The sequence below is a fragment of the Callithrix jacchus genome, chromosome 13 (assembly GCF_049354715.1).
Source record: "Callithrix jacchus isolate 240 chromosome 13, calJac240_pri, whole genome shotgun sequence".
NCBI classification, from domain to species: Eukaryota; Metazoa; Chordata; class Mammalia; order Primates; family Cebidae; genus Callithrix; species Callithrix jacchus.
Window position 1 is genome coordinate 45,298,760 of NC_133514.1, and position 260,318 is coordinate 45,559,077.

The 260,318-nt window shown below is 43.1% G+C and overlaps 1 protein-coding gene, 1 long non-coding RNA gene, 1 other non-coding gene and 2 pseudogenes across 4 annotated transcripts; 1 reads left to right on the forward strand and 4 right to left on the reverse strand.

Annotated features, from left to right (window-relative positions):
- Positions 1–24,163: 24,163 nt before the first annotated feature.
- Positions 24,164–144,943, reverse strand: LOC100399318 (sodium- and chloride-dependent GABA transporter 2-like; annotated as a pseudogene).
- Positions 127,026–132,719, reverse strand: LOC144578860 (sodium- and chloride-dependent betaine transporter-like). The gene is made up of 3 exons (XM_078346905.1): positions 131,907–132,719; positions 129,959–130,056; positions 127,026–129,469 (listed from the first exon to the last, which is right to left on the reverse strand). The coding sequence occupies exons 1-3, from the start codon at positions 132,022–132,024 to the stop codon at positions 129,278–129,280; spliced, it is 408 nt and encodes a 135-aa protein (XP_078203031.1). The 5' UTR covers positions 132,025–132,719; the 3' UTR covers positions 127,026–129,277.
- Positions 144,944–155,292: 10,349 nt separating the features above from the next.
- LOC100399683 (sodium- and chloride-dependent GABA transporter 2-like) lies at positions 155,293–196,680 on the reverse strand (annotated as a pseudogene).
- A 13,990-nt stretch (positions 196,681–210,670) lies between these two features.
- Positions 210,671–258,285, reverse strand: LOC118146819 (uncharacterized). Of its 2 annotated transcripts, XR_004732849.3 has the most exons (4): positions 258,097–258,285; positions 250,990–251,078; positions 213,004–214,303; positions 210,671–211,856 (listed from the first exon to the last, which is right to left on the reverse strand). It is a non-coding gene; the product is annotated as an uncharacterized LOC118146819 (long non-coding RNA). The 2 variants fall into 2 exon arrangements; XR_013525302.1 differs by having other exon boundaries at positions 210,671–214,303.
- Positions 226,824–226,957, forward strand: LOC118147053 (U8 small nucleolar RNA). Its single transcript, XR_004733226.1, has one exon. It is a non-coding gene; the product is annotated as a U8 small nucleolar RNA (small nucleolar RNA).
- Positions 258,286–260,318: the final 2,033 nt, after the last annotated feature.

Sequence of the window (260,318 nt, forward strand, 5' to 3'; positions counted from 1 at the left end):
GAGGTACAGTGAAGCCAGAGGGACCTGAGGTATGATGATGGCTTCTCTACTTGCCATGTGAGCTTAGGCAAGAGACTGAACCTCCCTGAGCTTCACTCTCCCCCTACACAGATTGTAAGTGCATGAGAACAACCAGCACAGTGCTTGGCACACAGTCGTGGGAAGACTCAGTGAATTGGGTTTCTTCCCCTTCCTTGGTAGGACAGAGTCACCACCTGGCTGTGGCTGCATTCGGTATGGCTGGGTAGCTATCTCAGCCTGAGGGGACGGCTGCTGGCAGTGAAAGGCTGAATTCACCTCAGTACAGGATAGAAATGCATGGAAAAGGTTACCTTGAAAACACAGGAATGAGTTCCCTGTCCACGAAAGTACTCAAACAAAGTCTGAACGATCACCTAGTTGTTGGAAAGGCAGTGTGGGAGTTTGTGGAGGATAGGGCTAAGTGGTGATAAATGTTCCTTCTGACTAAGATTCCCACTGACAAAGGTCCTCTGGCCACCTCCATGTAGAGGAAACTGCACTGTTATTGATCATTCTCTCACTGTTGAAGGAAATCCATTTTGTCATCATTACAGCTCTGCCTGCTGCCATGAAAATGCCAGGCTTCCCAGCCATGGGTAAACTTCCCAGGAAGAAGAAGCAGGGCAGCAGTGCAAAGACACATAGAAACCAAAGGCCCAGAGAACTGCCTCCCCCTGGGGCAAAGCCTGCCCCTGGCTGGCCTAGAGGATCTTCCTCCCACCCTGCTTGTCCACTGCACTCCACCCCACTCACTGTATACCCAGCTGATGCAGACCACTTCAAACACTGATAGGAACAGCAGGCAAATGCCACTGGAGGTGTAGTAGTCAAACACCTGGAAGATGTACATCCCACCCTGTGGGGAGAGCATGGAGCTGGGGCCATGGCCAGTGCAGGGCTAGGACATGCTCTGCCCCTCAGTGAGACAGCAAACATCCATGTGGGGTGCACTCCTGCCCAGTCCATGGAATGCCATTCCTTGCATCTAAAAGGAGCTTGCCCTGTCTTCAGGCCCCCAATCAACATAGGACAACAATCTCTGACAAGGGCCTGGGAGACTGTGGTGGACACACATCATTTCGTCTGCCAAGCATCTCCTCTCTGGAATGTGACACCCCTCATTCTGTGTTCCTTTCAGACTGGGGTGTCCCTCTCTTGCTACTCCAGGCTTGAATAAGGATTACAGCCTGGACATTTGCTGCACTCTCAGGAAAAGGACCCTCTCTTTCCTCCAGGGTTGGCTGACAGTAACACATAAGCCGGAAGTCCTGTGGCCATCCCTAATGTCACAGGAGGAAAACCTGCCTCTGAGTGCAGTTACAGGAGACCCAGGAGCACTCCTGACACTGTCACAAGAGCAGCTGGATCTGACCATGCCGAAACCCAAATGTCTCTAGATTTTTCAGCTACCTGACCCAGTACATTCCCCTTTCTGCTTAAGCCAGATGTGTTGGTTTCTGTCACCTGCAACCAAAAGAGACCTCACAAATGCAGGTAGATTATCTTGTGTGGTCTGTACAACCTCACTGTGGAGAGGAAAGGGTGATTCCATCTATTATTCTTCTCTTCCCAGTCATGGAGAACATACCAGTCATCATCCATCCATCCATCCATCCATCCATCCATCCATCCATCCATCCAATGTTAGTCCATCCATCCATCCATCACTCTCCCCATCCTCTTTCCCATGGTAATGGAAGCCCTGCTTTGTGCTAAGCACTGCCCCAATGCTGAAATTAAATCCTGTTACCCATACATTGATCATGCTGCCAGCTTCTGGGACTGATGCCTTTTGGCAGGAGAGAAGAATGTTCTCTGATTCTCCTTCCCCTCAGGCCCCAGACAGCAAAGTGGCACCTACCTGACTTGGCCACTTCAGAAATGGGCACCCCCTGCTCTTGGCATAAAGCCCAGGATTAAGAAGACAACACCAGCCACAAAGCTGGTGGCACTGTTCAGGAAGCAGAGGGCGATGCAGTCACTGTGGGAGTAGGGCAAGGGCAGACAGGAACGGGAAGGAAAGAGAGGAGTAGCAGAGAGAGCTCAATCACAGCAGGAGATCAAAAGACAGTAAGAGGGGACCAAGGAGAGAGAAGAGGGAGGCAAGGGAGGCACAGAGGAGGGAAAGAAGGGAAGAGAGCATGGGAAGAAGGCAAGAGAAGAAAACGATGAAAATCGGATGGCAGACAGCAAAGAGATAAGTGAGAGAGAAAAGGGAGAACAAAGACGTTTAGTCTGGGAAATGAACCCACAACATCATTTGATACCACTTACAATGAACAGGGAAGGCCTGGGCCCAGAGACTATGGGTCTTGGTCCAGAGCCCACCCCCAGGCCCCTAGCCCTCCTTCGCCGTACCCGGCCACACTGTTCTCACCTGTAGCAGTTGTGGTACTTGTGGTTGCCCAGGACTGTCAGGCACCCCTGGCAGATGGCAAAGGAGAAGATGATCTGGGTACCCACATCCATCCACACATATGCAAAACCCCAAGAGAGAGACAGAGGAAGCCCCCAGGGCCTAGGGCCAGGATGACCCAAGGTTCAGACCCATCCCCTGCAGCACAGCATGGCTCCTCAGTGCTCCCCAAGCACTTCCCTCCTGCATTCCAACTCTCCCTGAGCACGTTCTCCTGTCTCCGCGGTGATCTCCTCCCTAGTAGGGCTCAGTTTCGATTTGGTTCTGTAGGCACTTAGTGAGCACCAAATACATGTGTGTTGCTTGAATTTCTTCAAGGGAATCTGCAAACCTTGGCTGCACCCAAGGTCTAGCTGCAGCACACGCTAGGAGTCACTTGCTTCATTCAACTAAGATCTCTATATATAGTGCCTTAAGCAGCTATGACCTGAAGGCAAAGAGCCTGCATCATTAAGATATCAAGATAACACACCCAGGAACCATGGCTCATGCCCATAGTTCCAGCTGCTCAGGCGGCTGAGGCAGGAGGATGGCTTGAGCCCAGGAGGTTGAGGTTGCACTGAGCTATGACAGCACCACTGCACTCCAGCCTGAGGGACAGTGCCAGACCCTGTTTCTAAAAAGAAAATAAAGTAAAGAAAAAAAGTTGGAAGGAAATATACTAAAATGCTAACAAGTTATATTTGAGTGGTGAAATTACAAGACTTTTACTTTTTTTTTATAGCTTTCTTCTATATTTTCTAATTTTTCTCCAGTGGGCATCTATTACTTTTAAACCAAGGAAAAAGCAATACAAGACTTTCAAAAATACAGACCTGGTTGGGTGGGGAAGGCGTCTGGGGAAGTGGTCCCAGCACAGAACCTACCTGAGGGTCCTGGAGGCAGAGCAAATCTGGCTTCAGGTAATAGATTATTCCCTGGTATGCTCTGATAAGGGTCACGCCTCCACCGGCAGAATGAGGAGCATCAGGTAGGGAAATGTGGCTGTGAAATACACCACCTCGAGGTAGGGGGCAGGCCAAGGTCACTTCTGGTGGGGACACAGTGGTCCTCCAGCCACGCACCACAGGCAGCACGAGTCGCTTGGAGCTTAACCCCAGCCTGAGAAATAGCTAAGAGGGGGTAAGCACAGGAAACTTTCCACACCTCCCTTTACACATTCCAGTGGGTCTGCACTCTCTACAGGGTGTGAGATATACATCAGCAGGGGAAGGGTGGGGAGGGGAGGAGGAAGACAGGGAGGGAGGCAGGGTACAGGCTTCCAGCCGGTGACCTTTCCAAGACCATTTTTTTCCTCTTATTTTAGTCAACATGTAATAATCGTACATATTTATGAAAAAGAGTGGTATTTCCATAAATGTATCTAATGTGTAATGATCAAATCAGGGCAAAGACTAATTTAAAATCCAGAATCGGGTCTTTCTTATTCCCTTATGCTGGCTGTTCTCTCCTTGCCCTCTGGTGAGAGTGGAACTCACCAGGGGAAGAAGGGTGACCAGAGCTGCACAGTGATCTGTGGGGAAATCGAGACTGTATTTTTCCAGGCTAATGGCTGGGGGAGCAGCAGTGGCCAGAGCTCCGGGGTGTTCCACTCTGCTGCTGAGCAAACTCTGTGCCTTCCCTGGGGGGCAGTGGTGGCACTGCCTGTGCTCTTGTTGGTACAATGACCACTTTCATCATCACTATTACCAACTTATTACAATTCAGGGAAGGGAAAGACTGCTGCAGGAACAGACTAAGCATATGGCCAAGCAGAGAAGTCAGTATTCTGCCCATTCCTGGCTTTAAAAAGGCATGAGGCACAGTCTCGGAATCTCTGGGTTGGAAATAATACTCAAATCTGAATACTTTCTATGTGACAAGCCCATCATTGCTCATTCTTTGTAAGAACCCCTTCAATGACTGGAAACTCACCTCCTCAAAGACAGTTCTGTTTGCTAATTCAAACTCAAAATTATCTTGCTATGTTGTTAAATACAACAAGTGAATCATAAGAGCGTGTGACCCTAATGATGTCATAGCCACACATAATGGATACACACACACACACATACATATGAGAGAAACCAGAAGGCAGCACAGCAAAAGTGAACAGGGATTGGCCGTGCCGACCTGCCAGCAGTGACTAGTTCCAACAGCGGGGTGTTCTGTTTCTTATTTTGCCCTGAATATTCTTATGTAAACTGGACTTTTAAAGTCATATAGAAAAAGAAAGACTTTCTTTCTTTTTGCATTGAGCTTAGCTCTGTCTTCCTGACTTCCCCTGATCTCATCATGCATCAACCCTTCACTCCTCAGGAAGCATACATTTTTTTTTTCAGATGGAGTCTCACTCTGTCACTCAGGCTGGAGTGCAATTGCATGTCTCCACTCACTACAACTTCCGCTTCCCAAGTTCAAGCAATTTTCCTGCCTCAGCCTCCCAATTAGCTGGGACTATAGGCACATGCCACCACACCCATCTAATTTTTGTATTTTTAGTAGAGATGGGGTTTCACTATGTTGGCCAGGCCGGTCTCAAACTCCTGACCTAATGAGCCACCCACCTCAGCATAGTTTCCTAATAGAAAGAAATCAGTTCTCCAGAAGGTCCCACTCGAGTGTTCCTGTGGACTCTGGGGGCCACAGGGAGCTTCCCAGGAGCCAGGACAACTCACCTTGCCTGTGGACTTGACCCCCTTCCAGATGCAGAAGTAGCATATGACCCAGATGAGCAAAAGGCACAGGGCCAGCTCCCAGTGCAGGGCCCCCAGGTCATGGATGCCTGAGGTGATGCTCAGAACTCGTCTCCTGGCAGATTGGGAAAAATAAGTAACCAGGGAAAAGGCTAACCAGGATGACAGTTTGCCTCTGTCAGCAAGCCCCCTGATTCTCAGAGCTGACCCCACAGATCTCATATTCCAGGACTTCACCAACCCCCCACCACAGTTGTGCCATATTCCTGAAGACCAAACTACTACCATCATCCTATAGGTATCTTTGTCTTTCTAACTCATGCAGACTTTTCTCTTGTACAGAGAGATGGAGAGAGAGAGAGAGAGAGAGAGAGAGAGAGAGAGAGAGAGAGAGAGAGAGAGAGAGAGAGAGAGGTGAGGAATGTATAAATGAGCATTTAGAGAGTAGATATTTATACATGCAGGTTGATGGGCAAGTGCATGGGTACCCCACGGAGGGGTTGAATGTGTGTTAGCATCTAAACTGTGATGGGGTGCTGGAGCTGCGTGCATGGGTGCCTATATGGGGGTTATGTCAGTGTGAGAGAGTACAGGTAGCCTTGTGTGTGAATGTAGGTGGACGAGTGTGGACCCACGTGATGTGAAGGTGTAAGCTGTCACATGAGAGGGTGAGTTTGTGAGTGGAGGGTGTGCCCATGTCTCGATGTGAGCACTCACATCTTGGGCAATTTCAAGCTACCAACGTGACACCACCAAACACGGCACTGGGAAGAGACAGGCACACTCAGCTCTCCTAAGGCAGTGAAGACTGCGTCCAGCACCCCACTGAACATGTGGGCAGACATATGCATCGAAGTAGGGATGTGGGGGTGAAGGTGGATGTGATGAAAAAATGTGAGTCTACGTGGACCTATGTGGGCAGATGTAAGAGTGTTCTCCCCTGCCTCCATGATGTGTGGGGTTGGAGTGGGGTGGTGGAGGAAGTGTTGGAAAGCACACAGAGAGTCTTAAACTTGCACCCCAGACACCCAGATTTGCACCCCAGACATCCAGTTTGCACTGTAGCCATCTAGACTTGCACCCCAAACATCCAGACTTGTAACCAGACATCCAGACTTACACCCAGACATCCAGATTTGCACCCCAGACATCCAGACTTGCACCCCAGACATTCAGATTTGCACCCCAGACATTCAGACGTGCACCGCAGATGACATCCAGACTTGTACCCCAGATATCCAGACTTGTGCCCCAGGCATCCAGACTTGTGCCCCAGGCATCCAGGCTTGCACATCAGACATCCAGACTTGCACCCAGGCATCCAGACTTGCACATCACACATCCAGACATGCACCCAGACATCCAGACTTGCACCCCAGACATCCAGACATGCACCCAGACATCCAGACTTGTACATCATACATCCAGACATGCACCCAGACATCAAGGCTTGCACCCCAGACTTCCAGACATGTACCCAGACATCCAGACTTGTGCCCCAGACCTCCAGACATGCACCCCAGACATCCAGACTTGTGCCCCAGACATCCAGACATGTACCCCAGACATCCAGACTCACACCCCAGACATCCAGACTTGCACCCCAGATATCCAGACCTGCATCCCAGATATCCAGACATGCACCCCAAACATCCAGACTTGCACAGCTCAGACATGCATATTTCCTCTGCTCAGAGTCTCTTAACGTGTGGCAAATGGGCCTAGCACCTACTCCCAGAATTCCATGACAGGTGAGGTCAAATTCTCAGATGGAGTCGCTGTGCCAGCTCCCAAGTAGTTCAGAAAGTCCATGACATGCTGTGTTGGGGACAAGGTTAGGGAGGAAATGGAGAGAGATGAGCTCATACCCTAGTTACTAGTTGCAGCTTAGTGGTCCTCACCACTCCTAGCAGCAGGAGCTTCTTTTGGAGTCCCCACTCTCAAAGCATCAGGAGGCTCATGAGGCTCATGAGGTCAGCTCTTCCTCCCCCTGCTCTTGTTCCCTGTGAATCTGGCTGCTCACCTGGCCACGCTGCCAACCTCAGACACCATCCAGACTTCAGATCCACTCATCCCACCCTCCCAGGAGTGGCTGGTATGGAAAGCACTCTCCCCTCTGGCCCGTTCTGACTTCCTGTCTCTCCACTTGGCAGACAAAGGGACCGAGGCCCTGTGCCTGCTCTTCCCCCTGCATGGAATGCTGTTCACATGCTGGGCTCCTTCTCACTTCCGGCCTCAGATGACACTTCTCCCTCCCATTGTTCTGTAGTTGTGTTCATCCATCACAGTTTTTAGTGAGTGTGTTTATTTGTCTGTTTCTACCACCAGACTGCAAACACAATGAAGGCTGGGTCCCTGTTGCTTTTGCTCAGCCTTGGCCCCATCTCCAGCCCTTGGCACTGTGTTTAGTACACAGTAGGTGTCCAGAAAGTGCTTGTTAAGTGCACGAGTGAGTGAGTGTTAATAACCCTTGCAGTTGTTTAATACAGTCCCATTGGCTTCTCCCAACCACACTGACTTGTCCTATGGCTGGTCTGAGGGTCACAGAAGGCCCAGGCAACAGAGCTGGCCCAGGAGCCCATGTGGCTTGGCTGTGAGGCAAATTCTGCCACACAATCTATCACTGCTTAGACATCACCAGCTGCCAAAGCCCAGCCCCTATTAGGCAACACCCCGGGGGCTGAAATGATGGTACCTGTGTTCCAAAAGTTGCTGCAGGTCATCCAGGGCAACTCAGAGGTGAAGAAGCTGAACAGGTAGAAGACAGCCCAGGTGAGGACGATGATGTAGTAAACATTCAAATATGACTCAATGACCACGGACGCCAGACCAATGTCTTCTGGAGTGGTGGGGGGAGGTGGGAGGGACAAGAGAGATTAATGTTAGCAAAAACATCACATAGAAGCTGCCAGTTGACATTACAAGGGTATTGGATATTACACAAAGAGAACCACTGGGGTTTGTCTGCGTGAGAAGCCATTCACAGCACCTTTTTTTTCCTTTTTCTTTTTTTTCTTTCTTCTTTTTTTTTTTTAGCCACCTCACCCAACCCACAGCATATTTTTCTAAGGAAGAAAAGCAGGTCACAGAACATCACCTTGTGCATTCTCCCATTTTTGTAATATATATTTGAACATATTTTTTTTCATGAGAAAAGCTCTGGAAGGATTTTCACCCAAAAGTTAACAAGTGATTCTCTAGGTGGTAAGATTTCAGATAACATTTTCAAGTTTCTGGGTTTTTTTTTTTTTCTATCTGCATTTTCCAGTTTTTCTATGACAACCATGTATCAGTTGTAAAATGAAAAGGGGCTGGAAGAAGGAAGGAGTAAGTAGGAAAAGTTGGTAAAAATGAGCCTCAGGGCCAGGCACAGTGGCTCACGCCTGTAATCCTAGCACTCTGGGAGGCCAAGGTGAGCAGATTACTTGAGGTCAGGAGTTCAAGACCAGCCTGGCCAACATGGCGAAACTCAAGCTCTACTAAAAATACAAAAATTAGCCTGGTGTGGTGGTGCACACCTGTAATCCCAGGTACTTGGGTGGCTGATGCAAAGGTTGCAGTGAGCCGAGATCGCACCACTGCATTCCAGCCTGGGTGACAGAGGGGTCTCAGGATAAGAGCAAAAGCAAGAAACCAGTGAGGAGGAAAGAAATGGTGTCTCCGTCAGGAACTCAGGAGCCTATGACATAACCTAGTGCCACCTCACTAGGGGCCAGCAGCAAGACAGCCAGCAAAGGCAGAGACCTCACTGCTATTTTAACACTTGTGAAGCCTTGTGGTTAGCTGGATGCACTTGGTCCCCAGGCAGTGTATTTGGGGCGGAAGGGGGTGGAGGAGGTGGGGGAAGCGAGGTGTTTACACACACCTCCTCAGCTCACATTCTACAAAGTGGAATCTTTTCCACAGTCATTTTAAAAGGCAGGCTGCCAGGTGGCTCTGGAGTTCTGCAGACAGGGGCTGGGGCCAGGTTCCCCAGGTGAGAGAACTCCTCACTGCTTCCTTGCCAGGTTAGCCCTCTCTTAGTCTTTAGTCGATGCTTAATAACGACTTTTTTTTTTTGGTGACAGAATCCAGGCTGGAGCTCAATGGTATCCCCGCTCACTGCAGCCTCCAACTCCTGGGTTCAAGCGATCCTCCCACCTCCACCTCCCAAGTAGGTGGGACCACCAGCAGACCTGGCTAATTTTTTAATTTTTTTGTAGAGAAGGGGGAAGGCAGGGGTCTTACTATGCTGCCCAGGCTGATCCTGGGCTCAGGGGATCCTCCTGCCTCCACCTCCCGAAGTCTCACTACTTAATGAAGGGCTGTAGGCCTTTCAGAACAGGCTAGCTGAAAAATCAATGCTGACTGGGAACAAAACGATGCCTCTGGGGCCAGGCGAGCCCACCCTGGCAAGGACCCGTTCCGTGGAGGTCTCCACTCAGCAACGGGTGTTGGGACGGCCTGGGCGGGTGTCAGCCACGGGAGTGGGCGTGGCGCTGAGCGGGAGGGGACCCGCAGATGGCAAAGGGTCCCTGGGGAGTGGGCGGGGTGTTCAGAGTGCGCACACAGATACCCACACAAACAAGCGGCCACTGTGCTGCCGTGGGACGCGTTATGCTCGCAACCGCCCTCCCACCTGGCATACAGGGTCACTCCGGGGACTCCGCAGCCCTGGGACAGCCGAGCCGGGGGCCGGCGATTCTGGTGGGGCCAGCGGGGAGCAGGGGCAAGGGCGGGCCCCATCCCTGAGAGAGAGCAGGAGTGGCATCAGGTGGAGAGGCGGCCACCGTGTGGCTTGTGGAGGCAGCGCGTGGGTGAAGGCAGGGCTGAGCCTTGAGGCAGGGCGCGGTGGGCGGTGAGGCAGGCAGAGGGCGGGGAGAGCAGCCAGGACTTCCAGCGGCAGGGGTGCACACACCTCCCTCTGAGATCCCAGGCCTGGGGGTCTCTTTCACTTGGAAAAGAAGGAAGGAGCCACGATCTCCCCTCCTCTCCCATTCCAGTGCTTCGTTTGCTCACCCTGACCATGGCATTCCCATAAGCTGTGTGTTCCAGAGAGCCCACCCCTGTGCCTGCTGTCCATGAGCTACTTGGACCTGGGGATAGGACCCCACTGGATGGGATGTTTACACTACTGCTGGGATCAAGGGCAGAACTGGGGGAAACTGCTCTGGATGAGGCACAGCACCCCTGGAGCACCCAGAACCCTTGAGTAGAAGCATGGGTAAGCCAAGACTCACTCGGTCCCAGCCCCTCACTGCTGCCCCTCCAGGGGTCCTATAGTTGCCCCAAGATGCATCAGCATCAAAATGACCTTCCCCACCTCACCCCACAGTCAGTGGTGAGGGTCCCACCTTACTCCAGAGCTAGTGTTTCTCTACCAGGCTCACCTCTCTGCAGCCCACGCATGAGGCCTGATTCTGCACTTGGCGCAGGATGGGAGTAAGTGGATGAATGAGGCAGTGGATGGGTAGGAAGGGAGACACCATGGGGAATGCAGGCAAGATGGTGGCCCCATGAATAGAAAGGTGGGGAGGATACATACCCTGGAAGAAGGGGCAAATCTTCCTCCAGGCTGTGACACTCCCTTGACTGGTGTATTGGCCCAATGCCACCTCCAGGAAGAACACCGGGATGCTGAAGGTGAAGAAGAAGATGAAGTAGGGGATGAAGAAGGCTCCTGCAGAAGAGGGAAAGGCAGGGCTGAGCCACATCCTGGCTTTTCCTCAGCCTCACTCCTTTCAGATTCCCTCACCCCCCTGCCAAACAAACACAGCCGCAACCAATCTAATTTTTTTTTTGAGACAGAGTCTCGCCCTGTTACCCAGGCTGGGGTGCAGTGGCACGATCTTGGCTCACTGCAACCTCCATCTCCTGGGTTCAAGCCATTCTCCTGCCTCAGCCTCCAGAGTGGCTGAGATTACAGGTGTGTGCCACCATGCCCAGCTAATTTTTTGTATCTTTAGTAGAGACGGGGTTTCATCATGTCGGCCAGGCTGGTCTTGAACTTCTGACCTCGTGATTCACCCACCTTAACCTCCCAAAGTGCTGGGATTACAGGCGTGAGCCACCACACCCCCAGTTCACAATCCTATTCTTAATCTCCCTTCTGACACCTCCCAAGGGCCCAACTAGGCCTGTGGTTGGTTGAAGTGCCTCTAAGTTGTGCCTTACCCTTGTTATGTGCTCTTTCCTGAAGCACTGACAACCAGACAATGGGAATTTCCCAAAGTTCTCTTTTGTGGTGAACTATTTCTTAAGGATGATCTAGTTCAGCGGCCATCCTCTTTTTCATAACCATGAAAAAGCCTCATGAGACTGATAGTTTCATTACTCTTTTTTGTCTTTTTTGAAATATTTTTCACTACAGAACTATGTTTACTAATTAATAATTAATAAATTTCCCTGCATATATTAATAAAATATAAAGCAAAAAATATAAGACATTTGAACTAATCTGTGACATCCTGTTTTCACATCTATCTATCATTAGATTGCTGGAAATGAGAAAATGCATTCCTGGCCTTTCTTTACTACCTTCCTAGACCACCAAAAACCAGTGACTCAAGATTGGGACCCCCAAACTCGTTTGGGCCCCTCATGTTGAAGATGAAAGAAAGGGTGTGTTTCCCAGGCGTTAGGCTGGGACAGAGGTATCCCAGCTCCAACATTCCATGATGTTACCAGGGATACTTATCTCTCTCTCCACCCCACCCCACCCCACAGCCAGGACCAAAACCACAGCCATAGCAGAAGCCAGCGGCAGGACAGAGACAGGGTGGGTGCCCAATGCTGGGGGTCCTTCCTCCCAAGCCCTAGTGCTCTCTCCCTCCCATGTGGCTGGGTGAGGACTGCACCATTACACAGGAACCAGCCAGCCTGGTTCCAAGGCCCTCTGCAGTCCTGGGCAAATCCTCCTCCACCAAAGGAGGGCTCTGCCTGGGTCACCTCCAGCTCCAACCCTAACATTTTATATGCCATGAGATGGTGGCCCTGGATGAAGAATGGAATCACTACCCTGCCCCCTCATCCTGCCTTCCCTGACTTTCTGGGTCAGCCTCCCCTCTCGGCCTCAGCATCATAGACTGAGCCAGCCCAAGAAAGCCCACTGCTATTTCTAAGAATTCATCAGTTCAAGCAGCTTGTGATGATAACTATAAGCTTTAAAACACATAGCAAGATACATAGTAGACACTCCGTAAATATTGGCCAGATTTAATATAAATAGTGTTTAGGAGGATTTTCTGAACAATGGTTATCTCTAAAGGTAAGTGTTCCTTTCTACCTTCCTGAGATGTTTCTAATATTTGCAATAAACATACACCATTTCCACAAGAAGAAGAATAAAGGTGATTTCAAAAGCAAAAAATGAATCTGACCCCTCACAAATGACTGCACATTAAATGATTCTATTCCTATGAAATATCCCTAATAGGGATCCATAAACGCAGGCAGCACATCTGTCTTTACGTTGCCAAGGGCTGACAGGGAGAGGGAATGAGGAGTGACTGCTAATGAATACAGGATTTCTTTTGGAGATGATGAAAATGTTCTAAATGGGTGCACAGTTCTGTGACTATAGTAAAAACCACTGGATTTTACACTTAGAAAAAGGAATCTGGTCCCTCCCCACCAAGACCCTGCTAATTTTTACACCCAGTGCTGAAAAATAATAAAATCATGTTTCTTTAATTTGAAAAAAACTCAAAGGCAAGATATTCCTCTGAGCAAAATTTTTCAGTGGCTCCCATCTCACTCAGAACAGAGCCTGAGTGGCCCCTGCTACCTCTCTGACCTCATCCCATTATTCTCTCCTCTCATTCTGCCCCAGCCACAACTGCCCTGCACCGCTCCTCAGACAGGCCTGCTCTTCTGCCCCCAGGACTCTGGCACTTGCTGTTCCCTCTGTCAGGAGTGATTTCCATCCATGGCACTTATACCTTCACCTCCTTCAAGTCTGCTGAAATGTCACCTTCCCCTCTGCACACCCAGTGTTCCCTATCCCTCTTCCCTGCTTCACCCCTCTCCCCTCCACTCGCCACCATTTGCCATAGACCATGTTGAACTGCTTGTCTGCAATCTGCCACAGACACAGGACAACCCCTCAGAATCCCTCTGCAGCATGTAGCACACAGAATGAGTTCTGTTCTGCACCTAGTACCAGGTCTGGCACGTGATGGGTCTGCAACCATATTTGTGAATGAATGACTGAATTCTATCAGCAACTGACATTTAGGTAGTCATAAAGGAGCTTGTTAAAAACCAGAATTTCTTGGTCCTGCCCATCACCTAATTTCATCTTCACTGTCATCCTGGGAGGTATTGTCCCCATTTCACAGAGGGGGACACTGAGGGTAGTGGTGGAGCTGGAAGCAAACTCAAGTCCTCCAACTCCAAAATAGCCCTCCTTTTATAAGCCATACTGCCCAGGAAGGAGGGCCCAGGTAGGGGCCCAGGTAGGCACTGCCCAGCTGCCAGGGCACAGCTCTTCCCACCACGTCTACTTCAAAGTGAACTCACCACCTCCATTTTTGTAGCAGAGATAGGGGAACCTCCAGACATTGCCCAGCCCAATGATCTCCCTGGCCACTGACAGCAGAGCTGTTCCAGTGGCCCCTCTCCTTCACCTGGTCCTCATCTTCTGGGTCCAACTTCTCTTCCTCCTCAGGGACCCAGGAGACTGCAGGAGGCCCATGCTCGTGGACTGCGACTTTCCCATCCATGGCTGCCTGGAGGATCAGGAGGCCCTGTTGGGTGGGCAGGATGATGAGGGCCAAGCCCTGGTGGGAAGAGAAGAAACGAGCTGTAAAACCTGATGTGTGCCTGCCAGCCGCACTTCCCCATCCTGGTCTCCGCTGTCAGCATATTGCTGCTCTTCTTCCCAAGTGCTTTATGGCATCTACACCTAAGGTCACCCTTCAGTCTCACAACTCACAGAGCAAATAAGGAGCAAATCTTAGTTTTCTGAGTTTGCAGATGAGGAAATCCAGGCCTTGACAGATGAAGTGACTTGCCCAAGACCACTCAGGAGCGGACTGTGAAGAAACACAGGCCTGGACTTGTTATTCTGTGTCTAGTCACCTGCCCAGCCAGCCCGTTGGCCCAGGTCCTTGGGCCGCTGAGTGACCTCAGCCTTGCTTCTGGCCTCCAGGCCAGAAGGAATCAAAGGCTGTGGAGGTAGCAAGGGTCAAAGGGCAGGTGTGGCCGAAGTGACTGCAGGGCTCTCTCCTAGCCAGTTGTGTGCTAAGGTGATTGATCAACTCAGAGTAAACAGGGGAGCTGGAAGCTCTGGGCAGCTCATTGGGAGGAAAAGAGAAGGTGGGGCCTCTGAACAAGGCTGGATGACAACCAGGATTGGCACCAGGGGCAGGTGTAAGCCTTCGAGGGAGCCCCAGCTCCTCTTCTCTCAGTTGCAGCTCTGTCCTGAGAAAAAGGACTCTGTCCTGAGAAAAACTGGGGGCATCTGTCCTGAGAAAAACTGGGGGCCCTGGTACCAGAAGGTGTCACCAGACCAGTTCTCACTTGGCTGGAAATCATCTCCAGATGACCCCCAAGATGACCAAATGACTGACCCCTCAAGAAAGAGGCCCAGCAGAGGCTGCCCATCTCAGCGGGTCACTGCCCTTCCCTTCTCCCTGCCCTCCTAGAAAGCCCAAAGCTCCCTAGCCCTCCAGAAAAATGACATGGGCCATTCTCAGTTCTACTCTCTGTCTCTTGGCCTGCTTGTTAGCTGCCAGGAGATAAAGCCAGTACTGTCAGGGTATATCTCCATTCTATGTTTGCCTTCTCCTCCCTCTCATACACGCAAACAATTTCTCTGAGGCCAGCTCTGCCTTTATCCCCAGGGAATTGCCAAGAGGAGGTACCCCAGACTGTGGAGGTGAGCACCTGTCCCACAGCCCCTCACCTCTGAGGGGCACTGGGGGAATCAAAGTGACTGGGTCGGCCAATGTTCCACACTTCTCCAAGGCTCCAGGGAAGCACAGGGACTCTTTTTATTAAGGGAGTCTGTGTTTATTTGTCGGTCCTTTTATTCCAGGCAACAGCCCAAGCCCAAGTCAGTTAGAAAGGCATGGGCAGGAGCCATTTGAGGTTATGAAAATGTTTGAAGGTGACTTGGAGGGTGCAGGTTATCCCAGGAATGGAAGAGCATGTCAGAGTGAAATTGGGACCTACTCATGGCAAGCTTAGCCCAGGAGGGAGGATGATAGTCACCCAGTGGAAATCAAAGACTGCAAGTCTCTGATATAAGGAAGAAGGCAAGGGAAAAGGGGGAGGAAAGAGAGCTTCTAGGTTCAGAGTATGCAAGCAGACCCATGGGGGCTTTGGGCACTGGAGCCTTGGGTTGAAAGAATGGGGAGTTTGGCTCCAGGGGAGCAGTTGTTAACAGCTGAACCCAAATGTGGATGTTGCTACAGAATTAGGACCAAGGCATCCTGAGAAATGACCCCAGAATCATCACCAAACAAATTAACAAACTAGTGAATGAGCTTGAAAACACTGATGTAAAAGCACCATACAGGAAACCCATGTTCTAATCCAGATCTAACTGTTCATAACAATAGGTTAACACCTGAGTAAGCACTATGTTAAAAGCAGGCACTCTTTGTATGCATTATTGAAGTGCATCCTCATAAGAATATTTAAAGTAGGTATTATTATTAGCTCCACTTTATGTGTGAGGAAGTGAAGCCCCAAGAGATTAAGGAACCATTCCTGGCACCTGCAGGGGCTTGGGACCCTATTCTTAAATGCCAGAATAAACTTACCAAGAGAGTGAGTAGAGGAAACGGGTCTCTAACTTGCTGTGTGACCTCAGGCAAATCATACGTCCTCTCTGAACTTTAAGTCTCCCTGGAAGAGAGAATAACCGCTGCTCAACAGGCGTTTTTGGAGGGTGAGGGGCTAAAAATGAGACTCGATAAAGAGAAGGAGAACTGACTGCCTTTGCTCGCCAGGCCATAGGGTTGCTCATCTCAGGGCCAGCCTCATGCACAAGGGCCCCTAGGGCAGTGGTCAGAAATGAGCCTTACCATTCCCAAACCACAGGCAGCTACTGCAGGACCAAGGTGGTCTCAAGAGTCAGAGGAGTGGAAACTTGCTGGGGAGAAGGAGTAAATGAAGGGAAAGCCAGAGGGGAGCAGGGGCAGGGAAGCAAACCACAGAACCCAGTTTGGGCCCAGGATTTGGGTTTTGTCAGAAACAGGGGAAGAGAGAAAAGGGAACATGAACTGATGAACTGACACTGACACGTGGTTTTTAAAAAAATAAAAGGTGATTGGGAGGACTGTAACTTATGGTTAAGAATGGAAATCCAGAATGGCAGAATGAAAGCAAGAGCAAGTGAAAAGGAAAGCTGGCCCTCAGCCATGGTAAGTCAAGGGGAAACAGGCTTAGACTGCAGCAAGAGGGATTTAAGTTAGACTCAGGGAAGAAATGGCCCAGAGGATGTTAGACACCAAAACAAGCTGTACCGGCTTCTCCTTTCTAGACTACTTTTGAAAGGCAAAGGACTGCACACCTCACCCCCGCTGTGCCCCTCCACCTTCAGTTGGCTGCCTCTCCAGCCCCTTGTGTCTCCTCCCCAGGCGGCACCACTACTTTGCTAAGCTGGAGCAGAGGGTGAGGGACCGGGAATGGGCCTCATCATACTTCAGTGCCCTCCAGAAGCAAACGCATCAATTCCCACACTAAGTTTGGTGCTGCCAAGAGGAAACCTTCAAGAGACTAGAAAGTCCAAAGTTAACTCTGTTTTCAGGTGCTGAGCATGTAGCCAGAGGCCTGGCTGGGCTAGCAGAGGAGCAGACAAGACCAGTAATGCTGCTGCCCATGTGCTTCTGGGGTCCCAGCTCCATTCCCTTTGCTCCCCAGTCCAGCTTAGAAACAGCTCAGCCCCTGCACATGGGGGGATGGGACATCCCAGCCCCTGCTTCAGCCCTCACCCACATACCAACACCCCTCCCCATACACATACTGGTACCATTTCCCATCATATCCCTTTGCACACACATACCTGTGTGCATAGCACCAAAACCTGGCTCTGTCTGTAGTCCTTCACACCCTGTGAGCTCCTTGTCTCAGCTGGTGGCAGCCCACAACTCCCTCAGTGTCCCCCTTGGGCACAAACACATCCATGCCACCCACCACCCAAAGCCAAGACAGCTTCCTCCTGGAGACACCTGGCATCCAGCTCAACATGCTCAGCCAGTAGGCAGAGGGCAGGAGCCCCTCACCTGTGATTATCCATTGCAGTTCCTGGGCCCTGAGGAATGCCCTGAGGTTTCTCCTGTCCACTCTTCCTTCCACCTCACTGGACACTGTCTGTTTCCCCTCCCTTCAGTCATATGATCACCCCTGCTTTCACCCATTGCTGTAACCAGCTCCCCATCAGTGGACTTTCTTGCTCCACAGGCTAATCTCTGAGCTGCTCCCACCTGGACGGGGTAGAGCTAGGGGGCACCCCTTGTCCTGAGAGTCATGAGCATCAGAATGGCCCTCTGGCCTGAGATTATTGCAGGTCCTGCCTCCTGTAGCAGACACGCACAGTTCCACAGAGTCTCCAGGGCTCTCCCTCCAGCCCCTCTGAGCAGCAGTGGGAGACTGCAAAGACCCAGCCACCCTCCACTTCCTGCTCACCTCAGCACCCCTCACTGGCTCCTGTGGTCAGTTCAGCTGCAGGCATCAGGTCTCCAGAAGAGTCCCAGGGCAGCGGCTTATGGGAAACCCAAGAGAGCCAGGACCTGAAAGAGAAACTGTCCTCCACATTCACACTTTATCCTGTTCTTCCTAGTGCAGAATCCCATCCGACTTGTCCAGGGACTCCCAGTCAGAAAGAAGCTGTGTGTGTGTGTGTGTGTACATACATATTGGGAAGTGAAGGGACAGAGAAACACCAGGAGCAACAGGAGGGACTGAGGCCAAAAGTTTGTGAACCAAGATTACAACATCCAACCTCAGGAAGCCGAGTCCTCTGTCAGCAGCACTCCCTGTCCCACTCCCACTGTGAACCCACTGCCTCCAGATGGGTGTCCTCCAGGGGGCGTGGTCCCATGGTGACCCCCCAGAGCTGGGCTGAGCTGCTCCCTTGGGCAGGGGAAGGGGCTCAGAGACTCACACCCTGACCTCATCTTCTCTCCTCCTTCTCCTTGCCATTCCCCGTTCCCCCTTTTCCCCGTCCCCCTCCAGAACCATCTCCTTCCTGAGGAAGAGGAGATGGGGGTGTGCAGGGCAGGGGACAGCCCTCTCTTACCAGAGACTCCAGGCTGGAAACTGACAACTTGGCAAGGGAGTCAACCTCACTGACGAGGGCAAGGGAGGAGGGTGAATCACATGCTGAACTTTTCCACCAAGTACCTTCCCTCTGTGGCTTCCAGGCAAGGCTCAGGACCTTCACAACTGCTACCCATATCCTTGGGATTTTTCTAGAGAAAGCACTCAAGAAGCAATGTAGAGCAGACCCGGGCTTGGGGCCAGAGAAAGACCTAAGTTTCTATTCCTCCTCTATCATGTATCAGCCACAACAGCTAGGCAAGGGTCAGCCTTGGTTTCCCAATCTGTCAAAGGTAGGTAACAATACAATATCTACTTTTCAGGTTACTGTGAGGGTCCCAGGATATATATCATAGGTGCTTGAGGGGAGGTGTGGGTGTTGGTTGTGGGTCCTCTGGAAGCAGAGGCTGGGATGGTGTGGGGTCTGGTCCCAGGCCGCTCTGGTCACCTCACAGCACCAGACAGCTAGCTAGAATTTGTCTGGAGTGGCCTGGCAGCTATCAGTGGGGAAGGGTGAGTTTTTAATATATGTGCCCTATGCTATGAGCCCAGTGAGCTCCTCCAGAGCAGTGTCTTCATCACTGTCCCTGAGCACGCCCACCTGGTGCTGGGTACAGCACTGTCCCACCGCTCTTCATTCAGACTAGCTGGTGCCTCCTTCAAGACAAAGGAGATGCTTCTTCAGCTCCAGGTGGTGTGAAGGGAGAGGAAGTTGTGGGGAGAAAGGGAAATTTCCTTTTACATGGGCTTCCTCTTTGTATTTTAGAACTTCCCAGCAGGGGTGGGTGTGAAGTGAGAATATCAGTCTGTAGTTTTCTGTCAAGCACCCCCACTCTGTCTCTCAGGCCCCTGTAAGCATCTCCTGTGGGGTTCCACATGAAGAGGAAGGCAGAGCAGGTCTCAGTTCTCAGCCCCATTGTCTCTGTGAAGCCAGAAGCCAGAGGGGGGTCAGCTGTGGCACAGGACATGGCCCAGCCAGAATCCATACTTGAGCTACCCCAGTGCTCAAGTGTGACCTGTCTCTGCATGTCAGGTCCTCCATGGATTGACTACAGAGCTCTTGCAGAGGGGACATCCAAGTCCATGAGATCGCCTAAGCTGCTGCTACTCCAGAATGAAACACAAGCCTCTCCATAAAGAGGAGAAAGAGGGGAGAGGATCAGCCTGGCCAAGAGGGTGAATTTCCTTGCTGATTCCCTCAAAAATTGTATTTCACAACTACAGTGTGACATGCTTTCTGTAAGGGTGAGCTGCAACAGCCCAGCAATCTGTCACCTCTTGTCCACCTTGTCAGAGGACAACTGCCTGGTTGGCCTGACACAGGGAGTGCAGTTGGACTTTCCCCAGAAAGAGCTACCCAGTCCCTTCCTGTTTTTATCTGACTGCCTCTGGCCTTAGTCCCACCATCTTCATGTTGAGCCCTTCCTTACTCAAGTTCACCCCAATTCTCCTAGCCCCCAAGATCCACTTGGTATTCAGACGAGTTAGTAAACTCCTGAGGCCAGAGACCCTCATCTTTGCAAATGATAGGCATCCTGAAAAGCGTAGCTGAGACCAGGGTACTTCCACAGAGTAGAGTGAAGATGACAGGCAGCTAGATGAATCTATTACCTGGCTTCAGTAGGAACCACTGGGCACCACAGAATGTTCTCCCCACCCTCATCTTCTAACCCCAGGTATACTTTTAGAGGACCTGGAATAGGACTTATTTCCTGAGCATCTAACTCAGACAAGGAGTTTTACATGTTACCTCATTTTACCATCTTAAGAATCTTGAAATGTCAAAATTATTAGCCCCATTTTACAGACAGAAGACAAGTGAATGAATAGAAAATAAGTGATTTGTCCTAAGGCCATGCATAAGCAAATGATGGTGCTGGGATTTGAACCTGGGCCTCTTGGCTCCAAAAATCTATGCTTTTTTCACTGTAGCATACTGTTCCCCTGACCATGAATATCTATAGGGCAGGGGTCTCATTTCATAATTCTTTATTTCTGCCTCTATCATATAATACAATGCTGCCTTAGAATAGGCACTCAGTGTTTATTGGATGGAGGATGAATGGATGGATGGGTTGATAGATGGATAAATGATGCATGGATGGAGGATGGATGAATGCATGGATGAATGGATGGATGGATAATAGATGGTTGGATAGGTGGATGGATGGATGGATGGAGAATGGATAGATGGATGGATGGATGGATGGATAGATGAGGCATGGATGGATACATGGATGGATTGAAGATGAATGGATGGGTGATGGATGATGGATAGATGGATGGATGGATGATGGAAGATGGATAGATGCAACTTGAAGGGGAAAAATGATTACAGTTTCCCCAGAATTAGAAGGCTTGGATGACTCAGGTCCTGCTTGTCTTGGACAATGCTGCTGTGCAGAGCAGCACTCTTAGGCCATAGGACACAGCATTATTTTAGGACTACCTCTCCCTTGCCTCCTAGTAAAAATGCTTAGCTCAATAAATGTGTGATCTCTTTCCTGGAGGCCAGTGCAACCTAGTCTGAGACTGGGGGCCACAACAAGGATGTCTCTAAACTCTTCCTGAGCTTTTCTGTGATGCTAACAACCCCATGTGGTGGGGCTGGGGCTATGGGAAATAGGATGTATCCGCCTGAATGTGTCCCCAGGGCAGCTGTCCCTATAGCATCTGCTGAAGTCTAACTACACTGACGTGAGTAGTACTATTCCTGTTTTATGGAGGAGAAAACTAAGGATCAGAGACATTAACTTGCCCAAGGTCACACAGTTAGTAGTAAAAGGTACAGGATCCAAGCCAGGCCTGTAAGCCCCTCTAAAGAAGCATGCTCAGCTGACTGAGGTGTCTCTGAGTTTGCACATGTGCACATGTCTCTGAGACTGCAGACAGGCCATGCCTGCATGCCCGGGTATGGATCTGAGACCTGGGTGTCCATGTGGCAAGGGCTGAGGCCCCACGCAGCCTGGTGGGCTCAGTGCCTAAAAAGCTGCTTCCGGGCCGGGCGCGGTGGCTCAAGCCTGTAATCCCAGCACTTTGGGAGGCCGAGGCGGGTGGATCACGAGGTCGAGAGATCGAGACCATCCTGGTCAACATGGTGAAACCCCGTCTCTACTAAAATACAAAAAATTAGCTGGGCATGGTGGCGCATGCCTGTAATCCCAGCTACTCAGGGGGCTGAGGCAGGAGAATTGCCTGAACCCAGGAGGCGGAGGTTGCGGTGAGCCGAGATCGCGCCATTGCACTCCAGCCTGGGTAACAAGAGTGAAACTCCGTCTCAAAAAAAAAAAAAAAAAAAAAAAAAAAAGCTGCTTCCCCACAGACCTGGGTGGAGTCTGCAACTCTCCTGCCACCTCTGCTTCTGCCCTCCCTGTTCAGCTTGCCTCCACACTCTCACTGTCCTTTCTTCTCTAACAGGTGTGGTCTCCAGATAAGAGAAGGTTCCCTTCCTTCAGGGTCTTCTCCTCTGGGAACTGCAAGATACGGGGCCCACCTTCCAGGCTGGGGAAGCAGGTGGCACTGACTCAGTAGCCCTCTGCCCCATGCCCATCTCTTCAGCCTGATTGGCTAAGGCTGAGGTAGTCCTGCTTCCTCCCCTCAACCCTGACCCCTGACCCAAGGCAGCAGCATTCTCACATCTCTGCCTGCCAGCCCCACCTGTGCTTTTAGAGCCTCACTCCTCAACCACCTCTAGTGTGATGAGCTCACATCATGTGGCACCAAGTGACTCAAAGGATCTCATACCCATTATCTCCTTTGAGCCCGACAACAAGCCTGTTTGTAGAAGGAGTGCATAGCATTGTCTGCAACTGCAAAGCAAAGAACCTGAATTCCAAGTGACTGCACAAACACACACAGCAAGTTCTGGAACCACACCTCCTGATTCTTATAGGTGGTGACTAATAGGTGACTTTCGCACCATGTTCTTCCATCAGGAAGCTCCTAGATGTGACTCAGATGACCATTACTGCATATTCACCTTCCTGCTGAGGCTTGTAGTTCTGGCAACTTTGGTCAGATGGATGGGTAGAGAGATTGGCATTACATCCTTAGAACCCAACCTGCACATGAGGTCCTGCCCTACCCCAGCCACTATTTTCCACAGGTCTTTGCTCTTTTCTGTCACTCATTTAAGAAATTGTATCTGCTTTTGCTCCTGGCATATCACAAGCACAGCGCAGCACCATGCAGGAGGTGTTCTGTCAATAGTGTCCGATGGTGGAGCTGCCGGGCTGGGAGCACCTCAAGTCTTAGTCTGCCTCTCCAGCAGATGTATTTCTCCCCCAGTAAGACTGAGATTGAGCCCAGCACCCTCGGGGTATGCCCAAGTAGTCATTCTCCAGGAAGGGCAGCCAGGGCTGACACACAGTAGGACTGCTGTCATTAATCTTCACCAACTCTTCCAATGACAAAAAGTAAAAATTGAAGACTAGAAAATTGCAGCGCATTTTTCAACTAATGGACATGTAAAAAGCCAAGATCACCCAGGGAAACCTGTGCACCCTTAGACTGCAGCTCTAAGAATCATAGGACATGCCAGGGGCAGCACCAGGAGACCCATCTGAACAAAGGTGGGCACATGGGCAGACACCCAAGCCTGTGCATAGGCAGGGAGAGATGTAGCTGTGTGTTCAGCCACTTCCAAAACCACACACACAGCAAGAGCCAGAAACACATGGGCCCCAGCTCCATGCCCATACCCAGAGGTAAGGCTGCAGAGCCACACCTGTGGGACCCTAGGGGGGCCCCCCAATCCCCACTGATCCTGAGAGGGGAGGGACTTTCTTCCACCTGGATCCTCTTTGCAGCCTCACCCTCACCCTAAGCTTCTCTGCAGCTCAGGCCCTGACAAGTAGATCTGTGGCCACGGCAGTACCACCCGCTTATGGCCACATCTGGTGGTGCCCAGGCATCTGGTGTCTCCTATCCTCAGAAGAGCAAACCAGTGCTGAGGAAGTGGCATCCCTCTGATGGCTGAGCCAGGAGTGCCCTCCTCTGCCAAGGCTGCCCGCACTAGCCATCTTGGAGGCTGCAGTCACAGCTGGTCCTCTCTCGCATCCCCCGTGCCTGGCCTTGGTGGGCACACACAGGCACAGTTTTGGCTGCTGGGGGCAGATGAGGACAGAGCAGGGAAAGTGGGCAGGAAGAAGCTGCCACCAGGCTTTCCCTTTCCTTTGGCTAGGACTCAGGTCTCCTTCATGTGTCCCTCAATTTCCTTTCTCATTCCACAGGGCAAAGGAGAAGGAAGGAAGCTGGGGACACATGGAGAGAGGCGGGGCAGCCTCCTCTGGTCCAGATGCCTGATGAAGGAGGCTCTCATCCTGGACCCACCACCTGCACCCCCCCATCACTGTGCTGAGTGTGCCCCAGGGAGAACTCAGTGGGGGAGGGCAGGATGAGGAGGGGCAGGGTCCTAAAGCCACAATTGTAACATGGGGAAGGGTCAAGGCAGCCAGGCAGAGGGGCAGAAATCACCAGCAGTCAGTGGGAAGAATGTGGATTTAATGGAATGAAGGGTGAGAGGGCCCAGGAACAGTATCACCCCACCCACCAGCCCCCCACCCGACCTCCCAAGTGTCTCAGGGGTACACTCTTGGCACTGGCATTTCAATTCTGTTCAACCACCCCTGAGCAGAAATGTTGGAGTGGGAGGCACCCAGCTCAGCAGGTGGATTCTGAAATACCCCTATTGTCTTATCCACTCCAGGTGAGGGGCAAGGAAGCACATGGGCTGCTTCTGCACTGTCCCCTCTGCAGCTGTCCCCATGGCCAGGCTCACAGGCACCATCTGAGAGCCTGCCCCTTAGCAGTGAGACTCAAGCTCTTGGAGTCTGAGCAGCAGGAGCCAAGGGTCCTGCTGGGTTCCACTGGCATAGGTCCCAGCTGGGCACACAAGCTGATGGATTCTCTGCAGGTAGAGCGGAGGTGGCTGTCAGGTGGCGGAGAGGGGGACAGGTCTGCCAGCTTCCCTCATCACCAATATCTACCCACCTCCCCACACATAAACCTGCCTTCCTTGTCACCACAGTGCATGCCTGGGAGTCACACTATCTCTTCCTAAGACTTCTCAGCAGCCTCTCTATTGCTCCCTGACACCCAAGCCATGTCCACTGGCCTCTCTATACAACTGCATGCACCCTGGCTGGCAGCCCACCTGTCGGCACCTATGAAGGCTCCCAGCCCCTCTGGTTGCTCTCCTGCCCACAAAAGCCCCACCTCTCTGAAGGGGTCAGGGGCCCTTGAGGGTACTGAGTCTGTAGAGGCTCCAGGAGGGAATGCAGACCATGGAGGACAGAGCCAGGAGCCAGCCCAGGGCATCACCCCACCATGGGTACGTGTACTTCTTGTTGTAGGTCAGCGGAGTGTACTTGATCAGTGAGAAGAGGAAGGTGGCATAGGGGAGAGCAGATGAGAGAGGTTAGGGGGCAGGGTCCCTGTGCCCTCAGCTCCCCCTCCCCCAGCAGCCTGGCAGAAACCACACTCCAAGCCTGGATTCACCTCAAGGCTATTCTGGGCCAATCAGCCTCCAGTCTTCTCCATCCACACTCTGCCCAAAACCCATGCCTTCCAGCAGTATACCCTGTCACTCCAGGGCCCCTGTACCCATGGGCACTTCTGCATGCAGCTGACTCCCAGTTAGGATGTGATCACATGTCTACTGCATGCTGTAGGGTATTTACTACCTCCTCTGCACCATGAGTTTGGGATGTGAGCACCTCAAGGATATGGGATGTGCCTCATTCTCCCTCTGCTCCTCAGTTATGTCCTGCATACAGTGGGGAACTCAGGAACAGCTGACACAAAGAGATAAAGTCAAAGGAAGCTGCACATTGTGGCTGCAGGCTCAGACTCTGGAGCCAGGTTGCATGGGTTTGAATCCAAGTTCTCTGCAACTTTCTAGCTTGGACAAGTGGTCTAACAATCTCTTCAACCTCAGTTTCATCTTTAACACCAGTGTAACAACAGCACTCAGTTTATGGGGCTCTTGTGAGGATTAAATGAGTTAATACATGTTAAAGCACCTCATGCCCAGCACAAAGGAAGTGCTCTGTACCAGCTGCCATGATGACTGCTGTGGCTATTAGTGTTATTCTGAGCAGCCCAATCTACCCGAGTTTCAGTCCTGGCCTGTGACGTTATACTCACACTGTGGTGTTGGTCAAACCGTCTGACAGTTCTGGACCCAAGTTTATCCTTCTGTGAAATGGAAAGGAAGAATCTATTTTGCTGTAGTTTTCTAGAATCCAAAAGGAGGATGAGTAAAAATCTAAGATAATTTTTAGTTCCTATGGAGAAGTCCGGTGCAGAGCTAATGGCTTCTCTACCCTGCTAGCCCCCATCTTCATCCCTGAGATGATCTTACTGTGCACACAGCTGGTGTGACGAAAAGCCAACAATATTTGATAAGCGGCCATGGCCTGTACCCAATCATGTCTTCGATGTTGTCGTAGAAGCGCCTGGCTCCTGCCATGCAGAAAAAAAGGAAGGGGAAAAAAGTCATTCTTCCACACCCAGAACATCAGGATGGGATCATGCACAGACCAGAAGGGGCAGGGACCCACAAAGAGATGACATCACAGCTGTCTGTTGAAATGGTGGCTGGGAGAAAGCTCTTCCCTGACACTCAGAGGCATCAACAGCTACCGCCAGGGCTCGGCCTGGGTTATGGGCAGTTACTTCCTGATGATCGAGGTTGTCAAAAGCTGAGAACATTTGGACAGGACAGGATATGGGCCCAACTGAGGTGGTCTGGGTGTAGCTATAACCAAGACCGTGGGCCAGGCGCTTCTGGAGGGCCTTCCAACAGCAGCAACTTAGGATTTGCAAGATTTTTGAGGATGAGCAAGAGGCAGGCCAGGAAAAGGCAAATGTGAGCAGGAGATGTCTGTTTCTTGTCTAAGGGCCCCAAGACCCTTAGACAAGAGGATAATGCTGGGACCTAGGGGAGGAGTCACTCACCATAAACCCAAGCCACACAGAGGGACTCAAAGATGGCCACGAACAGGAGGCACATGCCGCTGGTGGCATAGTAGTCAAAGAGCTGGAACATGTATATGCCGCCCTGCATGGGAGGAGAGTATTTTAAACAGAAATTTATCCAGTGGAAACCAACAGATTCACTTCTGTGCCCTTTAGTTTCACACTGCCATAAAGTAAGCCATAAAGCACTAGGCAGATAAGAGACACTAATTATTTTTATTATTGTTTTGGGACAGAAGATGGATGAAATAAGACAGCTATTGTTAGGTTATCTCTGAAAACACTTAGGGACTGGCCCCAAAGGCCAAGACATAGAGTGTACTCTGGGGAAAGAATCAGGATACAGGCTGTCATCAATACGGTCAAGCTGACAAGCTCCATCTCCCTCCCTCTCCCTTGACACAGCACACCGAATGTTACCCAGCCCCAGGGCTCCCTTTCTTGCTTTGAAGTTTGTATGTAGAACTCAGTTCAGCTGCCTGGGAAATCACCAGAGCTTGCTGGAAAGGCAGCTTCTCCCAAAGCAGTGCTTTGCATACTTCTTCACTTACTGTGGAGCCAAATGGCTCCTCACCCATCCCTGGAGGTGGGTGGTCCATGCCAAAAGGCCAGAGGAGAAACCTGCCTACTTTGTCATTCCTGGGGTGAGAAAAGAGGGAATCCTCATGCCTGGAAGCCCAGACGACCTGCCCTGCCCCGAAACTGTGGTATCTGCCTCACTGACAGGTAGCAGCCATCACTTGGCTCCTCCTCCCCAGCCTCCCCCTCCCCCAGGCTCTCACCTCTGTGAGCGTGACCAGCCCCACAAGGAAGGAGAGGACAGACACTGCAAGGATGAGGACTTATCTCCGGTTCTTGTGAAACATGCGGGGGTACATGTCCACCAGTGCAGTCAACAGGCTTTCTATGCACACAAACCGGATGACAGGGCAAAGGGATTGGAGGAAGGAGAGCTCCCGAGATGCCCCATCCATGAGCACTGGCTTCTCTCTCCCAGGGTCAGCCCTGCCTCACTGTCTCAGGTCTCCAGAGCTACTGTCCTTGCCTGGTTAGGTCTGGACTCACCTTCAATCTCCCCCTGTGTCCCCAAAAGGGCATCCACTTCTGACATTCACCCAGTCCCCAGCTATTTTAAGGGCCTTTGGGGCATAAAACTCAACCACATGCCCACTGCTCCCCCTCCCGAGTGCACACCCCCCACTCATCTCTCAGCCTCTGAGTGGCTGCCTCTTGATAGCTGGCTATCCAGTCCCAGGAGAATGACCATGAAGAAGAAACAGCAGGCCCAGAGAGGAGAGAATGGCAGCATCACCACACCCCATGGGTAGGTGATGAAAGCCAGACCAGGACCTATAGCAAGGAGCAGAGGAACATGGGCCAGTGCCTGGATACTCCAGCCATGTGTGACCCATGGCGTCTCAGAGTGGGGCCACGGAATAACAGGAGCTAGAGGACACTTTACCCCAAGTTACTAACACCACCACCACCCTCACCCGGAGAAGCCACCCAACCTTCACCTAGTTCTCAAATTTCCAAGGTACCTCTCACTGTATTCTCATTGGCAAAAACAGAATCTAGAGATGGCAGGTGTAAAGGGCTGAGTCTAAGGGGACTCCAGATCGCCAGATCTATGACACAGACCTGAGGGTTCAAGTCTAGAATGAGCTCAGAAGCCAGCAGGCCATAGAAATCTGTGAAGCAGACCCGGTGTAAAACACAAGGAGGTGGAAGAGCCTGGAGAGAAGTGGAGCCATCACGCCCTAGCTGCTACAGATGTTTTTTGTATTTGTAAGGAATGTAGATGGCACCAAAGAAAATTGCTCTAAGGCCAGATATGGCCTGGGGCCTCCAGTTTACCACCTCTGTACCTGGAGCCCCTTCTGTCACCCTACAATGAGTACCCTGGCATTGATTTCAGAATGCTGCTGACATGCATCCTCACAGTGCATGAACATTTCTCTCAGCTGACTTACATCACAGGAAAAAATGCACATGATAGAGCCTGGGTCTACACATGGGAAGTTTCCTCCGAAAGATGAAGAGCATGGCTGTGACCTTGGAGGTCTTTTGTTCCCACATTGGTGAGGTGGGGGTCATGCAGAGCCTGCCCCACAGGTTTCCATTGCATGATACAAGCAGAGTGCTTCACCCAGTGCCTGGCATACAATAAACCCTTAATGAAAGTGAGACATGGACCAGGCATGGTGGCTCATGCCTATCATCCCAAAACTTTGGGAGACTGAGACAGGTGGATCACTTGAGGCCAGGGGTTCAAGACCAGCCTGGCCAATAGGGTGGAACCCTGTCTCTACTGAAAATACAAAAATTAGCTGTGCATGGTGGCACACATCTGTAATCCCAGCTACTTGGAAAGCTGAAGCACAATAATCACTTCGAGAATCACTTGAACTGGGAGGCAGAGGTTGCAGTAAGCCAAGATCATGTCATTGCACTCCAGCCTGGGCAACAAGACTCCGTCTCAAAAAAATTAAAACAGAGAGAGAGAGAGAGAGAGAGAGAGAGAGAGAGAGAGAGAGAGAGAGAGAAAGAAAGAAAGAGAGAGAGACTATCCTTCTTAATGAGAACTGGAGACGTCCACTACCCAGAGCTTGGCATCATGTGTGGCCCAGGCATGTTTCTGAATGCCATGGGAAGAAATCACCTCATTAAGAGTGAGCGAGCAAGAGAAACACTGCACAGCTTATCCAGATCGGGCAACAACCGCACTGCATGATGGAAAGGCAGTCACTCGCAAAATGGGGAAACTCTATATGCTGACAGGAACGTCTCCTTGAGATGCATTTTAAAATGAACAAAATGAGGCCAGGCGCAGAACAGTGTATACAGGATGCTATCATTTGGTTTTTAAAAAGAAGGCAAGAAATAGAAATAGTACTCTGTATTGCATGTATATGTCTGTATATACATTTTTTTCTCGTATATGTCTGAACTGTTTCTGGAAGTGTAAACATGAAATAGATAACACTGGCTGCCTCCATGGTAATGAACAGGAATCTAAGGGTGGGAATAAAAATGTTCACTCTATGCCTACTCTTTAAAGCTGAAATGACTGTTTCAATTCTCGCCTAAGCCTTCTCAGAATGCATTTACTGAATGGTGGCCATAGTTCACCCAGAGTAGGTGGCACAATAGGAACGCCTCTGGACCCTGGCTGCCAGAGGTTTGAACCAGGCTCACTGCCTCCAGGCCTCCCCACTAACACTCAGCTGACTCAGCCACCTCAGAAATGGGCACCCCCTGCTCCTGCAACATGAAGCCCAGGATGGACAAGATGGCAAGCCCGGCCACAAAGCTGGTACTGCTGTTGAGGAAGCAGAGGGCAATACAGTCCCTGTGGGGCAGGGGTGAGGAGAGGGTGGAAGGGCAGGGTCAGAACAGGGCTGCAACCTCACCTGCTTCCTGTCTGGAGGCACAGCCCTTCAAGGAAGCTGGAGTAGGGCTATCTGGCAGAATTCAGAGGACCAAGCAAAGCACTGGCTCTGCTCTGACACTCCTCGGCCTCCACCAGCCCAGGCACAGACTAAATCAAGGTAGTCCTAAAAGAATGAGGCTCGAGGGAAGTGAAACATGAATCTAGATGTGACAGCCACCCCTCTCTGCCATAATGATCCACACCTCATGGACACTACCACTCTACCATCATCCCATTTGCATGCTAATGCAGGGGTAAAGACATGGGTAATCCCAAACAATAAATGACTGTTAGTCACCTAAATTTGATTTTGAGATGCACAATGTGATTTCATTTCAGCTATGTTTTAGTGCCTATTAAAACTGGCTTAAATTCTCTGAGCACAAACAAGGTAGGCAAGGGGAGAACAACCGGGACAGGACGTGAAGTGAGGAAGATGGTGTGAAAAACAGGTAAGGATTCAAGGTTTTCAGGGCAGAGACCGAGATGCAATGTATGATGTTGCTAATCATAGTAGGACCTTACTTAACATCATTGATGCATTCTTGCAAATTGAAATTTTAAGCAAAACAACCTCTGTTGAAACCAGTTTCTTTTTCTCATCGAAGGTATAAGGAAACGACATTATTCAAGGACCTGTTGTGCTTCTCAGGCTTGGTTACCTAGCACTTCTGAGCCCACTAACCTCTATATCAGCCAGGAAGCCGGGTCCTCCTGCTGTGGTCTCCCAGCCCATCACAACTATCCCACCCTATCAGGTGCAAGTCTCTGCCCATCTTGCAGTTGGCTCCTTGCAGCTCCTGGTAGCTCTGGGGTGTTGGAAATGGGGATGTATGCAGGGGACAAATCCAGGAGCTAATGCACCCTTCAACTCACCCCTCATCTAGCATGGCTGGAGGGCCATAGAAAGATGCAGGTGTGAGCCTCAGGCCCCACGTCCCCAGTCACCTGTAGCAGTTGTTGTTGTATTTGTTGTAGCTGCCCAGGGCTTTCAGGCACCCAAGACAGATGGCAAAGGGGAAGAAGATCTGGGTGCCTGCATCCATCCACACCTACAAAGGGAAAAGGCAAGAAAGGTGAACTCCCAGGAAAGCGAGGGCATTCAAGCCACAGGAGGACGCAGGCATGTGGCTGAGCCAGATGCTGGCTAGGGATGGTGAGAAAGCTGTTCACAGCCAATGCCAGCATCCTGCTACCCCTGCTCACTCAGTGGGCTCTACTCCCTGGATTCCTACATGAAGTTTCTTGGGCATTACTAGGCTAGAACAGGCATCAGGCATTCAAAGAAAATGAGAAAGACTAAAAGACCCATGGTGGAAGCATGCAGGAGGGTGGGACAGGACTATGGGACAGAGCTAGGTCTCCTGTCAGGTTTTGATCCTAGGTTCTGCCCTGACCTTCTCCTAGGACCAGTGTGGAAGGAATCCAGGCAGGATCTCCAGAAACACTGTCCTTAGTATCAAGGCCACCACCAGTAACGTAGCTTTGCCCCTCACGTCTCAGCACCCTCTGTCTGAAGACAGGGAGAGAAATTCTTGGTTCATAAAAAGGGAAGAGGATGAACAGAAACACCTCTGAAAAGGGCTTTGTACTCCTTGGAAGGGGAAAATCACTGTCCAGCTAAACACAGGGTTCCACCGTTATTGTTATTATGCCAGCTGGCTGGCCCAGCCTGCATGTGTTATGATTTAGATCTAACAGCTAGAATAACATCCCAGACAGAAAGAACATCAAGGCAACAGGACTGAGCGATCCTGTGGCTCTGCAGAGCCCTCCCCAGGTGCTCCTACCTCTGGCAACGTGAGAACTGCCAGGGAGCATCCCACTATGGATGCAGACATCCAAGCAGGTGTTCCTCACATGTCTGTGTTCCTAAGGGAAAGGGTGCCAGATGACCTCCCCATGTCTTTTGCTCAGCTGTGTTCTAGTACCCCCCAGGCAGGCCCCTGCTTTCCATAAAACCCTCTATCCTTTCACTGCTCCCTTCTGCTAATATCAGGCCTCCAATTCCTCAGCCCCTTCCTGGTCTTTGCCTGTCTCTCAAGGCATAGCCACCGCCCTCGGCCCCTACCCCTTGCTCTCTCATCCCTACCAAAGTGGCCACATTCCTCAGCAGTGTAGGGGCCCAAGGGACTCATCGGCAGGCTGACCACCTCAGAATTGTGCTGATTCCTCAGCCAGCATCCCCAGTTGAGACACTGAATCCCTAGGTCTGAAGGAGAACCCTGAACTCGTATCCTTTTGGAGCTTTCGGGGTGATCCTAATGATCACCAGGTATGGGATGCTGTCCTCTGGCCCCTGAGAGCAGGCATCAGGAATACACCCAGGGCACCCATACTCCAGTTGTGTTTCCACTCTGCAGGGCCAGGGACAGAGCAGGGAAGACAGTGGGGGAAGGGAGAATGTCTCCAGCCTCCCATTCTTGAGTTCCTGGGAATCCTGTCCCAAGGCAGGAGGTGCCACCATGGACAAAGGGTCAGCAGCAAGAAGCACAGAGGAGGATTCAGAGGAGCTGGATCCAGTGAGAAAATCACACAGAGAAAGAAATAGTGGGAATGAAATGCTAGAGAAGGAGAGGGTGGGAATGAGACAAACCCTGAGGACAGACAAGGGGAGTGTTTGCAAATTTCAGTGTCACACTTCTCTCAGTATTAATTAAAAAAAAATTTTCAGTGCAATGCCATGCCAAGTTTGAGGAGATGCCTTGGCCAGTCTCTCTGCTCCTTAAAGATGTTCCAAATCCTTTTCTCTTCTAAAACTCTGCCACACAGCCTGCAAAGGTAATTATCTCAGGAAAACTCACTGACTTTGGCATGAAAGTCTCTCCATTCTGTCTCATTCCTCCTTCGCCTGCTGTTATTGGCAGCTTCAAAAGTCTTACCTTGTGGCAAAAGGCCCTGAGCTGTAGAGCTGTTGAAGGTATTTCCCCAGGGTCAGAGGTGTAAGGGCTCAGGACTAATGCATGTCTCCTGGGACCCACAGGTACTGCCCCTTCATGAGATCCCCTACCAAACAGTCCATTTGGGATGTGGCCCAGGAGCCTCGTGCCCTGGACATTTGCTCCCAGGCGTGACAGTGCACTGGGTGCAGAGTGGGCCACAAGTCACCAAGGAAACCCACTGTGGCTGCCCACATGCAGGCAGGGGCACACGCCTGTGATGGGCAACTTCATGAACTTGTGCTTCGGAAGGAATAAGAGAAATTGTGACATGGCTGTTCACAGCACCTTGGCGGGGGTGCGAGGTAGGAGTGGGGTCAGATGGAGAATGAGTTGGGGAGAGGTTAATGAGAACCGAGGAAAATGCAGCAGGAGGGCTGAAAACCCAGAGTGCAGGCGTCAATGCACTTTTTGACCAAAGCCCCCTTGCTGGGAGCTTGGCAAGCCCCAGCTCCCCACACAGCTGCTGCCTGACAAGCCCGCTGGGATGGGGAAAGGAACAGGGTCAGAAGCAGGGCTGAGGGACAAGCAGAACAAGCTGTTCCATTCTCTCCACCACAGGCAGCCACTCCTTGCCCATTCCAGGAGCCCTGGTTTCTGGAATAAAGCTCTAACATGTCTTTGGCTGGGGCAGAAGGCCAACCAAGGGAAAAACAAGTGTGAAAAATTCTTGGTGGAGCGCAGGTAAAAGAGGTCTTTGGGGGAAAGAGGAGGACAAAGGACTCTAGAAGGTCCAGGAAAGATGTTTTCAGCCTCAAGTCCAACCCCCAGGATTATTAATCTCTATCTGCTATGTTTAGGAAGGCAATGTTGTGTAATAGAAAAGTACAGGCTTTGAAGCTACATTAATCTGGTCTCAATCCTGACTTTATTAATTACCAGCTGTGTGATCTTAGACAAGTTACTTAACCCCCCTGAACCTCCCTTTTCTCATCAGGAAAATGGATATAATAACAAAACTAAGGTAGATAATATGCCTAACACATAAATAATTATTAGTTCCCTGTCTCATCTTCTAGTATAATAAAAAGCAGCTCTTAAAACTCTCAAGTAATTCATATTCTTTGGGAAATACCTATTGTGGTAAGTAAGACAGCAGTCATCAAAAGACTACCTGAGATGAAAGTCCAGCTCCTCTACATGCTAGTTTTGTGATTCTAGGCAAGTTTCTTAAGTTTCCTAAGCTTCTGTTTCTTCATGTGCAAGACGAGACTGACCCCAAACTCACAGGGCTGAACTGTGTCAAGCACTCAGCAAAGGGCCTGGTGAATAAGAAGCGCATAATAAGTTAGCTTTGGGTGTCTGTTCCAAGATGGCGCTGTGAGAATAACCCAGGATTGGAGCTCTTCTCGTTGAATCCGCAAACAGTGAGTCAGAGCGGCATTTCCAGACTGATCTTTGTTGCCCACAGAACGGGAAAACTCCCAAGTATAAAAAAGACACGGGACGCCAGGCAGTAGGTCTGCCTGGCGAAGCCGGCAGCCGGGGCGGCAGCGGCCGGCCCTACCCAGCAATCCCCACAGGGCACGCTTGTCCGGGTGCCCTGTTGAACCGGCAACCTGAGACTTGAGAGGGCTGGACTTGAGACTGAACGAGACTTGGACAGTAGCCCAGCCCAGGGGATTGCAGGGATTGGGATACCCAGTGGGACGAACAAAACCGCGATTTCTTTTTTTTTTTTTTTTTAATTTTTTATTGGATTATAGGTTTTGGGGTACATGAGCAGAGCATGCAAGACAGTTGCGTAGGTACACACATGGCAGTGTGCTTTGCTTTTCTTCTCCCCTTCACCCACATTTGGCATTTCTCCCCAGGCTATCCCTCCCCACCTCCCCCTCCCACTGGCCCTCCCCTTTTCCCCCCAATAGACCCCAGTGTTTAGTACTCCCCTTTCTGTGTCCATGTGTTCTCATTTTTCATCACCCACCTATGAGTGAGAATATGTGGTGTTTCATTTTCTGTTCTTGTGTCAGTTTGCTGAGGATGATGTTTTCCAGATTCATCCATGTCCCTACAAACGACACGAACTCATCATTTCTGATTGCTGCATAATATTCCATGGTGGATATGTGCCACATTTTTCCAATCCAGTCTATTATCAATGGGCATTTGGTTTGATTCCAGGTCTTTGCTATTGTAAACAGTGCTGCAATGAACATTCGTGTACATGTGTCCTTATAGTAGAACGATTTATAGTCTTTTGGATATATACCCAGTAATGGGATTGCTGGGTCAAATGGAATTTCTATTTCTAAGGCCTTGAGGAATCGCCACACTGTCTTCCACAATGGTTGAACTAATTTACACTCCCACCAACAGTGTAAAAGTGTTCCTTTTTCTCCACATCCTCTCCAGCATCTGTTGTCTCCAGATTTTTTAATGATCGCCATTCTAACTGGCGTGAGATGGTATCTCAATGTGGTTTTGATTTGCATCTCTCTGATGACCAGTGACGATGAGCATTTTTTCATATGATTGTTGGCCTCATATATGTCTTCTTTCGTAAAGTATCTGTTCATATCCTTTGCCCATTTTTGAATGGGCTTGTTTCTTTTTTTCCTGTAAATCTGCTTGAGTTCTTTGTAAATTCTGGATATCAGCCCTTTGTCAGATGGGTAGACTGCAAAAATTTTTTCCCATTCTGTTGGTTGCCGGTCCACTCTAGTGACTGTTTCTTTTGCCGTGCACAAGCTGTGGAGTTTGATTAGGTCCCATTTGTCTATTTTGGCTTTTGTTGCCAATGCTCTTGGTGTTTTGTTCATGAAGTCCTTGCCTACTCCTATGTCCTGGATAGTTTTGCCTAGATTTCCTTCTAGGGTTTTTATGGTGCCAGGTCTTATGTTTAAGTCTTTAATCCATCTGGAGTTAATTTTACTGTAAGGTGTCAGGAAGGGGTCCAGTTTCTGCTTTCTGCACATGGCTAGCCAGTTTTCCCAACACCATTTGTTAAACATGGAATCCTTGCCCCATTGCTTGTTTTTGTCAGGTTTATCAAAGATTGTATAGTTGTATGTATGTTGTGTTGCCTCCGGTGCCTCTGTTTTGTTCCATTGGTCTATATCTCTGTTTTGGTACCAGTACCATGCTGTTTTGATTACTGTAGCCTTGTAGTATAGTTTGAAATCCGGTAGTGTGATGCCCCCCGCTGTGTTCTTTTTGCTTAGAATTGACTTGGCTATGCGGGCTCTCTTTTGGTTCCATATGAAGTTCATGGTGGTTTTTTCCAGTTCTGTGAAGAAAGTCAATGGTAGCTTGATGGGGATAGCGTTGATTCTGTAAATTACTTTGGGCAGTATAGCCATTTTCACGATGTTAATTCTTCCTAACCATGAACATGGAATGTTTCTCCATCTGTTTGTGTCCTCTCTGATTTCGTTGAGCAGTGGTTTGTAGTTCTCCTTGAAGAGGTCCCTTACGTTCCTTGTGAGTTGTATTCCAAGGTATTTTATTCTTTTTGTAGCAATTGCGAATGGCAGTTCGCTCTTGATTTGGCTTTCTTTAAGTCTGTTATTGGTGTAGACGAATGCTTGTGATTTTTGCACATTGATTTTATATCCTGAGACTTTGCTGAAGTTGTTTATCAGTTTCAGGAGTTTTTGGGCTGAGGCGATGGGGTCTTCTAGGTAGACTATCATGTCGTCTGCAAATAGAGACAATTTGGCTTCCACCTTTCCTATTTGAATACCCTTTATTTCTTTTTCTTGCCTGATTGCTCTGGCTAGAACTTCCAGTACTATATTGAATAGGAGTGGTGAGAGAGGACATCCTTGTCTAGTACCAGATTTCAAAGGGAATGCTTCCAGTTTTTGCCCATTCAGTATGATATTGGCTGTTGGTTTGTCATAAATAGCTTTTATTACTTTGAGATACGTTCCATCGATACCGAGTTTATTGAGGGTTTTTAGCATAAAGGGCTGTTGAATTTTGTCAAATGCCTTCTCTGCGTCAATTGAGATAATCATGTGGTTTTTGTTTTTGGTTCTGTTTATGTGGTGAATTACATTGATAGACTTGCGTATGTTGAACCAGCCTTGCATCCCCGGGATGAATCCTACTTGATCATGATGAATAAGTTTTTTGATTTGCTGTTGCAATCGGCTTGCCAATATTTTATTGAAGATTTTTGCATCTATGTTCATCATGGATATTGGCCTGAAGTTTTCTTTTCTCGTTGGGTCTCTGCCGGGTTTTGGTATCAGGATGATGTTGGTCTCATAAAATGATTTGGGAAGGATTCCCTCTTTTTGGATTGTTTGAAATAGTTTTAGAAGGAATGGTACCAGCTCCTCCTCGTGTGTCTGGTAGAATTCGGCTGTGAACCCATCTGGACCTGGGCTTTTTTTGTGAGGTAGGCTCTTAATTGCTGCCTCAACTTCAGACCTTGTTATTGGTCTATTCATAGTTTCAGCTTCCTCCTGGTTTAGGCTTGGGAGGACACAGGAGTCCAGGAATTTATCCATTTCTTCCAGGTTTACTAGTTTATGTGCATATAGTTGTTTGTAATATTCTCTGATGATGGTTTGAATTTCTGTGGAATCTGTGGTGATTTCCCCTTTATCATTTTTTATTGCATCTATTTGGTTGTTCTCTCTTTTCTTTTTCATCAATCTGGCTAGTGGTCTGTCTATTTTGTTGATCTTTTCAAAAAACCAGCTCTTGGATTTATTGATTTTTTGAAGGGTTTTTCGTGTCTCAATCTCCTTCAGCTCAGCTCTGATCTTAGTAATTTCTTGTCTTCTGCTGGGTTTTGAGTTTTTTTGATCTTGCTCCTCTAGCTCTTTCAATTTTGACGATAGGGTGTCAATTTTGGATCTCTCCATTCTCCTCATATGGGCACTTATTGCTATATACTTTCCTCTAGAGACTGCTTTAAATGTGTCCCAGAGGTTCTGGCACGTTGTGTCTTCGTTCTCATTGGTTTCGAAGAACTTCTTTATTTCTGCCTTCATTTCGTTGTTTACCCAGTCAACATTCAAGAGCCAGTTGTTCAGTTTCCATGAAGCTGTGCGGTTCTGGGTCGGTTTCTGAATTCTGAGTTCTAACTTGATTGCACTATGGTCTGAGAGGCTGTTTGTTATGATTTCAGTTGTTTTGCATTTGTTGAGCAGTGCTTTACTTCCAATTATGTGGTCAATTTTAGAGTAGGTGTGATGTGGTGCTGAGAAGAATGTATATTCTGTGGATTTGGGGTGGAGAGTTCTGTAAATGTCCCCCAGGTTTGCTTGCTCCAGGTCTGAGTTCAAGCCCTGGGTATCCTTGTTGATTTTCTGTCTGGTTGATCTGTCTAGTATTGACAGTGGAGTGTTAAAGTCTCCCACTATTATTGTGTGGGAGTCTAAGTCTTTCTGTAAGTCATTAAGAACTTGCCTTATGTATCTGGGTGCTCCTGTGTTGGGTCCATATATGTTTAGAATCGTTAGCTCTTCTTGTTTTATCGATCCTTTTACCATTATGTAATGGCCTTCTTTGTCTCTTTTGATCTTTGTTGCTTTAAAGTCTATTTTATCAGAGATGAGAATTGCAACTCCTGCTTTTTTTTGCTTTCCATTAGCTTGGTAAATCTTCCTCCATCCCTTTATTTTGAGCCTTTGTGTATCCTTGCATGTGAGATGGGTTTCCTGGATACAGCACACTGATGGGTTTTGGCTTTTTATCCAATTTGCCAGTCTGTGTCTTTTGATTGGTGCATTTAGTCCATTTACATTTAGGGTTAATATTGTTATGTGTGAATTTGATACTGCCATTTTGATTCTAAGTGGCTGTTTTGCCTGTTAGTTGTTGTAGATTCTTCATTATGTTGAAGCTCTTTAGCATTCAGTGTGATTTTGGAATGGCTGGTACTGATTGATCCTTTCTATGTGTAGTGCCTCTTTTAGGAGCTCTTGTAAAGCAGGCCTGGTGGTGACAAAATCTCTGAGTACTTGCTTGTTCGCAAAGGATTTTATTCTTCCTTCACTTCTGAAGCTCAGTTTGGCTGGATATGAAATTCTGGGTTGAAAGTTCTTTTCTTTAAGAATGTTGAATATTGGCCCCCACTCTCTTCTGGCTTGTAGTGTTTCTGCTGAGAGATCTGCTGTGAGTCTGATGGGCTTCCCTTTGTGGGTGACCCGACCTTTCTCTCTGGCTGCCCTTAGTATTCTCTCCTTTATTTCAACCCTGTTGAATCTGACGATTATGTGCCTTGGGGTTGCTCTTCTTGTGGAATATCTTTGTGGTGTTCTCTGTATTTCCTGCAATTGAGTGTTGGCTTGTCTTGCTAGGTGGGGGAAATTTTCCTGGATGATGTCCTGAAGAGTATTTTCCAGCTGGGATTCATTGTCTTCGTCCCCTTCTGGTACACCTATCAAACGTAGGTTAGGTCTTTTCACATAGTCCCACATTTCTTGGAGACTTTGTTCATTCCTTTTTGCGCTTTTTTCTCTGATCTTGGTTTCTCGTTTTATTTCATTGAGTTGGTCTTCGACTTCAGATATTCTTTCTTCTGCTTGATCAATTCGGCTATTGAAACTTGTGTATGCTTCGCAAAGTTCTCGTATTGTGCTTTTCAGCTCCTTGAATTCATTCATATTCCTCTCTAAGTTATCCATTTTTGTTATCATTTCCTCATATCTTTTTTCCAGTTTCTTAGTTTCTTTGCATTGGTTTAATACATGTTCCTTTAGCTCACAAAAGTTTCTCATTATCCACCTTCTGAAGTCTAATTTTGTCATTTCATCACAGTCATTCTCCGTCCAGCTTTGTTCCCTTGCTGGTGAGGAGTTTTGGTCCTTTCTAGGAGGCGAGGTGTTTTGGTTTTGGGTGTTTTCCTTCTTTTTGCGCTGGTTTCTTCCCATCTTTGTGGATTTATCCTCTTGTCGTCTGCATAGTTGCTGATTTTTCGATTGGGTCTCTGAGTGGACACCCAGATTGTTGATGATGAAGTATTTCTGTTACTTGGTTTTCCTTCTAGCAGTCTAACCCCTTCGCTGTACGACTGCTGAGGTCCGCTCCAGACCCTGCTTGTCTGGGTTACACCTCCAGCAGCTGTGGCACAGCAAGGGTTGCTACCAGTTTCTTTTTCTGCTATCTGTGTCCCAGGATGATGCCTGCCAAATGTCAGTCTTTTGGATGTAGAGGGGTCAGGGAGCTGCTTGAGGAGACAGTCTGCACTTTATAGGAGCTCAATTGCTGTGAGCTTTGTTGTTCATTCAGGGCTGTTAGGCTGCTATGTTTGATTCTGCTGCAACAGAGCTCATTAAGAAAACTCTTTTTTTCTCAAATGCTCTGTGTTGGGGGGTTTGGGCTTTATTTTTGGATGTCCGTTGAGGTCCTGCCCAGCTAGGAGGCAGACTAGCCACTGTTTGCCTGCCGAGGCTTCGCCCTGCTGTTGTGTGGTTCACCTTGTTGCTTCAGGCTCTGCTGTTCTGCTCTGTTCTCCGCCATGCCCTGTGGCGGAGTCTCTCTGTTGTAGCTGGTTGCCTTGGCAATGGCAGGCTGTGTCAGCAGTGGGCATGTATCTCAGTAGGGATGGGTTGCCTCAGCAACGGCTGGCTGCGTCAGCAATGGGCGTGTATCTCAGTTGGGGCGGGTTGCCTTGGTAATGGTGGACGCCCCTCCCTCACAGAGCGTCTTGGCGCTTCTGCACAGGGATCCTTTGAAATCGTGGTTTTGTTCATCCCACTGGGCCACCCCAAACGCTCTGTCCCTGCAATCCCCTGGGCTGGCCCACTGTCCAAGTCTCGCTCAGTCTCAAGTCCAGCCCTCTGAAGTCTCAGGTTGCCGGTTCAACAGGGCACCCTGTGGGGAGCACTGGGCATGGCTGGCCGCCACCACCACGGCTGATGGCTTCGCCAGGCAGAGCTACTGCCTGGCGTCCCGCGTCTCCTTTTCACTTGGGAATTTCCCCGTTCCGTGGGCAACAAAGATCAGTCTGGAAATGCAGCTCCGACTCACCTCTCCGCGGACTCAATGAGAGCTCCAATCCTGGGTTGTTCTCACAGCGCCATCTGTAATACCCTCCTAGTAGAACGATTTATTATCCTTTACATATATACCCAGTAATGGGATTGCTGGGTCAAATGGAATTTCTATTTCTAGGTCCTTGAGGAATCGCCATACTGTCTTCCACAACGGTTGAACTAATTTACACTCCCACCAGCAGTGTAAAAGTGTTCCTATTTCTCCACATCCTCTCCAGCATCGGTTGTCTACAGATTTTATAATGGTCGCCATTCTGACTGGCATGTGATGGTATTTCAATTTAGTTTTGATTTGTATTTCTCTAATGACCAGGGATGATGAGCCCTTTTTCATATGTTTGTTGGCCTCACATATGTCTTCTTTTGTGAAGTGTCTGTTCATATCCTTAGCCCGCTTTTGAATGGGCTTGTTTGTTTTTTTCCTGTAAATCTGTTTGAGTTAACTTGTAAATTCTGGATATCAGCCCTTTGTCAGATAGGTAGACTGAAAAAATGTTTTCCCATTCTGTTAGTTGCCAATTCACTCTAGTAATTGTTTCTTTTGCTGTGCAGAAGCTGTGGAGTTTGATTAGGTCCAATTTGTCTAGTTTGGCTTTTGTTGCCAATGCTTTTGGTGTTTTGGTCATGAAGTTTTTGCCTACACCTACGTCCTGAATGGTTTTGCCTAGATTTTCTTCTAGGGTTTTTATGGTGCCAGGTCTTATGTTTAAGTGTTTAATCCATCTGGAGTTAATTTTAGTGTAAGGTGTCAGGAAGGGGTCCAGTTTCTGCTTTCTGCACATGGCTAGCCAGTTTTCCCAACACCATTTTTTAAACAGGGACTCTTTTTCCCATTGCTTGTTTTTGTCAGGTTTGTCAACGATCAGATGGTTGTAGATATGTTGTGTTGCATCCGAAGCCTCTGTTCTGTTCCATTAGTCTATATCTCTGTTTTGGTACCAGTACCATGCTGTTTTGATTACTGTAGCCTTGTAGTACAGTTTGAAGTCTGGTAGTGTGACGCCTCCCGCTTTGTTCTTTTTGCTTAGAATTGACTTGGCTATGTGGGCTCTTTTTTGGTTCCATATGAAGTTTAAGGTGGTTTTTTCCAGTTCTATGAAGAAGGTCATTGGTAGCTTGATGGGGATAGCATTGAATCTGAAAATACTTTGGGCAGTATGGCCGTTTTCACGATATTGATTTTTTCTAACCATGAACACGGAATGTTTCTCCAACTGTTTGTGTCCTCTCTTATTTTGTTCTTTTTCTTGCCTGATTGCTCTGGCTAGAACTTCCAGTACTAATTGAATAGGAGTGGTGAGAGAGGGAATTCTTGTCTCGTGCCATATTTCAAAGGGAATGCTTTCAGTTTTTGCCCATTCAGTATGATATTGGCTGTTGGTTTGTCACAAATAGTTTTTATTATTTTGAGATACATTTCATCAATACCTAGATTATTGAGAATTTTTAGCATAAAGAGCTGTTGAATTTTGGCAAAGCCTTCTCTGCACCAATCGAGATAATCATGTGGTTTTTGTCTTTGGTTCTCTTTATGTGGTGAATTATGTTTATAGACCTGTGTATGTTGAACTAGCCTTGCATCCCCAGGATGAAGCCTACTTGATCATGACAGATAAGCTTTTTGATGTGCTGTTGCAACTGGTTTGTCAGTATTTTCTTGAAGATTTTTGCATCTGTGTTCACCATGGATATTGGCCTGAAGTTTTCTTTTCTTGCTGACTCTCCATTTCTTCCAGGTTTACTAGTCTATGTGCATAGAGTTGTTTGTAATAATCTGATGATGGTTTGAATTTCTGTGGAATCTGTGGTGATATCCCCTTTATCATTTTTTATTGCATCTATCTGATTATTCTCTCTTTTATTTTTTATTAATCTGGCTACTAGTCTGTCTATTTTGTTTTTTTTAACATTCAACCAAGATTTCTGTCTTATCTCTTCTCTGGAGACATATGAGAACTAGTATTTAGATAACAATCACAGCACTTTATATTTGTACAATTCTTTATACATTTAATGTGTTTTTCTATGTATAATTTCTCTTGATTCTATAAAATCTCTGTGAAATAAGCACTGTATGATTCCACAGCATGAACTGGCATAGACTTCCCAGGCATACAACTATTTTAGTACCAGAGAGAAAACCACCAGACCACCTAATTGCATGTGGCTCACAGGATTAGTTACAGTGATTAAAAATATAAGCTAACAAAAACAAGCTCTTTTTTTTTGGCCCACATCCCCTTCTCATATATTTTATACTGATTCCTTCATTTAATCTGTATAGAAACTTCATTAGTACTTTGATGAACTATATACAATATATAAGAAGGTGGTGTGTGGCCAGACAAAAAAGCTTGCTGTTGTTTGCTTATCTTATTTATAATTATAGCTAACCCGATGAGGCATACACAATGAGGCAGTCCAATATTTTTTTAAATTCATATGCTTATTTTTCAGAGAGGTCATCTCAGAGTCAGTACTTCTATGTATGTTTCAGAAAATTTCCTACAAAGTCCTATACTTGATTTTATTCCAAAATGTTGAAGAATTAAAGGATTTGAAAATTAAAAAATATTCATGAATTAAATAAATTTATATATAATACATAATTGCAGGTCTCCCTGACCATTTCCAGGAGCAGTTGATAGTTCCTTTTTGCAGCCACTTTTATTAGTTAACTTTAAAAAATTCATCAAGTCAAGACACAATTTCCCATTATAAACACTCATTTCATTTGGTAATTTTATAAAAATCAAATTATTTTGCCAAGATATTCTCAAATTGTTAAGTAATTTTCTACCCATTACTTTGGATATACAGTAATAAATGCTTTTAAATATTTTCTTTTTTTAAAAATTTTATTGGATTATAGGTTTGGGGTACATGAGCAGAGCATGCAAGACAGTTGCGTAGGTACACATATGGCAGTGTGCTTTGCTTTTCTTCTCCCCTTCACCCACATTTGGCATTTCTCCCCAGGCTATCCCTCCCCACCTCTCCCTCCCACTGGCCCTCCCCTTCCCCCCCAATAGACCCCACTGTTTAGTACTCCCCTTTCTGTGTCCATGTGTTCTCATTTTTCATCACCCACCTATGAGTGAGAATATGCGGTGTTTCATTTTCTGTTCTTGTGTCAGTTTACTGAGGATGACGTTTTCCAGATTCATCCATGTCCCTACAAACAACACAAACTCATCATTTCTGATTGCTGCATAATATTCCATGGTGTATATGTGCCACATTTTTCCAATCCAGTCTACTATCAATGGGCATTTGCCTTGATTCCAGGTCTTTGCTATTGTAAACAGTGCTGCAATGAACATTCGTGTACATGTGTCCTTATAGTAGAACGATTTATAGTCTTTTGGATATATACCCAGTAATGGAATTTCTGGGTCAAATGGAATTTCTATTTCAAAGGCCTTGAGGAATCGCCACACTGTCTTCCACAATGGTTGAACTAATTTACACTCCCACCAACAGTGTAAAAGTGTTCCTTTTTCTCCACATCCTCTCCAGCATATGTTGTCTCCAGATTTTTTAATGATCGCCATTCTAACTGGTGTGAGACGGTATCTCAATGTGGTTTTGATTTGCATCTCTCTGATGACCAGTGACGATGAGCATTTTTTCATATGATTGTTGGCCTCATATATGTCTTCTTTCGTAAAGTATCTGTTCATATCATTTTCCCACTTTTGAATGGGCTTGTTTGTTTTTTTCCTGTAAATCTGTTTGAGTTCTTCGTAAATTCTGGATATCAGCCCTTTGTCAGATGGGTAAACTGCAAAAATTTTTTCCCATTCTGTTGGTTGCCGATCCACTCTAGTGACTGTTTCTTTTGCCGTGCAGAAGCTGTGGAGTTTGATTAGGTCCCATTTGTCTATTTTGGCTTTTGTTGCCAATGCTTTTGGTGTTTTGTTCATGAAGTCCTTGCCTACTCCTATGTCCTGGATGGTTTTGCCTAGATTTCCTTCTAGGGTTTTTATGGTGCCAGGTCTTATGTTTAAGTCTTTAATCCATCTGGAGTTAATTTTAGTGTAAGGTGTCAGGAAGGGGTCCAGATTCTGCTTTCTGCACATGGCTAGCCAGTTTTCCCAACACCATTTGTTAAACATGGAATCCTTGCCCCATTGCTTGATTTTGTCAGGTTTATCAAAGATTGTATAGTTGTATGTATGTTGTGTTGCCTCTTGTGCCTCTGTTTTGTTCCATTGGTCTATATCTCTGTTTTGGTACCAGTACCATGCTGTTTTGATTACTGTAGTCTTGTAGTATAGTTTGAAATCCGGTAGTGTGATGCCCCCCGCTGTGTTCTTTTTGCTTAGAATTGACTTGGCTATGCGGGCTCTCTTTTGGTTCCATATGAAGTTCATGGTGGTTTTTTCCAGTTCTGTGAAGAAAGTCAATGGTAGCTTGATGGGGATAGCGTTGATTCTGTAAATTACTTTGGGCAGTATAGCCATTTTCACGATGTTAATTCTTCCTAACCATGAACATGGAATGTTTCTCCATCTGTTTGTGTCCTCTCTGATTTCATTGAGCAGTGGTTTGTAGTTCTCCTTGAAGAGGTCCCTTATGTTCCTTGTGAGTTGTATTCCAAGGTATTTTATTCTTTTTGTAGCAATTGCGAATGGCAGTTCGCTCTTGATTTGTCTTTCTTTAAGTCTGTTATTGGTGTAGATGAATGCTTGTGATTTTTGCACGTTGATTTTATATCCTGAGACTTTGCCGAAGTTTTTTATTAGTTTCAGGAGTTTTTGGGCTGAGGCAATGGGGTCTTCTAGGTATACTATGATGTCGTCTGCAAATAGAGACAATTTGGCTTCCACCTTTCCTATTTGAATACCCTTTATTTCTTTTTCTTGCCTGATTTCTCTGGCTAGAACTGCCAGTACTATATTGAATAGGAGTGGTGAGAGAGGGCATCCTTGTCTAGTGCCAGATTTCAAAGGGAATGCTTCCAGTTTTTGCCCATTCAGTATGATATTGGTTGTTGGTTTGTCATAAATAGCTTTTATTACTTTGAGATATGTTCCATCGATACCGAGTTTATTGAGGGTTTTTAGCATAAAGGGCTGTTGAATTTTGTCAAATGCCTTCTCTGCGTCAATTGAGATAATCATGTGGTTTTTGTTTTTGGTTCTGTTTATGTGGTGAATTACGTTGATAGACTTGCGTATGTTGAACCAGCCTTGCATCCCTGGGATGAATCCTACTTGATCATGATGAATAAGTTTTTTGATTTGCTGTTGCAATCGGCTTGCCAATATTTTATTGAAGATTTTTGCATCTATGTTCATCATGGATATTGGCCTGAAGTTTTCTTTTCTCGTTGGGTCTCTGCCGGTTTTGGTATCAGGATGATGTTGGTCTCATAAAATGATTTGGGAAGGATTCCCTCTTTTTGGATTGTTTGAAATAGTTTTAGAAGGAATGGTACCAGCTCCTCCTTGTGTGTCTGGTAGAATTCGGCTGTGAACCCGTCTGGACCTGGGCTTTTTTTGCGTGGTAGGCTCTTAATTGCTGCCTCAACTTCAGACCTTGTTATTGGTCTATTCATAGTTTCAGGTTTCTCCTGGTTTAGGCTTGGGAGGACACAGGAGTCCATGAATTTATTCCTTTCTTCCAGGTTTACTAGTTTATAAGCATAGAGTTGTTTGTAATATTCTCTGATGATGGTTTGAATTTCTGTGGAATCTGTGGTGATTTCCCCTTTATCATTTTTTATTGCATCTATTTGTTTGTTCTCTCTTTTCTTTTTAATCAATCTGGCTAGTGGTCTGTCTATTTTGTTGATCTTTTCAAAAAACCAGCTCTTGGATTTATTGATTTTTTGAAGGGTTTTTCGTGTCTCAATCTCCTTCAGCTCAGCTCTGATCTTTCTTATTTCTTGTCTTCTGTTGGGTTTTGAGTTTTTTTGATCTTGCTCCTCTAACTCTTTCAATTTTGACGATAGGGTTTCAATTTTGGATCTCTCCATTCTCCTCATATGGGCACTTATTGCTATATACTTTCCTCTAGAGACTGCTTTAAATGTGTCCCAGAGGTTCTGGCACATTGTGTCTTCGTTCTCATTGGTTTCGAAGAACTTCTTTATTTCTGCCTTTATTTCGTTGTTTACCCAGTCAACATTCAAGAGCCAGTTGTTCAGTTTCCATGAAGCTGTGCAGTTCTGGGTCGGTTTCTGAATTCTGAGTTCTAACTTGATTGCACTATGGTCTGAGAGGCTATTTGTTATGATTTCCGTTGTTTTGCATTTGTTGAGCCGTGCTTTACTTCCAATTATGTGGTCAATTTTAGAGTAGGTGTGATGTGGTGCTGAGAAGAATGTGTATTCTGTGGATTTGGGGTGGAGAGTTCTGTAAATGTCTATCAGGTTTGCTTGCTTCAGGTCTGAGTTCAAGCCCTGGATATCCTTGTTGATTTTCTGTCTGGTTGATCTGTCTAGTATTGACAGTGGAGTGTTAAAGTCTCCCACTATTATTGTGTGGGAGTCTAAGTCCTTTTGTAAGTCATTAAGAACTTGCCTTATGTATCTGGGTGCTCCTGCTTTGGGTCCATATATGTTTAGGATCATTAGCTCTTCTTGTTGTATCGATCCTTTTACCATTATGTAATGGCCTTCTTTGTCTCTCTTGATCTTTGTTGCTTTAAAGTCTATTTTATCAGAGATGAGAATTGCAACTCCTGCTTTTTTTTGCTTTCCATTAGCTTGGTAAATCTTCCTCCATCCCTTTTTTTGAGTATTTGTGTATCCTTGCATGTGAGATGGGTTTCCTGGATACAGAACACTGATGGGTTTTGGATTTTTACCCAATTTGCCAGTCTGTGTCTTTTGATTGGTGCATTTAGTCCATTTACATTTAGGGTTAATATTGTTATGTGTGAATTTGATACTGCCATTTTGATGCTAAGTGGCTGTTTTGCCTGTTAGTTGTTGTAGATTCTTCATTATGTTGAAGCTCTTATCATTCAGTGTGATTTTGGAATGGCTGGTACTGGTTGATCCTATCTATGTGTAGTGCCTCTTTTTGGAGCTCTTGTAAAGCAGGCCTGGTGGTGACAAAATCTCTGAGTACTTGCTTGTTCGCAAAGGATTTTATTTTTCCTTCACTTCTGAAGCTCAGTTTGGTTGGATATGAAATTCTGTGTTGAAAGTTCTTTTCTTTAAGAATGTTGAATATTGGCCCCCACTCTCTTCTGGCTTGTAGTGTTTCTGCCGAGAGATCTGCTGTGAGTCTGATGGGCTTCCCTTTGTGGGTGACCCGACCATTCTCTCTGGCTGCCCTCAGTATTCTCTCCTGTATTTCAACCCTGTTGAATCTGACGATTATGTGCCTTGGGGTTGCTCTTCTTGCGGAATATCTTTGTGGTGTTCTCTGTATTTCCTGCAATTGAGTGTTGGCCTGTCTTGCTAGGTGAGGGAAATTTTCCTGGATGATGTCCTGAAGAGTATTTTCCAGCTTAGATTCATTCTCTTCATCACATTCTGGTACACCTATCAAACGTAGGTTAGGTCTTTTCACATAGTCCCACATTTCTTGGAGACTTTCTTCATTTCTTTTTGCACTTTTTTCTCTGATCTTGGTTTCTCATTTTATTTCATTGAGTCGGTCTTCGACTTCAGATATTCTTTCTTCTGGTTGGTCAATTCGGCTATTGAAACTTGTACATGCTTCGCGAGGTTCTCGTATTGTGTTTTTCAGCTCCTTGAATTCATTCATATTCCTCTCTACGTTATCCATTCTTTTTATCAATTCCTCGAATCATTTTTCAAATCTTTTTTCAAGGTTTTTAGTTTCTTTGCATTGATTTAATACATGATCTTTTAGCTCACAGAAGTTTCTCATTATACATCTTCTGAAGTCTAATTCCGTCATTTCGTTACAGTCATTCCCCGTCCAGCTTTGTTCCCTTGCTGGTGAGGAGTTTTGGTCCTTTCTAGGAGGCGAGGTGTTCTGGTTTCGGGTGTTTTCCTCCTTTTTGCGCTGGTTTCTTCCCATCTTTGCGGATTTGTCCGCTGGTCGTTTGCGTAGTTGCTGACTTTTCGATTGGGTCTCTGAGTGGACACCCGGCATGTTGATGATGAAGTATTTCTGTTGCTTGGTTTTCCTTCTACCAGTCTAGCCCCTTTGCTGTACGACTGCTGAGGTCTGCTCCACGTCCTGCTTGTCTGGGTTGCACCTCTAGCAGCTGTGGCACAGCGAGGGATGCTACCAGTTTCTTTTTCTGCCATCTTTGTCCCAGGATGATGCCTGCCTAATATCAGTATTTTGGATATAGAGGGGTCAGGGAGCTGCTTGATCAGACAGTTTGTACTTTATAGCGGCTTAATTGCTGAGCTGTGCGCTCTGTTGTTTATTCAGGGCTGTTAGGCTGCTATGTTTGATTCTGCTGCAACAGAGCTCATTAAAAACCCTTTTTTTTCTCTCAAATGCTCTGTGTTCAGGGGTTTGGGCTTCATTTTTGGATGTTTGATGAGGTGTCCTGCCCAGCTCGAAGGCAGACTAGCCACTGTTTGGCTGCCGATGCTCCACCCTGCTGTTGTGTGATTCGCCGTGTTCCTGCAGGCTCTGCTGTGGTCTCTGCCACGCCCTGCGGCGGAGTCTGTTTGTTGTGGCGTGTTGCCTCAGCAATGGCAGGCTGCATCAGCAGTGGGCGTGTATCTCAGTTGGGGCGGGTTGCTTCGGCAACGGCTGGCTGCGTTAGCATTGGGCGTGTATCTCAGTTGGGGCGGGTTGCCTCGGCAATGGCTGGCTGCGTCAGCAGTGGAGGTGTACCTCAGTTGGGGCAGGTTGCCTCGGTAGTTCTGGACGCTCTTCCCCCACAGAGCGTCTCGGACCGTCTGCTCGGGATAGTTTGAAATCACGGTTTTGTTCCTCTCACTGGATATCCCAAACGATCTGTCCCTGCAATCCCCTGGGCTGGGCTACTGTCCAAGTCTCGTTCAGTCTCAAGTCCAGCCCTCTCAAGTCTCAGGTTGCCAGTTCAACAGGGCACCCGGACAAGCGTGCCCTGTGGGGATTGCTGGGTAGGGCCGGCTGCCACCGCCCCGGCTGCCGGCTTCGCCAGGCAGACCTACTGCCTAGCATCCCGTGTCTTTTTATACTTGGGAGTTTCCCCGTTCTGTGGGCAACAAAGATCAGTCTGTAAATGCAGCTCTGACTCACCGTTTGCGGATTCAGTGTGAGCTCCAATTCTGGTTTGTTCTCACAGCGCCATCTTGGGTCCTCTCCCCTAAATATTTTCAATAAAATATGCTTTTCCTGAAATGTGCTTACCCAGCCCAAATCTAACTTGCTTTGATACACACACACACATGCATGCATGCACACACACACACACACACACACACACACACACAGACTCTTTGTCTCTCAAGAACAGCAAAGATGCCAAAGTGTTAACATTTCTTTCTTATCTGTTTAAAATGACATCTCTTCCACATAACGTCTTCCTTTTTCAGTGATTTAATTTGTAATCTTCTTTGTAATTATGAAAATGCTAACATAGTTAAATAAAGATCTATGTTTGCTAAATTAACAAGAGATTAGAAATATCATAATTGTTTTTAAAAAAACTATCAAACCAATATAACCGGTTTTCTTGGGTGTATAAATGTCCTTAAGCAAACTGTAGTTTCTCTTTTCCCTTTATTCATATCTCCCTCAGTTACAAATGTGTTCTTGGTGTATATTTTATTGGGATTTTCTCATATTAAACCAACTTAGGTAAAAAGATAATATTCAAAACATAAATTAATGTGAAAAGAATCATTTTATTTACAATTCCAGTGTATTATTTCAACAGACTGTAAATATTGTTCATTTATTTAAACTTACAGATTGTTCTAAATTATTGATGTAGATTACAAAGCTACAAACAGAAAATACATTTCAATAAAGGAATATGGTTTCCATTAGACATTTTTTACATATTTGTATCTTTATTTCCTGAAACATTATATAAATTACTGATAATTTAATATTAGAAATAGAGACCTAAGTTTTATTAAAAAGGGTAAATTTAAAAAAATTTAGTCTTCAGATGTTGAGCCTCTATTATTTGGGCATTTTTGAACTACATATGTATTTGTCGTTCTAGGTTATAGAATTTTGCCCGTTCTGAAATAACAGAATTATTTTCTATTATAAACACCTCTGTGCACACAAACTAGAAACCTAGAACAAACGGATAAATTTCTAAAACCACAGAGCTTTCCAAGAGTGAACAAGAAAGAAACTTAAAACCCTGAATAGACCAATAACAACCTCTGAAATTGAATCAATAATAAAAAGCCTATTAACCAAAAAAGCCCTGGAAAATAAACAAAATGCCCAAAGAAAAATAAATTATTTACCAAAAAGACACATGTATTTCTATGTTTTTTGCAGCACTGTTCACAACAGCAAAGATACAAAATCAACCATGATTCCCATTAACAGTGAACTGGAAAAAAATGTATAAACCATGGAATACAATTCATAAAAAAAGAACACATTTTCTGTGCAGTGATATGGATGCAGCTGGAGGCCATTATCTTAAGTGAACTAATGCAGGAATGAAAAACCAAATACTTCATGCTCTCACTTATAAGTGAGAGCCAAACACTGAGTACATATGAACACAAAGATGGGAGCAGTGGACAATGGGGGCTGCTTAAGAGCAGAGGGTGAGAGGGAGCACGGGTTGTAAGGGTACCTACCAGTTACTATGCTCACTACCTTGCTGATGGGATTACTAATTCACCAAGCCTCCATGACACAATTGCCCATGTAACAAACCTTCACATGTACTCTCTGAAGTTAAAATAAAAGTAGAAAACAAGAAGAAAAAGAAATAGACTCAGCCCTCTGTAGGTTAGTAACTTCAGAGAAGCAGAAATCCTCATTTGACTTAGTGTTTGCACCTGAAACATTAAAAAAAACTTAACCAGAATTTATCAGACTTTATTCTAGATAGAAAATATTATTTGTTATTATTAAAGGAACTGTCACAAAATCAGAACCTTCCCCTTTACCTCTTCACTGTATTATAACCCACAGCCACAACATTTCATTCAGTGAAAACCATGCCTTATATTTTACTGTTTTTTCTTCTATTCCTTAATTGTATCAGCAACGTAACTGGTATAACTGATATATACATCCCTATGATACATTACATCCAGTATTCTCTACCTATTTAACAGACATGTTCTTCATTCTTGAATCGTAAGATCGATGAACCACATTCCTGGATTTTTATCACTCTGATATAAACTTAGGTAATAAAAAGAAAGTGTTTTCTTGAAGAACAGAAATGAAGGAATATGAACAATTTCTCTGTTTTCACTTAACTGGAACTGGAATCAGTTGTGGTACACGTTGGGTCATTCAATGCATTAGCATTCTTTCTTATTTCTTGTACATTATGATTTATTTTCCCCTTTCCTGTATGCTTAGAGTCCATCATTTAATATTCAATTTGTCCTTAAATGATACCTTTATTTCTATTTTCTGATATCTGAAGTTATATAAGCCTGGAAAATGCCAAAATTTGTCAACCGCATTACTGACCAATTTTATAGAATAATTGCAAGGAGGCAGATCATTTTCATCAATATCTATAGGATCAATAATGCTTTCAAAACTGTCAACAATCTTAGTCTTTTTTTTATTCAAGGCTCATTTCTTTTTTCAAAAATAAATATTTAATATATTTTTCAACCTCTCTTCCATGTTCAGTAATTAGCTTTACATTTTATATTGCAGCAAAATAATAACCACTAATACACTTTCCTGTCTCTAGTTAAATAAAATTTTTTCCTTCACTATGTAAGAAAATACTTCTCTACTTTAAATTAAATAACTCACTGTTTTTTTTGTCTTCTGTAAAATGATGGTTAATACTGAGCATCACCTTGATTAGATTGAAAATGCAAAGCGTTGATCATGGATGTGTCTGTGAGGGTGTTGATAAAAACATATTAACATTGGAGTCAGTGGGCTGGGACAGGCAAGACCCACCCTTAATCTGAGTGGGCACAATCCAATCAGCTGCCAGCACAGCTAGGAAAAAATCAGGGTGAAGAACCTAAAAAAACTAGACTAGCATAGTCTCCCAGCCTACATCTTTCTTTTCTGCTGGTTGCTTCATGCCTTCAAACATCAGACTTCCAGTTCTTTAGCTTTGGGACTTGGACTGGCTTCCTTACTCCTCAGCTTGCAGATGGCCTATTGTGGACCTTGTGATCATGTGAGTTTAACACTCCTTAGTAAACATCCCTTTACATATATCTATATTATTCTGTTCCTCTAGAGAACTCTGACTAATACAGATTTTGGTACCAGGAATGATTCTCAAGGAACAGAATATTAAGGACGTTGTTCTTTCATGGTTTTGGGGTTTCTGGAGTTGACTGCTTAATATGATTAGATCCAAAATGCTAAGGTCTCTACTTCTAATAGCATGGCAAACACTGATAGTCATTGCCATGAAATGTTTAGGGAGTTATGCAAAATAAATGCATTTGACAGTACTGATTTACTGCTTGTGAGAGTTTAGTGATTCTATACATATTGCCTTTGAGTGTATGTGGAGATCTAAGGAACATAATGAAGTTGATTGGTTGCTCCTAAGTTTACTGGGTGAAGTGAAGAAAGAAAATGATGAACTCAGGGATTCTAACTCCCAGCTTCAGAAGCAGATACTGAGCCTCAAATCTGCTAAGATTGCCCTGAGTGTGAATCTTATCTTCTGTAGAGAAAGAGCTAAAATTGTGGAAAATAAGAGTGCTGATCTGGAATCAAAAATCCATAGACAGCATCACCAGATGTCTACTATTAAAGTGAGGGCATTGGGAAAGAATGGGACCCTGCAACTTGGAATGAGGACTTGCGGGAGGACCCTGATGAACTGAGGACACTGAGCTTATAAACTCTGGTGAATTTTTTGCCAGAAGAAACAGCTTTCCCATCTTCGGTAGTGTAGCTTGGGAGTTAAAAAAGGTTCTAATAGTTGATTTTATTGGCTAGCTGAAATATGGATTAAAAGATGGCCCACTGTGAGCGAGCTGGAAATGACTGATTTTCCTTGGTTTAATGTAGGGGAAAGGATCCAAAGGCTTAGGGAGATTGGAATGGTGGAGTGGATTAGTCACTTTAGACTTGCCCATCCCAGCTGGGAGGGTCTAGAAGATATACCCTTGACCAATGCTTTGTGAAATGGATGTGTGAAGGCAGCACTTGGATCTTGGAAGAACCCTGTAATTGCTTTTCCCTGTATGTCAGATCTAACAGTGGGAACCGCAGTAAATGAACTAAAAAATTTAAAGGCAATAGGAATAATTGGATCCCAAGGTATCAGGGGCCAAGTGGTGTCACTCAACCATCAAAGGCAAGTTGGGCATAGCTATTGTAATGAATAGCAGAGGCAAAGCAGCAATCAGAATAGTCTGACTCGTGTACAACTCTGGCATCAGCTAATTACACTATTCCTAGAAGTAAAATTGATAGGAAGGCTACTGTATTCCTATTATTTCATATAAACAGAAAACTTTCAGATCTAGTAGACAAAAGACTAATTTGAATTATAAAAATGGAGAATCACAGCCCCTCAATCAATTTCCAAACTTGAGCGAGTTTACAAACCCAGAATCCCTTGGATGGAGGAAAGGTTGGATCCCCTTGAGAAGGGCCCCACTACACTCCTGACAATTTATGCTGTTAATTTTTCTCCAAATCTTCCCCAAGGAGACCTCCAGCCTTCTACCAGGGTAACTGTGCACTAGGGAAAGGGAAGTAATCAGACATTTTGGGGACTACTGTACACTGGCCCTGAACTGACATTGATTCCAGGGGACCCAAAATGTCATTGTGATCCTCCAGTTAAGGTAGGTGTTCGTGGAAGTCAGGTAATTAATAAAGTTTTAGCTCAGGTATGACTTACAGTGGATCCAGTGTGCCTTTGGACTCATCCTGTGGTCATTTCCCCAGTGCCAGAATGCATAATTGGCACAGACATACTTAACAGCTGGCAGAAATCCCAAATTGGCTCTCTGACTGGTAGGGTGAGGGCTAATTATGCTGGGAAAGGACAAATGGAAGCCATTAAAGTTACCTATACCTAGAAAAATAGTAAATTAAAACAAATATTGCATTATTGGAGCAATTACAGAGATTGGTGCCACCATCAAAGACTTGAAAGATGCAGGGGTGGTGATTCTCACCACATCCCCAATATGGTCTGTGCAGATGATAGATGGATCTTGGAGAATGATAGTGGATTATCGTAAGCTTAACCAAGTGGTGCTTCCAATTGCAGCTGCTGTACCAGATGTAGTTTCATTGCTTGAGCAAATTAACACATCTCCTGGTACTGGATATGCAGCCATTGATTTGGCAAATGCCTTTGTCTCCATCCCTGTCCATAAAACCCACCAGGAACAATTTGCCTTCAGCTGAAAAGGGCAGCAATATCCCTTTACTGTCCTAACTAAGGGTTATATAAGCTCTCCTGCTTTGTGTCATAATCTTGTTCAAAGAGATCTTGATTTCCTTTCACTTTCACAAGATATCACAGTGGTCCATTACATTGATAACATTATGCTGATTGGATCCAGTGAGCAAGAAGTAGCAAACATGCTGGACTTTCGGGAGACATTTGCATGCCAGCAGATGGGAAATAAATCTGACTAAAATTCAGGGACCTACTACATCAGTAAAATTTCTAGGGGTCCAGTGGTGTGGGGATCTGCAAAGATATTTCTTCCAAGGTGAAGAACAAGTTGCTGCATTTGGCCACTCCTACAACCAAGGAAGAGGTACAGTGCATAGTGGGTCTATTTGGGTTTTGGACATAACACATTCCTCATTTGGGTGTGTTACTTCAGACCACTTATCAAGTGACCAGAAAGGCTGCCAGTTTTGAGTGGGGTCCAGAACTGGAGAAGGATCTACAAGAGTTCCAGGCTGCTATGCAAGTTGCTCTGCCACTTGGGCTATGTGACCCAGGAAATCCGAAGGTGCTGAGGTATCAGAGGCAGATGCTGTCTGGAGCCTTTAACAGGCCCCCATAGGTGAATCACATTGGAAGCCTCTAGGGTTTTGGAGCAAGACCCTGCCATCTTCTGCTTTTGAGAGACAGCTTTTGGCCTGTTATTGGACTTTGGAGGAAACTGAACATATGACTATGGATCATCAAGTCACCATGTGACCTGAAATGCCTATCATGAACTAGGTACTTTCTGACCCATCTAGCCATAAAATGTGTTGTGCATGGGAGCATTCCATCATCAAATGGAAGTAGTATGTACGTGATCAGACTTGAGCAAGTCCTGAAGGCATGAGTAAGTTACATGAGAAAGTAGCTCAAATGCCCATGGTTTCCACTCCTACCCCATCCTGCACCATTGGCCTCATGGGACGTTCCCTATAATCAGCTGAAAAAAGAACAGAAGGCTAGGGCCTGGTTCACAGACAGTTTTGCATGATATGTAAGCACCACCTGGATGTGGACAGCTGCAGCACTGCAGCCGCTTCCTAGAAAATCCCTGAAGGACAGCTGTGAAGGGAAATTTTCCCAGTGGGTAACTTTGAGTAGTGCACCCAGTTGTACATTTTGCATGGAAGGAAAAATGGCCAGATGTGAAATTATATACTAATTCATAGGCTGTAGCCAATGCTTTAGAGAGATGGCCAGGAATTTGGAAGAAGCATGATTGAAAAATTAGTGGCAAAGAAATTTGGGGAAGAGTTATGTGGATGGACCTCTCTGAGTGGTCAAAAACTGTGAATATATTTGTATCACATGTGAGTGCTCACCAATGGGTGACCTCGGTAGAGGAAGATTTTAATAATCATGTCGATAGCATGACCAGTTCTCTGGACACCACTCAGTCTCTTTTCCCCAGCCATTCCGGTCATTGCCCAATGGACCCATTAACAAAACGGCCATGGTGGCAGAAATGGCGGTTACACATGGGCTTAGCAATATGGACTTCCATTCACCAAAGCTGACCTCATTATAGCCACTACTGAGTGCCCAATTTGTCAGCAGCAGAGACCAACACTGAGCCCTCAATGTGGCATCATTCCTCAGGGTGATCAGCCAGCTACTTGGAGAAAGGTTGATTACATTGAACTTATTACGTCATGGAAAGGGCAAAGATTTATCCTTACTAGAATAGACTCTTACTCCAGATATGGGTTTGCTTATTTTGTATGCAATGATTCCGCCAAGAATACCACCTGTGAACTCATGGAATGCCTTATCCACCATCCTGGTATTCCATGCAGCATTGCCTCTGACCAAGGCACTCACTTTACAGCTAAAGAAGTGCAATAGTAGGCTCATGCCTATGGAATTCACTGGTCTTACCATGTTCCTCATCATTCTGAAGCATCTGGATTTATAGAATGGTGAAATGGCCTTTTGAAGTCACAATTACGATGCCAATTAGGTGGCAATAGTTTGTAGGGCTGGGGCAAGGTTTTACAGAGGGCCGTGTATGCTCTGAATCTGTGTCCAATGTATGGCACCTTTTCTCCCATAGACAGGATTCATGGTTCCAGAAATCATAAGGTGGAAGTGGAAGTGCATCATTCACTATCACCCCTCATGATCCACTAGCAAAATTTTTGCTTCCTGTTCCCATGACATTACATTCTGCTGGTCTGGAGGTCTTAGTTACAGAGGGAGAAATGCTCCCATCAGGAAACAACAATGATTTAATTAAACTGGAAGTTAAAATTGCCACCTGGACACTTTGGACTCCTCCTACCTTTAAGTCAACAGGTTAAGAAGGGAGTTACAGTGTTGTCTGGAGTGATTGACCAGGGGTATCAAGATGAAATCAGTCTACTGCAAGCAATAAATATTTGTTGTTTAAGCCACCCAGGCTATGGTAGTTTGTTATAGCAGCCCAAACTAACGAACACATTTTCCATCTTAATATATGGTATCTCTATTTATTTACTTGAGTAACAGTAAGTAGTTAATGTCATCCTTATTTTTTACCTTGTCACACCTACATGTGATCAGCTATAAAGTTTTGCTGATTCTACCTACTTCTGTCTACTTTTATTTGGAAATATCACTTGGAAATTCATGATACTTAATTGTACATATTTTTATGATACTTCATTGTACATAATGTACATATTTTCTTCTTGAATGTAAGATCTTGTGTCAGTATTTACCCTCTACATCATGAGTATTTCCTCTTCCTTTTGTTAAAAACATATTTGTGAGCGAGGAGGATGGTGCTGTAGGACCAACTCAGGATTGCAGCTCCCAGTGAAATCGCAGAGGGTGAGTGAATGCCGCATTTCCAGATGAATCTTTATTGCCCACAGACCAGGAGATTCCCAGGTGTAGGAGCCCCATGGGCCGCCAGCGTGGCAGATTGGGCTGGCACAGCTGTTTGGGCCGGCACAGGTGTTTGGGCCAGGGCTGCAGCACAGCAGCATTCCATACGAAATACACTGGTTTGGTTAAACTGGCAATTGGAGATTTTGGAAGGCAGATTAGCACATTTATCTGATTAAATGGGACTTAAACAGAAAGCCAGGCCAGGAGATTCCCAGGCAGCAACATTGTTTGAGCAGGCACAATGGGTCGCTGCACGGGAAATCACACAGATCCCAGTGCCCTTTCAGCAGGCGACTGGAACACCTGGGAGAGAGTCAACTGTTCAACTTTAAAAAAAAACAAGAGCTCTGAGGCAGGGAGCCAGGTGATCAGGCTCAGGCTTAGCAGGTCCTACCCACAAAAACAAACAAAACAGCAATTGGAAATGCTTGGGGTTGAGAGTTTCATGGCAAGCACAGCTGAACCCAGGACAGTGCAGCTCGGTGGGGGAGGGGCGTCCGCCATTACTGAGGCACTCGACCCCTACAAAGGTACTCTGCCATTGCTGACACAGCCTGCCATTGCCAAGGCAACCCACCATAACAGAGAGAGTCCGCCACTACTGAGGCGGGGCCACCATCACCATGGCAGTTCTAACCACACCCATATAAACATGACTACAGGGAATTACACACGGCAGCAGGGAAGAGCCCACAACAGAAGGGCAGAGCCCATGGCAGCAGGGTGGAGCCCACAGCAACAGGGCAGAACCCATGGCAACAGGGCGGAGCCCACAGCAGCTCAGCATAGCCACTATAGACAGGCAGTGAGTAGACTGCCTCCTCGCTGGGCAGGACAGTGCAATGGATACTCATAAATAAAGCCCTAACTCCATGGGACAGAGCATCTGAGGAAAAAAAGGGGCTTTATGAGTTCTGCTGGAGCAGACTTAAACGTACCTGCCTAGCAGCCCTGAATGAACAATGGAGCTCACAGCTCACCACTTGAGCTCCTATAAAGTACAGACTCTCCTCAAGCAGCTCCCTGACCCATGTATATCCAAAAAGTCATCTCACAAAGGACTGATCAGACTGACATTTGGCTGGCATCATTCAGGACAAAGATAGCAGAAGAAGAATCTGGTAGCAACCCTCACAGTTACGCAACTGCTACAGGAGTTACCCAGGAAAACAGAGCCAGGAGTGAACCTTAGCAGTCCTACAGCAGAAGGGCTAGACTGTTAGAAGCAAAACTAAGAAACAGAAATACATCATCATCAACAATCTGGATGTCCACTTAGAGACCCAATTGGAAAATCAGCAACTACTCAGATGACAGGTAAATACATCCATAAAGATGGGAAGAAACCAGTGCAAAAAGGAGGAAAACACCAAAAACCAAAACACCTCACCTCCTACAAGGAACCACAACTCCTCAACAGCAAGGGAACAAAGCTGGACAGAGAATGAGTGTGATGAAATGACAGAATCAGACTTCAGAAGGTGGGTAATGAGAATCTTCCGTGAGCTAAAAGAACATGTTCTAAATCAATGCAAACAAACTAAGAACCTTGAAAAAAGATTTGAGAAAATGATAACAAGAATGGACAACTTAGAGAGGAATATGAGTGAATTGAAGGAGCTGAAAAACACAACACGAGAAATTCACAAAGCATGCACAAGTTTCAACAACCGAATTGACCAAGCAGAAGAAAGGATATCAGAAGTCGAAGATCAACTCAGTGAAATAAAATGAGAGGCCAAGATTAGAAAAAGAAGTGCAAAAAGGAATGAACAACATCTCCAAGAAATGTGGGACTATGTGAAGAGACCTAACCTACGTTTGATAGGTGTACCTGAATGTGACAAAGAGAATGAACCCAAGCTGGAAAATACTCTTCAGGATATTATCCAGGAAAATTTCCCTAACCTGGCAAGGCAGGCCAATATTCAAGACCAGGAAATACAGAGAACACCACAAAGATATTCCGCAAGAAGAGCAACCCCAAGGCACATAATCGTCAGATTCACCAGGGTTGAAATGAAGGAGAAAATGCTAAGTGCAGTCAGAGAGAAAGGTCAGGAGACCCACAAAGGAAAGCCCATCAGACTCACAGTAGATCTCTCGGCAGAAACCTTACAAGCCACAAGAGAGTAAGGGCCAATATTCAACATCCTTAAAAAAAAAGAACTTTCAACCCAGAATTTCATATTCAGCCAAACTGAGCTTCATAAGTGAAGAAAAAATAAAATCCTTTACAAACAGGCAAGTACTCAGAGATTTTGTCACTACCAGGCCTGCTTTACAAGAGCTCCCAAAAGAGGCACTACAAATAAAAAGGAACAACAAGTACCAGCCATTCCAAAAACATAACAAATGCTAAAGAGCATCAACAAAATGAAAAATCTGCATCAACTAATAAGCAAAACAGCCAGCTAGCATCAAAAAGGCAGTATCAAATTCATACATAACAATATTAACCCTAAATGTAAATGGGCTAAATGCACCAATCAAAAGACACAGACTGGCAAATTGGATAAAAATCTAAAACCCATTAGTGTGCTGTAACCAGGAAACCCATCTCACATGCCAGGATACACAAAAGCTCAAAATAAAGGGATGGAGGAAGATTTACCAAGCAAATGGAGAGCAAAAAAAAGCAGGAGTTGCAATTCTCATCTCTGATAAAATAGACTTTAAAGCAACAAAGATCAAAAGAGACAAAGAAGGCCATTACATAATGGTAAAAGGATTGATACAACAAACAGAGCTAATAATCCTAAATATATATGGACCCAATACAGGAGCACCCAGATATATAAGGCAAGTTCTTAATGACTTACAAAGAGACTTAGACCCCCACACAATAATCGTGGGAGAATTTAACACTTCACTATCAATATTAGACAGATCAACCAGACAGGAAATTAACAAGGATATCCAGGACTTGAACTCAGACCTGGAACGAGCAAACCTGATAGAGATTTACAGAAGTCTCCGTTCCAAATTCACAGAATATACATTCTTCTCAGCACCACATCACACCTACTCTAAAATTGACCACATAATTGGAAGTAAAGCACTCCTCAGCAAATGCAAAACAACTGACATAATAAACAGTCTCTCAGACCATAGTGCAATCAAGTTAGAACTAAGAATTCAGAAGCTAACTCTAAACCACACAGCTTCATGGAAACTGAACAACTGGCTCTTGAATGTTGACTGGATAAACAATGAAATGAAGGCAGAAATAAAGAAGTTCTTTGAAACCAACGAGAATGAAGACACAACATACCAGAATCTCTGGGACACATTTAAAGCAGTCTGTAGAGGAAAATATGTAGCAATAAGTGCCCATATGAGAAGAGTGGAGAGATCCAAAATTGATGCCCTATCATCAAAACTGAAAGAGCTACAGGAGCAAGATCAAAAAAACTCAAAACCTAGCAGAAGACAAGAAATAACTAAGATCAGAGCAGAACTGAAGGAGATAGAGACACGAAAAACTCTTCAAAAATCAATAAATCTAAGAACTGGTTTTTTGAAAAGATCAACAAAATAGACAAACCACTAGCCAGACTGATGAAAAAGAAAAGAGAGAATAACCAAGTAGATGCAATAAAAAACGATAAAGGGGAAATCACCACAGATTCCACAGAAATTCAAACCGTCATCAGAGAATATTACAAACAACTCTATGCGCATAAACTAGTAAACCTGGAAGAAATGGATAAATTCCTGGACGCTTGTGTCCTTCCAAGCCTAAACCAGGAGGAAGCCAAAACTATGAATAGACCAATAACAAGGTCTGAAGTTGAGGCAGCAATTAAGAGCCTACCACGCAAAAAAAAGCCCAGGTCCAAAAAAAATCCGGTAGTGTGATGCCCCCCAATGTGTTCCTTTTGCTTAGAATTGACTTGGCTATGCGGGCTTTCTTTTGGTTCCATATGAAGTTCATGGTGGTTTTTTCCAGTTCTGTGAAGAAAGTCAATGGTAGCTTGATGGGGATAGCGTTGATTCTGTAAATTACTTTGGGCAGTATGGCCATTTTCACGATATTAATTCTTCCTAACCATGAACATGGAATGTTTCTCCATCTGTTTGTGTCCTCTGATTTCGTTGAGCAGTGGTTTGTAGTTTCCCTTGAAGAGGTCCCTTACGTTCCTTGTGAGTTGTATTCCAAGGTATTTTATTCTTTTTGTAGCAATTGCGAATGGCAGTTCGTTCTTGATTTGGCTTTCTTTAAGTCTGTTATTGGTGTAGAGGAAGGCTTGTGATTTTTGCACATTGATTTTATATCCTGAGACTTTGCTGAAGTTGCTTATCAGTTTCAGAAGTTTTTGGGCTGAGGCGATGGGGTCTTCTAGGTATACTATCCTGTCGTCTGCAAATAGAGACAATTCGGCTTCCACCTTTTCTATTTGAATACCCTTTATTTCTTTTTCTTGCCTGATTGCTCTGGCTAGAATTTCCAGTACTATATTGAATAGGAGTGGTGACAGAGGGCATCGTTGTCTAGTGCCAGATTTCAAAGGGAATGCTTCCAGTTTTTGCCCATTCAGTATGATATTGGCTGTTGGTTTGTCATAAATAGCTTTTATTACTTTGAGATATGTTCCATCGATACCGAGTTTATTGAGGGTTTTTAGCATAAAGGGCTGTTGAATTTTGTCAAATGCCTTCTCTGCGTCAATTGAGATAATCATGTGGCTTTTGTTTTTGGTTCTGTTTATGTGGTGAATTACGTTGATAGACTTGCGTATGTTGAACCAGCCTTGCATCCCCAGGATGAATCCTACTTGATCATGATGAATAAGTTTTTTGATTTGCTGTTGCAATCGATGTGCCAATATTTTATTGAAGATTTTTGCATCTATGTTCATCATGGATATTGGCCTGAAGTTTTCTTTTCTTGTTGGATCTCTGCCGGGTTTTGGTATCAGGATGATATTTGTCGCATAAAATGATTTGGGAAGAATTCCCTCTTTTTGGATTATTTGGAATAGTTTCAGAAGGAATGGTACCAGCTCCTCTTTGTGTGTCTGGTAGAATTAGGCTGTGAACCCGTCTGGACCTGGGCTTTTTTTGTGTGGTAGGCTCTTAATTGCTGCCTCGACTTCTGACCTTGTTATTGGTCTATTCATAGTTTCAGCTTCCTCCCGGCTTAGGCTTGGGAGGACACAGGAATCCAGGAATTTATCCATTTCTTCCATGTTTACTAGTTTATGTGCATAGAGTTGTTTGTAATATTCTCTGATGATGGTTTGAATTTCTGTGGAATCTGTGGTGATTTCCCCTTTATCATTTTTTATTGCGTCTATTTGGTTGTTCTCTCTTTTCTTTTTAATCAATCTGGCTAGTGGTCTGTCTATTTTGTTGATCTTTTCAAAAAACCAGCTCTTGGATTTATTGATATTTTGAGGGGTGTTTTATGTCTCGATCTCCTCCAGTTCAGCTCTGATCTTAGTTATTTCTTGTCTTCTGCTGGGTTTTGAGTTTTCTTGATCTTGCTCCTTTAGCTCTTTCAATTTTGACGATAGGGTGTCAATTTTGGATCTCTCTATTCTCCTCATATGGGCACTTATTGCTATATACTTTCCTCTAGAGACTGCTTTAAATGTATCCCAGAGTTTCTGGCATGTTGTGTCATGATTCTCATTGGTTTTGAAGAACTTCTTTATTTCTGCCTTCATTTCATTATTTATCCAGTCAACATTCAAGGGCCAGTTGTTCAGTTTCCATGAAGCTGTGCAGTTCTGGGTTGGGTTCTGAATTCAGAGTTCTAACTTGATTGCACGATGGTCTGAGAAGCTGTTTGTTATGATTTCAGTTGTTTGGCATTTGATGAGCAGTGCTTTACTTCCAATTATGTGATCAATTTTAGAGTAGGTGTGGTGTAGTGCTGAGAAGAATGTATATTCTGTAAATTTCGGGTGGAGACTTCTGTAAATGTCTATCAGGTTTGCTTTTTTCAGGTCTGAGTTCAAGCCCTGGATGTCCATGTTAATTTTCTGTCTGGTTGATCTGTCTAATATTGACAGTGAGTGTTAAAGTCTTTTACTATTGTTGTGTGGGAGTCTAAATCTCTTTGTAAGTCATTAAGAACTTGCCTTATGTATCTGGGTGCTCCTGTATCCGGTTCATATATGTTTAAGATCGTTAGCTCTTCATGTTGTATCGATCCTTTTACCATTATGTAATGTCCTTTGTCTCTTTTTTTGTTCTTCCTTGCTTTAAAGTCGATTTTATGAGAAATGAGAAATACAACTTCTGCTTTTTTTTTTGCTCTCTGTTTGCTTGGCAAATCTTATTCCATTCCTTTATTTTGAGCCTTTGTGTATTCTTGCATGTGAGATGGGTTTCCTGGATACAGCACACTGATGGGTTTTCAATTTTTATCCAATTTGCCAGTCTGTGTCTTCTGATTGGTGCATTTAGTCCATTTACATTTAGGGTTAATATTGTTATTTGTGAATTTGATACTGCCTTTTTGATGCTAGCTGGCTGTTTTGCCCGTTAGTTGTTGTAGATTCTTCATTATGTTGATGCTCTTTAGCATTTAGTGTGATTTTGGAATGGCTGGTACTGGTTGTTCTTTTTCTATGTGTAGTGCCTCTTTCAGGAGCTCTTGTAAATCAGGCCTGGTGGTGACAAAATCTCTGAGTACTTGCTGGTTCGCAAAGGATTTTATTTTTCCTTCACTTCTGAAGCTCAGTTTGGCTGGATATGAAATTCTGGGTTGAAAGTTCTTTTATTTAAGGATGTTGAATATTGGCCCCCACTCTCTTCTGGCTTGTAGAGTTTCTGCTGAGAGATCTACTGTGAGTCTGATGGGCTTCCCTTTTTGGGTGACCCGACCTTTCTCTCTGGCAGCCGTTAGTATTTTTCTCCTTTATTTAAACCTTGTTGATTCTGACGATTATTTGCCTTGGGGTTGCTCTCCTTGTGGAATATCTTTGTGGTGTTCTCTGTATTTCCTGCATTTGAGTATTGGCGTGTCTTGCTAGGTGGGGGAAATTTTTCTGGATAATGTCCTTAAGAGTATTTTCCAGCTTGGATTCATTCTCTTCGTCACATTCTGGTACACCTATCAAACATAGGTTACGTCTCTTCACATAGTCCCACATTTCTTGGAGACTTTGTTCATTCTTTTTTGCGCTTTTTTCTCTGATGTTGGTTTCTCTTTTTATTTCATTGAGTTGATCGTCGACTTCTGATATTGTTTCTTTTGCTCGGTCAATTCGGCTATTGAAACTTGTGCATGCTTCACGAAGTTCTCGTATTGTGTTTTTCAGCTCCTTTAATTCATCATATTTCTCTCTATGTTATCCATTCTTGTCATCATTTTCTCGAATATTTTTTTATATCTTTTTTCAAGGTTCTTATTTGTTTGCATTCATTTGAAACATGTTCTTTTAACTCACAAAAGTTTCTCATTATCCACCTTCTGAAGTCTAATTTAGCCATTTCGTCACAGTCATTCTCCGTCCAGCTTTGTTCCCTTGCTGGTGAGGAGGTTTGGTGCTTTCTTGGAGGCGAGGTGTTCTGGTTTTGGGCGTTTTTCTCCTTTTTGCGCTGGTTTCTTCTCATCTCTGTGGATTTATCCACCTGTTGTCTGTGTAGTTGCTGACTTTTTGATTGGGTCTCTGAGTGGACACCCAGATTATTGATGATGAAGTATTTCTGTTACTTAGTTTTCCTTCTACCAGTCTAGCCCCTTCACTGTATGACTGCTGAGGTCTACTCCAGGTTCTGCTTGTCTGGGGTGCACCTATAGCAGCTGCAGAACAGCGAGGGATGCTACCAGTTTCTTTTTCTGCTATCTTTGTCCCAGAAAGATGCCTGCCAAATGTCAGTCTTTTGGATATAGAGGGGTCAGGGTGCTGCTTGAGGAGACAGTCTGTACTTTATAGGAGCTCAATTGCTGAGCTGTGAGCTCTGTTGTTCATTCAGGGTTGTTAGGCTGCTATGTTTAATTCTGCTGCAACAGAACTCATAAAAGAACGCTTTCTTTCTGAGATGCTCTGTCTGGGGGGGGTTGGGCCTTTATTTTTGAGTGTCCATTGTCCTGTTTTGCCCAGCTAGGAGGCAGTCTAGTCACTATTTTCCTGCTGAGGCTCCGCTTTGCTGGTGTGAGGTTTGCCCTGTTGCTGCAGGCTCTGCCCTTCTGCTGCGGTCTCCACCCTGCTGCCACGGGGTCCACCCTGTGGTGGACTCTCTCTGTTGTAGCGGGTTGCCTCAGCAACTGCAGGCTGCATCAGCAATGGGAGTGTACCTCAGTAGGGGCGGTTTGCTGCGGTAATGGTGGACGCCCCTCCCCCACTGAGCTGTGGCCTCAGGGACGCTCTTCACCGGGAGCATTTGGAATCGTCGTTTTGTTTGTCCCACTGCGCTACCAAACGCTGTGTCCCTGGAATCTCCTGGGTTGGCTCACTGTCCAAGTCTTGTTCAGTCTCAAGTTCAGCCCTCTCAAGTCTCATGTTGCCGGTTCAACAGGGCACCCAAATCAGTGCGCTTCGTGCAGAGCACTGTGTAGCGCCACTGCACTATACTACAGCGTGGGCCACTGCCACACCGGCTGCCAGCTGCACCAGCCAAAACCTCTGCCTGGCGTCCTGCGTCTTTTTTATACCTGGGAATTTCCCTGTGCTGTGGGCAACAAAGATCCGTCTCGAAATGCGGCCCTGACTCACCCTCTCCGTGAATTCACCGAGATCTTCAATCCTGGGTTGTTCTCACAGCGCCATCTTGAGTCTTCTCCAATATCCACTCTCTTTACATTTTAATTGTCTAATTGTTGCTTTTATTATAGAGAAACACAATTGATTTTTGTATATTAGCTTGTATCTATTGGCCTTGCTTAATTCACTTGCTATTTCTTGTAGTTTAATGGTAGATTTCTTACGATTCCTAGGTATACAGTCAGCTGTATACATAAGAACAGCAATTTGTACATAGAGACAAGTTACAGGAATCTATATACATAGGAATAGTAAGGAATCTACTATTAAACTACTAGTAAGGAATCTACCATTAAATCTTCCATCTGTAAGGAAGGGACTTTTCTTTCTTTGTAAATTGCATGCCTTTTACTTTTCTTCCTTGATTCATTATGACTAGGATCTTTTAATGTGACACAGATGTGGTATGAATGGACATACCTTCTAGATATGGAGGATACTATTATTTTGAAGCTGGACTGGAAGAGATATAACCATATCTCTGGGAACACATGTATGTCTGGTTTTAACTGTTGACCAAGTTGAGGGCTATGAAAGTTATGATATGCAGTTAAATTTTAAAATACTTCTGGTAACACCAGGGCCAGCCAGTTTTATTTTTAATGGCTTTCACCTGACATAACTGGTTATACAGACGTATACGGCTATATAACCAGAAGGACAGAGGAGAACTCTCACTAACTAAGGTCTTCAGCCAAATCTTGGGGGTTCAACCTAGAGAGACAACTTTCTGTGCCCATATACAAATAAGACCCACCCTGTGGACTTGCACCTCGGTAGCTCTCAGATGCACAATATTATGTTTTTTGTACTCTTGTTTTCTTGCTATATCATACCATTACCTCAAAATGAAAGTCTCATCTGAGTATGCTCTGTGGAGATTTTTAGGATTTTTTAAGATGTTCAAACTTGGAACATCTTTGATCTATCATATTTGGAAAACATTCAGTTTTTCACCACTAAGCATGATATTAGTTTTCAATGCTTTTATTTTCATAGATGTTCTTTATCATTTTCAGGAATTTTCTTTATATTCTTAGCTTCATGTTAAATTAAAAAATTGCTATATTTTGAAATGATCACAATTTTATCATTTACTCTATTAATATTCTTAACTCCTTTGTTTGATTTCTCAAATGTAAACTAACCTTTCATTGCTAGGATAATGTTTAATTGCTTATTGTATAGCATTATTTTCTTTTTCTTTTTTAACTTTTAAGCTCAGGGGTATACGTGCTGGTTTGTTACATAGGTAAATGTGTGGCATGGGTGTTTGTTGTACAGATTATTTTGTCACCCAGGTATTAAGTATAGTGCCCATTAGTTATTATTCTTGATCTTCTTCCTCTTCCCTTCCTCCACCCAATGAAAAGCCCCAGTGTGTGCTGTTCCCCTCCATACGTCATATGTTCTCATCGTTTAGCTCTAAAAGAATATACATCATTCTAGTATTATTTTCTTTATTGCTTAATACAGTCAGTTAATATTTTTGAAAGCTTATTTGCATCTATATTTATGAGGGGTATTTGTTTGTTTGTTTGCTTGCTTGTTTTCAACAGGTTTTATTTTTATGCCTATACTGGCCCTATGAAAATAGTTAGGAAGTATTATTTCCTTTTTTATGTTCTGAATGTCTTTGTGAAACATTAGTACTGTTTCTTTTCTTAATATATGATAGTATTCAGCCCTAAGCTATTTGGGTTGAGAATTTTTTTAAAGAAAATTTGTTGATAATTCAATTTTTGAGAGATATGGGGCTAGTTACATTTTATGTTTCATCATATGTCACTTGTGATGAGTTTTATTTTTTTCAAGGAATCTATGCATTTCATATAAAACAAGTTGTTCAACTTTTCGGCATAAAATTGTTCCTAATGCAGTCTTATTATCTGCTTAACATCTATATGATCTGTGATAAAAAGTAATAAAAAGTATTTTATTTTTAGTATTGGTAATATTTTCTTTTTTTTTCTTGATTGTTATATTCAGGGTCCATCAATTTTTTTGTCTTCTCAAAAATCAAATTTAACTTTGTTAATTTACTTCATTTATATTTATTCTCTATAGCACTGATTTTGCTCTTTTCAAATTCTTTTCTCATAGTCATTTTGGAGACAATTTGCTTTGCCTTTCTAGTTCCCTGATCATTTTGTCTATCTGAAATTTTTGGAAATTTCTGTCTTACTTATATAGGAATTTCATGCTACAAGTTTCATTTAAAGTACTACTTTAACTGAATTCCACAATAACTGTAATGCAATTTAATATCCTTTTATTATCATTAGATTCATGTTTTCCAAATATAATTTTGTGATTTTTTTCATTAATACATATTATTTTTAGGTGTTTATTTTTAAATATTTGGGGTTTGCATAGATATTTCATTGTTAATTATTTTTAATACATTTAATTTTGTCAGTATGCAATACAGTGTTAGTCAGCTTGGGTTGCAATAACATTATCATAGACTGAGTTCCTGAAACAATAAACATTTATTTCTCACAGTTCTGGAGGCTGAGAAGCAGAGGATCAAAGCACTGGCAGATTCACTGACTGATGAGGGCCTGTTTCCTAGATCACTGACAGCAGTGTTCTCGCTGTGTCATCTCATGGTAAAGAGAGAAAACAAGCTCTGTAGGAACTCTGAGGACACTAATCCCATTTATGTGGGCTTGACCTTCTTAATTTTACCTAAACCTAACTACCTCTCAAAGACCCTACCTCCTAATATCATCACATTAAGGGATAGAGTTTCAACATGTACATTTTTTGGAAAGGTCACAAGAATAAATTCCATAATAAATACACTGTACTTGTCATTCATTTAAACTTTATTAAGACTTGTTTTGTGGCCCACCATATAATCTCTTTTGGTAAATGTACAACGTGCACTTTAAAATAATGTATTCTCTATAATTATTTTGTGTAGTGTTCTATAAATATCAATTAATTTGATATTATTGATAATGTTATTCATAGTATCTATCAATTCACTGATTTTGTTATGAAATTGTTAAAGTCAATGTTATTGACTTTATATATAAATAATGTTATTCATATTTTCTATGACTTTCTTGCTTTCAAGTTGTAGTAATTGATTAGAGATGTATTAAAATTATTAGCTCTTTAAGTTTGTCAAATTTTGCTTTATCTATTTAGAAGTCTGATCATTAGATGCATACACACATGAGTTTATGTGACTTGAGAAATTCACTGTGGTTTCATTATACTACATCTCTTTTAATCCCTCATCGTGCTTTTTGTCTGAAAGTCTATTTTATCTGATTTTGGCATAGCCACTCCAGTCCTCTTGTACTTAGAGATTTCACATTATAGTTTTGTGGTAGCCAAGTTCTAAGTATCTGTAATTTTGTGGAAGATTTTTCTTTTAGATGTAGACAAAACAGTTCACTTGCTTCTAACCAATAGAATACAAAAAAAAGTAATGGGGTATGTATTATCATACATATTTCATTTATATATATAGCACTCATCTTGCTAGAATCTCTGTCTTTTTTATTTTTCCTGGCTTTGGAAAATAACCTGCCAATTACAAAAAATAGAAGCTACCAACAATCATTCTAGTGGACCAGCAGATTCTTTTCTTGTTGAGCCTTAGCATGAGAGCCCATTCCTGAATGACACAGTGCATAGGTACAGCCTTAAACAGAAAACAGAAAATGTATCTAAGCTGTACCTAAATTTCTGACCCACAAAAACTGTGAAATAACAAATGCACTGTACAAAATGCTAAGTGTGTAGGAATTTGTTACACAGCAATAGGAAATGAATATAGTATATATTCAATTTGTTTATGTTCAACCTGTTTGTATCTACATATTTTCATGTATCTCTTGTAGACCATATAAAGTTGAAGCATGCTTTGTTATCCGTTTTGAATCACTCTTCCAAATGGTCACTCATAGACCACCAGTTTTTGATGTGGTGCTGCCATTCCAAAACACAAGTTGTAAGGTTTCAGTAGCAGAGAAAGAGGGATGGCAAAGCCATTGGCGTTTTTTTTTCTTTTCCCACCCCCCAGATGGAGTATTGCTCTTTCACCCGGGCTGGAGTGCAGTGGCTTGATCTCTGCTCACTGCAAGTTCTGCAACCTGAATTCAAGAAATTCACCTCTGTCTGTAATTCTACTGTAATCCCCGCATAGCTGGGACTACAGGCCTGCACCACCATGCGCAGCTAATTGTTGTATTTGTAGTAGAGACAGGGTTTTACCATGTTCACCAGGCTGGTCTCAAACTCCTGACCTTGTGACCGATTTGCCTTTACCTCCCAAAATGCTGGGATTATAGGCATGAGCCACTGCACCTGGGTGAGCAATTGGCCTTTAACTACTTCTGTTTCGAGGTGAAATGTTTCAGAGTTATATTCTTCATCTAGGAGACATATTCCCATGGCCCCAATCTATCAACAGCATAGGCTGAGGATGGTAGAGAAGTTTATAGAACATACATAAATCCCTATCTATTGCAAAATACCTATAAGGGAGCCACTGGAAATAATGTTAGGCTTATCAATATCACAAATTTTATTAAGTGTGATTCTGGAAATTCTAGTGAACATAGCTTAACAACAGACAAATAAACTATAATTAGGGGAAATAAAGAAATTAAATAATTTCTAAACTACTTAAAAATAAGAGGTTCATAAAAAGGGAAACTGAAAAAAGTCAATCATTTTACAGGCATTATTTCCTCAACACTAGTTCCCTTTGCACCATAATTCAGTGTATGCACCTGCAGATATTTAACTCATTTAGACATAGGCGTATAGGTTACCCTTTAATTATGTATTTATTATGAATCTATGTATTATATTTATATGATCTACTAAATATAAACTTTTTGTTTTACTTTCTACATTATCAGTTTTCTTGGATAACTTTTTAAATATGATTTTTATTTTGTAGTTTTAGTCTTTAACTTCTGAATTTTGGGGTTTCCAGAGCTTAAACACAGACCCTATTCTTCTCTCCTTCTCTACAATAGCTCTGTATGATCTCAGTGAGACCTACGGCTTTAAGTGCCATCGAAAAGAAAGTTGTTTTGAAATTTATATCTCACAGTCCTAGATTTAATCAGGGAAGCTTTTAACATTTCATGTTTATTATTGCTGTTCAAAATTTAACCAGGATGTATCAAAATGTTATCGTTTTATTTGCACTGCTTATCAACACTGGATCTCTAGAAAAGAAAGACCCCTTTCTTTCTTTATATTATGAAAAATTTATTCCATTTTTAAATGGAATTCTCTTCATTCTTTAAGTTCTCCAAATTTGAAACTCGTAATATATTGTAAATGTGACAAATTACTATCTTTCAATATATGATTTCTTTTGATTTTCCCTTAATTTTATACCAGATCCTCTTATGTTTTTCAAGGTGTCCATTTTCCTAAATCTAGTGATACTGATACAGGTTAGAATGGTTTAAGTGTGTTTATGTGTGTGTCGCCTGATAATAGCAGCTGTTGGTGGTTGACATTTTTGGTTGAAAGGCTGTACTGAATATAATATATAGCCGCCATGGATGTCATCCAAATCTCACCTAAGCTTGCTTAATATTTTCCCCTCATTTTAATAAATCAGAGTGATAAATTGAATTTCATATCAGAGAGTCAAGTGAATCACATGGCTAGCAGTTCCCTAGGATATCAGGTCTTAGAATACACAATGGAGTTATGAATTTCTGGAACTTCCAGCATAGCAAGGTTTTCCTCTGGTTTTGGAAGACATTCGTGTAACACCTTCCCAGATTAAACTGACTCTCTCTCTCTCTCTCTCCCTCCTTCCTCTCTCTCTCTCTCGTTCTCTCCCCCTTTCTCTCTGTCTCTTCCCCCCTTCCCCCTTCTCCATCTGGTCCTATTGTAATATTCTGGATTTTTCTCATATTTCTGCTATGATTGTCTTCCAGGCTTCAGTACTTTATTAGTAGTCCTTAATTTCCAGGGTGGACTGTAGAGAAAGCAGTTATAATAATTAGTAACAATGGGTTTTGTGACTGCTTAGTCTTTATCTAGAAATATTAGGACTTCTTTTTATAAGCATTGATGGCTATGTATAAAATCAGTGAGATGGTTGCTTCCACAACTGAACTGAACATGATAGAATCTTAAAAATAAGAATGATGTACTCAATATTTCTTTGCTGTATACGTCATATAGTCAGTGTTATGTATGTATTAGACAACACTAGTGAAATATTTGCTTTCTTCAGCAAAAAATTGTAAAAAGAAAAAAAGTCGAAATTACATGCAAACAAAACCTGCTCTATGTGTGTTACTTAAATTGTTTAACTTGACAGCGTTCTCAAGAAAGCAAAAACAGTTATTGTAGACTCCAGCTTTGAAAATCACAGAGACACTTTAGAGAAAAACATTTTAAAAGTTTTTGATTCTAGGTAATAAAGAAATAATAAAAGTTTACTTCTTGGCCTGAATACAAGACAGCATTTATCACAAAGTATGCTTTTATGAAAAAATACAATCTTCAGTATATTATAGATAAACATCTATAAAATGGGCACTACAGGGGAGAACATAATGTTGAAAACTATAATGATTTCATGATGTGCCAAATAGTAAATCAAATTATTTTCATGCATAGTGCATACAATAAAACCCAGAATTTTGCATATTCTGACATCTCCCACATGTTCATCATGTATATGTAAATCCTATCCGTGAATTATACTAGGCAACCACCAAAAAATTGACAGTAAGGATCTGTCAGTTGTGTCCTTTCTTGGGACAGAATTCACAGTAGCAGGTTGCATATTCTAGGAGACCACAAAGTGTCTAGGTCTGAATAACTCAAAACAAAACATAAATTATGTATTAATATACATGAACATAAATATATATAAATAATCAATGAGATTATTGATAATGTACAGCATTGTAAGCAATTATATTATAAATAACATAAGCATATTATATAAAACATATACATAATTATATTGCAAGCAACATAATTGCTTATAATGCTGAACATTATCAACACTATCATTGAGCTCATATTTTATACAACACATTGTACAATAACTGATGAAATTTCTAGAGGTCCTGTGACAATATTTTACCTCTGTTTTACAGAAGAAAATTAAGTATTAAATATTTAGAATTATCAAAATTCTTTTTTTTAATTATTTTTTTTATTGCATTTTAGGTTTTGGGGAACACGTGCAGAACGTGCAAGACAGTTGCATAGCTACACACATGGCAATGTGTTTTGCTTCCTTTCTCCCCTTCACCCAAATTTGGCATTTCTCCCCAGGCTATCCCTCCCAAGATCCCCCCCCGCTGGCCCTCCCCTTTTTCCCCCAATAGACCCCAGTGTTCAGTACTCCCCTCCCTGTGTCCATGTGTTCTCATTTTTCATCACCCTCCTATGAGTGAGAATATGCGGTGTTTCATTTTCTGTTCTTGTGTCAGTTTGCTAAGAACGATGTTCTCCAGATTCATCCATGTCCCTACAAACGACACAAACTCATCATTTCTGATTGCTGCATAATATTCCATGGTGTATATGTGCCACATTTTCCCAATCCAGTCTATCATCAATGAACATTTGGGTTGATTACAGGTCTTTGCTATTGTAAACAGTGCTGCAATGAACATTCGTGTACATGTGTCCTTATAGTAGAACGATTTATAGTCTTTTGGATATATACCCAGTAATGGGATTGCTGGGTCAAATGGAATTTCTATTTCTAGGGCCTTGAGAAATCACCACACTGTCTTCCACAATGGTTGAACTAATTTACACTCCCACCAACAGGGTAAAAGTGTTCCTTTTTCTCCACACCCTCTCCAGCATCTGTTGTCTCCAGACTTTTTAATGATCGCCATTCTAACTGGCGTGAGATGGTATCTCAATGTGGTTTTGATTTGCATCTCTCTGATGACCAGTGACGATGAACATTTTTTCATATGATTGTTGGCCTCATATATGTCTTCTTTCGTAAAGTATCTGTTCATATCCTTTGCTCACTTTTGAATGGGCTTGTTTGTTTTTTTCCTGTAAATCTGTTTGAGTTCTTTGTAAATTCTGGATATCAGCCCTTTGTCAGATGGGTAGACTGCAAAAATTTTTTCCCATTCTGTTGGTTGCCGATCCACTCTAGTGACTGTTTCTTTTGCCGTGCAGAAGCTGTGGAGTTTCATTAGGTCCCATTTGTCTATTTTGGCTTTTGTTGCCAATGCTTTTGGTGTTTTGTTCATGAAGTCCTTGCCTACTCCTATGTCCTGGATAGTTTTGCCTAGATTTCCTTCTAGGGTTTTTATGGTGCCAGGTCTTATGTTTAAGTCTTTAATCCATCTGGAGTTAATTTTAGTGTAAGGTGTCAGGAAGGGGTCCAGTTTCTGCTTTCTGCACATGGCTAGCCAGTTTTCCCAACACCATTTGTCAAACATGGAATCCTTGCCCCATTGCTTGATTTTGTCAGGTTTATCAAAGATTGTATAGTTGTATGTATGTTGTGTTGCCTCCGGTGCCTCTGTTTTGTTCCATTGGTCTATATCTCTGTTTTGGTACCAGTACCATGCTGTTTTGATTACTGTAGCCTTGTAGTATAGTTTGAAATCCGGTAGTGTGATGCCCCCCGCTGTGTTCTTTTTGCTTAGAATTGACTTGGCTATGCGGGCTCTCTTTTGGTTACATATGAAGTTCATGGTGGTTTATTCCAGTTCTGTGAAGAAAGTCAATGGTAGCTTGATGGGGATAGCGTTGATTCTGTAAATTACTTTGGGCAGTATAGCCATTTTCACGGTATTAATTCTTCCTAACCATGAACATGGAATGTTTCTCCATCTGTTTGTGTCCTCTCTGATTTCGTTGAGCAGTGGTTTGTAGTTCTCCTTGAAGAGGTCCCTTACGTTCCTTGTGAGTTGTATTCCAAGGTATCTTATTCTTTTTGTAGCAATTGCGAATGGCAGTTCGCTCTTGATTTGGCTTTCTTTAAGTCTGTTATTGGTGTAGAAGAATGCTTGTGATTTTTGCACATTGATTTTATATCCTGAGACTTTGCTGAAGTTGTTTATCAGTTTCAGGAGTTTTTGGGCTGAAGTGATGGGGTCTTCTAGGTATACTATCATGTCGTCTGCAAATAGAGACAATTTGGCTTCCACCTTTCCTATTTGAATACCCTTTATTTCTTTTTCTTGCCTGATTGCTCTGGCTAGAACTTCCAGTACTATATTGAATAGGAGTGGTGAGAGAGGGCATCCTTGTCTAGTGCCAGATTTCAAAGGGAACGCTTCCAGTTTTTGCCCATTCAGTATGAGATTGGCTGTTGGTTGGTCATAAATAGCTTTTATTACTTTGAGATACGTTCCATCGATACCGAGTTTATTGAGGGTTTTTAGCATAAAGGGCTGTTGAATTTTGTCAAATGCCTTCTCTGCGTCAATTGAGATAATCATGTGGTTTTTGTTTTTGGTTCTGTTTATGTGGTGAATTACGTTGATAGACTTGCGTATGTTGAACCAGCCTTGCATCCCCGGAATGAATCCTACTTGATCATGATGAATAAGTTTTTTGATTTGCTGTTGCAATCGGCTTGCCAATATTTTATTGAAGATTTTTGCATCTATTTTCATCATGGATATTGGCCTGAAGTTTTCTTTTCTCGTTGGGTCTCTGCCGGGTTTTGGTATCAGGATGATGTTGGTCTCATAAAATGATTTGTGAAGGATTCCCTCTTTTTGGATTGTTTGAAATAGTTTCAGAAGGAATGGTACCAGCTCCTCCTTGTGTGTCTGTTAGAATTCGACTGTGAACCCGTCTGGACCTGGGCTTCTTTTTGTGGTAGGCTCTTAATTGCTGCCTCGACTTCAGACCCTGTTATTGGTCTATTCATAGTTTCAGCTTCCTCCTGGTTTAGGCTTGGGAGGACACAGGAGTCCAGGAATTTATCCATTTCTTCCTGGTTTATTAGTTTATGCGCATATAGTTGTTTGTAATATTCTCTGATGATGGTTTGAATTTCTGTGGAATCTGTGGTGATTTCCCCTTTATCATTTTTTATTGCATCTATTTGGTTGTTCTCTCTTTTCTTTTTCATCAATCTGGCTAGTGGTCTGTCTATTTTGTTGATCTTTTCAAAAAACCAGCTCTTGGATTTATTGATTTTTTGAAGGGTTTTTCGTGTCTCAATCTCCTTCAGCTCAGCTCTGATCTTAGTAATTTCTTGTCTTCTGCTGGGTTTTGAGTTTTTTTGATCTTGCTCCTCTAGCTCTTTCAATTTTGATGATAGGGTGTCACTTTTGGATCTCTCCATTCTCCTCATATGGGCACTTATTGCTATATACTTTCCTCTATAGAGTGCTTTAAATGTGTCCCAGAAGTTTTGGCACCTTGTGTCTTCGTTCTCATTGGTTTCGAAGAACTTCTTTATTTCTGCCTTCATTTCGTTGTTTACCCAGTCAACATTCAAGAGCCAGTTGTTGAGTTTCCATGAAGCTGTGCGGTTCTGGGTCGGTTTCTGAATTCTGAGTTCTAACTTGATTGCACTATGGTCTGAGAGGCTGTTTGTTATGATTTCAGTTGTTTTGCATTTGTTGAGCAGTGCTTTACTTCCAATTATGTGGTCAATTTTAGAGTAGGTGTGATGTGGTGCCGAGAAGAATGTGTATTCTGTGGATTTGGGGTGGAGAGTTCTGTAAATGTCCACCAGGTTTGCTTGCTCCAGGTCTGAGTTCAAGCCCTGGGTATCCTTGTTGATTTTCTGTCTGGTTGATCTGTCTAGTATTGACAGTGGAGTGTTAAAGTCTTCCACTATTATTGTGTGGGAGTCTAAGTCCTTTTGTAAGTCATTAAGAACTTGCCTTATGTATCTGGGTGCTCCTGTGTTGGGTCCATATATGTTTAGGATCGTTAGCTCTTCATGTTGTATCGATCCTTTTACCATTATGTAATGGCCTTTTTTGTCTCTTTTGATCTTTGTTGCTTTAAAGTCTATTTTATCAGAGATGAGAATTGCAACTCCTGCTTTTTTTTGCTTTCCATTAGCTTGGTAAATCTTCCTCCATCCCTTTATTTTGAGCCTTTGTGTATCCTTGCATGTGAGATGGGTTTCCTGGATACAGCACACTGATGGGTTTTGGATTTTTATCCAATTTGCCAGTCTGTGTCTTTTGATTGGTGCATTTAGTCCATTTACATTTAGGGTTAATATTGTTATGTGTGAATTTGATACTGCCATTTTGATGCTAAGTGGCTGTTTTGCCTGTTAGTTGTTGTAGATTCTTCATTATGTTGAAGCTCTTTAGCATTCAGTGTGATTTTGGAATGGCTGGTACTGGTTGATCCTTTCTATGTGTAGTCCCTCTTTTAGGAGCTCTTGTAAAGCAGGCCTGGTGGTGACAAAATCTCTGAGTACTTGCTTGTTCGCAAAGGATTTCATTCTTCCTTCACTTCTGAAGCTCAGTTTGGCTGGATATGAAATTCTGGGTTGAAAGTTCTTTTCTTTAAGAATGTTGAATATTGGCCCCCACTCTCTTCTGGCTTGTAGTGTTTCTGCCGAGAGATCTGCTGTGAGTCTGATGGGCTTCCCTTTGTGGGTGACCCGACCTTTCTCTCTGGCTGCCCTTAGTATTCTCTCCTTTATTTCAACCCTGTTGAATCTGACGATTATGTGCCTTGGGGTTGCTCTTCTTGCGGAATATCTTTGTGGTGTTCTCTGTATTTCCTGCAATTGAGTGTTGGCTTGTCTTGCTAGGTGGGGGAAATTTTTCTGGATGATGTCCTGAAGAGTATTTTCCATCTTGGATTCATTCTCTTCGTCCCCTTCTGGTACACCTATCACATGTAGGTTAGGTCTTTTCACATAGTCCCACATTTCTTGGAGACTTTGTTCATTCCTTTTTGCGCTTTTTTCTCTGATCTTGGTTTCTCGTTTTATTTCATTGAGTTGGTCTTCGATTTCAGATATTCTTTCTTCTGGTTGGTCAATTCGGCTATTGAAACTTGTGTTTGCTTCGCGAAGTTCTCGTATTGTGTTTTTCAGCTCTTTTAATTCATTCATATTCCTCTCTAAGGTATCCATTCTTGTTATCATTTCCTCGAATCTTTTTTTCAAATCTTTTTTCAAGGTTCTTAGTTTCTTTGCATTGATTTAATTCATGATCTTTTAGCTCACAAAAGTTTCTCATTATCCATCTTCTGAAGTCTTATTCCATCATTTCGTCACAGTCATTCTCTGTCCAGCTCTGCTCCCTTGCTGGTGAGGAGTTTTGGTCCTTTCTAGGAGGCGAGGTGTTCTGGTTTCTGGTGTTTTTCTTCTTTTTGCTCTGGTTTCTTCCCATCTTTGTGGATTTGTCCGCTGGTCGTCTGCGTAGTTGCTGACTTTTCATTTCGGTCTCTGAGTGGACACGCAGAATGTTGATGATGAAGTATTTCTGTTGCTTGGTTTTCCTTCTACCAGTCTAGCCCCTTTGCTGTACAACTGCTGAGGTCCGCTCCAGACCCTGCTTGTCTGGGGTGCACCTCTAGTAGCTGTGGCACAGCGAGGGATGCTACCAGTTTCTTTTTCTGCTCTCTTTGTCCCAGGATGATGCCTGCCTAATGTCAGTCTTTTGGATATAGAGGGGTTAGGGAGCTGCTTGAGGAGACAGTTTGTACTTTATAGGGGTTTAATTGCTGAGCTGTGCACTCTGTTGTTCATTCAGTCTCCAGATTTTTTAATGATCGCCATTCTAACTGGCATGAGATGGTATCTCAATGTGGTTTTGATTTGCATCTCTCTGATGACCAGTGACGATGAGCATTTTTTCATATGATTGTTGGCCTCATATATGTCTTCTTTCGTAAAGTGTCTGTTCATATCCTTTGCCCACTTTTGAATGGGCTTGTTGCACATTGATTTTATATCCTGAGACTTTGCTGAAGTTATTTATCAGTTTCAGGAGTTTTCGGGCTGAGGCAATGGGGTCTTCTAGGTATACTATCATGTCGTCTGCAAATAGAGACAATTTGGCTTTCTCCTTTCCTATTTGAATACGCTTTATTTCTTTTTCTTGCCTGATTGCTCTGGCTAGAACTTCCAGTACTATATTGAATAGGAGTGGTGAGAGAGGGCATCCTTGTCTAGTGCCGGATTTCAAAGGGAATGCTTCCAGTTTTTGCCCATTCAGTATGATATTAGCTGTTGATTTGTCGTAAATAGATTTTATTACTTTGAGATACGTTCCATCGATACAGAGTTTATTGAGGGTTTTTAGCATAAAGCGCTGTTGAATTTTGTCGAATGCCTTCTCTGCATCAATTGAGATAATCATGTGGTTTTTGTTTTTGGTTCTGTTTATGTGGTGAATTATGCTTATAGAGTTGCGTATGTTGAACCAGCCTTGCATCCCCGGGATGAATCCTACGTGATCATGATGGATAAGTTTTTTGATTTGCTGTTGCAATCAGCTTGCCAATATTTTATTGAAGATTTTTGCATCTATGTTCATCATGGATATTGGCCTGAAGTTTTCTTTCCCTGTTGGGTCTCTGTTGGGTTTTGGTATCAGGATGACTTTGGACTCATAAAATGATTTGGGAAGGATTCCCTCTTTTTCGATTATTTGGAATAGTTTCAGAAGGAATGGTACAAGCTCCTCCTTGTGTGTCTGGTAGAATTCGGCTGTGAACCCATCTGGATATGGGATTTTTTTGTGTGGTAGGCTCTTAATTGCTGCCTCGACTTCTGACCTTGTTTTTGGTCTATTCATAGTTTCAGCTTCCTCCTGGTTTAGGCTTGGGAGGACACAGGAGTCCAGGAATTTATCCATTTCTTCCAGGTTTACTAGTTTATGTGCATAGAGTTGTTTGTAATATTTTGTGATGATGGTTTGAATTTTTGTGGAATCTGTGGTGATTTCCCCTTAATCATTTTTTATTGAGTCTATTTGTTTATTCTCTTTTTTCTTTCTTATCCATGTGGCTAGTGGTTTGTCTATTTTGTTGATCTCTTCAAAAAACTAGCTCTTGGATTTATTGAATTTTTGAAGGGTTTTTCGTGTCTCTATCTCCTTCAGTTCTGCTCTGATCTTAGTTATTTCTTGTCTTCTGCTGGGTTTTGAGTTTTTTTTTTAATCTTGCTCCTCTAGCTCTCTCAATTTTGACGATAGGGTGTCAATTTGGATCTCTCCATTCTCCTCATATGGGTACTTATTGCTATGTATTTTTCTCTGAGACTGCTTTAAATGTGTCCCAGAGATTCTGGCATGTTGTGTCTTCGTTCTCATTGGTTTTGAGGAACTTCTTTATTTCTGTCTTCATTTCATTGTTTACCCAGTCAACATTCAATAGCCAGTTGTTCAGTTTTCATGAAGCTGTGCGGTTCTGAGTTGGTTTTTGAATTCTGAGATCTAACTTGATTGCACTATGGTCTGAGAGACTGTTTGTTATGATTTCAATTGTTTTGCATTTACTGAGGAGTGCTTTTGTTCCAATTATGTGGTCAATTTTAGAGTAAGTGTGATGTGGTGCTGAGATGAATGTATATTCTGTGGATTTGGGGTGGAGAGTTCTGTAAATGTCTATCAGGTTTGCTTGTTCCAGGTCTGAGTTCAAGCCCTGAATATCCTTGCTTATTTGCTGTCTGGTTGATCTGTCTAATATTGACAGTGGTGTGTTAAAGTCTCCCACTATTATTGTGTGGGAGTGTAAGTCTCTTTGTAGGTCATTGAGAACTTGCCTTATGTATCTGGGTTCTCCTGTATTGGGTCAATATATGTTTAGGATTGTTAGCTTTTCTTGTTGTATTGGTCCTTTTACCATTATGTAATGACGTACTTTGTCTCTTTTGATCTTTGTTGCTTTAAAGTCTATTATATCAGAGATGAGAATTGCAACTCCTGCTTTTCTGTGGCTCTCCATTTGCTTGGTAAATGTTTCTTCATCCGTTTATTTTGAGCCTTTTTGTATCCTTGCATGTGAGATGGGTTTCCTGGATACCGCACACTGATGGGTTTTGTTTTTTATCCAGTTTGCCAGTCTGTGTCTTTTGATTGGTGCATTTAGTCCATTTATATTTAGGTTTAATATTGTTATGTGTGACTTTGATCCTGCCATTTTGATGCTAGCTGGATTTTTTTGTTCGTTAGTTATTGTAGATTCTTCATTATGTTGATGCTCTTTAGCATTTAGTGTGATTTTGGAATGGCTGGTAGTGGTTGTTCCTTTCTATGTGTCGTGCCTCTTTCAGGAGCTCTTGTAAAACAGGCCTGGTGGTGACAAAATCTCTAAGTACTTGCTTGTTCACAAAGGATTTTATTTTTCCTTCACTTCTGAAGCTCAGTTTGGCTGGATATGAAATTCTGGGTTGAAAGTTCTTTTCTTTAAGGATGTTGAATATTGGCCCCCACTCTCTTCTGGCTTGTAGAGTTTCTGCCGAGAGATCTGCTGTGAGTCTGATGACCTTCCCTTTGCAGGTGACCTGACCTTTTTCTCTGGCTGCTTTTAATATTTTCTCCTTTATTTCAATCCTGTTGAATCTGACGATTATGTGCCTTGGGGTTGCTCTTCTTGTGGAATATCTTTGTGGTGTTCTCTGTATTTCCTGCATTTGGGAGTTGGCCTGCCTTGCTAGGTGGGGGAAATTTTCCTGGATAATATCCTGAAGAGTATTTTCCAGCTTGGATTCATTCTCCTCGTTCCCTTCTGGTACACCTATGAAACGTAGGTGAGGTCTCTTCACATAGTCCCACATTTCTTGGAGATGTTGTTCATTCCTTTTTACACTTTTTTCTCTAATCTTGGTTTCTCGTTTTATTTCATTGAGTTGATCTTCGACTTCAGATATTCTTTCTTCTGCTTGGTCAATTCGGCTGTTGAAACTTGTGCATGCTTCTCGAAGTTCTTGTATTGTGTTTTTTAGCTCCTTCAATTCATTCATATTCCTCTCTAAGTTATCCATTCTTGTTATCATTTCCTCGAATCTTTTTTCAAGGTTCTCAGTTTCTTTGCATTGATTTATAACATGTTCTTTTAGCTCACAGAAGTTTCTCATTACCCACCTTCTGAAGTCTGATTCCGTTATTTTGTCACAGTCATTCTCCGTCCAGCTTTGTTCCCTTGCTGGTGAGGAGTTTTGGTTTATTCTTGGAGGTGAGGTCTTCTGGTTTCGGGTGTTTTCCTCCTTTTTGCGCTGGTTTCTTCCCATCGTTGTGGATTTATCCACCACCTGTCGTCTGCGTAGTTGCTGACTTTTAGATTGGGTCTCTGAGTGGATGCCCAGATTGTTGATGGTGAGGTCTTTCTGTTACTTTGTTTGTCTTCTACCAGTGTAGCCCCTCTGCTGTACGACTGCTGAGGTCCACTCCAGGCCCTGCTTGTCTTGGGTATGCCTATAGCAGCTGCAGAACTGTGAGGGATGCTACCAGTTTTTTTCTCCTATCTTTGTCCCAGAATGGTGCCCGCCTAATGTCAGTCTTATCAGTCCTTTTTGAGGTGACTCTGGTTATACAGGGGTCAGGAAGCTGCTTGAGGAGACAGTCTGTACTTTATAGGAGCTCAAGTCCTGAGCTCTGAGCTCCGTTGTTCATTCAGGGCTGTTAGGCAGCTGAGTTTAATTCTGCTGCAGCACAACTCTTAGGACGCCTTTTTTTTCCTCAGATGCTCTGTCTTGGGGGGGTTGGGGCTTTTTTTTTTTCATGAGTGTCTGTGGCACTATCCTGCCCAGCTAGGAGGCAGTCTAGTCACTGTTTGTTTGCCGAGGCTCCGCCCTGCTGATGTGATGTGGGCCCTGTTGCTGCAGGCTCTGCCCTGCAGCCACGGGCTCCGTGGCAGGCTCCGCCCTACTGCCACCAGCTCCACCCTGCAGCAAAGTCTCTCGGTTATGGCATGTTGCCTCAGCAACGGCAGGGTACATCAGCAATGGGAGTGTACCTCCGTAGGGTCGGATATCCTCGGTAATGGCGAATGCCCCTTCCCCACCGAGCTGCACCATCCTCAGTTCAGCTGTGCTCGCAGTAAAAATCTAAACCCGGAGCGTTTCGAGTTGCCGTTTGGTTTGTCCCTGTGGGGGTGAAACTCTCTGAGCCAACTCGCTTGGCTCCCTGCCTCAGAGCGCCTTTCTTTTTTTTTTTTTTTAAGTTGAACGGATGGCCCTCACCCAGGTGTTTCGGTCACCCGCTGTTAGAGCATCGGGATCTGTGTGATTTCCCGTGCAGCTAGCCACTGCCCTGGCTCAAATGCCACTTTCCAGGAATCTCCTGGTGTGACTCACTGTCCCAGTCCCGTTCAATCAGATGGATATGCTAATCTGCCCTCCCAAATCTCAGATTGCCAGTTTAGCAGGGCACCTGGGCCATGTGTTTTGTGTGGATTGTTGGGGAGTGCCTACTTTGTGGCACCCGGCCGAAGTGGCCGCAACAGCCGAACCGGCTGCGCTTGCATCCTGTGTCTTTCCTACACCTGGGACTTTCCCCGTTCTGTGGGAAACAAAGATTCGTCTGGAAATGAGGCTTTAACTCACCGTCTGAGCTTTTGCTGAGAGCTGCGATCCCGAGTTGTTCTTACTGCGCCATCTTGAAAACCCCCCTCAATCATCAAAATTCTTAATGATTTTGTGAAAAATAGAGTCGCAGACTTAGATGACACTCATGTTCTAATCTTTAACACATTTGACAGGTTCCTTCTCGTCTCTTGTCTTCAGTTTCTAAGTTACTGGATAGTATAGATAATATTAATGGCAGACAGATATCAGGTCTCTCTCAATATTCTATAATTTTGTGATTCTATAGCAATTTTATGCATGCTTAAGATAACAAGTAATTAACAACTATGCTAAGGTGTATGGTATTTGCCTTACATTATTATATCCTAATATTAACCTTCCTTGGTTACAATTACAGCTTTCGGTATTTGCACATTATTGAAGTATATACCCTATCAGAAAACAATATCTTCAAACAGGTGGAAGAGGCACTGGAATAACACATACTGTGATCACTTATTAGCAACATTGTGCAGGTCCAGATAAGTCAAAGAATGTTTTGTAGAAAAAAAATGTAAGCTATATACTAAATAAGTAGTTTAGTAAAAATATTAAATTTATTATGATGACACATTTGATTTCTATTCTGATTCATTTTCCATCATAAAAATGGGAAGTAATCCTTAGCCTGATGTAGAAAAAAAACTTAAGAAAAATGTATTACTGTTTTTCTAGTGTACCCAAATAGTTTCTCCAAAGTACTGGAAAAATTGCCAAATGAAAGCATAGAAAATTGGGATATTTCTCAACCTTCCAAAATAAACTGAGTTCCTAGAAATGTGGAGGTAAATCATAATTATATACCATTTTAAGGGGTTTAGGTAACTATATTTCATACATTTTCTAGTCAAAATGATATTATAAAGAATCAAAGTTGTATTGAAGTACTCGCAGCAATATTTTAAATAATGACATTGCTCTAAGTCAATAATCTTTATATGTGAATATATAGGCATTATAAAAAATCTTTAGTTGTGAATTGAGTAATCACTAAAGATTTGCAATAGCTGAGTTTCAGACTTGCAAGAAGAAATTTCTTAAATAAACACATAGTACTTATAAAATTAATAAAATGAAGTACATACACAGTGAAGAGAAATAATTTATTAAAAAAAGATATATGTTTGCACTGAAGGAAATACTTTGCTCCAGGTCTCACTATAGTCTACTAACCGTTAAGGCCAAAATTTTGTTTTTGTTTCAAACAAGAGTTCAGTAATTTAGATCTTTAGAGTTTTGAAGATAAATCAGATGGCTTTGGAACATGTAAACACAGGGCTACTATTTACTTTATATGTCACATGGCCCATGTTACATTGTGTGGAGCTACTATACACTTTGTTACATAGAATATCTGGTGGGCCATCTGTTAATGTTAGATTATGCAACTTTTGTCTTAGTCCATTTTGTGTTGCTATACCAGAATCCATGCTATTGGGTAATTTATAAAGAAAATAAATTTATTCCTTACAGTTCTAGAGAGTAGGAAGTCTAAGATCAAAGAACCCCCATCTTGCAAATGTCTTCCTGCTGTATCATCTCATAGTAGAAGGTGGAAGGGCAAGAGAGCACAAGAGAGTCAGAGAGGCGGTAAATTACATTTGTGACAGACACACTCTCATGCTAAAGTACTTATTACTGCAATAACAATGTCAATTCATTTATGAGGGTAGAACCCTTATGATCTCATCACTTGCACCTGGAAATTTAGTTTCCCATACATGTTCTTTGGGGAACACATTCAAACTGTAGTATATTCTGTATATTGAAAGACATAGCAACAATCTTTTCTGCTAAATTCCTATTAAAAAATCCAAAAGTCTGCTATTGACCATATAACTTCTTTTAAATTTGTGTAATTATCAAGCATTATGTGACTGCTTTCAGAAAAAATATTCTAAACATTTATATCACTTTTAAGTATCCTAAACATTCTGCTTTGCTATTCTAATTCAATCCAGTTAATAGTAGAACAATAAAAATGGAATTTTTTTCAGGAAGTAGAAAAATAAAATTGAAAAGAATAATGCATGTATATACATGTTATTTTGATCGGATTACAATTGATCCTTGTTATACTCTGGATTTGTGTCCCCACCTAAATCTTTTGTCAAATTGTAGGAGGGGCCCTATGGAATGTGATTCAATCATGGGGCAGATTTTTTCCTTGCTGTTTTCATATTAATGAGTGAGTTCTCACTAGATATGATGGCTTAGAAGTGTGTGTCATTTCCTCCTTCACTCTCACTCTCTCTCCTGCCACCTTGTGAAGAAGGTGCTCGCTTCTCCTTCACCCTTCTGCCATAATTGTAAGTTTCCTGAGGCTTTCCTAGTTATGAAGAACTATGAGTCAAATAACCTGTCTTCTTTATGAATTACCCAGTCTCAGGTAGTTTTTTATAGCAGTGTGAAAATGGAATAATACAATCCTCAAAATAAGTAAATTAAAAATGTTATACTTGAATGATTATTTCACAATGCATACTAAAACTAAACAATGGTGAGCAGGTTGAGGGACGGGTAAAATTTGCAGTGGCAAAAAATAAAATAAATTATTACTCTGTATAATTTATTGTGTTGTAGACTAAAATATTAAATACTAAACTATTAAATATGAATATTAGCAAATTATATGGTTCAAAGTAATATTCTATGATGAAAATTACCTTTAATTCTTATGAAATACTATAAACAAAGGCTCAAATTTTCTTTCAAAGGTGTTTCTTTAGCAAGAACACTACTTTCAGAATTATATTTTGAAAGTATAATTTGCATAGCCATCTACCTACCATTTTGCCACCATACGTCTCTATTGTTTAGATTATTTCATATCACCCATTACCTGCTTTATCCAGAGAGCATTTTGTTTTTATGATCACCATTCAGGAATTTACTTAAAAAGTGAAAACAGATACTATTGTGGATTAATTGTGACCCAAATTGTTATGTCTTTCTGCACTCACAATCTTTGCAGTTGGGCTTTGGCCGCTACCAAATGGCAAACTAAGTTTTCTAAACGCTTTAATTTGAGCCAACTTTGTGACTTCTTTCTTTCAATAGAACATAGAGATAGTGATGTTCTGTCATTTATAAGGCTTACCTTTTTGAAGATACAGACATAGCTTGCAGGATACAAAGCCATCTTGAAGTGCAGGTCGGTTTTTCTAGATGAGACTCTCTAATAAACTATAGCAAAATATGTGACAGAACCCAATGGTAGACAGCTTAGATGTGCACCTACAGTTGCACACAGACAAATAAGCAAGCCCAGTCAAGGCCTAAAGATTTCCTTAGATGACTTGTAGACTAATTAAAAGTAATAAATGCTTTATGTTTATTTCATTAAATTTTGTTGTATGAACTACTGGTAGCAATATAAAAATATTATATGCTTGGACATTTTAATTTTACATTTTGCAGTCTCTTGCAAATTGTAGATGAAGACATCAGAGCCCAGAAAAAGTAAATCAAATTAATATAATGTTCTATAGAAATTCAGAAAAAATATGTTTAGTCTCTGTATAGCTTCACTTATCACTGATAATCTCTAAACCATATTAACTGGCTTAAAATGACAACACTCACTTTTCTTAATCCTTGCTTTAAGCTAGTTGTGAAATGGTTTGTGTTATTTAGATACTCCTCACGGAAGCAAGCATCTTGTAACCTACCAGATAAGATCCCTTTTGATTAATTCAAAGGCACCAGATTAAGGGCTGATATCCAGAATTTACAAAGAACTCAAGCAGATTTACAGGAAAAAAACAAACAAGCCCATTCAAAAGTGGGCAAAGGATATGAACAGATACTTTACGAAAGAAGACATATATGAGGCCAACAATCATATGAAAAAATGCTCATCGTCACTGGTCATCAGAGAGATGCAAATCAAAACCACATTGAGATACCATCTCACGCCAGTTAGAATGACAATCATTAAAAAAATCTGGAGACAACAGATGCTGGAGAGGATGTGGAGAAAAAGGAACACTTTTACACTGTTGGTGGGAGTGTAAATTAGTTCAACCATTGTGGAAGACAGTGTGGCGATTCCTCAAGGCCTTAGAAATAGAAATTCCATTTGACCCAGCAATTTCATTACTGGGTATATATCCGAAAGACTATAAATAGTTCTACTATAAGGACACATGCACACGAATGTTCATTGCAGCACTGTTTACAATAGCAAAGACCTGGAATCAACCCAAATGCCCATTGATAATAGACTGGATTGGAAAAATGTGGCACATATACACCATGGAATATTATGCAGCAATCAGAAATGATGAGTTCGTGTCGTTTGTAGGGACATGGATGAATCTGGAGAACATCATCCTCAGCAAACTGACACAAGAACAGAAAATGAAACACCGCATATTCTCACTCATAGGTGGGTGACGAAAAATGAGAACACATGGACACAGAAAGGGGAGTACTAAACACTGGGGTCTATTGGGGGGAAAAGGGGAGTGCCAGTGGAAGGGGGAGGTGGGGAGGGATAACCTGGGGAGAAATGTCAAATGTGGGTGAAGGGGAGAAGAAAAGCAAAGCACACTGCCATGTGTGTACCTACGCAATTGTCTTGCATGCTCTGCTCATGTACCCCAAAACCTATAATCCAATAAAAAAAAAAAAGGCACCAGATTAGTCACTTTAACAGCACATGCAAAATGCCCTTCCATGTAACTGTACATAATTAGATAGTTCTGTCTCATCTTTTTCACAGCCCTGTGAATTAAAATAGAAAATCTTATGAGGGTCAAGGGTGATGCTATTAGAATTATACCTAACACAGATATATATCAGTCAGATGCTACATACAGCCTTTTGTTAGAATCATTGTTTACGTATCTTTCTAACTAGATCACTGATTCTTTCAGTATAGGTATTGTATTTATAATTATCTACTTTCTGAGTATTCAGCAGTCATGGTTTCTCAGTCAGGATAAGCATATAACAAATATTGGGAATTGGGGAGAGATAGCATGGGAAGAATTGCCGGATATAGGTGAAGGTGAGGAAGGCAGCAAATTACGTTGCCATGTGTGTACCTATGCAACTATCTTGCATGTTCTTCAAATGTACCCCAAAACCTAAAATGCAATTAAAAAAAGAAATAATAAAAGAAAATATATTTTTTTCTAATAATATAAAAACAAACTATCTAATAAAACTAGACAAAAAACATTATCTCAGGAAAAAAATCAAATTGATCAACTCAAGATATTTTTTTCTTTTTTTAATTGCATTTTAGGTTTTAAGGTACATGTGCAGATCATGCAAGATAGTTGCAAAGGTACACACATGGCAGTGTATTTTGCTGCCGTCTTCCCCTTCATCCACATTTGGCATTTCTTCCTGGGCTATCCCTCCCCTCTTCCCCCTTCCCGCCATCCCTCCCCTATTCCCCCCAGTAGACCCCAGTGTGTAGTACTCCCTTCCCTGTGTCCATGTGTTCTCTTTTTTCATCACCCGCCTATGAGCGAGAATATGCGGTATTTCATTTTCTGTTCTTGTGTCAGTTTGCTGAGAACGATGTTCTCCAAATTTATGCATGCCCCTACAAAGGACACAAACTCATCCTTTTTGATCGCTGCATAATATTCCATAGTGTATATGTGCCACATTTTCCCAATCCAGTCTATCGTGGATGGGCATTTGGGTTGGTTCCAGGTCTTTGCTATTGTAAACAGTGCTGCAATGAACATTCGTGTGCATGTGTTTTTATAGTAGAATGATTTATAGTCCTTTGGATATATTCCCAGTAATGGGATTGCTGGGTCAAATGGAATTTCTATTTCTAAGGCCTTGAGGAATCGCCACACTGTCTTCCACAATGGTTGAATTAATTTACACTCACACCAGCAGTGTAAAAGTGTTCCTATTTCTCCACATCCTCTCCAGCATCTGTTGTCTTCAGATTTTTTAATGATCGCCATTCTAACTGGCGTGAGATGGTATCTCAATGTGGTTTTGATTTGCATCTCTCTGATGACCAGTGACGATGAGCATTTTTTCATATGTTTGTTGGCCTCATGTATGTCTTCTTTTGAAAAGTATCTGTTCATGTCCTTTGCCCATTTTTGAATGGGCTTGTTTTTTTTTTTCCTGTAAATCTGTTTGAGTTCTTTGTAAATTCTGGATATCAGCCCTTTGTCAGATGGGTAAACTGCAAAAATTTTTTCCCATTCTGTTGGTTGACGATTCACTCTAGTGACTTTTTCTTTTGCCATGCAGAAGCTGTGGAGTTTGATTAGGTCCCATTTGTCTATTTTGGCTTTTGTTGCCAATGCTTTTGGTGTTTTGTTCATGAAGTCCTTGCCTACTCCTATGTCCTGGATAGTTTTGCCTAGATTTTCCTCTAGGGTTTTTATGGTGCCAGGTCTTATATTTAAGTCTTTAATCCATCTGGAGTTAATTTTAGTGTAAGGTGTCAGGAAGGGGTCCAGTTTCTGCTTTCTGCATATGGTTAGCCAGTTATCCCAACACCATTTATGAAACAGGGAGTCCTTTCCCCATTGCTTGATTTTGTCAGGTTTATCAAAGATTGTATAGTTGTATGTATGTTGTGTTGCCTCCGGTGCCTCTGTTTTGTTCCATTGGTCTATATCTCTGTTTTGGTACCAGTACCATGCTGTTTTGATTACTGTAGACTTGTAGTATAGTTTGAAGTCCGGTAGTGTGATGCCTCCTGCTGTGTTCTTTTTGCTTAGAATTGACTTGGATATGCGGGCTCTCTTTTGGTTCCATATGAAGTTCATGGTGGTTTTTTCCAGTTCTGTGAAGAAAGTCAATGGTAGCTTGATGGGGATAGTATTGAATCTGTAAATTACTTTGGTCAGTATAGCCATTTTTAAGATATTGATTCTTCCTAACCATGAACATAAAATGTTTCTCCATCTGTTTATGTACTCTCTGATTTCGTTGAGCAGTGGTTTGTAGTTTTCTTTGAAGAGATCTCCTACGTTCCTTGTAAGTTGTATTCCTAGGTATTTTATTTTTTTTTGTAGCAATTGTGAATGGCAGTTCCTTCTTGATTTGGCTCTCTTTTAGTCTGTTATTGGTGTATAGAAATGCTTGTGATTTTTGCACATTGATTTTGTATCCTGAGACTTTACTGAAGTTGCTTATCAGTTTCAGGAGTTTTTGGGCTGAGGCGATGGGGTCTTCTAGGTATACTATCATATCGTCTGCAAATACAGACAATTTGGCTTCCTCCTTTTCTATTTGAATACGCTTTATTTCTTTTTCTTGCCTGATTGTTCTGGCTAGAACTTTCAAAACTATATTGAATAGGAGTGGTGAGAGAAGGCATCCTTGTCTAGTGCCAGGTTTCAAAGGGAATGCTTCCAGTGTTTGCTCATTAAGTACGATATTTGCTGTTGGTTTGTCATAAATAGGTTTTATTACTTTGAGATGTGTTTTATCAATACCGAGTTTATTGAGGGTTTTTAGTTTAAAGGGCTGTAGAATTTTGTCAAAGGCCTTCTCTGCGTCAATTGAGATAATCATCTGATTTTTGTTTTTGGTTCCGTTTATGTAGTGAATTAAGTTTATAGACTTGTGTATGTCGAACCAGCCTTGCATCCCTGGGATGAATCCTACTTGATCATAATGGATAAACTTTTTGATGTGCTGTTGCAATCGGCTTGCCAGTATTTTATTGAAGATTTTTGCATCTATGTTCATCATGGATATTGGCCTGAAGTTTTTTTTCTTGTTGGGTCTCTGCCGGGTTTTGGTATCAGGATGATGTTGGTCTCATAAAATTATTCAGGAAGGATTCACTCTTTTTGGATTTTTTGGAATATTTTCAGAAGGAATGGTACCAGCTCCTCTTTGTGTGTTTGGTAGAATTCAACTGTGAACCCATCTCGACCTCGGCTTCTTTTTTGTGTGGTAGGCTCTTAATTGCTGCCTCGACTTCTGACCTTGTTATTGGTTTTTTCATAGGTTTTGAGTTTTTTTAAATCTTGCTCCTCTAGCTTTTTTAATTTTGATGATAGTGTGTCAACTTTGGATCTTTCCACTCTTCTCATTTGGGCACTTATTGTTATATATTTTCCTCTACAGACTGCTTTAAATGAGTCCCAGAGATTCTGGTATGTTTTGTCTTCATTCTCGTTGGTTTCGAAGAACTTCTTTATTTCTGCCTTCATTTCATTCTTTATCCATTCAACATTCAGGAGCCAGTTGTTCAGTTTCCATGAAGCTGTGTGGTTCTGAGTTAGTTTCTGAATTCTTGGTTCTAACTTGATTGCACTGTGGTCTGAGAGACTGTTTGTTATTATATCAGTTGTTTTGCATTTGCTGAGGAGTGCTTTACTTCCAATTATGTGGTCAATTTTAGAGTAGGTGTGATGTGGTGCTGAGAAGTATGTATATTCTGTGGATTTGGGGTGGAGAGTTCTGTAAATGTCTATCAGGTCTGCTTGTTCCAGGTCTGAGTTCAAGTCTTGGAATCCCTTGTTAATTTTCTGTCTGGTTGATCTCTTTAATATTGACAGTGGAGTGTTAAAGTCTCCCATTATTATTGTGTGGGAGTCTAAGTCTCTTTGTAGATTGTTAAGAACTTGCCTTTTATATCTTTGTGCTCCTGCATTGGGTCCAGGATCATTATATTGAGGATCATTAGCTCTTCTTGTTGTGTCAATCCTTTTACCATTATGTAATGACCTTCTTTGTCTCTTTTGATCATTGTTGCCTTAAAGTCTATTTTATCAGAGATGAGAATTGCAACTCCTGCTTTTTTTTTTGCTCTTCATTTGCGTGGTAAATCTTTCTCGATCCCTTTATTTTGAGCCTTTGTGTGTCCTTGCGTGTGAGATGGGTTTCCTGGGTACAGCACACTGATGGGTTTTGGCTTTTTATGCAATTTGCCAGTCTGTGTCTTTTGATTGGTGCATTTAGCCCATTTACATTTAGGGTTAATATTGTCATGTGTGAATTTGATACGGCCATTTTGATGCTAGCTGGCTGTTTTTCCTGTTAGTTGGTGCAGATGATTATTATTTTTTTTGATGCTCTTTAGCATTTGGTATGTTTTTGAAATGGCTGGCACTGGTTGTTCCTTTCTATGTGTAGTGCCTCTTTCAGGAGCTTTTGTAGAGCAGGCCTGGTGGTGAAAAAATCTCTGAGTACTTGCTTGTTCATAAAGGATTTTATTTTTCCTTCACTTATGAATCTCAGTTTGGCTGGATATGAAATTCTGGGTAGAAAGTTCTTTTCTTTAAGGATGTTGAATATTGGCCCCCACTCTCTTCTGGCTTGTAGAGTTTCTGCCAAGAGATCTGCTGTGAGTCTGATGGGCTTCCCTTTGTGGGTTACCCGACCTTTTTCTTTGGTTGCCCTTAGTATTCTCTCCTTTATTTCAACCATGTTGAATCTGATGATTATGTGCCTTGGGGTTGCTCTTCTTGTGGAATATCTTTGTGGTGTTCTCTGTATTTCCTGCATTTGAGTATTGGCCAGGCTTGCTAGGTTGGGAACATTTTCCTGGAGAATATCCTCAAGAGTATTTTCCAGCTTGAATTCATTCTTTTCATCACATTCTGGTACACCTATCAAACGTAGGTTAAGTCTCTTCACATAATCCCACATTTCTTGGAGACTTTGTTCATTCCTTTTTGCGCTTTTTTCTCTAATCTTGGTTTCTCTTTTTATTTCATTGAGTTGATCTTCGACTTCTGATATTCTTTCTTCTGTTTGGTCAATTTGGCTGTTGAAGCTTGTGCCTGCTTCACGAAGTTCTCATGTTGTGTTTTTCAGCTCCTTTAATTCATTTATATTCCTCTCTAAGTTGTCCATTCTTGTTATCATTTTCTCAGATGTTTTTTCAAGGTTCTTAGTTTCTTTTCATTGATTTAGAACATGTTCTTTTAGCTTACAGACGTTTCTCATTATCCACCTTCTGAAATCTGATTCCATCATTTCATCACCCTCATTCTCCATCCAGCTTTGTTCCATTGCTGGCGATGAGTTTTGTTCCTTTGTAGGAGGTGAGGTGTTTTGGTTTTGGGTGTTTTTCTTTTTTTTGCGCTGGTTTCTTCCCATCTTTGTGGGTTTATCCTCTGGTGGTCTGAGTAGTTGCTGACTTTTCGGTTGGTTCTCTGAGTGGACGCCCTGATTGTTGATGGTGAAGTATTTCTGTTGCTTAGTTTTCCTTCTAACAGTCTAACTTCTCTGCTCTACAACTCCATGCCCTGCTTGTCTGGTGTTCACCAGTAGCAGCTGCAGATCAGTGAGGGATGCTACCAGTTTCTTCTTCTGCTATCTTTGTCCCAGAATGATGCACACCAAATGTCAGTCTGATCAGTCCTTTTTGAGGTGACTCTTTGGATGTTCATGGATCAGGGAGCTGCTTGAGGAGATGGTCTGTACTTTATAGGAGCTTGAGTGCTGAGCTGTGAGGTCCGTTGTTAATTGAGAACTGTTCAGCAGATACTTTTAAGTCTGCTGCAGCAGAACTCTTAAAACTTTTTTTTTTTTCAGATGCTCTGTCTCGGGGCATTAGGGCTTTCTTTATGAGTATCCATTGCACTTTCCTGCCCAGCTTGGGGGTAGTCTAGTCACTATTTTTCTGCCGAGGCTCCACCCTGTTGGCATTGGCTCCACCCTACTGTGGTGGGCTCTGCTCTGTTGCCTTGGGCTTTGCCCTGTTGCTGAGGGCTCCACCCTGCTGTCGTGTGCTCCACTCTGTTGCCTCTGTATTGGCAGAGTCTCTCTGTTATGGTGGGTTGCCTCGGCAACAGCAGGATGCCACAACAATGGGAGTATACTTTTGTAGGGGTGGATTGCCTCGGCAATGGGGGACGCCCCTCCCCCACCGAGTTGCGCCGTCCTGGGCTCAGTTGCATCCACAGTGAAATTCTCAGCCCTGGGCATATGGAATCGCCACGCTGCTTGTTTCTGTGGGGGTGGGACTTGCCGAGCCTGGTCACCTGGCTCGCCACCTTAGAGCCCCTCTTTTTCCCTTTCCTAAGTTGAAAGGTTGACTCTCTCCCAGGTATTTCAGTTGCCCGCTGATTGGGGACCACGATCCATGTGATTTCCTGTGCAGTGACCCACTGCGCTGGCTCAAATATTGCCTCCTGGGAAACTCCTGGTCTGGGTCACTGTCCAAGTCCCATTCAATCAGATCGATATGCTAATCTGCCCTCCCAAATCTCAGATTGCCGGTTTAACAGGGCATCCAGACCAGTGCGCCTTGTGCAGAGTGCTGCTGCACTGCTGTGCCGGCCGCAAAGGCAGTGCCAGCCAAAACAGCCATGGGGGTGCTCCATGTCTCTCCTCCACCTGGGAATACCCCTGTTCTGTGGGCAACAAAGATCTGTCTGAAAATGTGGCTTGAACTCACCCTCTGAGCCTTCACTGAGAGCTGCAATTCCGAGCTGCTCCTACTCCACCATCTTCAAGAGTCTCAAGATATTTTTTCACAACTGCTATTCTCAATCTAAATTGGCTATTCAAAGGTATTAAAGGTAATAAATTATTATTTTTACTATGTTAAATGTTGGCTCAGTTTTGGATATAATATATACATGATCATATCTAGTTATTTCAAACTATATTTTTATTTTTTAGTAGTCACAAATATCTTAGAACTAGCCAGTCTTAAATGCAATGGGCCATTGAATCTATAGAAAGTAAGATAAATTTAAAATAAAATACTAGTATAAATACGGATTTTACATACATTCATGTATTCAATAAATGTTTGCAGAGCTTTTCTTCCATACTTATGTCAGCTATTTGCGTGTTTACCACTTGAAGGTATAAATATATACATACCGATTTTATCTATGTCTTTAAAGAAGCTCACTTTTGTTGTAAATGATATAATTGTGGGAAGGACTAATGTAAATGTTGGTGAAATAAAAATGTTTCATATAATAAATTTTGAGTTTCATGAGGAAGCTTCGTAAGTACTTAAATTGCATAATAGGAATACAGAATGCCATTAAATTACAAATAAACTGCTAAAATGCCTTTGCAATAAAGAATTTACCAGTAATTTACTTGGATGACATGCAGTTTAGGTGACATAAAATAGAATGTTGTCTTCGGCAGCAAGTTTAGTACACAGAAAATGCATAATTAAATAAGCAAAATTAGAGGTTTTTCTATTTTCAGTATCACTGAAAGTTTCTAAAGAGTTAATAAAGATCTGTTTTGTGTGTATACACATCAAGGCAACTAGTGGTGCTGAGACTAAAGCTTTGTGCAATAAATCAGAAATGAACAGTTAGTACATAAAAAGAAAAATGATAATGGAATGTTAAGTGGAAGTTGAAGAATTCTTAACCTTAAATGAATTCTGTATGTTGAAGATCATTTATACACATACGATAATTAACTTCTATATTCTGTGGAATCCTCACTAACAGTGGATGAGAGTTCTAGTTGTTCCACACCCTTGCCAATCTTTGTACATTTAGTATTTTTAATTTTAGTTTTTCTGAGGAATTTGTAGCTTGGTATGGTTTAAAATTGCATTTCTTTTATGACTAATGGTGTAGAGCATGAGCATTTTAAAGTGCTTATTAGTCATTTACATATTTTGATAAAACATTAGTTGAAATTTTTGCCCAATTGGGGATGTTTTTAGACTGTGTTGTGCATACACTTTCTCCCAGAATGTGGCTTTCTTATACATTTTTAAGGGTGTCTATGAATGAGAAGATGTTGCCTACTTGAAATTATGGCAAAAACCTACTACACTAGTTTTCTTCTAAGGTCCTTTTGGCTTTAGCTTTTAAGTTTAGGTATATGGCCTACTTTTTGTGTATAGAATGAGGTAGAGTTCCAGGTCAATTGTATTCCATATGGATATCCAGCTGTCACAAAATATTTGCTGAAAAATTTTTTATTTTCCTTCTGTGCTTCTTTGAAACCTTTGTCAAATATTATGTGTCCCTCTAAGTGTGGCTCTATTTCTGTATTTCCTATTTAATTCTATTGATCCATTTTTAATTCCTTATGCTAATACTGTATTACCTTGACTAGAATTGGTTTATAATAATTATTGATGTCAGGTAATTTAGGCTACCCAAGCGTTCTTTTTCAAGACAACTTTAGAATTTTAGGTCCTTTGAATTTTCATTTTCACATATTTTAGGAAAACTTTCCAAGTTCTTTAAAAAAAATCTGCTGGGTTTTGGACTGGAATTGTGCTAGTTCCACTGATTACTTTAAAGAGAAATTACATTTTACAGCACTGATTTCTAAAACATGAATATAGTATGTGTTTCCATTTATTTTGGCCTTCTTTAATTTACCAAAGCAATTTTTTTCTATTGTATTTTTTTTCTATTCTATTCTATTTTGCACAACATTTATTAAGTTTATTCCTTTGTAGCATATTATTTGATGCTCTTTAACTAGATGCACACCTTGGGTTGTGCCTTTCACATTGATTCTGGACTTTAGCCAGTGAGGCAAGAGCAAGGATGCAAGGAGAGATTTGGAAAACCTCTTGCTGCCTTTGGAATATTGCTCCTGCATGAGCAGATTGAAATGGTCTGTTGGATTATGAGTGACACATGGTTCAGTCTCTCCTTTTACTCTTGGATGACAGTCATATAACCTGCTGAAATGAGAGTGAACCAGCTTCCCTGAGCTGACCTGCCAACTGACTGCAGATGATGAGGGAACAAGATGAGATTAGCCAAACCCAGATTAGATCAAAAGAAATAGACAGAAAAAATATGAGGTAAATAATTAATTATTATCTTAACCTTTTATATTTTGAAGAGAATTATTACATGTCAAAAGCTAAAAACACAACACAGACACGCACACATATATATGTATATATCTTTTCTTCTTTAATTTATTATTATTATTTTTTGTTTATTTGTTCCTATACCAACATGTTTGAGAGAGCAAGTGGTAATATATAGAAAGGAAAGCAAGAACATGAAATTTGTTATTTATAAGATTGTACTGTTTTTATGTGTACCATGTTGCACATCTCAAGTATTTTTCTCCCAAATTAAGAAAAAAACAACTTTAAACAGTCTGCTTCTCTTTTGAAAATGTGAGTATCTGCAGGTTGTTTTCCCCCAAGAAATTACTCCAGGGTAGTTATAAGTAGGCATTCTCTCTATACTTTATTATGAAATCTAAAGAATAGAAATGGCAATTGTATCCAGAGATGGGAAAAGTGGTCCAAAGTGAGAGGCAGTAGTTTAAAATGACTATACTGCAAAGCACATGGTGTCTCTTCACTGGCCATCCTCTGTCCATGTCCCTGTCAGGCTCCATCATTCTGTTGTTCCTTTCTATAAAACTTTTTTATTCAAAACTGAGATACAAAGCTATGAGCATATAAATGCAGAGGTAGATCAACCTGGAAGCCACTACAATAGTCTAGGTGAGACATCAAGAGGACAATTGAAGAAATAAAGTGGACATGGAGAAGAGGGATAAGATTCAACTATTTATATGGTGCAATTATGAGCAATTAATTCTAGAGGATGAGAGACATGAAGCAGTCTAGGATGACTCATGGAACAAATCTGCACATCTTATTGTCCACTGTATGGGAAGAATTCCTTTCAAATACCAATTTCACAATCTTTTCTAAGGTGTGCCTGTCTCTCAATATGAAATTGTGAGATTCCTAGGCCATGTTATTAGAGATGAGTCCACAAGATGAGTCCACATTCTGCATACCACACAACCGTTTTTATAACTAAAATTGTTCTTTCTGGAACCAGGGCATGTTCTTAACAAGATTATTTCATGTACTGAGCACAGGTTAATGTCTATTAACTAGTCAGGCATGTGACATCAGCTGGGATCTTTGAAATGTCACTTGGGAAGTTGAAGACACTCTGAAGTTGCCTTAATCCTGTCATTCTCGCTAGTACAGGTGTTCACTACATGACATGCTGCACAACATAGACAATCATGCTTTGTGTTGGTTTCTCCCAAAGATTTTTTTTTCATTAGGCCATGGAATTACCCTTAAATTTCTGAATATTGATACTAACTATACTCCTTTTATTTTGTAATTGACACCAACACACTTCCTGGTTTATCAACACCATTCACCAAGGGATTTGCTATTTGGCCAACATTCTTTTTCTATGTGCCCTTGGCAAAAATAACCACATGGACCCACAGGACTTGATCTCTTAGACTCATCTAGCAAAACCACTTCCTTTCCTACACTCAAACAAGAAAACATGGATCTCTCAAGTTGTCTTTTTTCTTTATTTCATTGGAAAGAAAGTCCTTATTTTGTCAAAACTTCTTACAAATATAAATGGGTGTATTTAAGTGCTCCGGCTAGAAAGAGAATCCCCAATCAGTTGATGATCTTTTCTGTCTTCAGATAACTGGATACACAAACATAATTAAACATCAGACTTGAGTGTGGGTACCTCAGTTGATGGCTGCAGATCCACTCTATCGTCTCAAATTTCTTATGACATTTCTATTTCTTATCTAAAACTGTACATAACAAGAAATAGAACATTTTCTACCAAGATCTCTTTTTTGGTGTGTGTGCTTTCTACTTTCTTACTTGCCCTTTAAAACATTCTTCATATTTACCAATACTATCATTTTTCATCCCTTCCATTTTTTTCACCTGATTTGTTATTATGCTTACTTCCTTTCCCAAACTACTTCATTCCTTTTGTCCACCAGTCCTTTTCCAGTGTGTTTGACATCCTCACTTTCCTTCTCTTCCTTGCATGTTCACTCTGTTGTCATGGCAAATAGAGTCTTTAGCATGTACAGGTCTTTATAATCAAGGTTCTGCTATATCAGTTAACAGATTTCTGATTTTCCTTTTCATACATATGTTTTTGTAAGTAAAACATTCCTGTTCTCCTTTATGAGGAAACATGTTTCAACAATTTCTGCCCTCCTGCCAACATCTCATACCATTTCTGCTTTCGGTACCCTTAAGCAAACCTATTAACCATATTAGGAAAACATCAAGTTAGCATTTGTTTGTTAGTAAATTTTGAGTTGATGTGTATTGTATTTTACTTAGAGGCATTTTCTTTTTTGACATTTTATGCAATTACAAGCTTAAAAAAAAATTACCACCAGAAGCAACATATAATTCCTGTGGCTTTGCCTTGATGTATTATAATGAACAATTTTCCTTCTAACATGGATATCATGTAATATTAGCAAAATGACCTAAAGTGAGTTATTTCACTGTTTTATCAGAGTTATATGAGATTAGCTAGACATTAAAAACAAGTATTCACAATTCACTTAGGATTTTTGAAATATTTATTTATTGTTATTTTTTAATGTTCTAAAACTTTTTTTATTGTACTTTAGGTTCTGAGGTACTCGTGGAGATCATGCAGGATTGTTGCATATGGACATACATGGCAATGTAGTTTGCTGCCTCTATCACCCTGTCATCTATATCTGGCATTTCTACTCATGTTATCCCTCCCCAACCTCCCTACCCCCACTGTCCCTCCCCTAGTCCCCCACAACAGACCACAGTGTGTGATGCTCCCCTCCCTGTGTCCCTGTGTTCTCATTGTTCAAGACCCACCTATGAGTGAGAACATACAGTGTTTGATTTTCTGTTCTTGTGTCAGTTTGCTGAGAATGATGGTTTCCAGATTCATCCATGTCTCTATGAAGGACACAAACTCATCATTTTTTATGGCTGCATAGTATTCCATGGTGTATGTGTGCCACATTTTCCTGGTCCAGTCTATCATTGATGGGCTTTTGGGTTGGTTCCAGGTCTTTGCTATTGTAAACAGTGCTGCAATGAACATAGATGTGCATGTATTTTTATAGTAGAATGATTTAAAATCCTTTGGATATATACCCAGTGATGGGATTGCTGGGTCAAATGGAATATCTATTTATAGATCCTTGAGGGATTGCCATACTGTCTTTCACAATGGTTGCACTAATTTACACTCCCAACAGTGCATAAGTAACTCTATTTCTCCACATCCTCTTCAAAATCTGTTGTCTCCAGATTTTTTAATGATTGCCATTCTATCTGGTGTGAGGTAACATCTCAAAGTGGTTTTGATTTGCCTTTCTCTAATAACCAGTGATGATTAACATTTTTATGTTTATTGGCCTCATATATGTCTTCTTTTGAAAACTGTCTGTTTATATCATTCACACACTTTTGGATGGGTTTTTTTTTCTTGTAAATCTGTATCTGATTATTATATATTAATGTTAGCAAAGACAAAAACTGCTAATGTACAAGAATCATTTTTTGATAATTTCTTTGTCATTTTACTGACATATAACAGTTGCCAAATAATTTAATGAACATATGAATGATTTTGCAATCTACTTTCCAAAAGGAACAATATTTCTAATGCTACATTAGTAAATGTAGCCATTAAAAAATTTGAAATAATGATATTTTAATGATTTCAAATTTAACCATTTAATATTTACCTATTCTACAGAAGATAATGTAATGTCAATTCAAAGATTTTAATTCTCAGGTTCAGCATTCAGACTGCTTTCTTTCACCTTAGGCATTTTTCCAGTAAATAAGAGATACTGTGTACCTTGATGGCTTGGGTGTGGCTATAAATTCTGAAAATAACGTTTCAGTTATAAGTAAATAGTGAAAAGTGAGTTTGCTCACTGACTCAATTATAGTAAGTTAGAATTTTTCAGATCTGATACTATGTAACCCTTTAAAAAGTGACACAGGTACAAGAGAAGAAAGGTGTTTCAATTAATAATCTCGTTGAATAATTTTCACCTACTTACAGAATAGTTATCTGTCTCTTTCTTGCTAATAGAAAATATTGCTTTTACAATAATAAGAATAAAAGATACTAATGCTAATTATTATAAATATAGAAATTACTATGCTAATTATTATAAATATAGAAAATTAAATTAAAATGCTAATTATTATAAATATAGAAAATCATAAGGAATATATTATAAATTTTCAATCATTATACACTTCTGAAAAAATTGCCAAGTACATTTTTATAAATTTCCATATTTGAGAGACTGTGAAGAGGTTGTAAGAAGCTTACAGATTTTGAAATAAAATTGAAGCTAATATAAACCAGTCATTAGTAGTGGATTGTACTCAACTGACATATGACATATTGATTATTTTTTAAAAATCATATGTTCATGCATCTATTTGAAAATATGTAAACAAACTTAATATGGTTCCATCACTAACTGGGTACCTAGGATACACCTATTCACCACAACGACAAAGATCCCTGCTCTTGTACAGCTTATAATTCTAGTGGGAAAACAAAGAATAAATAATAATACATGATGAAGTTGCATAGCATGTGAGAAAGTGACAAATGCTCTGAAAGAAAAAATATGTGGAGCCAGTGAGGGAGTGGGCGTGATAGCATTAACTAAGGTGGCAAGAGATCATTGAAAATCTTAAGGAGGCAAATGAAGGTCGACTAAGCAGATACCTGGGCATCAGGCATTTGAGACAGAAGGAAGAGCCAAAGGAACAGCTGTGGGGCAGTATGAGATCTGCTGAGCTGGAAGAAAAGGAAAGATGGTAATGAAAAACATATCATGAAGCAAAGACTGATTGATATTCTGAGAATTTATGAAATAGCACATTTTCTTGTTTCTGCCAAAGGCATATGGAAGTGGGGGCATAGAAGAAAACAAGAAGTAAGGGTGAAACTGAGGGAGGCCCAAAGGAGGAACGGAGTCTTTGCAGAGTAAAACTTGTGAGGGATGATTCTTATAAATACATTACTTAATAAATATTTTTAAAGAAATGATTAAAGAAACACAAAAGTAAAAATATTTTAATAGTTTAAATTGTGAGTAAACTTTAAAGCTTTTTAAAATATTAAGAAAATTTAAAATATTAAAGCAAAAGGAATCAAACCTTGTTTGTTTCTTTTGTTTTGTTGTTTTCTACAAAATGTAGAAACTTTTTTTTCATCAGAAAAGAACTTGCAAAGAAAATTAAAGAAAAGCATTGAGGGCAATATGATGAAGAAAGATGCTGAATTTTAAAGGAGTATATATTTTTATGAAAGAAAATAGAAGTAATATTATAAAAAGAGAAAATATTTTAAGAAAGAATAGAAGGAAAAGGGAAAGAAGGAAAAAAGAAGGAAGGTAGGAAGTTAGGAAAGAAGGAAGGAAGGGAGGGAGTGAGGGAGGGAGGGAGGGAGGTAATATATAGATGTTAGGCAAATGGAAGAATCATAGTCAGTTTTCATAACTAGACTGATCTACACCACGCAGCTGAAATCCTCATGGCAGAGAGGATACATAGCCTACATCTCTTTCATTTACCCTTTAAGAATGGCACCTGATGTATCTGACATGGGACTAACTCTATATTCCTGGTATAGAAGGCAATGCTATTGTTAAGAAAAAGAGCCTTCCATTTTAGAAATGTAGTCAAGAATCTTTCATTACCTTAGAGTATTGAAAATACCCAATATCAATATGTTAAAACAAACAACAACAAAAGAGACAAAATATCTTTCTTTTGGGATAACAAACCCATCTGCTCTTCTTATAATTTGAGCATGAGTGTTTTCTGTAATTTTTTTTTCTTCAACCTCAAAGTGCTAAACTCCATTGAATGTTGTAAAAATTAATTGCAATTTTATTAGAAACCCTTTTAGCTAAGCTTAAGTCTCATTTTATGCTTTTAATTATATATTGTTACTTGAAATAAACTCATTAAATACTGAGTCCTGTGGGAGTGTGCTTGGGCAAATGTCCAGCAGCTGGCCTGCCTCGATCAGTTTACATCAGTTAATAAGACTGACTTCTGTAGAATTTTGAATTAATAGGTACCCTCGAAAAATTCTCTAAGAAAGCCATTATATTTTTGGTAAACTGCAGGGCCTCTGTCCATATTTATTTTCTTTGTTAGTGGTTCATAGAAACGTGTCCATGTGATAATGACCAGTCCTCTGGAGAGAATACACTTCTTGAGCCCAACAGGGCCTGTTTTATCTATGTATGTATTCACAAAATTCACAAGCTTGCCATCATAGCAGGATAGAATTTATGTGAATGTATGAATAAATTGTGACAGTCTCTTGCTGTTTCATCTACCTCCACTTTCACCTGCACTATTTTTCTTTTTTATTAAAAGGAATAATTCTAGATCTATTTCAAACTATTTTTAAACACTAAAACAAGTCCTATGTCTATCCACTCCCAACTTAATTAAATATATAAATGTGTACACAGCAGCATTTTTAAAATCTATAAGAACATTGTTTATCTGTTACTATGAATAATCTTTGAACATGGTTCTAGGTGCAGAACCCAGTTAAGACTGATAACAGTGAAAATATAAGACTTTTATGTGTGGATTTTTAATCTCTTCCCTAGCCTACTGAAGTTCCTCTGCACTCTTACGTTATATATTCATTTATGAGTGAAACAGTACAAATTTACATTTTCTTCAGCCATATATATGAAATTAGTTGAATTTCAAAATCTATTTATATAGAGGAGGGAGCAGAAAGCAGCATCATGTCTTAACAATTATTAATGATCTGAAGTCCATATAGGAATGACTTCACCAGCTGGTATTAGCCAAAGGAGTCTATGTTCTTGATGTTCCTTAGTGTTCAAATGTGGGAATTTTGTGCAGACAGCCAATTCTATCTCTAGTTATGTGGAGTTAGAGAATAGTCTTGAATTAATCAGTTGACAAATCCTGTGACTTTGTATACATAGGAACACCAATCTGTTCTTATTTTTTATGTAATCATACACCACGATGTTCTTTTACTGGTCAAGAACCTGAGAACATTTGGGGGACGACTCAAGATGGCGCTGTGAGAACAACCCAGGATTGAGGCTCTCGCTGGATGCGCGGAGTAGGTGAGTCAGGGACGCATTTCCAGACAAACCTTTGTTGCCCACAGAACGGGGAAATTCCCAGATATAAAACAAATGCGGGACGCCAGCCAGAGATCTTGACTGGTGTAGCCAGCAGCCGGTGCAGCTGCGGCCCACGCTGGAGCGCAGAGGCGCTCCACAGAGGTCCGCACAAAAGCGCACTGTTCCGGGTGCCCTGTTGAACTGGCAACCTGACACCTGAGAGGGCTGAACTTGAGACTGAATGGGACTTGAACAGTGAGCCAGCCCAGGACAAAGCGTTAGGGTTTCTTCCCATCTTTGTGGATTTATCCACCTGTCGTCTGTGTAGTTGCTGACTTTTCGATTGGGTCTCTGGGTGGACTTGCAGATTGTTGATGATGAAGTATTTCTGTTACTTGGTTTTTCTTCTACCAGTCTAGCCCCTTTGCTGTACGACTGCAGAGGTCCATTCCAGGCCCTGCTTGTCTGGGGTACACCTATAGCAGCTGCGGAACAGTAGGGATGCTACCAGTTTCTTTTTCTGCTATCTTTGTCCCAGAATGATGTCTGCCAAATGTCAGTCTTTTGGATATAGAGGGGTCAGGGAGCTGCTTGAGGAGACAGTCTGTACTTTATAGTAGCAGAAGACAAGAAATAACTAAGATCAGAGCTGAACTGAAGGAGATTGAGACACGAAAAACCCTCCAAAAAATCAATAAATCCAAAAGCTGGTTTTTTGTAAAGATCAACAAAATAGACCACTAGCCAGATTGATTAAAAAGAAAAGAGAGAACAACCAAATAGATGCAAAAAAATGATAAAAGGGAAATCACCACAGATTCCACAGAAATTCAAACCATCATCAGAGAATATTACAAACAACTCTATGCACATAAACTAGTAAACCTGGAAGAAATGGATAAATTCCTGGACTCCCGTGTCCTCCCAAGCCTAAACCAGGAGGAAGCTGTTCCTATGAATAGACCAACAACAAGGTCAGAAGTTGAGGCAGCAATTAAGAGCCTACCACTCAAAAAAAGCCCAGGTCCAGAAGGGTTCACAGCCGAATTCTACGAGACACACAAAGAGGAGCTGGTACCATTCCTTCTAAAACTATTTCAAACAATCCAAAAAGAGGGAAGCCTTACCAAATCATTTTACGAGACCAACATCATTCTGATACCAAAACCCAGCAAAGACTCAACAAGAAAAGAAAACTTCAGGCCAATATCCATGATTAACATAGATGCAATAATCTTCAATAAAATATTGGCAAGCCGATTGCAACAGCAAATCAAAAAACTTATTCATCATGATCAAGTAGGATTCATCCCGGGGATGCAAGGCTGGTTCAACATACACAAGTCTATCAACGTAATTCACCACATAAACAGAACCAAAAACAAAAACCACATGATTATCTCAATTGACGCAGAGAAGGCATTTGACAAAATTCAACAGCCCTTTATGCTAAAAACCCTCAATAAAGTTGGTATCGATGGAAAGTATCTCAAAGTAATAAAAGCTATTTATGACAAACCAACAGCCAATATCATACTGAATGGGCAAAAACTGGAAGCATTCCCTTTGAAATCTGGCACTAGACAAGGATGCCCTCTCTCACCACTCTTATTCAATATAGTACTGGCAGTTCTAGCCAGAGCAATCAGGCAAGAAAAAGAAATAAAGGGTATTCAAATAGGAAAGGTGGAAGCCAAATTGTCTCTATTTGCAGACGACATGATAGTATACCTAGAAGACCCCATTGCCTCAGCCCAAAAACTCCTGAAACTGATAAACAACTTCAGCAAAGTCTCAGGATAAAAAATCAATGTGCAAAAATCACAAGCATTCGTCTACACCAATAGCAGACTTAAAGAAAGCCAAATCGAGAACGAACTGCCATTCACAATTGCTACAAAAAGAATAAAATACCTTGGAATACAACTCACAAGAAACGTAAGGGACCTCTTCAAGGAAAACTACAAACCACTTCTCAACGAAATCAGAGAGGACACAAACAGATGGAGAAACATTTCATGTTCATGGTTAGCAAAAATTAATATCGTGAAAATGGCTATACTGCCCAAAGTAATTTATAGAATCAACACTATCCCCATCAAGCTACCATTGACTTTCTTCACAGAACTGGAAAAAACCACCATGAACTTCATATGGAACCAAAAGAGAGCCCGCATAGCCAAATCCCTTCTAAGGAAAAAGGACACAGTGGGGGGCATCACACTACTGGATTTCAAACTATACTACAAGTCTACAGTAATCAAAACAGCATGGTACTGGTACCAAAACAGAGATATAGACCAATGGAACAGAACAGAGGCACCAGAGGCAACACAACATATCTACAACTATACAATCTTTGATAAACCTGACAAAAACAAGCAAGGGGGAAAGGATTCCCTGTTTAACAAATGGTGTTGGGAAAACTGGCTAGCCATGTGCAGAAAGCAGAAACTGGACCCCTTCCTGACACCTTACACTAAAATTAACTCCAGATGGATTAAAGACTTAAACATAAGACCTGGCACCATAAAAACCCTAGAAGGAAATCTAGGCAAAACTATCCAGGACATAGGAGTAGGCAAGAACTTCATGAACAAAACACCAAAAGCATTGGCAACAAAAGCCAAAATAGACAAATGGGACCTAATTAAACTCCACAGCTTCTGCACGGCAAAAGAAACAGTCAATAGAGTGAATTGGCAACCAACAGAATGGGAAAAAATTTTTGCAGTTTACCCATCTGACAAAGGGCTGATATCCAGAATTTACAAAGAACTCAAACAGATTTACAGGAAGAAAACAAACAAGCCCATTCAAAAGTGGGCAAAGGATATGAACAGACACTTTACGAAAGAAGACATATATGAGGCAACAATCATATGAAAAAATTCTCATCGTCACTGGTCATCAGAGAGATGCAAATCAAAACCACATTGAGATACCATCTCACGCCAGTTAGAATGGCGATCATTAAAAAATCTGGAGACAGTGTGGCGATTCCTCAAGGCCTTAGAAATAGAAATTTCATTGGACCCAGCAATCTCATTACTGGGTATGTATCCAAAAGACTATAAATTGTTCTACTGTAAGGACACAAGTACACGAATGTTCATTGCAGCACTGTTTACAATAGCAAAGACCTGGAATCAACCCAAATGCCCACTGATAATAGACTGGATTGGAATATTGTGGGACATATACACCATGGAATATTATGCAGCAATCAGAAATGATGAGTTTGTGTCGTTTGTAGGGACATGAATGAATCTGGAGAACATCATCCTCTGCAAACTGACACAAGAACAGAAAATGAAACACCGCATATTCTCACTCATAGGTGGGTGATGAAAAATGAGAACACATGGACACAGAAAGGGGAGTACTAAACACTGGGGTCTATTGTGGGGAAAAGGGGAGGGCCAGTGGGAGGGGGAGGTGGGAAGGGATAGCCTGGGGAGAAATGCCAAATGTGGGTGAAGGGGAGAAGCAAAGCAAAGCACACTGCCATGTGCGTACCTACGCAACTGTCTTGCATGCTCTGCTCATGTACCCCAAAACCTAAAATCCAATAAAAAATTTAAAAAAAATCTGGAGACAACAGATGCTGGAGAGGATGTGGAGAAAAAGGAACACTTTTACACTGTTGGTGGGAGTGTAAATTAGTTCAACCATTGTGGAAGACAGTTTGGTGATTCCTCAAGGCCTTAGAAATAGAAATTCCATTTGACTCAGCAATCTCATTACTGGGTATATATCCAAAGGAGTATAAATCGTTCTACTATAAGGACACGTGTACACGAATGTTCATTGCAGCACTGTTTACAATAACAAAGACCTGGAATCAACCCAACTGCCCATTGATAATAGACTGGATTGGAAAAATTTGGCACATATACACCATAGAATATTATGCAGCAATCAGAAAAATGAGTTTGTGTCGTTTGTAGGGACATGGATGAATCTGGAGAACATCATCCTCAGCAAACTGACACAAGAACAGAAATTGAAACACTGCATATTCTCACTCATAGGCGGGTGATGAAAAATGAGAACACATGGACACAGAAAGGGGAGTAGTAAACACTGGGGTCTATAGAGGGGGAAAGGGGAGGGCCAGTGACAGGGGGAGGTGGGGATGGTTAGCCTGGGGAGAAATGCCAAACGTGGGTGAACGGGAAAAGGAAAGCAAAGCACACTGCCATGTGCGTACCTATGCAACTGTCTTGCATGCTCTGCTCATGTACCCCAAAACCTGAAATCCAATAAAAAATTTTAAAAAATTTAAAAAAATCAAAATACAATAAATATAATACAAATAAGAAACATTCAGTGTAACAACTATTTACATAGTGTTATGTATTATAAATTTAGAGAATACTTATAGTATATAGGAGGATGTGTGTAGGTTGTATGCAAATATGATACCATTTTACATATGGATCTAGATCATGCACACATTTTGATGTATATATATGTGCATGCATATACGTGTGTGTGTGTGTGTGTGTGTGTGTCTTTAGCTATTTAGAATCTATCAGCAAGTTACTGGGGGACTTGAAAGTCAGCATATGCCAATGGAAAATACTCTCAGGATATTTTCAGGGAGGAAGTAAAGTAAGGAAGGAAATTTCTTATTTCTCTGGATTTCTTCTCTCCAGAACCACATGTCCGCAGTCTCTTTATTCCTGTGTTGAAGCCAACAGTTCCCATGGGGTAATCCCTTCTCAGCTTCCATTCTCCATCTAGTTCTTGTAACTGACCCCTCCCTTGCCTTCTCCAACAAGGCTAATGGCTTTCTTCCTGGTATCTGCTTTATCGCTCCTTCTTGGTTTCTTTCATACTTTCATACACATTTTAAAAGGTGTTTTAATTTTACTCTACTCAATTATACTCTCTGTGAAGTGCTATTTGTTTTATGTCAACACCCTGACTGGAATGCTTACATAATCCTTCATCAGCCAAGAGTCATATATCTCAGGACCTTAGGTTCTGGAATTGACTTAGCACATTTATAAGCAATATCAATGCATTTTAATTTCTGAATTCACATCCTCACTGCTTTGCCATTGTAAGCTGTCAGTCCTTTGCTTTTATCTAGCTCTGAAATATTCCAGTCTGGTTCTTTTTCTTTGTGGTATAAAGATTCTTATTAAAGGCAATAGCAACAGAAAGGAAATCCAGCTACATTTCAGTTTTGAAAACAATGATAGCCATGGAAAAAAGAGTCTTAGTTGTGTTAAATAATCTTTTTGAATTTTCTTTCTTACATGAAAGACTTCCAGGAGCAGGTCTACTGTACTTGTACAAACACATAGTAACACATACACTTGGAGGCTTAGCTATGGATAATGATTTAGATTGTGACACCAAAAATACCATATTTGACCAATATGGTAAAATATAATTAATAATTACCTCTACGTTAAGAGAAAAATTCCCAGATCCCAGCCCAAATAAATTATACCTTTTTCCTTGGAAACTTCCAGAAAATAGCAGACTCTTTGCACAATTACAGGTAAGATTAAGAAAAGACATGCTCCAAACAGTTCATTTATTTCCTGATATTGATAACTAAAGGGAAATTGTTCCTCTAGTCATAGAGATGATGGAGACCAAATATGATGCCATGGCAAATTGGTGAATCAGGATTTTTTTTTCATGGTGCCCACTGTATACAATCTATTTTGTAGAAACACAGGAAATTGCAACTTGAAGGGACTTTATGGAAGTATTAGCAATAGAAAGAGGATGAGTAGTAGTAACAGTAGTAGTAGTGCAATGGTGGTAGTAGCAAGATGGTAGTGCTAGTAAAGTGTAGTAGAAATCAGTGTATGGATTCATTATTTCCTCCCCAAATTCATATGTTGAAGCTCTAATGCCCAGTACCTCATTATGTGATCATATTTGGAGAAAAGGCCTTTAAATGTAACTAAGTTAAAGTGTCGCCCCAATCCAATCTGACTAGTGTCCTTATAAAAAGAGAAAATTTGGGCTCACAGAGAGACACCAGGATGAATGTGTTGTACAGTCAAGACCATGTGTGATGACTAATTTTATCTGTCAATTTGGCTGAGCCATCGTGCCCAGATATTTGGTGAAATATTCATCTGGGTGTTTCTGTGACGTTTTTAGATGAGATTTACATTGAAATGGTTAAATTTTGAGTTAAGCATATTATCCTCCATAACATTGGTGGGTCTCATTTAATCAGTTGAAGGGCTGAATAGAACAAAATTCTGGCTGAGCGCATTGTCTCACACCTTTAATCCCACCACTTTGGGAGGCCTAGGCAGGTGGATTACCTGACTTCAGGAGTTTGAGGCCAGCCTGGCCAACATGGTGAATACCTGTCTCTACTAAAAATCCAAAGGTTAGCCCAAAGGTGGTGCATGCCTGTAATCCAAGCTACTTGGGAGGTGGAAGCAGAAAACTTGCTTGAACCCAGGAGGTGGAGGTTTTAGGGAGCTGAGATTACCCTCTGCACATTAGCCTGGGCAAGAAAGTGAGACTCGGTCTCAAAAAAAAAAAAAAAAAAAGAACGAAGAGCTGACTTTTCCCAAGCAAGAAGAAATTCTGACAGCTAACTGCCTTTGGATTTCATCCACAATATTAACTCTTCTTGGTTCATCAACAGACTGCCCTTGGACTCGAAATACAACTCTTCCTGAGTCTCCAGGCTACTGGCCTTCACTGTTAGATTCTCGACTTGCCAAGCCTCCACAACTGCATGAGCCAATTCCTTAAAATAAATCTCTTTATGTATATATGATCATCCTAATGGTTCTATTTCTCTGGAGGATCCTGACTAAGTGAGGACACAGTGGGAAGACAACCACCATCAAGCCAAGAGGACAGGGGATGAAACCAAACCTGCTTATTCCTTGATCTCAGGCTTGCAGCCCCCAGAACTGTGAGGAAATAAACTTCTATTGTTTAAGTCTCAATCTGTGGCATTTTGTTATGGCAGCTTTGGAAAACTAATACACATTTTGCATAACACAGTGGTTACAGTAGGTAGTACCGTAGCTATCCTAGTAGTACAGTAAGGTAGTAGTGTAGTAAGTTAGCAGTGGAAGTACAGTAAAACGGTAATAAAGACGTAGTTAGGTAGTAGCAGTGTGGTATGGTAGTAGTAGTGTTACAGGATAATAGCAATGGGGTAGTTAGCTAGCAGTGGAAGTGTATTAAAAGTAGAAAAATGGATTGGTCCGGGTAACCCAGCAATGGCCATGATTTCACCTCCCTGCGCTGGAGGACGGCCTGGTCCTGCTCGGCCCTGCCCCATCCCATCACGTGGCTGTGCACTGCACTCTGGGAGGACAAGATGGTGAGCTGCCGGCACTGCTGTGTCTGGCTGCTGACTGAGGCCTCTGCTGTGGGCCCCAGCCCTGGCGGCGGCCCCAGGATGAAAACCAATTCTGTGTCCACGGAGGACCACATTCTGCCCCAGGCGAAACTTGGCCTGGAGCTTCCGGGCAGGACAGCCATTCAGCATGCAGACTGCCAGGGACAGGGAGGAACCCCTGTACTCGATCAGCAGCAGCACAGTGAGTCTGGAGGGTTCTACTTCCAAACATGAGTTCCAGGCTGAGACAAAGAAGCTTTTGGACATCGTTGCCCAGTCCTTGTGCTCAGAAAAGGAGGTGTTTATATGGGCTGATCTCCAATGCCAGCGATGCCTTGGAAAAACTGCGTCATAAACTGGTGTCTGACGGCCAAGCACTGCAAGTAATGGAAATCCACTTGCAGACCAATGCCAAGAAAGGCACCATCACCATCCAGGACACTGGCATCGGGATGACACCAGAAGAGCTGGCATCCAACCTGGCGATGATAGCTGGATGGGGGTCAAAGGCCTTCCTGGATGCTCTGCAGAACCGGGCTGGGGCCAGCAGCAAGAGCATCGGCCAGTTTGGAGTGGGTTTCTACTCGGCCTTCATGGTGGCTGACAGAGTGGAGGTCTATTCCCACTCGGCATCCCCAGGGAGCCCAGGCTACCAGTGGCTTTCAGACAGCTCTGGAGTGTTTGAAATCCCAGAAGCTTGGGGAGTTAGAACTGAGACGAAATGTTCTCACTTATGCGTGAGATCTGAATGATGAGAATGAAGGGGAACAATACACATTGGGGCCTTTTGGAGACCGGGTTGTGGGGATGGAGAGCCTCAGGAAAAATAGCTAATGGATGCTGGGCTTAATGTCTAGGTAACTGAACGATTTGTGCTGCAAACCACCATGACACTCATTTCCCGAAATAGCAAACCTGCACATCCTCCACATGTGACCCTGAACTTAAAACAAATGTTGAGGCTGATGAGGTGGCTCAAACCTGTAATCCCAGCACTTTTGGAGGCTGAGGCGGGTGGATCACGAGGTCAAGAGATTGAGACCATCCTGGTCAACATGGTGAAACCACGTCTCTACTAAAAATACAAAAAATTAGCTGGGCATGGAGGTGCACGCCTGTAATCCCAGCTACTTGGGAGGCTGAGGCAGGAGAATTGTCTGAAACCAGGAGGAAGAGGTTGCAGTGAGCCGAGATCATGCCATTGCACTCCAGCCTGGGTAACAGGAGTGAAACTCCATCCCCCACCCCCCAAAAAAGAAAAAACAAATGTTGAAGTAAAAAACTAATAAAATAAAATGATGCATGCATAGAGACAAATAATAGGTATTCAATACTTATAAAAGTGAACCATTTGTTAAGCCTTCTTAAAGCTTAGTTGGTCACCTTAATTTTATAGTAATTCAGAAAACAAAAAAAATGTTAAGGGAAATATTTCTAGTGATTAAAATGGCAGCAGAGGTGGATATTTGTTCAACATCTTTCTTGAACCAGGTGTTACCCATTATGTTGCAGCAAAAAAAAAAAAAAAAGTTAAATCTAGTCACTGTCAACAAGGAGAGTATAACCTAATAAAAGAGAAACACATTTTATAAATTATAGCTTTCTTCCAACAAGATGAAGTAGGAAAGGCAAATGTATTTACAGTCTGCTGAGAGAAATGTGTGGCATGGAGGTAGAGAAAACTGGAAAAAGGAACAGACAAGGTTGAATCAGTGCCTGTTGTTGTAGGAATAAGAGCCAGCCATGTCTTCTCTAGGTTGGAAGTTTGAAGGAAACGCAGCAAGATATGAATTTCAACAAGCATATTTGAACTAGATAATGAAGAGCTTTAAAAGACATACTTTGGAATTTGAACTCTGATATTTTGGCATTGAAAAAATTAGAAGTTTTTCAGAAAATGAAACAATCACTGTTTAAGTATACCCATGATAATTAGAGTGAATGATGGAACCACTAAAAAATTAGACTGTTTAAAGACACACATAATAAAATAATAGCAAGAAAGCTGTGAGATGAGAAAATAATTTTTAATTAAAAATTATATTGCTAACAGAAGAGTTTACTCATATGTTCCTAGTGACACTATAAATTAATTGACTTTGCAAAGAAACTCGAAGTATGAAGTCATAAATAATTTATTTTGCCCTATTTTGCTCTACTAACTCTACCTTAGGTACTGTCTATGTATTTTTCACATACACACACACATAAGTACATACACACACATACAAGTATGTTCACATGTGTACATACACATTTAATTTAGGGCATATGTACATGTATGATATGTTCTACACACATACATATGTACATATATGGAGAGATAATGATATATCACAGTTATGTAATACATATAATGTATACCAAGTTATATAATAAAAAAATTCACCTATTGATCTATAATAATGAAAAGGCATAGTAATTGATAACTAATTTTTAGTGTTTATCATTGTATTAAAATACTGTGCTACATATAGGGACATGAAGATTTGAGGAAAGCCCAATTTGATCAGAACAAAATATGGTGTTTAAAATATAACATAGAACAGAAAACAAAATATACTCCGATGATGAGAACAATGAAAAATGATGAGGAGGTATATTTTATATTGTTATTTATATTATTGTGTCATTTTTAAATAATAGAAAAATTTATACTAAATATATGTAAGTAGATATTCTAAATGACAGGTAGGCATGCTCATTGAAAATTTAAACAATATAGCTACCATGATATTATTCTTCACCATGCCTCATACTAGGGCAAAGACTGTTCACAGGTGGTACTTCATAAATACCTACTAGAGGCTGGGTGTGGTGATTCACTCTTGTAATCCCAGCACTTTGGGAATCCAAGGCAGGCAGAATGCTGGGTCTCAGGAATTTGAGACCAGCCTGGGTACCATGTCAAAACCCCATCTCTACAAAAAATAAAAAAATTGGCACATGCCTGTAGTCCCAGCTACCCAGGAGGCTGAGATAGGAGGATCTTTTTAGCCTGGGAGGTGGAGGCCAATGGGCATAAGAAGGCAGAGATATTTGCTGCCTATGACTTTGAACACAGGCATTTGCAGTGAAAGGAAAATAAAATGAGTGTGGGCTAACGGTTAAATAAAACATTTCTTTTTAGTCTTGTATACTGTTGGTGGAACAAACAGTTTCAAAAGGGAATCCCCAGGCTTTCAAAGGAAAAAAACAAAAAAAGAAAGATAACTGTTGAAGGAAGGCACACAGGAGGTGGGCAGGAAAAGGAGATTTTACTTTATCCACAACAGATTTTTCCAATATGTAAAATAGATTCAATGAAAGCAAAAGATAAGTTGTTTGGCCTGTCTATGAAAGCTTAGAAATAAGGATTTTCTGCCATAATTTAGCTTATTGGGCAGACAGAAATATGTTCTCCATTGTTTTAATCTCTAACATAAAACCATGTATTCAGAACATGTCAAGAGGAAAGACAATTTCGCTGTATTGCAAGCAAATGAGCTGTGAAGTTGGTCCAGAAATAGGAAAAAAATCAGGTAATGTGACAGAAAATATTAAACATATGAAGGATGGGAATGTTCAGGAATATAGGGGATAATGGCTGATTCGTGTATTTTGGTTGCCTGTTTAAAACACTGAAATTTAGGATGACCTAAAAACATTTAATTTGTAAAATGATTGTATTTTATCTTATTATTAAGAACCAGCTCAGTTTTACTTCTAGGTTCTAGAAAGGAAAGGAAGCCTGATGGTAGAGTACAAGTTTTGAATATTTCTATCTGCCTCCTTTTATTCCTACTGCTCTCTCTTCTTTACTTTAAAATCAGTATATCAGTAGGAGGACATCACCGTATCTTCATTTTTAAGGAACTGGAATAAGACTAGTGGATCATCTAATCGTGTCTAAAGGGGAGAGTTTAGATATCTAATTTATTTTAATGTATAATAGGTAGCAAGATATCATTGTATTCTGAATAAAATTAGTTGCCAAATTTGGCTTGTTTTTATGAATGGCTCTATAAATATTGTAAATAAAATGAAAGCAAAATATTTATTAAAGTTATGAAAACAATTATTTAATGGAAGAAACTGTTTTTAAAAGTTGTTATATTTTATAAATCATTCCATATGCAAATATTATAAAGTACAATTCTTGAAATAAGCTTATTACTAAAGCATTTTCTTAGAAACCATGAAAATTAGCAAGTAACAAAGATCATTTTCTCATGCTTTTATTTTAAATTTTTAATCTCTTACAGTATAAGTAGTTACAAGTTGAGATTTTGTGTTTATTTCTGGTATTACATCGCTAAAGATAATTCTATATACCACCAAGAACTGTGAGGCATCCCGCCATAAAAAATTTCCAGCCTTTTCCAAAAAAATAAATAGGTGTTTTCACTGGATACTGACAGAAAAGAAGCTTTTGGATCAACATAAACTACAATAAAATAAATGCACACATGTTTAGCACCAGAAAGAAAATCTGGAATATGAAGAATATAACTCAGGGGCAACTTTTTAATGCTTAGCAATACATAGGTCAAGATAAAAATGTTATACAATGAGCTCTGCTTCTTCAGATTTTTCTATTGGTTCCATACCTTCGTAATGGTTATGAGAAATCCATTGAACCCCAACGAAGATACACATTCATACTTTGAGGAGTCAGTTAACTCACATCCACTGAAAAAGCCAGTAGTGGATTCCATACATTTTTTTATTGCATTTCAGGTTTTGGGGTACATGTGAATAACATGCAAGATTGTTGCATAGGTACACACATGGCAGTGTGATTTGCTGCCTTCCTCCCCTTCACCTGTATCTGGCATTTCTCCCCATGCTCTCTCTCCCTAACTCCCCATGCTATCTCTCACCAACTCACCCGCTGTCCCTTCCCTTTTTCCCCCCAACAGACCTCAGTGTGTGATGCTCCCCTCCCTGTGTCCATGTGTTCTCATTGTTCAACACCCACCTATGAGTGAGAACATATGGTGTTTGATTTTTCTGTTCTTGTGTCAGTTTGCTGAGAATTATGGTTTCCATGTTCATCCATGTCCCTACAAAGGACATAAACCCATCGTTATTTATGGCTGCATAATATTCCATGGTGTATATGTGCCACATTTTCCCTGTCCAGTCTATCATCGATGGGCATTTGGGTTGATTCTAGGTCTTTGCTATTGTAAACTGTGCTGCAATGAACATTCGTGTGCATGTGTCCTTATAGTAGAACGATTTATAATCCTTTGGATATATACCCAGTAATGGGATTGTTGAGTCAAATGGAATTTCTATTTCTAGGTCCTTGAGGAATCGCCACACTGTCTTTCACAATGGTTGAACTAATTTATACTCCCAACAGTGTAAAAGCGTTCCTATTTCTCCACATTCTCTCCAGCATCTGTTGTCTCCAGATTTTTTAATGATAACGATTCTAACTGGCGTGAGATGGTATTTCAATGTATTTTTGATTTGCATTTCTCTAATGAGCAGTGATATGAGAAGACTTCTTTACACTAAGTATATTTATAGCAAATATTTGAAACAATGCTTGCTCAATAATTTGGACATACTGGAGGCTAACTGGGATATTATCTATGATGGGCACTATTAGATAATAATCATAAAAATATTGTTAATAATAACATATATTCACAAATTATGAAAGTGTTCTTCACATCTAACAAGTAGCTTTTTAAATAAGAGACTTTAGCTTGATTCCATACCTTTTCTATTGTGAGTAGTATTGCAATGAATACATGTGTGCATGTGTCTTTATATTAGAATGATTTTTATTCCTTTGAGTATAGACTCAGTAATAGGATTGTGGGATCAAATGTTATTTGTGGTCATATACTCCATAGAATACTATGCAGTCATGAAAAAGAACAAGATCTGTCCTTTACTGGGACATAAATGGAGCTGGAGGACATTATCCTTAGCAAACTAATGCAGGAACAAAAATCCAAATACCGAATGTTCTCACTTATAAGTGGGAACTAAATGATGAGAACACATGAACACGCAGAAGTGAAAAATACACACTGTGGTCTTTTGGAGGATGAAAGGTGGGAGGAGGGAGAGGATCAGTAAGAATAACTAACAGGTACCAGGCTTAATACCTGGATGATAAAAAAATCTATAAAATGAACCTCTATGACACAAGTATACCTTTGTAACAAAGCTGTACCTGTACCCCTGAATTTAAAATAAAAGTTAAAAATAAAATAAAATGAATACATACAAAAATAAACAGTAAATAAAAATAGACTTTATTTTTAAAACACTTTAAAAGTTAGGGAAAAGGCGAAATGGTAGTACAAAAAGTACTATGTACCCTTTCACCCAATCCCCTATTATTACTGTCTTACAAGACTATGGTGCATTAACATTAACTAACGTCTATAGTTTATGTCATTTTCATTGAAACATATCAAGGGTCCAGACTATTGATGACCTTGATTTGAAGTTGAATTCACCAAGTTTCTCCAATATAGAGTTACTCTCTCCTCTATCTTTTCATACTGCAGTCTTTGGACGAGAGTACTATCAAAGTCCATACTTAAAGAGTGGAATATTTTCTTTCTCCTATTGAGATAAGGATATATACATAAGCTGTTTGGAATTCTTATACATGGGATATTTGTCTCCTTATCCTAATTTATGTACATATTTAATAAGAAAAATTGAATATAAAGATTGCAATACAAATTTTAAAAGTAGAATAAAAAAACAGAATTAATAAAACCAAAAGTGAGTTCTTTGAAAAAAGTCAATAAAATTGCAAAAAAAAGCGATACTGGAAAGAGACTCAATCAGTAAACTCAGACATGAAAGTGACATTATGTCCAACCTTAAACAAACAGAAACAGTTATAAGAAAAAACTATGAAAATTGTGTATCACAAACTAGACATCCATGATGAAATGGACAAATTCCTGGAAACACACATTACAAAACTGACAAAAAGAAATGGAAAATTTGAGTAGACTTTTAACAAATAAAGAAACTGAATGTGTAATTAAAAACAAAACAAAACTTTCCTACTAAGAAAATTTCACAACCAGATGATTTCAACAGTGAATTCTATAAAATATTTAAAGAACGAATGCCAATCTGTTTACAAACTCTTCCAATAATCAGATAATGTCGAAACTCTTTCTAAATCATTCTATGAGATCAGAATTATGCTGGTACCAAAGGCAGAGAAAGACATCACAAGAAATGAAAACTACAGGCTAATATCCTTTGTAACTATTAATGCAAAAATTATTGGCAAATAGTATCAAACAGAATTTAGCAGCATATTAAAAAAACAATTCACTATGACCAAGCGGGGTTTATCCTAAGAATGTAAGAGTTGTTTAACATTAAAACAAACATCGGGGGGAGGACTCAAGATGGCGCTGTGAGAACAACCCAGGATTGAATCTCTCGGTGAATGCACAAAGAGGTGAGTCAGGGCCGCATTTCCAGACTGATCTTTGTTGCCCACAGAACAGAAAAATTCCCAGGTATAAAGGAGACACGGGACGCCAGGCAGAGGTTTTGGCTGGTGCAGCCGGCAGCCAGGGTGGCGGCAGCTGGGGTGGCAGCGGCCGGCCCTACACAGCGCTCCGCACAGGGCGTGCTTGTCTGGGAGCCCTGTTGAACTGGCAACCTGTGACTTGAGAGGGCTGAACTTGAGACTGAATGAGACTTGGACAGTGGGCCAGCCCAGGGGATTGCAGGGACACAGCATTTGGGGTAGCACAGTGGGACCAACAAAACAGCGATTCCAAACGCTCCCGGTGGAGACGGTCCCTGAAAGTGCAGCTCCGTGGTGGAGGGGCGTCCACTATTAATGAGGCAAACCGCCCCTACTGAGATACACACCCATTGCTGACGCAGCCTGCCATTGCCAAGGCAACCCGTTACAACAGAGAGACTCCTCCGCAGGGTGTAGCCCGTGGCAGCAGGGCAGAGACCGCAGCAGAAAGGCAGAGCCTGCAGCGACAGGGCGAACCTCACACCAGCAGGGCGAAGCCTCGGCAGGCGAATAGTGAGTAGACTGCCTCCTAGCTGGGCAGGACAGTGCAATGGACATTCAAAAATAAAGCCCCAACCTTTCCAGACAAAACATCTGAGAAAAAAAGGTTTTTTTTTATGAGTTCTGTGGCAGCAGAATTAAACATAGCAGCCTAACAGCCCTGAATGAACAACAGAGCTCACAGCTCAGCACTTGAGCTCCTATAAAGTACAGAATGTCTCCTGAAGCAGCTCCCTAACCCCTCTATATACAAAAGACTGACATTTGGCAGGCATCATCCTGGGACAAAGATAGCAGAAAAAGAAACTGGTGGCATCGCTCACCGTTCTGCAGCTGCTATACGTGCACCCCAGACAAGCAGGGCCTGGAGTGGACCTCAGCAGTCGTACAGCGAAGGGGCTAGACTGGTAAAAGAAAAACCAAGTAAAAAAAATACTTCATCAACAATTTGGGTGTCCACTCAGAGACCCAATCGAAAAGTCAGCAACTGCACAGATGTCAGGTGGATAAATCCACAAAGATGGGAAGAAACCAGTGCAAAAAGGAGGAAAACACCCGAAACCAGAACACCTCACCTCCTAGAAAGAACCAAACCTCCTCACCAGCAAGGGAACAAAGCTGGACGGAGAATGACTGTGACGAAATGACGGAATTAGACTTCAGAAGGTGGATAATGAGAAACTTTTGTGAGCTAAAAGAACATGTTTTAAATCAGTGCAAAGAAACTAAGAACCTTGAAAAAAGATATAAAAAAAGAAAAAAAAAATGATAAGAATGGATGACTTAGAGAGAAATATGAATGAATTAAAGGAGCTGAAAAACACAATATGAGAACTTCGCGAAGCATGCACAAGTTTCAATGGCCGAATTGACCAAGCAGAAGAAAGAATATCTGAAGTCGAATATCAACTCAATGAAATGAAATGAGAAACCAGGATCAGAAACAAAAAGCGCAAAAAGGAATGAACAAAGTCTCCAAGAAATGGGGGACTATGTGAAGAGACCTAACCTACGTTTGATAGGTGTACCAGAATGTGACGAAGAGAATGAATCTTAGCTGAAAAATACTCTTCAGGACATTATCCAGAAAAATTTCCCCCACCTAGCAAGACAGGCCAACACTCAACTGCAGGAAATACAGAGAACACCACAAAGATATTCCGCAAGAAGAGCAACCCCAAGGTACATAATCGTCAGATTCAACAAGGTTGAAATAAAGGAGAAAATACTAAGGACAGCCAGAGAGAAAGGTTGGGTCACCCAAAAAGGAAAGCCCATCAGACTCACAGCAGATCTCTCGGCAGAAACACTACAAGCCAGAAGAGAGTGGGGGCCAATATTCAACATTCTTAAAGAAAAGAACTTTCAACCCAGAATTTCATATCCAACCAAACTGAGCTTCATAAGTGAAGGAAAAATAAAATCCTTTGTGAACAAGCAAGTATTCAGAGATTTTGTCACCACCAGGCCTGCTTTACAAGAGCTTCTGAAAGAGGCACTACACATGGAGAGGAACAACCAGTACCAGCCATTCCAAAATCACACTAAATGCTAAAGAGCATCAACATAATGAAGAATCTACAACAACTAACGGGCAAAACAGCCAGCTAGCATGAAAATGGCAGTATCAAATTCACACATAACAATATTAACCCTAAATGTAAATGGGCTAAATGCACCAATCAAAAGACACAGACTGGCAAATTGGATAAAAAGCCAAAACCCATCAGTGTGCTGTATCCAGGAAACCCATCTCACATGCAAGGATACACAAAGGCTCAAAATAAAGGGATAGAGGAAGATTTACCAAGCAAATGGAGAGCAAAAAAAAGCAGGAGTTGCAATTCTCATCTCTGATAAAATAGACTTTAAAGCAACAAAGATCAAAAGAGACAAAGAAGGCCATTACATAATGCTATAAGGATCAATACAACAAGAAGAGCTAACGATCCTAAACATATATGGACCCAATACAGGAGCACCCAGATACATAAGGCAAGTTCTTAATGACTTGCAGAGAGACTTAGACTCCCACACAATAATCGTGGGAGACTTTAACACCCCACTGTCAATATTAGACAGATAAACCAGACAGAAAATCAACAAGGATATCCAGGGCTTGAACTCAGACCTGGAGCAAGCAAACCTGATAGACATTTACAAAACTCTCGACCCCAAATCCACAGAATATACATTCTTCTCAGCACCACATCACACCTACTCTAAAATTGACCATATAATTGGAACTAAAGCAATGCTCAGCAAATTCAAAACAATTGAAATCATAACAAACAGCCTCTCAGACCATAGTGCAATCAAGTTAGAACTCAGAATACAGAAACCAACCCAGAACCACACAACTTCATGGAAACTGAACAACTGGCTCTTGAATGTTAACTGGATAAACAACGAAATGAAGGCAGAAATAAAGAAGTTCTTCGAAACCAATGAGAACTAAGACACAACATGCCAGAATCTCTGGGACAAATTTAAAGCAGTCTCTAGAGGAAAATATATAGCAACAAGTGCCCATATGAGGAGAATGGAGAGATCCAAAATTGACACCCTATCATAAAAATTGAAAGAGCTAGAGGAGCAAGATAAAAAAAACTCAAAACCCAACAGAAGACAAGAAATAACTAAGATCAGAGCTGAACTGAAGGAGATTGAGACATGAAAAACCCTTAAAAAAATCAATAACTCCAAGAGCTGGTTTTTTGTGAAGATCAACAAAAAAGACAGACCACTAGCCAGATTGATGAAAAAGAAAAGAAAGAACAACCAAATAGTTGCAATAAAAAATGATAAAGGGGAAATCACCACAGATTCCACAGAAATTCAGACCATCATCAGAAAATATTACAGACAACTCTATGCACATAAACTAGTAAACTTGGAAGAAATGGATAAATTCCTAGACTCCTGTGTCCTCCCAAGCCTAAACCAGGAGGAAGCTGAAACTGTGAATAGACTAATAACAAGGTCAGAAGTTGAGGCAGCAATTAAGAGCCTACCACACAAAAAATGCCCAGGTCCAGATGGGTACACAGCCGAATTCTACCAGACACACAAAGAGGAGCTGGTACTATTCCTTCTAAAACTATTCCAAATAATTCAAAAAGAAGGAATCCTTCCCAAATCATTTTATGAGACCAACATCATCCTGATACCAAAACCCGGCATAGAGCCAACAAGAAAAGAAAACGTCAGACCAATATCCATGATGAACATAGATGCAAAAATCTTCAATAAAATATTGGCAAGCCAATTGCAACAGCAAATCAAAAAACTTATTCATCATGATCAAGTAGGATTCATCCCGGGGATTCAAGGCTGGTTCAACATACGCAAGTCTATCAACGTAATTCACCACATAAACAGAACCAAAAACCAAAACCACATGATTATCTCAATTGACGCAGAGAAGGCATTTGACAAAATTCAACAGCCCTTTATGCTAAAAACCCTCAATAAACTCGGTATCGATGGAACATATCTCCAAGTAATAAAAGCTATTTATGGCAAACCAACAGCCAATATAATACTGAATGGGCAAAATCTGGAAGAATTCCCTTTGAAATCCGGCACTAGACAAGGATGCCCTCTTTCACCACTCCTATTCAATATAGTACTGGCAGTTCTAGCCAGAGCAATCAGGCAAGAAAAAGAAATAAAGGGTATTCAAATAGGAAAGGTGGAAGCCAAATTGTCTCTATTTGCAGACGACATGATAGTATACCTAGAAGACCCCATCGCCTCAGCCCAAAAACTCCTGAAACTGATAAACAACTTCAGCAAAGTCTCAGGATATAGAATCAATGTGCAAAAACCACAAGCATTCCTATACACCAATAACAGACTTAAAGAAAACCAAATCAAGAGCGAACTGCCATTCGCAATTGCTACACAAAGAATAAAATACCTTGGAATACAACTCACAAGGAACGTAAGGGACCTCTTCAAGGAGAACTACAAACCACTGCTCAACGAAATCAGAGAGGACACAAACAGATGGAGAAACATTCCATGTTCATGGTTAGGAAGAATTAATATCGTGAAAATGGCTATACTGCCCAAAGTAATTTACAGAATCAACGCTATCCCCATCAAGCTACCATTGACTTTCTTCACAGAACTGGAAAAAACCACCATGAACTTCATATGGATCAAAAGAGAGCCCGCATAGCCAAGTCAATTCTAAGCAAAAAGAACACAGCGGGGGGTATCACACTGCCGGATTTCAGGCTATACTACAAGGCTACAGTAATCAAAACAGCATGGTACTGGTACCAAAACAGAGATATAGACCAATGGAACAAAACGGAGGCACCGGAGGCAACACAACATACATACAACTATACAATCTTTGATAAACCTGACAAAAACAAGCAATGGGGCAAGGATTCCATGTTTAACAAATGGTGTTGGGAAAACTGGCTAGCTATGTGCAGAAAGCAGAAACTGGACCCCTTCCTGACACCTTACACTAAAATTAACTCCAGATGGATTAAAGACTTAAACATAAGACCTGGCACCATAAAAACCCTAGAAGGAAATCTAGGCAAAACTATCCAGGACATAGGAGTAGGCAAGGACTTCATGAACAAAACACCAAGAGCATTGGCAACAAAAGCCAAAATAGACAAATGGGACCTAATCAAACTCCACAGCTTCTGCATGGCAAAAGAAACAGTCACTAGAGTGGATCGGCAACCAACAGAATGGGAAAAAATTTTCACAGTCTACCCATCTGACAAAGGGATGATATCCAGAATTTACAAACAACTCAAGCAGATTTACAGGAAAAAAACAAACAAGCCCATTCAAAAGTGGGCAAAGGATATGAACAGATACTTTACGAAAGAAGACATATATGAGGCCATCAATCATATGAAAAAATGCTCATCGTCACTGGTCATCAGAGAGATGCAAATCAAAACCACATTGAGATACCATCTCACGCCAGTTAGAATGGCGATCATTAAAAAATCTGGAGACAACAGATGCTGGAGAGGATGTGGAGAAAAAGGAACACTTTTACACTGTTGGTGGGAGTGTAAATTAGTTCAACCATTGTGGAAGACAGTGTGGCGATTCCTCAAGGCCTTAGAAATAAAATTCCATTTGACCCAGCAATCCCATTACTGGGTATATATCCAAAAGACTATAAATCATTCTACTATAAGGACACATGTACACGAATGTTCATTGCAGCACTGTTTACAATAGCAAAGACCTGGAATCAACCCAAATGCCCATTGATAATAGACTGGATTGGAAAAATGTGGCACATATACACCATGGAATATTATGCAGCAATCAGAAATGATGAGTTTGTGTCGTTTGTAGGGACATGGATGAATCTGGAGAACATCATCCTCAGTAAAGTGACACAAGAACAGAAAATGAAACACCGCATATTCTCACTCATAGGTGGGTGATGAAAAATGAGAACACATGGACACAGAAAGGGGAGTACTAAACACCGGGGTCTATTGGGGGGAAAAGGGGAGGGCCAGTGGGAGGGGGAGGTGAGGAGGGATAGCCTGGGGAGAAATGCCAAATGTGGGTGAAGGGGAGAAGAAAAGCAAAGCACACTGCCATGTGTGTACCTACGCAACTGTCTTGCATGCTCTGCTCATGTACCCCAAAACCTATAATCCAATAAAAAATTAAAAAAAAAAAAAAAAAAAAGAAATAGAAATTCCATTTGACCCAGCAATCTCATTACTGGGTATATATCCAAAGGACTATAAATTATTCTACTATAAGTACACATGCACACGAATGTTCATTGCAGCACTGTTTACAATAGCAAAGACCTGGAATCACCCCAAATGTCCGTTGATGATAGACTGGATTGGAAAAATGTGGCACATATACACCATGGAATATTATGCAGCAATCAGAAATGATGAGTTTGTGTCGTTTGGAGGGATATGGATGAATCTGGAGAACATCATTCTCAGCAAACTGACACAAGAACAGAAAATGAAACACCACCATAGGCGGGTGATGAAAAGTGAGAACACATGGACTCAGGGAGGGGAGTAGTAAACACTGGGGTCTATTGTGGGGAAAAGGGGAGGGCCAGTGGGAGGGGGAGTTGGGGAGGGATAGCCTAGGGAGAAATGCCAAACGTGGGTGAAGGGGAGAAAGGAAGCAAAACACACTGCCATGTGTGTACCTATGCAACTGTCTTGCATGTTCTGCTCATGTACCCCAAAACCTAAAATGCAATAAAAAATTAAAAAACAAAAAAACAAAAACAAAACAGAAAAAACACACATCACATGCATACAAGCCACACACACACACACACACACACACACACACACACACACACACACTAATGGCAAGACACCACAATGAAATAATAAAAACAACAACCAAAATATGTACATTTTAATATATAGAGTAAGAATATTTGAAAAAACTGTAACATTTTGTAAATGAAAGTCTCAAAAGGCTAGGCATAGAGGAAATTTCCTGAGCATAATCCAGGGTATTCATCTAAGAAAACTCTCACATTATTCTCAATGAGGAAAGCTTTCATCCTCAGAGCAGAAACAAGACAAGGAAATTTACTTTAATTACTTTTATTCATCATTTACTGGATATTCAAGCCAGAACAATTGGAGAAAAATACAAATGAAAGATATGCAATTAAAAAAGGATGTAGTATAACTATGTCTATTCACTGTTATAGTAATTATTATAATAATAATTTCAAAGAATGCACACACACAAAAAAATGTACAGTTAATACATTAGGCACATTTAGAATAGACAAGTTAAACACACAAAATCAACTGTATTACTATAGACTGGCAACAAATAACCTGAATAGAAACTTAAAAAATTTTATTTACAATAACATCAAAATGGATATATATATATGATGATGATGATGATAAAGAAGGTGAACTAAAAACCGCTGTTAAAATAAATTAAGAACCTACATAATGAAAGATATCTTGCATTTATTAATGTAAATAATTAAGATTGAGATAAAAATACTGTCCAAAGTGATCTAGATATTCAATGCAAACTCTATCAAGATCCCAATGCTTTTTGTTTTCAGAAACAGTAAATTCAATTATACAATTCATATGAGATTGTAAGTCACGTTGAATAGCCAAAATGATTTTTAAAAAGAATACATTTGGAGGACTGACCCTTGCCAATTTCTAAACTTTCTGCAAATCTCCAGTAATTCAAACAGTGGAACTGGCACAAGGATAGGCATAATTATCAGTAGAATAGAATTGTGAGTCCAGAAATAAGTGTATATATCTGTGGTCAGTTGATTTGTAATGAGGGTGCCAAGACCATTCAGTAGGAAAAGAACACATTAGCACATGATGCTGAAACAACTAGATAACCATATTTTGTGTATTTATATTGTATACTGTACCTATGCTATGTTAACTTGAAGGTCATGTATATGTGTGTGTGTGTGTGTGTGTGTGTATTCATTGGAATGTTGTATGTTTAAAATTATAAAAATTGTGAAGGTAGACAATTCTACTACTTCCTTTTTAACTGCATAGCTTTTCTTGTTTTTGGATATCCAGTTGTGTCAGCATCATTTCTTCATGTGTTCTTTTCTTGTTGAATCGTCTTGTCATCCTCATTAAAAGTCAATTTATCAAAGATACATAAGTTTGTAAATGTCAATGACAAATTCAAATACATTTGAAACAACTGTATATGCAAAATAATGAAGTTGGAACCATACATTAAACCAAGTACAAACATAAACTCAAAGTAGATAAGGACCTAAATATGAGTTAAAACTAGAGAACTCTTAGAGTAAAACACAGGGATCCATTTCCAGACCTTGGAATTGGCAATGTTTCCTTGACTATAGTACCACAAGTATAAGTAACAAAAGAAAGAATAAATTAGACTTTATCAAAATTAACTTTTATGCATCAAAGTAAAACATCAAGCAAGTGAATAGCATGAATGATTTTGAAAACATAATGTTGATTACCGATAGCTAGTTGATTAAGAATATATGCTGTTGAGAAACACAGTGAAAAGTACACCTAGGTCTAGTCACACATAAATTTAAAGTGCTATGATGTTTATTTAAAAATGTATAAACATTTCAATTTTTAAAATGACCATACATTTTAAAACAAACATTATAGCACTTGCAATTATTTTGGACTAGATGTAGGTGTATTATCAACAGCAAAGAAAAACAAAGACTTAGAGAAACTACCACAAATTTCTCAGTAAAGTTTTCTCCAAAAAAAAGAGATTAGGTTGCAGATATTTAAAAAGCTCAAATACACTTCTCATTGTTTTCCATAAAATAAATGACAATTTTAAGGGTAAATATAGTATAGTATGCGAGAGATTCTCATCTTATATTTGCATTTTTCTGAATTTAAGTATCTCCAAAATAGATGAATATGTTAATGAGAAAAAATAGTGTATATTAAAAATAATTCTGTTTTCACTACAAAAATATGTGAACATAACAATTATAAATATACTTTTGTACTATAACTTTTTTCTTTTGAGATGAAGTTTTGCTCTTATTGCCCAGGCTGGTGTGCAATGACTCGATCTCGGCTCACTGCAAACTGCCCTTAGATCACCTGCCCAGATCATCCACAGGAGGTCAGATTCTGCAGGTCTAGGACTCTAGGACTTTTCAGAACATTTCTGAAAAGCCACTAGACTGGTCTTCAAAGTTCATCTCATTAAGATTCTGTGAGACTGAAGGGCTGCCACACTCTCCAAGTGTGTCTGCTTCCTGGTCCCCACTGTGTGTCCCATCCCCACGTCCAGCCTCTCTCAGTGCCTTCCTTTAAGGGGTCACTCCCCTCCTGCACCTACTTTCTTGAAACAACCCTGAGTCTTCAGGAGGGTGAGGACAATGAAGAGTGGGATGCAGACCATGGAGGGCAGAGCCAGGAACCAGCCGACGGAGTATCCCCAGGGTGGGTACACATAGACATTGTTGTACTTGAGGGGCGTGTACTTGCTCCAGGAGAAGAGGAAAGTGGCCTGGGAGGAGGAAGAGCAGCTGTAGGTGAGAGAAAGGGTGACCACAAGGGTGCAACTATGTACAGCCAAGGACAAAGGACAAGGTGCACTGCCGTGCATCTGCAGGGTGGAAGAATAAAGCCCCCCTCGGATCCTAGGCCAAAGCCTCACTCACATCACAGATGGCAATAGAAGGTGACACAAGGAAGACAGACGCTCAGAAAAGAAGCTCAGCCAGACAGAAGGAGACCAGCCATTGAGAAATCAGGCAGAAGCAGGAGGCACTGTGAGGAAGGGATGGAGCAGGAAGTAGAGCAAGTTCCTACTTATGGATGGATGAGATGGCCTCAGAAAGAGAGGGAGGAGAGCCAGCATAGAACAGGAATGGGCAAGGCCCCAGGGTAGACCAGGCAGGTGGGAAAAGAGCCCACATGTTAGCCAGTCTTTCCCTCATTTCTAGAGTCTTCTGGGGACAGGAAGGAATAGAGGGACAGCTGGGTGGGCACATACCAGGCAAAATCCAGAGGTCGGGAAGAGCCAAGAGATCTTCATTAGGGGCCATGGCCAGTAGCCAATCGTGTCCTCAGTGTTATAGAAATGGTCCACCCCTGAACAGGTATGGTGGGGAAGAGTGTGAGAGCCAGAGGGTGAGAACAGCTTCCTGGTGTTTGGGAAAGACCCACCTGGCTCTGAGCTCTTCCCTCACCCTTGCTCTGTGCAGGGAAACTGGAACAGGGCACATGAGTGAGATGCATCCCTGATGCCCATGTCCCTGCATGAGGTGTGTCCTGGTCACCAGGCAGGGAGTGCAGAGCAGGCAGGGGCGCCCCGACACGCTGGTACTGACACCTCTTGTCAGTGCAGTCTCTTGCCTCCCGGTCTTAGGATGGAGACCCCACCATCCTAACCACAAATGAGTGGTGTGAGCCCAAAATGGGGCTAGATGGTTAGACAAATGCGTGTTTACCTGGGAAGCAGAGATGAATTTGGTTCAAGTCAAAACAGTGAAACAAGCATCCTGCTGTTTAAGCGTATCATAGAAAACTCATAGAGGCCAGAAGACTACTGGGAACAGAACAGTGGTCTAGATTCCACACTCCAGAGGAACCACCTCTGAGTTCCCAAAAAAGCATGGGAAGAAGGTTAATTTGTGGTTAGTGAAAACATGGCTTTATTTTGTTTTGTTTCATTCCTGAGGTTTTCACATTTGCTGTAGTTCTAGGCAGAGCCAGGCTTCTAAGAAGAATCACTGATTGGTAAAGCTAGTTGGAGGGCCTCTCTACTTCCCACCCAAAATACCTTCCCACTGACCCCTGATGCATGAAATCGCACCATTAAAGAGGCATTCCTTTGACTGTGAAAAGCCAAAGTTAAAAGCCAGATACTGCCGGATGAGCAAACCATGTTAAGACGTATCAGCCAATGGCACCTCATATCATGATCAAGTTTAGCAGCTCCTCTCTGAGAACAAGATTTGAAAAGGAGTTGGGGAACATTGGAAGGCATCAGATGCCAGAGGTAAGAAGGAAGGGAAATCTCCTTGGAGTGGAAAGGATCCAGTAGGAAGGCTTAGGGTAGCAAAATAACATCTTTTGTACTCTTAGCTTTTCCTGAGGCCCTACTATGTGACACCCAGTTGACCTCTGTCCTGAGCCTTGTGACTTTGGCACTGCGTTCCCCCAATGAGGTACAGTGAAGCCAGAGGGACCTGAGGTATGATGATGGCTTCTCTACTTGCCATGTGAGCTTAGGCAAGAGACTGAACCTCCCTGAGCTTCACTCTCCCCCTACACAGATTGTAAGTGCATGAGAACAACCAGCACAGTGCTTGGCACACAGTCGTGGGAAGACTCAGTGAATTGGGTTTCTTCCCCTTCCTTGGTAGGACAGAGTCACCACCTGGCTGTGGCTGCATTCGGTATGGCTGGGTAGCTATCTCAGCCTGAGGGGACGGCTGCTGGCAGTGAAAGGCTGAATTCACCTCAGTACAGGATAGAAATGCATGGAAAAGGTTACCTTGAAAACACAGGAATGAGTTCCCTGTCCACGAAAGTACTCAAACAAAGTCTGAACGATCACCTAGTTGTTGGAAAGGCAGTGTGGGAGTTTGTGGAGGATAGGGCTAAGTGGTGATAAATGTTCCTTCTGACTAAGATTCCCACTGACAAAGGTCCTCTGGCCACCTCCATGTAGAGGAAACTGCACTGTTATTGATCATTCTCTCACTGTTGAAGGAAATCCATTTTGTCATCATTACAGCTCTGCCTGCTGCCATGAAAATGCCAGGCTTCCCAGCCATGGGTAAACTTCCCAGGAAGAAGAAGCAGGGCAGCAGTGCAAAGACACATAGAAACCAAAGGCCCAGAGAACTGCCTCCCCCTGGGGCAAAGCCTGCCCCTGGCTGGCCTAGAGGATCTTCCTCCCACCCTGCTTGTCCACTGCACTCCACCCCACTCACTGTATACCCAGCTGATGCAGACCACTTCAAACACTGATAGGAACAGCAGGCAAATGCCACTGGAGGTGTAGTAGTCAAACACCTGGAAGATGTACATCCCACCCTGTGGGGAGAGCATGGAGCTGGGGCCATGGCCAGTGCAGGGCTAGGACATGCTCTGCCCCTCAGTGAGACAGCAAACATCCATGTGGGGTGCACTCCTGCCCAGTCCATGGAATGCCATTCCTTGCATCTAAAAGGAGCTTGCCCTGTCTTCAGGCCCCCAATCAACATAGGACAACAATCTCTGACAAGGGCCTGGGAGACTGTGGTGGACACACATCATTTCGTCTGCCAAGCATCTCCTCTCTGGAATGTGACACCCCTCATTCTGTGTTCCTTTCAGACTGGGGTGTCCCTCTCTTGCTACTCCAGGCTTGAATAAGGATTACAGCCTGGACATTTGCTGCACTCTCAGGAAAAGGACCCTCTCTTTCCTCCAGGGTTGGCTGACAGTAACACATAAGCCGGAAGTCCTGTGGCCATCCCTAATGTCACAGGAGGAAAACCTGCCTCTGAGTGCAGTTACAGGAGACCCAGGAGCACTCCTGACACTGTCACAAGAGCAGCTGGATCTGACCATGCCGAAACCCAAATGTCTCTAGATTTTTCAGCTACCTGACCCAGTACATTCCCCTTTCTGCTTAAGCCAGATGTGTTGGTTTCTGTCACCTGCAACCAAAAGAGACCTCACAAATGCAGGTAGATTATCTTGTGTGGTCTGTACAACCTCACTGTGGAGAGGAAAGGGTGATTCCATCTATTATTCTTCTCTTCCCAGTCATGGAGAACATACCAGTCATCATCCATCCATCCATCCATCCATCCATCCATCCATCCATCCAATGTTAGTCCATCCATCCATCCATCACTCTCCCCATCCTCTTTCCCATGGTAATGGAAGCCCTGCTTTGTGCTAAGCACTGCCCCAATGCTGAAATTAAATCCTGTTACCCATACATTGATCATGCTGCCAGCTTCTGGGACTGATGCCTTTTGGCAGGAGAGAAGAATGTTCTCTGATTCTCCTTCCCCTCAGGCCCCAGACAGCAAAGTGGCACCTACCTGACTTGGCCACTTCAGAAATGGGCACCCCCTGCTCTTGGCATAAAGCCCAGGATTAAGAAGACAACACCAGCCACAAAGCTGGTGGCACTGTTCAGGAAGCAGAGGGCGATGCAGTCACTGTGGGAGTAGGGCAAGGGCAGACAGGAACGGGAAGGAAAGAGAGGAGTAGCAGAGAGAGCTCAATCACAGCAGGAGATCAAAAGACAGTAAGAGGGGACCAAGGAGAGAGAAGAGGGAGGCAAGGGAGGCACAGAGGAGGGAAAGAAGGGAAGAGAGCATGGGAAGAAGGCAAGAGAAGAAAACGATGAAAATCGGATGGCAGACAGCAAAGAGATAAGTGAGAGAGAAAAGGGAGAACAAAGACGTTTAGTCTGGGAAATGAACCCACAACATCATTTGATACCACTTACAATGAACAGGGAAGGCCTGGGCCCAGAGACTATGGGTCTTGGTCCAGAGCCCACCCCCAGGCCCCTAGCCCTCCTTCGCCGTACCCGGCCACACTGTTCTCACCTGTAGCAGTTGTGGTACTTGTGGTTGCCCAGGACTGTCAGGCACCCCTGGCAGATGGCAAAGGAGAAGATGATCTGGGTACCCACATCCATCCACACATATGCAAAACCCCAAGAGAGAGACAGAGGAAGCCCCCAGGGCCTAGGGCCAGGATGACCCAAGGTTCAGACCCATCCCCTGCAGCACAGCATGGCTCCTCAGTGCTCCCCAAGCACTTCCCTCCTGCATTCCAACTCTCCCTGAGCACGTTCTCCTGTCTCCGCGGTGATCTCCTCCCTAGTAGGGCTCAGTTTCGATTTGGTTCTGTAGGCACTTAGTGAGCACCAAATACATGTGTGTTGCTTGAATTTCTTCAAGGGAATCTGCAAACCTTGGCTGCACCCAAGGTCTAGCTGCAGCACACGCTAGGAGTCACTTGCTTCATTCAACTAAGATCTCTATATATAGTGCCTTAAGCAGCTATGACCTGAAGGCAAAGAGCCTGCATCATTAAGATATCAAGATAACACACCCAGGAACCATGGCTCATGCCCATAGTTCCAGCTGCTCAGGCGGCTGAGGCAGGAGGATGGCTTGAGCCCAGGAGGTTGAGGTTGCACTGAGCTATGACAGCACCACTGCACTCCAGCCTGAGGGACAGTGCCAGACCCTGTTTCTAAAAAGAAAATAAAGTAAAGAAAAAAAGTTGGAAGGAAATATACTAAAATGCTAACAAGTTATATTTGAGTGGTGAAATTACAAGACTTTTACTTTTTTTTTATAGCTTTCTTCTATATTTTCTAATTTTTCTCCAGTGGGCATCTATTACTTTTAAACCAAGGAAAAAGCAATACAAGACTTTCAAAAATACAGACCTGGTTGGGTGGGGAAGGCGTCTGGGGAAGTGGTCCCAGCACAGAACCTACCTGAGGGTCCTGGAGGCAGAGCAAATCTGGCTTCAGGTAATAGATTATTCCCTGGTATGCTCTGATAAGGGTCACGCCTCCACCGGCGGAATGAGGAGCATCAGGTAGGGAAATGTGGCTGTGAAATACACCACCTCGAGGTAGGGGGCAGGCCAAGGTCACTTCTGGTGGGGACACAGTGGTCCTCCAGCCACGCACCACAGGCAGCACGAGTCGCTTGGAGCTTAACCCCAGCCTGAGAAATAGCTAAGAGGGGGTAAGCACAGGAAACTTTCCACACCTCCCTTTACACATTCCAGTGGGTCTGCACTCTCTACAGGGTGTGAGATATACATCAGCAGGGGAAGGGTGGGGAGGGGAGGAGGAAGACAGGGAGGGAGGCAGGGTACAGGCTTCCAGCCGGTGACCTTTCCAAGACCATTTTTTTCCTCTTATTTTAGTCAACATGTAATAATCGTACATATTTATGAAAAAGAGTGGTATTTCCATAAATGTATCTAATGTGTAATGATCAAATCAGGGCAAAGACTAATTTAAAATCCAGAATCGGGTCTTTCTTATTCCCTTATGCTGGCTGTTCTCTCCTTGCCCTCTGGTGAGAGTGGAACTCACCAGGGGAAGAAGGGTGACCAGAGCTGCACAGTGATCTGTGGGGAAATCGAGACTGTATTTTTCCAGGCTAATGGCTGGGGGAGCAGCAGTGGCCAGAGCTCCGGGGTGTTCCACTCTGCTGCTGAGCAAACTCTGTGCCTTCCCTGGGGGGCAGTGGTGGCACTGCCTGTGCTCTTGTTGGTACAATGACCACTTTCATCATCACTATTACCAACTTATTACAATTCAGGGAAGGGAAAGACTGCTGCAGGAACAGACTAAGCATATGGCCAAGCAGAGAAGTCAGTATTCTGCCCATTCCTGGCTTTAAAAAGGCATGAGGCACAGTCTCGGAATCTCTGGGTTGGAAATAATACTCAAATCTGAATACTTTCTATGTGACAAGCCCATCATTGCTCATTCTTTGTAAGAACCCCTTCAATGACTGGAAACTCACCTCCTCAAAGACAGTTCTGTTTGCTAATTCAAACTCAAAATTATCTTGCTATGTTGTTAAATACAACAAGTGAATCATAAGAGCGTGTGACCCTAATGATGTCATAGCCACACATAATGGATACACACACACACACATACATATGAGAGAAACCAGAAGGCAGCACAGCAAAAGTGAACAGGGATTGGCCGTGCCGACCTGCCAGCAGTGACTAGTTCCAACAGCGGGGTGTTCTGTTTCTTATTTTGCCCTGAATATTCTTATGTAAACTGGACTTTTAAAGTCATATAGAAAAAGAAAGACTTTCTTTCTTTTTGCATTGAGCTTAGCTCTGTCTTCCTGACTTCCCCTGATCTCATCATGCATCAACCCTTCACTCCTCAGGAAGCATACATTTTTTTTTTCAGATGGAGTCTCACTCTGTCACTCAGGCTGGAGTGCAATTGCATGTCTCCACTCACTACAACTTCCGCTTCCCAAGTTCAAGCAATTTTCCTGCCTCAGCCTCCCAATTAGCTGGGACTATAGGCACATGCCACCACACCCATCTAATTTTTGTATTTTTAGTAGAGATGGGGTTTCACTATGTTGGCCAGGCCGGTCTCAAACTCCTGACCTAATGAGCCACCCACCTCAGCATAGTTTCCTAATAGAAAGAAATCAGTTCTCCAGAAGGTCCCACTCGAGTGTTCCTGTGGACTCTGGGGGCCACAGGGAGCTTCCCAGGAGCCAGGACAACTCACCTTGCCTGTGGACTTGACCCCCTTCCAGATGCAGAAGTAGCATATGACCCAGATGAGCAAAAGGCACAGGGCCAGCTCCCAGTGCAGGGCCCCCAGGTCATGGATGCCTGAGGTGATGCTCAGAACTCGTCTCCTGGCAGATTGGGAAAAATAAGTAACCAGGGAAAAGGCTAACCAGGATGACAGTTTGCCTCTGTCAGCAAGCCCCCTGATTCTCAGAGCTGACCCCACAGATCTCATATTCCAGGACTTCACCAACCCCCCACCACAGTTGTGCCATATTCCTGAAGACCAAACTACTACCATCATCCTATAGGTATCTTTGTCTTTCTAACTCATGCAGACTTTTCTCTTGTACAGAGAGATGGAGAGAGAGAGAGAGAGAGAGAGAGAGAGAGAGAGAGAGAGAGAGAGAGAGAGAGAGAGAGAGAGGTGAGGAATGTATAAATGAGCATTTAGAGAGTAGATATTTATACATGCAGGTTGATGGGCAAGTGCATGGGTACCCCACGGAGGGGTTGAATGTGTGTTAGCATCTAAACTGTGATGGGGTGCTGGAGCTGCGTGCATGGGTGCCTATATGGGGGTTATGTCAGTGTGAGAGAGTACAGGTAGCCTTGTGTGTGAATGTAGGTGGACGAGTGTGGACCCACGTGATGTGAAGGTGTAAGCTGTCACATGAGAGGGTGAGTTTGTGAGTGGAGGGTGTGCCCATGTCTCGATGTGAGCACTCACATCTTGGGCAATTTCAAGCTACCAACGTGACACCACCAAACACGGCACTGGGAAGAGACAGGCACACTCAGCTCTCCTAAGGCAGTGAAGACTGCGTCCAGCACCCCACTGAACATGTGGGCAGACATATGCATCGAAGTAGGGATGTGGGGGTGAAGGTGGATGTGATGAAAAAATGTGAGTCTACGTGGACCTATGTGGGCAGATGTAAGAGTGTTCTCCCCTGCCTCCATGATGTGTGGGGTTGGAGTGGGGTGGTGGAGGAAGTGTTGGAAAGCACACAGAGAGTCTTAAACTTGCACCCCAGACACCCAGATTTGCACCCCAGACATCCAGTTTGCACTGTAGCCATCTAGACTTGCACCCCAAACATCCAGACTTGTAACCAGACATCCAGACTTACACCCAGACATCCAGATTTGCACCCCAGACATCCAGACTTGCACCCCAGACATTCAGATTTGCACCCCAGACATTCAGACGTGCACCGCAGATGACATCCAGACTTGTACCCCAGATATCCAGACTTGTGCCCCAGGCATCCAGACTTGTGCCCCAGGCATCCAGGCTTGCACATCAGACATCCAGACTTGCACCCAGGCATCCAGACTTGCACATCACACATCCAGACATGCACCCAGACATCCAGACTTGCACCCCAGACATCCAGACATGCACCCAGACATCCAGACTTGTACATCATACATCCAGACATGCACCCAGACATCAAGGCTTGCACCCCAGACTTCCAGACATGTACCCAGACATCCAGACTTGTGCCCCAGACCTCCAGACATGCACCCCAGACATCCAGACTTGTGCCCCAGACATCCAGACATGTACCCCAGACATCCAGACTCACACCCCAGACATCCAGACTTGCACCCCAGATATCCAGACCTGCATCCCAGATATCCAGACATGCACCCCAAACATCCAGACTTGCACAGCTCAGACATGCATATTTCCTCTGCTCAGAGTCTCTTAACGTGTGGCAAATGGGCCTAGCACCTACTCCCAGAATTCCATGACAGGTGAGGTCAAATTCTCAGATGGAGTCGCTGTGCCAGCTCCCAAGTAGTTCAGAAAGTCCATGACATGCTGTGTTGGGGACAAGGTTAGGGAGGAAATGGAGAGAGATGAGCTCATACCCTAGTTACTAGTTGCAGCTTAGTGGTCCTCACCACTCCTAGCAGCAGGAGCTTCTTTTGGAGTCCCCACTCTCAAAGCATCAGGAGGCTCATGAGGCTCATGAGGTCAGCTCTTCCTCCCCCTGCTCTTGTTCCCTGTGAATCTGGCTGCTCACCTGGCCACGCTGCCAACCTCAGACACCATCCAGACTTCAGATCCACTCATCCCACCCTCCCAGGAGTGGCTGGTATGGAAAGCACTCTCCCCTCTGGCCCGTTCTGACTTCCTGTCTCTCCACTTGGCAGACAAAGGGACCGAGGCCCTGTGCCTGCTCTTCCCCCTGCATGGAATGCTGTTCACATGCTGGGCTCCTTCTCACTTCCGGCCTCAGATGACACTTCTCCCTCCCATTGTTCTGTAGTTGTGTTCATCCATCACAGTTTTTAGTGAGTGTGTTTATTTGTCTGTTTCTACCACCAGACTGCAAACACAATGAAGGCTGGGTCCCTGTTGCTTTTGCTCAGCCTTGGCCCCATCTCCAGCCCTTGGCACTGTGTTTAGTACACAGTAGGTGTCCAGAAAGTGCTTGTTAAGTGCACGAGTGAGTGAGTGTTAATAACCCTTGCAGTTGTTTAATACAGTCCCATTGGCTTCTCCCAACCACACTGACTTGTCCTATGGCTGGTCTGAGGGTCACAGAAGGCCCAGGCAACAGAGCTGGCCCAGGAGCCCATGTGGCTTGGCTGTGAGGCAAATTCTGCCACACAATCTATCACTGCTTAGACATCACCAGCTGCCAAAGCCCAGCCCCTATTAGGCAACACCCCGGGGGCTGAAATGATGGTACCTGTGTTCCAAAAGTTGCTGCAGGTCATCCAGGGCAACTCAGAGGTGAAGAAGCTGAACAGGTAGAAGACAGCCCAGGTGAGGACGATGATGTAGTAAACATTCAAATATGACTCAATGACCACGGACGCCAGACCAATGTCTTCTGGAGTGGTGGGGGGAGGTGGGAGGGACAAGAGAGATTAATGTTAGCAAAAACATCACATAGAAGCTGCCAGTTGACATTACAAGGGTATTGGATATTACACAAAGAGAACCACTGGGGTTTGTCTGCGTGAGAAGCCATTCACAGCACCTTTTTTTTCCTTTTTCTTTTTTTTCTTTCTTCTTTTTTTTTTTTTAGCCACCTCACCCAACCCACAGCATATTTTTCTAAGGAAGAAAAGCAGGTCACAGAACATCACCTTGTGCATTCTCCCATTTTTGTAATATATATTTGAACATATTTTTTTTCATGAGAAAAGCTCTGGAAGGATTTTCACCCAAAAGTTAACAAGTGATTCTCTAGGTGGTAAGATTTCAGATAACATTTTCAAGTTTCTGGGTTTTTTTTTTTTTCTATCTGCATTTTCCAGTTTTTCTATGACAACCATGTATCAGTTGTAAAATGAAAAGGGGCTGGAAGAAGGAAGGAGTAAGTAGGAAAAGTTGGTAAAAATGAGCCTCAGGGCCAGGCACAGTGGCTCACGCCTGTAATCCTAGCACTCTGGGAGGCCAAGGTGAGCAGATTACTTGAGGTCAGGAGTTCAAGACCAGCCTGGCCAACATGGCGAAACTCAAGCTCTACTAAAAATACAAAAATTAGCCTGGTGTGGTGGTGCACACCTGTAATCCCAGGTACTTGGGTGGCTGATGCAAAGGTTGCAGTGAGCCGAGATCGCACCACTGCATTCCAGCCTGGGTGACAGAGGGGTCTCAGGATAAGAGCAAAAGCAAGAAACCAGTGAGGAGGAAAGAAATGGTGTCTCCGTCAGGAACTCAGGAGCCTATGACATAACCTAGTGCCACCTCACTAGGGGCCAGCAGCAAGACAGCCAGCAAAGGCAGAGACCTCACTGCTATTTTAACACTTGTGAAGCCTTGTGGTTAGCTGGATGCACTTGGTCCCCAGGCAGTGTATTTGGGGCGGAAGGGGGTGGAGGAGGTGGGGGAAGCGAGGTGTTTACACACACCTCCTCAGCTCACATTCTACAAAGTGGAATCTTTTCCACAGTCATTTTAAAAGGCAGGCTGCCAGGTGGCTCTGGAGTTCTGCAGACAGGGGCTGGGGCCAGGTTCCCCAGGTGAGAGAACTCCTCACTGCTTCCTTGCCAGGTTAGCCCTCTCTTAGTCTTTAGTCGATGCTTAATAACGACTTTTTTTTTTTGGTGACAGAATCCAGGCTGGAGCTCAATGGTATCCCCGCTCACTGCAGCCTCCAACTCCTGGGTTCAAGCGATCCTCCCACCTCCACCTCCCAAGTAGGTGGGACCACCAGCAGACCTGGCTAATTTTTTAATTTTTTTGTAGAGAAGGGGGAAGGCAGGGGTCTTACTATGCTGCCCAGGCTGATCCTGGGCTCAGGGGATCCTCCTGCCTCCACCTCCCGAAGTCTCACTACTTAATGAAGGGCTGTAGGCCTTTCAGAACAGGCTAGCTGAAAAATCAATGCTGACTGGGAACAAAACGATGCCTCTGGGGCCAGGCGAGCCCACCCTGGCAAGGACCCGTTCCGTGGAGGTCTCCACTCAGCAACGGGTGTTGGGACGGCCTGGGCGGGTGTCAGCCACGGGAGTGGGCGTGGCGCTGAGCGGGAGGGGACCCGCAGATGGCAAAGGGTCCCTGGGGAGTGGGCGGGGTGTTCAGAGTGCGCACACAGATACCCACACAAACAAGCGGCCACTGTGCTGCCGTGGGACGCGTTATGCTCGCAACCGCCCTCCCACCTGGCATACAGGGTCACTCCGGGGACTCCGCAGCCCTGGGACAGCCGAGCCGGGGGCCGGCGATTCTGGTGGGGCCAGCGGGGAGCAGGGGCAAGGGCGGGCCCCATCCCTGAGAGAGAGCAGGAGTGGCATCAGGTGGAGAGGCGGCCACCGTGTGGCTTGTGGAGGCAGCGCGTGGGTGAAGGCAGGGCTGAGCCTTGAGGCAGGGCGCGGTGGGCGGTGAGGCAGGCAGAGGGCGGGGAGAGCAGCCAGGACTTCCAGCGGCAGGGGTGCACACACCTCCCTCTGAGATCCCAGGCCTGGGGGTCTCTTTCACTTGGAAAAGAAGGAAGGAGCCACGATCTCCCCTCCTCTCCCATTCCAGTGCTTCGTTTGCTCACCCTGACCATGGCATTCCCATAAGCTGTGTGTTCCAGAGAGCCCACCCCTGTGCCTGCTGTCCATGAGCTACTTGGACCTGGGGATAGGACCCCACTGGATGGGATGTTTACACTACTGCTGGGATCAAGGGCAGAACTGGGGGAAACTGCTCTGGATGAGGCACAGCACCCCTGGAGCACCCAGAACCCTTGAGTAGAAGCATGGGTAAGCCAAGACTCACTCGGTCCCAGCCCCTCACTGCTGCCCCTCCAGGGGTCCTATAGTTGCCCCAAGATGCATCAGCATCAAAATGACCTTCCCCACCTCACCCCACAGTCAGTGGTGAGGGTCCCACCTTACTCCAGAGCTAGTGTTTCTCTACCAGGCTCACCTCTCTGCAGCCCACGCATGAGGCCTGATTCTGCACTTGGCGCAGGATGGGAGTAAGTGGATGAATGAGGCAGTGGATGGGTAGGAAGGGAGACACCATGGGGAATGCAGGCAAGATGGTGGCCCCATGAATAGAAAGGTGGGGAGGATACATACCCTGGAAGAAGGGGCAAATCTTCCTCCAGGCTGTGACACTCCCTTGACTGGTGTATTGGCCCAATGCCACCTCCAGGAAGAACACCGGGATGCTGAAGGTGAAGAAGAAGATGAAGTAGGGGATGAAGAAGGCTCCTGCAGAAGAGGGAAAGGCAGGGCTGAGCCACATCCTGGCTTTTCCTCAGCCTCACTCCTTTCAGATTCCCTCACCCCCCTGCCAAACAAACACAGCCGCAACCAATCTAATTTTTTTTTTGAGACAGAGTCTCGCCCTGTTACCCAGGCTGGGGTGCAGTGGCACGATCTTGGCTCACTGCAACCTCCATCTCCTGGGTTCAAGCCATTCTCCTGCCTCAGCCTCCAGAGTGGCTGAGATTACAGGTGTGTGCCACCATGCCCAGCTAATTTTTTGTATCTTTAGTAGAGACGGGGTTTCATCATGTCGGCCAGGCTGGTCTTGAACTTCTGACCTCGTGATTCACCCACCTTAACCTCCCAAAGTGCTGGGATTACAGGCGTGAGCCACCACACCCCCAGTTCACAATCCTATTCTTAATCTCCCTTCTGACACCTCCCAAGGGCCCAACTAGGCCTGTGGTTGGTTGAAGTGCCTCTAAGTTGTGCCTTACCCTTGTTATGTGCTCTTTCCTGAAGCACTGACAACCAGACAATGGGAATTTCCCAAAGTTCTCTTTTGTGGTGAACTATTTCTTAAGGATGATCTAGTTCAGCGGCCATCCTCTTTTTCATAACCATGAAAAAGCCTCATGAGACTGATAGTTTCATTACTCTTTTTTGTCTTTTTTGAAATATTTTTCACTACAGAACTATGTTTACTAATTAATAATTAATAAATTTCCCTGCATATATTAATAAAATATAAAGCAAAAAATATAAGACATTTGAACTAATCTGTGACATCCTGTTTTCACATCTATCTATCATTAGATTGCTGGAAATGAGAAAATGCATTCCTGGCCTTTCTTTACTACCTTCCTAGACCACCAAAAACCAGTGACTCAAGATTGGGACCCCCAAACTCGTTTGGGCCCCTCATGTTGAAGATGAAAGAAAGGGTGTGTTTCCCAGGCGTTAGGCTGGGACAGAGGTATCCCAGCTCCAACATTCCATGATGTTACCAGGGATACTTATCTCTCTCTCCACCCCACCCCACCCCACAGCCAGGACCAAAACCACAGCCATAGCAGAAGCCAGCGGCAGGACAGAGACAGGGTGGGTGCCCAATGCTGGGGGTCCTTCCTCCCAAGCCCTAGTGCTCTCTCCCTCCCATGTGGCTGGGTGAGGACTGCACCATTACACAGGAACCAGCCAGCCTGGTTCCAAGGCCCTCTGCAGTCCTGGGCAAATCCTCCTCCACCAAAGGAGGGCTCTGCCTGGGTCACCTCCAGCTCCAACCCTAACATTTTATATGCCATGAGATGGTGGCCCTGGATGAAGAATGGAATCACTACCCTGCCCCCTCATCCTGCCTTCCCTGACTTTCTGGGTCAGCCTCCCCTCTCGGCCTCAGCATCATAGACTGAGCCAGCCCAAGAAAGCCCACTGCTATTTCTAAGAATTCATCAGTTCAAGCAGCTTGTGATGATAACTATAAGCTTTAAAACACATAGCAAGATACATAGTAGACACTCCGTAAATATTGGCCAGATTTAATATAAATAGTGTTTAGGAGGATTTTCTGAACAATGGTTATCTCTAAAGGTAAGTGTTCCTTTCTACCTTCCTGAGATGTTTCTAATATTTGCAATAAACATACACCATTTCCACAAGAAGAAGAATAAAGGTGATTTCAAAAGCAAAAAATGAATCTGACCCCTCACAAATGACTGCACATTAAATGATTCTATTCCTATGAAATATCCCTAATAGGGATCCATAAACGCAGGCAGCACATCTGTCTTTACGTTGCCAAGGGCTGACAGGGAGAGGGAATGAGGAGTGACTGCTAATGAATACAGGATTTCTTTTGGAGATGATGAAAATGTTCTAAATGGGTGCACAGTTCTGTGACTATAGTAAAAACCACTGGATTTTACACTTAGAAAAAGGAATCTGGTCCCTCCCCACCAAGACCCTGCTAATTTTTACACCCAGTGCTGAAAAATAATAAAATCATGTTTCTTTAATTTGAAAAAAACTCAAAGGCAAGATATTCCTCTGAGCAAAATTTTTCAGTGGCTCCCATCTCACTCAGAACAGAGCCTGAGTGGCCCCTGCTACCTCTCTGACCTCATCCCATTATTCTCTCCTCTCATTCTGCCCCAGCCACAACTGCCCTGCACCGCTCCTCAGACAGGCCTGCTCTTCTGCCCCCAGGACTCTGGCACTTGCTGTTCCCTCTGTCAGGAGTGATTTCCATCCATGGCACTTATACCTTCACCTCCTTCAAGTCTGCTGAAATGTCACCTTCCCCTCTGCACACCCAGTGTTCCCTATCCCTCTTCCCTGCTTCACCCCTCTCCCCTCCACTCGCCACCATTTGCCATAGACCATGTTGAACTGCTTGTCTGCAATCTGCCACAGACACAGGACAACCCCTCAGAATCCCTCTGCAGCATGTAGCACACAGAATGAGTTCTGTTCTGCACCTAGTACCAGGTCTGGCACGTGATGGGTCTGCAACCATATTTGTGAATGAATGACTGAATTCTATCAGCAACTGACATTTAGGTAGTCATAAAGGAGCTTGTTAAAAACCAGAATTTCTTGGTCCTGCCCATCACCTAATTTCATCTTCACTGTCATCCTGGGAGGTATTGTCCCCATTTCACAGAGGGGGACACTGAGGGTAGTGGTGGAGCTGGAAGCAAACTCAAGTCCTCCAACTCCAAAATAGCCCTCCTTTTATAAGCCATACTGCCCAGGAAGGAGGGCCCAGGTAGGGGCCCAGGTAGGCACTGCCCAGCTGCCAGGGCACAGCTCTTCCCACCACGTCTACTTCAAAGTGAACTCACCACCTCCATTTTTGTAGCAGAGATAGGGGAACCTCCAGACATTGCCCAGCCCAATGATCTCCCTGGCCACTGACAGCAGAGCTGTTCCAGTGGCCCCTCTCCTTCACCTGGTCCTCATCTTCTGGGTCCAACTTCTCTTCCTCCTCAGGGACCCAGGAGACTGCAGGAGGCCCATGCTCGTGGACTGCGACTTTCCCATCCATGGCTGCCTGGAGGATCAGGAGGCCCTGTTGGGTGGGCAGGATGATGAGGGCCAAGCCCTGGTGGGAAGAGAAGAAACGAGCTGTAAAACCTGATGTGTGCCTGCCAGCCGCACTTCCCCATCCTGGTCTCCGCTGTCAGCATATTGCTGCTCTTCTTCCCAAGTGCTTTATGGCATCTACACCTAAGGTCACCCTTCAGTCTCACAACTCACAGAGCAAATAAGGAGCAAATCTTAGTTTTCTGAGTTTGCAGATGAGGAAATCCAGGCCTTGACAGATGAAGTGACTTGCCCAAGACCACTCAGGAGCGGACTGTGAAGAAACACAGGCCTGGACTTGTTATTCTGTGTCTAGTCACCTGCCCAGCCAGCCCGTTGGCCCAGGTCCTTGGGCCGCTGAGTGACCTCAGCCTTGCTTCTGGCCTCCAGGCCAGAAGGAATCAAAGGCTGTGGAGGTAGCAAGGGTCAAAGGGCAGGTGTGGCCGAAGTGACTGCAGGGCTCTCTCCTAGCCAGTTGTGTGCTAAGGTGATTGATCAACTCAGAGTAAACAGGGGAGCTGGAAGCTCTGGGCAGCTCATTGGGAGGAAAAGAGAAGGTGGGGCCTCTGAACAAGGCTGGATGACAACCAGGATTGGCACCAGGGGCAGGTGTAAGCCTTCGAGGGAGCCCCAGCTCCTCTTCTCTCAGTTGCAGCTCTGTCCTGAGAAAAAGGACTCTGTCCTGAGAAAAACTGGGGGCATCTGTCCTGAGAAAAACTGGGGGCCCTGGTACCAGAAGGTGTCACCAGACCAGTTCTCACTTGGCTGGAAATCATCTCCAGATGACCCCCAAGATGACCAAATGACTGACCCCTCAAGAAAGAGGCCCAGCAGAGGCTGCCCATCTCAGCGGGTCACTGCCCTTCCCTTCTCCCTGCCCTCCTAGAAAGCCCAAAGCTCCCTAGCCCTCCAGAAAAATGACATGGGCCATTCTCAGTTCTACTCTCTGTCTCTTGGCCTGCTTGTTAGCTGCCAGGAGATAAAGCCAGTACTGTCAGGGTATATCTCCATTCTATGTTTGCCTTCTCCTCCCTCTCATACACGCAAACAATTTCTCTGAGGCCAGCTCTGCCTTTATCCCCAGGGAATTGCCAAGAGGAGGTACCCCAGACTGTGGAGGTGAGCACCTGTCCCACAGCCCCTCACCTCTGAGGGGCACTGGGGGAATCAAAGTGACTGGGTCGGCCAATGTTCCACACTTCTCCAAGGCTCCAGGGAAGCACAGGGACTCTTTTTATTAAGGGAGTCTGTGTTTATTTGTCGGTCCTTTTATTCCAGGCAACAGCCCAAGCCCAAGTCAGTTAGAAAGGCATGGGCAGGAGCCATTTGAGGTTATGAAAATGTTTGAAGGTGACTTGGAGGGTGCAGGTTATCCCAGGAATGGAAGAGCATGTCAGAGTGAAATTGGGACCTACTCATGGCAAGCTTAGCCCAGGAGGGAGGATGATAGTCACCCAGTGGAAATCAAAGACTGCAAGTCTCTGATATAAGGAAGAAGGCAAGGGAAAAGGGGGAGGAAAGAGAGCTTCTAGGTTCAGAGTATGCAAGCAGACCCATGGGGGCTTTGGGCACTGGAGCCTTGGGTTGAAAGAATGGGGAGTTTGGCTCCAGGGGAGCAGTTGTTAACAGCTGAACCCAAATGTGGATGTTGCTACAGAATTAGGACCAAGGCATCCTGAGAAATGACCCCAGAATCATCACCAAACAAATTAACAAACTAGTGAATGAGCTTGAAAACACTGATGTAAAAGCACCATACAGGAAACCCATGTTCTAATCCAGATCTAACTGTTCATAACAATAGGTTAACACCTGAGTAAGCACTATGTTAAAAGCAGGCACTCTTTGTATGCATTATTGAAGTGCATCCTCATAAGAATATTTAAAGTAGGTATTATTATTAGCTCCACTTTATGTGTGAGGAAGTGAAGCCCCAAGAGATTAAGGAACCATTCCTGGCACCTGCAGGGGCTTGGGACCCTATTCTTAAATGCCAGAATAAACTTACCAAGAGAGTGAGTAGAGGAAACGGGTCTCTAACTTGCTGTGTGACCTCAGGCAAATCATACGTCCTCTCTGAACTTTAAGTCTCCCTGGAAGAGAGAATAACCGCTGCTCAACAGGCGTTTTTGGAGGGTGAGGGGCTAAAAATGAGACTCGATAAAGAGAAGGAGAACTGACTGCCTTTGCTCGCCAGGCCATAGGGTTGCTCATCTCAGGGCCAGCCTCATGCACAAGGGCCCCTAGGGCAGTGGTCAGAAATGAGCCTTACCATTCCCAAACCACAGGCAGCTACTGCAGGACCAAGGTGGTCTCAAGAGTCAGAGGAGTGGAAACTTGCTGGGGAGAAGGAGTAAATGAAGGGAAAGCCAGAGGGGAGCAGGGGCAGGGAAGCAAACCACAGAACCCAGTTTGGGCCCAGGATTTGGGTTTTGTCAGAAACAGGGGAAGAGAGAAAAGGGAACATGAACTGATGAACTGACACTGACACGTGGTTTTTAAAAAAATAAAAGGTGATTGGGAGGACTGTAACTTATGGTTAAGAATGGAAATCCAGAATGGCAGAATGAAAGCAAGAGCAAGTGAAAAGGAAAGCTGGCCCTCAGCCATGGTAAGTCAAGGGGAAACAGGCTTAGACTGCAGCAAGAGGGATTTAAGTTAGACTCAGGGAAGAAATGGCCCAGAGGATGTTAGACACCAAAACAAGCTGTACCGGCTTCTCCTTTCTAGACTACTTTTGAAAGGCAAAGGACTGCACACCTCACCCCCGCTGTGCCCCTCCACCTTCAGTTGGCTGCCTCTCCAGCCCCTTGTGTCTCCTCCCCAGGCGGCACCACTACTTTGCTAAGCTGGAGCAGAGGGTGAGGGACCGGGAATGGGCCTCATCATACTTCAGTGCCCTCCAGAAGCAAACGCATCAATTCCCACACTAAGTTTGGTGCTGCCAAGAGGAAACCTTCAAGAGACTAGAAAGTCCAAAGTTAACTCTGTTTTCAGGTGCTGAGCATGTAGCCAGAGGCCTGGCTGGGCTAGCAGAGGAGCAGACAAGACCAGTAATGCTGCTGCCCATGTGCTTCTGGGGTCCCAGCTCCATTCCCTTTGCTCCCCAGTCCAGCTTAGAAACAGCTCAGCCCCTGCACATGGGGGGATGGGACATCCCAGCCCCTGCTTCAGCCCTCACCCACATACCAACACCCCTCCCCATACACATACTGGTACCATTTCCCATCATATCCCTTTGCACACACATACCTGTGTGCATAGCACCAAAACCTGGCTCTGTCTGTAGTCCTTCACACCCTGTGAGCTCCTTGTCTCAGCTGGTGGCAGCCCACAACTCCCTCAGTGTCCCCCTTGGGCACAAACACATCCATGCCACCCACCACCCAAAGCCAAGACAGCTTCCTCCTGGAGACACCTGGCATCCAGCTCAACATGCTCAGCCAGTAGGCAGAGGGCAGGAGCCCCTCACCTGTGATTATCCATTGCAGTTCCTGGGCCCTGAGGAATGCCCTGAGGTTTCTCCTGTCCACTCTTCCTTCCACCTCACTGGACACTGTCTGTTTCCCCTCCCTTCAGTCATATGATCACCCCTGCTTTCACCCATTGCTGTAACCAGCTCCCCATCAGTGGACTTTCTTGCTCCACAGGCTAATCTCTGAGCTGCTCCCACCTGGACGGGGTAGAGCTAGGGGGCACCCCTTGTCCTGAGAGTCATGAGCATCAGAATGGCCCTCTGGCCTGAGATTATTGCAGGTCCTGCCTCCTGTAGCAGACACGCACAGTTCCACAGAGTCTCCAGGGCTCTCCCTCCAGCCCCTCTGAGCAGCAGTGGGAGACTGCAAAGACCCAGCCACCCTCCACTTCCTGCTCACCTCAGCACCCCTCACTGGCTCCTGTGGTCAGTTCAGCTGCAGGCATCAGGTCTCCAGAAGAGTCCCAGGGCAGCGGCTTATGGGAAACCCAAGAGAGCCAGGACCTGAAAGAGAAACTGTCCTCCACATTCACACTTTATCCTGTTCTTCCTAGTGCAGAATCCCATCCGACTTGTCCAGGGACTCCCAGTCAGAAAGAAGCTGTGTGTGTGTGTGTGTGTACATACATATTGGGAAGTGAAGGGACAGAGAAACACCAGGAGCAACAGGAGGGACTGAGGCCAAAAGTTTGTGAACCAAGATTACAACATCCAACCTCAGGAAGCCGAGTCCTCTGTCAGCAGCACTCCCTGTCCCACTCCCACTGTGAACCCACTGCCTCCAGATGGGTGTCCTCCAGGGGGCGTGGTCCCATGGTGACCCCCCAGAGCTGGGCTGAGCTGCTCCCTTGGGCAGGGGAAGGGGCTCAGAGACTCACACCCTGACCTCATCTTCTCTCCTCCTTCTCCTTGCCATTCCCCGTTCCCCCTTTTCCCCGTCCCCCTCCAGAACCATCTCCTTCCTGAGGAAGAGGAGATGGGGGTGTGCAGGGCAGGGGACAGCCCTCTCTTACCAGAGACTCCAGGCTGGAAACTGACAACTTGGCAAGGGAGTCAACCTCACTGACGAGGGCAAGGGAGGAGGGTGAATCACATGCTGAACTTTTCCACCAAGTACCTTCCCTCTGTGGCTTCCAGGCAAGGCTCAGGACCTTCACAACTGCTACCCATATCCTTGGGATTTTTCTAGAGAAAGCACTCAAGAAGCAATGTAGAGCAGACCCGGGCTTGGGGCCAGAGAAAGACCTAAGTTTCTATTCCTCCTCTATCATGTATCAGCCACAACAGCTAGGCAAGGGTCAGCCTTGGTTTCCCAATCTGTCAAAGGTAGGTAACAATACAATATCTACTTTTCAGGTTACTGTGAGGGTCCCAGGATATATATCATAGGTGCTTGAGGGGAGGTGTGGGTGTTGGTTGTGGGTCCTCTGGAAGCAGAGGCTGGGATGGTGTGGGGTCTGGTCCCAGGCCGCTCTGGTCACCTCACAGCACCAGACAGCTAGCTAGAATTTGTCTGGAGTGGCCTGGCAGCTATCAGTGGGGAAGGGTGAGTTTTTAATATATGTGCCCTATGCTATGAGCCCAGTGAGCTCCTCCAGAGCAGTGTCTTCATCACTGTCCCTGAGCACGCCCACCTGGTGCTGGGTACAGCACTGTCCCACCGCTCTTCATTCAGACTAGCTGGTGCCTCCTTCAAGACAAAGGAGATGCTTCTTCAGCTCCAGGTGGTGTGAAGGGAGAGGAAGTTGTGGGGAGAAAGGGAAATTTCCTTTTACATGGGCTTCCTCTTTGTATTTTAGAACTTCCCAGCAGGGGTGGGTGTGAAGTGAGAATATCAGTCTGTAGTTTTCTGTCAAGCACCCCCACTCTGTCTCTCAGGCCCCTGTAAGCATCTCCTGTGGGGTTCCACATGAAGAGGAAGGCAGAGCAGGTCTCAGTTCTCAGCCCCATTGTCTCTGTGAAGCCAGAAGCCAGAGGGGGGTCAGCTGTGGCACAGGACATGGCCCAGCCAGAATCCATACTTGAGCTACCCCAGTGCTCAAGTGTGACCTGTCTCTGCATGTCAGGTCCTCCATGGATTGACTACAGAGCTCTTGCAGAGGGGACATCCAAGTCCATGAGATCGCCTAAGCTGCTGCTACTCCAGAATGAAACACAAGCCTCTCCATAAAGAGGAGAAAGAGGGGAGAGGATCAGCCTGGCCAAGAGGGTGAATTTCCTTGCTGATTCCCTCAAAAATTGTATTTCACAACTACAGTGTGACATGCTTTCTGTAAGGGTGAGCTGCAACAGCCCAGCAATCTGTCACCTCTTGTCCACCTTGTCAGAGGACAACTGCCTGGTTGGCCTGACACAGGGAGTGCAGTTGGACTTTCCCCAGAAAGAGCTACCCAGTCCCTTCCTGTTTTTATCTGACTGCCTCTGGCCTTAGTCCCACCATCTTCATGTTGAGCCCTTCCTTACTCAAGTTCACCCCAATTCTCCTAGCCCCCAAGATCCACTTGGTATTCAGACGAGTTAGTAAACTCCTGAGGCCAGAGACCCTCATCTTTGCAAATGATAGGCATCCTGAAAAGCGTAGCTGAGACCAGGGTACTTCCACAGAGTAGAGTGAAGATGACAGGCAGCTAGATGAATCTATTACCTGGCTTCAGTAGGAACCACTGGGCACCACAGAATGTTCTCCCCACCCTCATCTTCTAACCCCAGGTATACTTTTAGAGGACCTGGAATAGGACTTATTTCCTGAGCATCTAACTCAGACAAGGAGTTTTACATGTTACCTCATTTTACCATCTTAAGAATCTTGAAATGTCAAAATTATTAGCCCCATTTTACAGACAGAAGACAAGTGAATGAATAGAAAATAAGTGATTTGTCCTAAGGCCATGCATAAGCAAATGATGGTGCTGGGATTTGAACCTGGGCCTCTTGGCTCCAAAAATCTATGCTTTTTTCACTGTAGCATACTGTTCCCCTGACCATGAATATCTATAGGGCAGGGGTCTCATTTCATAATTCTTTATTTCTGCCTCTATCATATAATACAATGCTGCCTTAGAATAGGCACTCAGTGTTTATTGGATGGAGGATGAATGGATGGATGGGTTGATAGATGGATAAATGATGCATGGATGGAGGATGGATGAATGCATGGATGAATGGATGGATGGATAATAGATGGTTGGATAGGTGGATGGATGGATGGATGGAGAATGGATAGATGGATGGATGGATGGATGGATAGATGAGGCATGGATGGATACATGGATGGATTGAAGATGAATGGATGGGTGATGGATGATGGATAGATGGATGGATGGATGATGGAAGATGGATAGATGCAACTTGAAGGGGAAAAATGATTACAGTTTCCCCAGAATTAGAAGGCTTGGATGACTCAGGTCCTGCTTGTCTTGGACAATGCTGCTGTGCAGAGCAGCACTCTTAGGCCATAGGACACAGCATTATTTTAGGACTACCTCTCCCTTGCCTCCTAGTAAAAATGCTTAGCTCAATAAATGTGTGATCTCTTTCCTGGAGGCCAGTGCAACCTAGTCTGAGACTGGGGGCCACAACAAGGATGTCTCTAAACTCTTCCTGAGCTTTTCTGTGATGCTAACAACCCCATGTGGTGGGGCTGGGGCTATGGGAAATAGGATGTATCCGCCTGAATGTGTCCCCAGGGCAGCTGTCCCTATAGCATCTGCTGAAGTCTAACTACACTGACGTGAGTAGTACTATTCCTGTTTTATGGAGGAGAAAACTAAGGATCAGAGACATTAACTTGCCCAAGGTCACACAGTTAGTAGTAAAAGGTACAGGATCCAAGCCAGGCCTGTAAGCCCCTCTAAAGAAGCATGCTCAGCTGACTGAGGTGTCTCTGAGTTTGCACATGTGCACATGTCTCTGAGACTGCAGACAGGCCATGCCTGCATGCCCGGGTATGGATCTGAGACCTGGGTGTCCATGTGGCAAGGGCTGAGGCCCCACGCAGCCTGGTGGGCTCAGTGCCTAAAAAGCTGCTTCCGGGCCGGGCGCGGTGGCTCAAGCCTGTAATCCCAGCACTTTGGGAGGCCGAGGCGGGTGGATCACGAGGTCGAGAGATCGAGACCATCCTGGTCAACATGGTGAAACCCCGTCTCTACTAAAATACAAAAAATTAGCTGGGCATGGTGGCGCATGCCTGTAATCCCAGCTACTCAGGGGGCTGAGGCAGGAGAATTGCCTGAACCCAGGAGGCGGAGGTTGCGGTGAGCCGAGATCGCGCCATTGCACTCCAGCCTGGGTAACAAGAGTGAAACTCCGTCTCAAAAAAAAAAAAAAAAAAAAAAAAAAAAGCTGCTTCCCCACAGACCTGGGTGGAGTCTGCAACTCTCCTGCCACCTCTGCTTCTGCCCTCCCTGTTCAGCTTGCCTCCACACTCTCACTGTCCTTTCTTCTCTAACAGGTGTGGTCTCCAGATAAGAGAAGGTTCCCTTCCTTCAGGGTCTTCTCCTCTGGGAACTGCAAGATACGGGGCCCACCTTCCAGGCTGGGGAAGCAGGTGGCACTGACTCAGTAGCCCTCTGCCCCATGCCCATCTCTTCAGCCTGATTGGCTAAGGCTGAGGTAGTCCTGCTTCCTCCCCTCAACCCTGACCCCTGACCCAAGGCAGCAGCATTCTCACATCTCTGCCTGCCAGCCCCACCTGTGCTTTTAGAGCCTCACTCCTCAACCACCTCTAGTGTGATGAGCTCACATCATGTGGCACCAAGTGACTCAAAGGATCTCATACCCATTATCTCCTTTGAGCCCGACAACAAGCCTGTTTGTAGAAGGAGTGCATAGCATTGTCTGCAACTGCAAAGCAAAGAACCTGAATTCCAAGTGACTGCACAAACACACACAGCAAGTTCTGGAACCACACCTCCTGATTCTTATAGGTGGTGACTAATAGGTGACTTTCGCACCATGTTCTTCCATCAGGAAGCTCCTAGATGTGACTCAGATGACCATTACTGCATATTCACCTTCCTGCTGAGGCTTGTAGTTCTGGCAACTTTGGTCAGATGGATGGGTAGAGAGATTGGCATTACATCCTTAGAACCCAACCTGCACATGAGGTCCTGCCCTACCCCAGCCACTATTTTCCACAGGTCTTTGCTCTTTTCTGTCACTCATTTAAGAAATTGTATCTGCTTTTGCTCCTGGCATATCACAAGCACAGCGCAGCACCATGCAGGAGGTGTTCTGTCAATAGTGTCCGATGGTGGAGCTGCCGGGCTGGGAGCACCTCAAGTCTTAGTCTGCCTCTCCAGCAGATGTATTTCTCCCCCAGTAAGACTGAGATTGAGCCCAGCACCCTCGGGGTATGCCCAAGTAGTCATTCTCCAGGAAGGGCAGCCAGGGCTGACACACAGTAGGACTGCTGTCATTAATCTTCACCAACTCTTCCAATGACAAAAAGTAAAAATTGAAGACTAGAAAATTGCAGCGCATTTTTCAACTAATGGACATGTAAAAAGCCAAGATCACCCAGGGAAACCTGTGCACCCTTAGACTGCAGCTCTAAGAATCATAGGACATGCCAGGGGCAGCACCAGGAGACCCATCTGAACAAAGGTGGGCACATGGGCAGACACCCAAGCCTGTGCATAGGCAGGGAGAGATGTAGCTGTGTGTTCAGCCACTTCCAAAACCACACACACAGCAAGAGCCAGAAACACATGGGCCCCAGCTCCATGCCCATACCCAGAGGTAAGGCTGCAGAGCCACACCTGTGGGACCCTAGGGGGGCCCCCCAATCCCCACTGATCCTGAGAGGGGAGGGACTTTCTTCCACCTGGATCCTCTTTGCAGCCTCACCCTCACCCTAAGCTTCTCTGCAGCTCAGGCCCTGACAAGTAGATCTGTGGCCACGGCAGTACCACCCGCTTATGGCCACATCTGGTGGTGCCCAGGCATCTGGTGTCTCCTATCCTCAGAAGAGCAAACCAGTGCTGAGGAAGTGGCATCCCTCTGATGGCTGAGCCAGGAGTGCCCTCCTCTGCCAAGGCTGCCCGCACTAGCCATCTTGGAGGCTGCAGTCACAGCTGGTCCTCTCTCGCATCCCCCGTGCCTGGCCTTGGTGGGCACACACAGGCACAGTTTTGGCTGCTGGGGGCAGATGAGGACAGAGCAGGGAAAGTGGGCAGGAAGAAGCTGCCACCAGGCTTTCCCTTTCCTTTGGCTAGGACTCAGGTCTCCTTCATGTGTCCCTCAATTTCCTTTCTCATTCCACAGGGCAAAGGAGAAGGAAGGAAGCTGGGGACACATGGAGAGAGGCGGGGCAGCCTCCTCTGGTCCAGATGCCTGATGAAGGAGGCTCTCATCCTGGACCCACCACCTGCACCCCCCCATCACTGTGCTGAGTGTGCCCCAGGGAGAACTCAGTGGGGGAGGGCAGGATGAGGAGGGGCAGGGTCCTAAAGCCACAATTGTAACATGGGGAAGGGTCAAGGCAGCCAGGCAGAGGGGCAGAAATCACCAGCAGTCAGTGGGAAGAATGTGGATTTAATGGAATGAAGGGTGAGAGGGCCCAGGAACAGTATCACCCCACCCACCAGCCCCCCACCCGACCTCCCAAGTGTCTCAGGGGTACACTCTTGGCACTGGCATTTCAATTCTGTTCAACCACCCCTGAGCAGAAATGTTGGAGTGGGAGGCACCCAGCTCAGCAGGTGGATTCTGAAATACCCCTATTGTCTTATCCACTCCAGGTGAGGGGCAAGGAAGCACATGGGCTGCTTCTGCACTGTCCCCTCTGCAGCTGTCCCCATGGCCAGGCTCACAGGCACCATCTGAGAGCCTGCCCCTTAGCAGTGAGACTCAAGCTCTTGGAGTCTGAGCAGCAGGAGCCAAGGGTCCTGCTGGGTTCCACTGGCATAGGTCCCAGCTGGGCACACAAGCTGATGGATTCTCTGCAGGTAGAGCGGAGGTGGCTGTCAGGTGGCGGAGAGGGGGACAGGTCTGCCAGCTTCCCTCATCACCAATATCTACCCACCTCCCCACACATAAACCTGCCTTCCTTGTCACCACAGTGCATGCCTGGGAGTCACACTATCTCTTCCTAAGACTTCTCAGCAGCCTCTCTATTGCTCCCTGACACCCAAGCCATGTCCACTGGCCTCTCTATACAACTGCATGCACCCTGGCTGGCAGCCCACCTGTCGGCACCTATGAAGGCTCCCAGCCCCTCTGGTTGCTCTCCTGCCCACAAAAGCCCCACCTCTCTGAAGGGGTCAGGGGCCCTTGAGGGTACTGAGTCTGTAGAGGCTCCAGGAGGGAATGCAGACCATGGAGGACAGAGCCAGGAGCCAGCCCAGGGCATCACCCCACCATGGGTACGTGTACTTCTTGTTGTAGGTCAGCGGAGTGTACTTGATCAGTGAGAAGAGGAAGGTGGCATAGGGGAGAGCAGATGAGAGAGGTTAGGGGGCAGGGTCCCTGTGCCCTCAGCTCCCCCTCCCCCAGCAGCCTGGCAGAAACCACACTCCAAGCCTGGATTCACCTCAAGGCTATTCTGGGCCAATCAGCCTCCAGTCTTCTCCATCCACACTCTGCCCAAAACCCATGCCTTCCAGCAGTATACCCTGTCACTCCAGGGCCCCTGTACCCATGGGCACTTCTGCATGCAGCTGACTCCCAGTTAGGATGTGATCACATGTCTACTGCATGCTGTAGGGTATTTACTACCTCCTCTGCACCATGAGTTTGGGATGTGAGCACCTCAAGGATATGGGATGTGCCTCATTCTCCCTCTGCTCCTCAGTTATGTCCTGCATACAGTGGGGAACTCAGGAACAGCTGACACAAAGAGATAAAGTCAAAGGAAGCTGCACATTGTGGCTGCAGGCTCAGACTCTGGAGCCAGGTTGCATGGGTTTGAATCCAAGTTCTCTGCAACTTTCTAGCTTGGACAAGTGGTCTAACAATCTCTTCAACCTCAGTTTCATCTTTAACACCAGTGTAACAACAGCACTCAGTTTATGGGGCTCTTGTGAGGATTAAATGAGTTAATACATGTTAAAGCACCTCATGCCCAGCACAAAGGAAGTGCTCTGTACCAGCTGCCATGATGACTGCTGTGGCTATTAGTGTTATTCTGAGCAGCCCAATCTACCCGAGTTTCAGTCCTGGCCTGTGACGTTATACTCACACTGTGGTGTTGGTCAAACCGTCTGACAGTTCTGGACCCAAGTTTATCCTTCTGTGAAATGGAAAGGAAGAATCTATTTTGCTGTAGTTTTCTAGAATCCAAAAGGAGGATGAGTAAAAATCTAAGATAATTTTTAGTTCCTATGGAGAAGTCCGGTGCAGAGCTAATGGCTTCTCTACCCTGCTAGCCCCCATCTTCATCCCTGAGATGATCTTACTGTGCACACAGCTGGTGTGACGAAAAGCCAACAATATTTGATAAGCGGCCATGGCCTGTACCCAATCATGTCTTCGATGTTGTCGTAGAAGCGCCTGGCTCCTGCCATGCAGAAAAAAAGGAAGGGGAAAAAAGTCATTCTTCCACACCCAGAACATCAGGATGGGATCATGCACAGACCAGAAGGGGCAGGGACCCACAAAGAGATGACATCACAGCTGTCTGTTGAAATGGTGGCTGGGAGAAAGCTCTTCCCTGACACTCAGAGGCATCAACAGCTACCGCCAGGGCTCGGCCTGGGTTATGGGCAGTTACTTCCTGATGATCGAGGTTGTCAAAAGCTGAGAACATTTGGACAGGACAGGATATGGGCCCAACTGAGGTGGTCTGGGTGTAGCTATAACCAAGACCGTGGGCCAGGCGCTTCTGGAGGGCCTTCCAACAGCAGCAACTTAGGATTTGCAAGATTTTTGAGGATGAGCAAGAGGCAGGCCAGGAAAAGGCAAATGTGAGCAGGAGATGTCTGTTTCTTGTCTAAGGGCCCCAAGACCCTTAGACAAGAGGATAATGCTGGGACCTAGGGGAGGAGTCACTCACCATAAACCCAAGCCACACAGAGGGACTCAAAGATGGCCACGAACAGGAGGCACATGCCGCTGGTGGCATAGTAGTCAAAGAGCTGGAACATGTATATGCCGCCCTGCATGGGAGGAGAGTATTTTAAACAGAAATTTATCCAGTGGAAACCAACAGATTCACTTCTGTGCCCTTTAGTTTCACACTGCCATAAAGTAAGCCATAAAGCACTAGGCAGATAAGAGACACTAATTATTTTTATTATTGTTTTGGGACAGAAGATGGATGAAATAAGACAGCTATTGTTAGGTTATCTCTGAAAACACTTAGGGACTGGCCCCAAAGGCCAAGACATAGAGTGTACTCTGGGGAAAGAATCAGGATACAGGCTGTCATCAATACGGTCAAGCTGACAAGCTCCATCTCCCTCCCTCTCCCTTGACACAGCACACCGAATGTTACCCAGCCCCAGGGCTCCCTTTCTTGCTTTGAAGTTTGTATGTAGAACTCAGTTCAGCTGCCTGGGAAATCACCAGAGCTTGCTGGAAAGGCAGCTTCTCCCAAAGCAGTGCTTTGCATACTTCTTCACTTACTGTGGAGCCAAATGGCTCCTCACCCATCCCTGGAGGTGGGTGGTCCATGCCAAAAGGCCAGAGGAGAAACCTGCCTACTTTGTCATTCCTGGGGTGAGAAAAGAGGGAATCCTCATGCCTGGAAGCCCAGACGACCTGCCCTGCCCCGAAACTGTGGTATCTGCCTCACTGACAGGTAGCAGCCATCACTTGGCTCCTCCTCCCCAGCCTCCCCCTCCCCCAGGCTCTCACCTCTGTGAGCGTGACCAGCCCCACAAGGAAGGAGAGGACAGACACTGCAAGGATGAGGACTTATCTCCGGTTCTTGTGAAACATGCGGGGGTACATGTCCACCAGTGCAGTCAACAGGCTTTCTATGCACACAAACCGGATGACAGGGCAAAGGGATTGGAGGAAGGAGAGCTCCCGAGATGCCCCATCCATGAGCACTGGCTTCTCTCTCCCAGGGTCAGCCCTGCCTCACTGTCTCAGGTCTCCAGAGCTACTGTCCTTGCCTGGTTAGGTCTGGACTCACCTTCAATCTCCCCCTGTGTCCCCAAAAGGGCATCAACTTCTGACATTCACCCAGTCCCCAGCTATTTTAAGGGCCTTTGGGGCATAAAACTCAACCACATGCCCACTGCTCCCCCTCCCGAGTGCACACCCCCCACTCATCTCTCAGCCTCTGAGTGGCTGCCTCTTGATAGCTGGCTATCCAGTCCCAGGAGAATGACCATGAAGAAGAAACAGCAGGCCCAGAGAGGAGAGAATGGCAGCATCACCACACCCCATGGGTAGGTGATGAAAGCCAGACCAGGACCTATAGCAAGGAGCAGAGGAACATGGGCCAGTGCCTGGATACTCCAGCCATGTGTGACCCATGGCGTCTCAGAGTGGGGCCACGGAATAACAGGAGCTAGAGGACACTTTACCCCAAGTTACTAACACCACCACCACCCTCACCCGGAGAAGCCACCCAACCTTCACCTAGTTCTCAAATTTCCAAGGTACCTCTCACTGTATTCTCATTGGCAAAAACAGAATCTAGAGATGGCAGGTGTAAAGGGCTGAGTCTAAGGGGACTCCAGATCGCCAGATCTATGACACAGACCTGAGGGTTCAAGTCTAGAATGAGCTCAGAAGCCAGCAGGCCATAGAAATCTGTGAAGCAGACCCGGTGTAAAACACAAGGAGGTGGAAGAGCCTGGAGAGAAGTGGAGCCATCACGCCCTAGCTGCTACAGATGTTTTTTGTATTTGTAAGGAATGTAGATGGCACCAAAGAAAATTGCTCTAAGGCCAGATATGGCCTGGGGCCTCCAGTTTACCACCTCTGTACCTGGAGCCCCTTCTGTCACCCTACAATGAGTACCCTGGCATTGATTTCAGAATGCTGCTGACATGCATCCTCACAGTGCATGAACATTTCTCTCAGCTGACTTACATCACAGGAAAAAATGCACATGATAGAGCCTGGGTCTACACATGGGAAGTTTCCTCCGAAAGATGAAGAGCATGGCTGTGACCTTGGAGGTCTTTTGTTCCCACATTGGTGAGGTGGGGGTCATGCAGAGCCTGCCCCACAGGTTTCCATTGCATGATACAAGCAGAGTGCTTCACCCAGTGCCTGGCATACAATAAACCCTTAATGAAAGTGAGACATGGACCAGGCATGGTGGCTCATGCCTATCATCCCAAAACTTTGGGAGACTGAGACAGGTGGATCACTTGAGGCCAGGGGTTCAAGACCAGCCTGGCCAATAGGGTGGAACCCTGTCTCTACTGAAAATACAAAAATTAGCTGTGCATGGTGGCACACATCTGTAATCCCAGCTACTTGGAAAGCTGAAGCACAATAATCACTTCGAGAATCACTTGAACTGGGAGGCAGAGGTTGCAGTAAGCCAAGATCATGTCATTGCACTCCAGCCTGGGCAACAAGACTCCGTCTCAAAAAAATTAAAACAGAGAGAGAGAGAGAGAGAGAGAGAGAGAGAGAGAGAGAGAGAGAAGAAAGAAAGAGAGAGAGACTATCCTTCTTAATGAGAACTGGAGACGTCCACTACCCAGAGCTTGGCATCATGTGTGGCCCAGGCATGTTTCTGAATGCCATGGGAAGAAATCACCTCATTAAGAGTGAGCGAGCAAGAGAAACACTGCACAGCTTATCCAGATCGGGCAACAACCGCACTGCATGATGGAAAGGCAGTCACTCGCAAAATGGGGAAACTCTATATGCTGACAGGAACGTCTCCTTGAGATGCATTTTAAAATGAACAAAATGAGGCCAGGCGCAGAACAGTGTATACAGGATGCTATCATTTGGTTTTTAAAAAGAAGGCAAGAAATAGAAATAGTACTCTGTATTGCATGTATATGTCTGTATATACATTTTTTTCTCGTATATGTCTGAACTGTTTCTGGAAGTGTAAACATGAAATAGATAACACTGGCTGCCTCCATGGTAATGAACAGGAATCTAAGGGTGGGAATAAAAATGTTCACTCTATGCCTACTCTTTAAAGCTGAAATGACTGTTTCAATTCTCGCCTAAGCCTTCTCAGAATGCATTTACTGAATGGTGGCCATAGTTCACCCAGAGTAGGTGGCACAATAGGAACGCCTCTGGACCCTGGCTGCCAGAGGTTTGAACCAGGCTCACTGCCTCCAGGCCTCCCCACTAACACTCAGCTGACTCAGCCACCTCAGAAATGGGCACCCCCTGCTCCTGCAACATGAAGCCCAGGATGGACAAGATGGCAAGCCCGGCCACAAAGCTGGTACTGCTGTTGAGGAAGCAGAGGGCAATACAGTCCCTGTGGGGCAGGGGTGAGGAGAGGGTGGAAGGGCAGGGTCAGAACAGGGCTGCAACCTCACCTGCTTCCTGTCTGGAGGCACAGCCCTTCAAGGAAGCTGGAGTAGGGCTATCTGGCAGAATTCAGAGGACCAAGCAAAGCACTGGCTCTGCTCTGACACTCCTCGGCCTCCACCAGCCCAGGCACAGACTAAATCAAGGTAGTCCTAAAAGAATGAGGCTCGAGGGAAGTGAAACATGAATCTAGATGTGACAGCCACCCCTCTCTGCCATAATGATCCACACCTCATGGACACTACCACTCTACCATCATCCCATTTGCATGCTAATGCAGGGGTAAAGACATGGGTAATCCCAAACAATAAATGACTGTTAGTCACCTAAATTTGATTTTGAGATGCACAATGTGATTTCATTTCAGCTATGTTTTAGTGCCTATTAAAACTGGCTTAAATTCTCTGAGCACAAACAAGGTAGGCAAGGGGAGAACAACCGGGACAGGACGTGAAGTGAGGAAGATGGTGTGAAAAACAGGTAAGGATTCAAGGTTTTCAGGGCAGAGACCGAGATGCAATGTATGATGTTGCTAATCATAGTAGGACCTTACTTAACATCATTGATGCATTCTTGCAAATTGAAATTTTAAGCAAAACAACCTCTGTTGAAACCAGTTTCTTTTTCTCATCGAAGGTATAAGGAAACGACATTATTCAAGGACCTGTTGTGCTTCTCAGGCTTGGTTACCTAGCACTTCTGAGCCCACTAACCTCTATATCAGCCAGGAAGCCGGGTCCTCCTGCTGTGGTCTCCCAGCCCATCACAACTATCCCACCCTATCAGGTGCAAGTCTCTGCCCATCTTGCAGTTGGCTCCTTGCAGCTCCTGGTAGCTCTGGGGTGTTGGAAATGGGGATGTATGCAGGGGACAAATCCAGGAGCTAATGCACCCTTCAACTCACCCCTCATCTAGCATGGCTGGAGGGCCATAGAAAGATGCAGGTGTGAGCCTCAGGCCCCACGTCCCCAGTCACCTGTAGCAGTTGTTGTTGTATTTGTTGTAGCTGCCCAGGGCTTTCAGGCACCCAAGACAGATGGCAAAGGGGAAGAAGATCTGGGTGCCTGCATCCATCCACACCTACAAAGGGAAAAGGCAAGAAAGGTGAACTCCCAGGAAAGCGAGGGCATTCAAGCCACAGGAGGACGCAGGCATGTGGCTGAGCCAGATGCTGGCTAGGGATGGTGAGAAAGCTGTTCACAGCCAATGCCAGCATCCTGCTACCCCTGCTCACTCAGTGGGCTCTACTCCCTGGATTCCTACATGAAGTTTCTTGGGCATTACTAGGCTAGAACAGGCATCAGGCATTCAAAGAAAATGAGAAAGACTAAAAGACCCATGGTGGAAGCATGCAGGAGGGTGGGACAGGACTATGGGACAGAGCTAGGTCTCCTGTCAGGTTTTGATCCTAGGTTCTGCCCTGACCTTCTCCTAGGACCAGTGTGGAAGGAATCCAGGCAGGATCTCCAGAAACACTGTCCTTAGTATCAAGGCCACCACCAGTAACGTAGCTTTGCCCCTCACGTCTCAGCACCCTCTGTCTGAAGACAGGGAGAGAAATTCTTGGTTCATAAAAAGGGAAGAGGATGAACAGAAACACCTCTGAAAAGGGCTTTGTACTCCTTGGAAGGGGAAAATCACTGTCCAGCTAAACACAGGGTTCCACCGTTATTGTTATTATGCCAGCTGGCTGGCCCAGCCTGCATGTGTTATGATTTAGATCTAACAGCTAGAATAACATCCCAGACAGAAAGAACATCAAGGCAACAGGACTGAGCGATCCTGTGGCTCTGCAGAGCCCTCCCCAGGTGCTCCTACCTCTGGCAACGTGAGAACTGCCAGGGAGCATCCCACTATGGATGCAGACATCCAAGCAGGTGTTCCTCACATGTCTGTGTTCCTAAGGGAAAGGGTGCCAGATGACCTCCCCATGTCTTTTGCTCAGCTGTGTTCTAGTACCCCCCAGGCAGGCCCCTGCTTTCCATAAAACCCTCTATCCTTTCACTGCTCCCTTCTGCTAATATCAGGCCTCCAATTCCTCAGCCCCTTCCTGGTCTTTGCCTGTCTCTCAAGGCATAGCCACCGCCCTCGGCCCCTACCCCTTGCTCTCTCATCCCTACCAAAGTGGCCACATTCCTCAGCAGTGTAGGGGCCCAAGGGACTCATCGGCAGGCTGACCACCTCAGAATTGTGCTGATTCCTCAGCCAGCATCCCCAGTTGAGACACTGAATCCCTAGGTCTGAAGGAGAACCCTGAACTCGTATCCTTTTGGAGCTTTCGGGGTGATCCTAATGATCACCAGGTATGGGATGCTGTCCTCTGGCCCCTGAGAGCAGGCATCAGGAATACACCCAGGGCACCCATACTCCAGTTGTGTTTCCACTCTGCAGGGCCAGGGACAGAGCAGGGAAGACAGTGGGGGAAGGGAGAATGTCTCCAGCCTCCCATTCTTGAGTTCCTGGGAATCCTGTCCCAAGGCAGGAGGTGCCACCATGGACAAAGGGTCAGCAGCAAGAAGCACAGAGGAGGATTCAGAGGAGCTGGATCCAGTGAGAAAATCACACAGAGAAAGAAATAGTGGGAATGAAATGCTAGAGAAGGAGAGGGTGGGAATGAGACAAACCCTGAGGACAGACAAGGGGAGTGTTTGCAAATTTCAGTGTCACACTTCTCTCAGTATTAATTAAAAAAAAATTTTCAGTGCAATGCCATGCCAAGTTTGAGGAGATGCCTTGGCCAGTCTCTCTGCTCCTTAAAGATGTTCCAAATCCTTTTCTCTTCTAAAACTCTGCCACACAGCCTGCAAAGGTAATTATCTCAGGAAAACTCACTGACTTTGGCATGAAAGTCTCTCCATTCTGTCTCATTCCTCCTTCGCCTGCTGTTATTGGCAGCTTCAAAAGTCTTACCTTGTGGCAAAAGGCCCTGAGCTGTAGAGCTGTTGAAGGTATTTCCCCAGGGTCAGAGGTGTAAGGGCTCAGGACTAATGCATGTCTCCTGGGACCCACAGGTACTGCCCCTTCATGAGATCCCCTACCAAACAGTCCATTTGGGATGTGGCCCAGGAGCCTCGTGCCCTGGACATTTGCTCCCAGGCGTGACAGTGCACTGGGTGCAGAGTGGGCCACAAGTCACCAAGGAAACCCACTGTGGCTGCCCACATGCAGGCAGGGGCACACGCCTGTGATGGGCAACTTCATGAACTTGTGCTTCGGAAGGAATAAGAGAAATTGTGACATGGCTGTTCACAGCACCTTGGCGGGGGTGCGAGGTAGGAGTGGGGTCAGATGGAGAATGAGTTGGGGAGAGGTTAATGAGAACCGAGGAAAATGCAGCAGGAGGGCTGAAAACCCAGAGTGCAGGCGTCAATGCACTTTTTGACCAAAGCCCCCTTGCTGGGAGCTTGGCAAGCCCCAGCTCCCCACACAGCTGCTGCCTGACAAGCCCGCTGGGATGGGGAAAGGAACAGGGTCAGAAGCAGGGCTGAGGGACAAGCAGAACAAGCTGTTCCATTCTCTCCACCACAGGCAGCCACTCCTTGCCCATTCCAGGAGCCCTGGTTTCTGGAATAAAGCTCTAACATGTCTTTGGCTGGGGCAGAAGGCCAACCAAGGGAAAAACAAGTGTGAAAAATTCTTGGTGGAGCGCAGGTAAAAGAGGTCTTTGGGGGAAAGAGGAGGACAAAGGACTCTAGAAGGTCCAGGAAAGATGTTTTCAGCCTCAAGTCCAACCCCCAGGATTATTAATCTCTATCTGCTATGTTTAGGAAGGCAATGTTGTGTAATAGAAAAGTACAGGCTTTGAAGCTACATTAATCTGGTCTCAATCCTGACTTTATTAATTACCAGCTGTGTGATCTTAGACAAGTTACTTAACCCCCCTGAACCTCCCTTTTCTCATCAGGAAAATGGATATAATAACAAAACTAAGGTAGATAATATGCCTAACACATAAATAATTATTAGTTCCCTGTCTCATCTTCTAGTATAATAAAAAGCAGCTCTTAAAACTCTCAAGTAATTCATATTCTTTGGGAAATACCTATTGTGGTAAGTAAGACAGCAGTCATCAAAAGACTACCTGAGATGAAAGTCCAGCTCCTCTACATGCTAGTTTTGTGATTCTAGGCAAGTTTCTTAAGTTTCCTAAGCTTCTGTTTCTTCATGTGCAAGACGAGACTGACCCCAAACTCACAGGGCTGAACTGTGTCAAGCACTCAGCAAAGGGCCTGGTGAATAAGAAGCGCATAATAAGTTAGCTTTGGGTGTCTGTTCCAAGATGGCGCTGTGAGAATAACCCAGGATTGGAGCTCTTCTCGTTGAATCCGCAAACAGTGAGTCAGAGCGGCATTTCCAGACTGATCTTTGTTGCCCACAGAACGGGAAAACTCCCAAGTATAAAAAAGACACGGGACGCCAGGCAGTAGGTCTGCCTGGCGAAGCCGGCAGCCGGGGCGGCAGCGGCCGGCCCTACCCAGCAATCCCCACAGGGCACGCTTGTCCGGGTGCCCTGTTGAACCGGCAACCTGAGACTTGAGAGGGCTGGACTTGAGACTGAACGAGACTTGGACAGTAGCCCAGCCCAGGGGATTGCAGGGATTGGGATACCCAGTGGGACGAACAAAACCGCGATTTCTTTTTTTTTTTTTTTTTAATTTTTTATTGGATTATAGGTTTTGGGGTACATGAGCAGAGCATGCAAGACAGTTGCGTAGGTACACACATGGCAGTGTGCTTTGCTTTTCTTCTCCCCTTCACCCACATTTGGCATTTCTCCCCAGGCTATCCCTCCCCACCTCCCCCTCCCACTGGCCCTCCCCTTTTCCCCCCAATAGACCCCAGTGTTTAGTACTCCCCTTTCTGTGTCCATGTGTTCTCATTTTTCATCACCCACCTATGAGTGAGAATATGTGGTGTTTCATTTTCTGTTCTTGTGTCAGTTTGCTGAGGATGATGTTTTCCAGATTCATCCATGTCCCTACAAACGACACGAACTCATCATTTCTGATTGCTGCATAATATTCCATGGTGGATATGTGCCACATTTTTCCAATCCAGTCTATTATCAATGGGCATTTGGTTTGATTCCAGGTCTTTGCTATTGTAAACAGTGCTGCAATGAACATTCGTGTACATGTGTCCTTATAGTAGAACGATTTATAGTCTTTTGGATATATACCCAGTAATGGGATTGCTGGGTCAAATGGAATTTCTATTTCTAAGGCCTTGAGGAATCGCCACACTGTCTTCCACAATGGTTGAACTAATTTACACTCCCACCAACAGTGTAAAAGTGTTCCTTTTTCTCCACATCCTCTCCAGCATCTGTTGTCTCCAGATTTTTTAATGATCGCCATTCTAACTGGCGTGAGATGGTATCTCAATGTGGTTTTGATTTGCATCTCTCTGATGACCAGTGACGATGAGCATTTTTTCATATGATTGTTGGCCTCATATATGTCTTCTTTCGTAAAGTATCTGTTCATATCCTTTGCCCATTTTTGAATGGGCTTGTTTCTTTTTTTCCTGTAAATCTGCTTGAGTTCTTTGTAAATTCTGGATATCAGCCCTTTGTCAGATGGGTAGACTGCAAAAATTTTTTCCCATTCTGTTGGTTGCCGGTCCACTCTAGTGACTGTTTCTTTTGCCGTGCACAAGCTGTGGAGTTTGATTAGGTCCCATTTGTCTATTTTGGCTTTTGTTGCCAATGCTCTTGGTGTTTTGTTCATGAAGTCCTTGCCTACTCCTATGTCCTGGATAGTTTTGCCTAGATTTCCTTCTAGGGTTTTTATGGTGCCAGGTCTTATGTTTAAGTCTTTAATCCATCTGGAGTTAATTTTACTGTAAGGTGTCAGGAAGGGGTCCAGTTTCTGCTTTCTGCACATGGCTAGCCAGTTTTCCCAACACCATTTGTTAAACATGGAATCCTTGCCCCATTGCTTGTTTTTGTCAGGTTTATCAAAGATTGTATAGTTGTATGTATGTTGTGTTGCCTCCGGTGCCTCTGTTTTGTTCCATTGGTCTATATCTCTGTTTTGGTACCAGTACCATGCTGTTTTGATTACTGTAGCCTTGTAGTATAGTTTGAAATCCGGTAGTGTGATGCCCCCCGCTGTGTTCTTTTTGCTTAGAATTGACTTGGCTATGCGGGCTCTCTTTTGGTTCCATATGAAGTTCATGGTGGTTTTTTCCAGTTCTGTGAAGAAAGTCAATGGTAGCTTGATGGGGATAGCGTTGATTCTGTAAATTACTTTGGGCAGTATAGCCATTTTCACGATGTTAATTCTTCCTAACCATGAACATGGAATGTTTCTCCATCTGTTTGTGTCCTCTCTGATTTCGTTGAGCAGTGGTTTGTAGTTCTCCTTGAAGAGGTCCCTTACGTTCCTTGTGAGTTGTATTCCAAGGTATTTTATTCTTTTTGTAGCAATTGCGAATGGCAGTTCGCTCTTGATTTGGCTTTCTTTAAGTCTGTTATTGGTGTAGACGAATGCTTGTGATTTTTGCACATTGATTTTATATCCTGAGACTTTGCTGAAGTTGTTTATCAGTTTCAGGAGTTTTTGGGCTGAGGCGATGGGGTCTTCTAGGTAGACTATCATGTCGTCTGCAAATAGAGACAATTTGGCTTCCACCTTTCCTATTTGAATACCCTTTATTTCTTTTTCTTGCCTGATTGCTCTGGCTAGAACTTCCAGTACTATATTGAATAGGAGTGGTGAGAGAGGACATCCTTGTCTAGTACCAGATTTCAAAGGGAATGCTTCCAGTTTTTGCCCATTCAGTATGATATTGGCTGTTGGTTTGTCATAAATAGCTTTTATTACTTTGAGATACGTTCCATCGATACCGAGTTTATTGAGGGTTTTTAGCATAAAGGGCTGTTGAATTTTGTCAAATGCCTTCTCTGCGTCAATTGAGATAATCATGTGGTTTTTGTTTTTGGTTCTGTTTATGTGGTGAATTACATTGATAGACTTGCGTATGTTGAACCAGCCTTGCATCCCCGGGATGAATCCTACTTGATCATGATGAATAAGTTTTTTGATTTGCTGTTGCAATCGGCTTGCCAATATTTTATTGAAGATTTTTGCATCTATGTTCATCATGGATATTGGCCTGAAGTTTTCTTTTCTCGTTGGGTCTCTGCCGGGTTTTGGTATCAGGATGATGTTGGTCTCATAAAATGATTTGGGAAGGATTCCCTCTTTTTGGATTGTTTGAAATAGTTTTAGAAGGAATGGTACCAGCTCCTCCTCGTGTGTCTGGTAGAATTCGGCTGTGAACCCATCTGGACCTGGGCTTTTTTTGTGAGGTAGGCTCTTAATTGCTGCCTCAACTTCAGACCTTGTTATTGGTCTATTCATAGTTTCAGCTTCCTCCTGGTTTAGGCTTGGGAGGACACAGGAGTCCAGGAATTTATCCATTTCTTCCAGGTTTACTAGTTTATGTGCATATAGTTGTTTGTAATATTCTCTGATGATGGTTTGAATTTCTGTGGAATCTGTGGTGATTTCCCCTTTATCATTTTTTATTGCATCTATTTGGTTGTTCTCTCTTTTCTTTTTCATCAATCTGGCTAGTGGTCTGTCTATTTTGTTGATCTTTTCAAAAAACCAGCTCTTGGATTTATTGATTTTTTGAAGGGTTTTTCGTGTCTCAATCTCCTTCAGCTCAGCTCTGATCTTAGTAATTTCTTGTCTTCTGCTGGGTTTTGAGTTTTTTTGATCTTGCTCCTCTAGCTCTTTCAATTTTGACGATAGGGTGTCAATTTTGGATCTCTCCATTCTCCTCATATGGGCACTTATTGCTATATACTTTCCTCTAGAGACTGCTTTAAATGTGTCCCAGAGGTTCTGGCACGTTGTGTCTTCGTTCTCATTGGTTTCGAAGAACTTCTTTATTTCTGCCTTCATTTCGTTGTTTACCCAGTCAACATTCAAGAGCCAGTTGTTCAGTTTCCATGAAGCTGTGCGGTTCTGGGTCGGTTTCTGAATTCTGAGTTCTAACTTGATTGCACTATGGTCTGAGAGGCTGTTTGTTATGATTTCAGTTGTTTTGCATTTGTTGAGCAGTGCTTTACTTCCAATTATGTGGTCAATTTTAGAGTAGGTGTGATGTGGTGCTGAGAAGAATGTATATTCTGTGGATTTGGGGTGGAGAGTTCTGTAAATGTCCCCCAGGTTTGCTTGCTCCAGGTCTGAGTTCAAGCCCTGGGTATCCTTGTTGATTTTCTGTCTGGTTGATCTGTCTAGTATTGACAGTGGAGTGTTAAAGTCTCCCACTATTATTGTGTGGGAGTCTAAGTCTTTCTGTAAGTCATTAAGAACTTGCCTTATGTATCTGGGTGCTCCTGTGTTGGGTCCATATATGTTTAGAATCGTTAGCTCTTCTTGTTTTATCGATCCTTTTACCATTATGTAATGGCCTTCTTTGTCTCTTTTGATCTTTGTTGCTTTAAAGTCTATTTTATCAGAGATGAGAATTGCAACTCCTGCTTTTTTTTGCTTTCCATTAGCTTGGTAAATCTTCCTCCATCCCTTTATTTTGAGCCTTTGTGTATCCTTGCATGTGAGATGGGTTTCCTGGATACAGCACACTGATGGGTTTTGGCTTTTTATCCAATTTGCCAGTCTGTGTCTTTTGATTGGTGCATTTAGTCCATTTACATTTAGGGTTAATATTGTTATGTGTGAATTTGATACTGCCATTTTGATTCTAAGTGGCTGTTTTGCCTGTTAGTTGTTGTAGATTCTTCATTATGTTGAAGCTCTTTAGCATTCAGTGTGATTTTGGAATGGCTGGTACTGATTGATCCTTTCTATGTGTAGTGCCTCTTTTAGGAGCTCTTGTAAAGCAGGCCTGGTGGTGACAAAATCTCTGAGTACTTGCTTGTTCGCAAAGGATTTTATTCTTCCTTCACTTCTGAAGCTCAGTTTGGCTGGATATGAAATTCTGGGTTGAAAGTTCTTTTCTTTAAGAATGTTGAATATTGGCCCCCACTCTCTTCTGGCTTGTAGTGTTTCTGCTGAGAGATCTGCTGTGAGTCTGATGGGCTTCCCTTTGTGGGTGACCCGACCTTTCTCTCTGGCTGCCCTTAGTATTCTCTCCTTTATTTCAACCCTGTTGAATCTGACGATTATGTGCCTTGGGGTTGCTCTTCTTGTGGAATATCTTTGTGGTGTTCTCTGTATTTCCTGCAATTGAGTGTTGGCTTGTCTTGCTAGGTGGGGGAAATTTTCCTGGATGATGTCCTGAAGAGTATTTTCCAGCTGGGATTCATTGTCTTCGTCCCCTTCTGGTACACCTATCAAACGTAGGTTAGGTCTTTTCACATAGTCCCACATTTCTTGGAGACTTTGTTCATTCCTTTTTGCGCTTTTTTCTCTGATCTTGGTTTCTCGTTTTATTTCATTGAGTTGGTCTTCGACTTCAGATAATCTTTCTTCTGCTTGGTCAATTCGGCTATTGAAACTTGCGTTTGCTTCGTGAAGTTCTCGTATTGTGTTTTTCAGCTCCTTTAATTCATTCATATTCCTCTCTAAGGTATCCATTCTTGTTATCATTTCCTCGAATCTTTTTTCAAATCTTTTTTCAAGGTTCTTAGTTTCTTTGCATTGATTTAATACATGATCTTTTAGCTCACCAAAGTTTCTCATTATCCATCTTCTGAAGTCTAATTCCGTCATTTCGTCCCAGTCATTCTCCGTCCAGCTTTGTTCCCTTGCTGGTGAGGAGTTTTGGTCCTTTCTAGGAGGCGATGTGTTCTGGTTTCGGGTGTTTTCCTCCTTTTTGCGCTGGTTTCTTCCCATCTTTGTGGATTTGTCCGCTGGTCGTCTGCGTAGTTGCTGACTTTTCGTTTGGGTCTCTGAGTGGACACCCAGAATGTTGATGATGAAGTATTTCTGTTGCTTGGTTTTCCTTCTACCAGTCTAGCCCCTTCGCTGTATGACTGTTGGGGTCCGCTCCAGACCCTGCTTCTCTGGGGTGCACCTCTAGTAGCCGTGGCACAGCGAGGGATGCTACCAGTTTCTTTTTCTGCTCTCTTTGTCCCAGGATGATGCCTGCCTAATGACAGTCTTTTGGATATAGAGGGGTCAGGGAGCTGCTTGAGGAGACAGTTTGTACTTTGTAGGGGTTTAATTGCTGAGCTGTGCACTCTGTTGTTCATTCAGGGCTGTTAGGCTGCTATGTTTGATTCTGCTGCAACACAGCTCATTAAACAACCCTTTTTTTTTTCTCAAATGCTCTGTGTTGAGGGGTTTGGGCTTTATTTTTGGATGTCCGATCAGGTGTCCTGCCCAGCTCAAAGGCAGACTAGCCAGTGTTTGGCTGCCGAGGCTCCGCTCTGCTGTTTTGTGATTCGCGCTGTTCCTGCCGGCTCTGCTGTGGTCTCCGCCACGCCCTGTGGCGGAGTCTCTTCGTTGTAGCGTGTTGCCTCAGCAACGGCAGGCTGCGTCAGCAGTGGGCGTGTATCTCAGTAGGGACGGGTTGCCTCGGCAACGGCTGGCTGTGTCAGCAGTGGGCGTGTATCTCAGTTGTGGCGGGTTGCCTCGGCAACGGCTGGCTGCCTCAGCAGTGGGCGTGTATATCAGTTGGGGCAGGTTGCCTCCGTAGTGGTGGACGCCCCTCCCCCACAGAGCGTCTCGGACCGTCTGCCCGGGATAGTTTGAAATCGCGGTTTTGTTCGTCCCACTGGGTATCCCAAACGATCTGTCCCTGCAATCCCCTCGGCTGGGCTATTGTGCAAGTCTCGTTCAGTCTCAAGTCCAGCCCTCTCAAGTCTCAGGTTGCCGGTTCAACAAGGCACCCGGAACAAGCGCGCCCTGTGGGGATTGCTGGGTAGGGCCGGCCGCTGCCGCCCCGGCTGCTGGCTTCGCCAGGCAGACCTACTGCCTGGCGTCCTGTGTCTTTTTATACTTGGGAGTTTCCCCGTTCTGTGGGCAACAAAGATCAGTCTGGAAATGCAGCACTGACTCACCCTTTGCGAATTCAACGCAGGCTCCAATCCTGGGTTGTTCTCACAGCGCCATCTTGAGTCAAAACCGCGATTTCAAACTATCCCGAGCAGACGGTCCGAGACGCTCTGTGGGGGAGGGGCGTCCACCACTACCGAGGCAACCCGCCCCAACTGAGATACACGCCCACTGCTGATGCAGCCAGCCGTTGCCGAGGCAACCCGCCCCAACTGAGATACACGCCCACTGCTGATGCAGCCAGCCGTTGCCGAGGCAACCCGTCCCTACTGAGATACACGCCCACTGCTGACGCAGCCTGCCGTTGCTGAGGCAACACGCTACAATGAAGAGACTCCGCCGCAGGGTGTGGCGGAGACCACAGCAGAGCCGGCAGGAACAGCGCGAATCACACAACAGCAGGGCGGAGCCTCGGCAGCCAAACAGTGGCTAGTCTGCCTTCTAGCTGGGCAGGACACCTGATCGGACATCCAAAAATACAGCCCAAACCCCTCAACACAGAGCATTTGAGAAAAAAAAAAAAAGGGTTTTTTAATGAGCTCTGTTGCAGCAGAATCAAACGTAGCAGCCTAACAGCCCTGAATGAACAACAGAGTGCACAGCTCAGCAATTAAACCCCTATAAAGTACAAACAGTCTCCTCAAGCAGCTCCCTGACCCCTCTATATCCAAAAGACGGACATTAGGCAGGCATCATCCTGGGACAAAGAGAGCAGAAAAAGAAACTGGTAGCATCCGTCACTGTGCCACAGCTACTAGAGGTGCACCCCAGACAAGCAGGGTCTGGAGCGGACCTCAGCAGTCGTACAGCAAAGGGGCTAGACTGGTAGAAGGAAAACCAAGCAACAGAAATACTTCATCATCAACATTCTGGGTGTCCACTCAGAGACCCAAACGAAAAGTCAGCAACTACGCAGACGACCAGCGGACAAATCCACAAAGATGGGAAGAAACCAGCGCAAAAAGGAGGAAAACACCCGAAACCAGAACACCTCGCCTCCTAGAAAGGACCAAAACTCCTCACCAGCCAGGGAGCAAAGCTGGACAGAGAATGACTGTGACGAAATGACGGAATTAGACTTCAGAAGATGGATAATGAGAAACTTTTGTGAGCTAAAAGATTATGTATTAAATCAATGCAAAGAAACTAAGAAGGTTGAAAAAAGATTTGAAAAAAGATTCGAGGAAATGATAACAAGAATGGATACCTTAGAGAGGAATATGAATGAATTAAAGGAGCTGAAAAACACAATACGAGAACTTCGCGAAGCAAACACAAGTTTCAACAGCCAAATTGACCAAGCAGAAGAAAGAATATCTGAAGTCGAAGACCAACTCAATGAAATAAAATGAGAAACCAAGATCAGAGAAAAAACGCAAAAAGGAATGAACAAAGTCTCCAAGAAATGTGGGACTATGTGAAAAGACCTAACCTACGTTTGATAGGTGTACCAGAAGGGGACGAAGAGAATGTATCCAAGATGGAAAATACTCTTCAGGACATCATCCAGGAAAAATTCCCCCACCTAGCAAGACAAGCCAACACTCAATTGCAGGAAATACAGAGAACACCACAAAGATATTCCGCAAGAAGAGCAACCCCAAGGCACATAATCGTCAGATTCAACAGGGTTGAAATAAAGGAGAGAATACTAAGGGCAGCCAGAGAGAAAGGTCGGGTCACCCACAAAGGGAAGCCCATCAGACTCACAGCAGATCTCTCGGCAGAAACACTACAAGCCAGAAGAGAGTGGGGGCCAATATTCAACATTCTTAAAGAAAAGAACTTTCAACCCAGAATTTCATATCCAGCCAAACTGAGCTTCAGAAGTGAAGGAAGAATAAAATCCTTTGCGAACAAGCAAGTACTCAGAGATTTTGTCACCACCAGGCCTGCTTTACAAGAGCTCCTAAAAGAGGCACTACACATAGAAAGGATCAACCAGTACCAGCTATTCCAAAATCACACTGAATGCTAAAGTGCTTCAACATAATGAAGAATCTACAACAACTAACAGGCAAAACAGCCACTTAGCATCAAAATGGCAGTATCAAATTCACACATAACAATATTAACCCTAAATGTAAATGGACTAAATGCACCAATCAAAAGACACAGACTGGCAAATTGGATAAAAATCCAAAACCCATCAGTGTGCTGTATCCAGGAAACCCATCTCACATGCAAGGATACACAAAGGCTCAAAATAAAGGGATGGAGGAAGATTTACCAAGCTAATGGAAAGCAAAAAAAAGCAGGAGTTGCAATTCTCATCTCTGATAAAATAGACTTTAAAGCAAAAAAGATCAAAAGAGACAAAGAAGGCCATTACATAATGGTAAAAGGATCGATTCAACAGGAAGATCTAACGATCCTAAACATATATGGATCCAACACAGGAGCACCCAGATACATAAGGCAAGTTCTTAATGACTTACAAAAGGACTTAGACTCCCGCACAATAATAGTGGGAGACTTTAACCCTCCACTGTCAATACTAGACAGATCAACCAGACAGAAAATCAACAAGGATACCCAGGGCTTGAACTCAGACCTGGAGCAAGCAAACCTGGTGGACATTTACAGAACTCTCCACCCCAAATCCACAGAATACACATACTTCTCAGCACCACATCACACCTACTCTAAAATTGACCACATAATTGGAACTAAAGCACTGCTCAACAACTGCAAAACAACTGAAATCATAACAAACAGCCTCTCAGACCATAGTGCAATCAAGTTAGAACTCAGAATTCAGAAACCGACCCAGAACCGCACAGCTTCATGGAAACTGAACAACTGGCTCTTGAATGTTGACTGGGTAAACAACGAAATGAAGGCAGAAATAAAGAAGTTCGTCAAAACCAATGAGAACGAAGACACAACGTGCCAGAACCTCTGGGACACATTTAAAGCAGTCTCTAGAGGAAAGTATATAGCAATAAGTGCCCATATGAGGAGAATGGAGAGATCCAAAATTGACACCCTATCGTCAAAATTGAAAGAGCTAGAGGAGCAAGATCAAAAAAACTCAAAACCCAGCAGAAGACAAGAAATTACTAAGATCAGAGCTGAGCTGAAGGAGATTGAGACACGAAAAACCCTTCAAAAAATCAATAAATCCAAGAGCTGGTTTTTTGAAAAGATCAACAAAATAGACAGACCACTAGCCAGATTGATGAAAAAGAAAAGAGAGAACAACCAAATAGATGCAATAAAAAATGATAAAGGGGAAATCACCACAGATTCCACAGAAATTCAAACCATCATCAGAGAATATTACAAACAACTATATGCGCATAAACTAGTAAACCTGGAAGAAATGGATAATTTCCTGGATCCTGTGTCCTCCCAAGCCTAAACCAGGAGGAAGCTGAAACTATGAATAGACCAATAACAAGGTCTGAAGTCGAGGCAGCAATTAAGAGCCTACCACACAAAAAAAGCCCAGGTCCAGACGGGTTCACAGCCGAATTCTACCAGACACAGAAGGAGGAGCTGGTACCATTCCTTCTAAAATGATTTCAAACAATCCAAAAAGAGGGAATCCTTCCCAAATCATTTTATGAGACCAACATCATCCTGATACCAAAACCCGGCAGAGACCCAACGAGAAAAGAAAACTTCAGGCCAATATCCATGATGAACATAGATGCAAAAATCTTCAATAAAATATTGGCAAGCCGATTGCAACAGCAAATCAAAAAACTTATTCATCATGATCAAGTAGGATTCATCCTGGGGATGCAAGGCTGGTTCAACATACACAAGTCTATCAACGTAATTCACCACATAAACAGAACCAAAAACAAAAACCACATGATTATCTCAATTGACGCAGAGAAGGCATTTGACAAAATTCAACAGCCCTTTATGCTAAAAACCCTCAATAAACTCGGTATTGATGGAACGTATCTCAAAGTAATAAAAGCTATTTATGACCAACCAACAGCCAATATCATACTGAATGGGCAAAAAGTGGAAGCGTTCCCTTTGATATCTGGCACTAGACAAGGATGCCCTCTCTCACCACTCCTATTCAATATAGTACTGGAAGTTCTAGCCAGAGCAATCAGGCAAGAAAAAGAAATAAAGGGTATTCAAATAGGAAAGGTGGAAGCCAAATTGTCTCTATTTGCAGACGACATGATAGTCTACCTAGAAGACCCCATCGCCTCAGCCCAAAAACTCCTGAAACTGATAAACAACTTCAGCAAAGTCTCAGGATATAAAATCAATGTGCAAAAATCACAAGCATTCGTCTACACCAATAACAGACTTAAAGAAAGCCAAATCAAGAGCGAACTGCCATTCACAATTGCTACAAAAAGAATAAAATACCTTGGAATACAACTCACAAGGAACGTAAGGGACCTCTTCAAGGAGAACTACAAACCACTGCTCAACGAAATCAGAGAGGACACAAACAGATGGAGAAACATTCCATGTTCATGGTTAGGAAGAATTAATATCGTGAAAATGGCTATACTGCCCAAAGTAATTTACAGAATCAACGCTATCCCCATCAAGCTACCATCGACTTTCTTCACAGAAGTGGAAAAAACCACCATGAACTTCATATGGAACCAAAAGAGAGCCCGCATAGCCAAGTCAATTCTAAGCAAAAAGAACACAGCGGGGGGCATCACACTACCGGATTTCAAACTATACTACAAGGCTACAGTAATCAAAACAGCATGGTACTGGTACCAAAACAGAGATATAGACCAATGGAACAAAACAGAGGCACTGGAGGCAACACAACCTACATACAACTATACAATCTTTGATAAACCTGACAAAAACAAGTAATGGGGCAAGGATTCCATGTTTAACAAATGGTGTTGGGAAAACTGGCTAGCCATGTGCAGAAAGCAGAAACTGGACCCCTTCCTGACACCTTACACTAAAATTAACTCCAGATGGATTAAAGACTTAAACATAAGACCTGGCACCATAAAAACCCTAGAAGGAAATCTAGGCAAAACTATCCAGGACATAGGAGTAGGCAAGGACTTCATGAACAAAACACCAAAAGCATTGGCAACAAAAGCCAAAATAGACAAATGGGACCTAATCAAACTCCACAGCTTGTGCACGGCAAAAGAAACAGTCACTAGAGTGGATCGGCAACCAACAGAATGGGAAAAAATTTTTGCAGTCTACCCATCTGACAAAGGGCTGATATCCAGAATTTACAAAGAACTCAAACAGATTTACAGGAGAAAAACAAACAAGCCCATTCAAAAGTGGGCAAAGGATATGAACAGATACTTTACGAAAGAAGACATATATGAGGCCAACAATCATATGAAAAAATGCTCATCGTCACTGGTCATCAGACAGATGCAAATCAAAACCACATTGAGATACCATCTCACGCCAGTTAGAATGGCGATCATTAAAAAGTCTGGAGACAACAGATGCTGGAGAGGATGTGGAGAAAAAGGAACACTTTTACACTGTTGGTGGGAGTGTAAATTAGTTCAACCATTGTGGAAGACAGTGTGGCGATTCCTCAAGGCCTTAGAAATAGAAATTCCATTTGACCCAGCAATCCCATTACTGGGTATATATCCGAAAGACTATAAATCGTTCTACTATAAGGACACATGTACATGAATGTTCATTGCAGCACTGTTTACAATAGCAAAGACCTGGAATCAACCCAAATGCCCATTGATAATAGACTGGATTGGAAAAATGTGGCACATATCCACCATGGAATATTATGCAGCAATCAGAAATGATGAGTTCGTGTCGTTTGTAGGGACATGGATGAATCTGGAAAACATCATCCTCAGCAAACTGACACAAGAAGAGAAAATGAAACACCGCATATTCTCACTCATAGGTGGGTGATGAAAAATGAGAACACATGGACACAGAAAGGGGAGTACTAAACAGTGGGGTCTATTGGGGGGAAAAGGGGAGGGCCAGTGGGAGGGGGAGGTGGGGAGGGATAGCCTGGGGAGAAATGCCAAATGTGGGTGAAGGGGAGAAGAAAAGCAAAGCACACTGCCATGTGTGTACCTACGCAACTGTCTTGCATGCTCTGCTCATGTACCCCAAAACCTATAATCCAATAAAAAATTAAAAAAAAAAATAAGTTAGCTTTGGCCACTGTTTGCTGTTGCTATTATTTTAAAAAGCAACTCATCTTTCAGTTATAATGAGGTATCATAGATTGGATTTCAATACTAAAATAAAGACTAGTTCTAATCAGTGATTTCAACTGCCTCTCTAAACAAACCTTTCCTTAGAATGGCTTAACAGAGGAATTTATTATTTATTTATTTATTTAATTTTTTTTAGATGGAGGCTCCTCATTCTGTCACCAGGCTACAGTACAGTGATGCGATCTCAGTCCACTGCAATCTTCGTGTCCCAGGTTCAAGCCATTCTCCTGCGTCAGCCTCCTGAGTAGCACCATGCCCAGCTAATTTTTGTATTTTTTGTAGAGACAGGGTTTCACCATGTTGGCCAAGATGGTCTCGATCTCTTGACCTGTGATCCACCTGCCTCGGCCTCCCAAAGGGCCAGGATTACAGGCATGCACCACTGTGCCCAGCCAACACAGGAATTTAAAATATTCCATGAGCATTCATTGGACAACCTCCTCCCATCCCCCTCTCAGCAGTCTCCTAAAGTGCAGTGGAAAAGGCACAGGGCCAGCACTTGGGAAAGAAACATGTGGTCTGAATAAAGTGCACAGTCCAGCAGAGTCCTGGGTCTCCATTCCCCAAGTGGAAGAGACAAGGCCTAGGAACACTGGGCACGGCAGCAACCTGCCCTCCAAACAGCAAGCTTGGCAGAAGAAGGGGAGAAAATAAGAGGGAGCACTGCATTGTCTCTGCCTGGCTCCCAGTAACTGGCCTCAGTGCTTGGCAGAGAAAGATGTGGTCTGTGTGTCGGGGAGAAGACATTTTGCACCTTCCTCAAATGCCAAGCAAATGCCAGTCAGAATGATCACACTTCCTGGGGAATTCCAACCAGATTCAATTAGGGCTCTGGCAGAACATCCCCACCCTGCAGGTGCTGCTTTGCTCACAGGCAACAAAGGCTGAGCACTCCAGCATGAGACTTGGACCAGGCAGGGAAGAAGGCTGCTCAGGACCAGTCCTGGCACTTGAGCCATACCCCTCCCCCCAGCCTCAAAGCACTTGACAGACAGATGCTCCCTGCATAGCCCACAGCTGGCTGCAATGGAAAGAATGATATCTCAGAGTACAGACTGAAAGAGGTCTTTGTCCCTGCAGTCACCCAGGCAGGGAATTATGGCCTCATTAATGCTCAGAAGCTGAAGGCTATCTGGTCCACCATCTTTATGTTTTCTGGAAGCTATTATACACCAAACACGGTACCTGGAACAGGCCCGGCACATTGCAGATGCTCAGAGTAGATTCATTCAGGTTTTTGCCGAATGAATAAGCTATGCCAGAAACAAAGGTGAGCAGCCAGGGACTTTCCTCCAAGAGCAGATCATATAGTGCATGGGATTTCTCATCATTTGGACCTGGTCCCAATTGCAGGTATGAGGATGAAAAAATGCTTTAAGCTCTCGAGGCCTTAATTTCCTAATCTACAAAATGGGGATGCCCATTGATCTGCTGTGAGCATTTGCTGAAATCATGCCTGTAAACCTCTTAACAATGTCAGGGACAGAGTGAGCACTCCCTGGTTGTTAGCTATAAATGGCTTATCATGACAAAGCCATGAATCAGTTGTGGAAATACGGAGTCCCTGTGTCCTTTTTCTTGGCCAACTACCTGCCTGTCACCTTTCCTGAGCATGCCTCCTTCCTCTCTGCCCTCCCTGCAGACAAAGGTGATCTTTTTAGCTTATCCACTGGTTCTCAACTCTGCTGCTCCAAGAACCACAGTGGCTCTCTCTTGTGTGGGGGATCCAAGCCAAACTCTTCACCTGGCCTTCAAACCCTCCCCTCCACTCAACTTCTCCCTACAACTCCTGCTTGCCACCTGCTGTCTATCACAGCCCTTTGTTCCAGGTAAGTCAAAGGGCTTATGACTCACAAAACAAAGATACCTGGTCTGCCATAATTATTGGCTGCTCAACCTTATGCCACAGTGTGCTCTTCTTACAATGAGGAACATGCACTGGGGTCTTTGTAGGAACCCCGCTGTGCTTCTACAGTTTGGCTCCAAAGCCTGACTGCAGCCCTCATGCCCTGCATGGACATGAGGCAGTAGCAATCTTGTCTCTATACTGTCTAAGAAATGGGTTCCTATCCCACCAGAAGATGATTGAGAAACATCCAGGACCAGGGCTACTTGACTCTGCAGGGAGGTTTCTGAATTTCCATGGTCTGGCTGCCTCTGGAAGCCACAGCCTTCCAGTACAGCTCAGGATGAAAGGATCAAAACCTGGCAGGGTGTCCAGGAGACCTGAGAACAGTTTGGTCTCCAGATCACCTGACATTTTGCACCGGGGGAGCCATTGCCGCTGTGTGCATGAAGCTCCCAGCCTCAGTGTGCCCATCCCCTTCCTCTTGCTCCCTGTCAGCAATGTCAGTGAATAAGTTGGTGCCCAACCATTTAGAAATGTTTGGAAAGCCATCTCAGTGTATCCTCTATGTGCTGGGAGCCACCCACCCTCACATCTCCTTGGGACTTCTTTCACAGACATAGAGAGACTCTTCCAGCAAGAGGAGGATCTCTAGGTTGCACACTCATTCCCCTGGGAGGGTGGCCTCTGCAGCCAGGATGTAGAGGTGGAGCATAACCAGGTAACAACATTTCAGGGCCTCTGGGGCAGAGCTTACCCACCCATCCCTCCAGCCCTCAAGACCTCCTGCCTTTGCCATCTTTCAAATGGCTGGTTAAGAGACCTGTCAGAAGCAGGAGTGGCCCATTCCAGACCTTGTTTTCCAAGCCCCTTCCAGCAGGCAACATCGCCCCTCCCTACCTAGGCAGTAAAGAAGCCAGGCCATAGCAGAGGAAGTGCAGACCATGAAGGAAAGGCAGGAGGGGACCCAGAGCCTCTGGATGACTGAGAGGGAAATTTAACACAAGCCAAGCTGGCTGAGGGCAGGGCCAGGGAGCTGGGACCTAGGCATCAGTCACATGGGCAGAGGGAAGGAACTGGGTGGCAGAATGAGGGGTAAGAATTAGAGAGGAAGCACAGTAGAACATGAGATTCTAAGAGATAAATATAGGAAACGGGTGGGGAGAGGATGGCAGAAGGACACCCGACACTTGTGGCCCTTGAGAAATATTACTAGAAATATTACCTTAGTAATATTTGCCTGGGTTCCCTGGCAGCTGCGAACCCAAGAAGGGACAGTGTCAGACACTTTATGACCACAAACAGCTCCTAACATGTCAAAGGTGGTTGAACCAGAGCAACTCCAGCTTGAATAGGGCTGGTAAAATAAAGCTGAGACACGCTGGGCTGCATTCCCAGGAGGCCAGGCATTCTAAGTCACAGGATGAGACTGGGGGTTGTCATAAGATACAGGTCGTAAAAACCTTTCAGTAAGGAAGCCAGCCAAAACCCACCCAAACCAAGACGGCCACAGAAGTGCCCTCTGGTCTTCCTCACCACTTAGTATATGCAAATTACTATGCATTAGCATGCTGAAAGACACTCCCACCAGTGCTGTGACAGTTTACAAATGCCATAGCAGCATCAGGGAGTTAACCTACATTGTCTAAAAATGGGAGGAACCCTCAGTTCTGGGAAGTGCCCACACCTTGCCCAGAAAACTCATGAATACTACCACCCCTTGTTTAACATATAATCCACAAATAACCATAAAAGTGCCCTGGGGCTGCTATGACTGTGGAGTAGCCATTCTTTATTCCTTTATTTTATTTTATTTTATTTTTTGGGACAGAGTCTCACTCTGTCACCCAGGCTGGAGTGCAGTGGCATGATCTCAGCTCACTGTAACCACTACGCCCGGCTAAATTTTTGTATTTTTAGAGGGGTGGGGTTTCACCATGTTGGCCAGGCTGGTCTTGAGCTCCTGACATTAAATGATCCACCCACCTCAACCTCCCCAAATGCTGGGATTACAGGTGTGAGCCACCCCACCTGGCCTTCTTTACTTTCATAATAAGCTTGCTTTTGCTTTATTCTACTCCCCCCCTGCCAATTATTTACTGTGTAAGGTCCAACCCCTCTTTTGGGATCTTGATTGGGATCCCTTTCTGGCAACAAACAGATGTCTATAGAAGGAAAGGTGCACCCCTGAGGCCACTGTGGCCCCCCTAGGGTAATGCTAGGTGCTGGGTTCCCCACCAGAGCACAGGGAAAGCCTGGAGTTCAGGTGCCCCAGGAGTCACATGAGTGCTCCTGTCTGTGGCTCCTTACCTGGGGATCCCACGATGCGTGAGGTTTGGGTACAGGTAAAACTGAATTCCTTGGGCTGCCCTAGGCAGCGTCACCCTCGAATTGACGGGACCACCAGCATGAGGTAATGAAATGTGGCCGTAAAATACACCACCTGGCCACGGACAATTGAGAGACAAAAAGCTTGTGAGTGAGGAAGCGGCAGGGGCAGGAAGCAGGGCAGGAGCTCCTTGACAAGGTCAAGGGAGTGAGTGCTCCTCCTGCTCCCAGCTTGCCTCAGCTGTTTAGTTCCATCTCCCCTAGCTGTGAGCCACAGCCTACTCCCTCCCTTTCTCCTCCAGCTTTGAAGCCCCTGCCTCCTGACACATATTCAGTAAATCTTTGTTTAGTGACTGAATGACATTTGGCATTCTCCCAGCAAGTGTGCTTGGCATTCATGGAAAGGGTTGTCAGATATGAAAAGATTTGTGACATGTGACCCCTGTCCTCAGAGAGCTTACTAGTTTAGCACAACCAGGCAGCCAGATTAAGAGAGGACCCCAGGGCAAGAGTTTGGAAGAATTCAGAATGCCCTCTTTGCTCTGGGGCAAAGTCCCCAGGAATTCTTGAGTTGGTTAAGAAGCATTTTGAGATGAAGAGTCTTCATAGACTTCTTTTTCCAAAGATCTGTTGTATAAATTAGGGAACCATGACTTGTGTTCATTTTGCAACGTGCCCACACACGTGGTCAGTTCCAAGAACAAATTGATCCTGGAGATGCCCTTCGTACCTTTCTCACTGTCTTCCAGTTAATGTCCTGAAAAAACAGAAGTATGTGAATCCAGGGGAGGCACAGAATCAAAGAAGAGAGCAGCAAGTCCTTCCTGGGTCATCCCCTCCAATTCCTGATGGGGCCACAGCTTATAGAACTCCTGCGTGACAGCCCTAGTGAGGGTAGGGAGTCCTGGGATGGGAGGGCAGGAGCTCCCCACATGAACCTTGCCTGTGGACTTGACAGATGACCTAGGCCAGCAGGAGGCACAGGGTCGGCTCCCAGCACAAGGCCCCCAGGTGCTGGATGCCATCAGAGATCTTCAAGACCTGCCGCCTGGGGAGAGAAGGGATGAACCTGGCTTAGTTTTTCTGCCAGCCTCAGTTTTGTGGCCCATGTGCCTGGGACAGAGGAGCTGTGGCTCCAGGCTCTTGTCGAAAGGCTCCTTTTCTCTCTTCACTGGGACCCATGAGGCCACCCTTTGCCCAGAGCTGGAGGTGGACATAAAGGTGGAGAATAGAGACTCTTCTAGGTAAGTTTGCTCTGAGTGCTTTGTCCCCGGCTAGTGGAAGAAGGCACAGGCACCTGTGTTCCCAACCAGGGTTTCAGGACTTTTTGACGGCAGGACTCATGCCCTGGGTAAATATCCATACTGAGGGGAGGGGTGGGTCACAGTCCACACACTTGCATCTGCAGGGTGGAGGCAGTGCAGAGTGGAAGCACATATGCACACACACTCATTGCGGTGGGGCAGGGGTGCAGGCTAGGAAGGCCAGACACAGCCCCGGGAGAACTGCAAAAGTCTCATCTCTGAAACTAGTCCTGCAATAACCACAAACACAGGCACCACAGAAAAAAGCCACTTAGTGGAAATTCTTCCCTAGCCATCCATTGAGAGTAACCTTGGTGTAAACCTCTCCCTGCATCCTTCTGAATGCACAGCCCACATTGGGTGGGGAAGAGGACTCACTTACTCCCAGAACTTGATGACAGGGGAGGTAGCATTCTCAGAGGTCCCATTCAGGGAGCCACTGGTCTTCTGGAACTCCACACAGTGTTCTACCTGTTGAGTCACAAGGAGGAAAGAAAGAAAAATCATCAGCCAGCATATGACTCAACTAGAGAGTGGGGTGAAATTCTAGGAGCATGGGAAGGAAGGTCTTTGGCAGGAGCTGGGCTAAAGTTATCTGTACAAAACATCTTCCCCCCCATAATCACCTCGACAAACACAGCTCACACTCTCCCACACACTTGGACATGTGGGTGTGTAGATGCTTGGTATATATTCTCCTCAGGCATGATTAGTTGGCACCAGGAGAGATGTTCACCAGGCCAGCTGTTTCAAAGAATTGCTAACATTTCTAGGTAGGTGCCCTGTGTAAATTCACTGCCTTTGAGGAATAATAAGAATGACTTCTAAGAAAGTGATGTATCAGAGTGGCTAAGAGCACAGGCTGGAAAGCTCTGGCTTGAATGCTGGCTCCCTGGGTATGAACTGTGTGGTTGTCGGTAAGTTATAACTCAGCTCTCCGTGTTTTGCTGCCCTCATCTCTAAAATGTAGAAGATGCATTATGTGGGATTGGTGAGAAATTAAATGAAAACATGGAGGTAGAGTGCTCAATACACGGTGCTCTTCATTATTTGTATGTGATTCTGGAGTTTTACAAACAGTACCAATACAATACAATAATCCTGGGAAATATTAAGACAGATACTGTTTCCCTCATTGTACCCATGAAGAAAGTGGATCTTCTTAGAAATGGCCTGTATCTGCTCGTGAATGACAACTGTAGGCTGGAACCCAGTCAGTAAATTGCCTAGGTTCCACCTTCAAAATATCTAGACTGATGCGTCTTGTCACCTCACCACCACCCTGGTACAGGACAGACACCATCAGCTTCAGGTTCTTATCTGCCCTTCAGATTCCACCCTTGCTCCCCTCGTGAAATCTCCATATAGCAGCAGGGGTGATGTTGTTAAACCTTAGATCACTCTAGGTCACACCCCAGCTAAAAGCTTCCAGTAGGTTTCCCATCCCACTAGAAGAAAAAAGCTGCAACCCTTTTGTCACCTCCAAGGCCCTGCTGGATCCATTCCCACCCCATTCCCCACAGCCACCTGTTCCAACACACTCACCCTGTTCCCTGCATGCATTGGGTGTGTCAGGTGCAATGCTGCCTCAGCACCTTCTTCCTAGAGTTCTCATCCTCCAGCTCAATGGCTCCTTCCCCGTCCTCCTACAGACCATTACTCAAGGGGCATCTCAGTAAGGCCTTTCCTGATCATGCAACTTAAAATTGCAACCCCACCCATAAAACTCACAGTCCCTGTTTTATTTTCCTCTGTAGCCTGCCTTCTAACATGGCATGTACTACTGCTTTCTAACGGGACACTTCGCATCCACTTGTTTTATGTCTACCTTCCATCACTGAAATGAAATCCCCAGGAGGGTGGGTCTTTGTTTTTGTTTATTACCATATTTCTGGTGCTTGGAACAGAGCCTGGCATATAGCAGGAGCTCAACAAATATCTGTTGGGTGACTGAAGGCTAGCTGGGTGCTCTCTCCACTAAACCATTCAGTTGCCTTGAAGCTGCAGCACACCCAGAAAAGCATTATCTCATCTTGGCAGGACAGCGTGTCTTGTGTGATTCAAATACTAGGCTCCGAATAAAACCAGGCTCACTGGAGAGATGTCAGTAATGCTAAAACATAAGACTTAGGTATTCAATCAGCCCCAGGATTGTCCCAGAGACCCCCAGTTGATCCAGAGGAAGACAGGCTTAATAATGCCCTGAAGAGAAGGCTCTGGACCACCAAGACTTGACAACATTGTTCCAAGAGGAAGCCCGCTGAGATCTGAATAAAACCTTTACTATCTGACAAGCCAGTTGTCATGGGTGGTTTCAGTAAATGGAGATATTTAATATAGGAAGAATACATTTATTATAATTCTTTAGCTATATATATAGCTAAATAAATATAGCTAAAGAATATAGCTATAAACATATATAGCTAAATTATTATAATGTATATATAAATTATAATAAATGTATATAAATAAATTATTTGGCTACATATATACCTAAAGAATTATAATAAATGTATTCTTCCTTATTTTTTTAAATATCTATGTTTACTGAATACATATATATGTAGCTAAATAATTATAATACATTATAAAGGAATATATATAAAGAATTATAATACATTATAATAAATGTGTAGCCATATACATCTGTGTGTGTGTATGTGTGTGTGTGTATATATATATATATATATATATATATAGCTAAAGAATTATGATAAAACAGATTTTTTGGAGACAAATGTTTCCCTATTACTCAGGCTTGAGTATAGTGGCATAATCTTGGCTCACTGCAACCTCCATCTCCCAGACTCAAGCAATCCTCCTGTCTCAGCCTCCCAAGTAGCTAGGGCCACAGGCATGCACCACTACCCCTGGCAAATTTTTTGTATTTTTAGTAGAGATGGGGTTTCAATGTCTTGCCTAATCTGGTCTCAAAGGCCTGAGCTCAAGCAACCCATCAGCTTTGGCTTCCCAAAGTGCGGGGATTATAGGCGTGAGCCAGTGCGCCCGGACAAATTATAATAAAACAGATCTTTAAATCTTGATTCATTCAATAAATATCTTTGAGTGCTTATGATAGAGCCAGCACCATGCTAGGCACAAAGGCTAAGGAGATGAAGACACCTTTCCTGCCCTCAAGATCTTGCTGACTAGCGGGAAACCAAGTCAACAAACAGATGGAAAGTGAGAGAAGTGGTGTGGCAGGGCTGGGCCAGTGCAGGTGCCACCAGACACATTAGAGAAGAAGCTAATGCAATCTTGGGTTCAGAGGAGGCACCCCCAAGGTTTAATATCCCTTTGAAAAATAATGGTGGAATGGAGGTAGTGGCAGTGATGCATACAGAAGTGCCTGGAAGGGGAGCATACAGTACAAGGTGAGAGAGCTGATGATGAAATGATAATGTAGAAAGGAGCCAAGTCATGAAGGATAAAGAATACCACACTAGCCATGCAAAAATGCTTTTCCTGGCAAGTAAAGGATTCAAACTCCACTTCAGAATTGAGTAACTTATCTGAGCAAGAAAGAATCAATCATGATTAGCCCACTTCAAAGGGGTAGGGCCTTGCTGATTGGCAATGGAAGATACTCAGACAAGGAGAGTGGGATGTGCCAAGAATCCAAGCAGAACAATGTCCGCTCTGCTCTCCAGCCATGCCTCCCAGTAGGGCAGCCACGAGCCACCTGTGGCTGTTTGAGTTAACATTCAATGCAGATGTTAAGGTCCTGTTCCTCAGACCACTTGCCACATTTCAGGTACTCAGTAACCACATGCAAGAGTTACTCCAAACCTACACTGGCTCAGTGGGACTGCCCACAAAATGTAAATAAACAAATATCCACATGTAGCTAGTATTAATAGCTACCATATCGGATAGTGCAAAGAACATTTTCATCATTACAGAAAGTTCTTTTGGACAGCATTGCCCTAGATGTTTTTGTCTTTGCTGTTGCTTTCTGTACATTAGACTCAGGAATACTATTGCCATGGGTGGCTCAGGTAGTCTTATAAGCACAGGAGAAACTGCAGATAAGCAGCACATGCCAACATTTCAGTCAACAGGGGATCATATATATGACAGTGTTCCCACATGATTCTAAAATATTGCATCTTTACTGTACCTTTTCTATGTTTCATTATGTTTAGATACACAAATACTTGCCATTGTGCCACAAGTGCCTCTAGTGTTCAGTATGATATTATAGCATACAGCCCAGGTGTGTGGCAGGCTGGGCCATCTACATCTGTGTAACTGCACTCTGTGATGTTCATACAAGGACATTGCCAACAATGCATTTCTCAGTGTGTACCCCTGTCATTAAGTGGCACACTACTGTAATTGCTATTATAAATCACAGTAGACCCTTGAACAACATGGATCTGAACTGTGCAGGTCCACTTATACATGGATTTTCTCCCACCTCTGCTGCCTCTGACAAGCAAGTCCAGATGAATTCTAAGTTTGAAAGACCTAAAATGGTATCAGAAAGAAGATAAGACAACAAATGAATGAACAAAACAAAAATATATCAATATATTAAACTAACCATATTTCAAACTGATTTAAGTAAATGGCTACATGACATAAAAAGATGGTCAGTTCTAGTTGCATAATACATTAATTGAATATATTAATTTTTTCTTTAAAAAGTTCATGACATTTTGCTGTGAGGCTGGTGAATTCTTGATCTCATTCTTGACGTAAGCTCTCCATGATCTACCTGGGTAATTTCTGGTGTGTCTGTGTTAAGGTGGGATCTAGGGACAATCCCTAGACTCCTGGGTAATGTGACAAAACAGGAAGAGGAGTGGACCCTTGGGTGATGACCATACCTATGTTTCACTCATGGTGGCAGCTGCCCCAGGGCAGGTCGATGGCGTAGCTGCTGAAGAGGTAGAAAAGGGCCCAGGCCAGCACAATGATGTAGTAGACATTGAGGAGGATGACGATCATCTGGGAGGCATAGCCAATGCCTTCGGAGAAACAGCAGAATTGGGCTAGGGACAGTGGACAGTGGTGGCGCATGCCTATAATCTGAGCTCTAGTGGGACACTGAGGTGGGAGGATTGTCTGAGGCTGGGAGTTCAATTTACCATTGAGGAAAACAACTATTTTTGTAACTTCCTGTGAATGTATAATTATTTCAAAATAAAAACGTAAAGAAAATCCTACATATGGAAAAATAATGAAATTAAATACTGCAAATTTTAAATACTTGTGTCAAGATATGACTTTTATTTATTTATTCATTTATTTTGAGATGGAGTTTCCCTCATTGTCCTGGCTGGAATGCAGTGGTCTCAGCTCACTGCAACTCTCCCTCCTGGGTTCAAGCAATTCTTATGCCTCAGCCTTCTAAGTAGCTGGGATTACAGGCGCCCACCACCACACCCAGCTAATTTTTTGTATTTTTAGTAGAGAGAGGGTTTCACCATGTTGGCCAAGGCTGGTCTTGAACTCCTGACCTCAGGTGATCCAGCCGCCTCAACCTCCCAAAGTGCTGGGATTACAGGCATGAGCCACTGCATCTGGCCAAGATAGAACTATCAATAAAATATCTTTTTCTCATTTAAAGTTATCTTTTAAAATGCTTTATAATTGATTTAAATGTGTCTTAAAATACAAAGACGTTGTTATGTATCTAAAACATATAGCTAAAGTAGCTTTGCACTCTACTTAACTAACCTAAATCCTTTGCCCCATGCTTACTGCTATTTCTTTCCTGTTCTCTGATGGACCAGCTGACTAGCTCAGTATGCAGCCCACACAAACCAAGGGTTTAACATAGAGACTTGTGATCTTATCCTAACCTCGGAACTGCTGCTAATTACTCTAGTCATTCCAGAAAGGTATATAACCACTAATGAAGACGCCTTGGAATCAGGCACAGAGCTACTCACCCTCGAAGATGGGACAGATCTTCCTCCAGGCTGTGATGCCTCCCTGGCTAGTGTACTGGCCTAGTGCTGTCTCCAGAAGGAAGACAGGAATGACACAGGTAAACAGGAAGATGAGGTGGGGATGAAGAAGGTACCTGTGGTTAGAAAACAGGCTGTTCATTTCCTGGGACTATCCTCCTCATTATCCACATTCACCTCCTCCCACTGCCAACCCACACTGCCAGTCGGAACCTGTGCGAGGTAAAGAACATGCACAGCTGCAGAAGACAGCCATCGAGATATCTGGAACCATGACAGAGATCAAGAGTCACCACGTTACATAAGGTCTACATGGTCTCTTGTCTTTCTTCACTGCAGAGTCCCACTGCACCTATTAAAGTCCGCTCCCCACTGAACAATCATTGCCTAACACATAACTTGTGGCAATAACAAGGAGCTTATTAAATAGTGGATGCCTAGGAGCACTGGCACAGCCCACGGTCTAGAATTCTTTTCAAAGAAATCATTGCTGTTAATGTCAGGTAGTCTTTCAGCAGGCTGAAATCAGATTTCAGTCATTGTTATGATCTGAATGCATCCCCTAAAGTTTGTGTGTTGGGAACTTAATTCCCAGTGCAACAGTGTTGGGATGTGGAGCCTAACCAGATGTGAGCAAGTCACGAGGGCTCTGCTCTCCTGAATGGATTAACGTTATTACTGTGAGAATGTGTTTGTTATTAAAGTGAGTTTGGGCCAGGCACACTGGCTCACACCTGTAATTTCAGCACTTTGGGAGGCTCAGGTGGGAGGATCACTTGAGCCCAGGAGTTCGAGACCAGCCTGGGCAACATGGTAAAACTTTGTCTCTAAAGAAAAAACAGAAAATTAGCTGGCCATGGCCATGCACGCCTGTAATCCCAGCTACTCAGGAGGCTGAGGTGGGAGGATTGATTAAGCCTGGGAGCTTGAGGCTATAGTGAGCTGTGATTGTGCCACTGCCCTCCCTCCAGCCTGGGTGACAGAGCAAGACCCTGTCTCAAAAAATAGTGTATTTGGCTCTCTGTCTTTTGCATGCATACTCTCTTGCCTTTCTGCCTTCTGCCATGGAATGACACACAAAAAAGTTTTTTTTTTTTTTGAGACGGAGTTTCACTCTTCTTACCCAGGCTGGAGTGCAATGGTGCGATCTCGGCTCACCGCAACCTCTGCCCCCTGGGTTCAGGCAATTCTCCTGCCTCAGCCTCCTGAGTAGCTGGGATTACAGGCATGCGCCACCATGCCCAGCTAATTTTTTTGTATTTTAAGTAGAGACGGGGTTTCACCATGTGGACCAGGATGGTCTCGATCTCTTGACCTCGTGATCCACCCACCTCGGCCTCCCAAAGTGCTGGGATTACAGGCTTGAGCCATCGCACCCAGCCACAAAAAAGTTTTTACCAGAGATGGGCTCCTTGCCCTGGACTTCTCAACCTCCAAAACTATAAGAAATAAATCTTGGCTTCTTATAAATTACCCATCTCAGGTGTTTTGTTATAGCAACACAAAATGAACTAAGCTAGTAATCTGTGTCCTTCTGTTTTTATAAGCATTGGCAGAGACAAGACTACTGATGCCAGATATTCTGGTATTTTCACTACCATGGACCTCTCATCTGCTGGAAAGTTGACAGGCGAGTTCATAGGATATAGTTACCAGGGAAGAGAGAACTGGACAGAGAAGAAAATCTGCTTATCTGCATAAGGTCCCCCTCAAGCTTCAACTGAGTACTAGTCAGTGCATATGTGTGAGAACACACTGAGGTGAGGGAAAGAATCATTCAAAATGACTGAAAGTAATGGTGCTCACTACTGCTAGACAATAATCTCAAGATTCACCAAGCATTAGGCAGAGTATGCAGAAGGGCATTTCCTCAGTAATGGGGAAATATTATCCGTAGACTGAGCACACTTCTGGTCCTACCTAACAAATCTTAAAAGCAAGACATAAAAAGATCAAGTAACTTCACTGGTCCCAGAACAGAGCTCAAGAATATTTATAGAAATATGAAATTAGCCAGGCGTGGTGGCTCACTCCTATAATCCCAGCACTTTGGGAGGCCGAGGCAGGCAGATCACAAGGTCAGGAGTTCAAGATGAGCCTGGCCAACATAGTGAAACCCCACCTCTACTAAAAATACAAAAATTAGCCAGTCATGATGGCGCACACCTGTACTCCCATCTACTCTGGAGGCTGCGGGAGGAGAATCACTTGAACCCGGGAGGTAGAGGTTGTGGTGAGTTGAGATCACATCACTGCACTCCAGCCTGGGCAACAGAGTGAGAACTCATGTCAAAAAAAAAAAGGAAATATGAAATTATCCAGCAACCCATAAAGCCAAAATATTACCAGGTCTGGTATTCAATCAAAAATTACCAGGAGAGCAAAGAATCAGGAAAATGTTACTCATAACAAGGAAATTAATCAATCAATTGAACCTTACCCATAATTTACACAGATGGTAGAATTAGCAGATGAGGACATTTAAAATTATTATAATTGTATTGCATGTGTTCCAAAAGTTAGGGACATAAAAGATATTGAAAAAGACCCAAATAAAACTTCTGGATATGAGCACTACAATGTGTGAGATTTTAAAAAAATACATTGGATGGAATTAATGTTAGTAGGCAGAGCAAAAGAAAATATTAGTGAACTTTCACTATAGTAGAAACTATCCAAAATAAAACAGAGAGAAAAAAGAAAATTTTTGCCTGGTGGGGTAGCTCACTTTGGGAGACTGAGGCGGGTGGGTCACCTGAGGTCAGGAGTTCAGGACCAGCCTGGCCAATATGGTGAAACCTTGTCTCTACCAAAAGTACAAAAATTAACTGGGTGTGATGAGTGCCTGTAATCCCAGCTACTTGGGAGTCTGAGGCAGGAGAATCACTTGAACCTGGGAGGTGGAGGTTGCAGTGAGCTGAGATCATACCACTGCACTCCAGCCTGGGTGACACAGTGAGACTCCATTTCAAAAAAATAAAATAAAATAATAAAAAAGAACAGATATGTATAAGTGGTGAGACAGCTTCAAACAGCTTAATTTAACTGGAGTCTGTAAAAGAAATAAAAGGGTGAGAAAAAGCTTGAAGAAATAATGGCTAAAAATTTTGCAAATTTTATGAAAACTATAAACCTACAGAGCCAAAAACTTCAACAACACCAAGACAAAAAAAAAAAATGAAAAAAACTAGTCCAAGGCACATGATAATCATATTATTTAAAACAGAATGTGGAGTTTTTAAGGGAAAATCTTAAAAGTCACCAGAGAAAACAGACACATGTACAAACAAAGATAAGAATAACATTAAAATAAACTCAAAATGAATGAAAGATGTAAATGCAAGATGTCAAACTATGAAAAACATGCAGAAGAACCTAGGTGATACCCTTCCTGACAGAGGATTTGGCACAGCATGGATATGCCTAACTCTCCAAAAGCAAGTGCAACTACAATTATTGACAACTGTGACCTAATAAACAAAAGAGCTGCTTCACAGCAGAAGAAATTACCCACAGAATAAACAGACAGCCTGCACAATGGGAGAAATGTTTCCACGTATGCATCTAATGAAGTCTAACATCCAGGATCTACCTTAAAGACATTAAGTGAATAAATCAGCAAAACAAAAACCCAATGAAGAAAGGGCAAGGGGCATGAAAATATGCATCTCAAAAGGTGGTATACAGCAACAAACAGACATGACAACATTTCTCTACCACAATAATCACCAAAGAAATGCAAAGCAAAAGGCCCATGAGATAGTATTTCACACTGGTCAGAATGACGATGCCATTCTGACAGTCCACAAGAATGAATGCCATCAAGGCAGAGGAGGAGAGGGATGCTGGTCTGCTGTTGGTGGAAATGCAAACTAGTTCAGATGCCATGGTAAACAATGTGGCAATTCCTCAAGTAACTTTCTCGACATCATAATCCTCGCAAAAATGTCCATGAAAACCACTCTAAGATTCTGTCTCATTCCACTCAGAATGAATACTACCAAAAACAAAATACAAACTTTTGAGGGCTCCAGCCAGTGTACACTTACCCAAGGGTAACCTCTTAAACATTATTGCTGGGGATGTAAATTAGTATACACACTATGAAAAACAGCTAGAGGTTCCTGAAAAAAAATTCACAGTACAACTACCACAACAGCTAGCAGCCCCACCACTGGTTCTACATTTAAAACAATTGAAATCCCTAGTTTGAAGAGAGCTATCTGCCTACGCATAGGTACTGAAGCACTTGTAACTGTGGTCAAGGTACAGAACAAACCTACCTGTCCATACACAGCTGCAGGGATGAAGAAACTGCCATACAGATACACCACGGAATATGTTTCAGCCATAAATCTTTGGGAAATCCTGCCATCTGCAGCCACATGAAGAAACCTGGAGAACATCAGGTCCAATGGATAAGCCTGCTAGAGAAAGTCCCATTCCACATATCTCAGGCATGTAGACTGAAAAAACTTTATCTCCTAGAAGTAGAAAATTCAATAGGCATTACCAGAGGCTGCTGGGGAGATGGAGGGGGTCTTGGAAGGAATCAGTAATGGGTACAAAGTTACTCTCAGATGTGAGGAATAAATTCTGTATCAAACTTTTCCTTGTACCTTCTAATCACATTTAGTGTATGGCAAACAGTATTTTAAGAAATATGAAGAAACAATGCTAAAATTTATGTGGAAATGTGAAATTTTCCTGAATTTCCAAAGCTATCCTGAGAAATACAGACCATGTTCGATGTAACACATTCCCAGAGTTCTAATCAAATGAAAATCTCTAATTAACCAACCCATATATTGCTGGCATACACAGAGAAACACAGACCAGTGAGCAAAATGAGGGCACAATAATAAACACAAATTTATACAGAGTGAACACTTTTCAAAACACCACCAAAATGACACAATAGGGAAGGTTTTCAAAACTAGATATCCACATACTAAAGAATAATATAGGACTCTTAATGCTATTAAGTGTGAAATAATCAACTCAAAAAAATTAAAAGATTCTATACAAAACTTGCAACCATAAAGCTCCTATAAAAACAACCTGAGTTATGGGTGTATTTAGAACAATGTGGATGTATGCTCACAGTTTACAAAAAGTAACAAAAATACAAGGGAAAAAAATCACTGACAATGGACTGCTTTGGTAGTGATTTTTTTTCTTGATTAATAACCAGCAGCACAGCTAACCAAAAAATTATGCATATGTGAGAACATGTGAAACAGAAGAGTTTGTGCCCAACAAAGGAAAACAATGAACAAAATGAAAAAGCATACTAAAAATTATTTTAAAATTTGGGCACACGCAGTGGATAAGGGGTTATTTTTGAAAAGGCAGAAGCCAGTAACACTACCAGCTGGCAAAAAAACTAAACAACAGAAAAATAACCAGATCAAAATTGGGCAAATAACCTGAATAGATATCTGTGCAAAGACCGGAAACTAAACCAATGATTACAAAATTGTGGTTAACATTACTACTCATGAGAAAAATGTAGATCAAAACCACACTTATAACTTATCTCACTACAACTAGAATGAACATTACTAAAATATTAAACTATTTCAAAAGAGAACTTCTGATATGAATTTCCAGAAAGGGGAACTGTTTGTGAAAACATAAATTAGTATTTACTCTATAAAAAAAAGTTGGGAATCCTGCAAAGAATAAAACACAAAAAGAAATACCATGCCATCTAGCAGTCCCACTGCTAGATGGGTAGACATTCAACCTACCTATTCATCCACAGATACAGAGACCAAGAAACTTTCGTATACATTCAGGAATATTCTTCAGCCATCAAAATCATGAAAGAGCATCATTTAGACAACCCAGGTGAACCTGGAAAACACTATGTTAAATGTAATGAACTAGGCCCAGAAAGACACACACTGCCTGATACCACTCCTGTGAAATTTTAAGATGTTTATCTTAAGTAGAACACAAAATACTGGTAACTAGAGTCTGGAAGATGGAGGGGGAATGGGGATTGGTTTTGAAAACAAAGTTATCTTACCATTAAAGGACTAAATCTGAGTGTTCTCCTCCTAAGCCTGGTGACTGGAGTTAACAATACTGTATTTTTCAAGAGCAAGAAGGGAAAATTTTGAATGTTCTCTCCACACAAAAATGATACCTGTATGAGGGAACAGAGATCCTAGGTACCCTGACTTGGTTATTAACCAATCTATATGTATGAAAATGTACCCCTAATTATGGACCTTTATGTTGTGAAAAAAAGTTAACAGAAACAAATACACATTGCTAAAAATCACAGGGAACCACAAAAGCAATGACTGTCTAAAAGAATCCTGAGAAATACCCTCAAAGTGAGGACCCACAATCCTCAATACCAAATTATACTGCGGAGTGGCACTACACAAACCTGTAAAATGTTTGCACAACAAAGAAAACTACTTTCCAAATTAAAAAAAAATCCTATAGATTAGGCAAAAATTTCAGGCAACCTCATGAAAAAATTCATGAGGAGTTGTCATCTAAGTGTACACAAAAAAACACTACAAAATAGATAAAGAATCCAATCTAGAACCTGACCAGGCAATTCTGCAGACATAAAATTGAACAACAGATAAGAGATTAGGTCCTCAAAATGAACGATTCATTAGGAAACTGTAATTTGCCAGGCACAGTGGCTCATGCTTGTAATCCCAGCACTTTGGGAGGCCTAGTTGGGCAGATTACCTGAGGTCAGGAGTTTGAAACCAGCCTGACCAATATGGCGAAACCCCATCTCTACTAAAAATACAAATATTAGACTGGCATCATCGTGGTAGGCGTCTGTAGTCCCAGCTACTCAGGAGGCTGAAACAGAACTGCCTGAACCCATGAGGTGAAGGTTTCAGTGAGCCGAGATTGCAACACTGGGTGACAGAGCCAGACTCAGTCTCTTAAAAAAAAGGGGAGAAATGCGGGTGTGGTTTTAGAACAAGGGGTACTCATACACTGTAGGTGGAAATGAAAATTATGATACACCAGCTCAGAGGGCCGTGGGCTTGGAGAGACCCAGGTCCCGGGCTTCACCATGGGCTCAGTACCTGTGCACTCCTAAATGCTGGATGCGGGTCAGACAAGGGCATAACCTTCCAAGCAGGGTTGCGGATGCTGCCACCGCCAGGACCCCACAACCGCCCCCACGCGTACGACTGGGGACCAAATGCCCACAAAGAAGTCAGGGCAGGAAAGCAGGGAGCCGTGTAGAAGGAGCAGGGAGGCCTGGACATGCCCCTGCCTCCCCTGGACCTCAGCTTCAAGATCTGCCAAAGAAGCGGCCTGGAGGGAGCTCTGGGATCCCTCAAGCTCGGCGCCTCAGGATCCAGGGTGGGCTCCCTTGCCCCTCTGCAGAGGGGACCCAGAGAACCACGGAAAGCTGTGGGCTGGAGACACAGTCCCAAGGGCGGCAGGGCCTTCTTGGCCTCACTGTCTGCATCCCTCCCATGGGAGCCCGGGGACCTTGCTAGGGCCCAGGCACACGGCCTCACCAGGGCTGCCTGGGTCACCCAGCTCCCCAGGAGACATGCAGGGTCCCTGGGGTCCAGCGCTGTCGCACCTCAACTCCATCTTGGGTCAGTGCCCTCAAAGGGCCCTGTGGACTGGACCCAGGCCCACCCCCTTCTGGGGGATAGGGACCGGCCTCAGTCTCTGTGACACCCACAGGTGGGTCAGTGCTGACCTCTCCTCGGGATCTAGGGGTGAGGTGAGGGATTTCCAGCCACCTCTTGAAGCTCACTGAGCACCCCACCCCAGAGAGCATGCAAGAGCAAAGAAAAGGAAGGAGAGCCCAAATATTTTCAATCTTTCAACATGCCACTGACAGCTTTAGACAGATCATTGTGGTGAAAACTAACAAAGAAATTCTGGACTTAAACTTGACACTTGACCAATTTGACCTGATGAAGTCTTGTTATCTTATCTAACTTACCATCTGTCCTTTTTAGGTGGGGTTGTGTCGACCATTTACATTGAAGCTTAATATTGATATGTGAGATTTTTATCCTGTCATTGTTTTGTTAGCTGGTTGTTTTACAGACTCAATTGTGTAGCTGTTTGATAGGGTCCTTGGACTTTATAGTTAAGTATGTTTTTATGTTAGTAGTACTCCATGCAACAGACACAGTACTCCACATGCATATTCTTCTCATCTGCATATAAAACACACTATAAGATTGATTACATGTTTGGCCATAAAGCAACTCTCAATAAATTCAAAAAAGTTAAAATTAGACCATAGTCTCAGACTACAGTGTAATAAAGATATACTTAACACCAAGAATATCTCTCAAAACCAATTACATGGAAAATAAACAACTTGCTCCTGAATGACTTTCTCATAAACAATAAAATTAAGGCATAGGCCAAAAGTTCTTTTAAATTAATGAAAACAGACAAAACATGCCAAAATCTCTAGGATACAGCAAAATTAGTGTTCAGAAGAAAGTATAAACTTTGCTAAATGCCTACATCAAGAGGATAGAAAGATCATAAATTAACAATCTAACACCACACCAAAGGAACTAGATGGATAAGAACAAATTAACCTTGATGCTAACACAAGAAAATAAATAAAATCAGAGCAGAAATGAATGAAACAGATGCAAAAATTTGTACAAAAGATCAACAAAACCAAATTTGTCCTTGGAAAGTATGAACACAATTGATAGACTGCTAGCTATATTAACAAAGTAACAAAAGGAAAGACCAAAGTAAGCACAATCAGAAATGGCAAGGATGACATTACTAGTGATTCCAACAGAAATGCCAAATATCTTCAGACTATTGTGAACAACCCTATGCACACAAACCAGAAATTCTAGAGGAAATGGATAAATTCCTGAAAACATACAACCTCTCGAAAATGAATTAGGAAGAAGTTGAAACCCTGAAATGTCCAACCTTGGGTTGAAAATTGAAGCAGTAATGAAAACCTACCAAGCAACAAAAGCCCAGGACCAGATGAATTTACAGCTGAATTCTGCCAGATATAAAAGAACAGCTGGTTCTCAATTCTGCTGAAACTATTCCAGAAAACAGAGGAGAGACTTCTCCTTAACTAATTTGTGAAGCCAGTGTCACCCTGATATCAAAACCTAGAAAGACACAAGAAAAAAAGAAACCTTACAGGTCAATATCTTTGATGACCATATAACCCCAAATTCTCAACAAAATGCTAGAAAACTTACTCTAGCAGCACATCCAAAAGTTAATTCATCATCATCCAGTAGATTTCTGGAATCAAGGTTGTTTCAACATATGCAAATCAATAAATGCGATTTACCATATAAACAGAATTAAAAACAAATGATCACCTCAATAGATGCACAAAACACTTTTGATACAATTAAATGTCTCTTTGTGCTAAAAAAAAACCTCAATAAAGTACGCATCAAAGGAATATACCTCAAAATAATAAAAGCCATCTATGACAAACACAGAGCCAATATTATACTGAATGGGCAAAAGCTGGAAGCAGTCCCTTGAGAACTAGAACAAAAATGATTCCCATTTTCACCACTCCTATTTGATGTAGTACTGGGAATCCTAGACAGAGTAATCAGGCAAGAGAAAGAAATAAATGGCATTCAAATAGAAAAAGGAAAAGTCAAAAATTGCAAGCATTTCTATACACGAATAATAGACAAACAGAGAGCCAAATCATGAGTGAACTCCCATTTACAATTTCTGCAAAGAGAATAAAATATGTAGGAATACAACTAACAAGGGATGTGAAGGACCTCTTCAAGGAGAACTACAAACCACTGCTCAAAGAAATAAGAGAGGACACAAACAGATGGAAAAACATTCCATGTTCATGGTTAGGACAAATCAATGTCATGAAAATGGCCATACTACCCAAAGTAATTTATAGATTCAATGCTATCCCCATCAAGCTACCAATGACTTTCTTTACAGAATTGGGGAAAAAAAACCTTAAACTTCATATGCAACCAAAAAAGAGCCCACATAGCCAAGAAAATTCTAAGCAAAGAAAAAAAAAAAAAAAGCTGGAGGCATCACACTACCTGACTTCAAACTATATTACAGACACTTTTCAAAAGAAGACATTTATGCAGCCAAGAAACATATTTTAAAAAATCTCATCATCACTGGTAATTAGAAAAATGCAAATAAAAACCACATTGAGATACCATCTCATGCCAGTTAGAATGGAGATCATTAAAAAATCAGGAGACAACAGATGCTGGAGGGGATGTAGAGAAATAGGAACACTTTTAAACTGTTGGTGGGAGTGCAAGCTAGTTCAACCATTGTGGAAGACAGTGTGGCATTTCCTCAAGGATCTAGAAATAGAAATACCATTTGACCCAGCAATCCCATTACTGGGTATATACCTAAAGGATTATAAGTCATTCTATTACAAAGACACATGTACACTATGTTCATTGCAGCACTGTTCACAGTAGCAAAGATGTGGAACCAACCCAAATGCCCATCAATGATAGACTGGACAGGGAAAATGTGGCACATATACACCATGGAATACTATGTAGCCATAAACAAGGATGAGTTTATGTCCTTTGCAGGGACATGGATGAAGCTGGAAACCATCATTCTCAGCAAACTGACACAAGAACAGAAAACCAAACACAGCATGGTTCTCAATCATAAGTGGCTGTTGAACAATGAGAACACATGAACACAGAGAGGGGAACATCACACACCAGGGCCTGGAGGATGGGGGCTAGGGGCAGAATAGCAGGGTGTGGGGGAATTGGGGAGAAATAGCATTAGGAGAAATATCTAATGTAGATGATGGGGCAATGGATGCAGCAAACCACCACCACAGCATGTGTATACCGATGTAACAAACCTGCACATTCTGCACATATACCCCAGAACTTAAAGTATAATAAATAAATTTAATCATTTAATAAATAATTAAAACAGCCATACTGTCCAAAGCAATCTACAAATCCTATCCTATCAAACTACCAATTCTATTTTTCACAGAATTAGAAAACACTGTTCTAAAATTTATGTGGAACCAAAAAAGAGCCCAAACAGCCAAGGCAAACCTAAGTAAAAAGAACCAACCCAAAGTCATCACATTACCCCACTTCAAACTATACCACAAGGTTACCATAGTAACCAGAACGACATGCTACTGGTATAAAAACAGACACATAGACCAATGGAACAGAGTAGAGAACACAGAAATAAAGCCAGATACTTACAAATATCTAAACTTCAACAGAGCTTTTTTTTTTTTAAAAAAGAAGCAATGGAGAAAAAAACTTTATGCAACAAATGGTGCTGGGACAATGGGCAATCCATATACAGAAGAATAAAACTGGATCACTACCTTTCACCCTACAGAAAAGTTAAATCACCATGAATTAAACTTATATGTAAGATGTCAAACTATAAAAACTGTAGAAGATCATCTGAAAAATTCTTCTTTAAACATCAGTGTTGGCAAATAATTTATGAATAAGTACTCAAAAGCAATTGCTAAAGAAAACCAAAAATTGACAATGGGACTTCATTAAACTAAAGAGCTTCCACATAGGAAAAGAAAATCAATTCAGTAAATAGAAAACCTAGAGAATGGGAGAAAGTATTTGCAAAGTATGCATCCAATAAAGACCCAATATTCAGAATCTATAAACAACTTAAATATTTGAACAAGCAACAACCAAATGGCCCTATTTAAAAGTGGGCAAAAACATGCACAGATGCTTCTCAAAAGAAGATATATAAGTAGCCAAAAACATTTGAAAATTGCTTATTGTCAGAAAAATGCAAATAAAAACTATAATGCAATACTATGTCACACCAGTAGAAATGACTTTTCTTAAAAAAGTCCAAAAATAACAGATATTGGTGGGGTTCCAGAGAAAAGGAAGCACATATACTGTTGGTGGGAGTTCAAGTTAGGTTAGCTACTATGCAAGGAAGTTTAGAGATTTCTCAAACTACCATTTAACCCAGTAGTTCCATTACTGGGTGTATATCCAAAGAAAAATAAATCACTCTACCCATACATACATGCACCATTATGTTCACTGCAGCACTGTGTACCAAAGCAAGGACATGTAATCAATCCAGGTGACCACCAATTGTGAAGTAGATAAAGAAAGTGTGGTACATATACACCATGGAATACTATGCAGCTATAAAAAGAATGAAATCATGGCCTTTGCAGCATGATAGATGCAGCTGGAGGCCATTATCCTAAGTGAACTAATGCAGAAACAGAAAACCAAATACCACATTTACTCATTCATAAATAAAGATTAAACTTTGCATACACATGGATGGAAAGATGGGAACAATAGACACTGGAGAATACAACCTAGGGGAGAGAGGAGGTTAAGCTTTGAAAAGCTATCTATTATGTACTATCTTCATTGCTTGGGTGATAGATTCAATCATACTCAAACCTCAGCAGCATACAATATACCTTTGTAACAAACTTGCACATGTATCCTCTGAATCTAAAACTGAAACTATAAATGAAGGAAATGAATATGAGAGCTTTCATATTTGTATTACTGGCTGGCTTGGCAGATAACCTTGAAACTCAGGAGGCACAATTGGAAACTTAACTTGCCACATTATGTTCGCTTTCTGCATTCATCCACTTAGTTAATAGACTCTAGCTGGATCCATGTTGCTGCAAATGACATGATTTTATTATTTTTTATAGCTGCATGATATTCCATGGTGTATATGTACCATATTTTACTAATCTAATCCACCTAATAATTGGGATGGCCAGCAATGGACATTCCAAGTGTTTCCTCAGGGTTATCCTCATAGACCTATTATTTTTGACTGAATAATTGTTGAGATATTGAATTTAACATCCACTGCCATTTGCTCTTAAACAGTTTTATTACAAAAATTGATGAGATTATGCTAAATTCTGAAGACTTGTCACTTCTACAGCAACACCTTGATGCCTTGTGCAATCTTCTTCAATCCAGAGCATGGGCAATGAACCCACAAAATATGCAAGATCCAGAGCTTTCTGTAAGGGTCTTGGGGGTTACGTGGTTGGACAAAACATGCCTTATCTCAGGTGTAGTGATTGACACAATACAACAATTTTTTATGCATATAAAAGTTAAACAGTTACAAAGTTTCATAGGTCTTCTAATGATACTGCCAGACTTATATTCCACATCTAGCTCAATGTTTGTGTTCATTATTCTCACTAGTAAAGAAGGAGTCTTGTTGGTGCTGGGATAAAGAACAAGGGGAAGTATTGAGAAGGTTAAAATATACATTGTTCAGGACAAGCCTTAGGTTTGCCCCTTGGCAGGATACCAATGTCTTCAGATGTGACCATAAGCCCAGAGAGGACAAGTTGGGCCCTCTGACAAGTCCAGCATGGGATAGTAGTTACCCTAGAATTTTGGTCACAACAGTGAAAGGGTGCTGAAACCTGCTATTCCCCAATTGAACAACAGGTCCTGGGGGTATATATCTCCTTGCAGCAAGTTGAAGCCACAACTGCTGCTTTACTGGTAACAGTGAGAACAGGTCTCCACATCAAGGGTGGGAGAGCCCAGGCCTCCACTTTACAAAAGGAACTTGTATACCTAAAACAGTGTAGTGCCCTCTCCATAAGTCCCTTGGGAGATGAACTGCATAACATATTAGGGCCAGTATGCTCTGACACCAGTGCTTCCCTATTGTGGAGCCTCCACAGGAGATACCTCCAATGGTGCATGAAGACACAGCCCCAATTCCTGACAATGCTTGATACACACACTGGTCAAGTGGAAGTTACCTATGTGTATAGACAACAGTTGCTGTCAACTGGCAGATACCATATGATCTGAGACAAGAATACAGCAAAGTAGTCACTAGGCAGAACTTTGAGCTGCATGATTGGTTTGTACTTAGGAGCCATCATCTATAGTTTTCTGTACAGGGCAGTATTTAAGGGTCTTAAAATTTGGCTCATGCAATGGGCCAAGGATGACTGGCATGTGCTTAGAAAAACCCGGTGGGGAGCTGCCATATGGAAAGATATTTGGAAAAGGCTACAGGAAATCACTGTGAGTCTAATTCTATATCATGATTCAGTACACTGATCAGATTTGCACCCGGTAACATAAAGGTGGATACTCTAGCAGAAACTGGAACACTAGCTCCCTCAAAATCCTCTGAGCTAGCTGATGGGGTGCATAGCCATAGTGAGCATTACCGTGCACAAGTGGCCTGGCAAGTAGCAGAGGGAACAGGAATACCTATGTGGATTTAGTGGTAGCAATAATGAACTTTCATTTGCTACTGCTGTGCCCTCACTGTGTCCCACGTACATTGGGACAAGTATATGGGACAAGTATATAAGACATAAGACATAAGACAGCCACCTTTGTGAAAGACTGACAGGTAGATACATAGAACCCCTGCCACCAAGCTTGAGACAAAAGTATGTCCTAACATGTGGATTCTGCCATGGGATTGTTGAAGGCCTTCTTTTGTGAAAAAGAAAATCAAACAGCCACTATTAAGGATTTGGAATAACTCAGTGTCATGTATGGCCATCCTTGATAGTGACCAAGGCATATATTCCACTGGGCATGATGTCCAAGATTGGGTGCATAAAAATGACAGAGATTGAAGATTTCACTTACCATATAATCCAAGCAACACAGTTAACTGAAAAGAAAAATACGTTTTGAAGGCACAACTGTGAGTACTTTTCCAAAACAATACCTTGCATGCAGGGATAAAGACTTTGCCTCAGGTCATTGGAAACATTCATTCAGTTGAAATAAATACAAGGCTGGCACCACACCAACAAATTCTATTAGAGCCTGGGCCAAAACACTCTGCATGCGAATACAATGGAAAATGGCCTTTTTAAAAAAGAGATTTCCGGTTAGCTGTTTCACAGGGTCCTTTGCCACCCCTGCAACCTTAAAGATAATATTATCTTTATCATTCAGGCAAAATGTTTGGCATATGCCCCAGCCCATAATGTTCAGGCTGCCTATGTTCTAACCAACAAAGATGAAGCTAGATGGAAAAAGTGTCCCATTAAGTACCTTCTAAACCTTAGAAATTAGTTTAAATTTTTTGTACCTGCTTCTGATCTGCTTTATGAAAGAAAAAATGAACCTGTTTCTATGGTGGGCTACTCCACCATCTCCTTCTCCCAATGGCTTCCTTCTTGATTTAGTTCTGGGAGTTCATGGTGGCAAAAGCTGTAATTAATTCTTGGTCTTTTCTTTGTCATAGATATCACTTCTTGTTGTCTGTGTCACTGTTGTGGTCTTTTCTTGCAACTGGCACATACATTTGCACAATATGTGGCACTTAAGGACTCTCTCTAAAGGCTCAGAGACTATCACAGAAGAAGTGGGTACATGACATTTTATGAGCCAGATTAGAGGGGTGGAATGTGAGAACAAGAGTGATTTTATAACAAATGCTAATCTTCAGTTACAAATGTAACTTCAGACTAACCCCAAGTCTGAGAATATCTCCAAATATCTAGTTGATGTATTACTCTTTAGGTAGGAACAATGATTGGCTATAATTTTCCTCTACAACCACATTGATGCTGTATAAAAATCATAGGCTGTGATGTTTGTAGACACCTACACATTCTTTCCAAAGCATGCATACTTTTTCCCCAAGCTAGAAATCCTGAATTGGTGGGGGGGCGGTTAGGGGACAGTTTGAAGAGATCTACCTGTCTTGCAGCCACCCAAGACCATGCTTCCTTCTGTAAGTTCCTCCAATAAATTATCCTATGTTGAAAAACCAGAATCGTCTGTCTCCTTTTTTGGTTTATTGGCTACTTGGTTATATGGAATTGCTTTGCATATATGACTCTTTCATTGACATTTAGCACTTTATTTATATAAAAATGAGGCCAATGTATAGTGACAGAAATGAAATAGTTGTTTCACAGTCAATGTGGGAATAGAGCATTTATTGAAAAAAACCACAGAATTTAACTTTTTGTCGTGATGAATGTTTTATGTTATATTTGTGATAGTGATTATACAATCATCTGTAACATTTGACACAATGTCAACATTAATCAAACTTTTTAATTTTAACTGGTGAATTTTAAAGAATATAAATTGAACCTTAATAAAATTATTTTAAAATTTAGTAGGAAAGATTGTGTTGCAATTGAATGTGTTGGAAGAATATGTTGGAATTAGGCATTCTTAATCATAATAAGTATCTAATGATTTAGGAAAGCTGTTTTCAATATTACCTTAAGGCATACAAATGCTGGCCCTGTGATCAAAAAATATCATTGTAAATAAATACATCAAAGAAATGTATTCTTACGATCACATCAACTCTCTTTTTCATGGCCAAAACATAAAAACTATCCAAATGTTTTTCAATTAAGTGGATAAATTATAATAAAGTGAGGTAGATAGCTTCTGCCTGATACACAGGTCTCCATGATTTTCTTCCATACATCTTTCATGCTTTTACTGAAGTATTCTTCCAATGGAATACTGCCAGTTCACACTGCCTACAGTCACCTCCATCTACCTGATACATTTTAGCCCTTACCACTTATCAAAATGAACCTTTTATGTTCTATCTGGACCATATTTACCATCAAGGATGTAGCCTCCATGAGTGAAGAAATGTATCAATTACATCGCAGAATTATTACCTCTATGTCAGAATAACATCTGACATAACAGAACATAAAATGATTTTTAGAATGGGTAAAACAATAAAAGCAAAAAGAGTTGCACATCTGTATCTCAAACATTTCTGGAATCATCAGGGCAATGGGACAATTCAAAGAATCTAAGCTAAATAATTTGTCCAATTTTAATGAGTGAACAGTCAAAGTACAACCTGGAAGAAGGGTAAAAAAATTTTCAGTGGCTAATAGCCACATCACCTCTTACCACAGAAAAGAGACTCCTGCCTAGCTATAATGCACAAGGAGCACAGGTATGCCATCCAGAACAAAGGAATGATCCTTAGGCAAGCTGGAATTTCTGTCATTCAAATTTTCTTTTGATCCACTCCAGAAACTTGTGGCAAGTTGTTGTTGTTGTTGGTGGTGTTCTAAAAATTAGTGTGTCAACTGAAAGCCTGTGTTTCTGAATAGTTCACTGAAAACCAAGAGATGAAGGTGAATTCCCATGTCACTATGAAAACATGGAGCCACGTGTCCAAAGTAAAGTGAGAATGAGCAAGAATTGAACAAAGCATAAAGACAAGAAACAAGCCATCTCAAAACTCACATAAGACAACTAAGAATGGCTTGAACAAATGAATGTTTTAGGCAATCAGAAATAAGGTTTGCTCTCCATTTTTGATCTGTGTAGGTTCCACCTTTACTAACTTTAAATATGTGAGTTTATATTCTCTGACATGCATGGTTTCTTATAAGAAATCAGCTCTTGTCTTAATGAGAATGTTTTGTAAATTGAGTCACTTTTCTCTTTACCTCATTCAAGATTTTCTTTGTCTTTTTTTAAAAAGGTTAATGATAATGAATCTCTTTGAGTTTATCCTTCTGAGAGCTCTAAATAATTCTTGGTTTTGTTGATTAATGCCTTTCATCACATTTAGAAAGTTTTAAGTGATTATTTTCTTTTAAAAAGTGTTTCAGAGTCTGTATATTTTTCTTTATTCCTTTGCTTCTCTGATAGACTAATTAACATTAACACCTATGTTCATATTTACTGATTGTTTTGTGTGTTCAAGTCTACTGTTCAAGTCTCCTGTTAATTTTTGTGTTATTGCAACTTTCAGATTGATAACTACTTTTGGCTCATTTTCAAAATTTCTACATAATTGATATTCTCCATTTGGTAATGTCTCATCTTTCTGGGTTGCTATAGTAGCTTGTACATATTTTTCTCCAGCTCTTTTACATATATTTAAAACAGTTGTTCTAAAGTTTCTGTCTCTTAAGTTCAGTGTATTGATGTCCTCAGAGACAGTTTCTTAATTTCTTATTAGTGGACGATATTTTTATATTTTGTGCATGATTTATAACTGTTTTGTTCAAAGGCAAGCATGTGGGATATAGTGTGGTGTCACAGGAGATCAGATTCATTCTCTTTTTTGAGATTTTGAAGCTAAGTATTATGAGTTGTAGTTGTTTGTTCCTTTGGGCTGTTTTGTAATCTATATTTGTAATATGCTATTATTTGCTGTAAATGAACATTGGTGTCTCTGTTTTCTTTGCTATGTGATTGACTGATGCTTTGACAGAAATATACTTGTTTGCCTTTCCTATAAAAATGAATCTCCAGATGCCAAGATGAAAGATGATAGAATAAAAGATGCCCTGGCATCATTGCTTCCCCAGAAATACAATTAGAGACAATTCAAAGTCAAGACCATCACTCTACTCATGAAATTCAGGAAAGAAGCACAAATACTTCATGTGCCCACGAAATGCTGATAATTTATGATTGGTGATATGGTTTCGATATTTGTCTCACCCAAATCTGATATTGAAATGTAATCCCCAGTGTTGGAGGTTGAGCCTGGTGGATAACCTTTGGGTAACTGGGGTGAATTCTTCATGGCTTGGTGCTTCCATTACTATAGTGGGTGAATTTTCATAAGATCTGGTTTTTTAAAAGTGTGTGGCATCTCCCTCTCCTTTTGATCCCACTCTCACCATGAGATGTGCCTGCTCCCACTACATGTTCCATCATGAGTGAAAGATCTCTGAGGTTTTTCCAGAAGCTGAACAAATGCTGGTGCCATGTTTTCTGTACAGCCTGTAGCACTGTGAGCCAACTAAATCTCTTTCCTCTGTGAAACACCCAGTCTCAGGTATTTCTCTATATGAAGAAAGAATGACCTAACATAAAAAATGATACTTAGGAGTGAGGCATTGCTATAAAAATACCTGAAAACATAGAAGTGACTTTGGGAATGGGTAATGGGAGGCTGAAAAGGTTTGGATACTCAGAATAAAACAGGAAGATGAGGGAAAGTGTATGGTATTTCCCCTCTGACCCTATTGCTTCTGCTCTTGCCATGTGATGTGCCTGTTCCTACTTCACCTTCCACCATGAATAAAAGATGCCTGAGGGCTCCCCAGAAGTTGAGCTGGTGCCATGCTTGTGCAGCCTGCAGAACTGTAAGTCAATTAATCTATTTCCTTTATAAATGACCCAACCTCAGGTATATCTTTATAGCAATGCAAAAATGACTTAATGCGACTGGTAAATAGAATGATCATTTTAGACCCTCTTTCTCAGGTTGGCTTAATGCCACTCACACAGAACTTCCCTAGACCTGTTGTGAGGCAGGAGGGCAAAACTGGAGGTAGGCTTTAAATTATCTCATGAGTCTGAAAATCTTTACAGAAAGCCTGCAGCACTGTGATATGTTTCTATCTCACAGAGTCCATTGGGACTATGATGTTTATTGTAGCACTAGTCACAATAGCTAAGAAATCAAATCAATATGTGTTCATCACTCAATAAAGAGAATGTGAAAAATGTACACAATGGTATACTATTTGGTTATAGAAAGAAACAAGATCCTGTCATTTGTGACAATATGGGTGAACCTAGAATATATAATTTTAAGTGAAAAAGATAACTTAAATGAAATAAACCATATATTGAAAGACAAATACTATATGCATGATATCACTAATATGTGGAATATTGGAAAGAAAATCTTATAGAAGTTAAGAGAAGAATGGTGGTTACCAGGACTCTGGGAAGGTAAAGATTGGGAGAGATTCGTCAATAGTTGCAAAGTTACCATTAGACAGAAAAGATAATTTCTGATTTTCCTTTACATAGTAGGGTGACTATAGGTAATAACAATGTATCTTATATTTTACGCTAGAAAAGAGTACATTGAAAGTTATCACCATAAAGAAATGATAAAGGTTTGAAGTGACCTTCATGCTAATAACCCTGTACTACTACACTTGTCTACATTCCACCCAAGAAAACACTCTCCCAAGGTCAGCTTTCTAGGCAGAGGTAAGAGTCAGCTCCCATGGTGGGGCTTAGACAGCCCAGGGGAGGAGGCTTGTTTGCATGAAGTATCCCCCTCATCTTGGGTTGCTGCAGGTAGTAGGAAGGACTTGGGCAGCTGAGGCCCAGCTGAGGGTCCTCAGGATGCAGAGCTGTGTGGGGGTACCCAGCCTGGGATTCTCCCCTCTTTCTCTTATTTACTACACAGGTGACTGGGGCCAGGCATCAGGGCTGTGGATAAAAGGAATAAGGATTGTGCATCTGTCTGTGCCCACTGTCCTGCCTCTCTCACCCTGTGTCTGTCCTGATGTCTGGGTCCCAATGGCCAATTCATGCTGACTTAGTCATCTGCAGTGTCTGAGTCTGTGGGCTGATGAAAACCAGCTCCTGTGCTGGAAGCAGCAGCAACACTAGGCAAGGGCATGGTCCTGATACCCGAAGTTCGCATGGGGCCCCCAAACTCCTCATCTATGACAGCAGTCATCTGCCCACAGTGGTGAACACTGCCTTCCTGAGTATCTGTGGGCTCCAGCCCAAGGATGAGGGTGATTATCCCTGCTCAGCTTGGGACAGGGACATCAAGCTTATTCAATGCTTCAGGTACTGTGAGGCTAAAACATGAGGCCCACCCAGTGAGATGTTTTCCCTGTGCAGCCCCCAAGCCTTGGCCAAGTCAGCTGCTTAGCCCTGGTGAGTTGTTTCTTAATCTCTCTCATTCTTCTCAAAAAATAATTTAAAAAATTAAAGATAAATTTTGAAGACAAGTAGTCACCATTTCTGTGTTAAATATCCATATCTATATTTATATGTGCACATGTATACACATACCCTCCCACAAACAAAAAGTGTAGGATATTATCTTAATGTTTTAATAATGTCCACTCATAAAGAATGAAAACACACACACTGGTCCCTAATGTTGAAATACCAGCATCACTTCCTTTTTAATTGGAAAACAAATAGTGATTATGGCTCGTGCAGATATTGGGTAACATATTTTTTCTAGCAATATGAGAAGTAACACAAACAACAAAACACATTAAGTCCAAATTTTTGTGTGTATATAAATATATATATTTATTTTTAGTCTGATTTTATTTACCATTTGTGTATTTATTATTTACCATTTATATATATCTACATATACATCTATCTATACATATATTTTATTCTGATTTTATTTACCATGAATTAATTGGTAAGAATTAGAAAAACTATAGAAAATACATCCTCATATACTTTCAAAAATTAGATTAAAATATAGTATTTTATAATGCTGACACAATATGAAAAATAACTTCATAATTAAATGTTCATCACAAAGTATGCAGTATATCTAAGGAAATCACTTTAAAACTCACTTTTTAATATAAGTAACCATGGCAATTGTGTTTTTTTTAAATGCGAGACACTAAAATAATTTTAGCATTAAGTAGACGTGGTTGCAAAAATGTTCTGCTTACATTTAAATGTTGAATTTAAATGTGTTTTCTTGAGAAGATTCCTGGGTGGGTATAAGCAAAGGTGACTGCAGACCCTACACTACAGCCTGGCACTTCTTTCCAGCCCATTATCAAAGGCTCATCCAATCCTATGCGTGGTCCATCATAATCTTCTGACTGGCATGCCCTCCATGGGCAGGGGCCCCCCTCAGGCAGAAGGGTGATGTTACCTCTGGGACATGGTGCAAAGTGTAACAGGGCCACCAGAGGGCTGTTGTGGCCCTTCCTCTGAGATAAATGACAAGGAAACAGCTGCGAATGGTACATCTGGCTCCTCAGGTGGGACCCTCTGCTCAGAACTCCATGGGCCCAGGGTTTTTTTCCCCTTCCATGTGCCTGGGAACCACACATCAGAAGTTCACCAGACTCATGACCTCCACCAAGAAACTCCAAAGCAGAGGGTCCTGATCCATGGCTCAGCAAGGGGTTGTGGGGGAGTCAGAGGGGTAGAAAATAATTTGAATGAAGGGATCATGCTTCCATCAGAGGGAAAAGATAAGAGAGATGTGGGTATCTCTGTCTCAGAAGATGGACTCAGGAAGCAGAGCTCTGGGGCATCTGCAGTATGGCCTAATCTCTCTCCTCTCTCAGTGCACAGATATATGAAGTCTGCATTTAAGGGAGGGTCCACAGATACAGGGAATGCTATCTCCTCAGGTATTCAAGCTAGGTTGTGGGCTGGCCCTGAAGCTCTCCATCTCTGTGACTCTATGCTCTTCACTTCGGAGTCCTGGGCAAAGTCTTTGTTGGCCCTGCCATCCTCAGAGTCAGGGCCTCTGGCAGGAGGTCACCACCTCCTGCTCTAGGAACTGCAACATTCTTGGATCCTGTGACGTGTGCTGGGACCAGTTCTTACCAAATGTTTTCCTAACATTCTGCTTCTTGGAAATATCAAGGCCTCACCAATTCCAGATTACTCTCTGGCTCCTGTTCAGGCAACAAGGCCTCTCCATCTCTGGTGTCAAGCTGTAAAACAAGACTTATTCATTACTGTGACACATATTATGCTTACACAGGGTCCAGGTGTCTCCCACATCCACCAGAGGGTGCTGTGGTTTAAGCATCCGCTCAGGTTTCTCAAGCTTCTCAGCCGTCAGCTCCCCTCTCTCCTGCCCCTTGTAGGCACTTCTGTGCTCTCCCTAGACTAAAGGTCTCCCCTAGTGAGAGTATTTATTTTTCTCAGCGGTTGTTCAGACTAAGGTCAAAGGAGGGGCTCACAAAGCCTCCAGAAAAGGGAATGATTTGCATGACCACCTCCCACCATGAGGATCAGGGTGACAGATAAGAAGTATTGGTTGGCTCAGTCCTAACTATGTCTCAGGAAGCAGAGCCTGAGGCATCTCCACCATGACCTGGGTTGTGTTTTTCCTCACCCTCCTTGCTCATGGCACAAGTGGCTGCCTGCAGGGAATTCAGGGAGGGCTCCTGGATGTCACTTGGGATGATGGCATTCCCTCCTCTCAGGGAACTAGTTCTCATCTGTCCTCACTGCTCTCTGTGTAGCTCCCTCCTTGCAGGTTCTTTGGCTGACTTTGTGCTAGCTCAGTCACACTCTGTGTCATGCTCTCCAAGACAGAGGGTCACCATCTCCTGCACATACAGCAGTGGCAACATTGGGGACTACTATGTAAACTGGTAGCAGCAGCACCTGGGCAGTGCCCCCACAGCTGTGATCTACTATGATAATGAAAGAACCTCTGTGGTCCCTGATACTTCTCTGGCTCCACTGACATCTCCTCCAACTCCGCCTCCTTGACCATCTCTGAGATGCAAATTGAGGATGAGGCTGACTACTACTGTCATTCTTATGATAATAGCTACAGTCTCGCAGTGCTGCTGACCCATGGGACAGTGAAAGGAAAACTCCCAGAGCACCCCTGCTCTGCCCCAGGTCTGTCCTCAGCCTGTCTCCACCAGCATGAGTTGCTTTTTCCTGTCCCCTGCTCTGACGTTTGCATTAAAATTTTCTGTTTATGAGTATCTAAATTTTCTTTCCTTTAAAGTACACATTTTTTCTTTCTTGTCTTCATGGATATTCTGATCCTTGTGCAATTACCTCATGAAGAATATTTGATTTAAAAAAGGGCTACTGGCTTGGCACAGTGGCTCACACCTGTAATTCCAGCACTTTGGGAGGCCGAAGCAGGTGCATCACGAGGTCAGGAGATTGAGACCATCTTAACATGGTGAAACCCCATTTCTCCTAAAAAAAATACAAAAAGTTAGCCTGGTGTGATGGCAAGTGCCTGTAGTCTCAGTTACTCAGGAGGCTGGTGCAGGAGAATTGCTTGAATCTGGGAGGCAGAGGCTGCTGAGATCACTCCACTGCATTCCAGCCTGAGGAACAAGAATGAGACTCCACCTCAAACAACAACAACAACAACAACAACAACAGCAAAACAGGGCTTCTGAACATTGTCACTTTAACACTGTGAGCTGAATCATTCCTTGTGTGTGATGGCAGACTTTCTGTTCATGGTTGGACATTTATAATAATTATTAGGACCCACACATCAGACATCTATAGCACCCTAATTTCCAAATGTTGACAAACAAAATAATCTTCAAATATTGTCAAATATCCTGGGGAGATATCACCACAGAATTACCCCTTTCTGAGAATAATTGAATTAAAAGAACATGGTCTCAGATGTTCGGCAGCCTTTTACTTTGAGTCCTCCTTATTTCATTCCACCAAAAATAAGGCTACCTGCATTATCTCTGTACTTCCAATTTCCTATTTGTTAAATGTGTTGCATACAACTCCAAAGATTATACTGATGGAAAAATAATGTTCTAAGCACCATGAGGACAGAGAACCTGTTACCCAAGTATACAGCAATTTTTCCTGACCAAAGTGTGGAGCACAACTTTTGGCCATACTTCTTGCACAATTGTTAGTTCAAATTTTTACACAAAACAGCTAAAACATAACAGGTTCTTTTTTTTTAAACTTACAGTCTTAGGGATACTTTTCAAGCATGGTATACAAAGATGATCACAATTATGACAAGGTCTTCTACTCTTGGTGTTTACATTTCAGAGTGGGCAAAAAACAGCAGACAACAGCAGCCTCAGAACTGAGTGAATATTTATGTCCTATATTTAACCATAGCACTGGATACAAATTTTACCTTGTCTCCATTTTTATATTCTTGGATCTGCACTATCCAGTACTGTCCCCACAAATTGCATGTTGATATGTATATCTCAAAGTTAATTATATTAAATAAGCTCTAAAAAGTATCCCTCAGCCACACCAGCTTCATTTCGCCTCTTCCTGAACTCAGGCACTCCATGGCTCCCATATTGTAGAGTTCAGACATAGGGCGTCTCCACAATGGCATAAAGTTCTACTGCACAGGGCTGAGTTGGACAATCAATTTAACATTTCCATAGGCCTGTTTCATTACCTGTAAAATGGAGATAGAGTTAACATTCTACTTCTCTGCAGCACTCTCCTCTGGGGAGTATTACATTGACCCCATCTCCTTACAGATGTCAGAAGTAATCATGTAGCTGGTTTTGGCCACTGGGATGAGAAGAAGTAAAATGTGAAATTTCTGAGCAGAAGATGTGTAAGATTGGCCTTCACTGTGTCAAATGTTATTGTTTCTATGCTATGGCATCCACATAGACTTCCCAGCCAACCTGCATCCAGGCATGAAGGCGAAGTGAATCAGAGCCACAGCAAATTCAATCAGAGGTGGCAATGGTGGGAAAGTAAAAAATAGACATTTATTTTTGTGAGCCACTGAAATTTTTGTAGCTTTTTTCTTTTCCTAGAGCAAAGCCTGACTGCTATGAAAATTATATATAAATATGGAAACTTCAGTAACAGAAGTAATAAAATATATAAAATAAATTTGTCTTTGTGGGCACTGAGTACACTATTTTACTGCAAAGTGTTTTTTTTTTTTTTTTTTTTGAGACAGAGTTTTGCTCTTGTTACCCAGGCTGGAGTGCAATGGTGCGATCTAGGCTCACCACAACCTCCACCTCTTGGGTTCAAGTAATTCTCCCGCCAGCCTCCTAAGTAACTGGGACTACAGGTGTGTGCCAACATGCCCAGCTAATTTTGTATTTTTTTTTTTGAGACGGAGTTTTGCTCTTGTTACCCAGGCTGGAGTGCAATGGCGTGATCTCGGCTCACCGCAACCTCCGCCTCCTGGGTTCAGGCAATTCTCCTGCCTCAGCCTCCTGAGTAGCTGGGATTACAGGCACATGCCACTATGCCCAGCTAATTTTTTTGTATTTTTAGTAGAGACGGGGTTTCACCATGTTGACCAGGATAGTCTCGATCTCTTGACCTCATGATCCACCTGCCTCAGCCTCCCAAAGTGCTGGGATTACAGGCTTGAGCCACCGTGCCCGGCCTAATTTTGTGTTTTTAGTAGAGATGAGGTTTCACCATGTTGACCAGAATGGTCTAAATCTCTTGACCTTGTGATCCACCCACCTCGGCCTCCCAAAGTGCTGGAATTATAGGCATGAGCCACCACATCTGGTGCAAAGTGTTTTTTATAATTTTATTTATTGGCAAATATTTAATTAGGCTGTTATCATAATAAACATTAAAACAAACATGGGAGAGCAAAAATGATTTTACTGAGCTGTAGATGTAGAAGTTAGACAACAGATTAGAAGCATAGGTTAATTCCTGTTGGTGGAATTTTTACAACATATTTACTGTAAATGATGATCTTAGGAGTAATTGCTTTTCTTTTTGTTTTGTTTTTGACTTATTCAAACAGAAGAAAGACACAAGAATAATAACCTACATACATAGAGAATCACAAGAGCCATAGACTTGATTAACGATGTGCTCATAGATGACACTAAATTTATGTTTAAAAAAACACTTTTCTTGCTTCAATAATAAGTTAACTTTAGCTTATCGTAATTTTTTTTTGAGACAGGGTCTCACTCTGTCACCTATGCTGGAGTGCAGTGGCAAAATCATGGTTCACTACAGTCTCTTGACCTCCCAGGCTCAAGCAATTCTTTCATCTCAGCCTCCCAAGTAGCTGGGACTACAGGTGCACACAACCATGCACAGCTAATTTTTTGTTTGTTTGTTATTGTAGAGATGGAGTTTTGCTGTGTTTCCCAGGCTGGTCTCCAACTTTAGGGTTCAAGTGATCCTCCCTCCTTGGTCTCTCAAAATGTTGAGATTACAGGTTTGAGCCACTGTGCCAGTTGGTTACTGTAACTTTTTTACCTGTTAAGTTTTACTGTAATCTCAGCTCCTTGGGAGTCTGAGGCAGGAGAATTGCTTGAACCTGGGAGGCAGATGTTGCAGTGAGGCAAGATTGCACCATTGCAGTCTAGCCTGTGTGACAACAGCCAAAAAAAAGCAACATTTTGTCTCTTTTATAATAAGACTTAGTTTAAATTATTCTCTATATCTTTATTCTATAAGCTTTTTTCAATTTTTTAAAACTTTTGTTAAAACTCTTGTTAAAAACTAGATATAAACACACACATTAGCCTAGGCCTACAGAGTCAAGATCACCAGTATCACTGTCTTTCACTTCCACATCTTGTCCTACTGGAAGGTCTTTAGGGTCAATAACATGCATGGAGCTGTCCTCTCCAGGATAACAAGGCTTTTTTCTGGAAACCTCCTGAAGGTTCTGCCTGAGGCTATTTCACAGGTAACTTTTGTTTGTTTGTTTTTTTTAAGTAGAAGAGGGTACTGTAAAATAATGAAAAAAAGTATAGCAGATACATAACAGTAACACAGTCACTTATTATCAAGTATTAGGTATTGTACATAATTGTATGTGCTATACTTTTATACTTCAGGCAGCGCAATAGGTTTATACCAGCAGCACCACAAACACGTGAGTAATGCATTGTGCTATGATGTTATGAGGGACGTGATGCTGTGAAGCAATAGAAAGTTTTCAGTTTCATTATAATCTTAGAGGACCACCATTGATGGTTTATGTGGTCCATCATTTTATGCAGTGCATGACTCTGTGAGTACGTGTGTGTGTGTGATATCAAGATAGTAAATTTGATTTCTTTTCTTTTCTCTTTTTTTTTTAAGAGACAGAATCTCACTTCTTTGCCCAGGCTAGAGTGATGTTATGTGGTCCATCATTTTATGTGGTCCATCATTTTATGCAGTGCATGACTCTGTGAGTACGTGTGTGTGTGTGTGTGTGTGTGTGTGTGTGTGTGTGATATCAAGATAGTAAATTTGATTTCTTTTCTTTTCTCTTTTGTTTTAAGAGACAGAGTCTCACTTCTTTGCCCAGGCTGGAGTGTAGTGGCATAATCTTGGCTCACTGCAACCTCTGCCTCCTGGATTCAAGCCATTCTCCTGCCTTAGCCTTCCAAGTAGCTGGGATTCCAAGTGCCTGTGACCACAACTGACTAACTTTTTGCATTTTTAATAAAGACAGATTTTCAGCCTGGTGTGGTTGCTCATGCCTGTAATTCTAACACTTTTGGGAGGCTTGGGCGGGTGGATCACCTGAGGTCGGGAATTCAAGACCAGCCTGACCAACATGGAGAAACCCCATCTCTACTAAAAATACAAAATTAGTCAGGTGTGGTGGTGCACACCTGCAAGCCCAACAACTTGGGAGGCTGAGGCAGGAGAATTGCTTGAACCCAGGGGAAAAGGTTGCGATGAGTTGAGATTGCACCATTGCACTCCACCCTGGGCAACAAGAGTGAAACTCCATCTCAAAAAAACCAAAATAATACAGGGTTTCACCATGTTGGCCAGGCTGGTCTCAAACTCCTGACCTCTGGTGATCCACCCACCCCAGCCTTTCAAAGTGCTGGGATTATAGATTTGAGCCTGTAATAAATTTGATTTCTAATCAGTTATTTGATAATGATTCACTGTGTATTTTTAAAGGCATGCTATAGTGTTGTGGTCATTATTTACTTATTCATTTTAAATATTTTGAAGAATTTTTAAAAATCCAGGAATTAGAATTTTCTTCCAAATAATCAGGGCGGTATAAATGAAAAGAGTTGTCAACATGTTGATAATCACCGAAGCTGGGTGATGGCTACCTGGACATTCATTATGCTACACTCTCTGCTATTGTATATGTTTAATTTTTTTCTTAATAAAAAGAAAAAGAAAACAAGTGGGGATTGACAGTAATCATTAAAGATAAATTGGACTTGATTGACCAGGAAAATGAGGAAACTCACTTTGAAGATCAGGAATAGAGCACTGATCATTCACACAAAACGTCATATTTCTCAGAACACTTTCACATCTCCACAACTTTATCATTGTGTTCCCTTGTTGACTGTGAGTTAGGCATAACAGACATGAAGCTATGAATGAGAAAACTGAGGTTCAGAGAGACTGAATGATTTATCACAGCTAGTAAGTGGACATGCTGGTGTTAGCACTCATGTCTGTCCTTAAGGAGGCCATGGAGACAGGAAGCAAGGATCTTTGGTAGACCATCCAGGATCCATCCTGGAGGAGTTGGCTGCTTACATAGTGGCATCAAATTAGGAAAAAGCTCAAAAGTCACATAGAAAAGTTTAGACTACTGTCAAGGATAGATTATTTTTCTTTCCACACTGCTGCCCTTTGCCCCACACTTCACCCTCTCCAGATACAAATAAATATATAAACGATTTCCTTTTTTTCTTTAGGTAGGCCAAAATGTTCAACTCTCCTGCTTTTAAAATTAAGAAATGGTGGCCGGGTGTGGTGGCTCACGCCTGTAATCCCAGCACTTTGGGAGGCTGAGGCAGGTGGATAACGAGGTCAAGAGATCGAGACCATCCTGGTCAACATGGTGAAACCCTGTCTTTACTAAAAATACAAAAAATTAGCTGGGCATCATGGCGCGTGCCTGTAATCCCAGCTACTCAGGAGGCTGAGGCAGGAGAACTGCCTGAACCCAGGAGGTGGAGGTTTCAGTGAGCCGAGATTGTGCCATTGCACTCCAGCCTGGGTAACAAGAGTGAAACTCCATCCCCCCACCAAAAAAAATTAAGAAATGAGATTTTACAATTATTTATTTATTTTTTTTAAGCTTCAGGAACTGAGTTTTTTTTTTTTTTAAGGGAGAAAGAGAAAGAAAAAGAGGGAAAAAGAGGAAAAAAAGAGGGAAAAAGAGAAAAAGAGGGAAAAAGAAATATTACTTCATTCCTAAAATGGGTATCAGTAATGGCCGATCAATATTTTGTGTGTTTAAAGTGGATAATGTATATTTTGTGTGTTTAAAATGGAGTGCTCTATTGAGTTTATTTGTTCTGGTTCTGAGTTCAAGTCCTGGATATCATTATCAATTTTCTGTCTCGTTGAATCTAAATCTCATTATGGGTCTTATGTATCTGGGTGTTAAGATCTCTTATTATTACATTAATCCTTTTACCCTTGTATCCTTGTAGCTTTGAAATCTATTTTATTAATTGTGAGAATTGCAACTCCTGCTTTTTATTTATTTGTTTTTGCTCTCCATTTGGTTGGTAAGTTTTTTTCCAACCCTTTATTTTGAGCCTTTGTATATCTTTAGATATACCGTTAGATTTTTGTCTGTTCTTTTGATTGGGGGATTTAGTCAATTTAAATTTAGGGTTACTGCCATTTGATATTAACTGGCTATTTTATTCTTTCGTTGATGTAAATTCTTCTTTATGTTAATGCTCTTTACTTTTTGGTATATTTTTAGAAAGGCTCATACTGGTTGTTCCTTTCTATGTATAATACTTCTTTTAGAAGTTCTTGTAAAGCAGGCTTGGTGGTAGTAAAATCTCTAAGTACTTGCTTGTTCCTGAAAGATTTTATTTTTCCTTCAATTGTAAAGCTTAAATTGGCAGGATATGAAATTCTGGGCTGAAAGTTCTGTTCTTTAAGTATATTGAATATTGGCCCCCACTCTCTTCTAGCTTGTAGGGTTTCCGCTGTAAGCCTAATAGGCTTCCCTTTATGGTTAACCTGATCTTTCCCTCTGGCTGCCCTTAATATTTTCTCCTTCGTTTCGATCCTGGTGAATCTAACGATTATGTGCCTTGGGGTTGGTCTTCTTGAGGAATATCTTTGTGGTGTTCTCTGTATTGCCTGGGGTTGAATAGTGTCCTGCTTTGCTACGTTGGGAAAATTTTCCTGGATAATGTCCTGAAAAGTATTTTCCAGCTTGAATTCATTCTCTCCATCACATTCAGGTACACCGATCAAACGTATATTAGGTCTTTTCACATAGTCCCATATTTCTTGGAGACTTTGCTCATTCCTTTTTTCTCTATTCTTGTCTTGTCGTTTTACTTCATTAAGTTGGTCTTCGACCTCTGATATCTTTTCTTCTGCTTGATCCATTCGGCTATTTAAGCTTGTACATATTTCACTAAGTTCTTGTGTTGTATTTTTCAACTCCATAAGTTCATTTGTATTCCTCTCTATATTGTCTATTCTTTTCATCATTTCATCAAACCTTTTTTCAAAGTTCTTAGTTTCTTTACATTGGGTTAGAACAAGTTCCTTTAACTCCCAGAAGTTTCTTATCATCCACCTTTTAAAGCCTACTTCAGATAATGAAATACAGTCCTTTTCCATCAGGACTTGTTCTGTTGCTGATGAGTCCTTTTCCATCAGGTCTTGTTCCATTGCTGATGAGTCCTTTTCCATCAGGGCTTGTTCCATTGCTGATGGGTTCTGATTTCGAGTACACTCGGCCTTCTTAGGCTGTTTTTTCCCCTTCATTGTAGATGAACCGCCTTTCTAATTAGGTTGAAATGTTGAAATGAAATGTTGACGTCCGATTTATTGATTCCCAGTTCTGGGATCCGAGCAACCCACTGTGGCAGCCTAAATAGCAGCGATAAGACTGATGGTGCTCTTCTGCCCAGGAATCTCTGGTCTGGCTTCCCTCTTGAGTCTGCAACAAGCGGCTCTGACTTCCCGGAGCTCCGAACTCCGGTCAGTAGGGGAAGCAGTCCCGTTTGCTCTGCATGAAGAGCTGCTGCACCGAGACGCTGGCAAAACTGCTGCGGCAGCCACAAGAGTTGCGCTGGTGACCCTTGGGGCTCCTCCACTGGGAATCAGCTGATCCGTGAGTGATGAAAATTCATCTAAAAGTGTGGCGTCGTCTCGTTCTCTGAGCTTTCACTGGGAGCTACAATCCCGAGCTGTTAGTGATCAGCCATCTTGGATCGGTCTCTCACAATTCTTTTTTTGAGATGGAGTTTTGCTTTTGTTGCCCAGCCTGGAGTACAGTGGTGCGATCTCAGCTCACCTCTGTTTTCCAGGGTCAAGCCTTTCTCCTCCCTCAGCCTCCTGAATAGCTGGTATTACAGGCACCCACCACCATGCCCAGCTAATTTTTTGTATTTTTGGTAGAGATGGGGTTTCATCATGTCCAGGCTGGTCTAGAACTCCTGACCCTAGGTGATCCACCCGCCTCGGCCTCCCAAAGTGCTGGGATTACAGGCGTGAATTATCATGCCTGACCAGATTTTACAATCTTATTCAGAAAGTGTATTAACAAAAAACTATTTAAATTATGTATTTTATTCAAGGAAGATAAAAAGAGCAGGAAAAATGTAGGCAGGGGAGAGCGGTGGAAAGGGAGAAGATGATCAGGGGAGATAGGAAGAAACATTTTGAGCAGAGGATTAGTGATGATAAACCATTCTTATTCTATTGCTGCTATTCACTTGCACTCTGGGCTTCAAAGTGGATTTTTGCCTATTATGTCTGTCCTTTGAAAATCTGGAGAGCTGATTTCACTGTTAGCCTTTAGGAACTCAGACTTCAAGTGTAAAGGAAGAAAGTGTACGTGTGCCACTGGCCAAGGGCAGAGCATACACAGGGCCTTATATGAGAACCAAGAAGAGCCAGAATTATCTCCTGGAATATACAATGTTGACCAGAGTCAGTCTCCCACAGGACACAATGCCCTGCAGGGTCTGACTCAGTCCTCACTAGAAAATCCATAATCTCATTGAGTCCCAAGCCTTCCTTGACCAAGAGCTGTGAATCGCTAAATTCTACAAGAGAAGCAACCATTCCATTGCATATCTTTTTCAGTTCTAATTCCTAAATTTTGAAAATAATGTCTTCCTTGTATTAAAACCACTCACATGCAGTCAATCACTAGCCAAAATAATGGTGCAACTTTATCAATAGCATTTTTAGGAGCCATCAAATACTTAGACACTATCTCACTATTCCCAGGAGTTTGGTGGAGCAAGATGCTTCTTCCTGTGTTTCGAAGCACAGCCTGACATAATGGAACTGAAAACATACTTTTTCAATGCCTGGAAGTGTCTATGCTTCAGTACTTTTCTTCAGATAGAAAAGGTGAGAAACAGTAACATACACCTTGTTTCATGAAATTATAATCCCTGGCAGTAATCAAATACACCTGCCTCAAAATGTTTTTTTGAGGTTGGAAGGGAGGAGGGATAATTCTCTTATTTGGCAAAATGGAGAACAAAGCAACCAAGTTATTAGTCAAAAGTCCCAAAGTATGTTAATGATAATATTAAAACAATTTTCTACTTTAGCTGTATCGATCTGCAGACCAGAACTCTTTCCATTTATCCAAAAGACACATATTCATTTATTAATTTTTAATGATTATTAGAAATGATTCTACCATCTGGGTATGCAAAGATGAATATGAAAGACCCAGCTCTTAGGAGACTCAGCAAAGTAAACAAAAGGTTCAAAGGCTCCTTCCATGAGGGTTTTGTTCCAGCTCTCACAGTCTCCGTGTTAGTGGAAGGTAAGGATAGAGGAGAACTGAGAGGCTAAAAACAGGGTTGACAGCAGATGCCTGGGCTGGCTTGTGTAGCAGTCAGCATTGAGGGCAGCATGGGCCCTGAGGGATGTGGTTAAGAGAAGGCCATTTTCCTGATAGAGTAACCTGATTTTTTTGAGACACGGTCTCACTCTGTTGCCCAGGCTAGAGTGTAGTGGTATAATTAGAGCTCACTGCAGCTTTGAACTGCTGGGCTCAAGTAACATTTCCACCTGAGCCACCCAAGTAGCTAGGACTACAGGTGTGTGCTACCATACCTGGCACATTTAATTGTGTGTGCCTGTGTGTGTGTGTGTGTGTGTGTGAGGGAGGTGGGGGGACAAAGTGTTGCTATGTTGTCCAGGCTGGTCTTGAATTCCTGGTCTCAAGGGGTCCTTGAGGAGGCCTTGGCCTCCCTAAGTGATTTATAGGCATCCACTGGGATTACCCACTGGTGTTTTTCACAGGCATGTGCCACTCTGTCTAGCCCTGAAGTCAGCCCGGAATAGATGAGAATGAGCTACCTACTGAAGAAACTACCTTGAGAGGTAGTTGTGAGTGTAATCCTGGGGAGTGGAGAGCAGGACAACTGTAACCAAGGGGACCATAGAAACTTGAGGCTGAAGCTGAAGCCAGATGACTTGCATTGCACCTGTCTGAAATCATGCAAGGAGACAGGAAGAGAGTGGGCATCCATTTGTGTGTCTCAGCCCTTATGCAGGCAGAGGGTAACCTAAGCCTTTCCCTTATGGGAGCCCTTCATGTGGTCAGCATTCTGACCTGTCTCAGGTGTGTTTCCTGTGCTGAAAATGAGCAGACATCTGCTGTAAAACCCTTTAATAGGCTCCAATACCCTTATCCAATGCACTTTGCTTTCATTCCATCCTACCAAGCTCCTGAAGTTGGTTTCTCCTATAGATTTTCTTAGGAAAGAGGAGGTGCTGTCTCACAAATATAATCAGTAACTACTTAGTAGTAATGAATCTGATAATTGACATATTGTCATCCTGGTTAATATATTTTCTTGTGACCCTGATAGGTATGCATCAGATAAGCTTTGAGGAAACTAATCAGACCTGCAAAGCTAAAGACCAGATATTAGACTTTCCAAGGTGGTTGTAATTTTCTTGGCCACCCTAGTTCCATTATCTGGAATGTCATCTAACATTAGTTAGGTGCTCAATAAGTGTTACCATTATTACCACAAAAATATTTCTATTTGTTTGCTGATTTATTTTTATAGGCTGGGCATGGTGGCTCACACCTGTAATCCTAGTGATGGCAGCAGCAGCCCATCTGGAGCAGCCACTGCAAAGAAACCTACTGCAATGTGGGAGGCACAGCCAGTACTGTGGACATGGAGCCAGTGGACTGGGAACAGAAGAGAAGGAGCAAAGCCTTCCTCTGAGTTGGCAGGGTAGGAGCCCCACCCTTTGTGGCTACAGACAGGGGCATCCCTGTGCTCTCAGGGATCTGGGAAGCCCCCTTTCCCAACAGGCTCAAAGTGCCTGCTCCGACTGCTTGCCCTCTCCCCACTCCTGGAGACTGCTCTGGGGTGGAGCAAGGTTGTGGCTGAGCCCAGGGACTATTGTGACCAGTCTGGGTGTGTGCACACTCAGGGTGGCACTGACACACCAGCCCTAGCTGCCTCAGCCCCCTCCAGACTTTGGGCATTGATAAGCATAGAAGGGAGGCTAAGAAGGGGCTGATGGTGGCTCAGCACAGGCCTGCATGCACACCTTGGCCTGAACAGCCTGGGTGCTTTGGATGACATGTAGAAGGCAGCAGGAAGAAGACAGTGTCCTGGGTGGAAAGGGGTGGGTCCCCAGTGAAGACCCACCTTCAAGCCAGAGATGGCGTGAAGCCTGGGGGAGGGACTGTCAGTTCTGGGTGTAGTCCATGGCACAGAATGAGAATTTATGGTGTTTTTTCTGGCGTGCCCATGGCTACTCATGGACAGATCAGCACACTCTTCTTCCCTTCTGAAGCCCATAAAAACCCCAGACTCAGCCAACTCACAGATATTGGGACTGCCAGCTGTGGGAAGGAGCTACCAACTTAGGGTCTCCTGGACTGGTCAGGATGACCTGCCTGTGGAAAGGAGCTACCAACTTCAGGTCTCCTGAGAGCTGTTCTGTCACTCAATGAAGCTCCTCTCCACCTTGCTCATCCTCTAGCTGTCTGTGTATCTCATCTTTCCTAGATGCAGAACAAGAACTCAGGACCTGGCAGGACTGAAAGAGCTGTAACACAAACAGGGCTGAAACATACTCACTCTTGCCTCCCCCACCTCTATTCACCATTTTGCAGGAGATGAGGAGAGAAGAGCTGCTGCCCTTTGGGAAGCCTAGACCTAGGGGCTCCCTGAATGAGCCAGGGTTGTGACACCCTCTTTGGGGCTTTATGGCTCCTGGTATCTCTAAGCTTCTATGGCCACCATGTTCCCTGGTGCCTGCAGTGGAAGCTACTTGTGGTATGCCTGATCCAGCTGCAGCTTTGCATGGAACTGATGCCTGTGCCAGCTTCTGGAACTGCTCACCTTGCTGTAGCCAGCATGCCTGGATGTGTGCAGTAGCCAGACCCTGTGCTTGCTCACACACCCCTTGCTGCTCTGCACCTGACTTGCCCTTTGCAGACCTAGGATCCAAGCTGATAATGTGAGCAAAGCACAGCTTGCAGGGTCAAGTGGGTGAAATGAGCCCAGTGGGTCCAAGCAAAACTAAGGCAAAGATGCCACCAGTCACAGAGGTTTCTGGCTGGAAAAGTGACACCCTAAGGGTGCTGTGACACCAGTATTTTAGGAGGATGAGGCAGGTGGATCAGTTGAGGCCAGGAGTTCAAGACCAGCTTGACCAATGTGGTGAAACATTGTCTACTAAAAATACAAAAATTCACTGGGCATGGTTATCCATGCCTCTAATCCCAGCTACTTGGGAGGCTGAGGCACAAGAACTGCTTGAACTTGGGAGGCAGAGGTTGCAGTCAGCCAAGATTGTACCACTGCATTCCAGCCTGGGTGACGGAATGCAACTCTGTCTCAAACTATATATATACATATATATATATATATACACACACACACACACACACACACACATATATATACATACATGTTCCCTGGTGCCTATATTTATGGCCAAGGGAATTTTCAACACAGAAATACCACATATGTTTAAGCCACTCATCTCTACATGCCTGCAAAGTAGCATGTCCTCTGAAGGCAGGGATCTGACCCAATGCCCTGCACATACACGTGGTCCCACTGGGTGCTGTTAATGAACAGCCTATCTGGTGCTTGAAGTTGCTAAATTGTGAAAGAGGAAACCAAGTCTGTCTTCTGTTCCTATCTCTACTCTTCAGCATTTTTCCACTTCTATTTGGTTCCGTTGTCTTCCCCTGTCAATCCCCAAGTAGGCAGCTCCAGTTAACTTCCTACCTCCCTGAGAATCCCTAAAGCTGTGCCCCTCGGGCAGCACCCACGCCATACATTTAACATTTCCTTGCCTGCCCTATCACAGCTTGCACCATAATGTCCTATATCATTGAAAAGGATGGAGAGGGAACAGCTAGGCAAATGTTATAGTAGGATAATAACTGGAAAGGAAGCCTATTTGCTAGCTTTCAGGAATGATGCTAGCAATTTTAAAGCAGTATAAGAAGTTTCAGTTTGGTATGTGGGAGAGGGAATTGTCTTGACTGGGGGAAAAGATTTCTCTTCTCCCATCGTGTCCACTCTAAAACCCCAAGTCGATGGAGAAAAGTTGGTGATGTGTGGTTTGGTAAATAAGTTCAGCTTTGACATGAAGATTGACCTGATTTGACTTTGATTGATGGATTTGACATGGAGGTGACCTGAGATTGGTGCTCCTGTCAGTCTTAAAAACAAACAAACAACTCATACTACTATATCCATTGAGACAGAGAAAAACAAACAAACAAACAAACAAAACCCCCTAAGTTTTGGACCTGACCGAGTTATTCACTGCATGTGTGATCCCAGGCGAGTTTCCTGTCTGTAAAATAAGGGTTATCGTAATATTTCCCTTTCCGATTGCACAAGATGGGATGATAAAGTTAAGCTGTTCTACATTCTACCTATGTGTGCGTTGGGGAGCAAGTGGCGGAGGGATCATGTCTGTTTTGCTTCCTTTGTTTCCATATTGTTTAGAAGATGCTCATTAATACTTGACTTAATGAGCTGTCAGGTGGGATAACCCTTACCTGTTCCTCCTTTTGGAGGCAGATAGAGAACATGATGATTGGAGATGCATGAAATGTGACTAATATCTCTGTGTAATCAGGCTTGCAACACCCTGATTGTTCCTATCTGATTCTTCCTGAGAAAAAACAAAGCAAAACAAAAGAAAAACTTGACTTAATAAATAAATGGTGGTGGAGTTGGGTCGACTCTCAAATTATTGATGCCCAAGCTTTAGCGTGCATCAGGACCACTCGAGGGTCTTGTTCAGACTAGACTGCCAGGATAAGCCAGGGATGGAGTCCAAGAACCTGCATCTAATGACTTTCCCATGTGCTGTGACGCTGCGGGCAGAGACCAGGCGCCCAGGGGTAGGCGGCAGCTCGGGAAGGGGCCAGCAGGTGGCGCGGTCGCCAAGCCCGGCTTTCTCCCAGCGCCGAGGGAAGCGGGCCAGCTGTGGCCTCCATCCCAGCCAAGCCTGAACTCCATCTTCCGGAAAAAACTGTCTTTAGCTTCCTTTTCGGGGACCCTGTTTTGGGGATTGAACCCTTGCAAGTAAGAAAATCCCTCGTAAAGTTTAATGAAATGACCACATCACACGTGGTTGATGAAGCCCTTCCCTACTTGCCATGTGTGACCCACTGTCACGGCCCGGGCTAGTGGCTTGGTGGAGAGGACAGGCCTGCTGCTCCGGCTGCAGACCTTGGGCTTCTCTTCTGAGCTGGGCGGAGAGCGCTGTCCAGATTGTTAGGAGGCTGCTGGGCAACGACACGGGGAAAAGTGCCTTACACAGCATAAGGGCTCAATCCACATTAAGGAAGTAGGCAGAAAAAAGTGTCAAATAGCCAATGACAGTTCCTAAGGGGAGAAATCAATTTGTGTTTAGCTGTCCAGTAGAACTCTGCTGTCTACACTGTCCAGTACAGCCATAGGTGGCCACTGAGGACATAAAACACAGCCAGGGTGATGAGAGAATTGAATTTTAAATTGTATTTAATTTTCATTAAATTTAAAGTATTGGATGGCACAGGTTTAGCAAAATACCTTGCTTAATTGGGAAAAGGTGTCCATTAAGCCTTAGGGCATGGCTGGCAACTGGTAAGAGGTAGTTCAGTCTCTCTGTCTAAAAAGGTGTAGGAATTTTAGTGGGTGGGGCAATCTGATTAGCAAGGAAAGGGAGAGGTTGGTGGAAAAGGGCCAGAGGTATTGCAAGGTGTTAGTGACTAAGCCAATGAGAAAGGAAGTCAGTAAAACCTCTCCAGTGGCAGCAATAACTCAAGGGGAATTTAAAAACTGGAATGTGTAATATTCAGTCTTAAGTTATTTACTGAGCAGTAGAACGATGTTACTTCTTTCTGTTGCCTGTCCATTCAGAAATGTCTGCTTAACACAGAGCCTGGAGGTGGCAGCAATTAGGGAGTGAAGAGATGACAAGATGTGGGGGTGTCCAGCGGGGGTGATTTCTTCAGAAAGGTGAGAGCAAATTCAGGAGAAGACAGGAGAGAGAGGAAGAATTCAGCACAAGCAGGATCTAGGGACTGAGACTGCAGTGATATTGTCAGGAGGATGCTTTTTCCACTGCAGAGAGGATGGAGATTTTTGAACCTCTTTTAATTAAATCTTAAAGCTAACAGCAACTCCAGTAAGTGGGAAGACTTGCACATCCAGGCCTCTGCTTCAAAGCATTTCTTCAGATTAATGCTTCCTGAGTTAAATAACCTCACAGAGCAGGTGTCTCTTGAGGGGCCTCACTGCCGACTGCCGGTGTGAGTGTGAAAGGAGACCAGGAGGGCTTGAGCAATGCTACAGCAGGCAGGCGCAAGCAGCGGCACTGACGTCTTGCTAAATTTATAAAGCTTAACGTCACTTTTTCTGGACTTTTGTCTCTCTATGGTATCTAGCAATAATGAGTTACCTTCCACCTGCTCCCAATTTCTGTGTGTGTGTGTGTGTGTGTGTGTGTGTGTGTGTGTGTGTTTATGAGAGAGAGAATAGATGCAAAATGAGGTGCAGCTTCGGTGCTGGGCATACTTCCTGTGCTGAAACACAGTGCCTCCTAGTCATTATCTCTGCTGCAGTCTTAGAAAATAACTCCTGAGTGTGATAATGTGGCATAACCCCCTCTTGCAAGTGATTTTATGACAAAACTCTCAGGTGAAGCTTTGTCTGCCACCTCTTTCCTGCCTGGAACCTAGAGGTAGATCAAACATCACCTCTTAGTAGCCACCTGTGACGCATAGCCCCAAGAGCTGCCTCTCCTACCAGGAAGGGTTTGGATAGAGAACAGGGAAGGGAGAGAATACAGGCTTTCCAAAGAAGGGACTTGTGTTTTCCCTGGTCCCTGTGTTCTGTGCAAGTAAAGCTAGTTCTCCAACTACAGCACATGATAATTTATTTGATCCTGTCTTTGCCCACAGGATATCCCAGCCACTCCTTACTGTACCCTCTACCTTCTAACCCTGTTTTGTAGTCACCTCCTTGAAGAAATGCCACTGAATGGAACCTCCTGGCTTCACTCTCGCAAGCACCCTTTTGGCCATCAATATGGTTGCTCAGGGCAACTCCCAGTGGAGGTGGGGCAAGTGGGTAACAACTGGTGGGGTTTGAGAGTATCACATGTTTTTCCACAAAGCTCCCATTAATATAATTATATAACCTGGGTGGGCAGAGGAGAATGGCAGCATTCATCTGGCAGACTGGCAAAGAATATTCCACCAAATGAAGTGGAAGTCACTGGTCTAGGAAGGGAAGCGTCAGGGAAGAGAGCATTTTTTTTTCTAAGAGAGTCTTACTCTGTCATCCAGGCTGGAGTGCAGTGGTGCCATCTCGGCTTACTGCAACCTCAGCCTCCTGGGTTCAAGTGCTTGAAGAGAGTTTTTTTTAATAAGGGCAAGATGAGGGGTGGAGGAGAATGATGGAGAGGGAGGACAGGGAAATGGAAACCTAAAGGGGCTATGCAAGAAAAATTATAGTTTGCATGGGATAGGGAGGAGAATAAGTCTTGAGATTTTAAAAGGGAAGTTAACATGGATTCACATTGTGGCTCAGCTACCATCTGTGTGACCGCCTTGAAGCCCATCTCAGGTTTATTTTCCTTATGGGTACAGGGTGGTCATGAGGATCTCATGAGATTACATGCATGAAGCTCACACCTTAGAAGGCACATGCATACATCACGTTTGCTTAAGATTGATCCCCATTTCTGCCACAGGAAGGAACAACAACAGTCACAGCAGAGACCAGGAGGAATCATAGTGTGCATCTGTGCAGTCTTTAGACCTCTCAGAGCACTTTCCTATAGGTCATCACAATTGTCCAAGTTCTAATAATCTTAAGAGGTAGAGAGCCTCTAGCAGCATCCCTGCTTGCAGAGAGAAAGACTTAAGATCCCAGTCAGCTTGGTGGTAAACTAGAGCAGAACTTTTGAGTCTTCTGCGCCTTGAATATTGTCTGGTTCTCAAAGGCTTTTTGATAACCTATGCCACACCTTTAAATCTGGCACCTTTAGTGCAGAGAATTAGTTGGGCAGAGAATAACGTATGCACTTTTGAGAGACACCAATTGTGCATCGTTAATTGGGAACTTGTCTGGGTGTGTGGTGTCTGTCTGCTGTGCACTGTGAAAGGCAGAGTCTGCTGCATTTGCAGGAAATTAGCAGTTGACACTGCTGTTTTCCTGCTGTGCCAAGCCAACCAGAAGGAACTTTGCCAGGTTCTTAAGGGTCCCAATTATTCAGGAGACTGAGCTGGGAGGATTCTTGATCCTAGGAAATAAGCATAGGACTTTGTCTTGGGACTGATATTTGCCTGTCTTCTTACCTCAGCACTTTGGAAGGTTGATACCAAGGGGCAAGCTTCCAGACCCATCCCAGCAACAGATGAGAAATTGGCCTCAGCAAAATGTACTCCAGTTCCAGTCAATAGTTTTACTGCTTGACTAAAGTGACCTCAGGCCTGAATAAATCTGAGAGGGCAGACCATGGCAGCTGCAGGCCTTGAGTGCTCAGTGTTCAACAGAACTACAGGTGCAACCTGTACTTGAGTGCTTCCAGTGTTCAACTAGGTACTGAATCAGCTTTGGTGACCAAATTACTCCAACCATCAATGTCTGGATATCAAGGTTTCCCCTAGTGCTGCCAGAGCTGAAGCTATCATAAACTTAAAGACCTTAATTTCCTTCTTTCCCTGAATTTTTGGACATACTTATTTCCAAAAATAGCCAAACTCTGAACATTGAATCAGGCACCTACATCACTGTGCAGACATCAATGCATAGTCACAAGGATCAAGATTTATCAGAGATACATGATGGCACCAAGTGGTCAAAATCAGCTGCCAGTGGTGACTGACACAAAAGAGATTGGCATGGATACATGGCCTGACAAAAAATTCAAAATAGCAATTTTAAGACAATGTTGTGGACTTCAGGAAAACACAAATGATTCAGACATTTATCAGAGAAACTTGACAGAGAGATAATATAATGTGAGAAAAATACTAACAAAAATCTTGAAGACAAAACCACAACAAAATAAAAAATGCAGTTGAGAGCATTGACAGTAGAAGTGGTCAAGCAGAAAAACTCAAGGACAGGTCTATTGAAATACGCAGTCAGAGGAAAAAAAGGAATAAAGAAACTTCATAGGACTTATGAGATAATATCCAAAGAGCAAATGTGTTAGTCATGAGTGTTCAAGAGTGTGGTAAAGCTGGGTGAGGTGGCTCATGCCTGTAATTGCAGCACTCTGGGAGGAGGAGGCAGGTGGATCAAATGTGATCAGGAGTTTTAAACGAGCCTGCCCAACGTGGTGAAATATAAAAAACTCTACTAAAAATATAAAAGTTAGCTGGGTGTGGTGGTGTATACCTGTAATACCGCTACCTAGGAAGCTCAGGAAGGAGAAGCACTGGAACCCAGCACACTGAGGTGGCAATGAGCCAAGATCATGTCATTACATTCCAGCCTGGGCAACAAGAGCAGAACTCTATCTCAAAAAAAAGTGTATGTAGAAAAAAAATGTAGAAAGCTTATTTAGAGAAATAATAACAGAAAACTTTCCAAGCCTAAATATAAATATAAATATGCAGGTACAGGCATGTCAAATGCTTCCAATCAGATTCAATCCAAATAAGAATATCCCCATACTTAGTATAATAAAACCACCAAATATTAAAGACACAGAGATGATACAGAATTATGCAAGAGGAAAAAGAAAATATCATATCAGAAATACACTTACATAATTAATATATGCATACATATAATGTAAATATTAATACATCCAAGTGGAGAAAAAACCTGAAAGATACTAATAGAAAACTTCAGAACCTTAATTTCAGTAATGAATAGATTATGCACACAAAAAATGAATAAGTAAACACTGAATTAAATTCGCTGCAGGGCAAATGGACAAAACAATTACAGAACTATCTATCCAAGAGCTATAGAATACACATTCTTCTCTACTAAATATATAGAACATTTTCCAGTATCTATCATACATTAATTCAAAAATACAATCAAGTTGAAGAGATCAAATTCATATCAAGTATTTCTTCTGAAATCACTAATTCAAAAGTACATGAAATTTAAACAACATACTTCTGAGTCAGTGAAAACGTTAAAGAGAAAACATAATATTTAAAAGAACATATTAAGTACAAAACTTGATGATTCAATCAAGGAATTAGGAAAACAAAAAGCTAAAATCAAAAGTAAAAAAAAAAAAAAGAAAAGTCCCTACAAAATATAATCAGAGACAAAAAAGGAGATATCTTTCCTGGTACCTAGAAACAAATTCATGATAAAAACTCAAATGAGCAATGAAAAGTCACCTTTTAAAGAATAGTCCAGGAACCCAATGGATTCACTCTGCATTCTACCTACCCCTGAAATAGAACTCCTGCCAATTCTTTTTAATCTAGCCAAAGAAAAGAAGAAGAAGATATGTGAACTCTTTCATTCCATGGGGCGGGTCACACTGATTTCAGAGACAGACAAGGACACACAAAAAAAGACAAAAAACTACAGGCCAATATTTCTGAATAACATAATGTAAAAATCCTCGTCAAAATACTGGAAAACTGACTTACAATGCACATTTAGAATCCTTCACCAAGATCAAGAGACATGACAGGAATGCAGGAATGGTTGAATACACAAGAATCATTAAATGTCATACATTACATGAACAAAATAAAGAAAAACAAAATCTAGGCAGTAATTTCAATAAGTAAAAAAAGCATTTGACAAAATTTAACATCTTTTAAAAACAACATCTCTTAAGAACTTATGCATAGAATAATTGTAACTCAACATAACAAATAACATAGACAAGAACAACCAAATAATTCAATACATGAAAAACCCACAACTAATATAATACTCAATGAGAGTTAAAAGTAGAAAAGTTTTCTGCAAAGATCTGAAAGAACACCAGGGTGTTCACTTTAACTGGTTAAATATAATACTGGAAGTTTTTTCTAATAACTGTGACACTGGAAGGTTTTAGCAAGAGCATTTAGACAAAAGAAATTTAAAAATAGGTACCCAAATTGGAAAGAAAGATGTAAAATTATCCATATTTATTAATGACATGTGAAAATTCCTAACGTACCTCTATAGAGCAGGTAGAACTAATTCAGAAAATCAGTAAAGTTTCAGTCAACAAAATCAATATACAAAATTCAGTAGCATTTCATACATGAATAGCAATATATCTATAAAAAATGAAACTCAAGGAAACAGTCCCATTTACAATAGCTTTGGGAGAAAAACAAAACCTTAAAAGTAAATTTAACCAAGGAGGTATAAAAAAAATGCATTCTGAAAACTAGGAAACATTAGCAAAAAATTAAAATAACGTAAATAAATTGAAAGTTATTTATGTTCACCGATTAGAAAAAGTAATATGGTTTAAATGTTTATATGACCCCAAAAGGTCTACAGATTCAATGCAACCTCTATTAAAACACTAATGACATTTTTCACAGTAATAAAAAAATCCTAAATTAATATTAAAGCACACACACAGAAAAACACCCTGAATATCCAAATCAATATAGAAGATGATAGTGGGGTTGGTGAGTGAACCGACAAAGCTGGAGGCATCACAATGCTATAAACCAATACAACAGAACACACTGTGCAAAAATAAATCCACACATGTATAGCCAGCTGATATTTTACAGACGTGACAAGAACATAAAATGAGAAAAGGTCAGTCTCTTCAATAAGTGGCGCTGGTAAAACAAAAGAGCTACATGCAGAAAAACAAAATTAGAACCCTGTCTCTTACCACATATAAAAATTTACTCAAATGGATTAAAATGCCTATACAGTGGTGTCACCTATAGTTCTACCTACTTGGGGGATCACCTGAGTCTGGAAGTTCAACGCTGTAGAATGCCACACTCATGCCACTGCACTCAGGCCTAGGCTATGTAATGAAACCTCATCTCTAAAAATACATTTTAATCAACAATTAAAATAAAGATGTAATGAAAACCCCAAACTTGTGAATAAAACACAAACGCACGTAATGACCTTGGTCTTGGAAATAATTTTCTTGGATCAGACCTCAAAAGCACAAGCTGAAAACCACAGACAAATGAGGTTACATCATGCTATAAAGCTTTCATACAGAAAAAAATATAGTAATAACAAGAGTAAAATAATGAGAGCAAATATTTGCAACTATACATCAGACAAGGGGTTAATCGAAATATATAAGGAACTAAAAACAGATTCAAAAGCAAGCAAACAAATACTGCATAACCTCACTTATAATTGGGAGGTAAATGATAGGATCACATGAACATATAGAGGGGAACAACACACAGTGGTCTGTCAAAGGGTAGAGAGTGTTAGGACGGAAAGAATCAGGGAAAACAACTAACAGGCCCTAGCCTTAATACCTGGGTGATGAAATAATCTGTATAACAAACCCCTATCACATGAGTTTACCTACATAACAAACCTGCATATGTACCCCTGAACCTAAAATAGAAATTAAACTTTGAAATTAGAAGAAAAAAAATAAATAACTCTGTATAAAAAATTAGGTCTCTTAATAGACTTTCCTCAAAAGGCATTATTCAGAAGAAGACACATGGTCAGCTTCATGGCTCACATCTGTAATCCCAGCCCTTTGGAAAGCCGAGGAAGTCTAATCACCTGAGGTCAGGAGGTTGAGACCAGTCTGGCCAACATAATGGAACCCATTCTACCAAAAATACAAAAATTATCTGGACGTGGTGGCACACTCCTATAATCCCAGCTACTCAGGAGGATGAGGTAGGAGAATCACTTCAACCTGGGAGGTGGTGGTTGCGGTGAGCTGAGATCACACCATTGCCCCCCAGCCTGGGCAACAAGTGTGAAACTCTGGCTCAAAAAAAAAAAAACAAGCATGCAAATCAAAACCACAATGAGACATCACCACATTTCAGTTGGAATAATCACTATTTAAAGAAAAAAAAGGAAAAGGAAAAGAAGAAACAAAAAACTAAGACTGGAGGAAAAAATACTCTTGCACATTACAGAGGAGAATGTGATTTAGTATATCCATTTACATCACTATATCCATTATACTCCATGAACAGTTTGGAGCTTCCTCAAAAATTAAAATATCAAATTAATTTATTATCTGGAAATTCCACTTTTGGGTACATATCAAAAGGAATTGAATCCAGAATGTCAAAGAGATCTATGCACTCCAATGTTTATTTCAGCATTATTCACATTAGCCAAGCTATGTAATAAACTCAAGTGTCCATCAGTGAATACATAAGGAAAATTTGATACATATATGCAATGAAATAGCATTCAGCTATCACAAAATGAAACTCTCATCTGCAGCAACAGGGATGAACCTGTAGGACATCACATTGAGTGAACTATATCAGGTAAACAAAGACAAATACCACATGGTGTCACTCTTATAAGAAAGCTTAAAATGAAAAAAATAGAAGACTCTATAGAGGTAGAGAGTAAAATGATTTTTACCAGAGACGGAGTCTTTAGGGGAAACGGAATAATGAGAAGAGTTTTATCAAAGGATTTGTAATTACAGTCAGACAGCTGTAATAAATTTAAAGAGATCGGGGGGAGGACTCAAGATGGTGCTGTGAGAACAACCCAGGATTGGAGCTCTCGTTGAATCCACAAAGAGGTGAGTCGAAGTTGCATTTCCAGACTGATCTTTGTTGCCCACAGAACGGGGAAACTCCCAAGTGTAAGGGAGACATGGATGCCAGGCAGTAAGTCTGCCTGGTGAAGCCAGCAGCCGGGGCGGCGGCGGCCGGCCCTACCCAGCAATCCCCACAGGGCACGCTTGTCCAGGTGCCCTGTTGAGGCAACCTGAGACTTGAGAGGGCTGGACTTGAGACTGAATGAGACTTGGACAGTAGGCCAGCCCAGGGGATTGCAGGGACAGAGCGTTCAGGGTACCCAGTGGGACGAACAAAACTGCGATTTCAAACTATCCCGAGCAGACGGTCCGAGACGCTCTGTGGGGGAGGGGCGTCCACCACTACCGAGGCAACCAACCCCAACTGAGATACACGCCCACTGCTGACGCACCCAGCCGTTGCCGAGGCAATCCGTCCCTACTGAGATACACGCCCACTGCTGAGGCAGCCTGCCGTTGCCGAGGCAACACACTACAATGAAGAGACTCCGCCGCAGGGTGTGGCGGAGACCACAGCAGAGCCTGCAGGAACAGGGAGAATCACACAACAGCAGGGCGGAGACTCGGCAGGCAAACAGTGGCTAGTCTGCCTCCTAGCTGGGCAGGACATCTCAACGGACACCGAAAAATAAAGCCCGAACCCCCCAAAACACAGAGCATTTGAGAAAAAAAGGGTTTCTTTAATGAGCTCTGTTGCAGCAGAATCAAACATAGCAGCCTAACAGCTCTGAATGAACAACAGAGCTCACAGCTGAAAAATTGAGCTCCTAAAAAGAACAGACTGTCTCCTCAAGCAGCTCCCTGACCCCTCTATATCCAAAAGACTGACATTTGGCAGGCATCATCCTGGGACAAAGATAGCAGAGAAAGAAACGGGTAGCATTCCTCACTGTGCCACAGCGGCTAGAGGTGCACCCCAGACAAGCAGGGCCTAGAATGGACCTCAGCAGTCGTACAGCGAAGGGGCTAGGCTGGTAGAAGGAAAACCAAGTAACAGAAATACTTCATCATCAACAATCTGGGTGTCCACTCAGAGACCCAATCGAAAAGTCAGAAACTACGCAGACGACAAGCTGATAAACCCACAAAGATGGGAAGAAACCAGCGAAAAAAGGAGGAAAACACCCAAAACCAGAACACCTCACCGCCTAGAAAGGACCAAAACTCCTCACCAGCAAGGGAACAAAGCTGGACGGAGAATGACTGTGATGAAATGACGGAATTAGACTTCAGAAGGTGGATAATGAGAAACTTTTGTGAGCTAAAAGAACATGTATTAAATCAATGCAAAGAAACTAAGGAACTTAAAAAAAGATATGAGGAAATGATAACAAGAATGGATAACTTAAAGAGGAATATGAATGAATTAAAGGAGCTGAAAAACACAATACGAGAACTTCGCGAAGCATGCACAAGATTGAATAGCCGATTTGACCAAGCAGAAGAAAGAATATCTGAAGTCGAAGACCAACTCAATGAAATTAAACGAGAAACCAATATTAGAGAAAAAAGCGCAGAAAAAATGAACAAAGTCTCCAAGAAATGTGGGACTATGTGAAAAGACCTAACCTATATTTGATAAGTGTACCAGAAGGGGACGAAGAGAATGAATCCAAGCTGGAAAATACTCTTAAGGACATCATCCAGGAAAACTTCCCCCACCTAGCAAGACACGCCAACACTCAAATGCAGGAAATACAGAGAACACCACAAAGATATTCTGCAAGGAGAGCAACCCCAAGGCACATAATCGTCAGATTCAACAAGGTTGAAATAAAGGAGAAAATACTAAGGGCAGCCAGAGAGAAAGGTCGAGTTACCCACAAAGGGAAGCCCATCAGACTCACAGCAGATCTCTTGACAGAAACACTACAAGCCAGAAGAGAGTGGGGGCCAATATTCAACATTCTTAAAGAAAAGAACTTTCAACCCAGAATTTCATATCCAGCCAAACTGAGCTTCAGAAGTGAAGGAAAAATAAAATCCTTTGTGAAAGAGCAAGTACTCAGAGATTTTGTCACCACCAGGCCTGCTTTACAAGAGCATCTAAAAGAGGCAATACACATAGAAAGGGACAACCAGTACCAGCCATTCCAAAATCACACTAAATGCTAAAGAGCATCAACATAATGAAGAATCTACAACAACTAACAGGCAAAACAGCCACTTAGCATCAAAATGGCAGTATCAAATTCACACATAACCATATTAACCATAAATGTAAATGGACTAAATGCACCAATCAGAAGACACAGACTGGCAAATTGGATAAAAATCCAAAACCCATCAGTGTGCTGTATCCAGGAAACCCATCTCACATGCAAGGATACACAAAGGCTCAAAATAAAGGGATGGAGGAAGATTTACCAAGCTAATGGAGAGCAAAAAAAAGCAGGAGTTGCAATTCTCATCTCTGATAAAATAGACTTTAAAGCAACAAAGATCAAAAGAGACAAAGAAGGCCATTCCATAATGCTAAAAGGATCGATAAAACAAGAAGAGCTAACGATCCTAAACATATATGGACCCAGTGCGGGAGCACCCAGATACATAAGGCAAGTTCTTAGTGACTTACAAAGAGACTTAGACTCCCACACAATAATAGTGGGAGACTATAACACTCCACTGTCAATAATAGGCAGATCAACAAGACAGAAAATCAACAAGGATATTGAGGGCTTGAACTCACACCTGGAGCAAGCAAACCTGATAGACATTTACAGAACTCTCCACCCCAAATCCACAGAATATACATTCTTCTCAGCACCACATCACACCTACTCTAAAATTGACCACATAATTGGAAGTAAAGCACTGCTCAACAAATGCAAAACAACTGAAATCATAACAAGCAGCCTCTCAGACCATAGTGCAATCAAGTTAGAACTCAGAATACAGAAACCAACCCAGAACTGCACAGCTTCATGGAAACTGAACAACTGGCTCTTGAATGTTGACTGGGTAAACAATGAAATGAAGGCAGAAATAAAGAAGTTCTTCGAAACCAATGAGAAGGAAGACACAACATGCCAGAACCTCTGGGACACATTTAAAGCAGTCCCTAGAGGAAAGTATATAGCAATAAGTGGCCATATGAGGAGAATGGAGAGATCCAAAATTGACACCCTATCGTCAAAATTGAAAGAGCTAGAGGAGCAAGATCAAAAAAACTCAAAACCCAGCAGAAGACAAGAAATAACTAAGATCAGAGCTGAGCTGAAGGAGATTGAGACACGAAAAACCCTTCAAAAAATCAATAAATCCAAGAGCTGGTTTTTTGAAAAGATCAACAAAATAGACAGACCACTAGCCAGATTGATTAAAAAGAAAAGAGAGAACAACCAAATAGATGCAATAAAAATGATAAAGGGGAAATCACCACAGATTCCACAGAAATTCAAACCATCATCAGAGAATATTACAAACAACTCTATGCAGATAAACTAGTAAACCTGGAAGAAATGGATAAATTCCTGGACTCCTGCATCCTCCCAAGCCTAAACCAGGAGGATGCCGAAACTATGAATAGACCAATAACAAGGTCAGAAGTCGAGGCAGCAATTAAGAGCCTACCACACAAAAAAAGTCCAGGTCCAGATGGGTTCACAGCCGAATTCTCCCATACACACAAAGAGGAGCTGGTACCATTCCTTCTAAAACGATTTCAAACAATCCAAAAAGAGGGAATACTTCCCAAATCATTTTATGAGACCAACATCATTCTGATACCAAAACCCGGCAGAGACCCAACAAGAAAAGAAAACTTCAGGCCAATATCCATGATGAACATAGATGCAAAAATCTTCAATAAAATATTGGCAAGCTGAATGCAACAGCAAATCAAAAAACTTATTCACCATGATCAAGTAGGATTCATCCCGGGGATGCAAGGCTGGTTCAACATATGCAAGTCTATCAACGTAATTCACTACATAAACAGAACCATAAACAAAAACCACATGATTATCTCAATTGACGCAGAGTAGGCCTTTGACAAAATTCAACAGCCCTTTATGCTAAAAACCCTCAATAAACTCGGTATCGATGGAACGTATCTCAAAGTAATAAAAGCTATTTATGACAAACCTACAGCCAATATCATACTGAATGGGCAAAAACTAGAAGCATTCCCTTTGAAATCTGGCACTACACAAGGATGCCCTCTTTCACCACTCCTATTCAATATAGTTCTGGAAGTTCTAGCCAGAGCAATCAGGCAAGAAAAAGAAATAAAGGGTATTCGAATAGGAAAGGAGGCAGCCAAATTGTCTCTATTTGCAGACGACATGATAGTATACCTAGAAGACCCCATTGCCTCAGCCCAAAAACTGCTGAAAGTGATAAGGAACTTCAGCAAAGTCTCAGGATATATAATCAATGTGCAAAAATCACAAGAATTCGTCTACACCAATAACAGACTTAAAGAGAGCCAAATCAAGAACGAACTGCCATTCACAAGTGCTACAAAAAGAATAAAATACCTTGGAATACAACTCACAAGGAATGTAAGGGACCTCTTCAAGGAGAACTACAAACCACTGCTCAACGAAATCAGAGAGGACACAAACAGATGGAGAAACATTCAATGTTCATGGTTAGGAAGAATTAACATCGTGAAAATGGCTATACTGCCCAAAGTAATTTACAGAATCAATGCTATCCCCAACAAGCTACTATTGACTTTCTTCACAGAACTGGAAAAAACCACCATGAACTTCATATGGAACCAAAAGTGAGCCCGCATAGCCAAGTCAATTCTAAGCAAGAAGAACACAGCGGGGGGCATCACACTACCGGATTTCAAACTATACTACAAGGCTACAGTAATCAAAACAGCATGGTACTGGTACCAAAACAGAGATATAGACCAATGGAACAAAACAGAGGCACTGGAGGCAACACAACATATCTACAACTATACAATCTTTGATAAACCTGACAAAAACAATCAAGGGGGAAAGGATTTCCTGTTTAACAAATGGTGTTGGGAAAACTGGCTAGCCATGTGCATAAAGCAGAAACTGGACCCCTTCCTGACACCTTACACTAAAATTAACTCCAGATGGATTAAAGACTTAAACATAAGACCTGGCACCATAAAAACCCTAGAAGGAAATCTAGGCAAAACTATCCAGGACATAGGAGTAGGCAAGGACTTCATGAACAAAACACCAAAAGCATTAGCAACAAAAGCCAAAATAGACAAATGGGACCTAATGAAACTCCACAGCTTCTGCACGGCAAAAGAAACAGTCACTAGAGTGGATCGGCAGCCAACAGAATGGGAAAAAATCTTTGCAGTTTACCCATCTGACAAAGGGCTGATATCCAGAATTTACAAAGAACTCAAGCGGATTTACAGGAAAAAAACAAACAAGCCCATTCAAAAGTGGGCAAAGGATATGAACAGACACTTTACGAAAGAAGACATATATGAGGCCAACAATCATATGAAAAAATGCTCATCGTCACTGGTCATCAGAGAGATGCAAATCAAAACCACATTGAGATACCATCTCACGCCAGTTAGAATGGCGATCATTAAAAAATCTGGAGACAACAGATGCTGGAGAGGATGTGGAGAAAAAGGAACACTTTTACACTGTTGGTGGGAGTGTAAATTAGTTCAACCATTGTGGAAGACAGTGTGGCGATTCCTCAAGGCCTTGGAAATAGAAATTCCATTTGACCCAGCAATCCCATTACTGGGTATATATCCAAAAGACTATAAAGCGTTCTACTATAAGGACACATGTACACCAATTTTCATTGCAGCACTGTTTACAATAGCAAAGACCTGGAATCAACCCAAATGCCCATTGATGATAGACTGGATTGGAAAAATGTGGCACAGATACACCATGGAATATTATGCAGCAATCAGAAATGATGAATTTGTGTCGTTTGTAGGGACATGAATGAATCTGGAGAACGTCATCCTCAGCAAACTGACACAAGAACAGAAAATGAAACACCGCATATTCTCACTCATAGGCGGGTGATGAAAAATGAGAACACATGGACACAGGGAGGGGAGTATTAAACACTGGGTTCTAGTGGGGGGAAAAGGGGAGGGCCAGTGGGAGGGGGAGGTGGGGAGGGATAGCCTGGGGAGAAATGCCAAATGTGGGTGAAGGGGAGAAGGAAAGGAAAGCATACTGCCATGTGTGTTCCTACGCAACTGTCTTGCATGCTCTGCTCATGTACCCCAAAACCTAAAATCCAATAAAAAATTAAAAAAAAAAATTTAAAGAGATCCATTGTGTAGCAGGGTGACTATAGTTAATGAAGGTATATTGTTGAAATTTGTTCACAGTGTCGATGTTAATTTGCTCTTACCATAAAAATAATAACTATGTGAGAAAATGCATTTATTAATTCTCTGGGTTTCATTATTCCACAGTGCTTTTGTGCATCAAACATCATCGTGTACAGAATAAAATCATACAGTGTTACCTGTGAATGTAAAAAGAGAGAGACAGAATGAGAGAGAGAGAGAGAGAGAGAAATAAGGAGGAAGAACCACACCAAAAAAATTGTATTACACTGACCACTGATACAATGCTTTTTTTTTCTTTTTTTTGCGATGGAACGAAGTTTCGCTCTTCTTGCCCAGGCTGGAGTGCAATGGTGCTATCGTGGCTAATTGCCTCATCTGCCTCCTGGGATCAAGCTGTTTTCTTGCCTCAGCCTCCCAAGTAGGTGAGATTATAGGCTGTACAACCACACCCAGCTAATTTCTGTATATGTAGTAGACACAGACAGGGCCTCACCCTATGGGCCAGGGTAGTTTCAAACTCAGGACCTCATGTCATCCTCCTACCTTGGCCTCCCAAAGTGCTGGGATTATAGGCATGAGCCAACACAGCAGGCTTACACTAACACAATTTTCACAAGATTATAAATAGGTGTTCATAACTATCTGTCAGATAATAAGAAAAAAATAATTATGAAGCTTGTTAAAAAATTACTGGTAACACAAATGCAGAGTCTACAGATCTGTTTGTACAATAAAAATGGCATCTAATGCCATGAAGCTATTAGAACTGTACAAGAATCACACACTCATAAAAAGCCCAGAGTTTGAATTTCATGTATTGCATTTATACATTTAAACCTAATTTACATATTTTACATTTTTATAAAAAATATTCCAACTATAGATCCTATACCAGTTTTTGTAGTTGCTGTGTAGTCACAGGTTTATTTCGCCCTCATTTCTTTTACTGAAACATATGTAATACATATGACTGCTGAGGTCATATGTAATTCCATAATTCTGGACATGTGAAAAAGTGTACCTAACTGGTTCTCATTTGGTTTGGATGTCCACTTGTCAAAGGTCTATTTCTTTGACAAACAACTTCTTAGTCTTTGTTTGTTGTTTACCTAAGTTCTAAAAACTTTCCTTATCCAAAAAAATTTAAATGGCAGCTGATAATGTCAAATGACATATTTGTAATAAAATACTATACATTCCATGTCTTTTTGTGAGGTTTCATTCAAGCCTATATTTATCATCCTTGAAAATGAAAAATGATTACCTTACTTTTACATGTTGCAATCAGCACTTCTCTCTTAAAGACCAAATAAAAATGTTTGGATTTTGTTTTACCTGTGAAGCTAATTAACATCTATCTGTTTAACTGGCTATCTTCCTCTTCATGTATATTAGAGGAATATATATGCAAGTATATACATTCCTGGTGACTGTTAAATGTTTTGTAATGATAGATTAATGCAAAGTTGCAAAGATAGTGCACACACTGTACATTTACAGGTATTTCCCCAAAGGCTACATTTTAAATAATTTTGCATAATTCCAGTACACAAGTTAAGAGGAACCTGACTTTGGTTCAATGTGTGTGGAAGTGTGAGTGTGTTTGTGTGTGTGGGGGGGTTCTATTTTAAGTTATTCAGGTGTCAATCCAGGCAACTGCCACCTCAATCTGGATACTGACAAGAGAGGAACTCATCTGGTAGCCATAAAACAGACTACCCAAGGAAAAAAATTCTTATGTTAGGAATTTAAAAGGCAGCAAAGACCATTTGGTAACCATCAGTAGGCCATCCAAGAGGCAAAACTCCTTACCTGGGAATATGGAATCAAATTTTCCTAATATCTAAAGACAGCATGTCGTTTCAGAACTCCTTCAACTTTTACTGTAACTAACAAACATTTTGATTTATTTCTGGAATGCCATGCCTAAACTCATTTAGATTTTACAACCCTAAGCTCCTTTGTTGAAGTCCATAAATAACCCTCAGGAAAATCCACCTGTGGTGAGCTCAGTTCTCTAGCTGAGGTGCTCTGCTGCACTCTTTTACAGCATTTTTTCTTTCTAACAAACTTTCCTTTTTCAAACCTATACTTTTGTTGGTAAATTATTTTCACCAACCTTAGAGTAAACCACTTCCCAATTCCCAGGCTCTGACAGCTGGCTGGGTAGATACAGGAGACTTAGGGCTAAGACTGATGACTAAACGAGCCTAAATGAGACTAAATGTCACTTTCACAGAGACCTCCATTTTGACGACACCAATATAATTTGAACAGATCTTTGGAGAGAAAACCTCAAATGTGGTTGGAAAGAAGACACAGATCCAAAGGCTGGCAATGGAGGAAATTGGGAATACTGCCTGGTGTGCCTGAATGCTATGACTGCTTTCTGAATCCTAGGCATGGGTGAAGGGACTGGAGGACTTCTCACTCTGGCAGCAGACACTTGGTGAAATGGCTGTCTTGTCTGGGGTATATACCCTAGTTTTTGTCATGGACAAGAAAGAGTTCAGGACACAGACACACAGGATTAGGTTTAGGAGCAGAAAGTTTAATAGACAAAAAAGAATAAAGAGAGTAAAGACTGCCTCATGCTGAGAAAGTGGGTTAACCAAGAGAGGATCTCAGGTTTGTGGCATAATGGGGATCCATTTTACACAGAGGCTTGAGGAGGTGGTGATTGATTGGACTCAGGTGACACAGGACTCAGGGGATTGGTTTGACCAGGTATGCCATTTACGTAGCCTGCAAAAAGATCGGCCCTACCAACCTAGTCTTTTATTATGCAAATGCAGCCTCCACTTGGCAGGCTCCATACCTGAATATAGTTTTAGCTGGAGGCTGCCATGACACTGGCACATGCGGTGACAAGGAAAAGAGAAAGAAAGACGCCATATTGAATGCACCCAACTTCCAGGTACAGCTGCAGGTATTTACATATAAAAGCTCCTAGTCTGCATATCTATGACTGACCTTTCAGGCTGCTTTCTGTTAGAGAATAAATGGTTTTGGGCTGCTTTTTATTAAAAGAAAATTCCACTAAAAATTTTTACCCTTTCTAGCTACCTGAAAATACTTTATTAATAACTCCTGTATTACTTGGCTGCCAGCTGCAGGGCATCTCACACCCCCACAGATATGTTCCAATGCAGGGGGATATCCCCAAAGACTAGAGATGGAACTGCAGCAGGAGCAGAGACGGGACCCTTAAGAATAGGCCATCTCTCAGAGAGCCTGGTCATAAGCAACCATCCTCCAAAACTGCCCATCTCCCTGTGTGGGGCTCTGGACAAAGCTAATCACTGGGGAGAAGGCAGGATCTATTTCTCTGCAGAACTGGGACACATTTGTGCTTCAGGCCCACCAGCCTCTCACAAGGTGCCTGCCTGGTTGCCCCAGCAAACAGACACCCAGTACAGCCTCCATCACCCAGCCTAGGTGCTTTCCTCTACCTGAGTGTGTTCCTGCACGGCACTTGGAACTTAACCCCAAGCTTCCAGAAAAGGTAGCCCAAACACAGCAGTTTGCAGCTCAGGGTTGCTGAGCTGGGATTGATCTGTGCTTGGCACTTGAATAGAATTATGAGGGAATTTACTGAGAGTGGTGGCTAAATATTAAGGAAAAAATAATAGAGAAAGTTATAGAATATAGTCTCAAACTCTTTTGGAAGACCTAAGTGTTTTTTCATAGTTCTTGGCTGAAGGCAGCCTAAATCCCCTTTACATTTAGTTAATAAGAAAAGCAAATAGCTATTTATTTATTCACTAAATAAATGCAAGTCTCACTTTCTGGGGAGGGCCAATTGCTGCTAGCTGTTTACAGTACTCTCCAGGAAGCCTGTAAGCTGCCCAGACCCTCAGCTGAACTGGCAAAGCATGATATCTGTGTCAATGTAATTTATTCATCCATTTCTCAGTCAGGGAGTGCAGGAAGATCCTGCAGGTAGTGAAACCAAAAGGATAGCAGCCCACACTCTCAGAAAACTGAGTCACACTGGTTCTTGGGTTGATGTGAGACTTAGACATGCCTCCCTCTAGAGCAGTTATCCCCAACCTTTTTGATACCAGGGACCACATTGGTGGAAAATAATTTTTTCACAGATGGAGGAGAAAAGGTGGTGTGGGGGAATGGAGTCAGGGGTGAGAATGGAATGATTTCAGGATGAGACTTTCACCTCAGCTCTTTGGCAAACATTAGATTCTGATGAGCACACCACCTAGGTCTCTCATGTGAGGAAGGGTTGTGCTACTGTCAATCAGATCTGACAGGAACCTCAGGCACTAAGGTTCAGGCAGTTTCTGTGGCAGACAGGTAGGGGAAAATGTGGGGGGGGACAAGGTGATGGGAGGGTGGTGTTACGGGGCCCTGAGTGTTCAGCTAGGCCATGGCATATTTCTCTATGGACCCACAGCTGAACTGAAAAAGCAAAATATCTGTGTTATTATATTTTATGCATCCATCACTGAGTCCGGGTCTGCAGGAATACCCTCCCCAAGGAAGCCCACCATGGCAAAAACCTAACAGCAAGAACAACAACAACAAAACTCTCAACACTGTGCCAGTGATTTCAGGTGGCTTCCCAAGAGCCACAAGCTGACCCAGTGAGGGGTTTATTCCTCTCTGTTTGGATGCAAATGGAAAATTACACAAAGAAACTTAGCTGCAAGTCCTGGAATACACAAATGAACTATGCAGCCAAATAATATTCTATTTCCTACTATTTTCTAGATATCTATTTCTCATTATTTTCTAGAACCATCTTCTAGATCTTAGTACAAATTACAATGCCAAAAAGTCATTTTACTAATTCTGCTCTCATGCCCTGTGGAAAAAAGGCAAGAATTTAGTAATGATGCTGTACAGAGCCTTTGTCATTTCAAAACTTCCAGAAATTAGGCCAACTGACAATGCCCCATTTACACTATAGTTAACATTATATCAGTCCTCCCAGATGAGAAAGAACCACTGCAAGAACAGTGACTTCAAAATACCATAATGTCCCTTGCCTGCAAATCAGCATGTTAGCTTCCCAGGAACCAGTCTCAATGATCTCAAATGACAGGCGTGAAATTCAGAATCTGACTGGCAAGAAAACTCATTAAGATTAAAGAGAATAGCATGGGGAGAAATGCCAAATGTGGGTGAAGGGGCAGAAGGCAGCAAAACACACTGCCATGTGTGTACCTATGCAACTATCTTACATGTTCTGCACATGTACCCCAAAACCTAAAACGCAATAAAAAATAAAAAAAATTAAAAAAGTAATAAAATTACAGTAATACTACAAAAAAATAAAAAGATTGAAGAGAAAATTGAAACTCTCCAATTAAAACAAGCAACATACTAAAGACATTCAAGAGCTGAAATATTAAATAGCCACTTAGAGAAAGACCATACACTGACTTCTTCGGCTGAAAACTTCACTGTAAGAATGTCATAATGCAATTGGAAGTGTTAACAACAAAGTAGACTGAGCTGAGGGAAGAATCTCAGAGTTTCAAGACTTGTTCTTTCAAATCAACTCAGTCAGTCAAAAATAAATAGAATTGAAAATGAGCAAAACCTCCAAGAAATATGGGGTAAGTAAAGAGACCAAATCTATGAATTGACTCACCAGTATTCCAAAGAGGAAAGGAGAAAGAATAAATAACTTGAAAATATATTTGAGGAGACAGGCATGAAAGACTTTCTCATCACACTAGAGAGGTTGACATCTAAATCCAAAGAATATAGAGAAGACCAGCCAGATGCTACTTAATATGACCATTTACAAGGCACATAGTCATCAGATTCACCAAGGTCAATGCAAAAAGAAACAACAAAAACAAAAATGTAAGAGAAGCTACAGTGGCAAGTCACCCACAAGATGGCAGAAGACCTTTCAGTGGAAACCTTATAATCCAGAAAAGACTGGGAGCATATTTCCAACATTCCTAAAAAAAAAAAAAAACAAAATTAACCAAGAATTTTATGTCCCACCAAACTAAGATTAAAAGAGAAATGAAATCCTTCTCAGGCAAGCAAATGCTAAGGGCATACACTTCAAGTTGATTAGACTTTCAAGACATCCTCAGGGCATGCTAGATATAAATTTGAAATAATGATACTGCTACCACAAAAGCACACTTAAGTGCATAGTCCACAGGCATTATAAAGCAGCTAGGAAACCAAGCCTATATAGCAACCAGCTAACAACACGATGACAGGATGAAAATCACACATATCAATACTAACCTTGAATAACACAGAGTGGTAGGCTAAATAAAAGACAAAACTCAACCACCTGTTGCCTTTAAGATACCCATTTCACATCAAATGACACCTATAGCCTCAAAGTAAAAGACCCAGGTAAGAGCCACCATGCAAATGAAAAACAAAAAGCAGGAAAGCAGGTGTTAAACCAGTGAAAACTGAGAAGGACAATGAAGGTCATTACACAATAGTAACGGGTACAATCCAACACTATCCTAAATATACATACATCCAACTTTGGAGCATCCTGATTTAGAGAATAAGTTCTTCTTGGCCTATGAAGAGACTAACAAAGAAACTCTGGACTTAAACTCAACACTTGACCAATTTGACATAACAGATATCTACAGAACAAACACTCCACTTAACAAACAGAGAACAGATATTCTTCTCATCTGCACAGAGAGCACAGACTAAGATTAACTATCAGCCCAGTCAAAAGGCAAGTCTCAGTAAATTCAAAATAAACCGAAATTACACAATGCACACTCTTGGATCACAGTGCAAAAAAATAGAAATCCAAGATCTCTCAATACCAAGATCTCTCAAAATACACAAATACAGGGAAATCAAACAACTTACACCTAACTCACTCCTAGGTGGACATCAAAATTGAGGCAGAAATTAAGATAATTCTTTGACATAAATGAAAATAGAAAAAACGTTCCCACATCTCAGGGATGCAGCCAAAGCAGGTTTAAGTGGAAAGTTTATAGCCCTGAAATGCCCTCATCAAGAAGTTAGAAAAATCCCACCTTAATGGGCAGGCATAGTGGTTCATGCCTGTAATCTTGGCACTTTGGGAAGTTGATGTGGGCAGATCACCTGAGGTTGGGAGTTTGAGACCAGCCTGACCAACAGGGAGAAATCCTGTCTCTAGCAAAAGTTGAAAAAATTAGCTGGGTATTGTGGCACATACCTGTAATCCCAGCTACTCAAGAGACCAAGGCAGTAGAATCAAGTGGTGGGAATGTGCTTTAGGAGGCCCTAAGCTACAGGGCTGGTTTGGTAAAACCTTGGACTACCAGACTTCTGCTTGAGAGAGCGCCACCATGGGAAATAAATAAATAAATAAAAATAAAAACCTCTCAACACAGTGTCAGTGATTGCAGGTGGCCTCCCCAAGGCCCACAAGCAGATCCAGTCAGGGGTTTGCCTCTCTGTCTCTAGTCCAGTAAAATACAGGAATAAATGCCAGAATACAAAAAAAAAAAACTCTACAGGTGAGTATTAGGCCATCTATTGCTCATTATTCTCCAGCACCATCTCTAGATTTTAGCCCAAATTACAACACCAAAAAGTCACTTTACTAATTCTGCCCCCAACCTGTGTAAAACCACAGACAAGAATTTAGAAAAAATGACACTGTACAGAGACTTTGCCATCTCAGAACTTCCAGAAATTAAGACAAATGATAATACTCAGTTTGAATCACAGTCAAAGGCATACCAGCCATCTCAGATGAGAAAGAACCAGTGCAAGAATGATGACAGTTCTAAACACAAGAATCTATTTTGGCACTAAATCAGACCGGTAGCTCCCCAGCAACCAATTTCAATGGTCTGAAATAACAGACATGGGAATTCTGAATCTGGATGGCAAAAAAATCTCATCTAAATTGAAGAGAAAATTGAAACAATCCAAGGAAGCCAACCAATGCAAAAAAGAAATCCAAGAGCTCAAAGATGAACTAGACACTTAAAGTAAGACCAAAAATTGACTTCGTCAGCTGAAAACTTCACTATAAGAACATCAACATGCAATTGGATGTGTTATCAGCAGAATAGACCAAGGAAAAGAGAGATAATAAACCACTTGAAAAAAATATATTTGAGGAGACGGCCATGAAAGTCTTTTTCATCACACTAGAGAGGTCAACATCCAAACCCAAAGAATACAGAGAACCATAGCGAAATGCTACATAATATTGTTCCCAAGGCACATAACCATCAGACTCATTAAGGTCAATGAAAAAACAAACAAACAAATAAGAAAACTAACAAAAATCAAAAGCGAAAATGTAAATGCAGCTAGGAAGAATTGTCAGGTCACCTACAGCAATAACACTATCAGGATGACAGTGGGTCTTCAGCAGAAACCTTACAATCCAGAAGTGATGTGGGTCTATTATCAACTTTCTTTTAAAAAATTTCAAACAAGAAATTTTATATCCCACCAAACTAAGATTCATAAGTACAGAAGACATAAAATTTTTCACCTACAAGAAAATGCTAAGGACCCTAATCTAATTTCAATTAGATTAAACTTTAAAGACATCCTGAAGGGAATGCTGAAAGTGAATTTTAAAGAATGATACCTGCTCCCACGAAATCACACTTAAGTGCATAGCCCACAGGCATTATAAAGCAGCTAGAAAGCAAGTCTACATTACAACAAGCTAACAACACAATGACAGGTTCAAAATCACACATATGAATACTAACCTGGAATGATAAAAAGTGGCAGGCTGAATAAAAAGATGAAACTCAACCATGTATTGTCTTCAAGACCCCCATCTCACATCTAGTGTCACCTGTAGCCAAAAAGTAAAAGAGCTGGGTAAGAACCACCACGCAAATGAAAAACAAGAAGAGCAGGAAAGCAGAAGTTAAACCAAAGAAAACTGAGAAGGATAATGAAAGTTATTACATAATAATAATGATTGCAATCCACTACCATTCTAAGTATACATACATCCAACATGGAGTACCCTGATTTGTAGAACAAGTGCTTGTCCTACAAAAAGACTAACAAAGAAATACCAAACTTAAACTCAGCCCTTGACAAACTGGACTTAACAGACATGTACAGAATGAACACTCCACCCAAGAAACAGAGAACAGATATTCTTCTCATCTGCACATAAAACATAGTCTAAGATTGACTATCAGCTCATCTCAGTCATAAGGCAAGCCTCAGTAAATTCAAAAGAAACTGAAATTACATAAACCACAATCTTGGACCATGCTGCAATAAAAATAGAAATCAATACCAAAAAAAATCTCTCAAAATACACAATTACATGGAAATCATACAACTTATACTTGAATAACCCCTAGGTAAACATAAAAATTAAGCAGAAATTAAGATAATTGTTTGAAAATAAGTAAAAATAGAAAACACTTTTCCAAATCTCTGGGATGCAGCCAAAGCAGGGTTAAGTGGAAAGTTTATAACCCTAAAAAACCTTCATCGAGAAGTTAGAAAAATCTCAAATTAACAATCAAACCACAGTTAAAAGAACTGAGAGAGAGGGGAAAACAACTCCCAATTAGCAGAAGAAAATAACTAAAACTAAGAAAAACAATAAAATTGAGATGCAAAATTGATATAAAAAATTAAACAAAACCAAGATTTTAGCCTTTGAAAATACAAAGAAAAAAAAGGGGGCTGGGCATGGTAGCTCACTTTTGTAATATCAATATTTTGGGAGGTTGTATTGGGTGGATTACTAGAGGTCAGGAATTTGAGACCAGCCTGGCCAACACGGTAAAATCTTGTCTTTACTAAAAAAATAAAATAAAATAGCCAGGCATGGTGGTGCTTGCCTGTATTACTAGGTATTTAGTAGGCCGAGGCATCAGAACTGCTTGAACCTGGGAGCTGAAGGTGTCAGTGATCCAAGATCATGCCATTGCACTGCATCCCAGGTGACAGAGGAAAAACTCTATCTCAAAAAAAGAGAGAATAAGGAAAAAAAGAGAAGATCCAAAGAAGCACAATCAAAACCACATAGGCAGTATTATGACTAATCCCACAGAAATACAAAAGATCCTCGGAGACTACTATGAACAACTCTATGAATACCAATTAGAAAATCTAGAAAAAACAGATAAATTCGAGACCATCCTCGTCAACATGGTGAAACCCCATCTCTACTAAAAATACGAAAAATTAGCTGGGCACGGTGGTGCGTGCCCATAATCCCAGCTACTCAGGAGGCTGAGGCCGGAGAATTGCCTGAACCCAGGAGGGGGAGGTTGCAGTGAGCTGAGATCACACCATTGCACTCCAGTCTGGGTAACAAAAGTGAAACTCCGTCTCGAAAAAAAAATGTTCACCCACCTCAGCCACCCAATGTGCTGGGATTACAGGCATGAGCCACCCCGACTTGGTACAGTCAGGAGTTCGAGACCAGCCTGACCAATACAGCCAAACAAATATACCCTATGCACAGTGGCACATACCTGTCAGTCTAGCTACTTGGGAGGCTGAGGCAGGGGAATCACTTGAATCAGAAAAGTAGAGATTGCAGTAAGCCAAAAAGCATGCTATTGTACTAGATCCTGGGCAAAAAAAATGAAACTCCATCTAAGACAGACAAAACACAAAATGTAGCATAAGTAATTATCATAGAAATGCAAATCAAAACCACAATGAGTTACTATCTCACACCAGCAAAAATGGCTACTATTAAAAAATCAAAAAACAACACATGCTGGGTGAGGATGCTGAGAAAACGTTATATACTGCGGGTAGGAGTATAAGTTAGATCAGCCATTGTGGAAAGCAGTCTGGAAGTTTCTCAAAAAACGTGAAACAGAGCTACTATTTCAACCCACCAATCCCATCCCTAGGTATATACCCAATGTAGTATCAATGATTCTGCCACCAAGACACATGCAGTCGTATGTTCATTTCTATACTATTCATGATAGCAGACATGAAATCAACCCAGGTGACCATCAGAGGCACACCACATAAAGTAAATGATTGATTTATTTTGTATGGTTGTCTAGTATTCCATGTATGTGCATGTAGAATATTCCAAAGCAATTCAATAGAAATAAGTGATGTCCTTTTTAGCAACATAAATGTAGGTGGAGGTCATTATCCTAAGCAAAGCAACACAGATGAGAAAACCAAATACTGCATTTTTTCACTCATAAGCACACATGAACATTCAGCACACAAGAACATAAGCACAGGAATAACAGACACTGTGAACCACTAGTGGGTGGAGGGAAGGACAAAATGGGCCAAAAAAAAAACCTACCTATCGGGTACTATGCTTGCTACTTTGGGTGATGGAATCCACACTCCAAACCATAGAATTTCCCAATATTTCCATGTAACAATCATGCACATAAACTCCCTGTATCTAAGGTAAAATTTATTTTTTTTAAAACGTTTTATTGCATTTTAGGTTTTGGGGTACATGTGCAGAACATGCAAGACAGTTGCATAGGTACACACATGGCAGTGTGTTTTGCTTCCTTTCTCCCGTTCACCCACATGTGGCATTTCTCCCCAGGCTATCCTTCCCACCTCCCCCTCCCACTGGCCCTCCCTTTTCCACCCCAATAGACCCTAGTGTTTAGTACTCCCCTCCCTGTGTCCATGTGTTCTCATTTTTCATCACCCGCCTATGAGTGAGAATATGTGGTGTTTCATTTACTGTTGTTGTGTCAGTTTGCTGAGGATGATGTTCTCCAGATTCATCCATGTCCCTACAAATGACACAAACTCATCATTTCTGATTGCTGCATAATATTCCATGGTGTATCTGTGCCACAGTTTTCCAATCCAGTCTATCATCAATGGGCATTTGGGTTGATTCCAGGACTTTGCTATTGTAAACAGTGCTGCAATGAACATTCGTGTACATGTGTCCTTATAGTAGAACGATTTATAGTCTTTTGGATATATACCCAGTAATGGGATTGCTGGGTCAAATGGAATTTCTATTTCTAAGGCCTTGAGGAATCGCCACACCGTCTTCCACAATGGTTGAACTAATTTACACTCCCACCAACAGTGTAAAAGTGTTCCTTTTTCTCCACATCCTCTCCAGCATCTGTTGTCTCCAGTTTTGGTATCAGGATGATATTGGTCACATAAAATGATTTGGGAAGGATTCCTTCTTTTTGGATTATTTAGAATAGTTTCAGAAGGAATGGTACCAGCTCCTCTTTGTGTGTCTGGTAGATCTCGGCTGTGAACCCATCTGGACCTGGGCTTTTTTTGTGTGGTAGGCTCTTAATTGCTGACTCGACTTGTTATTGGTCTATTCATGGTTTCAACTTCCTCCTGGTTTAGGCTTGGGAGGACACAGGAGTCCAGGAATTTATCCATTTCTTCCAGGTTTACTAGTTTATGTGCATAGAGTTGTTTGTAATATTCTCTGATGATGGTTTGAATTTCTGTGGAATCTGTGGTGATTTCCCCTTTATCATTTTTTATTGCATCTATTTGGTTGTTCTCTCTTTTCTTTTTAATCAATCTGGCTAGTGGTCTGTCTATTTTGTTGATCTTTTCAAAAAACCAGCTCTTGGATTTTTTGATTTTTTGAAGGGTTTTTTGTGTCTCAATCTCCTTCAGTTCAGCTCTGATCTTAGTTATTTCTTGTCTTCTGCTGGGTTTTGAGTTTTTTTGATGTTGCTCCTCTAGCTCTCAATTTTGACGATAGGGTGTCAATTTTGGATCTCTCCATTCTCCTCATATGGGCACTTATTGCTATATACTTTCCTCTAGAGACTGCTTTAAATTTGTCCCAGAGATTCTGGCATGTTGTGTCTTCGTTCTCATTGGGTTTGAATAACTTCTTTATTTCTGCCTTCATTTCATTGTTTATCCAGTCAACATTCAAGGGCCAGTTGTTCAGCTTCCATGAAGCTGTGCGGTTCTGGGTTGGTTTCTGAATTCTGAGTTCTAACTTGATTGCACTATGGTCTGAGAGGATGTTTGTTATGATTTCAGTTGTTTTGCATTTGTTTAGCAGTGCTTTACTTCCAATTATGTGGTCAATTTTAGAGTAGGTGTGATGTGGTGCTGAGAAGAATGTATATTCTGTGGATTTGGGGTGGAGAGTTCTATAAATGTTTATGAGGTTTGCTTGCTCCAGGTTTGAGTTCAAGCCCTGGAAATCCTTGTTGATTTTCTGTCTGGTTGATCTGTCTAATATTGACAGTGGGGTGTTAAAGTCTCCCACTATTATTGTGTGGGAGTCTAAGTCTTTTGTAAGTCACTAAGAACTTGCCTTATGTATCTGGGTGCTCCTGTGTTGGGTCCATATATGTTCAGGATCATTAGCTCTTCTTTTTGTATTGATCCATTTACCATTATGTAATGGCCTTCTTTGTCTCTTTTGATCTTTGTTGCTTTAAAGTCTATTTTATCAGAGATGAGAATTGCAACTCCTGCTTTTTTTTGCTCTCCATTTTCTTGGTAAATCTTCCTCCATCCCTTTATTTTGAGCCTTTGTGTATCCTTGCATGTGACATGGGTTTCCTGGATACAGCACACTGATGGGTTTTGGATTTTTATCCAATTTGCCAGTCTGTGTCTTTTGATTGGTGCATTTAGTCCATTTACATTTAGTGTTAGTATTGTTATGTGTGAATTTAATACTGCCTTTTTGATGCTAGGTGGCTGTTTTGCCCGTTAGTTGTTGTAGATTCTCCATTATGTTGATGCTCTTTAGCATTTAGTGTGATTTTGGAATGGCTGGTACTGGTTGTTCCTTTCTATGTGTAGTGCCTCTTTCAGGCCTGTAAAGCAGGCCTGGTGGTGACAAAATCTCTGAGTACTTGCTTGTTCGCAAAGAATTTTATTTTTCCTTCACTTCTGAAGCTCAGTTTGGCTGGATATGAAGTTTTGGATTGAAAGTTCTTTTCTTTAAGGATGTTGAATATTTGCCCCCACTCTCTTCTAGCTTGAAGTGTTCCTGCTGAGAGATCTGCTGTGAGTCTGATGGGCTTCCCTTTGTGGGTGACCCGACCTTTCTCTCTGGCTTCCCTTAGTATTTTCTCCTTCATTTCAATTTTGTTGAATCTGACGATTATGTGCCTTGGGGTTGCTCTTCTTGTGGAATATCTTTGTGGTGTTCTCTGTATTTCCTGCATTTGAGTGTTGGCCAGTCTTTCTAGGTGGGAGAAATTTTCCTGGATAATGTCCTGAAGAGTATTTTCCAGCTTGGATTCATTCTCTTCATCACATTCTGGTACACCTATCAAACGTAGGTTTGGTCTCTTCACATAGTCCCACATTTCTTGGAGACTTTGTTCATTCCTTTTTTGCTTTTATCTCTGATCTTGGTTTCTTGTTTTATTTCATTGAGTTGGTCTTCGACTTCTGATATTCTTTCCTCTGCCTGGTGAATTCGAATATTGAAACTTGTGCATGCTTCGTGAAGTTCCTGTATTGTGTTTTTCAGCTTTTTTAATTCATTCATATTCCTCTCTAAGTTATCCATTCTTGTTATTATTTCCTCATGTCTTTTTTTAAGTTCCTTAGTTTCTTTGCATTGATTTAATACATGTTCTTTTAGCTCACAAAAGTTTCTCATTATCCACCTTCTGAAGTCTAATTCTGTCATTTCATCACTGTCATTCTCCGTCCAGCTTTGTTCCCTTGCTGGTGAGGAGTTTTGGTCCTTTCTAGGAGGCGAGGTGTTCTGGTTTCGGGTGTTTTCCTCCTTTATTCGCTGGTTTCTTCCCATCTTTGTGGGTTTATCTGCTTGTCGTCTGCGTAGTTGCTGACCTTTCGATTGGGTCTCTGAGTGGACACCCAGATTGTTGATGATGAAGTATTTCTGTTACTTGGTTTTCCTTCTACCAGCCTAGCCCCTTCGCTGTATGACTGCTGAGGTCCACTCTAGGCCCTGCTTGTCTGGGGTGCACCTCTAGTAGCTGTGGCACAGCGACGGATGCTACCTGTTTCTTTTTCTGCTATCTTTGTCTCAGGATGATGCCTGCCAAATGTCAGTCTTTTGGATATAGAGGGGTCAGGGAACTGCTTGAGGAGACAGTCTGTTCTATTTAGGAGCTCAATTTCTGAGCTGTGAGCTCTGTTGTTCATTCAGGGCTGTTAGTCTGCTATGTTTGATTCTGCTGCAACAGAGCTCATTAAAAAAACCCTTTTTTTCTCAAATGCTCTGTGTTGAGGGGTTTCGGGCTTTATTTTTTGATGTTCTTTGAGGTGTCCTGCCCAGCTAGGAGGCAGACTAGCCACTGTTTGCCTGCCAAGACTCCGCCCTGCTGTTGTGTGATTCGCCCTGTTCCTGCAGGCTCTGCTGTGATCTCTGCCACACCCTGCGGCGGAGTCTCTTTGTTGTAGCGTGTTGCCTCGGCAACCGCAGGCTGCGTCAGCAGTGGGCGTGTATCTCAGTAGGGATGGGTTGCCTCGGCAACGGGAGGCTGTTTCCGCAGTGTGCGTGTATCTCAGTAGGGACGGGTTGCCTCAGTAGTGGTGGACGCTTCTCCCCCACAGAGCGTCTCGGACCGTCTGCTCGGGATAGTTTGGAATCGCGGTTTTGCTCGTCCCACTGGGTATCCCGAACGCTCTGTCCCTGCAATCCCCTGGGCTGGCCTACTGTCCAAGTCTCCTTCAGTCTCAAGTCCAGCCCTCTCAAGTCTCAGGTTGCTGGTTCAACAGGGCACCCAGACAAGCACGCCCTGTGGGGATTGCTGGGTAGGGCCGGCCACCGCTGCCCCGGCTGCCGGCTTCGCCAGGCAGACTTACTGCCTGGCGTCCCGTGTCTTTTCTATACTTGGGAGTTTCTCTGTTTTGTGGGCAACAAAGATCAGTCTAAAAATGCAGCTCGGACTCACCTCTTTGCAGATTCAATGAGAGCTCCAATCCTGGGTTGTTCTCACAGCGCCATCTTGAGTTCTCTCCCTCTGATCAGAATTTTAAAAGAAGACAGGAAGTGGCAGTATTTTAAAAATAATGACTGGAAAAAGAATTTCAAATTGTTACAATCATGACTTCTTAGTTTAAGTAAGTCTTATGTATCCTAAGCAGAAAAGAAACATAAATAATAAAATTAAAATAAGTGTGGGAAAGTATGATGGCTTATGTCTATAATCTCAGCACTTTGAGAGGAGAGTCAGGGCAGATCCTTTGAGCTCAGGAGTTAGAATTCTGCCTGGGAAACATGGTGAAACTCTGAAATACAAAAAAACTAGCTGGGTGTGGTGGTGCATGCTTGTAATTCCAGTTACTCGGCAGGCTGAGATAGGAGTCTCACTTGAGACTAGGTGGCAAAATTTGCAGTAAGCTGGCAGAATTTGTAGTGAGGTTGCAGAATTTGCACACCACCACACTGCAGCCTGCACAACAGAGCAAGATGTGATTTCCATAAATAAATAAGTTCAAGTTTTAAAATAACATAATGCATGCAAACAGACTGAAGTTACCTGTTCACAAGTATAAGTGGTCATGTGTTTTAAAACAGTTACAATTAAGCATAAGACTAAGAAAAGCCATCATCAAAAAAAAAGAAAAAAGTATCCACATAGAACAAACAACAGAATAGGCTATTAGCACTTTTAGGAAAACTGATTTCAAGGAAAACCAAAAGCATCAGCAGTAATAAGGGTCAGTACAAAATAATATTTTAATTTGTTAGAAAAACCTATTAATGTAAGCTTCTATATACTCAATAACATGAAAAAATGAACAAATCCAGCATAAATCTTAAAGACAAATATTAGATCATAGGCATCTTATGGTTTGGAGCCCATTTTCTGTTATAATACAACTAGTTTTCAAAAAGGAATACATTTTTAAAATTTATAAAAATTTATTTATTATTATTATTTTTTTGAGACTGAGTTTCGCTTTTGTTACCCAGGCTGGAGTGCAATGGCGTGATATCAGCTCACCGCAACCTCCGCCTCATGGGTTCAGGCAATTCTCCTGCCTCAGCCTTCTGAGTAGCTGGGATTACAGGCACATGCCACCATGCCCAGCTAACTGGGGCCTGTTTTGTAGGTTGAAATGGCGGTGGTTGTGGTGGCGGTGGTGGCAGCTGCAATGGCAGCGGGCCACCCAGGGGTAAGCCCCTCAGGAGGAGGGAGCAGCAGAGGGAGTGGCAGAGGCCAGGGTGGGGTGGGGCCGCCCGGGAGGGAGGAGCACAGGAAGGAAGAGGCCGGGCCAGGAGAGCCCCAGCCCCAGGAGGATGTAGAGAAGGCAGAGCGTCTCCTGGCGCATTCCCTGCCCGCCTGACTGACTTACTCAGCTAAGGATGCTCCTGGCCCTTGCTGGGACCCTCAAGCTGCCATGGACCCAGGTGAGGAACTCTGCGTGCCCGCATCTGCCCTCAGCCTCCGTGGGGTCCAGGTAGCCCTCTGAACTGGCTGGCCAGGGCGGCTGGCGGGACTGAACCCCCCTGGCAGAGCAGCCTCCAGGATCGCCCTGGCCCCAGCATCCCCGGCTCCCACCCTGGGCTCCAGGTCCCCCCACTCCTAAACCGGACTCCAGGTCCCCACACCCCTAAACCGCACCCAGGGAAAGGTACCTACGGTCCAAAAAATGCACACTCCAGCCCCCACCAAGGGACAGCGCCAGGCAGTACCTGGCACAGTGGGAAGTTGAACTGTCCTGAGAATAACTGCCAGTTCACCAGTTGCCAGGCACGAGAGCTCGAACTATGAGGAGAAAACCGCCAGCTCAGAAAGCGACTGTTGGGAGCCCGAACTCTTGCGCAAACAGCCGCCAGGCACGCGCTGCAGGAGCGCAGAGCATGGCGTGGCAAGGGCAGCCTTGGAGCCAGCTGAACTGGCAGGAGGAGCACGACTTGTCAGAGCTCGTCTGGAGTGTTGCCAGCCTCCAGGAGGAAACGGACCCCAACTTCCAGCCCGCCCTAAACTTTGCCTGGTCCAACTTAATGAGCGGAGCAGAGCGGGGCGGGGTGGCGCGCAGGCCCACGGCGCAGGGGTTTGTGGAATGGGGCGTCCCTGCTCTGGGCTGGGGGTTGCAGCGCGGGCTGGGGGCAGGCAGTCATGGCGCGGGGCGGTCGCGATGTGGGGCGGCGCGCGGGGCAGGGGTA

Coding starts and splice junctions, on each gene's coding strand:
- LOC144578860 (XM_078346905.1), bottom strand. CDS start 132,024: ATGCTCTCCCCACAGGGTGGGATGTACATCTTCCAGGTGTTTGACTAC. Junction 130,057..131,906: donor CTGCATCAGCTGGGTATACA/GTGAGTGGGGTG, acceptor ATACCTGTTCAG/GGGTGGACCATTTCTATAAC. Junction 129,470..129,958: donor CGACCTCTGGATTTTGCCTG/GTATGTGCCCAC, acceptor TCCTCCTCCCAG/GCCACTTTCCTCTTCTCCTG.